Genomic DNA, 288,358 nt, shown 5'->3' with positions numbered 1-288,358 from the left:
AGTTTGTATCCGGACTGGTACTTTTTTAAAGTTACCAGTTCGGCTTGGAATTTTGTGAGATTTAAACACTGCGTTAGACAAGACTGACCTCAGACAGGCCCCGATCAGGCAGACCTCGGGTCAGAACGCCCCAGGAAGACCAGTATCTGCGCTCGTTGCATCCCAGAAACCGCTTCCTGACGGTGACGTCATCAGGTGCGCATCGCTTGGGTCACCGTGTAAGCAGATACACAGTAGCCAGACAACTGAAATCCGGATCAACATGGAATCCGGGCTCACGGACCTTTCCGGGGACAGCAGTTGACATCCGAACATCGTCGACGGAGACTTAGATGGACCCGGACGGATCGACGTTGGCAGCGACTTTCAGAGTGGCAGAGAGTGCTATTCTCGGATGAAAGCCGCTTCTCTCTGTTCAGAGCTGACGAAAGAGTGCCTGTTTACGGCCGTCGTGGAGATCACAACAGGGTTTTGAATCTATGGTAGCGTTTCTTTGGCCCGTCAGTTTATTTATGACGTTAAACGCGCCGTCATAACGTAACAGTTGTTATCACGGCTCGGTCTAGTGAACTTGATGGAGGTACTTAGCTTTTTTTCCAATTTAGTGACGTTTTGACATAATACAGAGCTTTTTTCATGATATGATTATGCAATGCAAAACAACAATGAATTAACCTCAACACCACCAGTAACATCAACAACAACGTCCGAGTTTGCTTTAATTCTAGTAGGTTTTCTTACAAAATGTTGTCATGCAGTACATACATACCTTACAATTCTCACATGAACTACAGATAAACTTGTTCATGTCAGTATGCAACCACTGGGGCAGAATACTCTAACTTTTTCACGAACACCTGGTGTCATCACTATTTGATAGGGGTTCAAACATTCGTGACCAACTCCCGGTGTTATTCAGGGACAAGCCAAATGGAGGTTACGGAAAGAGGCGAGTGGTGACGAATGGGGTTCAAAGGCACATGCGTATTTTGTAGTTGGAATCCTGCAGTGGACTAGCGGGGGTTTCTTGTGACTATGGAAATGTCTTTTCTTGCTTTTATTGACCTCACATCTGAAAGACGTTTTCGTTCCCTTTGATTTGTCCTTCTGCCCGCCTTCTAACTAGGTTTGCCCGACAGGCCCGTAAAGATCCGGGTTAGAATTTGTCTTTAGCAACCTATGCTTGTTCCTCGATCGGGTGGTCAGGCTCGCTGACTTGGTTGACACATGTATCCCAACTGCGTAGGTCTATGCCCATGATGTTGATCACTGGATTGTCTGGTTCAAACACGATTATTTAGAGACCGCCGTCATATCGTTGGAGTGCGGCGTTAAACAACAACCAACCAACCAAACGATTTGCCTGACTGCTTGTCTCGGCCACGCTGTTTTTGCGACAACACAGCACTTGACAGGCCATCTGGTTCTGAAGCCTTCGTTATGGAAATGGTTCCGCAATGTCTGGTCAGATATCCTTTACAAATCAAGCAAGTTCTGTTGCGAAGGTTTTCTGTTGTTCAGGTTTGCCTGAAATGACGTAACCATCTTGGACAGCCGTCATAACAATGGTCGGCCTGATCTGAGTCGGTCACGTAAAGGGTTCCATGTTCTTAATACTAATACCATAGTGTCTAGGATACAGTGCATATCCGAGATGTAATTCTCTTCCTTTCTCCTTCCTATCGTCTGACGGTGTTGTTACGTTGTGGGGTGGTGGGGTAGCCTGAAGGTTAAAGCGTCCGCTCGTCACGCCCTAGATCCGGGTTCCATTCCCCAATTGGCCCATTTCTCGTGTCGCCGTGATATTGCTGGAGTGTTGCTAAAAGCGGCGAAAAATTATATTCAGTCAGTCAGTTGTTACGTTGTGAGTGAGTGAGTTTAATTTTACGCCGTTTTAGCAATATTCCAGCAATATCACGGCAGGGGACACCAGAAATGGGTCATGTGGGGAGTCGAACCCGGATCTGCGGCGTGAGGAACGAAAGCTTTAACCACTGAGCTACCCCACCGCCCCTGGCAGGACTTGAACAGTAGCCAACAGACAACACTGTCAACCCACAAAACCCACTTTCTGGGCCTATTCATGCAAAACATGTACCTGCACAAATACCCGCTGTTTTCATGTGGTGCTTGCCTTTCTGTACTCTTACTTTCAGGCTTTGCATTTAGTCGCTGCCGAGCGGTGGTGCTCGCAACCATGACTCTTATCAGATTGGTACAAATGAATACATTTTATTCATGGATTCCATACCCACAATGTGTTAGTGTCTTTCGTGTGCGCTTCTTCTGAGGAGGAGTAAAGATAGGACATCTACTTCGCACATCGTAACTAAAAGCTAAGGCGAGCTATGTCTTGTTATGTAAAGTAAGATACATCTAACACACATACACCTTCATGTGGGGGCGTAAACACAATGGTGATGTCTCTGCATGAGATAAAGCAGGAATATGCCATACTCTAAACTAAGCGACCTTGGCAGGCTGTTCATTCAATTGGGTAAAACTGGTTATTTGGTTCAAAATTAAATTTTGGAAAATACTTATTTTCTTCAAGTCAACCTGTTTTGATATTTGCAGTGCACGGCTGCATTCAATGCAATAGCTTGAGCATATACTACCCGTTTATTCGAAATAAAGGGACATTTCTTCAAGGCCATAAAAGTACTTGTTTATTAATATATTCCCATAAACTGGGATTCATTTACTTCCGTTTTTGAAATTTGTAAAAACAGTTGCTGCAGGCAGGTGCGAATATTGGCTTCAGATCAGGTGTAGATAAACCCCTTGCTTTAGCCAATCCTGGGAATGGCAGCGACGGTTCCATCGTCCTGTACATATATCCTGACTCTGTTCCAACAGGTGGCTTCCGTCACAGATGAGCCCGCAGGCATAGCAAATACCTGGCAACACAAACAAGCTATAATATTAAGCAGGCTCCCATCAAACCCATTTCTATAATTACGGTATACGTGAAATTTACATGGAGTATATTTAAAGGAAATGTTGACACAAAAAATGATTTTGCTTGTAAGTTTTCAAAGCAGTGCAAATGGTATTTACCTACCTAGTAGTTTTATAGTAAAAACTACAAATATTACAATGCACCAATAAGCATTAAATAGATTCATACTATTTAAGAAATACACTTCGCTTTACCACCATGTATAGTGTAATAAAACACCCTTTTGCCCTGGTAGGGCGAAGTGTATTTCTTTTCTAAGATGCCAAACGTAATACTTTCTAAAGATAATTACGATTAATTTAAGGCAGAAAACAAACGACGGTGTCGGTGACCTAATTTAAGAATCCTCGCACAGGGCTAACTGGCGCGCTGTTCTATTGATGTGTCTGCCCCCTACGTTAAGACGAACGTTACCAGAAAAAAACAAATGATAACAGTTTGATGACGGTTTACGTTCGGATTAAATATCTTCTCTGAATTATTTTCATTACATCTGTCATTAACGTAAACCATATGTAGCAATATGAACGTTGCATTTCTACTACCAGCCTTAGTTTAGATCAGTACATCCAGAGGAAGTTGAGTAGTCAAGCGACATTCCACAATTGCATTGTGGGAATGTAAACATTTCAAGCGACATTCCACAATTGCATTGTGGGAATGTAAACATTACGAACGTTACCGTGTCGATGAAAAACTTGTGAGTCGAAATGACACATTTTAACCGTCGTAAAACATAAACGTAATGTTTCCACCAGTGATGTTAGCTGCGTGAAGCAACAGCAAACCAAGAAACTGGATGCAACGGTGTAGTTTACTGTAGGAGGCCGTACGAGGCGATGACAACTGACATGCATCGTGACGTCGCTTACATTGTGACGTAATGTAAAATGGTTCGATTACGAGGGGGCACACTAGAATGGTGCAGTGACGGGATAACGTCATTCAATTGTTACGTCATCAAAAAACTATACCTTTATTGTCTGATAATGTATATTTTTTTCGATTGTTCTAACTGCTAGGCATCTTAGAATCACATATACCCAGATGTTCTAATTCCTTAATAATCATAATATCGCGGCTGAGCCACCCTGAATCATGACGTCCATTAGAGTCCGTTACACTAATAGAAGCGGCCGTAAGTCCATGTTAAAGAAGGGAGCTACCATCGCCTGAGAGCTACGGTACGTTGCTCAGTGGAACCTGGGTGCCGTTCCACTAACCGATCTTATCTAAGATCAATCTTAGCAAGTTACGCCAATTTTACAATCGTCTGAGCTAAAAGTTACACCCGTTCCACTAACCGATCTTAGGCCGATCGTAGCCGGTCCCGATCTTACGACCCGATCCAAGCTTAGATCGAGACTCTTTCGTGCGAGAGATAGAGCAATGCGAGGCACTAGTTATCTCCCTTTGCATAGTCTAGCAAATGATGGAAGTAGTTTACGAACCAACTGAGTGAGTGAGTGAGTTTATATTTACGCCGCACTCAGCAATAGTCCAGCTATATGGCGGCGGTCTGTAAATAATCTAGCTAAGATGCATAGCGTTCACTAACATGAGCGTTCATGTTAGTGAACGCTATGTATCTTATCTATAAATAATCGAGTCTGGACCAGACAATACAGTTATCAACAGCATGAGCATCGATCTGCGCATTTGGGAACCGATGACATGTGTCAACCAAGTCAGCGAGCCTGACCACCCGATCCCGTTAGTGGCGTCTTACGACAAGCATGGGTTATTGAAGTTCAATATTCTAACCCGGGCCTTCATGGGTATTTTTCCAACCAAGTGTAAACGTGGAGGAAAAACCTAGAGCAAAATGTTAGGGTAGTGAGCACCTTGGTTTCAGGTGCAAGTGCGTGTGAACGCTGGGTATCGATCAGGCATAATATAATAATAACAAATGCATATTTATAGTGCGCCTATTCCACATCCAGGGGCATGCTCAAAGCGCTATGTACAGATAATTTACACGAGAGTATTTACAGCCGAGATTAAAAGTAATATACTGAGAACAGGTTTTAAGTCTGAATTTTAAAATTGTCAATTGTGTCAGAGCTTTTAATATGTGCCTGAACCTTGTCAATCAGAATAAACAAGCCGTGAGGAGGCTATAACGTATGTAGAATCTGTCAGTGGTCTTGAATAACACGCGGCCTGCCTTTAGAATCCCCCCACCAAATATGCGCAGTGAAATCAAACATATTTGTATCTTTTTTGCTTCAGAACATTGTTCACTTTACGGCTGTCCCTATTCTTAACCATGACGTTGCAATATTGTTGTACAAATGTGTTACACCGACTCGCTCGGTTGTGTTCCCATGACGACAGTGGTCAGACTGGCCTGACATTTGTTAGGCTTCAGTGCAGTGTTTGTTTACATCACAGAAATATACAAATTCATTTCATGGGGGATTTTAGGGGACGCTCGCGGTGAAATGCTCGGTCTTATTTTTCACATAGAATAGGAAAGCCACCATTTTGGTTTCTCTACGATTGATTTTAGCTATCCTAAGTTGGTCATGAGCAACTTAGACTTTGAATCTTAACTTTACTATTGACCTAGGTAAGATTGGTTAGTGGAACGGTAAGCCAATCGTAACGTCACACTAAGATTGGGATTTTAGGGGTTTACGATTGGCATAGGGCTAAGAGCGGTTAGTGGAACGGCACCCTGGCCCTTATTGACGAGGCAGAGGCCATTTTGTTTTTCCATAAACTAGCGCTTTATATCTATTGCGCTGAGACAAGGCAGGCTACCAGTTCAGTTGGCACAAATTTCGACATATAAAGAAGTAACCATGATAGTGAGTTTGGTTTTACGCCGCTTTTAGCAATATACCAGCAATGCCAAGGCGACGGACACCAGAAATGATACCCATGTGTGGAATCGAACCAGGGTCTTCGGCGTGACGAGCGAACGCTTTAACCATTAGGTTACCCCAGCTCCCTCAAAACGTCTGGTGACCAGGTTCGCTGACTTGGTTGACACGTTGTCGTATCCCAGTTGCGATGATCAATTCTCTTGCTATTGATCACTGGATTGTCTGGTCCAGACTTGATTATTTACAGACCGCCGTATATATTGCTGAATATTGCTGAGTGCGGCGTTAAGCAGCATACAAGCAATCTGCAGACCACACAAACACAAGGAATACGTGTACCTTTAGGTTGGGGTTGTCTTGTAGTATAGCATCTCTGGCATCAACCGCAAGCTGGAAGAAATACCGGTTAACTTAGAATGTTTATGCTCAAATACATTGTGTTCATAAAACACAGTGTTTTATGTCAAGAAAAAGCAAAGGCTTACAACGTCCACAGGCCCATACGACATACAGAGCGCACAGAGCATACAGACACATACAAACAGTCTGTAATTCTGGGTTCCTCGCTGGTTGTAATCTAAATATGTATATGAAAAATTAATCAATTCTTTACAAATCGTACCCATAGCGTTTCATCATTCGGGGATAATTATATACAACTATGTACTTCCCTCCCTTAAAGTTAAGCTGGGGTGTGTTGTTCTTTCCAGCCTATATCAGGGCGTTGTGTTGCGTGAAAGCGTGGAATGGTTGATTGATGATCGACTGATGTTCACGGGAAGGTATGGGTCAACAATGTGGTGTTTTAGCTATATTGTTCGTTTGGTCCCAGTGTGACCCTTTGCCACAACGTTCATATTACATGTAAACATATCATCGTCTCCCAATTGCCTAGACCGATACTCATGATGTTGATCACTGTCCGGCCCAGACCGCCGCCATATAGCTGGAATATTGCGGAGTGAAACAACAAGCAAACAAAATCATATTAAATGTTCATAATGTGTGCAGTTTCACATCAGAGGATATATATGAAACCAAAATGACTAAAGTCATGTTCCCGAGTCCCCATATGAATGCGAGAAGTACATTTCTCAGTTTTCAAAGATGAAGACTGAACAATATAGGTGTTTCGGGTGTTAATGTTTAACCGTGTCGTGTTTACATTTCAAACACAACACTGTTTATAAACTAGACGACATGCGTTTAGTTAGATCGCCTACATCTGTTTAATAACTCTGTGTTTAACTTTTATTAACTTTTATACTTGCATTGTAAGAGAGTACTAAAACATATAATTCGGCCTCACTGGGATTATATTTTTTTCCAGGATTTTCACCCGACGAAGCAGGCCTGGACAAGGCTGCACAGAAAGCGTCCAAGGAACATTTCCCAAGTCTGCATGTGAACACCATGTTATTCAGTGATTGAGAAATTAGACTTTCTATTTTCTGATAGACTTATTAGTGTTATATTGATTGTTGAGTATTATGTATATCAATACTTCTAGCTATTTATTTGTTACAGTTTCAGCTGTTCACATCAGGATTGTGGCCTCTGGATTGAGTTTTGGTGGACTGTTTACTGATCAGTAACTCATTTAGAGAGTGCAGTTTGCTCACATCGTGTCAATTTCAGTGGACTGAGGAAAAGGACTTTGTGAGTCCCTCATCATGTAGTGTTTTTGTAGTTCTGGCTATTCAGAATGTGTAGCATATAACAGTTTACAGTCATTGTGAATAGAGGAGGCTGTGTTCCACAGATATGTCATAGTGTTGGTAATATATATGTATTAAGTAAGACGAAAAAAACATGATGCTTAGAATCGCTAGATACTTATATTATATCTACCTAGTGCTATCAGCCTTAACATATTAGACAGTATGCATAACTTCACCATTACAAACCTTTGCTTTTAACAGGAGTTTTTTTGACAGCAATATGGGTAAAACTTGTCCAAGAAGGTCTACTAGCGCGCTCTCACACTTACACAGGTACCTTGTCAGTTATTCTGTGGTTGTGTTTAATCGCAGAGCGACACTAGCGATAATGTAAACGGGCTTTTGCGTTTAAAAAAGGTGAGGCATTTATTAAACAGAGTTAAGTGATTAAGTTGTAAACTACAGCACCGTTCAGAAACAAAACCATTGTTTAGTTGGTAAACACTTGTTTATAACATAAACAACTGTTAGATAATAAACACATAACGGTGTTTAAAAACGTAGGACAAATAAGCGTTGGATTTGCGTTTAATATATAAACAGTCATTTTTACAGTGTACTTTTACGTTAGTGAAAGTACTACACCCAGACCACGAACCTATATTCTTTCCTCGTCGGACGTGTTAACACTAGTGGTGTAACGATTCATCGATACGCATGGATGCATCGATCCATGGGCCGCCGATACAGTGAATCGATACAAAGTTTTACATTGTCGTATATCCCGATACGATACTTCAAAAGGGCCATGATACATCGATTTTTAACTTTGAATATTGCCGAATCGCGATATCTGTCAAGAAAAAAACCCTTACTTTTGTTTGATGATTAAAATATATGCTTACTTATTTTCCCTTCATAAGTAAATGTTTTCTCCGAAATCCTTGCGTCAAGAACTGTGTCAGACATATCGCTTGCATGTTATTATCATTCACAAAGTCCGTGTATAAACTTCATTATCTCGTGTCCGAATGAACATTGAAAAACGCTGGCGGAATACTTTAAACGGTCTACTCCCATTTGTGAGACTCCCAGTTATGAGACAGTGGAGTAGGTAATTAACAATGAAAACACACCATACTCCCCTGTCTGATAGAATGGATTCACCCTAGCTAATTACTGATTTGCTATGTAACTGAATCTTGTGGAGGTAACTTAATGAAACTTTATAAGATAAATTGATTAACATACTCAGGTAAATGTCTTTAATAATTAAACACTTTGTGTAGGTAACTTCGTGATCAAAGAGAAATTAATTTACCTACTCAGATTTACTCCGTCTCCGAAACTACAAGCTATAGTTTAAGAAATAATTTTGAAATAACACTGAAATTTACAGTCGAAATGCCCCTTATGCGTTGAAACCCTTTCTACCCGACACAATAAATTTATGGAATGCCCTACCAAATTCCAAAGAGTCATTCAGTCTCAAAGAATATTAAAACCTAATTACAAAAAAAACGAAAACAAGATTTATATTGATCTTAATTATGGCTCTTGTTTTTGTCAAAACGTTCATTGCTGCCTCAGGCTGTATAACAGACATTTAATAGACAGTGCATGTTGCTCTTGTGGATATCAACTACCCGTTATAACCTGGATAATTTTTTGAACGGAAACAAAGAATTTACTCCATGTTTAAACTAGTGGTGGTCCGATTAATTGAAATAATCGAAGATTGGTCGCAATGACTAAACGACCAAGCAATCGATCATGTTTTCTCATAATCGAACACAAACAATTTTGGCACACTTGTTTGCATTAACAACATTTTTCACAAGGTTGGTTTTGTCTGTTACATTTCATAAGTACTACAAGCTCGTTCCTTGTCATGATTGAAATTATCTTAAAGATTCCAGGAAATTTATGTTCCTAACATACTAGTCCTCCTTTAAAGATGCGAAATTTGTAAATGCATTTTGTGCAATTTGCAAAAAAAACACCGAAGTACATGTTTTTTCTATATTTGTTGTGCATTAACAAACATAACCAGGAGAGTTTGATAAATCACGCTAACCAATTTTTTTTTCGATGATTGATCGGTTGTAATAAACCAACGATCATCAATTGTGAGATTTTAACCAATTCCCAACACTAGTGTAAACCAGAAAATAGTTGAATCCGTCCACGATTATATCATCAAGACACAACCTTCAAATTTTCACAGGGAAATACTGAAATTAACTCAACCTTCTCGTGATTGATTTATATTCCTACAATAGATTGTTAGACACACACAACTGAAAGTCTCTAATTATGACTACTTAGAGAATAGTTGTATTTGATGTAATCTGTATATATTTATATGTACTTAAAAATATATTTATGCAATAGTCAATATCGATGACATCACATCCTTCATTTCAATTTATATTTTATGTTGCATGGGAGCGGTGTTAACATAAGCAGTAATACTTCACCAATCCCAATTCATTTTCATAAATAATAATAAAATATGTTTAAACCAAAATGACTTTCAAACTTCATAATAGTCAATAAAAATGTGTTATCATAATTACATATTCTTCTGAATAAATAAAATATTCAATGAACTATGCCTCCTGTGGGTACTGGGCTGGGCTGATCCCACTTTCATGGTAGGGATGTGGAAACACCACCTATGTGCACTGAACCATTAATTAATGTTTCTCACAACTGGGAGTTCTCACCAATGGGAGGACACCCTTTAAACTGGTTTTGCTTTGATCTTAAGGTGTTTTATAGTTGGTGTGAGAATTAGGGATTTTAGTATCGTGATACGTATCGTATCGCCACCCTTATATCGGGATTCGTATCGTATCACCGCTTCAGTGAACAATACTTTGGCAATATATCGCCGTGACTAAAATTTTAGCATCGTGATGTATCCTATCACAGGTTGTATGCCAATACCAGCACTAATTAACACGCACCTATGACCCTAATCGCCAGTGTGCAATAAGGTAACGTGTACATATGATGTAAGACTTATAACACTTCAACGCATATGAGGAAGCGATGAGCACATCGTGAAGGTGATTATCCTACCTTGCGAAGAAGCTCTGGCCATTCCTTCTTCCCTGGTCCTGCTGCAAGTTCATGGTCTTCATTCATTGTCAATACTGGGAAAATGTGCTCTCAAACGATGAACAGAGAGATGTATATAACATCCGCAGTACGATATAGGGCTGATCTATGCGTGTCCTATTTGCAAACCAAGAATGCGCGTTGTAAAATGCGGTAGGGATTGACAATCGCAAACAAACGAGGGAAGGAGTGTTATTCAGGCGTGTTGATGTAACCTGTTAGCCCACAGTAGAGAGGTGTATACCTCTCTTCGTTTCTGAATTAACTACTGTGTTGCATGCATAATCTATGTAGAGTAATACTTGCAATAGCATTCACGGTTTTGTATGCATTCTGCACGTTTTATGAAGAACGACGTTGGGCACGGGTAATTGTTAATACGAATAAAAAGACTTCGTGTAGTTCAAAGCTGAAATTCCTTTTCAAGTTAACTACAGGCTCTACACCACTGAAGACAGGGAATACACCATTGAATACAATTGGGTATTTGTGTTTTTCCTGCACATCGCTTGCAACAACATGAATACGTTTTACCCGCATTTAGCAATATTCAAGCAAAATTCCGAGGACACCAGAAATGGGCTTCACACATTGTAAGCATGTGGGGAATTGAACCCGGGATTTCGGCTTGGCGAGCGAACGCTTGAACCACTAGGCTACGCAAACGTCACAGATGAGGATTTGAAAGTTTGCGGATGGTTGTATGTTCTGGGTGAGTGAGTGAGGTTGGTTTTACGCCTGTCACGCCGAGGGCCCGGGTTCGATTTCCCACAAGGGTGCAATGTGTGAATCCCATTTCTGGTGTCCCCTGCCGTGATATTGATGGAATATTGCTAAAAGCTGCGTGAAACCAAACTCACCCATTCAATACATTTTGATTCTCACGTAGAAAGGTGTGGTATCGGTTCTAGCATATCAGTGTAAACATTTGCCCATTCATGTTAAGAGTGACTGGATGTGTTTTACCCGCTTTCAGCAATATGCCAGCAATATCATCTCACACCAGAAATGGGTTTACATTTTGTACCCATGTAGGCAATCCAACTACCTGTGGTGTGCCAAGTCGTCACGATATGGTTGAAATATTGCCGATGTGACGTTAAATATTAACTCACTCACTCACTGTGGTGTGCCAAGCGAACGTTTCAACCACTATGGTCCATATCAGAAAGGAACATGAGAATTTGTATTTATTATTGGGTATTTATATAGCGCACATTCCCAGGCACTTGTGCATGCTCCAGGCGCTGATATTTTTCCCTCGATCATTGGATGTCAGTTTCAGCGACACATCTTATTATCAGTCTCAACTCCCTGGGGATCATACAACTTTTGCTGCCACTAGGCGCACCGAGTTATTGCGGCTTTCCGATCCTTACGAGGTATCCATTCGCAGCTGGGTGGAGTGGGACACATAGTCACAGCACTTTGTCCAAGTTTACTGCACGTTGCTGTACCCGCAACTTGGTGTTTGCACGTATTCATGTGGCCACCATCTGGTCATATAGCAACGGATGTGTGGGTTCTTTTAAGTGCACAGGGTTGTGTACTGTACACTAGGGGTTGTGACAACACTGACAGAGTCTGCACACAAAGTTGACTCAAAGGTCTTTACACCCGGTCACAGGTGGGCTCGATCCCGCTAATGCATGCTCGCTGGATCACTAGCCTGGCGCCCTAGACAGCTCGCCCAACACAGAATGTCTCTGTTAGATTCGTGAAGATCCGGGTTAGAACTGGTCTTCAGCCATGCTTCAACCCATGCTTGTCGCAAGGGGCGACTAACAGGATCGGGTGGTCAGGCTCGCTGACGTGGTTGACACATGTCATCGTATCCCAATTGCGGAGATCGATGCTCATGCTATTGATCACTCGAACCAACCAACCAACCTCTATCACCCTTACTTTAGGGATAAACCATCCAGGATTTGAGGTTTACAAACTGGGTTAAACCAGTCATCACAATCATGATATTCACCAACAAACGTTCACAATCAGAACGAATCTTGGGACCGCCTCCGTGGTGTAGTGGTTCGTCTGCCCGGTGGGCTGAAGGTCGCGGGTTCGATCCCCGACCGCGTCATACCAAAAGACGTTAAAATAAGGTACTTGTTGGTCCCTGTCTGGCGCTCGGCATAAATGGTTACAACAAGGACTGGTCGGCTCGGAGTCAGTATAATGTGTCTGAGTGGGGTATTCATGCTTCACTGCGGCATGATATCTCGGTGGGCTAGCACTATAAAACCAGCTTCAGTCTGGGCTAGTACAAGCAGCCGCACATACACATACACTAGCATGCACGTCGTCATATGAGCGAAATATTCTCAAGCGAGACGTTAAACCCAATTTCACCACACCTCACCTCACGAATCTGGGATTGGATCCAACATGGTTACGTCATGTTCAAGGGACACAACCAAGCACAGCGGTTGTCAACCACAAGGAAACCCACTCTGCAACCTAGCACTACCAATTGGGTTACTATTTTGTTTTCTGGGTGTGTTAACAACTGCAGAAAAATGATGTGCCTGTAAAACTGGTTGGAAGAAATTGAGTGTATAAATTCACAAAGAGGATGCATAATACGTAAACATGTTAAAGATGTTATTTTCAAAACTGTTGCCATTCCAACATACCACACCTGAAACTTTAGATTATTTTGAGAGAGATATTTTAGGAAGTCAAACGACAAGACAATCGCTCACATAAACTGAAGGAAAACATAGTCAACAATCAGCGTAAACATATTTTATTCAAACTACTGAGGACCAAACAGCAGCCCAAACAGCCGAACATGATGTAGATGGCCGTGATCAGCCACCGAGAGTGATGCACCAGCAGCAGCAGCAGCAGCACAATCCTCCAAACATGATGTAGATGGCCGTGATCAGCCACCGAGAGTGATGCACCAGCAGCAGCAGCAGCACAATCCTCCAAACATGATGTAGATGGCCATGACCAGCCACCGAGAGTGATGCACCAGCAGCAGCAGCAGCACAAGCTTCCAAACATGATGTAGATGGCCGTGACCAGCCACCGAGAGTGATGCACCAGCAGCAGCAGCAGCAGCAGCACAAGCTTCCAAACATGATGAAGGGGGCCGTGACCAGCCACCGAGAGTGATGCACCAGCAGAAGCAGCAGCACAAGCTTCCAAACATGATGTAGGGGGCCGTGACCAGCCACCGAGAGTGATGCACCAGCAGCAGCAGCAGCAGCACAGGCTTCCAAACATGATGTAGATGGCCGTGACCAGCCACCGAGAGTGATGCACCAGCAGCAGCAGCAGCACAAGCTTCCAAACATGATGTAGGGGGCCGTGACCAGCCACCGAGAGTGATGCACCAGCAGCAGCAGCAGCACAAGCTTCCAAACATGATGTAGGGGGCCGTGACCAGCCACCGAGAGTGATGCACCAGCAGCAGCAGCAGCACAAGCTTCCAAACATGATGTAGGGGCCGTGACCAGCCACCGAGTGATGCACCAGCAGAAGCAGCGGCACAAGCTTCCAAACATGATGTAGGGGCCGTGACCAGCCACCGAGGTGATGCACCAGCAGCAGCAGCAGCAGCACAGGCTTCCAAACATGATGTAGATGGCCGTGACCAGCCACCGAGAGTGATGCACCAGCAGCAGCAGCAGCACAAGCTTCCAAACATGATGTAGGGGGCCGTGATCAGCCACCGAGAGTGATGCACCAGCAGCAGCAGCAGCAGCACAAGCTTCCAAACATGATGTAGATGGCCGTGATCAGCCACCGAGAGTGATGCACCAGCAGCAGCAGCACAAGCTTCCAAACATGATGTAGATGGCCGTGACCAGCCACCGAGAGTGATGCACCAGCAGCAGCAGCAGCACAAGCTTCCAAACATGATGTAGATGGCCATGATCAGCCACCGAGAGTGATGCACCAGCAGCAGCAGCAGCAGAAGCTTCCAAACATGATGTAGATGGCCGTGACCAGCCACCGAGAGTGATGCACCAGCAGCAGCAGCAGCAGCACAAGCTTCCAAACATGATGTAGATGGCCGTGATCAGCCACCGAGAATGATGCACCAGCAGCAGCAGCAGCAGCACAAGCTTCCAAACATGATGTAGATGGCCGTGATCAGCCACCGAGAGTGATGCACCAGCAGCAGCAACAGCACAAGCTTCCAAACATGATGTAGATGGCCGTGATCAGCCACCGAGAGTGATGCACCAGCAGCAGCAACAGCACAAGCTTCCAAACATGATGTAGATGGCCGTGATCAGCCACCGAGAGTGATGCACCAGCAGCAGCAGCAGCACAAGCTTCCAAACATGATGTAGGGGGCCATGACCACCAGAATGCAAACGAGTACAGCGTGTGATCACAGTAGTTCCCTGACTTAGGGTCAGAGTCAAAGTTGCCGTAGGTTCTGTACACCCACACAGTGCCTGGAAAAATAAGGTGAATGGTATTTTTTTATATTTCTAATCCATGAAAACAAAGTTTTTGAGAAAGTGAGAGAGTGATTGGGTTTAGTTTTACGCCGGACACAGCAATATTCCAGCCATATGGCGGCGGTCTGTAAATAATCCAGTCTGGACCAGGCAATCCAATGATCAACAGCATTAGCATTGATGTACGCAATTGGGAACCGATGACATGTGTCAACCAAGTACAAATATAATCGACAAACCCTTTACGCACCCATAATAAGTCTCTGCTAAAACAGAGTCGATTGTACAATATGACTATATCGTGAGTATATATTGTACAATATGACTATATCGCATATATTGTACAATATGACTATATCGAAAGTATATATTGTACAATATGACTATATCGTGAGTATATATTGTACAATATGACTATATCGTGAGTATATATTGTACAATATGACTATATCGTGAGTATATATTGTATAATATGACTATATCGTGAGCATATATTGTACCATATGACTATATCGAGAGTATATATTGTACAATATGACTATATCCTGAGTATATATTTGTTTCAGCAGAATGTAAACAAATCGAGTCGGGACGGATGGCAGAGCATGAGTTTATGAATCACTGTGACATAGTGATGACACCAGGTGTTCGCGAAAAGGTGAGCGTATCCTGTCCCACCGGTGTCACCAATCATAAACATATACAAAGTCTAGTCAGTTAATACCCGATCCCTGTCAGTCGCCTCATACGACAAGAATGGATTGCTGAAGAACAATTCTAACGCGGATCTTCACGGGTGGAAACAAGCATGGGTTACTGAAGAACAATTCTAACCCAGATCTTCACGACTGGAAACAAGCATGGATTGCTGAAGAACAATTCTAACCCGGATCTTCAAGGGTGGAAACAAGCATGGATTGCTAAAGAACAATTCGAACCGGGATCTTCAAGGGTGGAACCAAGCATGGATTGCTGAAGAACGATTCTAACCCGGATTTTTACGGATGGAAACAAGCATGGATTGCTGAAGAACAATTCTAACCCGGATCTTCAAGGGTGGAAACAAGCATGGATTGCTGAAGAACAATTCTAACCCGGATCTTCAAGGGTGGAAACAAGCATGGATTGCTAAAGAACAATTCGAACCGGGATCTTCAAGGGTGGAAACAAGCATGGATTGCTGAAGAACGATTCTAACCCGGATCTTTACGGATGGAAACAAGCATGGATTGCTGAAGAACAATTCTAACCCGGATCTTCAAGGGTGGAAACAAGCATGGATTGCTGAAGAACAATTCTAACCCGGATCTTCAAGGGTGGAAACAAGCATGGATTGCTGAAGAACAATTCTAACCCGGATCTTCAAGGGTGGAAATAAGCATGGATTGCTGAAGAACATTTCTAACCCGAATTTTCAAGGATGGAAACTAGCATGGATTGCTGAAGAACAATTCTAACCCGGATCTTCACAGGTGGAAACAAGCATGGATTGCTGAAGAACAATTCTAACCCGGATCTTCACAGGTGGAAACAAGCATGGGTTACTGAAGAACAATTCTAACCCAGATCTTCAAGGGTGGAAACAAGCATGGATTGCTGAAGAACAATTCTAACCCGGATCTTCAAGGGTGGAAACAAGCATGGATTGCTGAAGAACAATTCTAACCAGGATCTTCACGGATGGAAGCAAGCATGGATTGCTGAATAACAATTCTAACCCGGATTTCACGGGGTTTCATCCAGGTGTTGATGACTTACCTGCCATAAACCAGCAAGCCATGAAAGTGTTGACGAGGGCCTCAAACGGGTGTAGTTTCTTCTTTTCCTCTTCTCCTTTCGTTTCCTTTGAGTTTGGGCAGCAACATGTCTGTACTAAAGCAACTGTACACTGTATTGTCCACACACTACCACCAACAAGTAGAAATACTGGAATGAGGTTCTCGGCAGGGCAGTGATTTAGATGGATGGAGCCTGGAACATGGAGACATTTAGATATACATGACCACATGCAGATCATTGACTTTACTCTGGTAATGTGAACATGATATCTGGGTAACGGGAAATATCAGAGAGTTATTACGGTTAAGTAGCCTAATGGTTAAAGCGACCGCTCCTCACGCTGAAGGCCCGGGGTACGATTCCCCACATGGGTACAATGTGTGAAGCCCATTTCTGATGTCCCCCGCCGTGATGTTGCTGGAATATTGCTAAAAACGGCCTATCACTTTGAAATTGTTTTAGTTAGGGTGGAGAGGTCACCTCAATCCCCTTGACCCCTTAAATCTTTACCAATCAGTAATCAGGAAACTACAGTCCAAGATAAATCCCTGTCTACAAAACGTTCAGTATCAATAGTAAGAAAACCGAATCCTGAACTCTGTTTGGACTTAAGTGTCTATGTTAGCCTGAAACCAACGGCAACGTATCATCCAAGGACACTTGAGGTTTGATGTGACCTGTCTATATTTCAATCTATGTCTCTACCATGAATATGCAAGCAAATAGTATCCAGTCTTCATCATCAGTCTCATGTTTCTTGTATGAGTGTTGAGGGTTGGAAAGCAGTTGGCATAGCCAACTGTTCAAGGTAGGTAACAGACCTATGATAAAATATGTAATAACCAGCAAAGATCAACCTCATGATACCACTGTGAAGAGATGACATGTAATCCTATTGTTGGTGTACAGACTAAAGAATACATATCGACAGTTGCCGCAGGCCATGGCCGGGTGTATGTGGTGGCGTGTGGTCCTGTGCATAGAGTTCGGGTCACAAATCAGTTGGGCGCGGAGAGTCATTGGATGGGTGACCGTGTTTGGCAGCTTGACTCTTGAGAGTTTCTAGGACTTCTGTCCTGCCCCACAACGAACCACATGTGATACATGTGGTCTCACCTTAAGCAAGTGAGTTTGTTCAAATTGCCTCTGTTCACCCAGCAGAAAATTTGAACCACATACAATCTACATGAATTGCAATTAAACTGCATCACCATTCTAGAGTGAATTATCATGCGTTTTAAGCCTTGGCAACAGTTTCCTACATTAGTTTACAATGGACAATAAAAGTGCACTTTAATGTTGCGTTCTGCCATCATCGTGCTGTTTTCAGAAACTGTAAAACAATACGGTTTACAAACGGATCACGAACAATTGACGTAAAATATACCCATAAAGTTAAAAATAACCGTCAGTCTGAAAGACTGAAAATATTTTCGCACATGAATATTATGCCCCTATCGTTTTCCCTTGTGGATCACACACTGCATACGTCATAACTTACCGATTACAATCATACCCACTGGGATGGCCATAAAAAAGCCCTATTATAATCATGGACGCCACTGAAACGATAAACAAATAAACATGAGGTGTAAGCTGAATGTATAACATTTCAACTATAATGTACTGTGCTTAATTACCATATCAGGCTAATGTAACCTGTAGTGAGTTGTGAACAACTAGAAACATCTCGTTGCTTGGGGCAGCACTCGCCTCTATGAGTGAGTGAGCGAGTTTAGTTTTACGGCGAACTCAGCAATATTCCAGCTATATGGTGGCGGTCTGTAAATAATCGAGCCTGGACCAGACAATCCAGTGATCAACAGCATGAACATCGATGTACGCAATTGGGATGCGATGACATGTGTCAATCAAGTCAGCTAGCCTGACCATCCGATCCCGTTAGTCGCCTCTTACGGCAACCGTGGGTTGCGGAAGATCAATTATAACCTGGATCTCCACGGGTCTCACCTACATGAGACGATACACTATACAGTGGCACACAAACGACCAAGGCACCCAGCATGGTGCATCCAGCCCATTAAGTTGTCTCCTACCGCAACCGCAGAGTTGGTATGGATCAACCTGACCCACTGAGAGTTAGTGGTGGCCCGATTAATTGAAATAATCGAAGATTGGTCGCGATGACTAAACGACCAAGCAATCGATCATGTTTTCTCATAATCGAACACAAACAACTTTGGAACACTTGCTTGCTTTAACAATATTTTTCACAAGGTTGGTTTTGTCTGTTACATTTCATAAGCACTATCAGCGGCTCGTTCCAAGTCAGTATTGAATTTATCTTATGGTCTTAACAGACTAGTCACACTTTAAAGATGTAAACTTTGCAAATGCATTTTGTGCAGTTTGCAAAACACTCGAAAGAACTACATGTTTATGCTTTATTTTCGGTGCATTTACAAATATAACCAGGAAAAAATGATAAATGACGCTAACCAATTATTTTCGATGATTTATAGGTTGTAATGAACCAATCATCATTTATGAGATTTTAACCAATTCCCAACACTACTGAGAGTACATGTGAATATCTTAATTTACTGGAAACATTGCTCTGTTGAGACAAGTGGAGGTTTACTGCAAGTCCTGGACTCCTGCAAGTCCCGAACTGACAAATGGTCATGCGACTTACTTGAACCTATCAGGATGGTGAAGAATTCCTTGAGGAAGACAATTCCATGAGACTGCGTCTTGGCAGCCTTCACCCTTTCATACAGGGTCTCATTGGTCGGCTTGGGTGGCTCTGTGATCAGAACATGAGTGAGTTGGGTTTTACGCCGCTTTTAGCAATATTCCAGCAATATCACTACGGGGGAGACCAGAAATGGGCTTCACACATTGTACCCATGTGGGGAATCGAACTCGGGTCTTCGGCATGACAAGCGAACGCTTTAACCACTAGGCTACCCTACCACCCCTCAGGACATGACCATGATGAAATGTATCAACTTTGCAACGAGCATTTTACACGTGAAACGTTCCATGTTGAAAGACAGTCATTCCTTGTCATGAAGAGGGCTGGGACCCCCACAGAATTATTACCACCGAAGAGGTGCAGAAAAGTGGGATTTAGTTCTGTGTCATCAACGATATCATTCCATTTCCTGCTTTCCTCAATGCTGCATGGTTGATCTTCTAAAAACATCCAAGTCGAACCTATTTGCCAGCCGGGGCGGTGGGGTAGCCTAGTGGTTAAAGCGTTGGCTCGTCACGCCGAAGACCCGGGTTCGAATCCCCACATGGGTGCAATGTGTGAAGCCCATTTCTGGTGTCCCCCGCCGTGATGTTGCTGGAATATTGCTAAAAGCGGCGTAAAAGCGAACTCAGTCAGTCAGTATTTGCCAGCCGCGATGGCTGAGTGGGTTAAATCGTTGACTTTGTATGCTGGCGATGAAGTGCCTCATTCTCAGAGTGTGGGTTCGAATCCCGGACGGGACTCAACCCCGATCATATACAGTAATCTTTACTTTACTGAGAAAGTGTGATTATAGATGACTTGGGACCCCCTAATTATTTCATTCTTAATGTATAGTTATGACTTAAACCTTTTTGGGTAGTTTCTTTTTTATCCTTTCAATTATGTCAACAGTATTCGAAATCAAGGGGTCCTAGGGAGCTCAACGTCTTCTCCTATATGGTATTTCAAATATTGGCACCCACTCATTCTCAAACAAGGACAAATACTTTTAAATCACTGCGAGTGAGCGAGTAAGTGATTGAGATGAAATAGAGTTTTGCTTACACACACTATACACAAAGTCACATCTATATTCATGGAACAATACTCAGGAGGTTGTTTGTATTACTGATCCATGTAGAAATGTGCCAGTACTTGACTGTCATGTGAAATGTCTTTTTGTGAGGGGGCATAAATTACTTCACCGATATGTATCGATAAGCGATCGATATTTAGTAATCGACTATCGAACTCTATATATGTATCCATGGCCGACCCTAATAATTACCTTTAGTGTCATGGATAGCCTGGCTGTGGGGTCCCAAATTGATGGATGTAGGGTCCAAGCACAAAGGGGGACCTCCCTGAAATACATCAGCAAAACTCACTGTAGCTGCATATGAGAAACACTATCGGCGTATAATTGAATACTCTTGTGTTTTAGCTTTTCCTATATGGTTAGACTCAAGACAAGCACGGAGGGGTGGGGGTGGGGGGTGGGGGTTATATCGGTCATACACGAACCAAGTTGCAGTTCAGCACAAGTAATATTTATGAGCTAATACTTGTGATTTCAGCAAAGTCATCATACTAGGCCTACACCTTACTTGAAATGCAAGTTCGAGACAAGCTCAGGAATGCCCAGCGCCAGACAGGGACCAACAAGTACCAAATTTTAATGTAACGTCTTTTGGTAAGACGCGGTCGGGAATCGAACCCGCGACCTTCCGCTCTCCGGGCGGACGCTGTAACCGGGCCGAGTATAAAACTGGCTTAAAGAAAATCTGGAGCTGAGAGCTAACTGCAAGAAACAATTCAATGCCACCAATATTTTTGGTCTCCTATTCCTTTGGAGTAGTTGATTGGACAAAACAAGACATCCAGTGTCTTGACCACCTGACCAGAAGGATCACATCTGACAACAGAGCCCACCACCCTCGTTCCTCTCTTGATATCGTTTATATATGCCAATCTATTCTGGAGGTCGGGGTTTGATTAATGTGGAGGCTCTTCGTGATAGAATTTTATTGCGTACTTTTGCACATATTTACTAGTATATATCGGATGACCCTCTGGTGATGCATGTCAAGGGTCATGATGAAATTCCACTGCTGTTTTAAGCGTGCCAAGGTTGTTGGACAGAATCTCAAATCTGAGGTTGATTTTGTTGGGCGGAACAGCGATGGGAGTAAACCAGGTGAAATCCTTCACCAAGTCTGACCAGAGTTGGTCATTTGTGGAACAGCTTTCTGAGAAACAATTGCATCGTGTGCAGTGTGTGGAACAGAACAGTAATTCAACCGACTCCTTCAGCCTGTGAAGCACTAGAATGTTATAGTCACATTATTTATCCCACCTGGTACCCATTTTCTGCTTTGTGAACAGAGGCAGTTTGGAAAAACTCACTTGCCTAGGGTGAGACCACATCACATGTACTTCGTTGTGGGGCAGGACTGGAAACTCTCAAGAGTCATGCTGTCAAACACGGTCACCCATCCAATGACTCTCCGTAGACGTGAATTTGGAAAACTATATCATTTTGTGAAATGTTATTTGTCAAAAACACTCGGAACTCAAGCATATGTGGCAGTAGAGAGTCCAAAAACCCCGCGGCAAAAATATTTCTCGTCAATTTTTCTCGGGGAAGTGTTATATTAAGGGGCAGTGGCGTAGCCTAGTGGTTGAAACGGTCGCTCGTCATCGTATCCAAATTGAGCAGATCGATGCTCATGCTGTTGATTACTGGATTGCCTTGTTCAGACTCGATTATTTACGGACCGCCACCATTTAGCTGCCATATTGGTGAGTGCGACGTAAAACTAAACTCCCTCAACTCCTCGGGCTGCGGTGATGTTCTGTCCTGTAGTCCCCTCTGTCGTCCATCTCGCCTCTCCCTGTCTGTTATGTCGTCTGCTGTCTCCCGCCAATCGTCAGCACATGCGCTAGTAACTTTATCTCGTTGTCATGATCGCGCGCGGCGTCCTGGATCAAACTTCCTGTCCTCGTGTTGCGTTTTTTTTTGTCATCATGACTTCAACCTGTAAGTTGTAACCACGTCCCCTCACCGAGAGCCTGTCGCCCGATACAGCATTAGCTTTCACGTGCAGCTTTCATAGCTATCACGGACCTCCTTTGGTAAACAATGTTAAACCAGTATTGTACGAATATATTAAATGATATAAGCACATGTGGAGAAGACACATTTGGTCATGTTCAGCTTGCCCACTGCTCAAACATAAGTGGGTTTTTTTTAAAACAATGAGCCTAAATTAATCATGTCCCCGCCAGTCTGACAGCAACAGCCCCTGTGAAAAATATTCACTGGGACCTATTGCAAATGGCCATAATGCAGTCACTAATAGTACTGATATCTAACCCACCATTTAACCCCGTGGGTGTGGGTAGTAATAATGAAATGGGCAAGTCAGTCTATGATAAAAGTAGACGATATGGGCAGAGCAACTAAAACATCATCTCTAAAAAGGAAGTGTCTCGCTTAATGATGTACACAAAACTATTGCTTGGTTAATGGACACTCGCTACGAACAGACATATCGTGCATAATAACTCGATATTTGATGCATGCAAACAATTTTACCTGCTGATAGCCTTTCTCCATATCAGTAGACGCCATTTTTGTTTCCGCTTTCTACTCAGTCTTTACGTAATGCCTCGGACAAGTCACGGAAATGCGCGAGTGATCACAGTTACAGAGTGAATGAGTGAGTTTGGTCTTACGCCGCTTTTAGCAATATTCCAGCAATAATATTATCACGGCGTGGGACACCGCCCCTCAGTTAGAAAAGTAGGTAACTGGGTGGTCAGGTTCGCTGACTTGGTTGACACATGTCATCGTATCCCAATTGCGTAGATCGATGTTCATGCTGTTGATCCCTGGGTTGTCTGGTCCAGACTCGATTATTTACAGACCGCCTCCATATAGCTGGAATATTGCTGATAGCGGCGTGCAACTCAACTCACTTACTCACTCACAAATCCACCAACACACAGGTATCTTCCACCACGAGATGTAGGAAGAAATAACTGATTTAACTGTGCACTCGAAACTGAATGCAATCTACAGCGAGTTCTTTCCTTATATATCCAAATGAATGAAATGTGTTCATCATTGTAAAATTCATCTCATGATGATATTGATGGCATTTTGAGTGAACTACGCCAGTGAATTATGTCCACGCCTTACGCGAGGCTCACGATATCGAAAATCTTTAAACGTCCCCTACTAGCGGATTAGCGTGTCTTGAGCAACACCTTCAACACCAAAGTTCCATAGCGGTCCATAGCTAAAGCTCTTGTCCATAGACCAGTAGTAGCTACCCTCTTGCTCCTGAAACAACGATTATTAAGAATGATATGTTATCTTGTTATTGAAAGCATTTAAAAGAAATATGCAGTAGGGGTCAACCAGTATCAGGTATTCCCCAACTCAGGTGTGTTTTAATTCCAAAAGTGTTATCATGAATTTTTGTTCTAGTTTTATTACAACTATAAAAAATACTTTTGTTTGTACATTCTACAGCTAATTCTATATGGCTTATATAATGCCGATGCAACGTAAAACTCAATATAACTCACCATCATCCTAATGAAACTAATTTCTATTTCGAATTGACAATATATAGATTCAATCTATGTGTTTGCCACAATGTATGATGTAAGTGAAACAGATGTTTGATTAATATTAATGTTTTTTGGTTTTACTTAATGTGTGAAGAGTACAACAAAACTGAGTGATTATCTATTTTCCCTCTACCATTGTTGTTTATACACAACATGATACTACTTGAGGAGTGAATTTGGTTTTCGCGGCTTTTAGCAATATTCCAGCAATATCATGACGGGGGACACCAGAAATGGGCTTCACACATTGTACCCATGTGGGGATTCGAACCCGGGTCTTCGGCGTGAAGAGCGAACGCGTTAACCACTAGGCTACCTCCACCGCCCCAGTATTGAGGAGAGGGAACCTGGTATATCCAAATAGAATGTTTATATTTCTGCACAACATTATCAATGGTCAGTGCATGTCTGTGTCTTGGTCAATTTGATCACCACAGGACGTAAAGTCTTCTCTCCATGGTATTCGAGACCCCCTGAAGATTTGGGTTAGAATTGATCTTCAGTAACCCATGCTTGTCGTAAGAAGCGACTAACGGGATCGGATGGTCAGGCTCGCTGACTTGGTTGAATATCGTATCCCAATTGCGCAGATCGATGTTCATGCTGTTGATCAATCTATTGTCTGGTCCAGACTCGATTATCTACAGGCCGCCGCCATATAGCTGGAATATTGGTGAGTGGGGCGTAAAACTGAACTCACTCACTGTTTAGTGCTGGTTTGATTAGGTCCCGATATAAAATGTTAAAGACAAAATGCTTTTCAACAGCCACTGTGTCACACAACAGTATCGGACAGGTGCGTACACTTAAAGACTCTCCTTCAGTTTGTGTTGGTGAGTGAGTGAGTGCGTGAGTTTAGTTTTACGCCGCACTCAGCAATATTCCAGCGGACTGTAAATAATCGAGTCTGGACCAGACAATCCAGTGATCAACAGCACGAGCATCGATCTGCGCAATTGGGAACCGATGACATGTGGCAACCAAGTCAGCGAAACTGACCACCCGATCCCGTTAGTCGCCTCTTACGACAAGATAGTCGCCTTTTTATGGCAAGCACATGGGTTGCTGAAGACCTATTCTACCCCGGATCTTCACGGGTCAGTTTGTGTTGGTATTGACAGTAGATGCCTAATGGTTACTTGCTCTTGCTGCTGTCAAATGATAAGGGGATTGGGTGGTCAGGCTCGCTGACTTCGTTGACACATGTCATCGGTTCCCAATTGCGCAGATCGATGCTCATGCTGTTGATCACTGGATTGTCTGGTCCAGACTCGATTATTTACAGACCGCCGCCATATATAGCTGGAATATTGCTGAGTGCTGCGTAAAACTAAACTCACTCACTCACTTACTCCAAATGTTCTGCACGAATATCTCATATGTATCAGGTTGAGGGGCCACACATACAACTTGAAGCATTTGGAGGAAAAAAACATGCTGAGACACTAGTGTCTGGGTGTACACTGAGCTCATACCTAACTTGAATTGAGCACAGTGTTTATCCTTTCTGTAGACTGATTTCTGGAACTATAAAACTTATTAGGGTACCCAAACCACTTGACATATGCTTCACTTTAAACATCTTGTTTCCTTAAAAGGACTTTCTCGCCACACCACAAAATGTCTGTGGGCTTGCCTGCTCTCTGCAGTTCATTTGCATGTCTTGATAATCTATCTGGAACTATTTCCGACCAATTCAAATGTTACTATTCAGCTTTTATTTTCTGTTTTGATTTGACAGAGTGAGTGAGTGAGTGAGTTTATTTTTACGCAGCACTCCAGCTATATGGCTATTCCAGCTATATGGCTGCGGTCTGTAAATAATCGAGTCTGGACCAGACAATCCAGTGATCAACAGCATGAGCATCGATCTGCGCAACTGGGAACCGATGACATGTGTCAACCAAGTCAGCGAGCCTGACCACCCAATCCAGTTATGATTTGACAGTCTTCAAAGGACTAATGTATTGTTCCTGCTATATAATATAGTATCTTCATTTTCCTTATGAATGTCTGCAGATGATGTATCATTCTTGAATCTGTGGGGAATACATATGCTCAACAATCAATGTGAACACTTACTTGTAAACAGATATTTTATTCAAACTATTGCAGAGAATATACATATTAATAGAAGAATCAATACATGTCTTATACACAATTGACATTTAACAACATTGTCACCAAAACACAGAGGATTATACAGAATTTCTCTATGTACAAGATGTACAACCAACTCATCATGAAATGGTTACGTTTCCAGCTTTTGTAATAATTTATTTCACATTTCAGCTAGACAAAGCATATTACATAGCTGCTTAGCTTTATCTACGTTTTGTATTGAATTCATTTGCTCATGCAAGCATCAATTGCCAGTTTGCCAATAGTCCAGGAATACACGTTCCTGCTTGGTACTGGTGTAAAATAACTTAAATAATACTGTTCAGTATTTACAGTATTGATAATGTGTGTATTTATATTGCGCTAGCCTCCATACACTTAGCACATTATGAAAGCACCAACATTATCAAACAAGTCAATGAATCAGTGTAATCTCCACAATTCTCATTTCCAGGTCTGCTGAGCTGTCTTAATAGTCCTAAAGGGCAACAATCATATTACAATCTCAACCTACCGGGTACCCACGTTACTGCTTGGAGAGTTTAGTTCACACCAACATGACTGCTAAGTGAACAAAGGTATATTTTACACTTGCCAAGGAGACATAACATGGGCTACATGCATTCAGTTTCTGGTTGGACAGAAATCTATCTGCTGAACACAGACACACTTCCATCTACTCTCAGCAACAACCCTTCCTTAACTTGACCTGATTTGTGACCTGAAACATGCCACCGCTTCACAGGCACGTCATGGACCATAGATCTAAACGCACGTCACATATAAAAATAGAGTAACATTTATATATGTGGCGTGCGTCTAGATCTATGGTCTATGTTTAACCTACATAGCGATAATGGGTTAGTGTGAATTTCCTGCCTTTGATCCTACTGTTGCTAAGATTTGAACACAAAATGCAACACAACATACCTTCATAGAAAAACTACTTATTTGGAAAAAAGCACTGCTATGGCTATTTGAAGAGGGTCACTTACTTTGTACATAAACTTTAGGGGGGTCATTAACATTGTACATGCTTCTCCATATAAATCATCACACTACCCCCCCACCGCCTATGAACTAAGAAAGGTCCCTAAAGATGTGTAACAATATGGAGATCTGTGATGCACAATACATACCAAAACTAATTAACAATTTGTATCTTGAAACAGACTTTCGTAGCTGATTTTCAGTGATCCATTCTTATGATTTTCACAGCTATTTTTCTCTTTACACAAAACAGAATTTGTTTCTGAGGGCAGTCAAGACAGGTTATACGTTTGCACTGATGTTATATATTTGATATTGGTTCTTTCAGTAGGTGCTTCACAACCCGAAAACAAGACTTATGACATTACAAATACTTCCAAACTTTAGTATTTGTATTACAAATATACTCTGAGGATCTCACCATTAATTGACTGGTCAATGGCTAACTGATAGTAAAATCAGTTATTGTTGCCATGCTTTTACACCAAATTAACTTTGAATGTAATGGATCATATGCATCAGGGTACATCAGGGTTGTAAATTAATGTATTGTATTTTAGGGTTTGTATCGTGGTACAATACTGCATTATCACAACACTAATTATTTCACATACTGCATGAAAAATTGTTTCACAGGGACTACCTTAGGAGGACTCACCATTAAAAAATGTTCTGCCTGCATAACACTGGTGTTACGCAACACCATTGATTGGAAGACTCACTTCTGTGGCATTAATTCATGACAAGGGAGGAATACAAAATATTGCTTTTAACTTGCATAAAAACATAGGAATCATCACTGACCTTTGATACCAATTTAAATTTCGAAATTTTATTTCTAAAATGTAATATCACTATAAAATATTTAATTCAAATGTTTTGGAATTGTTCGTCAGATAAATGACACATTTCAGCATACTCACTATGTATTTCTTTTTATAACTTTATTTTTATACTTACCTTAACATGTTTAATTCCCTGCTTTAACATTGTATTCACTAAACACTGATACAATTCCTTTAGCTCTATGGTGCTAAAGAGTATAGGATAATGAATGGCTATTCATTTCAGATGCAGTTTAGATTCAAGATTATTTTCAGGTTTAGATTTCAAATCCTGCATATTCAAGAGCCACCTGTCAACACAATTAAACATTGATAGAGTCCTGAAACAACAGTGGATGTTGCAAATCATAGTATAAAACCATTCTGACAACATACATTGTATTCAAAGAGTATATAGTGAATTATAATATGCATATCATCATTTGAATGAATTCTGGAATATGCTCTAAAAGGTCAAAACCAGGTGACAGGCAGGTCATACTCTGTGCAGCACACAGATATTATGCTTTAAACTGACTTCAAATTGCCTGTAGAGTAAACAAAAAATCTCATAATTGGTATCATCTTAACATCATTGAATTGAAATACATGTACACACTGACTGGACTGTTTGGGAAATGAGGCCTGTTTGAATAACTAACAACTTTTCTAGAAAAACTTACGGTTATATTTTTCCATATGTGCATGATAGAATTTGCTATCGAATAGGATTATCCGAAGTTTGTACAAAAGCTTGATACTCAGCATAATCTTTAATTGTAAAAAATACATAGGATACACTGGATATATGTACACTCACATCAATTCATCTATTTCATATTTCCAGATCTAACTAAAGAATATTAATAAATACATTAATATTGTCAAAAAGTAAGCTTATACCACAGTGTTACAGATCCAGATCTACTGACAATACTGGCAAGTGAATACACACATCCATAAAATAATTCAAACAACCTTCAAAGAAGCATAAACCACATTATCGAAGTCACAAGAGTTAATTGTAATCATAACAAAATTCTTTCAACAACAAAAGTAGCATCTGACTCGTGACTGCTACAGCATATACATCAATTTGAAGAGATTCCTCCTTGTGGTCTGAATACACCAATTATACATGGTATTCTTTATTAACATGCACAGCATCTTATAGTAATAGACATAAATACAGGTGAGTCAGTCAGTTAGGATTACATATAGCAGCTTATGCAGTACTAGGCCTCAGAGAACTGAATACAAACACAGAAGTATGGTGTGAAGGTGCATTGCCAATAACCAATTCACCTTACAATGGAGCGCTAACTTGTAGATGCTAGCACCAATCGCTGGCTGAGGTCACATGGTTCTCAAACCAAAATGATGACTGACAGAAATTTGAGTTAAGAGAGGGATACTTGACTGGATCTACTGGGAAATGGACAAAGGCAGCTAACATCCTAGCATCCTCGATCTGCTCCACATTTTCAAATTACCCATCAATAGTCATAGATTCACTGACTCACTATCAACCTTCTACATTACGGCTACCAAGCAGTATTTGCACCACCATTTTGGAAGGCAGGGAAAGCTCTCCGAAGGCTATGGGTGAGTGATCAGTTTGCTTACTCCATGCGATTCACTGCATGCAACACGCGCAGGATCAGTTGGACACAGAGATTTGGCCTGCCATATGGTCATAACCCAAGCACCATTTGTGCCATGCAGGCATAGTGACCAATGGATCTGCAGTTACTGGTACAACACATATGAGGTACTGTGGTACAACTCTTGCAATAATGAAATCACCACAAGTCCTGACTGTATTGTATAATCCAAGCCACCAAGGTGTTGATTGTTGATGAAATAACTGATCTCATAACTGAAAACATCTCGGCAAATATTTGCCCATCTCCTGGCCATAACAAAGAGTTATCCATATCCTGAGAATCTTCATCTTACTGCACTGTAAATTCACAAACTTGTACTGACACTTTCTGACACACTATCATTATATGAGAATACTGATTTGGTCTACCTTTGAATCGGTTGTAAATTCAAGGCTTAAGATTTGGGAATCCTTAAATTCATAATTCCTTTAAGAATGCTTCAAATAACGAAATTGCCCGTAAATACATATTTTTAAAAATGATCAGATTTTATACTGCATAAAAATCTCATTTCATGTATTAAATCAATACTTGTCTCTTAACAAAAATTCAAAGATCCCTCCTCAATATGAAACATACGGTCCACCAATTGTGTGTCACCAGTACAGTTTGATCATCACACAATATATGTTGCAGCTGTTAATGTATGTGTAATATATGTCAAGCATGACTAGAACGTTGGTCATGTGAAACCAAAATACAAAATTGAGCTTTATTTAGTATATATTTTGAAGAGGTCTTGAGCATAACAACTTCATTTAAAGATTCATTCACAGGAAACACGTTTACAGATTAAATAAAGTGACTGTAGTTCACACAAGCTTGTACTGATCTGTTAACATTTTAAACAAATGGAATGTATAATCAAGAAAAACACAACAACAAGAAACATTACCAATAGGTAATACCACAGCTTAAACTTTGGATAGCATTTACAGATTTAGACGAAGATCACTGACTGAGACTGTTTCTCCAAAGAACTTTAACACTGATAGCTACAGTTATCCAAGTACAATTCTGTCATTGATGAACAGTTTACTTTCGTTCAACTACACCGAATGTAAAAAACTATCAAGGATCATGAACATCTTTGCAATATTTTTCATCAAAGTTTCCACTGCAAAAAAATATTTAAAAAATATTCATGATCTTTAATTATGTTTAAGAGTGCACAGTTTTATCAGTATATTGGTTCATTGAGGTTCATTCTTTCTACGATATGTATCACAATATTAACCTTGAATGCTCAGTATGTTGTGTGATTTCAAAATTTATCATTGGATGTAACACACACTCTGTTTCCATACCTCCAAAATGCAAGTCCATGGAGATACAAAGTGAATCTCAGTTACCTCCCTTATGTGCATGTGCATTCCTACACTTCCTTCAACAACATACAGCTCTCAAAGATGGCAGCATGGTCAGTCGTTATCACCAGCATCTTCTTTTATCCTGATTATGAACTTCAATTCATGCAGTGATGGCTTTTGATTGCTTGTATATTAAAAATTTGGAATCATAAATTATATTGTGATGTGATATATATCGCAATCTATTGTGATCCGCTTTGAACCTCAAATACCCATCCCTACTTCTTTTTGTTCAGAATATTGTACAAATCACCTGTTGTCATGATGATTGTCCTAAGTTTTCTAAGTTAACGAGAAAATTACAAATGATTTACCAATATTCCCTCAGACATATGTAAAAAGGCACAGACATAGCTAATAATCTTTCCTTGGCAATCTCTTCTGTTGAAAGCTAGTTCCAACACTTTGCATGAGTTTACTGTCATTCCCTTTGTAAACAAGAGCATATCACTTCAAATGTCATCACATATATCCACAAAAAGACACACTGTGAATAAAGGTTCACATACAACTCTAACAACATTCATCACTAAAGCTGCAATGTGTATATATACATAAACAGCACATGAATCAGCTTTCTCTATGAAGTAGAATATCACACTTCATATCAAAGAACATTTCCACACTAAATATAACTTACTAAAGGAAGACAACTACAGCATATATAATGAATATAGAAACTGTCATTGTAAACATTATGGGTTAAATGTAAATTTTCTAGCTGGTTTAATTGCTCAGATAAACATACTGCAACCCTAACTGGCTCTTCAGTCTTGTTAAGAATAATGAATCAAATGTATTGTATTTAAACTATGCATGAGAAAACAAAAAGTTAACAGAAAGTAAGGTGAGGTGAGGTGAAATTGGGTTTAACATCGTGCTTGAGAATATTTCGCTCATATGACGACGTGCATGTGTGTGTATGTGTACGTGCGGCTGCTTGTACTAGCCCACACTGAAGCTGGTTTTATAGTGCTAGCCCACTGAGATACCATGCCGCAGTGAAGCATGAATCCCCCACTCAGACACATTATACTGACTCCGAGCCGACCAGTCCTTGTTTTACCCATTAATGCCGAACGCCAGGCAGGGACCAACAAGTACCATATTTTAACGTCTTTTGGTATGATGCAGTCAGGGATCGAACCGGCGACCTTCCGCTCTCCGGGCGGACGCTCCAACCACTACACCACAGAGGCGGTCTAACAGAAAGTAAACGTTAAAAACAGTTCAGTATGAGTAATTATGATAAAATATAGTAAATTGCTTATAACGCCACCGCCTGAGTTATAAGGCCACCCTTTTAAAATGACTTGGATTACAGAGTCAGAGGCGGGAAAAAAATCGTCAATTTCCAATTTTATTTTTTTCTAATTTCCAGAAATTTAGGGTCGGCAGGTCTGTAATCCAAGTTATTGAAAAAGGGTGGCCTAACGCTAATCCCTGTTACAGTCAAAAATATTCTTACTAGAACATCATTTATAGCTTTTTAATACCACAATTTACAATCATCATTATATATTTATATTGGCAACTACATAAATCATTCTGAATTATTTTCTCAACTGGGATCCTTCATCATTCAAGTTCAACAATGGTCTTGTGCATCATGAATTCTATATATTACAAACCCTGATAAGGTCCCTTGAAGTTTGTTATATTCTGAATTGATGGCATGTTCAATGATAAAATATTGATTATGATATATCTTATAGGATCATTATACAAAATTTGTAAATTCTGAGGGAGAACATGTTTTTCTAAGAAACTTGCACTAGCCAAATACATAAAATGACACAACTACAACTCATAATGATACTTTTAATAATGGGTAGATTGACTGGGGCAAGTGAACTGAGCATGTGAGTAAAATGTTTTGTGTCAACAAGAAGATAAAGAACTGGAACAAGGCAAGACACTATCTCTAGTGTTTGAAATAAGGTCAAAGTGATCTTATTTGATATTTGAATCCAGGGATTTAAATATTTCCTGTCTTCAAAATTGAAGATTAAGGTAAAATAGAGTTTGGCTAATACCTGAGAGAAATACTGATTAAAGTTGTTTCAGGAACTCTTGACACATCTTCAAAGGGTTTTCAAGCTCAAAACAATCCATTACAAAGACATTTATGGCAAGATCTAATCCCCAAGTTCTCAAACATCTATCGTCCGTTTAACATCAGGGTTAGGAAAACAACCCCTTGACTGTCATGCTCAATTTTGAACACTGTGTCTCCCTCAGCTGAACTGTTTGTCTAGTGTTAAATATACTGCATGTTTTACAAACATGATCTGCCAAGGTGATCATGAGTTATTGATGTGATATGCCTAGATTACAGTAATATTTTGACTGCTCAGAATTATAATTCAACACTGATAATGTTAATGGTTAGTTATCAATATATATTGGCATAGGAAGTAAGTGGAACCATTCAAGAATTTCAAACTGGTCTGAAATTCATCCACTTTAAAAAAATCAAATATTTTAGCAGTCAACTGAACGTCAGTCAACAGAAGACTGATGACTACCAGCTGTGGAGCGACGCAGGCACTAATTCCTTGTATCAACAGCAACACTGACTTCAAGGGGGAGTGTCTACTTGCTCTCGACACACATGGCAATACAGCCACTGAGAGTCATGCAGCAGCACAAGCTTCCAAACATGATGTAGGTGGCCGTGATCAGCCAGAATGCAAACCAGTACAGCGTGTGATCACAGTAGTTCCCTGACTTAGGGTCAGAGTCAAAGTTCCCGTAGGTTCTGTACACCCACACATTGCCTGCAAAAATAAGGTTCATGTTAACTTTACATATTTCTAATCTATCAATAACATGTTTAGCAAATAAAAAGAGCATAAAATACTGTGATGGATGTATTATTCCAAAAACAAAAGTCAATTGCTTGATAAATTTTGGAATATAGATGATTCAATAAATTAACTGAAACATTCCTTGATAGCAAGAGGCATATAATCATTGTTTGACTGACATCTGCAAAAACTCTGCATGCATTCTAACTCCATTATTTGTTGTCAAGGAAATATGAACAGGGAAACACTTTCACGTTTTTGTGATCCAGACAAACTGAAAAGTGAAACTACTTTCAGCAGCATGTACACATTTATATGGAACATAATGCTTCACTCTGCAATATTCCAGCTACAGTGGAAGCCCTCTAAACCGGCATTGGTTGGGATCGTCAAAAAATGCCGGTATAGAGGGCATGCCGGTTTGGAGAACTTTTCTTAAATTAACTTGTCTCTACCGGGACCAAATTCTAGTGCCTATATTGAGAGCATGCCGGATTAGAGGGCTTCCACTGTATACAATGGAAGTTTGTAAATAATTGAGCCGGACCAGACAATCCAATGACTGACAACATGAGCACTGACATACACGTTGGGATACAATGTCATGCACCAACCATGTAAGCAAACCTGACCACCCAGTCACCTTATATGCCAATCATGGGTTGCTAAAGACCAGTTCTAACCCAGGTCTTCACGGGTTTCATCTAAATGTTGGTATCTCACCTGCAATGAACCAGGCAAACATGAAAGTGTTGAGGATGGCCTCAAAAGGACTTGTTTTCTTCTTTTCCTCTTCTCCTTCCGTCTCCTCTGATTTTTGGCTGCAACATCGCTTTCCTAAACTAATTATACTTTGAAATGACCACACACTGCCAGCAACAGTCAGATATATTGGAATGTAGCGCTCAGCAGGGCAGTTATCCAGGTGGATCGCTCCTGGAAAATATAGAAATTTAGATACACATTAACTTAAAACATGAACTTTGAGATCTGATACCACCCGTCTATTTAAAAAAGACAAATAACCCAGTATTTAAAACATCATCAACATGTAGGCACACAGTATCCAGTTTTCAAAGAAGTGTACTCTATTCATCATGAAGTCCATGTTTGTTGTTGTACAAGTGTTAAAGACTGGACAAACAGTTGACATAGTCAACAGTGAAAGGTAGATAACAGACCTATGGTAAAACATTTAGTAACCTGCCAGGGCTCGATTTAGTGCTTTGTTACTTGCACTCGTACAACCCAATATTACAAAGTGCAAACTAGTTATTAGTCTAAATTTCTAAATTGCACCAGGTGCAAGTCAATTTTTGAGTGGGTAAACTTCTGAATAAAACATTTAAAAAATTCAATAGCATATTTCTTTCATTACATATTCCAATCAAGGCAATGCAACTGGAATTTGGTTGGTGCAATTAGGTTTTTATCTGAAGTTGCACCCAGTGCAAGTATGTTCACATCTCTTAGTTAAATCGAGCCCTGCTTGCATTTATCATCCACATGTAACACTGTGAAGAAATAACATACTTCTATCCACAGATGACCAGATCATATGACCATGATGACAATGGTGATCACATTGGTAAGGCCCACGTTCAATCCCACAGACACAAAACAAACTTTGAGAATAACCTACAGGCTAAATGAGTGAGTGAGTGAGTTTAGTTTTACGCCGCTTTTAGCAATATTCCAGCCATATCATGGCGGGGGACACCAGAAATGGGTTTCACATATTGTACCCATGTGGGGTACAAGCTAAATGAAATTATCAAATTTCTTGAGTGAATTATCATGGGTTTAAGCTTTGGCAACAGTTTTCTACATTAGTTGACAATGTCATTGTGATTCCATGTTGTGAGTTAACCTAATCATATTTTTCTGATAAAATGTAAGACAAATTGTTCATAAACAGCCCCCTTCATAAACAATGGAACCAGTGGGTGAACTATACAATCAGCAATGAGATAAAATTATCAGCCTTAGTCTGAAAACCTGAAAATATTTTCATACATGAACATCACATCCCCTATCGTTTGCCCATGTGGATCACACTCCATCTTAACTTACCCATAACAATCATAGCAACAGGAATAGCCATGAAAAGCCCTATCAGAATAGTGCACCCAACTGAAAAAAGAAACACAATGGAAGTTAATACACATGATACATGAGGTGTAAGCTGTAAATATAATTCAACTACACTTATCATCTCAGCTTAATGTAAATTCATGTAGTAAAGAGTTGCGAACAGTTTGGAACTTAGAACAGTTTGTTGCTCAAGGCAGCATGGAGCTACATATGGTAACAAACTGTAAGCATGGGAAGGGAGCGATATTAGGCCGGAAAAAGTCTTGGTTCTCAGGCATTGCCACATCATCAAAGTCAGCCACAGGATTCGTTTTGATTTCCACTTTTGATTTGATAAATATTGGACTTTTCGTACACACCACCCTGGCATTGAAATACTACAATACTTTGAAGCCAAAACATCTTGCAGTTACTTCCCTTTGTATGCACACTACTTACTTCTCGATCTGTTTGACTGGCATTGTAGAAGTTGGTGAGTAATAAGAGAGTAAGATACTTTATGGATGACAACTTCTTTATTATGTTATGATGCAATGTTTCGGCATAGATTCCTATACTGTTGTCAAGGAAGAGAGCACATCTCTCATTGTGGTCATGGCAGCAGAGGGAGCTTTTTTTCTCTAGTCATGTTGGCCCGCTAGCCCGTGGCTAGTAAAATTTCAGTTGGGCCAGTAAATCTCCACAGTCACTGACCCGACTGGCTAGTGAATTTTCGAGGGGTCATTTTGTAAATACATGTATATCACTCTCTCCGACTTGTTAAGTTATAATACACTTTAAATCATGCAGGATTATGGCCTGATAAAAATGTTCATCATATGAGCAGCTTAATGATGAAACCCGTGTCTACATTCAAATTTCGGGCCAGTGAATAATTTTGTAGGCTAGTAACTTTCAGGCATAACTAGCCCTTTTGAGCAATGTCTCACATCACTAAACATTGTCAAAGGTTTATGACTCATGAGCCACTATCCAGTTCATTTATTTTTACATGAATATCCACTGAGGGTATGTGTTCATGGTGTACTGAAAACAATGCCAAGTTGGGTGGAGTTGGGGTTACTTCAAGAACTGGACTGATCCATGGCCATATGACTTACTTGTCCCTGCAAGGAGAAGGATGAATCTCTTGAGGAAGTCGGGAACTCCGGTCGACTTCGTCTTGGCAGCCTTCACTCTCCCATACAAGGACTCGTAGGTTGGTGGGGGCTCTGTAAGACAGAACATGAACACAATGAAATATACCATCTCTGTATTTATTAGTGTATATGTATTTGAAAGTCAAACACTCCTTGTCAAGACTCTATTGTAAACAGTAAAAACTTCAGGAGTCCCTATATTCTATATTTACGCAGAAAAAAGGATGGGACCCCATTGAATTATTACCACTGAAGCTGTACAGAAAAGTGGGTTATATTTTGTGTCATCGATCTTATCATTCCATTTCCTTGCCCCCTCAATTCTGCAAGTACAATCTTCTCTAGAAAAATATCCAATTTGAGTGGGTTAGATTGTTGAATTTGTAGGCTGGCGATTAGGAGCCTCACTCTGAATGTGTGGGTTTGATTCTCAGATGGGACTCAACCCCCAGTAAAATTTGTACTTTAGTGAGAAAGTGACATAACATCTTACATTTGACCATTTTCTAAAAGGCATTTTGCAGACATATCTTCAGTGTATAAAATAGTTTTGAAATGTGGTCTGTCCAAGGACTGGCTGTCTAAAAATGTGACCAGTCCTGAACAAACACAGCCAGTCCCAAAAACTAAAACAATGAAAAAATAATAGATAAGATGAAGTTCAAATCAAGTTAAGTTTGTTTTTTTTCCAAATATTTCCCCCGACCAAAGGACGGCCTTACTTATTTAATAGGCCGTCCTTCACAAAAATAGACCGTCAAGGACAGTGGGACGGGCTCTGTTTTATACAGTGATAGCTTTCATCCATTGGAGATCGGCCAATTTACCCCTGTCAGAGAGGTATTCAAAGTAGGGAACCTAGAGTACCAGTTATCAGATTCAATCGTCATGGTGACTGTGTGGTTGTATGGTTTAGATAACTGACTTTGTGTACTAGCGATTACATGACTCACACAGAGAGTGTGGGATTGAATCACCCACCTCCCAATCCCATCCCTCCCACTATCCTCACAAAGCACTAGACTGACTGACTGAGTTTGGTTTTACGCCGCTTTTAGCAATATTCCAGCAATATCAGGGGACACCAGAAATGGGCTTCACACATTGTACCCTTGTGGGGATTCGAACCCGGGTCTTCGGCCTGACGAGCCAGCGCTTTAAGCACTAGGCTACCCCACCGCCCCACAAAGCACTAGAACTGTACTTTACTGAGAAAGTGTAATCCCAAATATAACATATGTTGCTCTGAATAGACGACTAGAAAACTAACCAGATGCATGATTCTGGTGTCCTCAGATCTATATGCATGGAGGTATAATATCACAGATCTGATCTGATTCTATTATTCATTATATTCCCTTCAAGGATATATTACATTCATCCAGTTACCAGGTAAAATGAATGGATATTGGACTATCACCATCCATCCATGTGGTTGTCACCGGGTATGGTTTTGTGTTCACAGTGCAACCTGTACAAATGTCCTGCAACCACATATATTAGGCAGATCTATAGCCCAAATGACACATATAAAACATAAAGCCAAGAATCTACTTGACTAAAAGTCAAAATCCTGAAATATACAAATATACATCACATAAATATGAATTTGACCACAGAGATACATCATTATTAATATGATAATGTATTCTTCTCCCAATCCAGTTTCTACTGGCTTTTGTCTTATGAATATAATATTGGTATCATCATGACCAGTAAGTAAATCTCATCTAACAAGTACTACCCCTTCTGTTGCCCTTGCCTACGAAGTCTGTCAATAAGTTCAATTGCTTTCCTATCACTGTTGTCTTGTCACAAATATTTCATTGTATTGTTGTACTGTATCCTTTGTTCTATACAAATCACTTTCATCATCACAATTATTGTTCAAATATCTAATCTCTATTAAGTCAGGGCACTAAGATGCTTATTGTATACAGAAAACAAACCATCATTAACCAATTCATTTTTAGTTAACTATGTGTAATTATCCAATGTAGCTATCTCAACTTGCATACTTACATTTCTTCACAGATCTTTAATTACTGATCGATTGCACACATGCAGTCTTGTCACTAGCTTGGAATAATCCATCAACAATATCTACATTTATTGATCATTATTGATAATTATATTGACTATTGATGAAGTCAGGTACTGTAAACATACTTTTTTACGCTTGGTTCAAATTTCGCGGAATTGACAGTTTAGACTACATTGTGCGGTCAATTATTCGTGCAATCAGTAATTGCCGGAACTGCCAGCTGTCTCTTAGGCCTTAGAAAGCACCTACCCCCCATACACCTGGACTTCCAGATCCAAATGATTGCAAAGATGAGACTGAGGCCGAAGTCGTAATCTCGTAATTTCAAACAAGCCAGGTTGTTGTGAATGTGATGATTGATGTGTTAATTGACTATCAAGGAATCGTCATATGAGCGAAATATTCTCAAGCACGACGTAAAACCCAATTTCACCTCACCTCACTATCAAGGAAATGAACTTCTACCCTATATGAAGCTTTTCGTGATTTCATTTCGTGATATGCAGGAATAAATATTAATGAAATCTTAATGAATAAATAAAACACCCTTATTTTACCCCATTCCATGTGCGTACAACTTACCACGTTTCATGAGGGTCCGTATAACGTTAGTGTTGATCATATATATTTTACATTTATAGAGCAAAAACTGTAATTAAAATTACACAATGCTAGTGCATATTTCGTTGGGTTAAATAATAGTATTCTATAAATATTTTACTGATGACTGCATCAGAATTCTTCCCGTTATATTATTGTGCATGTTTGAACTTGATCACCGGGATACGTGTTCACAGCTGATTGCTATTTCAGGCTCAAATACACACGGTAATCTTAATCCCTGTAAATAATACAATGAATGAATGAAAGGTTTATTTGCTGTGTACAAATTTTCGCGGTAAAATATTTTGCGCGAAAATAAAACCTGCGCGATATATAATACGTTTACAGTATGTGGGTTTTTCTGCACAATGCAGTAAATGTTGCTCCAGCACATGTACAATTATCTTGCCTCACACATAAATGTTGTTTTCTGACTGGCTGAGCGCTCTTCTATTATTTTCAATGTACCCCGCTTACAAGCGAGTAACATTTCTATGTACCCCGCTGGGAATGCCGAACTCATTTAGTACTTTGTAGTAGTAATTCTTTATCTCGAATAACATTGAATCATGTATGATGTACGGAAATTACCAATGTTTTGCGAATGCAAATCGATGGAAGGGAGAGAACTCTAAATTTGTTTTTCTTGTCGTCTGGTACTCCATACTATGATCCGATACCCGTGATTCAAACAGTTCAAAATTACAACTGAGTTGTTCGGTAAGATAAATACGTTGTTCACTGGTCCCTCGGGGCCTATGGATTGATGTACCTCGATGTTTCTTTATGTTCCCTATGTGGAATGCTGGCGTGTCACTGAGTGCTATTGCAAGAGATGTTAATTGTCATTCCTCAACTATCAGCCGATTGACAAGAAAACATCAGCAAACAAATGACATTAAGGACTGTCTGTGTTCAGATCGACCTCAAGTGATAACTCCTAGGAAGGATACAGTCCTCAAAGTCATAAAACTTATCCGTTCATGTCAAGTGGCGTATTAATAACAGCATTGCTTTTACATCAATGATTGTCCAACAGAACACTACTTTATAGGACACAGAATGCCTAAAATCGTGGTATTAGACTACCTATCAAATGATTGTCCCCGGGCACAAAGCAGCACATTTCTTGTAAACTGGACGTCACTGCAAATTTGACATCATGGAGATGGGGTCATTGGTTGTCCAACAGAACATTACTTTATAGGACACAGAATACCAAAAAGAGATATTCCAGTAAAAAATCTTGATGTATTGAAACAAGTCCTCCATCAAAAATGGAACACAGTACCTGAATATCAAATGTAACATCTGATACAGTCAATGAAGAGGCAAAATATGTTACTGTAGGTGGCAATGGTTACACTGTGCTCTGTTATTGATACTTATGTGATTTCTTGATTAATTAATTTAGCCATGTTTGCTTATCTGAATAAACTACAGTTTTTCATTCATTCTTCATTTAGATTTACCAATTAATTATTCCTAATCCTTGAGGGTAAATTTATCTAGATAGTAAGTTAAATAGAGGTTTGGAGAAGTTCCTTTCCTATTGTTAATGGTAACATATTGATGCTATAAAAAATATGTGATGTTGATATAGCTTTTTCCATTTGTATAGGAAGGATGCAGAAAAGAAACATGTTCCATCACAAAGGGAGCAAAATATTATTCAAATTATAGTACCAAATTCTTTGAAAACATATTAAGGTCCTTTAATGTAATACCTTAAATATCAACTCTTCCAACCCATTTAAGTCCTCAACCCCATTTTGATACTTCAGAGGGCTGTATTATTTCCTGTATAGACCCTTGAACTATGTTACTGCCAGGGGGTCCCCTGGACTCCTAGTTTCTGTGTCAAGGTAAAACCTTGACATATATCGGTTGTTTTCAAAAAATGTCAAAATTTCAAGGCATCAAAACAGGAAATCCTTTTTTGTCAGAATGATTATTTTATTGCTTTCAATACAGTAGATATATACTCTATAGTGCAAAACAGAAATATGCAAGCTTAATGACATCAGCAAATACCAAAAAATTAAACATTTATGTACTTATGGACCAAGATAGTTCCTTCCTGTTACCAATAATATCATCTGAAGAAAAAAACTCAATTTATATATTTTTAAATTTATTTCACTCTCATTGTGTTATTCAGCACTATAGTACTGTCGGAAATAGAAAAAAAAATTTTTCACATTTATATCTACAATTTAGGTAGTTAATATGTGAAAGTGTGAAATATCTGTTAAACTAAGTTCGGCCTAACTACAGTCTCAGTGGGAGGGAGACAGGAAAAAGAAGGATTTTACTGAGGAGAGATTAGTGCAGAAATGAGCAATGCAGTTTTTTTCAAAGTCTGAAGCGACTTATTTGGAGCAGACCATGGCTTTATGTAAATTAGTGTGCGATGATATTGTATAACAAATGACACTTTTTGAATATCCATTATGAAATTAGACTTAGTTTTATTATAAACTATAGCAGATGTAAAAAATAACAACTTTAAGACTGAAACTATTAAGGAGATAGATACCATTGAGTCTCACTATCACTATAAAAAGAAACAGGTAGGAGGGGTCGTCTCAAAAGCTACACCGAGACGGGTGTTGCTGACAGTAGTTGGGGTCAGGCTTGGGGATAGAGATATTAGCTACGATTAGATAATCAATAGAGACATATTCAACACACATGAAAAAACATAAAATATATCTGAGATGACCCCTTGTGTCTGTGGGCAGCATGTGCATTTCATGTCAAGTGTGTCGACGGTCCGTCGACATACCTGGCTGAGCGACCTAATTGCCATCTATAGTCTGATCTATTGTTTTCAGCACCTATTCGTATTTTTTCTAAGTTTCGCCCGATTTTACGAGTAAACATGCTTTTCTGGATATCCTATTATGCATCCCCCTGAACGCCCAGTTCGGCCAATATGGGTTATTTCGACATATGCTATTTGCAATTGTGTCAATTTTAGGGATACAGAGTAACAGCCTAAAAACAGTTTTTTTCTATTTCCGACAGTACTATAGTTCTTTTCGTTTAGCAAACAAATATTTTGCATCAAGGACTTTAAATATTATTTTGTGTTGATCAATACCTACTCAGTTTATCAGTCTCTATTTGTATTACTTTTGATTTTACTTACTTTTTCTGAAGAAAACAAACTTTGGATAAAATTATCCTTAACATGTTCAGTGCTTCTTGGTGAATGACGTTAATGAAACACAATATTGATTTTACCAGTTGTTAATTTACTTTACACTACTTAATGAACTGTAACAGGATGGAATGAAAGGTAACAGGAAGGATCGAAAAAGTAACAGTATAGAATAATCTTATAATTTGATTTTTGACGACCAAAAAATCCCAGTGAAATTGATATAAAAATGACAAACTCTAAGAGAGACTTAAGCCAGAAAAGCAATAAGAATAAATATTTACTTTTTCAGACACTTTACAGCGTGAAACTCAAACAAGAACTTACACAGTAGTAACAGGAAGGAGAATGTAGTAACAGGATGGAAACTCCAACTTGAACGAAACGAACTGATAATATTGTATTGAACTCTTTTAATTCCAGCCTACTTTCAGAAATGGAATGCTTCCTTATTCACTCAACAAATGGGCTTGACGATTTAATTCAAACTACTGACTGACTGACTGACTGACTGACTGACTGACTGAGTTTAGTTTTACGCCGCTTTTAGCAATATTCCAGCAATATCACGGCGGGGGACACCAGAAATGGGCTTAACACATTGTGCCCATGTGGGGAATCGAACCAGATCCTCGGCGTGGCGAGCCAACGCTTTAACCACTAGGCTACCCCAACGCCCCTAATTCAAACTAGAAAACACCAATGTGTTAACAACTTTCAAGTATTATGCTTTACATGTATATCTATCAGCACACACCAAATCATTGTTGTGTTGTCGAATTGAGCTTGAACATGATTATGCTAACAGCAAACTGTAATTCTAACAATGAGCACAAACTGTAATTCTAAGAACAATGAACAAAGTTACATCAATGTCAGTTCAGACATTATTACTTTGTCACTAAGCATTGAATTAAGAGTTTTTGCCAAAGATTGCTTTCAACAGCGAATGAGTGTTGGATCCATGAATAAGTTCAGGCTTGGGAATTACTGCAATGATACTATCATATTCATACCAGCACTCGTCTTTCAGTACTCTTGACCAGTAAAAGTCATTGTCTTTTCTGCCTAAATGATACATACACTCACAGTAAACGGCACTTTCATTGATATCAGTCACATATCCAGGATATGGACGACCATCGTATTCCACTACAACATATTGGTTGAGTAGAATGCTTAGGTCTGTTATGCCATCATTCTCAGACAACACACCATACAAACACTGTCCATAATCTCCCATTCTACCATCATTCCGTCCACAACCATCACCATCATCTGCATATTGCCAGACATCTGCTTTCTGTCCATCAGTCATATCTGCTTTCTGTCCACCATCCGTATCTGCTTTCGCCCCATCATTCTCATCTGCTTTCTGTCCATCCTCCTCCTCTGCTTCCTGTCCACCATCATCTGCTTCCTGTCCACCATCATCTGCCTTCTGTCCACCATCATCTGCTTCCTGTCCACCATCATCTGCTTCCTGTCCACCATCATCTGCTTCCTGTCCACCATCATCTGCTTCCTGTCCACCATCATCTGCTTTCTGTCCACCATCATCTGCTTCCTGTCCACCATCATCTGCTTTCTGTCCATCATCATCTGCTTCCTGTCCACCATCATCTGCCTCCTGTCCACCATCATCTGCTTCCTGTCCACCATCATCTGCTTCTGTCCATCATCATCTGCTTCCTGTCCACCATCATCTGCTTCCTGTCCACCATCATCTGCTTTCTGACCACCATCATCTGCTTCCTGTCCACCATCATCTGCCTCCTGTCCACCATCATCTGCCTCCTGTCCACCATCATCTGCCTCCTGTCCACCATCATCTGCTTTCTGTCCATCACCGCCACCTGCTTTCTGTCCATCATCCTCAAGATCATCATTATGTCTTTCCAGGCCAATGGGAAGCACAGGAACAAAGTGGTTTGGTATCCAATTTATTGGTCTCATGTCTGTTCTGGTCGTAGTCCACATGATATATCCAGGTTCAATGGACTGTCCATGCTGAACTCTCGGGACCATAAGTCTGTGCATATGTCTCCTCACAAGACTATTTCCAAAGGCTGGATACACAGAGAATACAGGCATTTTGAGAACAGTTGCAAGGGCAAATACCTGCCAAATGCCCATGAAACTCTTTCTTTTCCTGATTTTAAGGACTTCATGCTCAAAGATTTTCCTTATAATGTTATCCGTCAGCATTACACCTGGAAGAAATTCGTCTGAATACATTGCAAAAGCATTTTTCAGCTTTCTTTGATTCGCATCTGACAATGCCATTATTTCTGTCATAAAGATGCATGCAATGATTAATATCAGATTTTCGTCAATGCAGTGAAATGAAATTAGACGTCCATAATATGCTCAAAAACAGTGAAATTCCTCAAACTACTTCTAAGTGTATGTGTGATTCTATCCTGTTGTCTGTTGTTTCTTTCCTGTTACTATTTTAGGAATAAAAGCAAAATATCAATTTTTACTGGTCCTGATATTTAATTTTTCAAGAAGTAAGCTTTATAAATCCCTTTTCATCAAACTTTTACTTTATGGTGTTCTTCAAAACTGTTATAGAGAAACAAAGCTGACAACTAATTCTATCCTGTTACCTGCTGTTTCTTTCCTGTTACCATTTTGGGAATTAAAGGGAAATACTATAACTTATTGGCTCTAAAACTTCAATGTTCTATAAACAACCTTTATAAATCCCTTTTATTCAAATTTGTAATTTTGGTTATTCTACAAAGCTGTTTTAATGAAAAATGTTTACTGCTAATTATATCCTGTTACCTGATTTTCTTTCCTGTTGCCAAATGGGTTCTTTCCTGTTACCAAATATTCAGTAACAGGATAGAAAGTAACAGGACAGAAAATCCACCCTTATACCAATCATTAGTGAATGATAGCTGAACAACTAAGTAAACTTTTGATGGGAAACTAATCTTACACACACCACACATATAATGAGGCTAATATAAAAAATCAACAGGCGGTAGAAATCTTAAGAACATCAGTAACAGGATAGAATCACATAAAAAGTACTACTCACCTATTCGACCTTTGATTGATTTGATTTAAAATATTTTCAATGCCATCTGATTTCACTCTTGACCATGCTGGATTTGAAGGAAATGACCTTATTATGACCCAGCCATTTTATGATTCAGAGGGAGGCATCATTGTTTAAAATGGAATTAACCTCATGGTAACAGGAAAGAACATACTTTTAGGGACAAGCACTTATCTCTTTTTTTTTCACCTTTAAAAGTAAAGTTACCTGATAACAACTATAGATTCTCAAACAGAACACCAAAACTAAATTATAATGACTTGAAAAAAACTGATTTCTGTGAAATTTATATAACATTATCTGTTTCAAAAGTTTATTTTTAAATTTGGGACATTGAGTTTTGGCAGTACCTCGAATAGAAATGCAAAACTTATTCATAACAAAACAATTACAAACAGATAAAAACAACTTTTATCAAGTATCTAGTACATTCTCAGCAAGATAATGTCCACCTTTGAAAATTTCTCCAAATATGACTGTTTTTAATCCTGGGACACAAATTTTGACATTTTTTGAAAATGACTCATACAACACCTTTGACAAGATACAGCTTAGAACTCATCTGACACAGCTTGTAGAAGAAAATATCTGATCACCGGCTAAAAAAATACTGAACAGACTTTATCCAGGGGAATGAAAATATATTGAATGGCAAAGACAAAATATCAATGACGATTTTGGTGAGCATTATTGTATCACTAAATGGCTCAAAAATATATCTTGAGCCCGACTAAGCAAATGCTACTCTCAGGAAATATATCACCTGATGAAGGAGAAACAACGAAATGTGTGTGCAAATCCACTATACAGAAGCTGACATCCATGAAACTTTGTGATAATGCAACCACTGAAAAACAGTTTTGCCAATAAGGATTATGATTCTTGACCTAATAGATATATATACTATAACAAATCCCTCTATTATAGTATCCTGAATCCTATCTCTTTTAATAGTGAGTGAGTGAGTGAGTTGAATTCAACCTGTAAATAATCAAGTCTGGACCAGACAATCAAGTGATCAACAGCATAAGCATCGATCTAAGCAATTGGGAACCGATGACATGTGTCAACCAAGTCAGCGAGCCTGACCCGCCGATCCCGTTAGTTGCCTCTTACGACAAGCATGGGTTACTGAAGATCAATATTCTAACCCGGACCTTCACGTGTATATCCTTTAATAGACAGAGCACAGTGTGAAATATTGTATCACTTACTCCAGCTTTCTATCGTAATCAAATTTTGAAACAGACAAATTACAATACTCATCCTTGTTACTAACCATATGATACTATGAGATGATGATGATCATGTTTACTATCATGACAACGAAAATCAACTAACGAAAAGCTCACATAACTTAGTAAGAAATCTGATTATTTTATGCAAAAATCTGATGTCAGATATCATTCAGCTTCAAGTAACAGATGGGCACATAGTCTCAAGGCAGCTATTACACCAGCATCTGTAGCTGAGGACAACAGGTGTTCACAGACAGGACTGAATATATATCTCTTCCATCTGAATCAGCTCACTTTTACATAATCAATAACATTCATGATAACCACAACAGCAAAGGCCCAGTAACTAGCTGCATGAATAACAACGATAACTTCTATTCATGCTCACTGCAGTATATGACTCTTGATCAATATCTATCTGGATGAATAGTGTCTGTGCAACCTGCTGTTCAAGCTGCACTCGATACACATATACCATCAAAATAAAAAACAATAGGACGATGCTGACATCCTTATCTTGAACCGCTTTACTAGTCAAATGTATAAAAATCTGTCCACTTAATCTTGAAACTGAGCTAAAATTACATAACATTATCTCAACTTGACTTAGTTATGGAATTTGGTACCTTTATCTCTAAGTTTGTGTCTTGAGAAGGACAAGTTTATATATACATTCAGCAGCTTTCCCCACACATAAAACACTGGTGTGAAAGATTTTCGTTTTGGTTTGGTTGTTGTTTAACGCTGCACTCAGCAATATTCCCACTATATGGCGGTGGTCTGTAAATAATTGAGTCTGGACCAGACAATCCAGTGACCAACAGCATGAGCATCGATCTACACAATTGAGATACGATGACCTATGTCAACCAGGTCACAGACCTGTCTGACAAATCTCAACAAACCCACGGCCCCAGTCACAATGACTTTGACTGAAGTTGTTACATGTGACATGTGACACTTGATCAGTCATTTTTCTTATGTTTGTTAATAATTTCAATGCAAATTATACAAATGTTAAATCTGAAATGGGTTGATGAAGACCCATTATAACCCCAATGTCCTGTTATCCACTGTGCTCACAGCGACAAGCATGGGTTGATGAAGACCAATTATAACCCGGATCCTGACGGGTCGGTGTGAAAAAAGAATGCCACTTTGTTAATAATATAGTACTTATCTTTTCATCTTATTGTAATGGTAAGTTTTAGCGAAAAAAAAGGATCTGAAAATCTGATAGCTAAATTTTTTTATATTGTGGCCTACATTATCGTAGGCTAGATGAAATGATCTAAATGGACATGCTTAGACAGACATAAAAAAAATTCAACAAAATTGTTAAAAGCACTGAAACTGCTTATTTCTCAGTCTGCAACCAGAGCCACTTGTCAGAAGAGCGTCATGAAGCCACTGCCAAGAGACAGTCCAGTTAGGGCGGCTAATAGACTCAATTTATTTCTGCACAGACTGATCACATTTTGTATATTTGACATTATCACAATTACCCGAAGGGCCAATACAGACATGATCATGATATTCCATACATATAATGAAAATGCTGAGGATCACGGCACTCCAAACATGGCTATTATGGCTAACTGTTCCAGCCATTTAGCAGGTTTTACATGCTTAAAATAATTTCATATGCTGCTTAATCCTAAAAAGATCTTAAAAATCCACCTTTTCTTCACTGACAACAATAGGAAATGTCTTCAGTACAGATACATATATCCATGTATGAACCGCACATATTAAAACAATTATACAATATGTCACATAAAGCCCATTTCTGGTATCTCCAGTATGATATTGCTGGAATATTGCTAAAAGGGGCATAAAACTAAACTCACTCACTCATAACGTTATGCCCAGTTAAGGACACAACAATGGTCCACCGGTCCACAAGTATTGTACCTTTCCATTTGGTCGAATAACATTATGCCGATCTGGATGTTAAGTTAAGTAATCAAGTAATCACAAAGTAATCACAAAGCTTTTCAAATAGATACTGAACTCTAAATATACCCAGCAACCTAATGAACTCTGCCTGGTACAATGCATATGGCTACCTCCTTGACTGGTTCTTCTTTCCTTATTATGCACACATGTTTGTACAAACATGATACAATATCTGATTTCAACCCTGTTTTGGTTATCATAACTGTTTCTAGTATAGATGTGTTGGTACTTTTATCACACTGACTTTTTTGGTCAGTATCAAACACTGTAAAAAAACCAAAGACTTGTCTGCATGAATTCTCAATAGAATCCTGAGTAGTTGTGACAGTGAGCAGTAGAAAACAAGTACCTTTCATGTTTAGAGAGTGAGTTTAGTCTTACGCTGCATTCAGCAATATTCCAGAGTCTGGGCCAGACAATCCAGGGATCAACAGCATGAGCATTGATCTACACAATTGGGATGCTATGACCATGTGTCAACCAAGTCAGTGAGCCTGATGACCCGATCCCATCAGCCTCTCTTACGACAAGCATGGGTTACTAAAGATCAATTCTAACCCAGATCTTCATGTGTTTAAGTTTAGGGAATTAACAATCACCTTGGACACATACCTTAGTTCATAACATGCATTTGTTCCTTGTGTAAAAAATCCCAGAATACTTCAAATTAAGTGAGTTAAAATTCATGGTCACATTGGCAGTATTCCCGTCATACTGTCATGAAAATACGTTATTCATGGACTTTTACTCAGAACGCCAGACAGTGTTCACGAATTGTGTCTCAAAGTAACAGGACATTGGGTCCTGTAAGTTTCAGATGTCTGTCTGACCCATTAAAACTTCACAGGACCCATAGAATGAAATTAAACACACATTTCAGATTTAACATTTCTTATAATTGGCATTGAAACTATAAACAAACATAAGATTTATAAACAGCAAACAAGTGACACATGTCACATAAAACAAATTCAGTCAAAGTCATTGTGAAATATACGGTCAGACATTGGGGCTGGTGGGCTGTAGACTTCTGTCTGACCGTTGGCGAATCTGCCAGATTTGTCAGAGGGTCAGATGCTATTCGTGAACACTGGCGCCAGATAAGGTGTGTATTTGTGGAAATATGCAATATCTATCATCATTACCCAATTAGTTTTGAATTTCTTTGATTGCCCATCGGACAACAATGAATACACAATGACTTGTGGTCAAATGTAAAATATGTTATATTTGGGATTACACTTTCTCAATAAAGTACATATTCTTGTACTTAGGCGGATGAATCCCATCTAGGATTTAAACACACACTCTCAGAGTCAGGCTCCTAATCGCCAACCACACAAAGACAGCTAACAATCTAGCAAACTCAACCATGGCTTCAACAAAATGGAAGTCTCACAACTAGTAGTCTGAACCACATACTTTTTGTACCCCTCTGACAAGTAAAAATAATACCCATTACCTATGCTATGAATACATGCATGTTCAGGTTGGACTAAACCTAAAAAATAACCTGGACTCAACTTGTAAATAATCGAGTCTGGACCAGACAATCCAGTGATCAACAGCATGAGCATTGATCTATGCAATTGGGAACTGATGACATGTGTCAACCAAGTCAGCAAGTCTGACCACCCGATCCTGTGAGTCGCCTCTTACAACAAGCATGGGTTACTGAAGATCAATATTCTAACCCGGATCTTCACAGGACCCAATGACAATGATAACTTGTGAGCTAATAAACAGTGGCTCAAAACATTATCTGGAGCACTGTTTGTATGTAGCAGTAAACTGATATAGTACGAGTAATATTCACATCTTGAAAGTTGCAAAGATAGGACATGCATGATTCATTGTCCTCAAGAGAAAAATGAAGATTGCGTAGGTAGCTTGGTTAGCACTATTTACATACTGGAAAGATAAATGTAGTGTTTATTTGTTCTTTGTTTTATAATTCAATGCATACAGTATCTTCTATAATGCTAACTGTATTACAACATGTACACAAAGGAAGAATTTTCGAAGACCTACTACTGAACATGTCTGAACCTGGTAAATTTGATACAATTTATAAACCCTATAATTATGCCTAAACTTGATAAATTAACAAAATAACAGCTTATTATCTTCCCTTGACTTGAGATGAGACTATCATTACCTGTGGGATCATTGATAGCCTGGCTGTAGGGTGGGGGTGCCGCATTGCCGGATGCAGGGTCCATGCCTGGATACACAGGGGGAGGTCCCTGAAATACAGATGCAAAACTAACTCAAGTCAAAAAAGAAAAAAATAACAATACACAGAGCTAGAGATAACTTTTTTGGTCATTGAGTTATGTACTCACTTGTGACTGTGTTTGTTATTTATATTTGATCTGTAATATGAAAAACAATATGAAAGAGTTAAGCGTTCGCTCGTCATGCCGAAGACATGGGTTCCATTCCCCACATGGGTACAATGTGTGAAGCCCATTTCTGGCATCCCCAACCGTGATATTGCTGGAATATTGCTAAAAGCGGTGTAAAACCAAAATTCACTCACTCATTCATGAGTAATAATTATTCATTTCAGAAAATTTGGGAAAAGGGTACTATTTCAAGCAATGTTGTATCTTCAAAACTAATACACTTTTCAAACTAATAGGGGTGTTAAATTAGTGTGAAAGACTTAACTGACTCATGAAAATAAAGTGCAGGGCAAGTGGGAAAATATCAATTAGTTACCCCCAGACATGCAGGAAAATGAACAGTAATAACACTGAAACTTAGAGGATGTATCAAGTGCCTCTAACATAATCTGAACTTCTGGTCTTATTGAAATGTCTGGACCATAAATGCAAAAAAAAACTTTAAAAAATGAAAACATAAACAATAAAAATTGAACAACAAAAACAATCAAGGACAAAACAAATGAAAAACATATGGATGTGAAAGTTTCAATATTCTTGGTAGTGGGTGTGCTGGTTCAAAAGCGAAAATGCCTTTTCATATTGTCGTTTGTGTAGATCATCCTTTTCTTGGACTTAGCAGGGTAATGTTGAAAATCAAACTGGGCAAGTAAAATTTTGGTATTTGGACCCCCATGCTTATGTCCTCATATTGCAAAATTCAGATGTACTGCACAAATGCATTAGCTGACAAAAATGTACCGCAAAAAAGTCTCTTACTCTTTAAGTTGTAGCAGTTAAGGTAGACTAAGGCTTAGTCTCTGAATATGTATAATATTGATAGTAACAGAACAACCCATTTAAATTGAAAAGGAGCCCCATTGAGATGGAACATTCAGAACCTGAGGAAATCTAGTCAGTTGCAATCAGGTTGTCTGGTATGAGCAATTCTGATTGGTGGTGGGCAGATTGGCTGGCCAATCGTGTCTTGGTTGTTATGTAAGACGCAGGGCAGCTACTGGGTACGCAAGCGTGTAACAGAAATTGTTCAGTGTCTGTATGATCGGCGACCAATCAGAGGTGAGGTGATCCACCATAATATGTCCCGTGATGTAGTGTTGGGAATTGGTTAAATTCTCATAATTGATGATTGGTTCATTAGTACCGATCAATCATCGAAAATAATTGGTTAGCATCATTTATGAAATTTGTTAATTCACATAAAAATAAGGAAAAAACCATGTAGTTCTTTTGGGGTTTTTGGCAAAATTTCATATCTTTAAAGGATGACTAGTATGTTAGGAACATAAATTTCTTGGAATCTTTAAGATAAATTCAATCATGACTTGAAACGAGCTTGTAGTGCTTACAAAATATAACAGACAAAACCAACCATGTGAAAAATATTGTTAATGAAAACAAGTGTTCCAGAACTGTTTGTGTTCGATTATGAGAAATTATGATCGATTGCTTGGTTGTTTAGTCACTATGACCAATCTTCGATTATTTCAATTAATCGGACCACCACTACCGCGATGGGGCAATAAGATGTTCCGTGTCGGAACAGTGAGCCCCTACTCCATTCCCTGTTAGGTTCTAGTTTATTTTCGGCCAATACAGAGAAATTGAGTAGAAAGACTGTATTTTGAGGTAAATTTGTTAGTGGGGACAGCCGGGTGGATTTCAGTGCTAGGACACATGCCAGGTAGTAGGAATCTTGTAGACTAGTGTTAGGTACAGTCGACTGTGGGTAGGATGTAGTGTTATTATAAGTGGGTGGTTTAAGTGAAGTTAAGAGGGTTAGGTTAGGAGAAAGTAGGTTAGTGTATTAGTAAAATGTTTTAAGTGACTGTGTTTGTATATTTTTCTCAGGAATTTGTTAGACTTGGTTTATTGTTTATGTTGTTTCTGTTGAGTTATAATTTGTTAATAAATTATGTCTTTACTTGAGAAATTTGTTGTTTTTTAAATTGCTCCTCTGCATTCATGAACTGGGAACAGGACGGCTTTAGTTCTGGTACACAAAACACAATGCAAAGCATCATGGTCGTATGTTGTAAAGCCGTTCCTGTTACAGCTAATAATCCTGAAAATGACCCATTGTCAAAGTTCTCTATCCCAGTCCCTGAGCACCATGTTCATGTTATGTAGACACTAAGACAGTAAGCTGACAGAGCTTCTGATTGATTCGAATATTTCAAGGGGGTCACAGTAACCCTTAACTATAAAAATGGGTATCAAGTAATAGACAAATAATAGAGTCTGGACCAGACATCAGTAACTGCCACACTAAATGATATTATGAACATTACACATCATTAGGATATGATGATAAGCAAACTGCGAACCTGACTATGTAGTGAGGGAGTGAGTTTAAATGCTGCTTTTATTCCAGCAATATCACAGTGGGGGACACCAGAAATGGGTTTCACACATTGTACCCAGCGTGACGAGCGAACACTTTAACCACTAGGCTACCGATCGCCCCATGCTCATCTTGACTGCAGTGTAAATTCACATACTTGCATTGACATTTCACCATCAGACATTATTTGTACCCATGTGGGAAATCGAACCTGGGTCTTCAGCATTATGAGCAAGAGCCTTAACCACTGGGCAAAACTACGGCCCCCTGAGCATATAGAGTGCTGAAGCACCTTCAACTGTTAACTGTATTTTTTACACATTTTACTGAACCAAATTTGTTAGATTATGTAGATGATCTTCCCATTGTAAATCTAAGCTACTTTTGACCAAGACTGACCACGCTGCCTGACGATAAGCCATCTGTACATAACAAAGTATAATAACCCAAACAACAAGTTCACTGAACCATGCCATCACTAAGCTGAATTGTTTAAGCCTACACATTATTCTTACATGGTTTGGGAAAATCTTGACTATTCATTCCAATCTATCACACACATAATGACGTCATACAGCAACTTGCAGATTAACATGATTACTGACCTACTTTGTTTAACAAGCTATATCAAAGCAGTATGGTATGAACATATTAAATGATATATAGAGAATCTCACCCGAGTGTCTTTTGATATCAAATATATCACCTCGAGTTGATAAAGTAACAAATATCCAAGGCTTGCCGAGGATATTTTTTTTTTATCAACGAGTGTTGATATATTTGATATCAGACTGACTGACTGACTGAGTTTTTTGGTTTTACACCACTTTTAGCAATATTCCAGCAACATCACGGCGGGGGACACCAGAAATGGGCTTTGATATCAGAAGACAAGAGGGTGAGATTCTATTTATCATCATAAATCACTCTTCATTAGTTTTCAATGAAAAATGTACATCTCTTAACACAGTACTGCCATTAGATTTACAGTGCAGCGATGTCATAACATTGTGACGTCAACAAGTTCATGACATCATAGCATTGTCAGGGCATTGTACAGAATCTACTGTCAAAACGATACCTCCTAGGAGATATCGTCTGATCTCACACAAGCGATATCTACTGTGGAACACAGTTTTGGATGATAAAGGCAAATATGTGGTAAAGGCCCATGGTAAAAACCTTTATGTATGAGTATTTAGCAATTCAGCTAGTCCACAGCTCATAGATGACTGGTTATGTAAAACGAGCCCAAATTACTCATACACCCTACTAGTATGACTTGTCCTGTGAACGATGTTTACTAGAGTGTTCATCAGTGTTCACTGGGACCTATTGAGAATGGCCTAAAGTTCCTAGGTCAAGTGGTATTCATCTCAAGTTAGGTAAAATGGTAACATTTGTCTGATTATCTTGTGTAAACTTTCAACTGGGCAATAAAAATGTATTCATGAGTACACAGGGTCAAAGGTTCAGACTGGTTAAGATTGTGAGACATTGGCACCCCGAGTGTCTAGCGTGTTTGTTGTAAAAAATGCCTGAATAGGCTTTTATTTTGTAAAGACAAAGCAGCAGTTTCACACACAAAATAGATATGTAGTGTTGACAACTTCCTGCAGCAAATTGGCGATAGTTTGGTGAGTCATTTCCTTACTCGCAACCTCCTAACAATACTAACACCACAACGAAATAGCCAGATTAGGTTACCCCAAATATTTATACTATATAGAATGAACGGAATGAAAAAAACCACTACCTTACGAAAGATGTCCGTGTTGTCTTAAAACATTAACTCAGCCTTCACGACATGTATTAATACGCATGACAATGAATATGTCATGATTCTAAATGTACTTCCTAATTATTTTAAATCACAAGTAATAATGACACCAATGATAAACGGAAAGTAGACAATATAGGCGAATCATACTGAAACATCAACTCTAAAATGAAGTGTCTCGCTTAATAATGTACACAGAACCATAGCTTGGTTAATGTACACTCGTTACGAACAGACATATCGAACATAATTGCTCGATATTTGATTCATGCAAACAATTTTACCTGCTGATAGCCTTTCTCCATGTCAGCAGACGCCATTTTTGTTTCCGCTGTCAACTCAGTCTTTCCGTAACCCGAATCGTCACCACTCGCCCCTTTCCGTAACCTTGCTATTCGGCTTGTCCCGGAATAACACGAGTTGGTCACGAATGGAATGTCCGTAACCCCTCGGAAAAGTCACGGAAAGGCACGAGTGAACACGAATACCGATTGTCCCAGAGAGAGAGGTTCGCACAGATCTACGATTTAATCTCTCCAGGTTCCTTCTACTTTTCTCTGTGCAAATTTTGCAAATACTTAACGAAGCAAGGGTGTGAATCAATAGTCACGTTTGTGCAGTCACTTTTCTGATGACGTAGAGATACTGACACGAAACTTCAGCAACCATGATTCAGAGACCCATATCATATGATAATAAATAACATCGAGGGCGGTTTCTCTAACATTCTTTAGATGAATAATGACATATAACATTACGAGAGAGCTGCTTCTCTATCATTATATACATATACAATAATATATGACATCATGGTAAAATAATACGACACCAGTCTTCGTATGCTGATGACTATACCCAGTACCGACAGGGGCTTTTATCAACTTACCCATGTCGTAGACCATTCGGTGATCCTTACGAATACAGTTTATGTCCGAAAGCGTGGATTATTTTGACACCTCAAATTATCCCCGAAATATTCACCTCACTCAAACAAACATAAAAAAAATGGTTAGGATTGATGAAAGAGGAATGAGTGAGTGAGTTTAGTTTTACGCCGCTTTTATCAGTATTCCAGCAATATCACGGTGGGTGGGAAGGGTGGGGGGTGGGGCACCAGAAATGGATGTTCACACATGGTACTCGCATGGGGAATCGAACCTGGTTCTCCCGTGTGAAGACCGAACGCTTCAACCACAAGGCTACCCCATCGCCCCTGGTGAAAGAAGAAGGAAGACAAATCCAGATGGGTTTGTACGTTGGCCAGCTAAGAACTAGTATTGCATTTGATTGATTTAAGGGAGAAAACTGCCAATGATGTTCGAAAATGTGTTATGGAGAAGCACTGAAATCATGATATGTATAAAGATTGACTATTTATTAGGAGACAAATGAATGTTTGTGTTGATCTAATGCACACCTGTATGACCTGACAGGGCTGATATCTCATGCTATGTGGGCTAGATCATTTGTGAACTGAGACAAGCCTCAGTACAATATTCTAATTTGCTAATACACATACCTTGTTATTGTTAACCCAATATGTAATGTGGATTATTGATATTGAGGGGCGGTGGGGTAGCCAAGATGTTAAAGCATTTGCTGGTCACACCTAAGACCTCATTTCGATTCCTATTTCTGGTGTCCCCGCCCTGATATCACTGGAATATTGTGTGAAATATGGTACAAAATATGTTTGGTGAAACATTGATCTAAGGGAAATAACTCCATTTTCTTTAGCGGTATGAAAGGTGAGCATGTTGCTTGAAAAGGGAAATAACTCTCGGCTTTGTGAAGGACGTTTGAAGGTTGTAACTGTTTCTGGAATAAAAGGCTCCACTACACACAATTGCGAAAAGCAGCCTAAAACCATACTCATTCACCTTTTAGCTTGATAACAGTGTAAGAATCTACATTGAAACATCCCTCTATGCAATACAAGAAGTTGTCTTCTAAAAAAACATAAAAAATTGTAGGCTTCATTGTTGACTCACCTTCTAGAATGCCAATCAAACAATTAACAAATTTCCGTTGCTTCCTCATGAAATGCCACAGAGACACAGGCTCTCTAATGGAACTGACTTGAGTAGGTCTAGTAGACTTTCACCTGTGTCTTCTGCCTTGTTAGTATTCACAGGGCCAGATTTCCTCTAGTTTGTGAAATCATTGGTGCATTTGTTTCTTTCATCATTATAATATGACATGATTTTCTCATGTTTGTCAACATTACACAAAGTATGATCCTCTTTCATACTAGGAATGAGGTCAGTCTTCTGTATCTGACGCTGGTAGGTCTCCCCTGGTAAAAAAATGTTCTCATAATTCCTGTTTTGATACTGGGATCGAACCTGATCTTCAGCAGTCAAGGCACACACCCTATCCACTGCACCACTAAGGCTGTTCTGAAAGATTTGGTTTGTTGTTTAACACCACACTCAGCAATATTCCAGCTATATGGCGGCGATCTGTAAATATTTGAGTCTGGACCTGACAATCCAGTGATCGACAGTGTGAGCATCAATCTACACAATTGGGATCTGATGACATGTGTCAACCAAGTCAGCGAGTCTGACCACCTGATCCTGTTAGCTGCCTCTTACGACAAGCATGGGTTGTTGAAGACCAATTTTAACCCGGATCTTCATGGGTATGTTCTAAAATACAAAAAGGACACAGTAACAAGAGTTATTGTTTAATCATCAAAACCTTTACTTTTTATCATATAGCTAAAAGGAAAAATACATATTATGCTTAAAAGAAATTTTGTATAATGTAGGAACACTGGCTTGTGACATCAACAATAAAAACATACAATAATATTGCACTGTACAGATCTCTCTGATGATTACAGACAGGAACCAATCAGAAATTCCCATGAAAACAATGAGTGAAATAAACCAATAAAGAATAAATCACAGTCCAATTGCAACAGATAAGAACAGAAAAAACATAATATAACCTTTGACTCCCTTTGCTATAGAAAGACGGGTTTAAAAAATCAACAAAGAAATACTTAAAAACATATGTATATATTTTAGTGGTGCCATGCTGTTGAGCCATTGGACATCACTAGGACTGTAAAACATACACATTGGTGTGTGATATATTTTGAATATCCCATAGTGCAACTTGTATAAAGAATGTATAAAGAATAAGCAAATATATCGACCTGAAAACTACCTTCACAAATAATTGGTTTAGATTTTGGGCTAAAAAATGTCAACAAGCTGACTATTAATCGTGTATGACAATAATGCATTCTTCTGAATATATTTTCTGTTAAATCAAACCAGATTAAATACACATTGTAAAACACCAGTTCGTGTATATCATGTATGACAAATACAATGCTTCATGCACTGGACTAGTTTTATTCGAACTTGGCTTGGAGATTCTATATGTTCCTGCATATTTAATAGTATTCCCATGATACCATCCTGTGTAAATGAATACTTGTTATTGCTAAAAATATGTATAAAAAACAAATATAATGACTAGACCGACTGACTGAGTTTAGTTTTACGCCGCTTTTAGCAATATCACGGCGGGGGACACCAGAAATGGGCTTAACACATTGTGCCCATGTGGGGAATCGAACCCGGGTCTTCGTGTATGAAAAACAACTAGGCTATACCACCGCCCCTAAAAACAAGTATAATGACTAGAAACACAAGTAACTACAGTTCCTAATATTGACTCACTAAAGTAACAATGACATCCTGTAGTAACTGAAACCAACCGTTTGATAGGCATTCTAGAAGTTGGTGAGTCAATAATGAAGCATACAAATTTATGGACAACAAGTTCTTGTTTATCGCATAAGGCGACATTTCAGTGTAGATTTTAGCTTGATAACAGTGTAAGAATCAACACCGAAACATCGCCCTCGGCAATGAATAACAAGTTGTTATCCATAAAATCATATGCTTCACTACTGACTCTGTGAAATCGTTTGTATGAAATATACAACGTCACTGTCCTCATTAACCAATGTATGATTTGGGAAATATATGCATGGTTCTACCTTAACCTACAAAATTAGGGGTCCAATGATCCCAAAATATTTAATTTCAAGGGCCTACGGGAAATATGAGGGTCCTGTAAATTAATGAAATGGTGTTGTGTACTGAACTCGAATATTTGACAATTACTGTAATTACAACACTTTTATAATATCTGTCCAGAATGTGATATACTGAGGGAAACAAATAAAGGAACACCACTTCATGGCAGTGTTTCTTTATTTATTCTCAGATTTCCTCCCACAGTGCTATTCAAAGCTGGTGATGAAAACTGGAAAATATTAAAAGAACACTTGAATTTCCATGTGTTCCTTTATTTGATTCTCTCAGTATATAATGGCTATTCAATGCTTTTTTTTTCTATATCCATTTCATACATTTTTGTATACTGGACGGACATTACTGCATCATCTAAAACATTGCATATGTATGTAGTAAACCAATAATTCTACTTTATTTACCTACAAATGTCCTACAATAATAACTTTAAGGCAATATTTGTAAGTTTATTGTGCTGTTAGAAAATAGCGTCTAAATACAGAGCCTCAATTATTCAGAGTATTGTACAGCCATCCCTTGCAGTAACGCCCTTTGCGATACCACGGCTTTGGTTAATCTGTGGCTCCCATAAAAAAAACAAAGTTTCCCAGCGATCACACATCTTCACGTAATTGGAAATAGCATATTGACAAATCCACTGTTATTCTCAGGTTGATCATGTTGCACACTGGTGAAATTCAGTGCGGATCGCAATAAAAGTGTTCATTGTACATATCCTCGTATTAGGAGTTTTCAGATGCTTTAGAAACTCAGATGCTGTATCTCAATTATATTTGACTAAATATCTTGGATTTATTCACTACATTAGTTTCATTGAAAGACCCACAGTTGTCTGAGGTGCCCCTTTAGCAGGCCAGAAAACTTTGAGTCTGGGTTTGAATCTGTTCACCCTGACTATGTTTCCTGGGTGTGTCTGCACCATACCAGTACTTGTGGTTGTCATCAAAGTAGTAAACGTCTAGCACCTGCTTCACATAAGATTTTCCTCACACATTTAACTAACATGACATAATCAGACACAAGAGTTTCCGTGGATCTGCAGATTTCCAGGATTTTTGTTTCATTTTGAACGTTTTTTAGATCTATTGAAATCTGCAATAAAAGATCCCCAAGACCCCCGACTAAATTTTCAGTGTTTTTTTGGTGCTCTACCGTTCTCATGTTTATGTAGTACAACTGGAAATTGTTCAAAAGATTTGTTTATCTATTTAACTCCACATTCAGCAATATTCCAGCTATATAGTGGCAGTCTGTAAATAATCTAGCCTGGACAAGACAATCCAATGATCAACATCATGAGCATCAATCTATGCATTTGGGATATGATGACATGTGTCATCTATTTTATACATTCAATGTAAGACTTGTGATGACAAAATGAAAGTTTCATGTTGACAGTTTCTGTTTCTCAAGAATTCTGTTTTGTGAAACATTGTTTTCCCAACATGGCTATTATGTGACATCATTCAAAGAAAACACTTCTAAAATTCTCACAAAAAACATGTACAATAACATTAAACACAGCATCATTAATTTCAAAAGGAAAGTATCAGTTTGCCAAAACATGGCATATGTGATGTGAAAGACTTTAAAGAATACAGAACAGCAGCAGACTAAAACAAGATAAAAATCATAAGTCAACTGATGCTCTGAGATTTCAGTTCCTATTGATTTTGGGGCTACTGATACCTTATGGTCACTGTGCTAAACCAGCAAAGCTTGATATGAAGGCAGCCTTGACGTCGGTAGCACAAGTTTACATAATCCACTATACTCCATTCTCTTCCCACAGAGGTTACTTGTCATATCTTCCTACGAACCTCTGTTCTAATACGGCCATATTTCCCGGTTCTCGTAAAATCCCCTAGCGGCAAAAGATCGCAACACGAATTATGTCCCTTCTTTCTATCCAATCAGAACACGTGTTACATCGACAGATTCAACTTGACTAACACAAGCAAATGTGGGCCCACAAATATCCCCCATCTGCTGGGGAATTGTGTTTATGTTACACACAAGACGTTTAATGGCTAGCTTGTCCATTGTCAACGAGGGCGATGGAGACGCCACTGATCTGCCTTAACATGACTGAGTTCTGTCTAGAAGAAACGTTTGCGCATCGCGCAGGGAAGAAATTTAGTTTTTCTCAAAGCATACAGAAATTACCGAGGCCTTGCGAATGATCACTTTTGAAACAACGTCGCTGATTGCACTACTAAATCTGATTGCCTCCAATCACGAGTCTTGAACGCTCACACCATGAAAGGGCCGTATAAGAACAGAGGTTACGCAGGAAGATATGACAGGAGTAACCTCTGTGGGAAGAGAATGCTATACTCAGGCTTCATGAGACAACAAGAATACAAGTGTATCAAGCATGCACCTGGAACAACATTCAATATCACAACATACAAATACGAAAACATAAATAATCATCCAAAACCAATTTCTAGTAACAGTAAAGAAAACATACATGTGTCTACCTTCGTCATGATTAATCCCCAAATATCTTAATGAGGCAGTATTACACATAACATAATAATATGTTGCATATAAGAGGCTATTTTTTATGAGATTATGACACTGCTTAATCTCATCATACTCTTTAATCTCATTCTCACAAATCCCTTGTCTGAAAACAGGATCACAAAGAATGTTACAGACTGAGATTATTCCAACCATCTCAAAACCATGTTTTTGTTAAGAAAACATTCTTTCTCAGTCATGTTGTTGAGTGTACAACAAGGGCAGATAACTCTAATGACAGCTGTTATCATATTCTAATGATTTCCAGTTGGTTTGTCAGCATGCCATAGTATGGGCCAGATGGAAATCAAGGAAAATCAGGAAAATCATCTTTGGGTGAGATATATGTATAAAATATTAACTTTCCAACAATGAAATGGCTAAAATCTAAAGATAAAAAAAATAACAAAAATATATTACTATAAATCTGGTCTGATACTATGTGACGCAACAAAAGATTCTTTCAAATATGATAAAAACAAGAAAAAGAATGACTGATACACAATGAATTCATTTAAATGCTCAAATCCGACTATCTTTTTTACTACTGTTTTTCATCAAAAAAGGTTTTGTCAAAAGGAAAACACTGAACAGATGGATTTTGTACTGTTATTGCTACTTAGTAAAACACAACACAAATCTCAAGCTTTTTCATGATATAAACCTATCAATTATTCTCCTTACAATTGCCTGACATATTGACAATGAAACTCTGCAAAATAATCATTATATTGGTCAGGCCATATCATTGATAAGAAATACACACCACTTCATGAGGAGTGTTCAAACAGTAATATAGGACAGTATTTCGATGTTACCTTGGGGCAGACTTCCCATCATGTCATGGCTTTAGTTTAAGTATGAATTATGGCAAATATGACACAATATATTGTTATATGATGCCTATCTTGGTATTAAGCCTGTGATGTCATTCCTGAATATTTGACACTGTTTTGTTATTCCTTACAAAAAGGAATGAATCACTTAATTTTGTAAGCTTTAGTCACTTAAGGTGCCTTCTCATTGTGCTACTTTTGTCATGCAACACAGTTGCAACAAAACAACATAAGTCGTAATGATTTGAAATTGCATACAAATAACCGCAGCCGAGTTGTAAAACATAGGATCTGTCCTAATTAATACTAAGTCACAACCTCTCGACCAATCAAAATTGATTAGATCATTGTCCAGATCAGAGTGACGTCCCTTTGGTTTATGTTGACATGATGTCAGAGACACAACAGAAAAAAATCGACCCTAAGAGAGGAAGTGATATGTAGACTAACATTAACCCAAGCGTTTCTTCTTCACTCAACAAATCCATGTTGCCAAATCATATGTGAGAATCCCACGAGAGACAAGTGGGATATGCAACTTAAAAAGTACACAAATAACAGTCGTTACGATCTTTGTTGTTACTCTAAGTCATATGCTACAAGTTGTCATGACAAGTCGCACCGTGAGAACGCACCTTTCACTAACAATAGCCTGAGAAAACTTAAACATACTGTCTGAAAATAGTATGTTTACCACTGGGACTATATGCAATGCTATATAAACATGATAAACATGTATTATTATGCATCAGTACTTGGCCTCATAGTATGATTCGCATATCGTTGGACAAAGTATCACAATGGCAGATATTTCTGAAAATCTCTGCAGCATAAAACATGTTAGAGAAATCCATCCTGTGAGATAACTATCCTCTGTGTCTTCTACAGACAAACCTGATACAGCTGGGTCTGGATCTCAGTAAAACTCCTCTATAATTAAAAAACGTTCATCTGATATACTCTTGTGTGATGCATCAGATATTAATATATTGCCAGCAATAATATATTTCCCAAATAATAACAAAAGTTTAAGTTTAACTGTAGTAAATGGAGATCTGTCCCTCTATTTTACCCAGAGTTCCATGAAGCCAGCATAGTATACTTCCCATCAAAAGTTTAGACTCACTTACAACACTCACTATATGTTATGTATGGTTACATTGAAGATTGATTTCTCCACTAACTTGGAGGAACCAACTGCAAACCTTATGCACATGAACTGCACGAGGGACTCATGAAACAAATTGCAGAAAAATATGTGCAAATATCATGCATGTAAACAGCTGCGTTTTGGTGTAAAGTTTTGTTAAGAATTGCCAATTTTCACTGATTTTTATCATCTACTGAACTCATGACAATAATCTTTTCAACGTTACGAATTTGTTTTACAAAACATCAGTTCATGTGTAAACAGTACCTTTTATCTGGAATATTTTGCAAAATTTAGTTTAGAACACTGGTTGCCTGAATTAGTGGCTATATTTACACTAGTGAGTCTAAACTTTTGATAGGAAGAATATTTCTGTCACAGATAACTATCATGTAACAATTACACTCTATTTCGAGAGCATGATTTTCATCTGTCTGTTTCATGTTTGACAGGTCCACATATCTGAACGTATATCTGTGGAGAAATCATCGTTAAACATGAAATACTATTTCCATTTGTGTAGTCATTTATTGATGACATCGGCTGTACGGCTCCATGAGTTGTCACTGAAGCCCAACGGAAAGCCAACAGCACATTCACTTTGATGAATACATGTAGCCACCATCCATATCACTGTCGTAGTTGTAGAAGTATAGATTATGATGCGAAACAAATATGAAGAGCACACCGAAAGGCTGGCATTAGGCAGTCTCTCCTGGTTTCAGAATAAGCGTTTGTTTACAAACAAGAGTAAAGTCTGATCACATGATATGCAAATTGGCCCATGGCAGTGGTGTGACGGAGTGGAGGATCCGCCCCTATGTTGACTTGCCCCCGAGAGCTGAGATGCCATACATACAACATAGAAAGAGAGCCAACAGTATATACACTGACGTTGTGAGCCAGAAGGCAAAGTAGAACACATAAGGAGAGCAATAGTTTGGGGATTCAGGATTCCTACTGTCGAACTGGCCTTGTGTTCGATATATCCACATGTTCCCTGTAAAAATAAACATTCATTACTTTATTGTAAACATGTACTCTTTCATGAATCAGTAAATGGTACTGTTACACAATTAGACTAGTCTCTGAATATATCTAATTTTGATGGAAACTATCCTCATCCTATAATATCAAATGGTTATTCAGTTAGAGATGTGCTCCGATTTCAATTTGTGCTAACATATTTTCTCATCAAAATATACAGGAGGCTGTCTTTAGTTTTGAAACAGGGGCATCACATTATTGCTGGTTGGTTTGTTGTTTAATGCCTCACTTAGCAATATTCCAGCTATATGGCGGCGGTCTGTAAATAATCTAGTCTGGACCAGACAATCCAGTGATCAACAGCATGAGCATCAATCTACACAACTGGGATACGATGACATGTGTCAACCAAGTCAGCAAGTCTGACCACCATTTCCCAACGGTCGCCTTTTACAAGAAGCATGGGTCGCTGAAGATCAATTCTAACCCGGATCTTCTTTGGTATTCACATTACAGTAGTCGAAAAGTGTACAAAAACATGTCATAGCTTGACATGTAAGGTATTGGTGATTGCATCCTTTACACAGATGTCGGGGTCTGTCGGTGAAAGGTTCTATACCTAATAAACTACTTACCCGCTATAAACCATCCTACAATAAAGAAGACAAGTAGCACCTCCAGTGCATCTTTGCCCCTCCCACGCTGGAATAAGGGACAGTCCTTGCATGTGTACATCTCCAGGAAGGCCTTGATGATCTTGGCTGATAAGGCGATGCCTCCCACTAGGAGATACAGGGGAATGTACTGCTCTGCCGGGCAGTCGAACAGATGCATGCAGCCTGAAACAGCACCAGGAACACAATTGGGTTAAAAATGTAATTTTCTGAGTAAAATTGATATTTTATACTTATCCTGACTCATGCTCTTTTGCTTGTCCCCTTCCTCTTGCGAACATAGTGGAACACTTGTATCTCCTTAATTGAAGCTCCCTTCAATGTAAAATCACTAATTGGTACTCACCCACGAGTTACCTCCCCTGCCGTAAGCGCGGGAACAGGTGTCGCCACCCTCTGGCCTCATGCTTCACTCTCTCCTGATTTTGCGAGCCCAACACTTGAATTTACAGGGAAATCCAAAGTGTTATGTGGGGAGGATGGGAGGGCTAACCTCATGAGTCAGGATAAGTATAAAATATCAATTTTACTCAGAAAATTACATATTTTTCCTTATCCTGACTCATGCTCTTTTGTTGTAGAATCCACGGAGGTGGTGGGTAAACAGAATACTTTGGATTAATTAGTGATTTAAGTAAGTGATATTGTAATAACCCTCTGCGGGAACTTCATAAGGCATTGAGACTTAGGATATTTCCTTATAATAAGCCATAGATATATATACACTATAAGTGGGGTATTACCTTACTAATATACTGATATATCAATATATATATATAAACTGCTACTCTCTAACGTTAGCTGTACACTGAATATAACTCAGTATGAGCTTAAGGTTGAATAACCTAAGCTAAATATGTACATAGCCCTAGAACTCCATGGAGTTATAAGCTAGTGAATATATGTATCATATATCTAATAATCTAGGTGGGGGTGAATATTAACGCCTCACGAGGGACTGTCAATTGCTGAGCCGAGGACCAAAGGACCGAAATGATGAATGCCAGAGGCGTCCTCGGTGGTGATATCTCTGAGATAGTGATTAGCAAACACCATGTTAGATTTCCAAAAGCATCCTTCCATAATTGTATTCAATGAACAGTTACCATGAAGGGCGAGGTGGATGCCAATGCCCTGATTTCATGAGGATTTGATGCTGTTGGAGGGTCCAGTCCTGCTGCCTTATAGGCTGTAAAATGACAGTTCTTATCCATATTGATATGGTGGTACGAGACTTCTGTCTGATTTGTAGGCGATATAACGGGATGAACAATCTTCTGAGCGATCTTCGCCTTGTTTTGGAACGGCGTAAATAGATTATGAGAGCTCATTACTGGGCATAGAGATAAGTCCAATGTATCTTGAGATCCAAGAATTGAGGATAAGCAGGGATGTGAAATAACCTGTCTGGTTGACCTGGTAGTTGATTTTTAGCGATGAAATCCCATCTTAATCCCAGGTGCGCTGTCTTTGATTTTCATCAAACTGTATCCTCTCATAATCTAGAGCATGAATTTCAGATATTCTGGCTGCGTGGCTAGCGATAACAGGAAGACTGTTTTCTGTGAGAGAAATTCAAGCGTTTTCGATTCCAATGGTTCGTAATCCTCACTTGTGAGGTGTCGTAAAACTACATTCAGATCCCAAGCTGGGGCGTGGAATTTCCGCTTTTGGTCCTCCAATCGAAAGCACGTTAGTAAGGCCAGTAACTCTGGTGTTCTTGTTAATTTAACACCCGTTCTCATAGAAATCACAGAACTAAAGCGCCGCAAGATATGTTGACAATGTCGAGCCTTTAAATGTTTGTTTTGCCGTAAGTAACACAAATAGTCTGCCACTTGAGGATCGTGGCATCTCTCGCTGTAAAACCCTTGTTTGTTGCATAATTTTGAAACTTTGCCACTTGTCATCGCATAAGTTACGCTGAGTATCGTAAGGCAAAGCGTGGACCGCTTTTGCCGCCCTGGTAGAATATCCTCTCTTGTTTAAACACATTTTAATACAGTCCATCGTGAAGTTTGAATACTTCTGGGTTTCTGTGCACCTGTTTGGTGTGAGGATGTATTAACAGGTTTTTGGTTGGGTAGTTCTAGTGCGGTTGACCCGATATCTTGTATTAAGGCGGAAACCACGTTCTGGCCGAAGCCAATAGGCTGACCAAAGTGAGTTGTAGGCTCTGCGTTTGGTTGATTTTCTGTAATACTAGAGGTATTATTGCTGAAGTGGAAACGCCAGATGCGCATTGAGGCCTTCCATGAAATGCTTAGAGCGTCTGTTGCCCATGCTTGTGGGTCTGGCACTGGTGACCACGAATGTCGGTAGTTGATTGTTGAACCTTGTGGCCCGAATAGATCTACTAGCGGCTCCTATTTGCTTGATTATCTGTGCAAATATCTCTGTATTGAGCATCCATTCTGTCGGGCGACGGTAGATGTGGCGAGAGAGTGCGTCTGCTAGTATATTCCTGGCTCGGGAATGTGGCATGCTTTGACATGTAGATTTAGATCTTGGATTAATTCGAACAGTTGAAAGGTTAAATTCAAAAGGTTCGTGATCTCGTTGAGCCTTGTCTGTTCACATAAAACGCCACTGTCGAAGTTGTCGGTATGTATCATCAGGTGCGCATTCTGTAGAATGTTGCTCCAATGTCTTATGGCGTTGATTACAGCTTTCATCTCTAATGCGTTTATGTGGAGTTTGCTTTCTAGCTGAGTCCATAACCCTGATGCCGTCCGGTTGGAGAGATGAGCTCCCAACCTTGGAGCGGCATGGCGATCTACATATAGATGGGTCTTGAATTCCTGCTCTGCTAAACAAATCCCTTCGCAGACATTCGATTTCTTTGTCCACCATAATAGATGAGGTCTGAGATGTATCGGTAGACTGAATGGTTGTAGGTCGTCGAGATGTGTATTGACGAAGACCTGTAACGGACGTAACTGTAATCTGCCTATGACTGTCAAGTCTTGGGCTGATGTTAGAAGACCTAGTAAGCTCTGCCATTGTCGAAGTGGTAGCGGTGACAGTAGAGCTGGTGGAATGATCTGTTGGATCTTGAGCCAACGGTCTTCTGGCACTCGACTATACGGTTGAGATTGGTGATAAATCGGATTCCTAGGAATTGCAGATCTTGGCGATGGTACTAGGTCCGACTTGTGTAAGTTTACTAACCATCCCAGCTGTGTTAGTAGCTTTATGATGTAGTTTAACTGTAGTTTGAGATGCTGTGGATCTTGATCTACTTGTATCCCGTCGTCGAGGAAGAACGCACTGTGAGCCCTTGACGATGTAGATAGATAACAATCGGTTTCGTTATCCTCGTGAATAACCATGGGGCTGATGCTATTCGAATGGGAGTACTTTCCACTGGTAATGTAACCCGTCTAGCGTAACCCGAAGGTATTTCCTGGATTCGGGATGTATTGGGATGTGCAGATAAGCATCTTGTAGATCTATACTGCCCATGTAGTCCATGGGGCTTAATCATCTGCCGTAGCTGCGGTAGATGTAGCATAGTGAACCTGGGTGGTTTGTTTAAGTAAGTCTTGTTGAAGAAGCTCATGTTGTAAATGAGTCTGTATTTCTCCTTGGAGTTCTTCTTGGGTACTAGGAAAACTGGGGAGTAGAAACCTGGTTCGATGTTTCCTTTGCTCTATTACTTCTATGGCCTGCTTGGTTAGGAGTAATGTAACCGCCTCTCTTAACTTTAGTAGTTGTTGTGCCTCTACCTCGAACTTGTGAGGGTTGACTGTTAGTGGAGGCTTGGCCTGTAGTGGGATACGAAATCCGCGTTGAAGAATGTTGGAGACATAGGTGTCTTGAAGTATTCCCCAGTTTTCCCAGTGTAGTTGAAGACGCCCACCCACTTGTGACGGTTGTACTGGAACGGCTGGGGTGGAAGACTCCAGTCGTTCGAACCTGTCTTTCAGCGCTTATAGTTAAGTGGAACCTCTGGTGTCCTGCCTCGTCCTGACCCTCCTCTATAGTTGCCATATGGGCTACTTTAAAAGAATCTCTTCCCCTGGAACTGGCAATCTTCCTGTCTCTAGCTCTTTGTAGGCCCGTGAATTTAGATCTCCCTGAGTATCTTTGTGAAGTCTGTCGAATGACACTGGCTAGCGTGTCCATCGATTTAATCATCAGGACTTCTCTAGAATCCTTGGTGACTTCTTTGGAGACTGTGTCTATTCCTCCGTCAAATATGGATGGGGAAGACCACGGGCTGTATATAGTGGAGCTGTAAAGTTCTCACCCCAGTTGCAGGAAGCTAGGAGGCCTTGACGACGAGCTAAGGTCAGTGCTGCTGAGACAGACGCCAGATGATCTGTTAAAACTGCTGGTCCTTCTTTTTGCATCAGTAGGGCCGAGTAAATCATTCTGTCATCTTCAGAGGTCGTGTTCCGAAATCTGGAGATAAGTGTCTCATTTATTGTTCTAGATCTATTTAGACCGAAGAACATACTACGCCATGGTTTCTATCTGAACCAATTCCGATCATCAATCTTGTAGTACTTGTTCTTGGCATCGGAGATCAGCTTATAGTTCTCATCGATGTCTTGGCGCTTTGAAGAAGGGTTCCATATTATCGTGGAGAACTTCTTGGCGCTGAAATTTGGCAGATGTATGCGCCTGAACCTTTGTGGCTTTGTTAAATGCTGTATCTAGGTTCTGAGGTACCGCCGCCCATGTCGATTGGGTGGGGGTAGTGTAATAGCATCTCGTCATCTTCTTTCATCAGATAAGTCTGCCTTTTATTGCCACTCTTGGAAGGTGATGAGAGATCTAGATTATTGACCATCCAATATCTTATCTCTGCATCTGAGAAAATAATTCCTCCATCATCTTCCATTCCATCATCATAGATAAGAGGTTGTTGCTCTTCTGATGTAGGGCTGTGTGGCTCTATCTCTATATCGCTTGGCTGCTTGTGGAGATCTAGTTGTAGGCTTATGTGCAGACCTGTGAGGTGATCGACGTGGTGATCGGCGAGGTGATCGGGCCTTGGTGATCTATATCGATAGGTTGACCTTCTTGGCGATCTATGAGGGGACTGATAGCTTCATGAAGCTCTTGTGTAGTCCCTTGCTGATCTTTTAGATGAAGACGATCTGGGTTCAGGGTGTCCTTCGCTAACGCCAAGCCTTCGAGACATCCGGTCCTGGGGGAACGATGATATGACCTTCGCGAAGGCTTGGCGTGTGGTCTGGTGATCAGATTCCATATCTGAGTATGACCGAAGAAGGTGATGATTTTTCCCCGCCTTCAGCGAAGGTCTTCAGCGGGCTGTACATCTGGGTCCTTCGTCGAGGTGGTCTGTGACTTCCTTCGAAGGCTGCATTGTCGCGGGCTGCTACGCTGACAGATGGTGCCCCTGGGGTGCTGTCTACGTTGGAGCCTTCGCTGGCTCGGACCCTGGATGGCTGCTTCTCCAGTCTATAGTGGCCTTCCATCATAATCATGATCTGTTTCATAAGATCGCTTTGGGATGATCTGCGACGTAGTAGATGGTGCCCTTTCTGCTGTGTTAGCGGTGGGGCCCTCAGCGATCTCGCCTGACATCAGTGTAGAGGCATCAGGCTGCTTGTTGATCTCTGCTGACGCCACTGTCGCTGTCACTGGTCAGCTTCTTGTATGTATGTCGGTATGATGATCGGCTGGTCATCGTAGAGGCCCAATTCTGCTGCTGGAACGATCTCGCCTGAGAAAAGTTCTCGATGACTTCGTAGATTTCCTTTGGAGGAAGACGCTGCCCTGGGGTAATGGTCTCATGCTGAGAAGACGTTGAGGCCCTCTTGGACTTTGTCTGGCGATGACTGGATGTCTGGAGAGCCGGTCGCTTCTTAGAGGTGACGGACTGCATCCCACGCCCTCTTCCGATGGGGTCTCAAGCAGAACACCAGACGGGAGGGGATCACTTTCGACAGCAGTTGACTGGATGGGCAATCCCACGATCGCCATGTCTACACCTAGTTTGCGTGACCTATCTGCAACACGCCTCAAGACGCAAAGATGGTATTTATCAAAGGCAGAATTGGTTAAATTTATGCAGTAACTGCAATCGAGTCAACGCACAAGGCGAGTACAACTAGGGCATACCACATGCGGATCCGCGTAGCGAAAACGTAATCTACAAATAGTACAGTTTTTCATCAATGTAAAACTAGCTGAACAATCACTTTTAACTCACGTGAATAAACAGTAGAAATAATGATTAATTATTAACGCAAATAACTGAAGGATACTAGCTATACCTTTATAGTAAACTATAAAAGGTAACTAACTAAGAAAAACCAAAGGATATAGTGTGTAAGGAGACACAGGCGCTCTCACATCCTGCTCACTGGGCGAAGAAGGAGAGAGTGAAGCATGAGGCCAGAGGGTGGCGACACCTGTTCCCGCGCTTACGGCAGGGGAGGTAACTCGTGGGTGAGTACCAATTAGTGATTTTACATTGAAGGGAGCTTCAATTAAGGAGATACAAGTGTTCCACTATGTTCGCAAGAGGAAGGGGACAAGCAAAAGAGCATGAGTCAGGATAAGGAAAAATTTGAATTATTTTTTCAGTTTAATGCTTATGCTATGTTTATCAGTTTAAAAGTGATGCAGGTTATACATATTTGCCACTATGGCGAACCAAAAAACATGATGGTCTGAAATTTCAACATGAAAAGTTGGATGAAACAGGTTACAGCCATAGTTTTCAGATTCTCAGGCCAAGGGAAGTAACTCTAAATATCCAACTTGGTCACTCATGCTCTCCTTAAACACACTTCAATGGTCAATTGAATTGGGGTCTCCCCTCTTTACCGTTTTTACAGCCATTTCAAGGTAAAGTTCATAGTAGCCACTACACAGAGTTCATGCAAACACCGACCCCAACTTGGCACCAGTTTTCTTACCCATCACAATCATTGTCACCGGAACTGCCATGATGATTCCCAGGAACAGGGTACATCCCACTAGAACAAGAACAAAGCTACAGTGAGACACACGAGAGGCAGTCTGTGATAATCTAAGAACACTCGCCACATACAATAGTTTCTAACAACAACATTTCTGGAGGTCGTCTGTGAAAGGACTGAGGGAAACCAGCTATTAGTGGGAGATGCATGAAAGCTTGTAGCTTCCTGTGTTTTGTGAGAGAGTACCCCAAAGCGAGCTGAAATCGACGTTCTGGTGTTTTCGATGATTGCGTTGCTGGCGCTATATCGGGGGAGTATGTGCGCGATCGGTGAGCACAAGCATTTCATCGGCAGGGCAGATGCCCAGTCACTGTTGTGAGAAGTTGAATTCACAATTGAAAACTGGAAGTTAAGTTGTTTAAAAAGCAAACAAGCATCAATATTATTTACCCGAGATCGTTAATACCACTTCAGATGCAAAATCAATTGCCTTTATAACAAAAAATAGCAAGCGAACATTCAGTAAGATCATTCATCTGCTTGTGACAGGCAATGTTTAAATAGAAAACCACGTTATCACAACACTCCCTCGCAGTGCGGAACGAAAAGTATGGCTCATCGTCTAAAACCCATAGAAAATCCACGGATGTGGCGAACGGCAACAGTTTCGCCGATACGATGTCATCAACCTTTTTTTTGTAGGAAACACTTGATATTTTTGTGTGAAATAGATGAATATATCCCTTATCACCCAAGGTTAGTAAAATTAAAACTTCAAATGATATTACAGATAAAAATTACGTTTTTGTCTTACATTGTCGAAAACCCTGATACCAGGATAATACATCAGATGTTGTTTCAACTTTACACATTGTAACCACATCGGGATTCGAACCCTGGCATTGCGTGACAAGCAAATGCTTTAACTACTTGGCTTACTCCCATGAAACTTGACAAAAGATAAATAAGTGAACAGTGTCAAACAGATTATTCATTCACAACATTTGTGCATGTGAGAATTGTAAGGTAAAGACATTATCAAACACAGGCACTTCAGTTGAATACTGCATATCTTAGGTTTCTAAAAATGAAATCTTTGCATAAAGTACCACTCTCCTCTGCTCTTGAGGTTTTGACTTAGAACAGGCAGACACCTTGAAATCTTGAAAATGTGTGCAAATGAATACCTTCACACTACTTCAGTTTTCCTGGGAAATTGCTGAAAGGAGCGAGCATGGTTTTACGTTGCTATTCCAGCAATATCACGGTAGGGGACACCAGAAATGAGCATCACACATTGTGCCCATATGGAAATTCGAAACCCTGGTCTTCGGCGTGACCACTAGGCTACCCCACCGCCCCTGTTTTAAGTCGAACAGTAGGATTTTTTGTTGTTAGTTCAATACAAAATCTTAAGCAGTCAAACTCAGTTGCCTCTTAATCAGATATCTTGAATACCTTCTTGTGTCGAACTCACTGTCTTGGTGAACTCTTACTATTTATCAAAGTTTGAAACCCCCTAGCGATTTTATCAGAATTTTACAAAACATTTTGTCATCACTGTTTCACGAGTAAAAATACTGCATCATGACATAATATGTATCGTGAACTTTCTGTATAATTTCACTCCAAGCTTTGATCACTATTTTAACTTTGACACATGCAATGAGAGTGTCAAATTTACAGTTGTTTCAAACTCTGTGGATAGTACTAAGACATAATAATAAGACTGCTTTTTCAAAGTCATAGAATATTTAGCAGAAATGTCGACTCAGAGCATAAATGTGCATATCTTGAACAAAATCACTTTTTTTGTAGAAATAATGGAGAATTTTGCATTTTTCTACTGCAGAATTTGCCAAATACCTCTACACTGAAGAAATTTAACATGCAATTTGAGAGAAGGTTCTAAAGTTATAGAAGTTGCTATGTCTCTCGTCCCCACAAATAGTTGCAAAACTGCTGATGTGGCTATAAGCAATATTTGCTCAATCACTCACCCATGTGTTTGAGGCAACACTGTTCAACAGTATATCTAAATGATCAAAACTTAATACCAAAACATAACAAGCAAATAGAGATCTTCATCTTGAAATGAACACCTTAAAACTAAAATTTTCTGGTTATCAGGAGGAGTAGACTAATACTTAGTCTCTGAATATATAAAATTTTGACAGTAACAAACAAGCCGATTTAAATTGAAAAGGAGCTGCAGGGAGACCAGAGATTCAGAGCCTGAGGAAATCTAGACTTGCTTTGTTAAGGGCTTGGCAGTAAGGAAAATAATGTGTTTCAGGGACTGTGAGACAGACAACAGGAGGAGTAAAGATTTCATTCTTACATGTTTCTCTCAAAAGTTCATAGAACTTTTTTAGAAAGTCGATTCGGCTGCTGCTGTGGTTGTGGTCGGCAATAACTCGACCGAACAGCGAGTCATACGATGGGGGAGAATCGGCAACTGCAAAAGGATGAGGTACAGAACAAACTAAAACATCATTGTTTGTTACCCCCATTTCACATGAACATGTGGTACAATGTCACAGAGCTATAGATAACTCTTTTTGGGTGTAACTGATATTTCACTGAACCCTCATATTACACACAAGGACCCTTAAAACAAATAATTGGGGGTCCCAGGGACCCCATGTTTGTAAGTCGAGTTAAACACCTGTCAGCAATGAATGATCATAATTCATATATAAGCCACCATGATGCAGCTGAAATTTTGTCTGAAGTAATCCGTTTAACAAAGGAAGTATAGATCTGACTGAGTGTTGTTTTATGACACAGTTAGTAGCATTCCAGCCACAGATACAGGTAACTTTTGGGTCATTGAGTTATGTACTTGCTTGTGTTCATCTCAATTGGGTATTCTCATTTTGCTTTGAGTAACCAAATACATTGCACTCACCTCACTCAAACTCAGTTGGGTATTTTGCCATTTTCCATTTTTTAAATGTTAGTGTTTGTTATTTATATTTGATCTGTAATATGAGACAGACTGACTGACTGAGTTTGGTTTTAACGCCGCTTTTAGCAATATTCCAGCACCATCTTGGCAGGGGACACCAGAAATGGGCTTCACACATTGTGCCCATGTGGGGATTCGAACCCGGTCATCGGCGTGACGAGCCAACGCTTTAACCATTAGGCTACCCCACCGCCCCCTGTAATATGAGAAACAATAAGAAACACTGCAAGGTGTCAAGTTCATGTCCTGAAATAGAACCTCTCAACATACCCAGTTATTTTATCATTCCACCAGTACACAAGCTAAGATTTGACATTTTTGTGTGTACACATGTAAGATCACATTTATTGAGTAGTTACATAAATTTAAGTGTACTTGCACACAATAGACTTATTAGGAATTGAGTTTCAACATAAATATTTGTGTAATTTACGTGGATATGCAGGTTATCTGTACTTCTGAATGTCATGATGTTCCATTCATGTGCAGAGTTATGTCCCTTAGCTGCATGAGTATCCATTGTTTATAGGTTCTTGTAGGTTTCTAGTGGTATATACCTTGACCCTGATTGTATATTGAGTGGTTTAGTCACCACGCTCTTAGCATATTTCAGCAATAGTGGTAAACATGTGTTTGTGTGGCATTTGAAGTTCTTTTTGGTAGAACACTTTAACTACTTGCATATAGAAAAGATAGTGAAGTGAAACTACTTGCATATAGAAACGATAGTGAAGACTTGAATGCAGACACTTGTTTGTTTTTTCCTTTTTATGAGTACTCAAACATTTGCTGCATCCTAATATGAACAATTTAGTTCACTTCTCCATGTCACAAATGTCTCAAAACCAAATACAATTCAGATCAGTCTTCATGGGCGGATCCAGGATTTTGGAGAAGGGAGGTGCATACATATCATGAAGTCCAAAGATTAGGGATAATGCTTCTCAGGGAAATTTTTTTCGGGCACCCTTCTCTGGATCCGCCCCTGATCTTGCTTTCCTCCCTTTAAGTCTGTAGCTAATAATACTGTACTGAAAAACACTTCATAGTAGGCAAGTATAGGATGGGACAAAGGTCTTTGACTTTCCATTAAAAAATGCACTCAATGCATTACTTATTATACAAACATTCAAAATGATCTCAATGGGCCAATTATTTCTCAAATAAGGTTTGTTTCCACACTCAGCAATATTCCAGCTATATGGTGGCAGTCTGTAAATAATCAAGTCTTGGCCAAACAATACAATGATCAACATCATGAGCACCAATCTACTCATTTGGGGTACGAGGACATGTGTCATCCAAGTCAGCGAGCCTCACCTCCCTATCCCATTAGTTGCCTCTTACAACAAGCATGGGTTGGTTGACAAATTTTAACCCAGATTTTCACAGGTATTTTCAGTAAAGGGGTTAATGGCCCTTTGTATCTTACCTGGTTGAAATCACTGACTTTTGTCAAAATAATTTAACAAAATTAATGAATAGAATCATTTTGATATACTCCCAAATTTTGCTTGATATTTGTAATTTTGGTAGCAAAGTACCTCTAATTGTTGGCTCATAAGGCGGAGGTAGACAGACAACAGCAACGTCAGAATCAGTGTTCCTCTCTGCAGTTTGGTGAACAAGACGGTCTACCAGCGCCTGTTGCTCTGACACATCATAGGCTGGGGGAGACAGGTGAGGGGATAGGCTCAGTGGACTGAATGTCAATGGCTCGTAAACTGCTGCATCCTCATTCTCACCAAAAAGAGCGTCATACTTTGGCGGCTTTGCCTACAAAACGAAGGAGAAATGGGTAAGACACAAGATCTATCAATGACATTGGATGTGAAGCTTTGATTTGACTGGACGATCAGTATGGTCTGGGAAAGCATGTTATGTAACCACTACATGTGTAATGATATGGTAATATATGACGTGCATGCGTGTGTATGTGAAGGTGCGGCTGCTTGTACTAGCCCAGACTTAAGCTTAACCACTACATGTGTAATGATATGGTAATATACTCATCTCGACAATATGGGTGCAATATTTGTATCCTGATACAGCCCATGCATTTCAAAACTTCAAAATCCATTTTTTGTAGGTAAATCGCAGTTCTGAATCATTTGTTTTTATACTCAGAAAGCAAAGATTACATATTGTAGAGACAAAAACTCTTTGCGTAACAACCGGTTCATGAAAATACATTTTATGAAAAGTGGCCCTGAATTTTCTGAAGACTGTAACCTATGAGGTTGTTGCACACACTTATTGAGTAATTGTTTTATGTCAGTAATTGATGATACTTAAAATAGATTTGAAATTAAACTGTGATTATCAGGGATTTAAGGGACACGATTTCCTGTGTTCGGACCACCTTTAGAATACAGCACCACAAACTTTAAAAATACGTTCTAATACCCTTTTACGTAATGTTATGTGATTTTGTTTGAAAGCACGTTCTCGAAACAATGCCCTATGACGCCTGCATGGCAACACGGTTGTCTGGCTCAGCGAGTGCGTATAAGCTCCGCTCACTGGTGTTTCATCTCTACGAGCTATGTCATTGCATAAGCCCAACGATGTTGAGAGTTTCCAGTAGTTGTTTACCGGCGGATGCGCAATATTTTGCAAGCACCAGTTTGAAATATTTTTCTTTTTTCACTAATACGCTCATATTTATTTGTATTACGGGCTGCTGAGGTGTTATGTTTTGTGTATTTTGTATTTTGTAATTTTCTTGATTTACATATATATTTTTGTCATTCAGTAATTTGCACCATTACATAGAAAAGTGTTTTATTAGTATTTTATTTTTTGAAGTGGTAATAATGCATTACACTAGACACGTCAGTCGTGTTTGTGCCGGTTCGGTCAATGCATTCTATTTATTAGAATTAATTCAAGGGATTGGGGTTAGGGCTAGGGCTAGGACTAGGACTAGGACTAGGGCTAGGGCTAGGGCTAGGGCTAGGACTAGGACTGGGACTGGGACACTAGGGTTAGGGTTAGGGTTAGGGTTAGGGTTAGGGTTAGGGTTAGGGTTTAGGGTTGGGGTTGGGGACCTAATGCAATATAGTAGGTACATGTCCGGTGGTTCGGTCAATGCATTCTATTTATTAGGATTATTTCAAGGTGTTAGGGTTAGGGTTAGGGTTAGGGCTGAGGGTTTAGGGTTAGGGTTAGGGTTTGGGTTTGGGTTTGGGTTTGGGACCTAATCCAATATAGCAGGTACATGTCTTGTGTAATACGTGAGTACCATTTGTTGTTTTTCCTTTTTGCATTTTAATACTTTTTTTTCACACAAAAACGGGAAACCAAAAACGTCGAAAGTACATTATGAAATGGTTTAATGTAGAAATTTTGGGCTAATGGAAAATGGTCTGGAATTTGCACTCAAGCCTCTTTCACACGCAACATAAATTTTGTAAAGTAATGATTCGAAGGCTAACTCACCAGAGTGCCGTCACTACACATGCTCACGTCTCCCTCGTTCTTTAGTGCCATCCACATTATCCTTACAGTGTTCCCTACATCACTTTTCTGTCACAAAATCACCGATTTATATAAAAGCGCGTCATTCATGCATGCACCGTGAAATCTACGTTTAACGCCTGACATCAACAACCCTTTTCAGTTTGAGGCATATCGGCTCATTCCACGCACACACGCTAATTGGTAGATTACGGATGGGCATCGGATCCATTCGGCAATTGTCCAGAGAATAAAATCACGAGATACCAAGTCTACCCGTAGCATTCGTAATTGTCCGTCACCTATTCGACTCTTTCCGTTCATTTCCGTGACGTCACAGGAATGACTCGATAAATTTGCAAACTGCGCAACAGTGTGGGTTCGCGTCCGACGGGTTCTCACAAACTGGTTGCTTGTCTTAATGACACGTGACCTACGGCAGAGATCGTCCTCACGAGAAGTGGTGCTGTATTCTAAAGGTGCTGTATTCATCATAAAACTTGGCAATGGATGCAACCATATTTATTAGCGCATCCACAGGGATGTAGAAAAGTCCAAATACTTTTTGTAAAAATTCCAAGAGAGAAATGCGTCATCATTTTTGTACACATGTGCTAATATACTGCTATGGGTGGGGGATGGGGTGTCATTGAGTTCGCACATAACATGCAGGGGGGTCACTTACTTTGTACATAATTTTGGGAGGGTGGGGTGTGTGTCATTTACATTGTACAAGTTACTCCATAAAAATCTTCATCACACCCTCTAGCCATAACTTATAAACAATGCCTAATCAAGAAATGAACAGAGACAGCATAATAATTTCACTGTATTTCCAAGCTATAGTGGCAATTTGTCAAGTGTAACAGCATAGTGTATCATGAGAAATTAAGGGCATTGTTATTGATACCACTGGAACATTCTTATGCAACAATATTGATTAAGCAGGGTGATAATTATGGTTATTTCATGATTCCTCATTGATCATGAAGACTTTACATTAAGAGTTACAAATAACACGCTCTGATTTTGTCAATGAACGATTTTGGCCGAAAGAAAAACTTTTCTGTATCTACATATTACATCTGCAACAACATCCAGTATATAAACATCTGGTGTGCATATGATATATTGATCCTGTGGACGATCAGCTTGGGTCGTATCATTAAAGAGTAATGATATACACATGTAGTCAACGTCACAACCTAACGTAATGACTGTCGACAATACAGTATTGATTTTGACAGTACAAGACGACGAGTAATAAATTGGACAATGGTATGAGTTGAATAGCCGTTCGTTCTAACACTAACAGGCGAAGTGGATCTAATGGATCTACTCTTTGTATTAACAAACACACGTCGATTGCATGAAACACAGATCGATTGACGCCCCAAATACTGATCAGATTGCATCTGAATACGTTTATGAATTAAAGAGAATCTAGAAATATTGGGAGCAAATGGAAACAGACACAAAATATCATCCTACACAGACCTGTTCGTCGGCAGCCGCCGCCATTTTTCTTGATACCGGAAATGACGTTTTGGAAATATGTTTCTAAATATAGATCGGGGGTTTTCCTTAATCTCGAACCCATCCTGAGTAATTTTTTATAAAACGGGAACCGTGATGAAAAAAGGACGGCCAGAAATGCGTGAACGGATGGAAGTAATTTATTTTAGATTGTAGCAAATACGTCCGTTTCTTCTTACTGTAAACAACTCATTTATTTCCAGTTGTTATCTTACCTTGGAACTGAACCAGAACAGCATGCACAAATGAGCATGATGCCGTGCAGGATGTATTCCTCCCACATGCAAGAGTGAGATGATGTAACACTTGTGTACAACGTAATATCCCCTCGAAAACACTAACGCTTAAAACACTAATTTAGTCTACCCCGCAGGCCCAGCAGCGAGCAGAAGGCTGGTATGATAGACGATGAACGGGTGAGGTGAGACGGTAACCTCAGCTGTTAGGCAGACGTTAGAAGATTCTGATGGTATATATAGTAAGTGTTTACAATACAGAGGTGATAAAAACACATATCCCTCGCCGCATAATCAGTGATATATAATTATACAGCGAGAGCATATTTTGGATTCCTTATCGTAACATCTGTAATAAGGTAAGATACGATAAGATAAAATAAGATGAGATACAATTTGTGTTACATCCTATTGAGTGAGTGAGTGACTGAGTATGGTTTTACGCCGCTTTTAGCAACATTCCAGCAATATCACAGTGGGGGCCCCCTGAAATGGGCTGCGCACATTGTACCCCTGTGGAGAATCAAACCCGGGTCTTCAGCGTGACGAGCGGACGCTTTAACCACTAGACTGCCCCAGCGCCCACATCATGTTGAACATAGATACATGTATATCAAATAAAAAACATGATCTAATTTACATACAAAAGCATTAGAATGGCCAACATTAACGGTTATTCAACAAAGAAATTGACAATGGTACAGAAGACATGTTACATATGACGCTTGGATTTGCACGTCGGTACATTATATACCGATGGCCAAAGGGTAATAGTCATGTGGATAACCTGTATCAGGCATTTGTATCTTCGTGTCGCCATTAAAACTTTCAAATTCTTGAATTTCACTAGAAGTCGAACACGTTACAAGGAGACTTTGAATAAAATAAAATAAAATTTTGTAAGGGTAAATGCCCTGACACTCCAACGTCCAATGTAAATGCCCTGACGCCTGAAACGCTAGCAAACGGTCGTAAAATATGTATTCTCATGCTGAGAACAAGTTTCTTAAAAGTATTGTGATTCATCAGCGACTCTCAAGCCTATGGGAAGATGCGGGTTAGAACTGGTCTTCAGTAACCCATGCTTGTCGTAAGAGACGTCTAACGGGATCGGGTTGCCAGGCTCGCTGGCTTGGCTGACACATGTTATCGTATCCCAACTGCGAAGATCAATCCTCATGATGTTGATCACTGGCTGTTCATGTGGATCACCCCTGTCTTTTATGTTTTCTTTTTTTGTTTTCATCTGTTGCAAATGCACTGTGATTTATTCATTATTGGTTTATTTGACTCATAGTTTTCATGGGAATTTCTGATTGGTTCCTTTTTTATCTGATATTGTCTGTAATTATCAGAGGGGTCTGTACAGTGCAATATTATTGCATGTTCTTATTGTTGATGTCACGAGCCAGTGTTCCTACTTATGCAAAATTTCTTTTTAGCATAATATGTATTTCTCCTTTTAGCTATATGATAACAAGTAAAGGTTTTGATGATTAAACAATAACTCTCTTGTTCCTGTGTCCCTTTTGTCTTTTAAAAGATAGTATTACCCATGAAGATCCAGGTAAAAATTGATCTTCTGCAACACAGTCTTGTCGTAAAAGGCAACTGACAGGATTGGGTGGTCATATTCGCTGACTTGGTTGACACATGTCATCGTATCCCCATTGTGTAGATTGATGCCCATGCTGTTGATCACTGGATTGTCTGCTCCAGACTCGATTATTTACATATAGCTGGAATCTTGCTGAGAGCGGCGTTAAACAACAATCAAACAAACTCCAGCCTTGGCTTCCCATTCGAAGGTTGCATGTTTAACCCCACTGAGAGAGAGAGAGAGAGAGAGAGAGAGAGAGAGAGAGAGAGAGAGAGAGAGAGAGAGAGAGAGAGAGAGAGAGAGAGAGAGAGAGAGAGAGAGAGAGAGAGAGAGAGAGAGAGAGAGAGAGAGAGAGAGAGAGAGTCCCTGGCGTAACGCTGTCAAGTGCAGAGTGATATGAAAACAGCAACAAAATGAAACAAAGTAACAATATCCCGGCTAATATATAGCTGGACACTGATTTTCAGTTTCGTAGACTATTGTTTCTATTATTATAACTATTATCACGGTAGTTTCTCCATGGTCCCGAATGTTATCGATAATTCTGACTATCGCTTATCTACAGTGGCTGGCCATAAGTGAGTCATCATTGGTGAAATTTCCATAGACTTACATGTTAATTAACTGGTTCAAAAATAATTTTCATAAAATGAGTAGAAGTCATTTTATTTTGATATTTTGCAAACATCTTGGAAATCATCTTCAGTTACGCGTACATAATTTTCTTTCATCTTTCAGATGATTAGTTATCGAATGACACCTGATTTAAGCACCATAAGTGCAACATTTAATCTATCTATTATTTTGAGATGCGTCTTTGTTAGCAAAGCTGCTTCAGGTTTTGATTGTGACACCGTTTATTATGTTTAATACTGTTCATATGGGCCTTATCTCTCTCACTGAAGTGAATCGTTCACAAACGCATATTATGTATATTTGAGTCTTCTATGCGATCACGGAAGCACGTTCGCGCACATACATGTCATTTCCAAGACTGGAACATAAAACTTGCTAGGTGCTGTTTGAATTTGAGAGTGTAGTAGAACTAGTGTCAACAAGGATAGCATCACCAGGTAGCAGAACATTTATTCCTAAGTTGGGCCATCCGTATGATTTATGAGTTTCTCGTGTCAAAGAAAAAAAAGTTATGCAAATCCATATTGGTCCAATGAAAGGGCTGTTATTATCATGTGACTAGTGTGTGATCAATGCCAGTCATACTCGGATAACTTCTTTGAGAAGTTGGGAAGTATAATATAGACAAACCATGGATAACAACTACTTTATTTTGTGGGTGAGACGTTTCGGTACAGATTCTCGTTCCGTTGTCAAGCAGGAATTCACGAGAATCTGTACCGAAACGTCACACTCACGAAATATGAAAAGTTGTTATGCATAAAATTTGTCTATATTAAACATAATCATGTCAAGTTGCTATTGATAGCAATAAGATTTACTGTTTTGACGCGTACTATTTAATAACCAATGGAACTCAAATATTTTAAATGGCAGATAACTATAACTGCAGGTATTGTACCCCCGAATAAAACGAACTGAAATAAATAACAAATGGTCGCATCGTTTAGTAGAGTAACAGTCTATAGAGGCAGTTGTAGAAATACAAGTACAAGGGGTTTTATCGTGTTGTTTAGTCCAGCGCACCAGGGTGTTAAATCCTCAGCTGCAGTTACAGCAACAGCCGGTACCCTGTTATCAATATGTCAACGATAACTTCGAAGAATGCTGGATTCTGATAGGTTAAAAAGAGTTTTCTTTTTCCTACTTCCTGAACACATAGCGTGTGGCTCTTTGGAAGGTTATTTGTGAACTTTATTCCAGGAAGAGTCCTAAAGACTATAAATATTTTAAGCTGTAGTGATCATTTTTACATTTATATCTATCTGTCACCCCTTTTAAGAACGTTCCACTATAGGAAACCTTTGTACCCAGATGTGTTGTTTATTAAGCGTACCGATAGAGCGCCGTCTTCACCGTTGCCGTCATGGTGGAATGGTGATAAACCTACGGTGTTTTGATGAAGAAGCACTGAAGAGTACATCCCTCCTATTTTGATTTGGAACGGACTTCAGCGCACGGTTCCCAACTAAACTGGACACAACAGAGGGACTACATCAAATTTCAGATCACAGTAGTTTTAACTCCTAATGATGTGCTTTAAATAACTCGTCACAAAAGCTGTAATGTAATGAACACGTCAAGCAGGAAATTGCCCTCAAACCATTTTTATTTTCTATACATTAGACAGACAAACATCAATACATTGACTGAGTACAGTTAATTTCGTTCATTATGAACAGGCTTATAAAGAATGCTTCGTTTGAGTTCTTTACAACCGTACTTTACTGTATAAGCATGTGTGAAATGTTAATTTTAGGTAGTTAGTGAATGATAAAGCAATATAATAGATATATCAAGGCTGTGGGTAAATAATCAAGCCTGGACCAGACATCCCTGTGATTGACCCGTGCGCAACATTCGTACATGCTGTCAACCGTCTCTCTGAATGTGGTCACTTTTCCATTTATATTTTTTCTTGGTTCCCAGAATATTTTAGGCCACACTTTTTGTATTACTTGGCTTACGGATCAGCCGACGGGAATTTTTGCTAAAGTGGAAGAAATATTTCCATTTTTTATATGCCGCCAATGAATAAAACCCAAATGAATAATTTAAAAATCTTCTCTTTTTAAATCGACTTTCTGTTACGAATTTAGCATCGGTGCAAAACAAAATTTTAAATATTGAAAGAAATATAATCGCCGAATTAACCTTACTGAGTGAAAATGCTGTTATTTTAAACCCTAATATAGTAGAAAATGTGAACACCTAAATGACCGATGGCATAATCTTTATTTTTGAAACAGCCTTCTTGTGGTGAAAGCCATTTAAGGAAAAGAAAATCTGAAATAGCATATTTATTTTACCACTTTCCGACGGGAATATTAGTAGGTATTGCTGTAAAACGATCCGTTAACCAAATAATAATAAAAAGAGAAAAGAAGGTGTGGCCTAAGATGTGATGTTGTTAACAACGCACACAAAAAATTCCTTAAGGAATTGAATAGTACAACTGGACTTATCCTTATTTGAACAATGATACCTATTGTTTGGTCTACATGCTCATTCTAAAAGGAGCGGTTGGGTAGCCTAGTGGTTAAGGCGTTTGCTCGTCACGACGAAGACCCGGGCTCGATTCCCCACATTGGCACAATGAGTGAAGCCCATTTAATTTCCGGTGTTCCCCGCCATGATATTGCTGGAATATTGCTAAAAGCGGCGTAAAACCATACTCACTCAATCAATCATTCTAAAAATTATATGCATGTATCTGTAGAAATTAAAACAATATATGCATTCTATATATCATACACTTATAAACAATGTCACCAAACAATATTTAGCGTAATATGCACAAAGAACTTAGTTAAGAACCCCCCTGAAATGTCCCACGGTTGATTGTTCCCACGATCTTAACCCTTTGGAGTATATCTGGGACATGATTGATCGTCATGTGCAACAAAGGGATCCTCCTGCACAGAACCTGTCCCAATTGGAAGCTGCTTTACACCAGGGATGGCGTAGACGGTGCAGTCTCGGTCTGCCACCTCCCCATTGTTAGAGGTGTAGTCAGGCATTTTAATTGACAGAACAATAGAGGTGGCGGGGGCAGTTCATCACATTTACAGGGAAATATACTAGTGAGTAAAGTAACCAAGTAAAATAAAATAGATACATGACATAAAAAAATAATGTTGGTTGGTTGTACAATTTGAATAGTAGTGATTTTTTACATACTATATATATATATATTCATACTCATTGACATAGTAAATTTATACATATTCCAAAAACATGAAAATATTAAAGTATATTAAAAAGTTCATTTATTTCAACACCTACGTCAGTGGTATCGATGGTACCGGGACAGGAAGGACCACAGCATTTCCAATGGATATTGGTTCCTCTTCGTCTCTTAATTCTCAACCTATAGTCCTGATAAAGAAGGTTTCTGCTTCCAGATTTGTTATCAACAAACACTACGTTAACCTGTACATTTGCCATTTTGTTAAGGCCAGAACTAGAAGAACTGAAGTAAAACGTAAACATCGTTTGACTTAGACTTTGAGTATTTATACATGCGTCTTGGAAAAACAAAAGTGAACACTTAACTTTTTAATCACAATTCAATCATACTCCTTCTAGGGCAGCAAACATACGAAATTTCGGTCACCCCAATTAGACTGATAAAACTTAGCATGATTCGACCCCTCTGCTTGTAACAACAGGATTATCCCTAATCCTTTACAAAGTGGTGGCGAAACGAGAAGACCCCCCGTAGACTGCCCCTCCAGAGGATCAGGAGGCTAACAGGGGGTATGAGGAGGAGATTGCTGTCTGTCAGACAGTCACATGAAGGTTACACTCGGTATTGACCTTGAATCATGTAAGACACGCAAAATTACATGTTGAATGTTCACATTCACCAATAAATTCAACATAAAACATTCCAGGGCCATACAGACATGGTTTTGTATAAAAATGAGTGTTTTTAATAATGAGCAATTATCATCATAAAATCAACATGGATGCCAATAATTTTGTTATTTTTTATGAGTCAAAGGATCGTAGGGGTCAGAAAAACACGTTTTTCCATCGTGGTCACCACTACAAGTTTTATGTACGTGTTGAAAACCTATCATTGGAAAAAATACAGGGGAAGCAGCTGCTTAATTAAGTTCAATGTGTATATTAAGAAACAGTACATTCGTGAAGCTGGAAAATGCGCTCGGCTTGACATTCAGGCACAACTTAATGTGAACTGGAATGTGTAGTAAAATCAACATAGAATACAAAGTCATATCGGGTTACTATGACAACCGTCAGACTATAAACAATAGGGCTAATGAGGACAATAAGGATAACAATTAACAAACTGTATCCGTAGTGATCTCGAGTAAACATCATTTTGGACATATATTTATACATATATACATATATACATACGTATATATATGTACGAAAGGAGTTGACACAGAAAATACCACAAGCCTGCTGACAAATGCAGTATCTTTGCGTTTACACATTACATGACAGGTAGGGAAAACCAATATCTTTCATAGCATGACGTACACGTGACGATTACAAACACATCTGTAAAAGTAAAATACAATGTAAAACCAGGATTAACATCAGAATTGTATACAAGGAGCGGACTTCATTTATCAACGCACCCATACATAATGTCATAAAAACAGTGCAAGGAGTACAGATAAAATACAAATATCTACAAATCAAGTCAACTTACTGACTGAATTAACTGGCAGCTACAGTTATGATTTTTACACGCATGGCAAAGCACCACTACGAGACTATGGAGCCGTCAACAATTGACCTACCCAGATCCTGGTTTGTCACTTACGTGATAGACTTACCACGGCGAACTCTACTGCTGCAGCAATGCCAGAATTGCGTAGGATTTTAGATCAGATAGTAGGAAACTCCTTGGCGCCGCAACTATTTGCCCAAGACCACCAGTTCGAAGCGTCATTCTGACTGATCAGTATCGTCGGCTGAGACGTCAGTGGTGTCAAGGACACAGAGTGTGTCACGTTTTTCGCTTCACCATACAGACGGAAGACGCCATATTTACATATGTCGAGGGGAACATTATGCTGGAAAGGACGTTGACAGGTGATGACGACAGTGTAACGATGCGAGCTGCCATCGCACATACCGGTAGAACAGATTTGGTACATGCCCAGGGCAGTTTAATGACACTACATTACAAAGATGAAATTCGTCGACCACATGTCATTCTCTTTCTGCAGCAAGCAAACGGCAAGACTGAAAACGGCCTTTTGAGGCATGTAAAAATCCAAGTACTGTCGTGGGCCTGAAGGTCTCCAGATCTAAACCCATCGTACATTTATGTGATGCCATTGATCATGATTAAGTAGTACAGCTACGGAACCCCCAACCGTTAGGACAAGCACAGCAGGAAGAGTGGGTGGACATTTCCCTATCCACAGTTCGTAATCTGACTGGTTCCATAGGGCGATGATGCCAGGCAGTTCTGGACTTTCATAGGGGCCATAAACGATACTGAGAACAAATGACCCTAACCTTGACATTCGATTGATGACTTGTGCCAAATAGGAACGCATTAAGATCTGTTGATTATTTTTATAATACATGGAATACGCCTGAAAACCACTTTTGCGTTTCTTCTTTTGCAGATATAAAGATTTACTGTACACTATGTACCATTTTAAATGTAAATACAAATCATTATGAGTATTACATTTGTGTTTTGAGACGAAAATCAAATCCAAGTGTTCAAACAAACGAAAATAATATTGGGGAATTGATATCACTCAAGGTGGGATAGAACATGATTCAGATTCTTCACGTCTGACAATGCTACTCAACACTGCAAAATAGGGAATTGAACAAGAAGTGCACTGTCCACAGTGTCCAATCATTCCAATTTATAGAATCAAACTGGTACCATCTTTTGTCTTCTTAACCTCTTACTTCCACCATCTAACATTTTCATAAACGCCAGTATTACATAATCGTTATATATGTGCTCAAAACAAAGCTCTACATCTCACAACTAGATGCGAAACATATACATCACATAAAGCAAAGAAATACAACTAATTCGCAAGGATGGTAATCCTTACAAACAAACGCTTGAAAATATATAAATTCTAAATTTTACAACCAAACTTTTGAAGTTTAATAGTTACTACTAAATCGCAGTACATTCACATTATGCATATAAAATACTACAAACTATTTGTGTGTCATTGAAATGTCTATAGGTAAATGAAACATATCCCTTAATGAGTGAGTGAGTTAATATTTAACGTCACATCGGCTATCGCTTAATGATGTGCAGATAATGATGTATATGTACATTCTTATTAACTGGTTATTTCTTCGTAGTTTGTACAGTCTCCAAGTGTATATATAGGCCAACAAATATACATAGAAAATCTAATCATTCATCTTTTATCTTTTAAAGCACGTTTGATAATCAGCAGTAAATTGTAAGGACAGCTAAATGTACACAAACTGTCACATCATTGAAACGATTACTGTCTGCAACAATCGCATGATTTTGGTAGAACATATACCAAAACTCCAGACTTATTGTTTAAGTTTTTTTGGTAAGCTGATCGTGCTGTCTCTCGGCTTGAATGTCTCTATAGTTTTTGTTGATAAACGCTTAGCTTTTGACATCCGAAATTTCTCATGCAATTTGTCGCTTGACGTTTTTGCAATATCCAAAGGGTTTCTGCCTTGTTTGTCCTGAGCATGGAGATCGGGATTCTTGCTGAGGATTGCCCGTACCAGTTCTGTTTTCGTATACTCCAGATGATACTGGGAATATTGACGTATAAAATGATATGTTTGTGGTAGTTCCCCTATCCCTGGAAACCCTTCGTCCGCGTCCGCCAGATGCAACACCGATTGTCCAGATCTATTTGTAATACTGACGTCAGTCCCTGGATTGTTCAATAATACCATGGCATTCTGGTAATCTTTATACATTATACACATGTGAAGAGATGTGTTGCCAACATTATCTTGAGCATTGACGTCAGCTCCAGCAGCAATCAGATGGTGAACACTGATTGGCTTTTGAGAACGGAAAGAACGATTGCCTTCAGAGACAAAATGCAGTGCTGTTTTACCAGATGTATTCTTTGAATTGACATCTGCCCCAGCTGTGAGTAGTCGTGAGATATCACGTCCTTCCTTTACAGCCATCATCAGGGGCGAGTTACCGTTATCATCTTGAGCATTGACGTCAGCTCCAGCAGCAATCAGTTTTTGGATGATAATTGTGTCAAAGCCACAACCGTTTTCAGAGACAAAATGCAGTGCTGTTTTACCAGATTTATTCTTTAACTTGACATCTGTCCCGGCTGTGAGTAGTAGTGAGATATCACTTCCTGCGTTTATAGCCATCATCAGGGGCGTGTTACCGTCATTATCTTGAGCACTGACGTCAGCTCCAGCAGCAATCAGTTTCTGGATGACTGTTGTGTGAAAGCCATAACCTTTTCCAGAGACAAGATGCAGTGCTGTTTTACCAGATTTATTCTTTGAATTGACATCTGCCCCAGTTGTGAGTAGTAGTGAGATATCATGTCCTGCTGCTACAGCCATCATCAGGGGCGTGTTACCGTTATCATCTTGAGCACTGACGTCAGCTCCAGCAGCAATCAGTTGTGAAGCGTTGTTGTTTTTCCTTTCCTTGTCATGGTCGAAACACATTGAGGTTCTTTTTATGGGAGGGAAATAATAGTATTCATAGACAAGATGCAGCGCTGTTTTACCAGATTTGTTCTTTGAAATGACATCTGCCCCAGCTTTAAGTAGTGGTGATATATCATATCCGGCTTTTACAGCCATCATCAGGGGCGTCTGACCAACCGAATCTTGAGCGTTCACATTAGCTCCCCCAGCAATTAATTGTGGGATAAGGTTAATTTCTCCCTCTCTCTCCTTTGAAATTCCCTCTATAGCAGTCATCAGAGGTGTTTGACCTTTGTGATCTTTGGCATTGATGTCGGCTTCACCTTTGAGAAGAGTTTCAACAATGTCTGCAATATCATGACTTAAATTGAATGGACTTGAAGGTCTTTTACCTTTTTCCTCAACGTTTCTTCTCGCATGTACATACATACATTGCTTTGATATTGCATGCTTAACAACTTTGTGGAGCGCTGTTTCACCACAGGTATTGGAAGCATTTACATCTGCCCCACATTGGAGTATTGCTGAAACGTTTTCCTCACATCCCCTCTCTACAGCTATCATCAAAGCTGTATCACCATGTGCACTGCTCGTGTTCACATCAGATCCGGCCTTTATTAATGTTTCTACCATTTTCACATGGTCCCTTTGAACAGCTATGATTAGTGATGCACCGCCATGTTTATTTTTAGCATTGACTTCCGCTCCAGCTTTGAGCAGTGGTGAGATGTCTTTGTTCATCTCGACAGCCAGCATTAGTGGTGTATTACCACTGTTATCTTTAACATCGACATCTCTGCTGCATTCAATAACCTTTATCACGGCATTATTTTCGCTCTTAGTAATCTCCGTGTTTGTATTTCCCGCAAGTGTATGGAGGGGTGTATCCATTATATTGTTCTTGGTATTTACACTTGCCCCAGCTTTCACTAGAGTGATAGCTCCTTGTGTGAAGTTTCCCGTGAGTGCACTGTGGAGTGGAGTATTACCTGCACTATCTGGTATGTTTAACTTTGAAGATGGAGCTTCACTAGCTCCATCATTATCAGGTTCATCTGTAACTACAGATTGGGACCCAACATGACTTATTCCAAGTGCTTCCTTTAGTCTGTATGTCTTAGTAACTGCACCAGTTTTCTGGTTTGACCCATATACATGGTGCAGTGGTGTTTGACCATTTGTATCGACAACATTCGCGTCCGCGCCTTCAGTAAGTAAAACTGCCACAACATCAAAACTTTGCCACGAAGCAGCCACTTGTAATGGTGTGAGCTTTTCTTTGTTGAGAGCGTTGACGTCTGCTCCATGTTTGACCATGAGTTTTGTAAGATATGATATGTCTGTAGGGTTGCTGGATGTAGGATTGCTCTCTTCCATTCCAAACTTTTCTGCAAAGAGTTCAACTATCTCCAAGTTCTTCTTAGCGACAGCACGGTGTAGTGGTGTGTATCCATCTCTGTTAACCACCTCGATGTTTGTTCCTCCTTCAATAAGCAGCCTAGACACAGACGCACTATTTTGCTCTGATGTTACTGCATAGTGAAGAGCAGTGTTTCCAAGACTATCTGGATCATCTACATTGCAGCCAGATTTAAGACTTAAACTGACAACAGTTCTATTTCCAAGTATGGCCGCTTGGTGGAGCATGCTACGACCTATTTCATCCTTCCTGGTAATGTCAGTTGCGTATTCTGTAATCCACTTTTCACCTTTTAACTCTGAAACAAAATTAGTAAAAACACACTGAGAAATTGAAAATGCTATGTCATAAACACACCATGTATAACATGAAGGCAAGAGCTTTATGGATGTCAACTTCTTTATTTTGAAGGGTCACGACGTTTCGAAGTATATTAATACTCCTTCATCAGGTGAATGAAACAGTTAGGAACAGACAGCTGTATATGTACATGTTAAACCAACAACAGTTATAAGATAACAAGGGAAACCAGTAGTAGTTAGCTGGTAGATGGGCAAGTGGAAGCCAGGGATTGCTAATCCAGGCATGATTAAGGTAACAAAGGTGGCAATTAACAGGGGATCAGAAAAACAAATGGAAGCGGGAGGAGGGTGTGTGTGTGTGTGTGTGTGTATGATTAGCACTAACGTGATGAATGGACAAGTGGAAGCCAGGCATTGTTAATCCGGGCATGGTTAATGAGGTAATAATAGTGGAATATAACAGGGGGTACCAAAAAATATGGAAGCCAGGCCTAATGGTAATAATTACAAGGACAATGAGGCCAGCAGTGATGATTAATTCACATTAATAAGTCCCAAGCGCTAGGCAGATATGTTCCCTGGTCACGATTGATTGCTGGATGGTTTCTTCTGATGACTATGGCCTCTTGCAAGCCTAGCGCTTGGGACTTATTAATGTAAATTGTTATCTTATAACTGTTGTTGTTTTAACATGTACATATACAGCTGTCTGTTCCTAACTGTTTCATTCACCTGATAAAAGAGTAAGAATATACTTCAAAACGTCGTGACCCTTCACAATAAGTACCATAGTTTTACGTCTGTTGGTATGACGTGGCCGCTCTCCGGGCGGACGCTCTAACCACTACACCACGGAGGCGGTCGCTCCAGTTCTGAGCCTCTGAGTATTATTAGAGAGTATCTTCTCGGATAATATGGAATATGCATGTTACTAATGAGGACAAAACTCGTTTCATATTCATAATATATGTCTTCTACAAACAGAAGAGGCGGTACTATCAGCATCTGCACTTATAATAACATTGAATATCACTGATATCACTATTTGACCGTTTTGAATATTACTGATTCCACTAATACGTGGTGATCATAATGTGTGTGAAAACTGCATTTAAATCATTTATATCACAATACCAATTATAAAATATTTTTATGAATTTGTATTACAGTATTTCACTTCTTATGAACTGGAAAATGACATTAGTGCAAATTACCAATTGTATATTTACCGAATATATCCACGTCCAGAGGGGTGAGTGGAAGAGATGCACTGATGCAGACTTCCATTCGGGTACCTTTTGGCAGTTTAGCAAAGATGTCTTCAGGCAGGATCGTAGTGATGACTTCCCTAGCCAAACTGGTCCAAGTTTTGTTCCAGGCTCCACTGTGACCCTGATGATGACAGATCCTAAATCTGTGGACTCAACCCTGGCGTTCAGTGGTTTCAGGAGGACGTTTATGCGGGGAATGTTTCTGTCGATGTGACTCTTGATTTCAAGGCAAAGTTCATCGGTTGCCGTTATGGTCATCTCTAAGCCCTGAGTCGAAGGACCTGAAACAGAAATGCTTAGTTATAGAAAAAAACCTACATTCGGAAACAGGGTTATTGCATGGAGATCAGGTCTATTTTCAGCTAAAGCAGCAGAACCAGACATAAAAACATGAGCTTGACAATTGTTTTTGTAAAAAACATAATTTTTGTGGCAGAGTATAATTTCGGCAATATGAAGCTTAGTCTTTATTCTTGTAATTTTCTGATGAGTTCAAATATTTTCTCGACAAAATCCCAGATACGTAAGAAACATTAGATTGTTTTTTAAGGCTTATAACAAACACAAAACCACATACTGGTACATGAGGTCGCACTGGACAGAATATATAATTCCCAAAAATATCCACTTACCACTGGATACGGAAAATGTGTTGTTTCTCCCCACTTGCTGTGTGTCTATGTTGTCAGCACCTGGCTTGACTTCAATACGGTTGTTATCGCCAACCTGTGCCGCTGATAGATGACGATCTGGCAATGACATTACACGTTATTTAACCTTTATTCCTAGATGTTATGTTTAGTTGTAGAAACTAACCTACATCAGAAACAGATTGATAATGCACAATGGACTGAAAGCATTGCTTAAATGACAACTCACCACTGGATATGGAAAATGTGTTGCTTCTCCCCACTTGCAGTGCGTCTATCTTGTCAGCAGCTGGTCTGACTTCGATTTGGTTGTTATTGCCAACCTGTGCCGCTGATAGAGGACGATCTGGTAATGACACTGTAATTGTTATGATAAAATTGATATTTTATACTTACCCTGACTCATGCTTATTGCTGATCTCCCTCCTCCTTTTTCAACTGTTTCGGGCAAACTTGAATCCCTTTGTTCCCAAGAACAGTCAAAATCTCACTCACCCGTGTAGAGCCCCGCTTTCCCGCCAAAATGGTCCAAGGGGACCCTAAATAACCCCGCACTAGGGCCTACAGTGAAACCCGTAGTGCTGAGAGGGGACGGTTGGGAGGGCCCTTCAGATCATGAGTCAGGACAAGTAAAATATATCAATTTAATCATAAAAATTACATATTTTCCCTATCCTGACTCATGCTTATTGCTTAACGAATCCGAAGGAATAGGTGGTGGGTCAGCCACCAAACAAGATTCACCGTGGCTGCTTGATCAATAGCGTCTGATCATATAGACCCAGGGAGCTCTTCTTTGCAGCTTCCAAAAGATCCTGATGTCATCGTGGGACCACGTGTCCCAGCTTGGCCCAGCTCAACACGCTAATTTTGAAAGGTAGAAACTGTTTCAAGTATGGCAGAAGCTCAAAACGAAAACGATATGAATACTGTCGACATGAGCGATACAGAAAAGGAGACAGAAGAGACATGAAAGCAGAAAAGTAAGAGAAAAAGAGAAGGATCTACACCATGCGAGTTGGAGTGTGATGGCACACTGCACGAGGAAATCATGGCCATGAGGTTGGAGCTGGGCGCATTAAGTGAAGCCATGTTGAAAATGAATCAAATTCTCTCGCAAGTACATAACTCTGTGCAGAAAATACACAGCAACATTGAAGGGATTAAAAAAACGTCTGGGTAAACAATGATGAATTTTTGAAAAGTATGCAGTGTAACATTGCACATAAGTCCAAGAAGGTTGCAGCTATTAAAAAAGAACTGAAAGCAATCCCAAATATCAACAAAGATTTGAAGGCAACCAAAGAACATGCAGAAAAGGTGGAAAAAGAACTATTTTGAACTAGTGGAAAAAATTACGCAACTGGAATCGAGAGCTGTCGACCAGGAATAGAAGAAAGAACTTGATTTTCTATGGGTTGAAGTATGATTCAGTAGTTAATTAGAAAGAGGATTGTGAGAAACTAATTGTAACCTTCTTGACACAGGAGATGGGTATCTCTCCGGACACTGCTGCAAGACTGAGAATAGGGCGTGCACACAGGTTGGGGAAGCGTACTCTTGGTAAACAACGACCTATTATTGTTTATTTTGAGGATTTCTTGGACAAAGAATTTGTGAAAAAACAAGCAAAAACATTGAAAGGGAAACCCTATGGTATCAGTGAAGTCAGAAATGCGAGCGAGAAGTTAGAAGATGATTTGAAGAAGTTACAGGAAAGATGGGAAGAAGGCAACTATTCTATACCCAGCCTGCCTGCTGGTGGACGGTGAGGTGGTGCGGGAGGTCACGGTGACCGGGGAGAGGGGTCGGACCTAGTACTGGCCACCTAGGAGTCTGTCAGTGCTCACGTGGAATGTCAAAATGGCAGCTTGACTAGGAAACTGGGAAATAGAGACTTTCTACAATACCTGAAGGATAAGGACGTTATTTTGTTGGGTGAAACATGGACGAATAACCCGGGTATGAGGCATACTGTAAGCACCGCCCATGCAGAAAAGGGGCAAAGAGGGACTCAGGGGGTCAAGTAGCCTAGTTTGCTTGATGGATGTGCCGGGGTGTAGAAGTAGTTCATGTGGATGAGAAACATGTAATGATTTTTTGACTAGAGAGATATTTCTTTGGTTTGAAGAAAGATATGTTTTTATTTTTCGTTTTCTCCTACATAACACTGTTACACTCAGTAACAACAAAACACATTCATGATCAACATTGGGACACGCTGCTAGGTGTGCACGGCCGAGTTTATTTCCATGTCACATTCAAATTCAGTTTACACTGACAAATATTTCACCCAGACTAAGTACAATACATGTTAAACTTAGCAGTCCGTTGCTGAAGCCCGACACATTTTAACCAGAGATAAACCTTCATGAAGAAAAACTCTGGAACCGTGTTCCCTCAACGTATGCAACAGCAACCTGTACTGGAGGGTCTACAGCAGACTATGTTCACCTTAGATATAAGGTACCTTACATGTGTTGGAATAAACCTTACAAAACATTCGTATTTTGATAATGTAAATAAACAGGACAATGTGATAACATCACCATTACTTATAAATAGAGTCCGTGTATAATAAATACTCCTCTCTGTTACAGCAATATAATGAATCTTCAACCAACAGTAAAACACCAATCTTTAAAGTAACTGTATTATAATGGCTCTTCAGCCTCAAAGGGATATACAAATAGAGATGAATATATCGGTCATTATATCTGACGTCAGTTATTATAAAGGCTCTTCAGCCAGCAACATATATAAAACACCATACGCTTAGATGCATGAATAGAAGTATTATAACGGCTCTTCAGCCTAACAATATATACAAACATTGTATTTGTTTCATTTCAATATATGAATAGAAGTATTACGACGGCTCTTCGGCCAACGAATAGACACATATATTGTAATTCCTCCATTTCAGTATATGAATAGAAGTATTATAACGGCTCTTCAGCCTAACATATATACACATATGTTGTAACTCCGTCATTTCAAATTATGAATAGAGGTATTATAACGGCTCCTCAGCCCAACAATTCTACACTACATCAATGTACAAATCAGTTCATTCCAATATACAAACTTGTGAGTATTATCATGGTTCTCCAGCCGGGATGCAGCCATATAACATGCACACCTAATATGTCTCCAGACAGTAACCAACACCTGCAACATATGAACATAGTTTCATTATGAATACATAACTATTGGGACAAAAATATATATCTTTACAGTAAGCTTTACGTTAGCGTCCATCATAAAGCGGCCGTGGTGTACTCTGAGCGAGAATGACAAATTCAAATTGAGTAACCCTTACATATCCTTAACAGCGCCACCCCACGGGGCAAGCAACTCTCGTTACACACCGCTAGGAGAAAACAATTTCCTACTAATTCATCTTTCAAACGGAGGAAATATAATTTCTCCTACATAACACTGTTACACTCAGTAACAACAAACCACATTCATGATCAACATTGGGACACGCTGCTAGGTGTGCACGGCGAGATTACAAAGAAAGTCAGAGACCGAGCGACAGAGACACCTTGATCGTGTTTTCCAGTTTATCTTTAACATAACCAGCCCAATAACCGTATGAGCATGCCTTAAGCTATAAAAAGCATTTACAACTGGCGAAATAGATTCACTTCGCTGCACAATCGACAACAGGTATATGGCACAATGCAACGGTGCAATAGGCAATATTAAGAATGTGGTCAAATCCTCGTACTTCACGCTAGACTTGTAAACAAACTTGTTAACCCGGGAGAGATCAAGGATCAATCGTTTCTTCCCTGAAGACAGTATGGACACAGACAGTGGACTGACTACTCTGGGGGCCGTAACACACTTGCTGATGAGATTATTCTTGAGAAGCTCGTCAATAGCCTTCGTAACAAAAGTAGAATGCGTAAGGGCTGATTTATTGTTTTCCAAAAACATATATAATATTTATTTCCTCCATTCTGAAGAGTACAAGGTTCACATAATATATATACAATACGATAATTACATATTATTCTTCAAGCAATGGTCGTTGGGTATATGCGCAGTCCGTACCAGATCTGAACGTTCGTGGAACAGTGCTTCATATCTATGTGACACCGACAGATCCCTAAAACAGACCACACCTATGGCACAAGTCACTACCACCCTGGTTCTCCTTAATCACAGCACAGGTTTGCGCCACAAAATTGGCTGCTGCTCTGCAGGCCGGCTTCTTCTCACCCAGGCTTGGTGCACACACAGGTTCGGGTGAATCTGGTGGAACTCTTGTAGTCCTGAATCCACTAATCTCTGTCTGTATGACGTCACTTCGAAGTTCATTACATGTCTTTTAACAATTTTCTTCCACGCAACTTGCTTTATGAACTGTCCCGTTTGTACATAAGACTCTAGGTGCTGATGCAAACCGTATTTATGAAGAATTCTCACAATGTCGGGAATAAAACCCGTTGACTTCTCAAGCTCATGTCTGAAGCACAGAAGTCTGGTAAGAGACACCTGGTGAGGCAAATAGTGTCTCTTCATATTGATGAGTCTGCCTATATATAACAGCTTTCGAGTATCTATCACAGTCTCAACAGGATAAAGCCCTAGAAGACCAAGACATATATCTGTCCTGGTTCTTGCTGGCAGATTTTGTATTTTCTTTACTGCATAACGGTATGGTCGTTCGAGCATGGTTATCTCATGTTTGGTGAGACCAGTCCAAAGCTCACATCCATAGAGTGCCTTTGATAGCACAGATGCTGCAAGTAACTTGCTGGCTGTCATCGGGTTCATTAACTTTGAGTGGAATCCTTTCCGCAACAACACATGTGTGTTTGCTCTCAGTGTGTTACAAGCCTGCAGCACATGCTCAGTGGATGACATTCTCTGTGTGAGTACTATGCCTACATGTCTGATGATATCACTCTGGAGCACAGGTTCACTGTATAGTGTGATTTCCGGACGGTTGCCCATCGTGTTCGCACTATAGGGAAACGTCATGATCTCACTCTTGCTGGGAGACAGAGTGAAGCGCCAGTCATTACTGTACTCCTCACACGTCTGCACAAGGCTGTTCAGAGCATGCACATTTGAGCTAACGACCGCAATGTCATCTGCTTGAGTAGGTGAGCACATATTCAGATCTAACAACATTGCACCTTTCTTGGTATCAGAGAGTTTCTTCAACAGTCCATCAATATATAACAAATACAGCTTAGCTGAAAGGACTCCGCCTTGGCGAACTCCTTGTAGAAGGTCAAACACTCTAGATTTACGCTGCCCAAGTTGTACATATGATTTCATACCTGTGTACATCCTGTCAATAATAGTCCACAGCTGTCCATGAACCCCTGCTTCATACAGTTTGTATCTGAGACCGTTATGCCAGACGGTATCGAATGCCTTCATTGTATCCAAGAAAGCAACGTGTATATCTTGTTTCCTTTCATGGTAATGATATATAGTCTCTTGCAGATTAAATGAAGCTTCTAGAGCTGACAAGCCTGTTTGATACGCCATCTGCTGTTTACTGGGAAATGTTGCCGCAGACTTCAGCGGTTGTAAGTGTTGTATCAGTTCCATTTCAAATACCTTTCCCATGACAGGGCTGAGCGATATACCCCTGTAGGAGCTCGGATCTTTTTTCGATTTGTTACCACCTTTGAATATAGGGACCATGACGGATACACACCAGTCTCTCGGAAGACTTCCTGTGTTCACAATAGCACCAAACAGACATGACAGATGAAACATCAAACATTTTCCACCGTGTCGTAAGTGTTCATAAACCAAACCATCATGTCCTCCAGCCTTCTGGCTGGAGAGTTGCGAACACAGTGCTTCTATGTCTACTGCACTAAATGAAATACATTCACCACTCTCTGTTAAACAACTCTTCCTGATGGTGTCTACTGTTTGGTTGACATGCTCTTGAAATGTCCTATTGAAATGCTCCTTCTCAGTATCTTGATACACAGCACTGAAGTGAGCCGCCCAGGCTTCCATCACAGCATCGGGAGTGCTGTGAGTAACACCATTATATGTTATAGGTGCCAAGGACGCTTCATGTCCCTTCTGCATCCTGTTTACCATATACCAGAACCGACGATGATCAACATGAGCCATATCTTCAATGTCTTTGAACCATCCTGAGACAAATTTATCTGAGGCTTCACGAAGTGACCTCCTAAACACAGCTTTTGCTTCTTTGTACTCAACATATGTACTGTGGTGCATACCCCGTGGCCTACCAGCATTAATCCATGATAGTCTCTTCTTATTCATCGTGTTATGGTACTGATTGACAATGTTACTCCAAAATGGTTTCAGGTTTCTGTTATACCTTTTCACTGGCAACGTGTCCCTTGCAGCCTGCAGTAAACTATCCACAATAAAATTGTAATATAGATCAATCTCTGATCGGCTGGCATCAGCACTGAGAGGTGTTAGAGTCCAGAGCGCCTGTGACACAGCAAATGTATAGTCAACTATCTTATCTGTGTTTCTCGCTTTATCCCAGGCAATAGCAGTCTTCTGAACTTGTGTGATATCTATGCTTCCGTATAAGTGTAAACTAACCGATGCAATAACAGGATGGTGATCAGAGACGTTGTAACTGCGATCATCCAGCACACAGCACCACTGAACATCACTGAGTAGTGTTTTTGGTACAAGAATATGGTCGATCATGGTCGTTGGACCATTTTCATGTGACTGAAAAGTCCAGTTAGGACCATAACATGATGATAGAACATTCACTGCAGTTAAACCTGACTTCATCAGAGTCTGATGCATGCGACGTGACCGCACATCTGTTTTGAACACGCAACGAGGCCCCGCAATTCTAGCGTTCATATCACCGACAATAATCACCTCACCGAATACTGAATATGCTTCGTGCAATTCATCCAACATATCAAGAGATGAGAAAAATGCCTCATTAGGTCTTGTTGACGCTGGTAAGTATACACAGAATATGTACAATGGATTACTGTTCGGAAGATGCACCTCAGCACCTACAATAAAGTCCACGTCCAGTTCAATCTCCTGCGTATACTGTTGTAGATGTCCAGCTATCATCATTGCAACTCCGCCCCTAGGAACATTCGACACACGAAAAGAGTCACCGTGTCCATAACACTTTGCATATACAAAGTAATCTGTTGATAGTTTAGTCATTAGAAACAAACTGCTTTCTTTAAGATGGTGCTCTGTGATGCCACAGTTTCAATGTTATACCTAACCAGACAGTCCAACAGATACGGAATACTTGAATGTATCCCACGACAGTTCCAAGTCATAATATTTAAACACTCCATGGCTCACTGCTTTTGTCTTGACATGTACCTTCTTGGAATCCACTTTCGTACCACAATTCCAGGTGGCCAGAATGACTAATCAGCAACATATTTACCTTCTTTGTAAGGTACGTTAAGTTGTGCAGCACATGACACCCTTTCTGGATGGTTGAAGAACCGTAGAGATGACACCTCAATATTTCTGCTAGCCAGATAGTTCAACATGGATTGCTCTGTTGATGTTTTGTTTATCCTTCCTATAAAGAATCTAGCCACTCGTTGTCTGGGTTTAACGCTCCTAAAGTTCGCTTCATGATCCACGTCAGTCGTATTCTCCTCTTTAACATATCTAGTATACCCATCAGTGTCACTTCTGTCAAACATAACCTTTAATCCAGATGTATAGTATTTATCCACACGCTTAGCACCACTAAAGGTCCTTACTTCTACCCCTTGGTCATCATCTTGGTTCCTTTCAGTTTCATCATCCACTGGTGAATTGCATTTCTGAATGTCACTTGCCAGGGGAGAAGTAGAAACAACAATCTGATCAAGTTTGAGGATACAAGATTCACTATTATCTCTGTCCTCCTCAATATCATTCCCATTCTCAGAAACCATATCAACTATGTCTTCTGTTCCGTGATCACTTCTTGAATGTTGTTTATCATGGATGAATTGGTTTTCACTGCTACTGTTATCTATATAACGAGTATAAACGCTCTTCCCACTATTCTCATCCGTTACTTTGTTGTTGTAATCCTGGAGGTCAGATGTTACATCATCCTCACCCCATGCTGCATGAACCTCAGCTGTCAACATACTCTTGTTACTGCTATCCGCACGCTCTGGAGATGAATCGTCATTGCCCGATGGCGTCATGTCCACGGTACATGCACAATTAGTCCATGCATCCTGTTTCCGAGTAACAGTAAGCCTCTCATTCAGCAGTGTGTTGAGGCGCACGATTTCTTCACCCTTATTACACAGTTCATTCGCTTGTGTGTTCACAAGTTGTGTAACACTCCTTAGTTGCTTTTGCTGAGCTTCAACATTTACTTGCAGAGTCCCAATCAAGCCTTTGTCTTCTGTGATTAGTTTGGTCAACACATCCACATCAGAAGCGTGCTCTGATTTGAGAGACAATAGCTCTCTTTCCAGGCGGACGATAACTTGCTTTAGGCAGGCGACTTGTGCTGAAATTACGTCACTGTCGACTTCTGAGTTGTTGGATTTTAACTTCTTTGTAATACAAATGACGTCACCAAGTTCATCAACATAATCACCAAAACATGCACGAAATAAATAATAACAATCTTTAGCCAATTTCCTTTCAATTGACTCACCAGACTTCTTCCTCCTACCAAGTCTTTTCTTCAAAATACCACTGGGATATGGAAAGTTTTTCGAGTCTTTAGCTTTTCTCAACAGCTTGTATCGTGTAGTTTCAAGCTCTACGATATCGCCGCGTAAAATGTCAAGAGTTTTCTGCACAAAGGTTTCTTTTGGACAATCTTGGGATTCAATTTCTAGAAAACGTTTAATAAAGTCAACTTCTTCACTTACGTTTTCCTCTCTGTTTGTCCCCTGTGTAGCCATGATGTCCATATCCATCAATAACATTGAAAAATCTCCAATACTCTCTCTTTCTTCTTCAAAATTTCTCCCGTTGTATATTTCTATATCCATATTGTTCAACGTTGCATATGTTTTGTTGTATATATCAGCTACAGTTTGATCATTTTCACACAATATCTGAGAGCTCTCAGTGTCGTGACTCGTCACGTCCGCCATCTCCTCAGAGAGGATGGAATGTTATAACCATTTGATTTAATGTCAAGAACAAATTCAGATGCACCAATATCTCTCCAAAACTGAATGTTGGTTTTGAGACGATCCTTAACTCTGATTTCAGAAGTACCTTGCTCATATTCAAAGTAATCGTCCGTTAAGTTAGAATCAACAGAATGACATAAATACTTAACTGCCAAGTCCTTGAACTCCCAACACCACCTGCCGACGTGGCTCCAGCTCCGCTGGCGGTGTATGGACAGTCTCTTCTAAAGTGTGTAAATTCTCCACACGCAAAACATGCTCCGCTTCTCTGGCTTCTGCCACGAAAAAGATATGAGGACGTGGACTGGACAGGATGCACAGAAGAAGCAGAATGAGCACTAGAAGCAGGCTGCACGGGCTGGAGAAACGTAGATGATCTCCGTCGAGTAAGGTGCTTGCCTAGCACGCTTTTGTCTGAGTTTCTTGACGGCTTTATTGTCTGCGTGCATGATCTTCTTATCATCGTCAGAATCGTCGGCCAACTCATTGCTGACGTACTGCCGGACGGTTTCCCACCCCCCGTCTGAAGAATCCGCTATCTTAATAAGTTTATTTCTTCTCGTCAACCTGTCGAGCTCTTCAGACAGTAACGTCTCAGCGTCTTCCAAACGTGAAGAACTCAACGCAGTGGGCACCTTTTTAAGAGATGTAATGGATTCTTCGTTGAAGTTATACTGAATTTTATTGCCCTCACGAGACCAGGCATAGTCTTTTTCAGCTTTCAGCTTCTTAAGATCAAGTGTAGTTTGTACGAGTTCATCTCTTAATGCGCCAATCTAACTATCAATTGAGGACTGTAGCTCTTCTTGTTGTTTCAAGATGGCGTCAAGTTTAGCATTAGCGTCCATCATAAAGCGGCCGTGGTGTACTCTGAGCGAGAATGACAAATTCAAATTGAGTAACCCTTATATATCCTTAACAGCGCCACCCCACGGGGCAAGTAACTCTCGTTACACACCGCTAGGAGAAAACAATTTCCTACTAATTCATCCTTCAAACGTAGGAAATATAATTACAGTGTTCCTAATAATTCATCCAGGAAGGAGATAAACAGTGGTGTGGACACATACGATACTTTATTTATTTGCACTGCTGAATATAAACATTATGGGGACGTTGCTGGGCTGGGTGGCTTTTAACTCACGTACAGGACAGAAGCCAGACTATATAGAACACGTGAGTGTGATCACCTCCTGCTCCCCGAGGATTATATAACTGATGATCCAACCACTGAACAAATATATTTAGAAAATTTGGGATTTTCCTTATGAATGACAGGTATCAGATTATTAGATTTTTCTAAACGTTTCAATTTCGTATAGTGAATAGTCGTATAGGCAGCGATAGGGATAAAAGTAATTATACGTTTGTAGGTAGACACGGACAAAGTACCATAGGTTACATTCTGGTACCTCTTGATATGTCATATTATATATGTGACATATTAGAATTTTCTGATCACTCTATTTTGAACAATTAATTTAAGATTAACAGTCAAGCTCAGCAAAAAGATGATGTTAGCCAACCTAGAAATAAGTTCAAGTGGAAAGAGGCAAAAGCTGTTAGTTTCCGTCAAATGCTATTAGGTGATCACTCACGAGAAATACTTGATGGCATTGACAAATCACTCTCAGACGTAAACATCAACAATTGTGATATCGACAACTGTGTCACGTCAATAATAGAATTGTTACAGCGTGCAGGTCGGAAGCATGCAGTGAAGCAGCCTGCACGTGCAGTGAGTGGAAAGGGATGGTTTGCTGAAGAATGTTTGAAATTGAGGTCAGCTTTCAAACATGCTGAGTCTCGATCTTCTCGTGATGATTGTGACTGACGAACTATGGTGGATTATAGAACACCATACAGGAAATGTTGTAAGAGAATGAGTAAACTAAAGGACATTAATGAGGCAAAACAGTTGCATAATTTAAGTTTGACAAATTACAAAACATTTTGGAGAAAAATTAGACATTATTCTTCTAAAGATAGAGGGGTGATTTACCAGACTATTATTTTGGCCAGGGAAACTTTACTGAGAATTGCTGCAGATCAGCTGCTGAATATTTGGTCCAGGTACATCCATGGAAACTTACTGTTTACAAGCCCAATCACATTTTCCAGATTTCCAAATAAGATCAAATATGTTATGCTGTGGTTGATTTGTTTACATTAATAGTAGTAGTAGTATATTTCGGTAAATCAGGCCACAGGCCCATTTTACAATTATAGTTTGACAAAGATGTTGATGTTGATTAAGTAGTAATGTTTAAGTTCTGCAAGTTATATCTAGTACAATATGACTATAGAATATGTAGGTTATGTAATGGACAATTGCTTGCTCCTCATTTTCAGAGCAAAGAAAGTAAACTTGGCAAGGTTATTAAACATGGAAGTATTTTTGGTGGTAAGTAAAAGTTTACATTTACACTCTGAAGGGAATTTGTAGTAATAACATGGAAATAAATTTCTTCTAAGGTCATTATAGAATGGACACACTAGACAGACGGTATTCTGTTTCTACATTTGGGATGATACAGAATGGACAAAGTCTTTCACGTTTAGATATGCCTAATTGTCTACCCTGTGATATCATAAGATCACTACTGGATGTACGAAATTGTGAAAGAGTAATCCTAAATGCATCAATATTCACAGCATTTAAATAGTTTTCATATTCATTGGATGACGTGATTGTTTTGTAAATATACAAGGAAGATAATTTGTCAAACGATTCAAAGAGAAACTGATTATCAATATCAATACACCGTTTTCTAAAAGTTGATAGAAATAATTGAATGCAGGAAACAGATTGCCGGTTCCAAATTTCACCAAATCCATATGAACATAAAAGGTTTTTAACTTTAAGTGCCCAACAATCCAGACCCTTTTCAGCTCGGTTATACTGATATACATAACTATAATGTAATATACTGTTTTCACTCTGGGATTATATTAAAACGTAACCAGTACTTAATTATTTTCAAAAGTTGATTTACTTTTAATGAGTACCTCCCCAGTTCAGCTCTCGCAACTATATTAGGGACAGATCTTCTTAACTTTAATATGAGTTTACAGAATTTATCATGAACATTCAAAATATCTTTAGAGGAATGGAATCCGCATATTTCTGAACCATATAATAGTATGGGCAGCACTTTAACATCAAAGATATGAAGTAACATTTTCAAAGGAAGTTTATGAAAATTGTACACATTTGATTGTAACAAAAGTATTACTTTCCAAGCCCGTTGAGACAATATCTTTTGAGATTTATACCATGAACCAGAGCTAGAAAGATGTACTCCAAGGTATTTATAACTGGGAACAATATCAAGCGGGCTGCCAATAAGAGAAAACTTTTCGTACTTTTTAAGCCTACCCGCCTTACGAAACACAATAATTTTACTCTTGGATGAATTTACCTTTAGTTGCCACTAAATCGAAAGCCGCTTTCAGATCTATGAAAGCGCAGTAAAGTCTACCTCTGTAAAGTGATAAGTACTTATTAATGAAGGTGTCAATTACAAAAACATTATCAACCGTTTGAAAGCCTTTCCTAAAACCTGCTTGTTCAGGAATAATGATATTCTGATTATCAGTCCATTTCGAGAGTCTGTTACATAAGATTTTAGATTTTTTTTAACCAGAAACCTCAAGTAGAGTGATTGGCCTAAAGTTTGCTGGATTATTACTCGGCCCTTTTTTGTGGATAGGAATAATGACACCAGGTGTCCACTGAGAAGGGTAAACACCAGTTGACAAAATCATGTTATAAAGTACTCTCAACATATCCAAGCATTGCCTAGGAGCATACTTGAAAAATTCTATTGGGACGCCACTGTATCCAGGGGCTTTCCCACAATGCATACTTGAGATTGCGTCCTGAATTTCGGATACAGAGATGTCATGATCAAGGCCATTATCGACATCAGTAGTTGCATCAATGAGGTTGTCAGTTATACCCGTGACAAAATCATTTACAGAAATATAGAAATCAAGTTCATTTGGATCATAGTTTGTACCATTAAACTGTTCTTCGAAGTGTGCAGTCCACGCAAGTGATGTAATAGTTCTAGACTGTGATTGCATCTTCGGTCTCAATAAGGACCAGAAAAGTTTACTGTTATTACTCTGTAGCGATTGTTCCAACTTGTTCACAAACACATCAGTCGAGACAGCCGATTTACGCAGGCAGAGTTCCTTATAATGTTTCCGTGCCGAGATGTAGGTCAGTCGGTCGCATTCTTCATTGCTTGCATGAAATGCACGCAGATATTGACGAGCTGTCAATCTCGCGTGTAAACAGTCATCGTCGAACCAATCACTGCGCTTATGCACTGTTCTAGCTCTGTCACACGATTTTCTGGGTTTCCCAGAGCATTTTTCAAGCGTATTCTGAAAGCAGTTTAATGCACTGTCAACATCATTGCTGCTAATGTGGTTGTTAAAATCGTTCTTAGTTGAGTCCTCAAGATTATGCCATGCGTTTACATATTCACCAAGGAAGTGATCCGACCAAACATACTTTAGACGGTCAGTGAGATTTTCACGATGACAATCAAATACAGTGTTGAGAGCTAAGGAATAGATTATAGGTAAATGGGTACACTCTATTTCATCTGAAACATCAAATTTTGCGAATAGTTGGAAAAGATTTAAATTGCACAAAACATAATCGACAACACTGTGACCGTCATTGGCAAAACAGGTTATTTTACCAATACTACTGTCTGAACACATTCGACCATTACAAATCCGGAGTTCTGTTGATTGACAAAAGTTTAACAAAGAAAGTCCAAGCTTGTTGACAACACTGTCTTGTGATCTGCGTGGCAGGCTATCGTCTTGATTATAGCTCATGTCATTATCGATTGGCAAATAGGTGATATCATCGTTTTCAACAAAATCAGGTAGTGTACCATCACCAGTACGAGCATTTAAGTCACCATGAATAACTATCTCACAGCTTGGAAAGTCTGATTTTAAGCATAAGATATCATTCTCTAAGATATCAAATAATTCCTCCCCGGAGTGCACACTAGACCCCTCAGGGGAAAAGTACATAGTACAGATGAATAAAGGCGTTTGTCCTCCGTTATACGTTATCCATAGAATGTTGTTGGACGCTGATTTAAGTTGAGTGACTTGCGATGAGATATACATAAATGTATACAGACAAATAAGGTGCACGAAGTAGTAGACGGGAAATATTTTCTGTTTTGTATTTATTTGCCATTCTTTTAGTTCATTAAAAGATAGAAACCCATGTTTTCAGATTATTGATTTTACTAAATTTGAAGAACGGAAAAATAAATAAAGGCGCCACGCGCAGCGTTGACAATCTATTTATAGATACCAAAACGATCTGCAACATGAACATCATTTACATGTGGTTGTGTTAACGGTTTTTATAATATTATGATGGGGACTTAAAAAACAACAACCACCAAACAACAAAATTCATTTACCCATCCCCTGCTAATATCTTTGACGGAGGTGAATAGCCAGATAGATTAATTGAATTGAAAGAAAATACGCTTCCTACTCTCAGCAGCTGGCCGAGGCGATTTTTCATCGGGCATGTTACTCATTTTCACTCGCCAATTGCAATCTGCCAATTAAAATATATTAAAAATCATTCACAAACGACGGATACCAAAGTACCACAAGCAGAAATCATCAACAACGTTCGCAGTCACGCACGTTTCGCCGGCGGTGACGCCATTGTGATTAGTCCGTGGTTGTTCCCCCTAACGTCAAAAACGAAGTGGGCGGGGCTTATCGGCCGGGACTGGATCGGTCTATTATTGAATCCTGAAAGATTTTGATGTTGAGTCAACATATCAGGATACTGACATTACAGGATGTGTGGAACAACTGGATGTTAGTATTACTCACGAGGAGGTTCGTAGAGCAATGAGAAAATTCAAATTAGAAAAAAGTCATGGATATGATGGCATTGTGAATGAATTTTTTTATCTATGGAGCTGATGTTCTGGTTCCTACATTAACTGCATTATTTAATGTCATACTGATCAATGCTTATTGTCCCCATGAGTGGACTTAGGTAGTTATTGTACCCATCCATAAGAAGGGCAGCAAGTATTTGCCAGATAATTATAGAGGTGTTACATTGTTATCTTGCTACAGTAAGTTATTTACAAGTATCTTGAGTCTTAAGAGTTTCAAGTTGGTGTGATAAGTACAGTATACTCGTAGAGGAACAAGCTGGATTTAGAGAGTGTTATAGCACTGTTGATTGTCTCTTTGTTCTAAATGGACTTATAAATATAACTCTTGAAAAGGGTTTAAAACTATATTTTGCTTTTGTTGATTACCGTAAAGCGTTCGATTATGTAAATAGGAATGCATTGTGGTATAAGTTATGTCATTCGGGGATTAGTTCTAAATTTTTGACACTACTTTGGAAAATGTACAGTGATGTTAAATCGTGTCTGAGACAATCAGATGATGCTTATTCAGAATTCTTTGCTTCTTTTTGGGGAGTTAGTCAAGGCGAAAAGTTATAGCGGATTCTAATTTCACTTTTCGTTAATGATGCTGTAGATGCTTTGTCACCAGCCCAGGATCTTGGTGGGTCTTTTTTACGTTCGCTTCTTGTTACTCATTTTTGCAGACGACATGGTTATATTTAGCAAGAATATTAAAGGTTTGCAGGGTGAACTGGATACGTTATCTGAATACTGTAATCAGTGGGGATTGGTTTATACTACTGAAAAAACTAAAGTAGTGGTATTTGGTAAAGGTGGTAGAATTGCTAAGAATGAAAAATGGTTTTATAATGGCGAGGAGACAGAAGTAGTGGAGACCTTTAAATATTTAGGATTAGTGTTGTCATCATCTGGAAGATTGTCTCGTGCACAAAAGACACTAGCTGATCAAGGTCTAAAGGCGTTAGGATCACTGTATCGTATATTCAATAATAATCGATGTCGATGATTTACAATTCACTCTTATCATTATCTGAATTTAATCCTCATGGTGAAAATTGGGTAACATTATTAAGAGATACACTCTATAAATTTGGCTTTGGTTATTTATGGGTTTACCATGGATTTAATTACTCATTTGTCCAAAATATTTAAGTATAAGGATTCGTTATCTACCAAAGTTAGTGTGATAGAGTTTGTGAACATGTTACAAACTACTAATGTACAGCTACAGATTAGTATTGCTAAATGTGTTTATCATATCTTTAAAATGTAAAGTACAATGGACATGTTATAATTATTTACACTTGGGTAACCATCCCTCATTTCTCTGTTAAATTATTGTATATCAAGCTATGTACATTCACAAACACCCGCGAGTGTGCAATTATGAATTTTGTAACTGTTGGTTTTGGCCTATGGTGTAAATAAACCTTCTGCTCTTAACTCAATAAAAAGAAATAAATCTTATAGATTTCGTGGATTTTAGATAATCTAGTACGCCTCGATGTCTAGTTATCTAGAATGATCCATGTGTTAAGGTAAGGACGTTACCGAAACTGAGTCTAAACCACTCATGCTCTGACTTATCTCGTAAGACAGGGGAACATGGACTCTCTGATTATGTAAATACATACATTGTGTCTGCCAGCTTTCCTAATAAAGCACAATGGAATGTCCATGTTACGAAAACAATTCATGATGCTGAAAATATCCATATATGTAAAGAGTTAACGTCAAGGGAAAATCAACATAGATACTATTCAGTGCGAGACCAGAATATACATAGATTATGGCAAATGTCGATCCTACGACCTGATCTATTTCACTGTATTGCAAACTTGGTGCAAATTAGTACTCTGCGTATCCAATCAAAAGAGTGTATATGTGGCACATTTGCCTACGATATTGTCAAACATGTTTTTATGTACTGCGAGCTGACAAGCCGTCAGAGAGATCTTCTTATCGAATCAATTATTGACAGAGTAGATGTAAATACGTTTTCTAGCCTTTGGAACAATGATGAAGAATTGATTCTATGTTTCTTACTCGGAGGACTTCCAACGGAATATTGTCTATCCCTTGATGATAATGTATGGCTTGAATGTATGACCAATGTATGTACAACTGTTAACAACTGGAAACATTTCTTTGTAAACTGTTTGTAACTATCTGTATTCCCCTGTTTCTGATCTGCATGTCAATATATCATATCACATTGTATCTTCATTCACTGGAGGAAATAAAGAATATCTATCTATCTATCTGCCAGTGGCAATGGGATAGTTGCCTAGCGTCAACAAGCCAACGTCAGAAGGGTGAGTTTCTTATCGTCCAGCTGGAATTGTGAGTTGTTGCGCTACTATCAGAGGACCCAACTGGTGGATACCACATACATCTTCTGTAGCGATGTCTCGAAGGTATTGGTTGGAGAACACTGTGTCTGATTTCCAAAAGCAGCCTTCCATATTATTATTATTATTGTTTATTCATTCAAGTCAAAGGCCACAGGCCCATAGGACGTACATTAACTGCATGTACACATATTTGTTATACATCAATATATAAACGATGAATAAATTTCACAAGGTACTACAGTAATACACAATGCACGATAATAACATTATTGGTGTACCGATGGGTAAAGTGTAAATGCTAAGAATACATACTTACTTAGATTTAGCAATGTTTGAGGACATGTGGAATTGATAAGATTGACAAATGCTGCAACAGAGGGATGATTTTCGTAAATTTGAAAAAGCTTTGCATACAAGTAAGAAATGAAATTCATTTTTTCAACTACATCTATTCCGTAGTGGCTGCAGTGTGTACATAATCTGCTTTCTACATCTATTCCGATTCTTCGTCCAAGTTCAATCCTTAAATTGTGGCATCCGCATCTAAATCTTGACAAAGCTTGACGGTATATTCTTAAGTTGATATGAGTTAGATAGTGTTCGACATATAAAACTGATTTGTAGGTAGCATATGAGGAAAGTTTAGAGTTGTTTTTAATGTCTGCTTGCCATTGTTGAATATCTACGTCGACGATACGTTGTTTTATTTCTGATAGAAAGAGTGTTTTATTTCCGAAGTCCTGCAGGATCCATGTGTATGCAAATTCATTTTGAAATAATATCTGTTTAACCTTTGAAGCCCATGATGTACGATTTAAACTGTCCAACCCATATAACATGACATAGGTCTGCTTTGGAAGTCGGCGATTGTCCATCAAAAGAAGTTTGGTCCAGTATGTGATTAACTTCATTACATGTGTGACGAAAACAGTATGTCTTCCACAATCTCCAAGAACGGCAGCATTGCATGCATTTTTAGGTACATATATCATTTTTTTTAAATATTTCAGCTGAACTTTTTCTATGTGTTGAATATGTTGAAAACCCCAGATATCAGCTCCATATGTCAAGATTGGTAAGGCCATTCTGTTGAATAGGTTTGCAGCTACATTGATCGGCAGTCCACCACACATATAATGTAGTTTGTAGATTAAATGGACGATAATGAGCAATTCCCAAGTAGTGCGAGCGGCGAGGTTAATGCTCTAACTTCGTGTGGGTTGGACGCTCTGGGAGGATCCAGCCCCACTGCTTTGCAGGCTCGTAGGATGACAGTTCTGATCCAAAACGAGATAGTAGCTCGGGAACCTTGAATAGTCTTGGCAGGGTGATTGCAGGATAAAGAGACGCTTGAACTTCCTCCTTCTTGTAGCAGTCCGTTCTATGTAGATTTTTATAGCTCTGACTGGGCCTAGGGACAGATCTTCTGTATAGTGTGGTCCAAGGACCATAGACAATGCCGGTACGTGGAAGTATCGATCCGGTTGACCTGGTAGCTGATTCTTTGCTATGAAGTCCTATCTGAGACCAAGGAGGACTGCATCATACTCTCCTGAGTCGAACCTGGTTCGTCCGTAGTTGAGGGCGTGTATTTCTGACATTGTAGCCACTGTAGCTAGAGCTAGGAGAAATAATGTTTTCTGAGTTAACAGCTCAAAAGTTGTGGCTCTCAGTGTCTCATATTCGTCGCTGGTAAGATGTTGCAGCACTATGTTGAGATCCCATGCTGGAGCTCTGAGCTTCTGCTGCTGGTCTTCTAGTTTAAATGCCCTTAATAGAGCGACGTGTTCAGGTACTTTGGTGAGCTTGACTCCCGTATCCATGGCGATAACAGACCTGATCGCCGCCAAGTATGTTGAAAGTGTAAATCTTTTCAGGCGTCTAGTAGCTCTCAGATAACATAAGTACTCTGATACTTGAGGATGTGTGTCCTTCACAGGGGAAACAATCCCTTGCGTGCAGCAACCTGATCAAAACTCTTCCACTTATCATCGTAGAGGTTCCAAGTTGATCGTCTTAAGGCCAGTGTTACTGGCTTAGCTGCTCTGGTGAGTACCCTCTTCGTCTCAAGCAGTGTGTAATACATTCCATGTGTGTAGTCCGAGGCCTGCTGGGTTGCAGTGAGGTTGTTTTGTGTGAGGGTGGATCAGTAGATTCGGCCAGTCTGGTAGACGCAGTGTTGGTTTTCCCAATAGCTGTAGGAGGCCTGGAAACCAAGTTCTCGCTGGCCAGTAGGGCGCAACCAAAATCAGTTGTAGGACTTTGGTCTAACCGATTTTGTGTATAACTTGAGATAACAGGATCGGTGGCGGAAATGCGTACGCATTTAGTCCTTCCCAAGAAATATCTAGACTGTCAAGGGCCCAGGCTTGTGGATCTGGTACTGGAGAGACGAACGTCACAATCTGGTGATTGAAGTGTGTCGAAAACAGATCTATGAGAGGACAGCTTTGATCTATTGTTAGCAGTTGGAACACTTCCAGGTGGAGAATCCACTCTGTGGGTGATGGTCGGATCGGTCTTGATAGGGCGTTGGCTAAGAGGTTCTTTGCTCCTGGAACGTGACAGGCTTTCATCCATAAGTAAAGGTTGTCTGCCTGGTTGAAGTGTTGCAACGTCAGTTGCAATAAGGCGCTGATCTCATTGAGCCTTGGAGATTTATGTAGAAGGCTGCTGTTGAGTTGTCTGTGTGAATCATAGGGACTTGATTACTCAGTAAGTGATTCCTTGATAATCGCCTTAAATTCCAGTTGATTCATGTGTAATGTCCTTTCTTTTAGTGACCAAAATCCGGATGCGACCTCTTCGTTGAAGTGTGTGGCTATCCTTGTAGAGATGCGTCGACGAAGAGATGTAGATTGTAGGCTGGCTCTTGCAAATAAGTCCCGTCGCAGACATTCAACTTGTCTGTCCATCAGAGTAGATATGACTTTGAACAGGTGTATTGGATGGATATCCTCTGCAGACTGTTGAGATGAGGTCAAAGGAAGCGTTGAAGCGGTCGAAACTGCAACCTTCCTCTGCGTGTGAGAGCCTGTGCTGACGTGATCAGCCTAGTAGTCTTTGCATGCTCTTAAGGGTAGAGGCGAGTTGAGAGCGGCTGGAAGACATGCTTGTATGCTTGACCACCGGTCTTCTGGATGGGTTGTTCATGGTGAGGAACTTTATGCCAAGGAACTGCGATGACTCTAGTTCCGATTTCATTTGATTGACTAGCCAGTCAGTAGCTGGATTGTAAACTGCAGTTGATGTCTGAGTTGATCTGCTAGTTGACGCGCCTGTATGCCGTCGTCTAGGTAACAGGCACAGTGAAATTTGATGTAGAAAGGCAGCTATGGGCTTAGATATATGTGTAAATAGCCAAGGGGACGAGGAAATACTAAAGGGGATGACCCTCCAGTGGTAATGCTGCCCTTGATACAGGAATCGAATATACTTCCTCGAGGCCGGATGTATAGGGAGGTGCAAGTAAGTATATTGTAGATCTATGCTGGCTAGATAGTCGCTGGGTCTGATTAGATGTCGCAGTTGTGGTAAGTGCAGCATCTTGAACTTGTCCAGTTTTAGTAGATAGTCTAGGTTGAAACGCTTCATATTGTAAATGAGGCGGAACTTCTCCTTGGAGTTCTTCTCTGGTACTAGGAAAATTGGAGAATATAAGCGGGGCTGAGACTGTGTTGATCTAAGGTCTGTAGGGCGTTTTTCGCAAGCAGCAAGTCGATGGCTTCCTTCATCTTGATGCGTTGTAGTTCGGGGTATTGGTATACCTGCAGGTTGATGGTGAGAGGTGGTGTTGCCTTGAGCTGCATTTTGTATTCTTCGCGCTCCACTTGTAGGACGTAGTCGTCTTCTAAGATTCTCCAATTCTCCCATTAGTAACCTAGACGTCCACCCACGGTTGACAGTTGTACTGGAATGCCTGGGGGTGGAATGGACCAGTCGTTCATTGACGAGAGGACTGGGAGAATCCCGGGGAGCGGCCTCTTCCGGAACGTCCAATTAAGTTATCAGATGAGCAACGAAAACAGACAGATTTGCCCCCTTGAGATCCTAATGCCATCTTATCTCTGGCCTTCTGTATGCCTGGGAAGTTCATTGGGAATTGTACTCGTTGTGATGTCTGCCAATGCATGTTGTTCATAGTCTGCAAGGATCTGATCAACATTTGATACTTTGAGTCCTGGCATACATCCCGAGACGTTGGTTGGAGGTTGGCCCAAGGTTTACGTAGTAGAGACTTGGTGCAATAATCTGGCCAGTTACAGGTCAAGAGGAGTCCTTGTCACCGAAGTAAGGTCAGGCCTGCCGATGTAGATGTAAGGTGGTCGGACATAAACTCCTGGTCCTTCTTTTGTGTGACGAGTGCTGATAAGACCCTTTTTTCAGTTTCTGTCTCTGGAAGGTGTTAATCAAGGCTTCGTTGATGGCCCCGGATCTAGCTTACCTGAAGAAGGTCCTTCTCGTAGTCATGTCTAGATGAGCCAGTTTCTTGTCTTCCGCTCTATAGCTGCATGACTTGGAGTCGCTGAGGAGATGGAAGTCGTCATCAATGTCCAGCGCCCTGAAGAATGGTTCCATGCTGGGTAAGGGAAATTTCCTCACATTAAATGAGATTTGGTAGCGTTCGTGAACGCTGACTTGAGGTTAGACAGGACCTGCGATATCGGCTTTATAGGAGGGATCATCAGCATATCTAGATCTTCATCCACAATGCAGTAGGCCTCCGCCAGGTTGGAGTTATGCGTCGGCAGTGCTATCGGTAGACCATCCGTGATCCATGATAAGACCTTTGAGTCTGAGTAGATGGATGCATCTTCCACTTCATGGACGCTAACATCTGAGGCTGCTGATTCCTCTTGACTGGAGTCGCTGATAGAGTATGTTAGAGTAGAGTGGCTGAGAGGATGTTGTAACTCTGTAGAATGTTGTTGTTGTTCCATGGCTAGAACGACTTGTCTGGTAATGTTCACCACAAAGTCTTGATCCAGCGGCAGCCTGGTATTCTCCGGAGTGTTCGCAAAAGCTTGTGAACTAGATGGAGCCATACTGCTTTGCTGATGACGCTGATTAATGGAGGTCATCTGCATAGATGGGTTCACCAACACATTCGTGAACTCTTTATCTCTCTGGGCAGGTAGAGATAAAGTAGACTGACTGCTGGTTGACTGGTTTGCGAACCCTTTTGCGAACTGTGGAGAGACATTGTTAGAACAAGTAGACTGAGGTGAAGCTGGTTGATTGTTGACAGAAGGTCTACGTTGAGACGACTGCTTTTTCTCCCAACGCTGGAACTGCTGACGGTTCTTTCTGTAAACCAGGGTTTGCGATCCCTGAAGAGCTGGTTGTCTTCGTTTTCTATGAAGTATTTACGATAATCGGTGGTTCGACAACTGGCGGTGATGCGTCTGCTTCATCCAATGCCATCAAGACATTCTCGAATGATGTAGCTTCACTCAGAGATATTGTTGGTCTAGTAATCAAGATGATGATGAGAACGAGATGATGATGTAGATTGCGACGTTGACGATTTGTTAGACGACGCAGATGATCTCTTCTTCTTAACCAGCTTCTGTAGTTCAGAGGCTGTGTAGCTGTTTCTGTAAGAGCGACAGAGACGGGAGCGACCCTGGAGGTAATCTTCAAAGAATTCTCCAACAACTCACATTCAGATACTTGAGAGACACCCTTATCAGCAGCTACCCTGCTACCCTTCGTTTATCCATGTCCTTGCGTAAACGTGAAAACAGAAATGTATTAAATTGAATTTGTGATAAAAGTGCACAATATTTAGGAACGTGAATTATTGACGCAGGAAGAACACACAGGGTGTGGATCAGCCGCTGATATACCTAGCCTGCATTGTTTGCATGCTACCATCTGAAATGGAGAGAGAAAATTGCGAAAATTAATTGAAATTTGTGTAATTAAATACACCGTTGTGATTATATATCAGATCTTAATACAATTACAATTTTGATTGATAGGGCGAAATAAGAAGGATATGAGCCTCAAAAAAGGACCCATGGTGACCGCCCAACCGTCTCCTTGGGCAATAATGGAGAGAGTGAGGTGAGCAAGGCTCAGGTCACGTGGAACGCTTTTGGCTGGAAAGCGGGGCTCTACACGGGTGAGTGAGATTTTGACTGTTCTTGGGAACAAAGGGATTCAAGTTTCCACGTAACCGTCGGAAGTAGAAGGGAGATAAGAAATATGCTTGAGTCAGGATAAGGAAAAATTTACAAGTTATTCAACCTTTATTCCTAGTTTTTATGCTTAGTTGTAGAAACTAACCTACATCAGAAACAGGTTGATAATGGATGGGCACAATGGACTGAATACATTGCTTAAATGTCAACTCACCACTGGATGTGGAAAATGTGTTACTTTTCCCCACTTGCAGTGCGTCTATGTTGTCAGCACCGGGTTTGACTTCAATACGGTTGTTATTGCCAACCTGTGTCGCTGATGTAAGGTGATCTGGTAATGACATTAAAAGTTCCTCAACCCTTATTCCTTCTAGTCAAAGAATAACCATATACAGAAGCGACATCAGCAGTGTCCTTCAAAATTGTAATTTGTTTTGGATTTGAAAATGTCACAGTCAGACATCCTGCAAAATCAATTTCAGATTAAGTCACATCAATGTAAATAAAAAACAAATTAATCAGATTTGTTTCATCTCCTTCATGTCGTGGTGCTTGAAAGGCACACGTACTATTTGAAAAGACACAGAAGAATAAGATGATGAAATACACATTTGTTAGTACTGTGCTGTATTCCTCAAGAACAGAAAACCTCTCATGCAAACACATGCCCTACGCAGGCACATCGGAACCATGTGATGAAACCGGTTGACAAGTCCCTCTAGGTGCATAACGTTGTTTACACCCTTGAAATTCATTGTGCTTGAGATTCATGCATCAATAGTCTGCTATTTGTGGAAGTGGAGCTTTCACTACTGTGCAACCTTCAGAGTTTGCGAACTGGTCAGAACTCTTCCATAGATATTCTACTGGACTATCCACGATAGAATTTGTTTCCTAAGATGTGGTAGGCGAAGATTGGGATCCCGAGGAACTTGAAATAGTCTCATAATTGTAGTCTGTCTCGAACTGAGATGAGAAGTCATAACATTGCTGGTTGAGTGGAATCTGTTTGTGAAGAGATGTTGGAAGATAGCTTTATATCATTCTCCATCGATGTTAGAACTCTGTTCCCTAAGAACTTAAAATCTTGAGAGGGCAAAATATCTTACTTTTGTTAATTTACTGAGCTTCAATTCCATCGTCAAGATAAAAGATGCAACGGATCTCCTTTTTGTAAAGACAGGCCATGGTTGATTGGCCACCCACTGAAACAGCCAAATGGCTGTTGAAATGCCCAAGGGAAGCACCTTCCAGTGGTTATGCTAGCTACGCGTTTGGTTTTAAATCAAAATTAGAGCTATTATAATTTCGTGATATACCTCTGGTTTTCAAACACAGTAATATTTAACTCCGAAATGACTTTAAAATATTTCTCAAACTGAACATTCGTGTATCCTTGCTGTCATACCCTTGTGGAATTTTAAATGAATTCGTGGAAAAAAATATGAATGACCAAACAAAAGTCAGGCTAAAATATCCCCAGAGATGTGAAATATAAGCCCAATGTTAAAGTTGAAAATACACTCAGTTGGACCACTGAGAGCCGTTATGTCAACAAACGCACGAGCGTGTATTCGAATCTCTCGCCGTCAACCGCATTATCCTTACTAAAATCTTCACGAGACAACACAGTTCTGTTAGCTACATTCTTTGTACTTTCAATATGGCGGTATATATTTTTCATGATTTTTTAAACAAACACATAATGCCATATTCGATTTAAGTATTGGGGATTATTTTTACCACAGCACCTAAGCGCGTTCTGACTGGTTTATCGTATTTTCGCACATAAGTATCGATAGAGGGGACGCGTCTTCTTGGAGGTTACGCAAATGGGCAAGAAGTGACGAATGTGCCCGTTCGCTGGCAAGGATTCGTTCAGGTGAGATGGTTTTTTCTGTTTTTGATGAACACAGTGCAGGAAGATGATTTCGGGAGAATGAAGAGATAAGCAGTTAGTTAAACATTTACAAGAACCTACCCTCAAAAGCCACATAGCCATTGGTACCTTTGGGAATGTGAGTATGATGAACAACGTTTTCTCTCATGGCTTTAGGAAGCTTATACTTCACTTCCTGATAGGTTTCGTCATCGTCCAAAAAACTGATTAATTGAACATCCTTTCCAGCTTCTACTAGATCTGTAATTAACAACAATATCATGAGCTAGGGTGAAAGATGAATATGCTTAACATAACAATAAGACATGACACATAACACATAACCACTACAACATTTTCGTCTGAATACCAAATCATAACCTACATATGTTTACAGGACTTCAAGGGTGAGCCTATTGCGAAGGTGGGATGGCACAGCTCAGGAATTAGTAATATTCCTGGAGGGTTAGAGTTCGAAAGAAAGGTTTGTTACCTTTAAGAGTACTTTTGCAGATCCTGTATTCATCTTCCAACAGTTTAGAAAACCGCTCCTCAATCAGGACAATCATACGTGAACAGTCTGTATTGATGGCCTCTTTGAATTTCTCGGCATCTGCAGAAAATATAAGGACACATTCTCAATTCTATGGATCCCAGAAAATTCAGGTTAGAGTTGATCTTTCGTTACTAAGCTTGTAATAGGCGACTAACTGGATTGGGAGGTCAGAATCGCTGATTTTGATAAGTTTCCCAGTTTCGTAGATCAATGCTGAGGATGTCAGACTCTGAATTGTGTGGTACAGATAATTCACACACCGCCGACTTTCAGCCGGAAGACTGTATAATGCAGCACGAAACAACAAACCAAATGTTATATGACCACTTTCCATTGCTTTACAATATGTATATTTAATTATCTAGTAGAAAAATATACACACATGTAACAAATAACGGTTCATCCTAAACGTAACAGCAAATAGAAACTATGAACATGACTTGTCCGGATAGTCCATATGCGATCACAATGACTTGATTATTGTTTGGCATTTGTTCAACAAAAGTGTACTTACTGTCATACTGGAGTCGTTGTATACTTCTACCGTTGTTTCTGAATAATGCTTCCACTTCATCGGCGGGTTTACTTGCACCAGCCATGTAGATGACAACTGGCACGAAGCAGACCATGTAAGTCTCATTGGAGATGTCAGAATTATTCCATAGTACACTTTTTATGGTTATATCCTCACAACTAAACTATTGAGGTCAGTGGAGAATAAGTCACAATTTGTAACTATCTTTCATAACCATGATGATCACTACACTGGATTCAGAGGTGGAGTCTGTTAGTAGCCTCTGGGTCTAAATTTTCTGGTTCCGTAACATGATTTCTGACCCTTCAAAATAAGTTGTCTTCCTTGGAATTACAATTGGGTTCATTGATGTTGCTAAGGGCGATTGAACTTATACTATAATTGCACTTCAATGTTATATGTATTGCATACGTGATAATTTCCATACCTATAAATCAGAAAATTAACTTTGGGAATAGACACAGAATTGGATGTATCATGAATGGCACTGAAACAGAACTTTTCAAGTGTTTCTGGAACACCGTAATCTATATGTTGTTTGTTTACTAGTTGTGCTTTCAAAACATCTTTGGTATGATATTAGGAATGGCCATGAGACAATGTTGTGCCACTAAATGTCTATTATCCTTTCAATAACTATAAGAACTTCTATAATACCTGTCCTCCCAACAGTCGGAACACCTTGATCTTCTGTGGTCGAGGCCTGAAATAATGGAAAAATCATACCAACTGGTAAATTGGGGCACATTTAGAAAAAAAGTAGATCCAGGCAGTGATTATTTAATTGTGACTTTCACTTTTTTAAACAAGACTGGCTTCCTCTTTGCTTTGTTTTTGTCTTGTATTTAATGTTGTAAAATGTAAGAAATATTACATATCTCTGATATGTGTCAATTTAGCAACAGAATTCAATAATTTCAGTAATACATGTAGTGGGTGAAGACCCTGTTATAGTATATAACTATGGATGGCGTACGGTTTGGTGTGGTTTAATCCACTACACATTGCTGTATTCCAAACTCTTGCGAAAGGAATAATTCCTCATAATGATGGAACTCACGATCGTTTCTTCCTCTGTCAGCTGGCCTCCAATCGCACCTTCCATTTGAGGACGAAACTGTCTTGCTTTAACCATCAAATCATCCATGGTGTGTACCATGACCTGCATGTTGCATGTTCTTAGTCACGAGTCACTGAATGTAAAAAACATCACTAAAGTACTGTCGGAAATAAAAAAAAAAGTTTTTAGGCTGTCTCTCTGTATCTCTAAAATTTACACAGTTGCAAATAGTATATGTCGACAACCCACATCGGCCTAACTGGGCGTTCAGTGGGATGCGTAATAGGATATACAGAAAAGAATTTTTAGTCGTAAAATCGGGCAAAACTTAGAAAAAATACGAATGGCTGCTGAAAACAATAGATAAAACTATAGATGGCAAGTAGGTCGCTCAGTCAGGTATGACAACGGACCGTCGACTCACCTGGCATGAAATGCATGTGCTCCCTACAGGCACAAGGGGTCATCTCAAAGATATTTTATGCTTTTTTAATTTATGTGTGTTGAATATGTTTCATCTATTGATTAACATCTTACCTGTCTTTCTTTCATAAAGTTTATGTTGTGATAAGATACCCATAGACAAGTTTATATCAGCCATCGTATGAAATGTCTCAAAATATATAGGTGGCATCACCACCAGAAGATCGACAGGATTGGATATTATTTGTAAATTGTTATGATATGCCGTTTTTGTTCCCAGTTTAATTCGCCTAAAGGATTATTTTATCTTAGCTGATATCTCTATTTCCTTTGTAATACAATATCATCGCACAAAAATTTGCATAAAGCCATGGCCTGTTCCAAATAAGTCGACATGGACTGAGAAAAAATCACATTGCTCATTTCTGCACTAATCTCTCATCAGTAAAGTCCCTTTTCTACGTTTCCTATCTTCCTACCACTGAGACTGTAGTTAGGCCGAACTTAGTTTAACAGATATTTCACACTTTCATATATTAACTACATAAATTGTAGATATATATGCGGAAAAAAAGGTTTTTTTTCTATTTCCGACAGTACTTTAGTAACAACAATATATTTTGGAGGCTTTCTTAATCAGTTGAATTTGGTACACATTGAACAAGACAAGATAGCATTATCGTGACGGCATGGAAGAAAGCATGAGTTAAAAAAAACAGCGAGCGAACGCTTTAGTAACTAGGCTACCCCCAACCATCCCTACCACCTCTGTAGGAGTGTGTAAAGGGGTCGAATTTGAGTTACATACTTAACTTCAATTCTTTCATTCTCGACTTTAGAAAATATGTTTTTCTGCTTCCAGTTGTATCAAATAGGTTTAATTCTGTAAAATAATGAAGTTAAAAAACCAAACACCCCCCACCCCAAAAACAAATGAACAACAAGAACAAACAAACAAATTAAATCAACAACAAAAACAAAAACAAAACAAAACAAACAAAAACAACATCAATATAATATACGAGTGCTTCGGTCATATAAAGTACCATTGGAATCAAACAGGAATAGAGTTATCGTTCTTGTTTAAAGTAGTTCTGATGTTCATGCGCAAATATGAAATCCTTCCAGAGTAGCACGAGTCGCTATTCCGCTTGTCCCGGAATAACACGAGTTGGTTACGAATGCACTCGCCCCTCGCTTCTCTTTCTTTATTGTCATTACCAATCAGCGCCAATTAAATTAATTACTGGCTTCCATTGTTTAGTGGCCACCATTGGTGCCGATTTCGTTTTGATGTGATGAATGTTCTATAAAAGGAATAAACACTACATTCTTACAATCTGCATTCCTTAGGGACCGTTCATAATTTATGGCGGGAGTGTAATGATAATGATGATGATGAGTTTATTTGGAGAAACAGACATAATGTCAATGACCCCCCTAAATTTATGTGCAATTTATGACACCCCCGTCAGGGATTGGGAAAGGCAGGGGCCATGGGCCATTTTGCACATTAGAATAAAAAATGTCCCATTAAAAGCTTTAAGATTACTATTGATACAAGGGCAGTGGCCCATTCCAAATTCAGAAAATAGATAATAATCCTGAAAATGGCCCATTGCCAAAGTTCTCTATCCCTATAAAATGAATGAGCCCATGTGTACAAAATTGATGACCGCCCTACCTCCATAGATAGCTCACTGCTTCTAGTTTTTCTTTCACACGATGATTGACAGTAAGAAGAAGAAACTCCAAAACGTCGTATTCCTCATAATCAAATGTTGATATCCATAAATTTCCACCTTTTATTAGTTAATTTATTTAATAATCTCACCTTAGCGGTAATCACTTAACCACTGTTCACACTAAAAGAATGTCATACCCACAGCCACACAATATGGCTACCAGGAAGATGTGGAAATACCCATAATATCCTGAAATACTACGGGCAGTATATCATGTAATGCACTGAACTGCCTGACAAGCTGTGTCTGCAGGTGGATATGACACGCACATTGACAAAATGTGTCGGGCGAGTGATTTAAACATATTTATTTCCAAAAGTGGAAACGGATTGGTAAACAAGCAGTATGTGGCTTATCTGAATACCGCGCCGAGATTCAAACAAAGTATAAACAAAAAAATCATGAGGAGAAAAACATGTAATTAACAAAAAAATATTAGCTTTCTGCTTATAACATTAGAACTCTTAGCATCGGAAAGTACTAGTTGGTATAGTTAGTGCAACAGAAATCTGCCTGACAATATAATGAAAGAATGGATAGATACTAATATTTCAAGATTATCTTTAGTAGATCCATTAGAGCGGAAGCATAGTAATGAATTAATGTCATATCCTGTAGCATAAAGGCACCTTTTATTTCTTATATCAGTGTAATTAACGTATGAAAAGAAATAGTGAATTGGATTTTCATAACAACAACCACAAGCACCAGAAGGAATTGAAGATATAAATCGTTCATATTTATGTGTGTTTAGATCGCTGCAACCAAGCCCGAGGCGTGAATGGATATTAGAAAAATCTTGATCCAGAATTTAAATTAAAGTAGTTGTGACTATCATCATTTGACACATTAATTTGTATATTAAAACTAACCACGGCAGTCGATTCTCTGAGATTGTTAGCTAAAATCCACAATTTTACTGTATCTGGGAGAAATGACTTGGCATAATTTCCTAAGGAGGGGCGAGATTACTCAAATATTTTGGAGTTAAATTGTTATTCATTTTATTACAAATTGTTAGTTTTTTTATGTATCTTCGTGTGCATAGTGGTTGGAAATTGGTCTCATCATAAATTCTGTTTTGAGTGGTACCGCGAACAGCGCCGTCAATAGTTCTAAGTGCATCGAGATGAAGTTTTTCAAGTGTTTGCTGTTTGGTACAAGTGAGTTTTGTTTTGTTTTACGCCGCTCTCAGCAATATTCCAGCTATATGGCACTGTTTGGTACAATTGTACCAAATGTGACAACAATAATCGAGAATAGACAAAATAAACTGTTGGTACATTTTTGTATGGTTTTACGTGAGAGGCGATATTTAAAACCTCAAAAGCCGTGTTTACCGTGGGTGCAGCATTTTTAGCGACACAATTAACATGGTCAGTCCAAGAACAATTATTCTGTCAAGTTAGGACCAATGTTTTATAACTATTAACGTCAGTAATAATACTATCCTTCATTATTAAATTTCGTTTTGGGCTGGGCTGTATTTTATGAGAAAACTGGGTAAAATCTGTTTTATTGTGATTAAATGTAAGTTGCATTTGTCAGTCCAATCAGAAATTTTACGTAGATCATTATTAAAACACAGGACAGTTTCATCAGGATCGTTTATTATGGCATTAAGTGATGTGTCAACTGCGAACAGGGCGAGTAGTTTAAAAGGCTGAGGAGCTTTATATCCCGCAAACTGGGATTACCTAAATGCCGGGCCATGACGGGCCAGCTATGTTACTGGCTAATTACTCCATTATCGACAACGATGCCCACAATGTATTCATGCAATATACACCCACCACCCCAGAAGGAGTGTGTAAAGGGGGTCGAGTTTGAGTTACATGCTTGACTTCAGTTCCTTCCTCAGTTTAGGCTGCCCGAATAACACGCGATCCATTGTAAAGCCAGTCGGGATAGAGAGACATGTCTACAAATGTGACGTAATCGGATATGCTAATTAAATATACAGTCCATCTTCCTTGAAGGGGGGACATATCTTTGTTGTTCAGCCAATGCAGGAGTGGTCTTGCTTCTGTGTCTATATAAGGATGACTTCACACTGGACAGAGGTTTCCAATTTTCAAAACAAACAACCTGTACTTTAAATATACAACGTTTTAATCAGAGTAGAGGAGTTATCTCCAAATATCAAAACAAACAATGAATGATTACAGAATCCCTGATTCACTTAGCTTCTAATGAATCAATTACGGGTAGTCCCTGGGAATCTCCCTAATTAGTTTATTTCAAAGAGTAGACAAACTGGGAGTAATCAACTATTCTGTTACAGTACAAAATTAAGTGTAGGGGTGCTCCATTATATGTTTAATTACACGGCATTGTTGTGAGCCTTGCAGGTATATAGCATGACACGCACTTTCACAAAATCTGTCGGGCGAGTAGGGTAAAGGCTGAGGATTTTTCCAAACCCTCAGACTGGGTTTACCTAAAAGCTTGGCCAAGACGGGCCAGCTATGTTACTACCTAATAACGTTATTACGAATAAATCTAATTGTTTGCTCGGCATTCTAGAAGTTGGTGTGTCAAAAATGAAACATACAACTTTATGGATGACAACTTATTGTTTATTGCATTAAGCTACGTTTTCGATGTAAATTCTTACACCGTTATCAAGCTAAAAGGAACTACATGTACAACCAAATGTTGAGAAGCATATATACATGTACATAGTATGTTGTTACAAGCAGCAGATTAACATTATAACAATAGAAAAAACAAGTGCTGCATAATTGTAAGAGGCCACAATTTGGTAGGTCGTTGATATAAATAAGAAAGCGAAGTGGGTCAAAAACCGTGCGCTGCGAAACACCAGATAATACGTCAGCTTCAGAGGAATTATTTCCCATCAAGAACAACTGTTTGTTTCTTGTTCTTCTAGAATATGTTGCCATGGATACTGTAGTGGTGCAACCCGAGTAGGAGACGTTGGTGCGGGACTTTATCAAGACTTTTGAGAAATCTAGCAGTACCAAGTCTAACTGCTTCCCCTGGTCGAGGCTTTGAGCAAACTGCATGATGAATGGCCTGGACTAACTGGGTTTCACAAGAACAACGGCTCCTGAAACCATGCTGTGTGTCAGATAACATGTGAGGATTTTCTAAGTGGCATACTATAGAGCTATAGAGTGAGTGAGTCAGTATGGTTTTCCAGAACTATCACGGCTGGAGACACCAGATATGGGCTTCACACATTTTAACCATGTGGGTTATCGAACCCGGGTCTTCTATATCACTAACTAGCTGTGTTTGTAAAACCATGGAGCGCATGGTCAACAATCGATTAATCTGGTACCTGGAGACCAATAACCTCCTTAGTGACCTCCAATGTGGTTTCCGAAAAAACCGAAGTACCATTGACCACCTTGTACGTCTGGAAACTTTCATCAAAATTTCAATCGTCAACAAACAACATACTGTATCTATCTTCTTCGATTTAGAAAAAGCATACGATGCAACGTGGAAACATGGTATCTTGAAAGATTTACATGAATTTGGATTGAGGGGCAGATTACCTCAGTTCATATCTCAGTTTTTAAACAACAGACAATTTCAAGTACGGGTAGGTTCCACATTGTCTGATTATTTCCACCAAGATCAGGGCGTCCCTCAAGGCAGCATCCTGACTGTCACCCTTTTTAGCATCAAAATTAACAGCCTCACTAACGTCCTGAACAGTTGTGTTGATGGGTCCCTTTTCGTGGACGATTTCAATATTTCATGTCGTGGTAAGAACACGCACGCAATAGAAAGGTAGCTACAACTCTGCCTTAACAAAATCCAAAAATGGGCCAATGAAAATGGCTTTAAGTTTTCAAAATCCAAACCAAATTGTATTTACCTTTGTCGTAAATACAGACCACACAAGGATCCAGACCTAACTTTAGATGGTACTCCCATCAAGGTAGTGAAAGAGGCCAAACTACGTTCAAATCAGTCCAATCCAGCATACAATTGTGTTTTCAACCCTCTCTATGAAAACTTGTTTCCTAAACTGCCAAGCCTGGTTCCACCACTTGGAATCAGAATTCAACCACACATATCTGCAGCTAAAATTGATCTCAATAGCATAGCACCTGACCGACTCCTGTCTTCACCACCCTGGCAGATGGTGAAACCACAGGTCGATCTAAACCCTCACTAAATTCAAAAAGTCTGAAACAAATCCCTTGGTGTTCCAGCAGGAATACATCCAGTTACGTTCCAAGTATGACACCCATAGATCCATTTTCACAGACGGATCCAAGGATGAGGGCCAAGTCGCCAGTGCTACAGTCATTGGATCTAAGACTGTCTCCTCTAGGATTCCCGACAATAGTTCCATTTTCACTGCCGAGGCCAAAGCTATCTTTTCAGCTTTGACCTATATTAAACAGCAGAATCATTCCAAAAACTTAATCGTTCTCACAGATTCATTATCTTGCCTTCAAGCACTTCAAAATGTTACTTCAAGTCACCCAATCATTCTGGACATTTTGGAACTTTACAACGACCTCTCTACTGGCCAATGTGACATCGTCCTCTGCTGGTTGCTGGGTCACGTCGGCATAGCAGGTAACACAAAAGCCGATGCTGCAGCAAAAGCAGCTCTTGAGAAGCCCTTATCTCCACTGTTGATCCCATACAGTGATTTCAAACCCACTATCAAAAGCTATACTCGGGACCTCATGCAAAAACGATGGGACACTCAATTAGGAAGAAATAAACTGTATGAATTGAAACCAGCAATTGGTTATACTTACTTTGGTTGTCAATTTTGGGTTGTAATTTTACGACGATGTCGTATTGGCCACAGTCGATTTACTCATGACTATCTGCTGAAAACGGATGGGGATGGACCCCAATGTGTGCCTCTTGCGATGAGGTTTTCACCATCAAGCATATTCTGCTTGAATGCGTGGACTTATCGTCTGCAAGGGACTCACATTATGATGCAACAAACCTAAAAGATCTGTTCTCCCGCGTGAGCGCTCATCTGATAGTGAACTACCTGAGGGAAGTTGATCTGTATCATAAATTGTAACTGTGAAATGTAACCATCATAAATTGTAATTGTGAAATGTGACTAACAAATTGCCTGCCTTTAATTTTGATGCTATGACTCGTTCTGCTTTTAAATGACAATGTAATGAATATATGTTTTGTTTTTTAGTGGAGGATTATACTCACGTTACTTCACCTGACACCACAGAGCAAAATTGATTCATGTTTCATTATGTATTATCAACCATGAAGTCTGGGTTGAACTTCAACGTCTTTATTGTTTTAGTGCAGCATCTGGGCAAAGGTTGAATTCACTTTCTGAATGAGTGAGTGAGTTTAGTTTTACGCCGCTGTTAGAAAATATCAGTACGTTTTTAATTGGGCTGAAAGGTTTGCTATGAATAGATCTAAAAGTTGGAATAGAAGGATACGAAAGAAGTTTCATGATATTGGTTTAGGATATCTGCTAAATGTTCCAAATAAAATTGCTAAATCGTTTGTGTGTGACTATGTAGATGTGTATGTGAATGACTTTGTTATAAATTGGCAAAGTGGTCTTAACAAACTAAGAGCTTAAACGTGTTTTAAACAAGATGATAGAACAGAAGACAATGTTTTAAGGAATGTTTTAAGAGGTTACAGGTTGGCTCTTGCCAGGTTTAGGTGTGGTGTGGCTCCAATTTAAATTCCCATTTCTGGTGTCCCCCGCCGTGATATTGCTGGAATATTGCTAAAAGCAGCGTAAAACCAAACTCAGTCAGTCAGTCCAATTAAAATTGAATTGAAACGGGTCGACATGAAGGTATCCCTGTACAAAAGAGAAATTGTTTTTATTGTAAAGGTTGTGTAGAAGATGAGGTTCATGTTTTATTTCACTGCGTATTATATGACGATATCAAGGAAAGTCTTTTCAATGAGTGCATTGTTAAAACTAGATGTTTTTTTTTTAAAAAATATGCCTGAAATCGAGAAGTTTGTTTTATGTTTACCGATGCTAATGTCTGGGGTTTTTTTATTTGCCAAAAGCTGCTATGGATAATATATAATTATTCATGGTATTTTACTGTTGTGATACTATTATATGACAAATTGTCTCTTATAATTCTTAGAATGGTTCTGTACTAGGGACCTATACACCCCCCTCTGGAACTGCCTATGGTGTTATATCATTCAATAATGGCGGAATCATCAATTATCATCAATCCTTGTTCATCAGGATTACCCATAAGAAAGAAGAAGAAGAGAGAGTGAGTGAGTTTAGTTTTACGCCGCACTCAGCAATATTCCAGCTATATGGCAGCGGTCTGTAAATAATCGAGTCTGGACCAGACAATCCAGTGATCAACAGCATGAGCATCCATCTGCGAAATTGGGAACCGATGACATGTGTCAACCAAGTCAGCGAGCCTGACCACCCGATCCCGTTAGTCGCCTCTTACGACAAGCACGGGTTACTGAAGATCAATATTCTAACCCGAACCTTCACGGGTAAGAAGAAAAAGAAGAAATATAAAGGTCAAACAGCAAACCGCTGCACAAAATGGCATGAAGCATATATTTCATACAGAGCAACCTTTGAATAGATACTGTGCTGCACTCAGTTTTACATTACTTTTAGCAATATTCCAGCAATGGGCTTCACACGTTGTACCCATGCGGTCAATGGAACTCGGGTCTTCGGCGTAACGAGCGGACGCTTTAGCCACTAGGCTACCAAGCCGTGCACAGTAGAGATGTTCACGAAAGGGAGAAAATCGCTCACTTACGCCAGCGTGCGGCTGCTAAAGACTTTCATAAGAATCAATATATAACATTGCATAGGAAGTGTGTGATCATTTAACCAAGAGCTAAACGAGAACGTCGCTCAATGCCAGATAGTTGAATAACACGCGACCTATTGTAAAGGTACTGCGCAGTAGAGCTAGTTGCTCACTTAGAAAGTGTCAACATTGCGACAAAGCTGGCTTAAATTCAACTCACTCGCATACGTTACAGAATTTGACATACAGTAGAACACGGATATAACAACTCCAAGGGACCAAGAAATTTAGTTCGCTATATTCGTTGTTCGTTATTCACATTTGACCGCCATCTTGGATTGTAGAGATGTAGAGACATGTATATGCTGAGGCTACAAATTTTTATTCTTGTACATGTACATTGACATAACACTTAGTGTTCGGTGGAAGGAAGACCAGTTTGACGTGTGTCCGGTGTTTCACAACAGGATGGGCAGGACAATTGTCAACAAACATCAGGATCTTACGTTTTTGTCTCGTCATACTCTTTTCCGCTTGATGTATACCTCTAAGTGGCTGAGCTGACACTGAGCTGACACTGAGCTGACACTGAGTGAGTTCGCTAATCACGTCGTTAATTGGGTCTTGGGGGTAGTAAATCAGTTCGCTATAGCCGTTAATTCGCTACTCACGAGTTCGTTATTCGCGTATAATTTTAATGATATTATAAAGGACTATTGACGGGACTTTTAAATTTGTTCACTTTATCCGTTTGTACGCTATATCCGTGTTCGCTATATCCATGTTTTACTGTATGTTAAAACACATTAAGATTAGTTCAGTCTCTGTTTACTTTAACGCACTCAAAGTTTATGAAAACCCAAAGAGTGCTCTCTCTGTCAAAGTAACCAGAAGCCTACCCTCCTTCAGGGCAAGGAAACATTACATGAGGATGTCTACAACTTTCGGGGCGGTGGGGTAGCCTAGTGGTTAAAGCGTTGGCTCGTCACGCCGAAGACCCGGGTTCGATTCCCCACATGGGCACAATGTGTTAAGCCCATTTCTGGTGTCCCCCGCCGTGATATTGCTGGAATATTGCTAAAAGCGGCGTAAAACTAAACTCAGTCAGTCAGTCAGTCTACAACTTTCAAATAGTCACCCGTGATGTGGAGCAATATTTCAACAGGTTCATCCTTTGGTGCTTACATGTTTACAAAATATGCTCGTTTAAAGGTCACATAAACCCTAGGGGGTACAAAGACATAAATCACTAACTGGCATCGTTATAAATGAAACCTCGTCATTAAAACTACTCATTTCGACCTTTAATTGACTTAAATCGACCTTTTTGACAACAGTGCACAATTCTCACCCGCGAACGAAATTTCAACCAATCAGAGCGGCGCGTCTCTGTGACGTCATATGAGGAATAGCTTTGAGGGCCGATGCAGAATTCATCTACATTTCAGGGGTTAAATTATCTTGTTTACAGGCTTGTATAAACCTGAAATCGTGACAATTGTTGTGGTAAGTGAAAGCTATATGTTCTCACAATCTACTGTCATTTAATTTTCTCTCCTGCTTTGCCTAGTTTCCGAGTTACAACTTGTTTTCATAGACGATTCTGTCAAAATCGATTGGTGTCGTTAGGCCTATTTGTATAATGACTGATCCAAATTGATCCCATTTCTGTGATTTTTTACCTCGATGTTTAATCATGTCATGTAAAAATATGTTTGTATTCTCAAAACAGTGTCGGCCATAAGTTTTCACATGCAATACAGCAATTAATACTCCTTGTTGTAACCCGTGTTAGGTGGTATTAATTAGGAGATAAACCTACTGTGTGGGAAATCAGAGGTATATAACGGAATTATAATAGCTCTAAATTTAATTTAAAACCGAACGCGTAGCGTCAGGTTTTAAATGAACAATTTAGAGCTATTATAATTTCGTTATATACCTCTGATTTTCCAACACAGTAGGTTTATCTCCATTCTACCATGACAATTTTATGAACAATTTCAGGTGGAGCTCTTTCTTTGGTAACGAGTCAATACGTGAAGCGGCCTCGCATTCCAATCTCAAGTGGTATCGCCCGAAACGGGGTGTTTGGTGGCAAACCGTCAATGACTAACAAACTACAGATTCAGTAATAACAAATCACGTTTTGTTTTTCAATGCATCAATCACCAATCATTAACTGATAAGTTGGAAAACATATATCAAATAAGTTTAAAAAGCTTGGTTCACATTTGAAAATTCCACCGTAGACCCTTTCCCCACCAGAAAAGTGGTAGCAACCTCATGGCCTTGACCTTTTCTCGAAGTCATTGTTTACATTTACGTGCAAATTTGGAAAGATGCGACAGGAGAGCCTCTGACAGTTTGTGCAAGGTTAACCTGATTGTATGACTGAGATAGTCTTTGATATCTAATTACTGGTACTGGTACAAAATTTAAGAGTAGGGGCGCTTTTGCTGTAACGAGAAGTCCGTGTTGTACCGAATTTAGAGCTGTTGAATTTTGCGCCCTGTCAACTTGACGATTTCACGCACCTCCACGTCTGCGTGCGACAGCTGTGGTGACTCTTACACACTCATGTGTGTACTTTGTGCTCAAATTCGATTCTACGGATATTATTTTCTACATTTTGGAAAGTGTTTTGTGACCTAGTGGCTTCAAAGTGTAGTGAATTCAAATTGAATCGGATTCGCTGGCATGTTCGCGAGTCTGTTGACAAAGAGCCAGATTTGTGGTGATATTTCCGAAAGGATGGATCAGGACACGAGGGTGTGCCTCTGGCATAAACACGGTAAGGTAATTAATTATACTTTAATAGACTACATTAGATCAAGCAGTGTAATGGATAAGAGGGATCATGACTAAGCTAAATAACTTTTTCAACGATATTATACATTTAGAAAAAAAATATGTTGGGCTAAACAGAACGGTTTGCAGATTCTGTAGATCTAATTGTGTTTTACTACCGCTAAATTTGAAACAGTACAAATTTCAAAATATCATTTTGTTTGATTGATAACCCAACTGTTTATTTATGTGGACGGAAAGCATTAAAATTTCTTCGGCGTTCGATGTTAATGCATCCTCCGTTACCGGATCAAGATCAGTGGCGATATCGTTGACGAAAGCTGATAATAAATTTAACACGGAAATTTTGTAGCAGTCTATTGCTGGATCTATTCTGACATAACATAGAATCAACGTAAACAAATTTGTTTTTGCTGAATTTTTATTCGGAAAGCAGACGATGTTTTGATCTTGTTCGACTGAATATTTGTTTCCATGCTTTCGAAGTACTTTTGTATGTATAAACACCTATTGCTGTGATTTACGCAAGTAGTGAGTCGAGCCCGTAATCGCTAAATCCATCTTTAAAGACATATGTGTAATTTCCGACAGTAAAATCGCCGTAATTTATCGATGCATCGGTAGGTTGTTTGCTGTCCGCCATGTTAGTGGGCAGACAAAAATAGTGCATTACCGTAAACCATGTATGATTGCGCACGGAAAACAGAGACCTGTATAACGTGATTATATACCTCTGAATGACTTTAATTAACCAATCACAATCCAGTGTTTACTGAAGTCATGGTAGAATTACTTTTATCTTACACAGCGGAATTGTCAAAAGGTAGTGTTTATGTATGTAGATTTACTAATCTATACTGAATACACTCTGTCGTGTCGGTGTCTGCGTAAAAACAACGTCCTTCTTTCAAAGGATTAACCGGCAATACATTGATTGATTGCCCATTATTGGCTAACAAAATTATAGTTTTTAAAGAAAGGCGGACATTATGCAATTAGTTGCCAGGTGTGCTATCTTGGGTGACCAATGAGACTATACACCAATACCTGAAAAGATTTATCACTTTTTCGTATATTTAACTGTTAAAAGACACATCATTTGGAACAGTTTTGTGGATATTGATGGATACATTCCTCGAACAAGGTAAAGGTCTCATATTGTTCCTATAACTTTAATCTGTTTTAATTGTAATATTTGCATTTTGTTTTTATTCATTTGTCGTAGCATTCAACAGAATCATTGTTTTCGCCGTGAAGTGTAATGAGACAGACAACATGCACTAGGGTGTGTGTGCGAATTATCATTCACATTGGCAAACTATAAAATATCTAGATATAACAGTTCTGTTATAAATTCACTATAAGTATCAGCAGATCGTCTGCTTTTTATTTAGTTTCAAAATGCATACTAGTATGATAATAAACTAATTAGGATTATAAGACCAAATATAAAGACGCACATTGACTAGTATCTACATACTGGTGAGTGGACATTAACCATGTGAATGTAGCAAGAAATTTATCGCGCAGTATTGTGACTTCGACCCCCACCTCGCTTCCGTGGAAGAAATCGTTATGTTATAAGTTGTGTCATGCAAAATCCGTTTGGTTATGATTCCAATACATATTTAACTACGAGTAGAAAGTAGTCTTGATTTTCTAACTTGATGAAAACAAACTATAATCTCATTAATTCTAACAGATTTTTATTTTTAAAATGGCGGCGCCTGTCGGGAACATCCGCCAGTCTGAGGATAAATGGTATTTAGGTTTGTTTTCACCGAGGTTAAAATCAAAACTACTTTCTACTGGTAGTAAAATATGTAGTTTATTGATGGCCAATAGGATTTTGCATGACATAGCGTATAACATAACAATTTCTCTCCTGGCAGCGAGGTGGGTGTCAATATAATACTACTTACAATATTATTGTTACTTCGACCACAGCCTCGTTTCCGAGGAAGAAATCGTTATGTTACAAGTTGTGTCATGGAAAATCTTTATGGTCATCAATCACATACATATTTTACTACAACTAGTAAGTAGTTTTGATTCTTTAACTTCCGTGAAGCGATCTAAACACAAGTAAGATATCGTTTCAGGCTTCCACAACGCTCGCTTCGCACTCACAAACATATCCCATTTAGCACGAACTGCGGGGTCCTGTGGAAATCTGTGCATGGTGACACCATCGCCCGACCCCTAGGAGCAATTGACGACAAAGCAACGAATTATGAAAATGATGAGCGTGCTACACACTTTCTATACAACCAACTGAAAATCGTTCCTCATATGACGTCACTGCAGTGCTCTGGCGACAGAGTTACGTAACCTGTCTGTGGGTTCGTTGGCGGGCGAGAGGGAAGCAGGCGACTTTTTGGCCACTTTTAATCGCTCGGTATTAATTAACCACAAGTTTTTAAAGAATAAATTTGGTGTTCCGCATAAGACTAACCACAAATCTTTCATATGTAATGGTTAAAAGAGTAACAAAAAACAAAGTTTATTGGTTCTTTAATATGTGTACTTTTCAAAGAACGTCTTTCCCAGTGTGCAATTTCGCAATATTTCATTGAGTCATAAAGCTTACAAGATGTTTCAAAATAAACATAAAAATACAGTTGAAATTCCTATATGCGTTTCTTTTGAGAGTATATATATATATATATATATATATATATATATATATATACTCTCTCCATATATATATGGTTGCGCACAATATAAACAACGTTTTGTTCTATTTTCTTATTATTAATAACTGTATGTATACCTTAATTTGTATTTATAATAGCATTAATACTGACAACGAAGGCCGTCCGAATTTCTCATGTCCCGACGGAAGAAAATGTCGCCGATAGCAATAATTCCAGCCCGATCAAACGAAAAATGTGTCTTAAAAGTCAACTTTAACAAAAAAATATAATTCTTTGAGTAACATTTTTAGAATATGGACATGAATGTAACTATGTTCAGATACAAGTAAAAAAACAGGCCAAAACTCATCCTTACCAGATAAGGAAAATATATTCTGTTGATATGATTTGACTAGATTGAAATGTAAGGGGAATGTGGGGGGAGGAGGGAAGGGGGGTAGCTGATACGGGCGGAAGTCTTTCCCGCCGTGACCATTCGAAGCGAAGCGTTTGACCGTTTTTATGTCAAGTTTTGTCGTTTTGTTGACGTTTTGCAGTCGGCAATTTAAGTCTGTCATTAGATATGTGAAGATCACACTTTTAAACCTGCAGTGTATTTCTATCGTATTACACCGATTAGGCTGCATTCATGTCATTCATGCGGTGCGCGAAATGTGACAGTATTGTTATGCAATGTGTGAATTTCTTCGTGAATTTTATCTGATATTTTTGTATGGTGGTGCATGTGTACTTTAATATTACATTACACATGCATGACGTTATTCAGCCATTGTACATAAGTATTATCTGTTAAATTTGTAAAAATATAAATAAATGCATACACATATCTGCATGGAATGATTATGGGGTTAAATTCAAATGTATGTCATCAAAGACATATTTGATTTTAAAAACATTTTTGATGTTATTTCCTAACAAACAGACATAACGTTAAAGTTTTCTTCGCGAACTGTTGAATGAAAATCAGAATATAATAGCTAGATAGTATATGGTCTGCAATATGAAATATATATCAACATAATGTTACCAAAACAAGAAGATACACATGTCATGTAATTCTAACAAACACATCCTCTTGGGTGGTCAGATTGATCTGTTAAGTGCCCTTAAGATTTTAAAATACTTTTGATAATGATATATGTTTGTTAAGATACGAATATGCACTTACCATGCTTACCACTGCATTAAACATCAGAGGGCTAAGGCAAACTGGACTGCAAACTACGATGGTCGTATGGTATTGTGCTACATGTAGCCTTATGGTCACAGCATGTATATATTTCAAGCTTTGAATATGATTGTGTAAATGATTGCTTGCATGCACAATTATGTCCCAGACATGCAGAAAAGGTTGACGATGATGAAATTACAACTGAAAGACCCGTGTGGTATCTGCCGCATCATGCCGTTACAAGCGACAAGAAGCCGGATAAAGTGAGAATCGTGTTTGATTGTTCAGCAAAGTACTTGGGGACAAGCCTTAACGAAGAAGTACTTCAAGGACCGGATCTCACTAATAAGCTAATCGGAGTACTTCAGCGTTTCCGAGAGGGCCAATTAGCTATCATGGGGGATATCGAAGCGATGTTTCACCAGGTCAAGGTCGAACAGAAACATCGAGCTGTATTATGATTCCTCTGGTGGCCAGGAGGAAACCTATCCCTCAAACCAGAGATATTTCGGATGACTGTTCATAGACACTAGATGTGTGAAGATCACACTTTTAAACCTGCAGTGTATTTCTATCGTATTACGCCGATTAGGCTGCATTCATGTTATTCAGTGTGGCCGGGAGCTGATGCGATGCGCGAAATGTGACAGTATTGTTATGCAATGTGTGAATTTCTTCGTGAATTTTATCTGATATTTTTGTATGGTGGTGCATGTGTACTTTAATATTACATTACACATGCATGACGTTATTCAGCCATTGTACATAAGTATTAAAATACATATGTCATGTAATTCTATCAAACACATCCTCTTGGGAGGTCAGATTGATCTGTTAAGTGCTCTTAAGATTATAAAATACTTTTGATAATGATATATGTTTGTTAAGATGCGAATATGCACTTACCATGTTTACCACTGCATTAAACATCAGAGGGCTAAGGCAAACTGGACTGCAAACTACGATGGTCGTATGGTATTGTGCTACATGTAGCCTTATGTTCACAGCGTGTATATATTTCAAGCTTTGAATATGATTGTGTAAATGATTGCTTGCATGCACAAATATGTCACAGACATGTGTGTGAATTTTTTTTTATCTCTGTTGTCAGTGGTAACACAACCTAAACCTGTTGTGATGTATATATAGAATTCATCTGTACAAAAACCAACAACACACAGAGTTTGCTGGATTTGGCTCACTGTGTGATTACCAATATATAACTTGAGGTTATCATGGTAATATGAAAAAAATCATATCCCTGAAGATGATTGGTTAACCCATGCACGCTTTTCATAAGAGGTGACTAACATGATAAAGTGCTCAGGTTCTCCGAGTTGGTTGATGCATGTGATCATATCCAAACTGCGTAGTACGATGTCCATGATGGCAGTCACTGGACTGACTGGTCTCAACAAACTTATTTGCAAACCCATGCCCGGTGAAACACGGGCATGTGAATAGCTGAATAATGATAAATCCTCGTCAAATTATCTTCTTTTTCTTGTTAAATATGTTCAAATATTATGTAGATAAAAGGATACATACAACATATGTATGATATACAACAAACATAACGTATGTAATAGCATCATACTTGACAGAAAACATTGAACCTTAACGTATGGAATGCATATTCATTTATTACTTTTCCAAAGACTCTGAACAACTAGAAATTAATGAAAACTATTATTCTATGATAATTAAGGAAATTAGTACACAAATACTCACTCCTATTTTTTTACTGATCAGTTATATATTCAAAACCTGCACTCATATTATTTACCAGCTACCGACATGATACCTTCGTCTAGGATCCCTATGATGAAGGAGTAGAAAATCCAAAACGTCGTGTTCCTCATTATAAAAGGTTGACATCAATAAATTCTCACCTTTTACTGGTAAGGTTATTAACATAATCTCACCTTAGCGACTGCGAACGAAGACGTAACCACTGTTCCCACCAAAAGAATGTTATCACTGGTCATAGCCACAGCCACACAATATGGCTACCAGGAAGAAGTATCGACGACCATCGCGTCATATAGTATTTCAGAACATTATGGGTATTTCCACTTCTTCCTGGTGAGATTATGTAAATAACCTTACCAGTAAAAGGTGAGAATTTATTGATGTCAACTTTTTATAAGGTCGTCACTATTTCACTCTCGTTCAGAGACCGCTGTGGCGGACTATGTTTATCGAGTGGTACACCTTCTCATATCGCGTGTGTTATTCCGTGTAACTGTTGTTTTCTATGCGCGACGCAAAATGCACGTGCGCGGTACCCAGATAAATGTATTTATGCTTAGTATATCCTATTTCGTGTTTCCAGTTGCCTAATAGAATAAATTTTGTAATTGTTTCATCTGTGCGTACACTCCCCTTTTCGCCCATTACCAATAACCACAAACGGTAGTAAAATATTTCCTGGGTACGTATCAAATTGAAGTACCCGTTAACTATTTTAAAGGTTTTAGTCTGTATTTTTCGGTTCGAACTGAAAATACATATTCACACTATGCGTTAAACAAAATCGAACCTTTGGCTCCACGATTAACAAATGACTATAGCAACGGTACATTATAGACAACAAATACATGTCGCAAAAACATATCCAATAGGGTGAGGTCACAAGTTCGTGTACCTTTTAAGTAGTCCGTGACAAGAAAAAGTCCCGTGTTTCCAAACGTTTAACTCTGTTGTTCTAATACAACGCAGTGAACAATAATGTAAATTTTACGTGAACACAGTGTTACACAGTGTTACACAGTGTTACCACCACTAATTCAAACGCGCTGTTTCAAACGCACCCACTCACTGCCCAACCACGGCAGCCCTATATAAATATCACCATTTCTCGTTCAACGACCGTCACTCTCGTTCAGAGACCATTTTTTAACGATTTTTAACACTAAGTTAGAGACGAGATAGAAAGGTATTGTCTGCACAATAGGTGTAGATGAACATCTGAGGAATACAGAAGAAAATGGAATGAGACTGAATTCGACGTGGTAGTGGTGGTGCAGCCGCTGTTTCCAACACTGTTCAAACGCACCCACTCACTGCCCAACCACGGCAGCCCTGTATAAATATCACCATTTCTCGTTCAGCGACCGTCACTCTCGTTCAGAGACCATTTTTAACGATATTTTACACTGACTTAGACACGAGATAGAAAGGTATTGTCTGCACAATAAATGTAGATGCACATCTTAGGAATACAGAAAAAAATAGAATGAGACTGAATTCGACGTCGTAGTGGTGGTGCAGCCGCTGTTTCCAACACTGTTCAAACGCACCCACTCACTGCCCAACCACGGCAGCCCTGTATAGATATCACCATTTCTTGTTCAGCGACCGTCACTCTCGTTCAGAGACCATTTTTTAACGATTTTTAACACTAAGTTAGAGACGAGATAGAAAGGTATTGTCTGCACAATAGGTGTAGATGAACATCTGAAGAATACAGAAGAAAATGGAATGAGACTGAATTCGACGTCGTAGTGGTGTTGCGGCCGCTGTTTCCAACACTGTTCAAACGCATCCACTCCCTGCCCAACCACGGCAGCCCTATATAAATATCACCATTTCTCGTTCAGCGACCGTCACTCTCGTTCAGCGACCATTTTTTAACGATTTTTTACACTAACTTAGAGACGAGATAGAAAGGTATTGTCTGCGCAATAAGTGTAGATGAACATCCGAGGAATACAGAAGAAAATAGAATGAGATTGAATTCGACGTCGTAGTGGTGTTGCGGCCGCTGTTTCCAACACTGTTCAAACGCACCCACTCCCTGCCCAACACGGCAGCCCTATATAAATATCACCATTTCTCGTTCAGCGACCGTCACTCTCGTTCAGCGACCATTTTTTTACGATTTTTTACACTAAGTTAGAGACGAGATAGAAAGGTATTGTCTGCACAATAGGTGTAGATGAACATCTTGTTGTAGTGGTGTTGCGGCCGCTGTTAATTATCTGGGTGTTTTATATGTGACAACATGTGATTCATTAGAATAAACATGTTCTTCCCCATTCAGGCGGAGGCGGTAGCTGGAAGTGGGAGTGAAAATGATACCCTACCTGATGTGACATCTGTTTATAAACTATAGGTTTTAAATGTGATATATTCATGATTGTGTTTGCTGGTCCTGAATGCTTTCGACTATACAGGAAACCCTCACTGACACAAAAGTATCACTGATTACCGCGAGTCTGCCCTATATTTTGACCCGAAACAGGTTTTGTCTAAAACAACCATCCTACAGGTTATGAACCAAGCCACATACACATGACGTGATAAGGAAGACATAGGATTGTGTAAGAGTTAATGAAAGTTTAACAAAATATATCAAATCAGAGACCATATAATTATTATATGGTTTCTGATAACTACTGTATTGTGCGTTGACCATTATTTTTGCCGAAATAAAGTATAGATAAATACATTGTATAGTAACGGTAGTGTTAACACGTAAGATTTCTGTCTAGCTGTAATTATACACAGATATAATTTCATATCTTCATATAGTTAGTTAAACAGAACAAAATGGACATGTTAGATTGCCCTAATGTTCATGATCAATTCGCAGGGATGATCTTATGTTTATGACTGTGTCCAGTGAAAAGAAAATATCATAAGTGCGTGGTTATGTGACTTGTCAACTGATAAGATGGTATCTTTACAAACTGATGAGGGAGACCCGGAAACACGTGGCGGTTGCACGTAAATACCCTGTCAGTGTCAGAAGATGACATACCGTGCACAGTGACACTTTCCGCATAGCCCGGGTTGAAGGCTTTCCCGGCCAATAATCATCTGGAAGCAATTAACCATTTTATTCACTGTTTATTATCTGAATGAAATTCATTTCGTCACCCACCGGCCCTCCACGTTTTCTCACGTAATCGTGTCAGTGCCTGTTTGAACTTCCAAACGTCTATCTATCTGTCCATCCATTCATCCATATATCAATCCATCCATGATGACAGATCTACTATAATGGCATATACTGAGAAGAAAAATATTCAAATGAAATCACTATAAAGAAGTTGGTATTTCCATTTCAATTTGGAATGAATACAGATAACCGCATGTAAAATGTTTCAGAATTATGATGTCCAGGCTAACGAGTTAACCTCCCTTTTAGTTGATATTGGGAGCTGTACGAGCAAATATATATTGATTTAAGTTATGTGGAATACTAGGTAACAGATACCAATGACATGTTAATTCAAGGTGCAAACCATGGTAAGCGCACCTTGGTGTCCATAGTTAGAAATACCGTGCTTGATTTGGTAATGTATGCCAAATGATGACCTGAAAGAGCCACTTAACTAATGAAATTGTGGTGACAGGTAATTTTGCTTTCGAACATGACCGACATTCGTGAAACTTTATAACACAATGGCATTAAACTCTTGTCTTTTATTTCCTTTTAAACTATATGCTTTATGGGCATTTAGAAGCTGGAAGGTAACATAACAAGGTATGGTATGGATTTACAGCTTCTTTATTATTTATAACACCACGTTTCTTGCTACTTCTTGCTACCTATCAGTGTTGTGTTATATATAACAGACCCGTGAAGATCCGGGGTAGAATAGGTCTTCAGCAACCCATGTGCTTGCCATAAAAAGGCGACTATCTTGTCGTAAGAGGCGACTAACGGGATCGGGTGGTCAGTTTCGCTGACTTGGTTGACACATGTCATCGGTTCCCAATTGCGCAGATCGATGTTCATGCTGTTGATCACTGGATTGTCTGGTCCAGACTTGATTATTTACAGACCGCCGCCATATAGCTGGAATATTGCTGAGTGCAGCGTAAAACTAAACTCACTCACTCACTCACTTATATCTTACATAAACTACCACACGCGGCATTTCCCATATCTCAGCATACAAACGGATCGGTATTATGATATTGCGAAACATAAATGAATTTACTTTGATGTAAAACTAATGCTGTGCAGCACAGGTATAATATTTTTTATTGATTGGGGTAAATACTTCACGATTGTTTTAAACAATTATGCTATTCCTCCAACCCTACTGAATACGTTCATGTGTTCATCCAATGAAAAGGTGATTAAAGGCCTTTGCTGCGCATATTTGTCATAACAATAAGTTGGGTTTTTAAATTTTTTTGTTTGTTTTCATTGTTCCCAATGTGATGAGTACAAAAAAAATGATGAGTACACGCATATAGAGGAATATGTGCACATAGCAGCTAGTGGACTCAAAAGCGATACAGTAAACAAAGTACATTGAATATCAATATCAGTGATATGTTTTTGTTTAATAGTCATTCAGGGTTAAATTCAGGGATGAGAGGAAACTATTTGGCTAAAAAGCTTTCAACATTTTTATTTCTTCTTGACATGAATGATTCAGTGGTAAATATGTCTCTCAATATCCTTAAGTAATTATCAACTTTTTGAATTGTATTTTTCAAAGAGCAAGTGTAAGTATATCTCTTAGCAGATAAGATTATGTGGTTCAGTAATGAGTTCTTACATAAAAAGCGAAACCAGATCAAAGATTTTGTCAAATTAAGTGTTTGGATACGTTTCGGAATCCACTGTTCAAGTTTCTTCCAGAAAGTTTTGGTTTCATCACATTCCCAATTAATATACATGGCATAAAGTTTCAATAGAATCATTACACAAAGAACATATTGTATTGTCCACCAGATTCATTCTAAAAAGTTCTTATTTGGTATAAACAATTCCGTGCAGAAATTAATATTGAAAATCTAACAGTTTAATAACCCTTAAAACAATAAGTTTATTACATTATCAAACAATCCTCTGCTTTTCTTAACTGGTTCTACGTTTTTAATGTCCAACAAACAAGTTCCGCTAATTTCTAATTCATTCCTTCTTATGAAATATACAAGGAATTTATATTCAGTGTTATAGAAAAAAGGCTAAAAACAAGAGTTTGTTTATTTGACATGCTGGATACTCTAATGTGTAGGTATCCGAAGTATGAACACACAGATCGATGGGGACGTCTGATGTATTAAGGGGATGTGTTGGGGTGGGGGTGGATACGTTTCTTTAATGAACCACTGTTTTATGATTTTGTTCCTGTGAGGTGATACCTTTCACGGAGTTAGGTGTAGGAGCATTTGGCAAATATACATTACTTCAGGTGCTGATTTAAGCATTTTTCTGGCTTCATTTATATATTCCTTTGCATTATGTAAACATAAACTTGTTCCCCCACGAGATTCCACTTTACTGACAAGAAGAAATAGAAGTAAGTGATAAAGAGTAATGGATATTGGATGATTACGTACTGCAGAATAAAAGCTGTTAATAGCAATTAATGGTTATGATCAAAGATAGAATACTATATCTTTTACTCAATTTACATTTGGCACCCATGAAGGGCCACCTCCTCGTGGTGGGTGCTGGGTCACGCCAAGCGCCCTTCAACCCCCCGTTGTGGACCCGGGGGGGATATTTTGGTCCACCAACCTGTTGGCCGTGGGTTGCGCCCCTGTGTCGGTGGAGGACGGGATCCTGGTGGTTGAGGGCACTGGTTCCAGGAACAGTGTTCCTTTGCCCAACACACCACTTCGGCCCTTACTTCACCTAGACGGGTGGTAGAACTGGCCCGGTTCTATCAATCGGCTGGTCACGCCGTGCCCTGAGCATGGTTAATGAAAATCTATTTATATATTCACTCGCTCATGTGGATGATATGGACATCAAGAAATTTTGACTATTTATTACATCTTTGCCTAGAGTCCTATGCCAGAAGGCGGTGGCTCATGGGCCAATCTGGTTTTAATGACCTCCGGGTTCTATTTGTCATCAGGTAATTGTCTAGGGCCGGACCAGCCTGACCTTTTACACTGTTTGACTATTATAGCTACCTGTGTCCTTTTTGCTGGAGTATAGCATCCTTGTAGCCCTGGTGTTGCAGTCGGTTTCCACTGCAACTCCGTCCTATTGACACTCCATGGCGGGTGGGGAGCAGGGTGTTGAATTTCCTTTATTATCATGGCTACCCAATTACTCACTGGTTCACGATCCAAAACTAAAAGACGGCACGTTGACACTGACGCTGGAACGTCTTCTGATGAAGAATCTTTGTACACTGTTGATTCTTGGCCACGATTTCTGGTCGTGAATGGAATGGATGGTGCGCCCTCAAACTTAATCCATTCGTTATTTCAAAATCCATCGAAGGCATATGTGGAACAGTCAAAATGTAACTCGTCTCCGCTCTGGTTCCTGCTTGTGGAATGTGCAAAGAGACACCAATCTCTGAATCTTCTTAAAGCTCATCACTTTGCTACCACTGAGATTGCTGTCTCGATCCACAAAACGCTCAATTCGTGTAGAGGTATCGTACGTGATCGTGCAAAATGCCTCTCCGATATGTCTGAAGATGAGATCCTATCTGAACTGAAGTCACAATGTGTCACATCTGTGAAACGGTTTAGTAGGAAAGATGGTGACAATATTATTCAGACCAATACGTATCTGTTCACTTTTGGCCTTTCAAAGATTCCATCTTCTATCAAAGCTGGATACTTCAACTTAGGGGTAGACGTTTATATACCTCATCCACTACGTTGTTTCCAATGTCAGCAGTTTGGCCATGGGGCTAAATCCTGTCGTAGCTCACCAGTTTGCACCCGCTGCAGTAAGAAGCATGTCAGCACTGACTGCACTGATACCATCAGATGTGCTAACTGCAGTGGTGAACACATGTCCTCTTCAAAGTCATGTCCTGCTTTTCTTACGCAGACTAAAATTCTCAAATTGAAATATAGTAATGATATATCATTCACTGAAGCAAAGAGATTGGTTGCAAACGAGTCGTCTCTATCCACTTCTACACTGACATACTCTGCCGCTGTCTCATCTATTACAAAAGTTGATACAGGATGTCAAACACCTAATAGCTGGCTGTCAAATGGACAGACACACTTGTATCCAGTTGACACTGAAGACAACAACACACCATCTAAATTCGTTTCATCAGCTTCGCAAACTGAACCTCAGCTGCAAAATACAGCTCTTTCAGTCACTTTGCCCGTATTGGAATCACGACCTGAACCGATCAGTGGATTGAAAACCAACGTTTCACCTACGAGAAAAGAGAAAAAACAAAGAAAAAAGAATCCAGGGCCCTTAAACATATTGAGGTGCCTTCCCCATTGTTAGTTCCTGCGGAGGTTCACAACACCTTTGAACCTCTTGCTATGGATGTCTCCCCATCGCTACCAGTGCAGCGTAAAGGACATTCGCACGGCTCACGACCTCCAGTTGAACCTCCATGAGCTACTCTGCTGATATAATACAATGGAATTGTAGAGGACTTCGGAAAAACATTAATGATCTCCAACTATTAATTCAGGATTTTAAACCCTCAGTATTTTGTTTACAGGAAACCTTCCTTAAACACAATGATAATTTTGACCTACGACAATATGATTCATATCATTGTTTTTCTCCTCCGGGGGACAAGTCCTCTGGAGGATCGTCTGTCATGGTGAGGCAGGGTATCATTCACAGTCCTGTTCCGCTAAATACTCCTCTCCAGGCTGTTGCTATACGCATAACGTTAAATATTGTTTTCACATTATGTTCTATATATATACCACCATCTTATTCTCTTCAACAGTCTGATCTTCAAGCACTTTATGACCAGCTCCTAAGCCCTGTGTTATCACGGGAGATTTAAATGGCCATAACCCTCTCTGGGGTAGTACTGCCATCAATACCAGAGGAAAATTGCTTGAGGAAATGTTCCTAATAATGATTTATGCCTTTTAAATGATGGTTCTCATACATATCTACATCCTGCGACAGGATCTTACTCTTGCCTAGATTTGTCGGTGGTTGACTCTAATCTGCTGAGTGAATTCGAATGGTCAGTTCATGATGACCTATGCGGTAGTGACCATTTTCCTACCATATTAACATCTGTGACACCATCTGATGTTCCTCCGTCAGCAAGATGGAATTTTGCTAAAGCTGACTGGGTTCTTTATGAAACTCTTTGCAGTAATCAACTAAATCCTGATATGTTTATTGATGTCCCCGACCCTATTAAACGTTTCTCCGACTACCTTCATGAGATAGCGGATGAGTGTATTCCGAAGTCCTCTGCAAATCCTCACATACGTAAACCATGGTTTACAGCTGATTGCAAACAAGCTAGGAAGGCACGGAAGAAAGCTGAACAGTATTTCCGTCGCCATCCAATGGTCCATAATTTAAATAAGTTTAAAATTTTAAATGCTAAAGCCCGGCGTACTTTTAAACAAAATAAACGCCAATCTTGGCGAAATTATGTTTCAAAGATTAATTCACGAACGCCGATGTCAAAGGTTTGGAACATGATCCAGAAAATTAAAGGTAAGGGTAATAAATCCAGCATACACCATCTATAATCTGGAGATCAATTGGTAACTAATAAATCTGATATTGCAAATAAACTGGGTGAAACACTTGCGAAACATTCATCCTCGTCTAACTATGTTCCTAACTTTCAAAAATACCAACAACAGCAGGAGAAGAAAAACATAAATTTTCATTCAGATAACGGGGAAGATTACAATGAAATCTTTTCTATTCATGAGCTTCATAATGCTCTTGAACAAGCTCATAATACTGCTACAGGAGCTGATGGTATTCATTATCAACTCCTAAAACATTTACCTGAATCATGTCTAGAGACACTTTTGAATATTTTTGACGAAGTTTGGACAACTGGTAACTTTCCTTCATCCTGGCGTGATGCCATCGTTGTACCCATACCCAAACCTGGCCGTGATCATACCGATCCATCTAATTATAGGCCCATTTCCTTGACTAGCTGCGTTTGCAAGACCATGGAACGCATGATCAATAACAGATTAACTTGGTACCTAGAATCTAATAATTTAATCACAAATATTCAATGTGGTTTTCGTAAAAATCGCAGTACCATTGACCATTTAGTTCGACTGGAATCATTTGTTAAGAATGCCATTATTAACAAGCAACATGCAGTGTCAATCTTTTTCGACCTAGAAAAAGCTTATGACACGACATGGAAGTACGGCATCTTAAAAAGATTTACATGATTTTGGTTTACGGGGCCGTTTGCCTCAGTTTATAGCCGAGTTTTTATCTGACAGGCAATTTCAAGTCCGCGTGGGTTCAACCCCTGTCTGATCATTACAATCAGGATCAGGGTGTCCCACAGGCAGTATTTTGTCTGTCACTTTATTTAGCATAAAGATTAACAGTTTAGCTAAAGTTTTAAACGACTCCATTGATGGATCACTTTTGTGGATGATTTTAATATTTCTTGTCGTGGTAAAAATATGCATACTATTGAACGGCAATTGCAGCTGTGTTTAAACAAAATAAATAAATGGTGTCTTGAAAACGGCTTTAAATTTTCTAAATCAAAACTAATTGCATACATTTCTGCCGTAAATATAAACCACATAAAGACCCAGAACTGTTTTAAATGGCACTCCCATCAAGGTTGTGAAAGAGGCCAAGTTCTTAGGTCTCATTTTCGACTCCCATTTAACTTTTCTTCCGCATATCAAATCTCTCAAAACTAAATGCCTGAAGGCACTTGATTTATTGAAAGTCGTGTCTAATTCAAGGTGGGGAGGGGATCAAGCTACGCTCCTACACCTTTACAGATCACTTGTCCGCTCGAAGCTTGATTATGGCTCCATCGTTTATGGTGGAGCCTGCAAAAGCAACCTAAAACTCTTAGATTCAGTCCACCATCAAGGTCTGAGACTTTGTCTTGGGTCCTTCAGAACATCTCCTGTTGACAGTCTCTACGTCGAGGCAGATGAGCCTTCTCTTACCCAACGCCGTATTAAATTATCATTACAGTATATTACGAAGCTGTATTCTAACGAGTCTAATCCTGCGTTTCACTGCATCTTCACTCCTCTTTATGAGGATTTGTATAACAAAAAGCCTTCTCTTGTTCCGCCTCTTGGGCACAGAATTAAACCATTCATTTCTGCTGCCGACATTGAGCTGGAGAATATATCTCCTTCTCGTCTTTTTTCTTCTCCTCCTTGGCAATTGGTGAGGCCAGACGTTGACTTAACATTAACCACATTTAAAAATCCGAAACTAATGATTTACAGTATAAACAAGAATTTAGTCAATTAAGAAATAAATATAATACCTATAAATCCTTATATACAGATGGATCCAAGGATGGTGGCGCGGTTGCTTGTGCCACTGTCATTGGGTCCAAAACAATATCTTCCAGACTACCCAATGACAGTTCAATTTTCACCGCAGAAGCAAATGCAATACTAACAGCTCTTAAATATATTAATAAACACCGTAAATATAAACAATATATCATCTTTTCAGATTCTCTTTCGTGTCTTCAGGCTATTAAAAATCTTTCTTGCAAACATCCAATTTTATTAGAAATTATTGAATTGTATAATGAGCTTGCTACTGGCCAGTGCGACATCGTCTTTTGTTGGTTACCCAGCCACGTTGGCATTTCTGGGAACACGATGGCTGATATTGCTGCTAAGGCAGCACTCAACAAATCTGTGACACCACTTCTGCTCCCATACTCTGATTACAAAGCTTGCATTAGATCTTACATCCGTGATCTGATGCAAAGAAGTGGGACACCCAAGTAGGTATCAATAAATTACATGCAATAAAACCCTATATCGGTTACACTTACTTGGGTTGTCAGTCCAGATTTGAAGAGGTCATTATGCGGCGATGTCGCATTGGCCATACAAGGTATACCCATGAATATTTGCTTAAAGGCGAAGATCCTCCGTTTTGCATCCCTTGTGATGAAAGAATCACAGTCAAGCATGTCTTGCTTGACTGCATCGAATATTCCATCACAAGGGATAACTATTTCAAAGTAAAGACTATGAAGGATCTTTTTAATAATGTTAGTTCTCATTTAATTATTGCATTTTTAAGAGAATTAGATTTGTTAACTGATTTGTAAATAGATAAATATTTTATTATTGGTAATTTAAATTAGTAACTGAGATTGTTAGTGGCTGTACCCTCAAAGGGGGGTTGAAGTATTGTAAAATTATTGTCCTCCTGAGAGGGTACGTAAGTCCCAAAACATTTAGTCAATTTAAGTGTACCAGGTTTTTAATCGTAGAATATGTGTGCTTTTAATTTATGGCTAAATTTCTCTTCTGTCACCAATGGCTGAAGGGATGGTGTAAATCCAACTAGGGTCCATGCAGGTAGCAAAAGTAATGTAAGTCCCCATGGTCCCTGGTCTGGTGATCTACCTTCAGTTGTTGGCGATCTATACCCAATTTTATATTGTGTTGTCTAAAATGTTTTAGACTCTATTACTAGTTTTATCTGTATATGTGATACTCTAGTTGTTTTACTGTCCTTCGTCGGCAGGTTTTGTAATATACATATATTTCATTTCAATATCAAATTTTCTCGTCACGATATGGCTGAAATATTGCCGATGTGACGTTAAATATTAACTCACTCACTCAATTTACATTTGTCAGTCTTTTTTAAAAGATTATAACTCAATTTAGCCAGTGGATCAACCTGCCCATTTGTTAACTACCCCAACAAAAAAAAGATGACAGTGACTGGTTCTTTTATGAATATATATTTCGTTTCTCTCATCTCACAGCGAGTACTTTTCAGTCTATATGTAGTTTATTTCACAATTATACATTATCTACGTCTATTGATACATACCAGTTTTACTCAAGCTATTTACAAAGCGTTGCCATATAGATGTAGTTTGATCTTACCGCAATGCCACATGATCTCAAAATGAAGCAGTAAATGGCCAATGGGCTTCTGCGGCAACATATTCATGTTCAATATACAGTATCTACCACATTATACCGCATGGAGAATTGCAAATGTGGAGTCTGACGGCTTTCCCCAGCAGGTCAGTTTTATATGAGACTTTCAGCGAGAACCACATACGTAGTTTGAGCTGATCAGGACACTATCAATTGAAGATGGAATGCGAGTAAGTGAATCCTAATTATATTTCTAAATAGACTTTTATAAATTATGAACATTAACTAAGGAACGTTTTATCACAGTAAACGGTTTAGTAAGATTGCTTATGCATTCATTTCCATTAATAAGATGAATTTAACATTTTGTTTTTTTCTCAAGATAGCAACAATTAGCATAAATAGTATGAATTTACACCCTGTATCCTGTTCTGCATCGCAGATGATGCGAATGAAAACATTCATATAAAATATGGTCCGAAATATTTTTGCAGGTTCGAATACACCCAGGAGTTCGAGATCAACGAAAGTGATGTGCTTGCTAAAGCCAACTTTTGTAACATTACAGGATATTGCTTCAAGAACCAAAAACCTAAGAAGCACTACAATGAGAACTGTGAGTAAACATTATGTCAACGTGAGTGAGTTTGGCTGTGATAACAAAGTATCTATCTCAATTCTGATGTGTGAAAAGGCATTTGACTCCTTTCCATGATTTAGGTAAAGGTTCACCTCTTGTTCAATATAAAAAGATATGTATCTTATTATAGGATATTTATATAGCGCACATATCCACGCACTAGTACATGGTCAAGGCGCTGGGTTTTTCTCAATCGATCATTGGATATCCATATCAAGCCTCTGGGGAGAGTAGGCGCACCGAGCTAATGTGGCTTTCCCATCCTTACGAATACCCATTCACAGCTGGGTGGACTGGTACGCATAGTGATGTACTTTACTTGTACTTTGTCCACATTGCTGTACCCGCAACTAGGTGTTTGCACGTAGTCATCTAGCCAGTATCTGGCATCTGCATCAACGGAGATGTGAGTACTTTAAAGTGCACAGGGTTGTGACAACACTGAAATAGTCTGCACACAAAACTGACTCCAAGGTTTTTACACCCGGTCACAGGTGGGCTCGATCCCGGCATCACAAGCTAGCTGGCGCCTTTGATAGCTCGCCCACCATGCCCCACGGTGTGTCCATACAATTCTATTTCTAAATACATTCTCATTGCTTATGTAGACATACCGACGGCATCAGATAAACCGCTGATTCTGCGGAATGGCAGGAATCAAAATCTGAAGCCAAAAGATGGATGCCTGTTTTTCATTGTATCATCGAAGACATGGGATCGTAAATACAGCAAAGGACCAAAGGAAAAACATAAGGTAATGTACCATATATATACCACCTTATCTCCATACCCATCAGTGAGCTTTAAGGGGTGTAAAAGGGAATGAGATTTAGTTACATATAAATGCGAAATGCATTATAAATTTATCATTGAGATTGTTGTGAATTAGTTGTAATACGTTTGTAGATAGTGAGGTATTTCTTCTTTGCTACATATTTATTTATAAATATGGATTAATACTAATTTACTAGTTTTGATAAAAAATGTAACGCTTACAATTGTAATCAAATACAAAAACGATGGAGCACAATTTCTTATCATATTACGGAAATGCAAGGTCTGGTAGTACAAGCGCCCTCCCGGCCCGCGTGATACACACACACATATATATAAAAAAAAGCATAATGAAAGATAGCAGACTGGGGAGAATAGGTGCTAGTTCCTGAACGTACTGTGACATTTTGAATGATGAAAATATTACTTTACACAATATGTTCCTGAATATATATTTTTTGACAGTATTGTTAAATACTCAAGTCACTGTTAATCTTAGTCAAACGCCAACTAATCGTTTTGTTTGATCTTAATATTAATTTGTTTGGTTGTTTATACGGAGCAATGAATTCGGTTATCCATCGTGTAATACAATAAGTGCAATCATACTTCATGCCGAGATCCATAACATGTGTGGGCAAAAATTCCAAAGCAATGTGTTCATATAAAGGATTATTACTTTATGTATTATGTCGGAAAGCGCGCTTTAAATCTCCAAATCATCATCACACGTACAATTTGCATTATTCCAGGAGGCGGATACACCGGCTGAGCACCAGTATGCAAGGAAACCTACCAGACAGCGACTCTTCACGATACCCAAACTGCACTGTGACGCAAAACTGCATGTGAGAGAGACGCTGTGTTTTCCATATGAAAAGGTGATACTGCAAAGCTTCAGTCGTTTCTGATGATCACATTTTCCAACATGTTCCGGATAACACATGTTCATCCACACCACGAACCGAATGCATACAATACCCATTATGCGTTTATAAATACACTAATGCCTTTCAGTGATAAAATGAAACATATGTCATTTTCGGAAGTATACGTTCTGGTTAATCTTTGGGGGTTGAGGTCCATTTGGCACCTTTCTCTCACTGTCAGTGATGTAACCAACTCAGCCCCAGCATTTCCTAAACATGGAAGTGTAACCACTGGCAGTCCAGATCACGTACTTCGTGTATCCTACAAAAGCCGGAAACAAGATGTGACAAGCATATGAATGCTAAACATTGGTTTTGGATGCTTGTAGATGCGTTAAAAAGATTAGGCACAACGTGACCCTCAGTTTCTAAGGCCTCAAGCTGGACGAAATTAATCTACTAATATTCTAAGATGCCTAGCGGTTAGAACAATCGAAAAAAAAATACATTATCAGACAATAAAGGTATAGTTTTTTTGATGACGTAACAATTAAATGACGTTATCCCGTCACTGCGCCATTCTAGTGTGCCCCCTCGTAATTGAACCATTTTACATTACGTCACAATGTAAGCGACGTCACGATGCATGTCAGTTGTCATCGCCTCGTACGGCCTCCTACAGTAAACTACTCCGTTGCATCCCGTTTCTTGGTTTGCAGTTGCTTCACGCAGCTAACATCACTGGTGGAAACATTACGTTTATGTTTTACGATGGTTAAACTGTATCATTTCGACTCACAAGTTTTCAGCGACACGGTAACGTTCGCAATGTTTGCATTCCTACAATGCAATCGTGGAATGTCGCTGGACTACTCAGCTTCATCTGGATGTACTGATCTAAACTTACGTTGGTAGTAGAAATGCGACGTTCATATTGCCCCATATGGTTTACGTTAATGACAGATGTAATTAAAATAATTCAGAAGGGATATTTAATCCGAACGTAAACCGTCATCAAACTGTTATCATTTGTTTTTTTTTCTGGTAACGTTCGTCTTAACGTGTTCTGTTTTGTTTTCTGCCTTAAATTAATCGTAATTATCCTTAGAAAGTATTAAATTTGGCATCTTAGAAAAGAAATACAGTACGCTCTACCAACATGTAGCAAGCGTCCTCGTACTTTAACTATAATAGTTCAGGGCGAAAGTGTGTTTTATTACACTATACATGGTGGTAGAGCGAACTGTATTTCTTAAATACAACTTCTGCAATAAAATCTTGCTGTATGGGATGTTTGGTGTTGGCGAGAGGAAATGCATAACAAGAACGATTGTACTTAGTACAACAATCGAAAATAACAAAAGATATCACTTTGAAAATATATTCGGGTAATATTTTCAAAATGGTGTAGAATTATTAACATGCAACATATGCAGTGATTAAACATTTATGAGCAAAATATAATCATATGGTGTAATGCATCATATTCCTGATATTGTTATAAGGAAAAAATGCATCCCTAAAACCATGAGATTCCGTATTTAGATTTTCAGTTCTGCTCATGAGTCATAACGGTTAGGCATGGTATGGAGACGGAAAGTTTCCACAGAACGGCGTTTAGCCGTAGGCTATGGAAAAAGAGACAGAACACATTCGTTGTGAAATACACAAAAGTTTAATCTTACATTGACACAAACACAAATCAATTAAAGAGGTGAGTGACCGAACGGTGCTGTTCAATATTCATGGGACACAATATTCATGAGGGCAAGGTTGGATATAGGATTAACGAATCAAAACGATGAGTTGAAACATGAGACCAAGATCTGGTCAGGCTCGAATCATGTAAAAGACAAAGGTTTTGCGCGGGTAGAGTGGTTTGCGCTTTTAAGTGACGGAAGCCAGTCCACGCCACTCAGTTGTCCCGTGTGGTATGAGCCTGCCCTGTCTGTTGATGAAGTTGTATCTACAGATGGACTGAGACAGAGTAAAGACTTGGTGTTGCGTTAATCTATGAATGTATGTGTGCCAATACATGAATGTGATGTAGTTAGTTAGTTAGGTCGCCCTACCCCTCACTCCTTGACTTAACATTCCCCATGGACCAAGCGAGTGCAGAGCTGGAGCTTACATTTCCCCTGACAATGTGGAACGACCATAATCAATAGGTAACTGGGATAGGGTTTACTGAAGCCCAATCGACAGTTACGACAATATCAACCACATCACGGGGTGAGAACAATTCCATGCTGTTATAGTACATTCTATTGTACCGGCCAACGGACAGTTATTGTCGTAAGAAACAGTCGACTTGTAACATTCATCAAATAACTTGTGAACAGGTTCCTCTTTAGTGGTGGATTTCTGTTTTTACTTCATACGGCGGTATATATAGACCCAAAGTTTAGAGATCGTTCATGTTTTACAAATGGTTCCTTATGTACAGGCCGAGAAAGGTGACAGAAGGAAACGACGAAAATACGGAGCAGAATTGAAGAAAGCATTGGTTGAAGGACGACTATCCGAATATCACTTTCAACGACGCTATATTGTTTCATTTCAGAGACCCGAAGACCATTCAGGACACCCCACTGGCGAAGTATAGTACACTGTCATCTGGGTATGATGTACCTATAATTAGAAACTGAGGCATCAATAACAGGATGCGAAACGAGACCAAGAGAAGTTGGTTCAAAGGTAGAAGAATTTATGAAAGAGTTTATGCCTTCAAGACCAAGTTCCACGAATCGGCAGTTCAGCCCAACCAAGAAGGATTTATATAACCACATTCAGACAGCTTAACGAAATAACAGGTAATGACGTAAACTGTTCCATATATGTAAATTACACGGCACAGGATTATAGTTCGATGTATAAAGAATTGATTGACGACATAGTGAATATCCCATCTCATAGAGAAATAGTACACAACACCTAAAACGAACATTACACAAACAATTGTTTTCCAGATGTTAATTTCATCCAGAGTTCATAATCAAACTATGTTTTTGTTCGAATTCTACGATATGAGTGATGATATAACCTATAATCTACTACAAGAAATACAGTTCAAGAAACATAGACATTATCATTTCAAAATTCACTCAACATATTAAAATCTATACACAATTTCAGGAATTCCGGAGAAGAACAAGGAATTACCGACTTACTTGAAAAACTGAAAAGAGACGACACAGACTCACGTCTAGACAGCTGCTGGTTTCGACCAAGGAAGTGAGGCAGTATTCGCTTGAATATAATTATGCTAATATTGGGTAAAGAAAACCCTTATTCCTAACCTGTTTAGACAAATCCTAATGCCCATGGAACATAACTGTGAAACTATTGGCAGGTATTGAGTTTTGTGCTTCCTACGTTGTAATGGTTTATGATGCTGGTATCGCAACTGACCAAGACAGTGCTGGTTAATATGATTTTAAAGTGTGAAAGTGAGAATAATACGCAGGTCTTGTAGTGGTTGGGTTAAACAATAGTAACCACTGCCAATATATCCACATCCTACTTCTACAGTAGAGGTTAGGTTGTCGGATAGTCTGTCTCACAGTCCCACATTATTTTCCCTACTGCAAAGCCCTCTCTGCAGTGCTAAAGCCCTAAATAAAGCAAGTCTAGATTTCCTCAGGTTCTAAATCTCTGGTCTCCCTGAGGCTCCTTTTCAATTTCAATGGGCTTGTTTGTTACTATTAAAATTATATATATTCAGAGACTAAACATTAGTCTAGTTGTCGGAGTGCAAGCTTAAAGAGAATTAGTCTCCCACTGGCTACTCCTCAGCAGTGTAGATGTTATCTGCCCGTGAGTGACAGGATTGTAACGGCTATGGGTGCCTGGCGAGAGCCTGGTGATGTCAAAGGTTAACATTGGAATTTACTACTGGAATAACATGTGCCTTAAAGTAAATGTGCTGACAACCCTTTTACTCATATGTTGATGACTAAAGAGATTCATTTGATTAGTAGTTATGAAATAACCCAAAAAATATTTTATGGGAAAAAGATATTCAGCATGAAGATGTCTGTATCAAATACGTGCACTACCCTAACCGTGCACACAGGCGGTCAGGGGAATGGGGAAGAGGGTATTTTCCCAGCCTGCTGAATTATGAAACCTTGAATGAAACTGTTTGGCTTGTGACAACGACACTGATCCAGAGCAATTCCCCGGGACTGGCTGTTGCTTTCACGATTGATTTTACTCCGCAACTACCAGGATGATTGATCTCTGTTGCACCACCATCAAGCGCAATTGTTAGTATAAGGGCGTTGCCATACACTGATAAACAAAGATTGAATACATTCATTAGAACATATTTTTTACCTATTGCATTGTGTGACGCATCATTTCTATGCGGGATTATTGTTAAAATCATTTTGTAACGAAATTTCTTAACAACATGACTAATGTACTGAAACCTTATATTGTTAGGTGGAACAGGATATCATTACTTCAATCTTTATTCCAATGTGCACTAACACCGGTAACATTCAGCCTTTGTTTAAATTACCTACATAAAGATACTGGTATTTGCTTAGAAAAGTTCTTGTTATCAATTTCAGTGACACTTCAGGTGACACCTTTTTTACTGGTCATGTCAACACAGTAGCAAAGGACAATGCTTGAACAGTTAGGCAGTGCTGTTTTATTGGATGCAACCTACAAGACTAACAAGTACAACCTTCCTCTGTATCAACTGGCGGTAAGGACAAATTCGGTGTATGTTCCCGTGGGTTTTATTGTGACGGAAGATCAGACCACGGATAGTCTGCAGGAGGGGATGGAGAAATTTGCTTCATTTCACAAGGAGTGGAAGCCTGAGGTTTTTATAATTGATGACGACCAGAGGGAGAAAAACGTCTTACAGAAGATTTTTCCAGGTGATTGTTGTTTTTAATAACACACCTATGCACATGCTCGCAAACTTACTATCTTTCTCACTCTCTCTCAATCGGTTTATTTAAAAAATAATTCTCGTCATTTAACTGTGTTCAAATTTTCGACTAAACTCCTGTTACTTCGTATCTTGAAATATTGAGTCTCTCTCTCTCTCTCTGTTATGTGAGTAAATTATTATTGTTCAAGAATAAACTTCAATGTAGCGTACACTATATAAGGTTTTGTTTACTTTGCCATTCATCAATTTCTGAAAAAAGCCTTTTAACAGTGGAGATTAAGATTTCATGACATTGACTGAGACGGCACATTTCCGTTTTCAGAATGCAGATTTTACATCTGTGATTAACATGTAAAGCAAGCCTGGGAAAGATGGCTACAGAGGATACCATCAAAGACAGATCAGGAAGCGATGATGTCAGAGTATGTTCTTGTGCTGCATTCTGTGTAACAGAAATTATATAATGGATAATCTTCAAACAGACTATCTTAAGAATAAAACATACGTCCAGAATGTGTACTAACTAAACAGAAGAAGGGAAGTTATAAACAGAAAAACATAAGCATATTTGTATTGGTAATCAAGGGGGTTAAATGTTAATACTGCTTCAGTACACAAAATGCATGATGTAATGAAAACATAAATGAAGGTAGACTGTAATTGATGGCTAGTTAGATGTGTGTAGGATATTTGCTGTTCATATGCTATGAATAAAGTTGTTTACTTCAATGAAAATCTGCCAGTCTTAGATAAGAAGATTTTAACAGAACCTAACATTTGCAATTTATCTCCTTTAATCAAATACAAGTTTCATACAGCACTGTTTAATTGTAAGATTAAGATAATTTGTAAACATCGTAAACATAAAGAAGAAATGCTGAGCATGAATGGTATGATGTACACAGGAACACATTTTAGCATCCAAAATATGTCTAACACTGATTGGTGTTAGATCACTTCATCTAAGAATGAAACAATGAATAATTCAACAAAATCAGTTCCGTAAAATAATATCCCAGTATATGTCCTTCCATGTAGCAAGTTCTGGAATTTGGTAAAGGTCTATTATGTTTAATGGAAGCATATTCCAGAATTTTTATATAGCTGAGATATACGTAACTCCTAATGCTTTGTTTTAAACCTCACTTTCTGAAGATCAGCTGTGTTCAGAACAAGCATACAAGATATTCAGCTTTTGTTTGATTATAATGATTTGTGCTGTAAGTTCCAGCTTTTAAATTTTCTGATGACTGACGAATTTGCCACTTATGGTCATAAGAGCATGTATGTGTAAATTTTCCAATAATATGGTGTGTTCACAAGGCCACTTATCAAGAACATGACCCAGTAATCATAAGTTGGAGAAAAATGATAATTTGTACATATTTTCTAAGATAATTACTGATACATGATATCGAACAATTTTCAAACATTTAAACATACTTTTTATCTTTAGGTACAACCTATGGTTTCCTTCCATATGTGTTCCTAACTGTTTGCAGCGTAACTTACATGGATATTACATGGATATTAAATTGTTATTATTGGTTTTATACAGCTTGTCCAACATCATGTGCTGCCTGGAAGAGTCTGACTATGGCAGTAAAGTTGAGGAACTGAGAAATACGTGGGGGCACTACACGAACTGCATGGACTATATGGATAACTTCTGGTTATGCTCACCTAAGGTATATGAAAAAATATGCAATGTACTGACTACAAACATAAATTGGGTAAAATGATACAAAGTGTTTGCAGTGAGTTATGTGAATGGTACATGGATTTACATAATCACATACTGCATGCAAAATAGGACTTTTATCCAGAATGTGTGCATGTGTAAACATGAGCATATTTGAATACGTCATTAGTGAGTGAGTGAGTGAGTGAGTAAGTGAGTTTAGTTTTACTCTGCACTCAGCAATATTCCAGCTATGTTGACAGTCGGTAAATAATTGAGTCAACACCAGTTCTTACAAAATGTTTCTAAGTTTGTGGTGAAGTGTTTCAGTGAACAGTAAGGTGCTAATGTTATTTTCTATATCAATGTCTTTGTATAATAACAGTTAAATTCGTTTGTACGCAAATATTTAACATACACATATGAAACTTGCTTGTATGTGATACTATATATGATATTACAATTCCAGCCATGGGCCATTGCCTTCAGACCTTTTGATCAACATGTGGGACTAACAACAAACAATGGCGTTGAGAGGCTGCATTCCCTGTTTAAAAGTGAGCAGAAGCATTCTACGGACATGAGCATAACAGGGCTGATTGGACTTCTAATAAAACACCACAAGAGCAGGCAACAGAGGTAAATCAGATTTTTTATTTAATTTGGTAATGGTTAACTGTAGGTTCTAAAAATATGGTGTGTCAATATTATGTGTGCATCCATGTAAGCCTACACTGAAAATACATGTTTCATTCTTTCTGCACTGCTATATGCTAGTTCATATTAACAGTGGGCTAAAAGAAAGTATTACAGAATATTACTTGATGCAATGATTCACTGTAACCTTTGGAAAATGAATATATACTGGCTACATAAAGAAACTGTGCACACAGAAAATATAAAGATAGGCAGACAGCGTCTTTATGCATAAATGAAGGTGTGAACATAGCAAGTATTGGAGACAATCAAACGCTCATGCAGGTGCCAGGCGACGTGACGTCATTGATGGTGGCCTATGGACGTGCAATGTGTTACTGTACGTGCAGCCTGTGCAGCTGCACACAACATGTGAAACTCAGAAATTGATGTCACTGTCGAAACCTTGATCTTTGGTCATTCAAACGTTCACAAATTCACATGAAAAGTCACATGCGCATCATGCCAAGATTAAATGTGCTCAGCGTCATGAAGCCATTGGAATGGTTCGAGCAGGCATGAGCCAACAACTGGTGGCAGCACATTTCCAATGCCATCGTAACACGATATCTGCATTGGCCAGGCGTTAGGGAAACAGTAATGACGTCGCCGACCACCAACGACGCCAAGACAGGACATATGGATTTGGGTGACTCATATCAGACACAGGCTCCAGACGGCAGTGACCATGTCCCAAACCATTCCCCAGGCCTTCATTTGGAAAATTTGGTAGCCTCTATGCGTCGTCGATGCACTGCTGTGATTCACGCGCATGATGGTCATACCCGTTATTGACTTTGTGACTTCGACGTGTGACCCCCGACTCAATTTTGAACTTCTGACGTCATCGTTACGGATATTGTTCATGTTCTTTTGACATGTTGTTGAGGCCCGATACTTCAGCTTATAAAGTGTCTACATCATGTCGTCTTTTCTGTGTTGTATTCCAATTCTGAAGGAATTTTCTGTGTGCACAGTTTCTTTATGTGGCTAGTATATATGTGGCCAATTGTGAAATGCTTTTGTTTTGAGAATGTAAACAGATGACAAATATAAATAGAAACTATTAAGTTCTCACAAAAAGATAAGAGTAATGAGGATACAGTTGTGGTTGAAAATATGAATTTATCATGTATTCCAAAAAGGTAACCCACTGCAATATATGCAAGTGTGTTACAGCAAATGTAAAATGAAATGTCTGTATATCATACTAATGACAAGAGTCATTACCCTTTTGACAGTGAATTGCCACATTTTGTATATACTACTTTGCATGATGCCTTTAATGCCAATACTATTCTCTGGAGCAAACTATATACTAGACACATGTGCATGGTGTAAATACACTCAATTATGTTATTAAAATACAAGCAAGTATTTACTATATGCACTACTGACACAATTTAGTAAAATGTAAAACAGGTTACTGTTAGTTACTGTTAACTATATACAACACTGATATATATTCTGGAAACAAACAATGTGATTGCAGTTACTACGAAAAGAACGACAGAATGAAGGTGGCACTGAAGGATTCTGTCCCAGGGTTTTTGACTGGGAGGGGGCGGACATGCTTTGAACACTGCAGAAGGAAACTGAATGAGGTGATGCAAACAGAATATATCCACAAAGGTGAATTAAATTACCTAGTGAACAATTACAATGTTGTTTTAAATAGGGGTACCAAAGATCTCTGTTCTTGCCAAGACTATAGAAGACATTTTTTTCCATGTAAGCATATTCTGGCCACATTATATCACAACAACCTACCCTGGGAAGCGTTACCCAAGCAATACAGGGACACTCCAATGTTACATGTCAGCAAGGATTGTAGGACCTCACTGCCAACAGGTATTAATGTCAAGTTTCCAAAAGTCTCTTCAGAAGATTTTCTATCACTTAGCCACATGAGTGGTGCAGAGTGCAGTGGCACATCACTGAAGGCTCATACAGATGATATTGACACTGCCCAAGGGAAACAAACAAGTGTGAGGTTGCTGTGTGAGCTGAGGGATCTGCTGACAAGGTGCAACTGCGAGAAAACAGTGAAAGAGGCCAACCAGACCCTAGAAATGATAAAGAAAACTGTTCAAAACAGAAACTGTTTTAGGAAAAGGAGAAAACACAGGCAGATGCCAAGAGCAGCTTTAAATTTCCTGAAGTCCAAACTACACAAAAAGTATTTGCTGAACAAGAAGAAACATACAATGCGTAAGTAATATGAAAATACTGAATGATTATTCAAATATCAGAAAAGTAATATAAAAGAGTTAAACAGTTAAAAAACGTCGTGGTACACTTATTTAAAGTGGATGGCTATCATAAATATAACACCCTACTTTACAACTATTTTCTTTGAATATTTTGGTGCATTAAATATCCAACCAAAAAACATCCTTGACTGTGTTCACAACTAGCATCATCAATGTACATCGTGTACATTGCGAGCGACGAAAAGCATGTGCATCAAACCATGTGTTTTATTGTTTGTTTTCATTTTCCATGTGGAATCACTTTGTTCTGACGTTGTTATGACTCTTGTCATACAAAAGATCTTTTTACCCCAAAATGGATAGATTAACGATATTCTCTTCAAACTGCCAAGGACTGAATAATGATAAAAAGAGACTTGATGCTTTTGAAAATTTGAAGAAAAGAAGGGGAAATATCTATTGTATTCAGGACACTCATTTTATGAAGGACACAGAGCAAAAAGTTGAAAATGAATTGAGAGCAGATGTTTGTTGTACTTTTTCTATTCAGTGACGATCAAGAGGCGTGCCAAAACAGAAAGAAAAGAGGTGTGGATATGTTTTTGATAACAATTTTGACTTTCAAGTTATAGAGGAGATTAATGATACAGAAAATGGTAACTTCATCATTCTTAAGATCAAAATATTTTAAGAACAGTTTAGTATGACTGATGTCTATGCACCAAATACAGACACTCCAGGGTTTTATAAAAATATTAAGAGACTATATTGTATAAACTAAATTCAGAAACAAATATAATTTGTGGAGATTTTAACCAAGCACTCGATACCTATAACTATAAACACATAAACAATCCAAAAGCATGAGAGTTTTTTCTTGAAATGTCAGATGAAACTAAACCTTTATGACCCGTGGAGAGAAGCTAACTTAAAGAAGAAAAGGTATACTTGGAGAAAATCAAAACTTATCAAACAAACCAGATAAGACTACTTCCTAGTTAGTAGAAATCTAGAAAAATCAATTATTGTCGCTGACATAGTCTCAGGTTACAGATCAGACCATTCAATGATTACCATGGAAATGGAATATTCAAAATTGGAAAGGGGAATAGGTTCAAGTTCAACAACAGTTTACTGTACGACCCAGAGTATTCAAAGAAATCAAAACAATAATTCAAGAAACATTTGATCAAGATAGCATATTAAACACAGATGTGGGGAAAAGATTTAACAATCAGCGATCAACCATTCTATGAGGTGTTACTTTGTATTATTCGAGGCTTCACGACAAAATACTGAAATAGATTAAATAGAGAGAACGAAATAAATGAAAAAACTTGAAACGCTAGAAACTAAACTGGACGAAACAAACGAGCATCAAGATAAACATATGATCATAAAAAAAATAGGTAAATTGAAATTTAGAAATTTTCAACTTTGGACCTTCAATTACAAAATGGATAAAAACTTTCTATAACAATATCAAATCAAGTGTTCTTGTTAACGGTTTCTCCTCAGACTTCTTTAACTTAACAAGAGCATGTAGACAGGGTGATCGCCTAAATTATTGTGCAGAAATTCTAGCTAAAATGTTAAGGGAAAATAGAAATGTCAAAAGGCATTAAACTTGTTGATATGGACTGACTGAGTATGGTTTTACGCCGTTTTTAGCAATATTCCAGCAAAATCATGGCGAGGGACACCAGAAATGGGCTTCACATATTGTACCCATGTGGGGAATCGAACCCGTGCCTTGTACCTTTCAAAAAGAAATAAAGTGATAGAAAATATAAAAGACTTTATGCCTATGCACTATTTCTCAAAGCGCATTAATGATTATAAGAAGTATGTATTGCTTCTAGAAGTTAAATGTACAAATAATACACTTTTACAATTTTACTTGCAGAGAGGGCTAAAAGGCGTTCAAGTATTTCTAGAAAAGCTGTCAATAAGGTAACCCTTTAGAAGAATAAGCAGTTTTTTTAAAAAAACACGCACAATAAAGAGAAACAGAAGGAATATTCTGTTTCAGCTGATTATAATAAGCTTTCTGCTTTCTGTTACTAAACCGGCTAGCTATTCTCAAAATGTCTAGTAGACCTACAAACTTCTTAAGCCCACTCTTAACACGTTGGCTACGATCAAAGTTAAGATTTCATAGGGCTACGAACATTTGGAGAATAGGGCCTCTGATCCTTTAATGTTACTTTAGAATTATGGTGATCACTGACCACTTGCTTTTTAAACAATACTGACCACTTGCAGGAGCATGGACAATCTGTGTTTGACCAACCTAATATGGCAAGTGTCATGGTAAGTGTAAACAATGAAAACAAATGATTAAAAATATATGATTCGTATATTTATTGTTGAATCTAATTACTATGTTCATTTTTGGGTACATGTCATTAAAATATCTGTTGTCATGCCTATGTAATACTGGAAAGTAAATGTGAAGTCATGACTCTGTAATAACATGTATACAGATATTAACCTCTCATACTAGACAAACACAGCAGCTGCATTTGTGGGAGGAAAGAGAAAATGGACAGAAACAATAGACTTAAAAAGAGAATCCGATGAGGACACCACAACCACACAGGTATGTAAAGTGTACATACTTGGAATGTACAAAAAGTGATATTACTTTCTTTCCAGAAAATTTGGATTTATACCTTTAAAAACCAGGTGTATCTTAAAACAACAGAATTTTTATGTAAGGTTTCAGCCCCGCGTTCAATAGGCAAAACGTTACGGAACATTCGGAACGTTTTGTCTGTTGGACGACCCGTTTCCTCGTAACGCTACGATAAACCGCGAACAGTCTGACGAGGTTGCACGCGAAGTGACCAAGATGGCGGACGATGCATCAGTGTCATCAGTCGGTACATTTTACAGGTGCTCCGTGTGTGGCATCTTCTTTGCAACGATGGAAGCTTTTGTTGAGCATGAGTGTGGTGAGTCCTGAAAACTTTGGAAGTACTTATACAATGGCGGTAACTTGATATTACCTATGAACCCAACGAAATCGCGGTTGACACATGCCGCCATTATGGCCAAGTAAACAAATGTCTTGTTATATAGGATTCAGCACTCTACTTTGCAGCACCAATTAGATGTAATCATGCTATGTCTGCATTCTACACGGTCAGTGTTCCCAAATATGTTCATGTTGCAATATGTTTCAGCTTCAACTACTGAGAAAACTGCAACACCGACTGAAATCAGTGCGATTGACGAACTCGGGACTGACACTGACAACGTGGAGAATGAAGTGCACAGTAAGTGATTCAGAAGGAAAATGCAATGGACATAATAGACTACATACATTGCAGTCAGAGTAAATATTGTTTGCAAATAGATTACGTTTATATCAGTTTAAGACGGTTAAAAAGAACAACAAACAAGTTATTTGTAAATACTGCTCGACAGAAGGAGATCAAGTAAAATATAGATCTAGTTCCCTATACATGTCGCACAGTATTAATCTAGTATACTACTTCTTTACAGCTCCTACCCACTGCACATTGGGGTACTCTGCGATCCTCCTCCTAATTGAAACCTACAGAGATCTTCAATATATTTTCAAATCTTCTGCCTAAAAAACGATTGATGCTTGGAAACGAGTGGCCAAAGAGTTACAAAAACAGAATTATGGTTAAAACAGAATCATAGTTATACCGCAGATCAGTGTGACAAAAAAATGAGAAGCTTGAAGTACAGGTAATTTTTGAGATTTCATTTGTCTAACTGAATAGATTGTAAACATTGTTGTCATCTTTGCTAAAAGTGATGCATTATGTTAGTGTTCATTTTACAAGATGATAATTCATATAAATGTATTATCGGTAGGTAAATGACACTTCAATTGAAGAGTCACCGAAATTGTTTTTGTTGTTTTTTAAATCTAACTGGAAAAAATGTTTAGTGTATTCACTTTAGTGTTAAAATGATAACTTTATATTTTGATCAGACTGATAATGCCAGTGTCTGTTATTAAATGTATTCAGTAAGTGTACGTCTTTATTCAGACACAAGGTAATAGTGGACGGAAACAACAAAACTGGAAGGGGAAAACGGACTTGGGAGTTTTTCGATCTTATGGAAGATCTGCAGGCTGGCAACCCATCAGTACGGCCGACCATAACAGTCTCTTCACTTGAAGGTATGTGCAAATGTTTCTCTGAAAGACAAATTAAGAAGAATGTCTATAACCACTATGGGGTAACGGAATTCGCCACAGGTTCATTATAATTTTGCATGCCACAAATATAATGCTAATACAAATGATGGAAACAAACGTTTATCGATTGAAAGAATAAACATGTCTTCATTATATTTACTATTGTTGTTCACATCAGGTGTATAGTGTAGTGTCTTGTTTGTGTATAATTGTGCAGGTGAAAAGACCAAAGAAACAACTTGTAGTGCTCCTTCAGCTACTAGTACTCCTTCAGCTTCAGAATCTCCCTCGACATCCTTAGCATCTACATCGGCTGAAACACCATCTAAGGCTGGTCGGAAGCGACAAGCACCAGAATGGTTTAAGCAGTTTACAGAGGAAAACAAAAAACAGTTGTCCCAGTTGGTCATGCAACAAGCAACAGCAAATGAAGTAGCGAAAGAAAGAAATGAAATTCTAAAGGCTATCTTAAACAAAAAGTAGAGGAGTATGTCTCTATCATGTCTATTTTCCGGTTCCTGATGGACATTTTTTAGCCATACCTACTCAAAGGCTAAGGGTCATCCAGCAGTAGTTATCATTTGCAAGAACGTTATATATTTGCAGCTTCCAGTTTTTGGTTTTATTTTGATCCTTGTGAATACCAATGTTCATGCCGTACCTGAGACTTATCGTTTTTTGCTGTTTGAGTAGTATATTTTCAGCAAACCATAACAGTGACCTTTGTTACAATTAAGCAAGCCATGCTGTGGATATTACTTAACCAGGGGATTTTCCAGTCTGAGGACATGTTGAATACCAAAGTGTTTATTTATTTTGTTCATTTATTTTGTTTAACAGATCATGTAATCGCTGTTGTCAAGTTGGACCAAGTTGATGTAAAGAATGAACAAAAAGTGCCAAACCTTCATTTTATTGTTTTATTTATTTTAATAAATGATTTAAAAAGCAGATTGTTATCAGTTTGTCTTTATTATAACATTGAGGCATGGCAGTGTCACCATGAGTTAAGGGTCTTGAAAACACAGATTAAATCTACAGGAGAAGGGCAATGTCATTCCTCTTTGCAACAGCATCAGGTGGCAACCCCTCGAGTTGTGCCTCTTCATCGATCAACTCATCTGCCTGGTGATCGTCATCACCAATAATGTCATCATAAAACATTTCCCTCATGAGAATAAAATTATGCAACAGACATGCTGCAAATATCCTTGCTCAAGTTTGCGTCTTAATGGGCTGTTCTTGAAAACTCTGCAGTCATGAACCGACCCAGGCCAGCCTACATAAATGTCGGTGAACTGCAGTTTGGCGTCGCAAACGACCTGTAACTGCATGCTCGAGTAACCCTTCCTGTTGATGAATGCATCTCTATTACAGGATGTACCAGAGATTGGAATATGAGTACCGTCAATGGCACCAATAACTTTAGGGAATCCACACCGTTTGGAAAATCCTTCAGCCACAGCCCCTAGTCCATCGAGAGTTGGCAACTTTACATATTCCTTGACTGTTGAAGAAATTGCTCGACAGACACTGAGAGCAATAACATGCAGGGATCCTTTGCTCAAACCAAACCTGTCGGCAATACCACGATAGGATTCCTGATTGGCAAGTAGCTACAAAGTTGACAGTAGCTTTCGTTCTGCAGTCAGTGTTCTCTCGGGTAACAGTGGTGCAATTGGTTCACAAAGGTCCTACAACAAGAAACAGTACTCATACTACTGGCTCAGTAGATTCTTTAACCCTTTCCATGCTGGCTAAATTATTATTCTATGGGATCTGCCAGTAATATTACCCTACCAGTATGGAAATAGTTAAACTTCAACTAATAAGATTTGTTAACCCAATTTAATGCAGTTGGTTTCCTCTTGTCCAAATAGTATTTGGCATGTTCTAAATATACTCCAGTTTGGAATGTGTTTTTTTATGATGATGATGATGATGAATTCTTTTGTCCGAATAAAATTAGTGTCACTAGTACCTGAAACGTCGATCTTTTCATCCTGAAATGTGATCTGAAATCGAAGTCCCTGTATTCTGGAATTACTGTTTCAACGTAGCCCTTCACACTTGCTGTTTGCTCTTGAGTTGTCAAACACATACCCAGCGTTATAGTTGATGTTAAGGATGATATCCTTGCAATGTTCACAGCAGGTAGCAGGCAGGTTCCCTCTGCTAATTCACTGAGAACTACACGTTCTTCTAAAGATAACGCCATTTTGCAAAACGTTTGCACAAAACTCTGCGTTCATCAGGTGAACAGAATGTTCTTACAGAATGTCGCAAAACGTTTTAGGCTATTGAACAAAAGGCAGATTTCTTCTTTAAGTCAACATTCGGCCCGGCTGTGAGTAGTGGTGAGACATCATGTCCTGCTTTTACAACCATAATCAGGGGCGTGTTACCGTCATTATCTTGAGCACTGACGTCAGCTCCAGCAGCAATCAGTTTTTGGATGATTGTTGTGTCAAAGCCATGACGGTTTCGAGAGACAAAATGCAGTGCTGTTTTACCAGATTTATTCTTTAAGTCAACATCTGCCCCGGCTGTGAGTAGTGGTGAGATATCACTTCGTGCTTTTACAGCCATCATCAGGGGCGTGTTACCGTCATTATCTTGAGCACTGACGTCAGCTCCAGCAGCAATCAGTTGCGAAGCGTAGTTTTTTTCCTTTTCATTGTCGTAATGGTAGAAATACGCTGATTTTGTTTTCATGTAAGGGAAATAATAGTCTTCATAGACAAAATGCAGTGCTGTTTTACCAGATTTATTCTTAGAATTGACATCTGCCCCAGTTGTGAGTAGTGGTGAGATATCACGTCTTGCTTTTACAGCCATCATCAGGGGCGAGTTACCGTCATTATCTTGAGCACTGACGTCAGCTCCAGCAGCAATCAGTTTTTGGATGATTGTTGTGTCAAAGCCAGAACGCTTTCCACAGACAAGATGAAGCGCTGTTTTACCATATTTATTCTTTGAATTGACATCTGCCCCAGTTGTGAGTAGTGGTGAGATATCATGTCCTGCTGCTACAGCCATCATCAAGGGCGTCTGACCAACCGAATCTTGAGCGTTCACATTAGCTCCCCTAGCAATTAATTGTGGGATGAGGTTACTTTCTCCCTCTCTCTGCTTTGAAATCCCCTCTATAGCAGTCATCAGAGGTGTTTTACCTTTGTCATCTTTGGCATTGATGTCGGCTCCAGCCTTGAGAAGAGTTTCAACAATGTCTGCAATATCCTGACTAATGTTGAATGGACTTGAAGGTGTTTTACCTTTTTCCTCACCGTTTCTTCTCGCATGTACCGCTTGCTTTGACATTGCATGCTCAGCAACTTTGTGGAGCGCTGTTTCACCAAAATGTACATTTTTAGCATTGACATCCGCCCCACATTGGAGTATTGCTAAAATGTTTTCCTTACATCCCCTCTCTACAGCTATCATCAAAGCTGTATCACCACATGAGTTGCTCGTGTTCACATCAGATCCGGCCTTTATTAATGTTTCTACCATTTTCACATGGTCCCTTTGAACAGCTATGATTAGTGATGCATCGCCATGTACATTTTTAGCATTGACATCAGCTCCAGCTTTGAGCAGCGGTGAGATGTCTTTGTTCATCTCGACGGCCACCATCAAAGGTGTATTACCACTGTTATCTTTAACATTGATATCTCTGCTGCATTCAATAAGCTTCATTACTGCATCAGTTTCGCTGTTAGTATTCATCATGTTTGTATTTCTCGCAAGTATATGGAGGGGGGTGTCCATGACATTGTCCTTGGTAGTTACACTTGCCCCAGCTTTCACTAGAGTGATAGCTCCTTGTGTGAAGTCTCCCTTGACTGCACTGTGGAGTGGAGTATTACCTTCACTATCTAGTATGTCAAACTTTGAAGATTGAGCTTCACCAGCTCCATCATTATCAGGTTTATCTGTATCTACAGATTGGGGCCCAACATGACTTATTCTCGGTGCTTCCTTAAGTCTGTGTGTCTTAGTAACTGCACCAGTTTTCTGGTTTGACCCAAATACATGGTGCAGTGGTGTTTGACCATTTGTATCGACAACATTCGCGTCCGCGCCTTCAGTAAGTAAAACTGCCACAACATCAAAACTTTGCCACGAAGCAGCCACTTGTAATGGTGTGAGGTTTTCTTTGTTGAGAGCGTTGACGTCTGCTCCATGTTTGACCATGAGTTTTGTAAGATATGATATGTCTGTAGGGTTGCAGGATGTAGGATTACTCTCTTTATTTCCAAACTTTTCTGCAAAGAGTTCAACTATCTCCAAGTTCTTCGTAGCGACAGCACAATGTAGTGGTGTGTATCCATCTCTGTTAACCGCCTCAATGCTTGTTCCTGGGTAATTGAAAATTCTATGTCATAAACACACCATGTATAACATGAAGGCAACAATTTTATGGATGTCAACTTCTTTATTGTGAAGGGTCACGATGTTTCGATGTATATTCTTACTCCTTCCTCAGGTGAATGAAACAGTTAGGAACAGACAGCTCTATATGTACATGTTAAAACAACAACAGTTATAAGATAACAAGGGAAACCAGTTGTAGTTAGCTGGTAGATGGGCAAGTGGAAGCCAGGATTGCTAATCCAGGCATGATTAAGGTAACAAAGGTGGCAATTAACAGGGGATAAGAAAAACAAATGAAGGGATGGGTGGGGGGATATAATTAGCAATAACGTGATTGATGGACAAGTGGAAGCCAGGCATTGTTAATCCGGGCATGGTTGATGACTGACTGACTGACTGACTGACTGATTTTAGTTTTACGCCGCTTTTAGCAATATTCCAGCAATATCACGGCGGGGGGCACCAGAAATGGGCTTAACACATTGTGCCCATGTGGGGAATCGAACCCGGGCCTTCGGCGTGACGAACCAACGCTTTAACCACTAGGCTACCCCACCGCCCGCATGGTTGATGAGGTAACAATAGTGGGATATAACAGGGGGTAAGAAAACAAATGGAAGCCAGGCCTAAAAGTAATAATTACAAGGACAATGAGGCCAGCAGTGGTGATTAATTTACATTAATAAGTCCCAAGCGCTAGGCAGATATGTTCCCTGGTCACGATTGATTGCTGGTTGGCTTCTTCTGATGTCCATGGCCTCTTGCAAGCCCAGCGCTTGGGACTAATTCATGTAAATTGTTATCTGATAACTGTTGTTGGTTTAACATGTACATATACAGCTGTCTGTTCCTAACTGTTTCATTTACCCGATGAAGGAGTAACAGTATACTTGAAACGTCGTGACGCTTCACAATAAAGAAGTTGACAACCGTAAACTTCTTGCTTTCATGTGTATCAATTCTAAATGCCCTTCGAAGACTCTATGTATTACATGGTTGAGTCGAGTTAAATGGAATATTCCATTTTATCGTTTTAACAGTCTTTATATTAGATTTGTGTTCGGTGTATTTCACTCAAAAATCTCCACAGCGTTCGCTTTATTCGACACTTGATTGCGTACATCCTTTGCTCCAGTTCGGAGGTGACATGAAATTGGGTTTAGCGTCTTGCTTGAGAATATTTCGCTCATATGACGACGCGCATGCGTGTGTATGTGCGGCTGCTTTTACTAGCCCAGACTGAAGCTGGTTTTTATAGTGCTAGCCCACTGAGATACCATGCCGCAGTGAAGCATGAACACCCCTCCCAGACACATTATGCTGACTCCGAGCCGACCAGTCCTTGTTGTACCCATCAATGCCGAGCGCCAGGCAAGGACCACAAGTACCATATTTTTACGTCTTTCGGAATGACGCGGCCGGGGATCGAAACCGCGACCCTCTGCTCTCCGGGCGGACGCTCTAACCACTACACCACGGAGGCGGTCGCTTCAGTTCTGAACCTCTGAGTATTATTAGAGAGTATCTTCTTGGATAATATGGAATATGGATGTTACTAATGAGGACAAAACTCGTTTCATATTTATAATATATGTCTTCTAGAAACAGAAGAGGCTGTACTATCAGCATCTGCACTTACAATAACATTGAATATCACTGATATCACTATTTGACCGTTTTGAATATTACTGGTTCCACTAATACGTAGTGATCATAATGTGTGTGAAAACTGCATTTAAATCATTTATATCATAATACCAATTATAAAATAGTTTTATGAATTTGTATTACTGTGTTTCACTTCATGCATGTAAGCTGAATCTCTTGACTATCTTATGAACTGGAAGTTGATATTAGTGCAAATTTCTGACTGTATATTTACCGAATATATCCACGTCCAGAGGGGTGAGTGGAAGAGATGCACTGATGCAGACTTCCATCCGGGTACCTTTTGGCAGTTTAGCAAAGATGTCTTCAGACAGGATCTTAGTGATGACTTCCCTTAGCCAAACTGGTCCAAGTTTTGTTCCAGGCTCCACCGTGACGTTGATGATGACAGATCCTAAATCTGTGGACTCAACCCTGGCGTTCAGTGGTTTCAGGAGGACGTTGATGTGAGGAATATTTCTGTCGATGTGATTCTTGATTTGAACGCATAATCCATCGGTTGCCTCTATGGTCAACTTGATGCCCTGAACCGAAGGACCTGAAACAAAAATGCTTTGTTAAAGAAAATAACCTACATTCCGAAACAGGGTTATTGCATGGAGATCAGGTCTATTTTCAGCTGCAGTAGCAGAACCCACAAAGAAACATGCGTTTGACAATTTTTTTGCAACAACACAATTTTTGTGGCAGACTATAACTTCAGCAATCTGAAGCTTAGTCTTTATTCTTGTAATTTTCTGATGAGTTAAAATATTTTCTCGACAAAATCCCAGATCCGTAAGAAACATTAGAATGCTCTTCTGAAGACGTATTACATACACAAAACCACATACTGATGCATGAGGTAGCAGTGGACAGAATACATTAGTTTCCATAAATGCCCACCTACCACTGGATACGGAAAATGTGTTGTTTCTCCCCACTTGCTGTGTGTCGATGTTGTCAGCACCTGCCTTGACTTCGATATGGTTGTTGTTGCCAACCTGTGCCGCTGATAGAGGACGATCTAGTAATAACATTACAAGTTATTAAACTTTTATTCCTAGTTGTTATGTTTAGTTGTAGAAAATAACCTACATCAGAAACAGATTGATAATGCACAATGGACTGAATGCATTGGTTAAATGCCCACCTACCACTGGATACGGAGAATGCGTTACTTCTCCCCACTTGCTGTGTGTCGATGTTGTCAGGACCTGTCTTGACTTCAATATGGTTGTTGTTGCCAACCTGTGCCGCTGATAGAGGACGATCTGGTGATGAAAATGTATTTTTTATGATGAAATTGATATGTTTTACTTATCCTGACTCATGCTTATTGCATTATCTCCCTTCTCCTTTCAACGGTTCCGTGCAAACTTGAATCCCTTGTTCCCAAGAACAGTCAACATTTCACTCACCCGTGTAGAGCCCCGCTTTCCCGCCAAAATGGTCCCAGGCGACCTGAGCCTTGCTCATCACACTCTCTCCTGAATAAGCCCGCACTATGACCTACAGTGAAGCCCTCAGTGCTGAGAGGGGACGGTTGGGAGGGCCCTTCACGCCCGTTCTCACTAATGAGGTGCAAATGGGTAAGCGTCGTAAGTCAAAAATCAACTGCACAAAATCTATGCAAAAACATTTATTTAGACAGTTTGGCATATGCTCTATTACACATCACTTTTTCAGCCACACCATTTTACAAATAACCATACAGCTGTTATCTAAATGTGGAACCTTGAATTATAAAATATTATCACCTCATACGTACGTGACTAGTTTTTCTGACAAGAGAATTAAGTGACAATGTGATAAATTATTTGAGTAACCTCTCAAGTATTCCGCATGAGTTGGCGATTTAGTAACACACGTCGGCTCAAAGACTTTAGAAGCACTTTGACATACACATTGTAAATCATTATTACTCAGGTTGTTTTTTAAAAAATACCAACAAATTGCAAAAACATTCTAAAATCAAACCTGATAACTAGATTAGCCGACAATCTGAGGGCGTAGTAGACCCAAAAATGAGTAGCAAAATATTTGATCGATAGCCAGTTGCAACAACATAAAACTCATGAAAATTACCAGTCACTTTTTGCAGTACAAACAGTAACGTATGTAGCCCAACTTTCAATTGTTTCAAATAAGATTTTTGTTATGAAGAATAATACTTTTTCTTACCTAAAACATCGATTAAAACACATTAGCATCGTTTTCTTCAGGATTACAAGATTCTACCGTTTCTTCCTTTACAGTTTTTAGTAGTACATAAAGACAATATCAGGGTGATCAATATTAATCATCATAAATTTGGCAAAAAAGAACATAACAAGACTGTATCCTCGATCGTTCTTTCTCAAGGAAGGCGGGTCCTTTTGCTTTCCGAATTTACCGATGTTCTGTCTGAATTTCTGCTCTACGTTTTCCCGCTTGAAATAAGAAACAAATGAGTAACGTATGTATAATACATTTCGATACATACCTTTACCCTATAATTATGCTCTTTCGCATAACAAAGACCCAGGACTAATCCAAATGTTATTACAGATATATAAACTCTGTCTGATAAGCTACTAAAGTACCTTTCGTTTGTACATCAATCCTTCCATCCCATTAAACAATCAAATATTCATATCAATTTTCATATCATTCAGAGAGGTGACCATCTCTTTCCCAACACATAGCTCATTATGTGAAAATAAAAGGACATTAAATAACACTGATTGCCAGTTTAAGTCTGAATGTTTTCAAAAACCCAAAGTTTCTGGCTTCGAATGATATGACATTTACGTTTGAAACCTTTAACAAATGTTGTTACCTACGTTACCGTTGATAACGTATGTATCAGTTACTGGACCACCAAATGATGCCTTTAGCATTGTTTTCCTGTTTGTTATGATGGTAGCTAAAACACACAATGACAATTTGAAAGAATTACACTTTGTAACACGTTTAACATGACGTCTTTAATTATGCATGGTATCACCTGAATTTTAAACAACATTACCTCATAAAACTGACGTGGTTTCTCTCTCAAAATGTTTCAGATGTTCGATGACTGTCGCCACATGAAGTAGGTATAGCCAAAACCTAATCATATTGTTTCGAACACTTAATTCCGTACTTTCTAGTAACGTATGTAACGGTTACGTATGTATATTTTCAATGGTTTTCATTTTCATTTTTGCAAATCTATACACACTACTGATCGTGATATGAGCTGTTTTACGATGCTAGAAATGTTTGTTGTTGGTAAAATGTTTTGCTTGAAGTGTTATAGAAATTGAAGTAATTATTGGCATGATAACGTATGTATTGCTTGATTTCTATGCATCTTGTTTGTGGTGTTGAAAAGTATTTTTTTCAATACTGAACTATACTTATAGTTAAAGCCTGTCGTAATTGAATTGGTAAATGTTTTGAGTATAAATAATTGATACTGTACTTCACTTAAGCCAGAAAGGTACTCTGCTACACTGTCATCCAGAAAAACACAACGTATGTATCCAAAGTTTGGCGACAATATTTCAACACTCTATAACTATTCCGATTTGGATGGTTTGCCTTCTTATTCTCATTTGAATGCAGCGTAATAAGTACATTGTTCTTTACATATTCAATCTGAAACCCAAACTGCAAAATCAAAATGACTGTATTAACTTCAGTGAATCGTCTCCGACATGGCGACAGTAACGTACGTATCGTTTTGCCAACTTTGACTTTTCCTGCATTGCCAATATAAGGACAGATGACCCGAAACAGTGTTTATTGTCTAGGGCGAGTATAAGACTTTGTGAATAATGCAAATACTGCGCACAATATTTGTTGGATTATGAACAAATGGCTGGCGACATCAATTGCACCTCATTAGTGAGAATGGGTGTTCAGATCATGGGTCAGGATAAGTATAAAATATCAATTTAATCATAAAAAGTACATATTTTCCCTTGTCCTGACTCATGCTTATTGCTTAATGAATCCGACGGAATAGGTGGTAGGTCAGCCACCAAACAGGATTCACCGTGACTGCTTGATCAATAGCGTCTGATCATATACACCTTGGGAACTCTTCTTTGCGGCTTCCAAAAGATCCTGACGCCAATTGGGGGACCACGTGTCCCAGCTTGGCTCCGCTAAACACTCTAATTTTGAAAGGTAGAAACTGTTTCAAGTATGGCAGAAGCTCAAAAAACCCGATAGGAATACTGTCGACATGAGCGATACAGAAAAGGAGACAGAAGAGACAGGGAAGCAGAAAAGTAAGAGAAAAAGAGAAGGATCTACACCAAGCGAGTTGGAGAGTGACGGCACACCGCACAAAGAATCATGGCCATGAGGTGTGGAGCTGGATGCAGTAAGTGAAGACGTGTTGAAAGTGAATGAAATTCTCTCGCAACTTAATAACTCTGTGCAGAAAATAAACAGCAACATTGAAGGGATTAAAAAACGTCTCGATAAACATGATGAACTTTTGAAAAGTATGCAGTGTAACATTGCACATACGTCCAATAATGTTGCAGCTATTGAAAATGAACTGAATACAATCCCAAATATCAACACAGATTTGAAGGCAACCCAAGAAAATGTGTAAAAGAACTATTTTGAATTAGTGGAAAGAATTAAACAACTGGAATTAAGAGCTGTCGACCAGGAAGCTAGGGGTAGAAGAAGGACCTTGATTTTCTATGGGTTGAAGTATGATTCAGTAGTTAGTTAAAAGGGGGTTGTTAGAAACTAATTGTAACCTTCTTGACACAGGAGATGGGTATCTCTCCAGACACTGCTTCGAGACTGAGAATAGGGCGTGCACACAGGTTGAGGAAGCGTACTCTTGGTAAACCACGACCTATTATTGTTTATTTTGAGGATTTCAAGGACAAAGAATTTGTGAAAAACCAAGCAAATACATTGAAAGGGAAACCCTATGGTATCAGTGAAGTCAGAGATGCGAGAGAGAAGTTAGAAGATGATTTGAAGAAGTCCAGGAAAAATGGCAAGAAGACAACTATTCTATACCCAGCCGCCTGCTGGTGGACGGTGAGGTGGTGCGGGAGGTCACGGTGACCGGGGAGAGGGATCGGACCTAGGACCGGCCACCTAGGGGTCTGTCAGTGCTCACGTGGAATGTCAATGGCAGCTTGACTAGGAAACTGGGAAATAGAGACTTTCTACAACACCTGCAGGATAAGGACGTTATTTTGTTGGGTGAAACATGGACGAATAATCCGGATATGAGGCATACTGTAAGCATCGCCCAGGCAGAAAAGGGGCAAAGAGGGACTCAGGAGGTCAAGTAGCCTAGTTTGCTTCATGGATGTGCCAGGGTGTAGATGTTCGTAGAGCAATGCAGAAGGTAAAATTAGAAAAAAGTCATGGTTATGATGGCATTGTGAATGATTTTTTTATCTAGGGTGCTGATGTTCTGGTTCCTACATTAACTGCATTATTTAATGTCATACTGATCAATGCTTATTGTCCCCATGAGTGGACTTAGGTAGTTATTGTACCCATCCAGAAGAAGGGCAGCAAGTATTTGCCAGATAATTATAGAGGTGTTACATTGTTATCTTGCTTCAGTAAGTTATTTACAAGTGTCTTGAGTGTTAAGAGTTTCAAGTTGGTGTGATAAGTACCGTATACTCGTAGAGGAACAAGCTGGATTTAGAGAGGGTTATACCACTGTTGAATGTCTCTTTGTTCTAAATGGACTTATAAATATAACTCTTGAAAAGGGTTTAAAACTATATTTTGCTTTTGTTGATTACCGTAAAGCGTTCGATTATGTGAATAGGAATGCATTGTGGTATAAGTTATATCATTCGGGGATAAGTTCTAAATTTTTGACACTACTTTGGAAAATGTACAGTGATGTTAAATCTTGTGTTAGACAATCAGATGATGCTTATTCAGAATTCTTTGCTTCATTTTTTTTTGAGTTCGTTAAGGCGAAAATTTATCGCGGATTCTAATTTCACTTTTCGTTAATGATGCTGTAGATGTTTTGTCACCAGCCCAGGATCTTGGTGTTTGGCCTTTTTTACGTTCGCTTGTTGTTACTCCTTTTTGCAGACGACATGGTTATATTTAGCAACAATATTAAAGGTTTGCAGGATGGACTGGATAAGTTATCTGAATACTCTTATCAGTGGGGATTGGTTGATACTACTGAAAAAACTAAAGTAGTGATATTTGGTAAAGGTGGTAGAATTGCTAAGAATGAAAAATGTTTTTTTAATGGCGAGGAGATAGAAGTAGTGGAGACCTTTAAATATTTGGGATTAGTGTTGTCATCATCTGGAAGATTGTCTCATGCACAAAAGACACTAGCTGATCAAGGTCTAAAGGCGTTAGGATCACTGTATCGTATATTCAATAATAATCCCTATATATCGGTCGATGTTCAGTACAATTTATTCAATTCAGTCATAGTACCAGTTCTTTCATAGAATTGTGGGATTTTATGGAGGCTAAACCTGTCGAAAAAAGTTCATTTAAAATGTATGAAAAGTATTAGTCGTAAAGAAATCAACACCATCTGCATTTCTTTATGGCGACCAAGGTGCATATCCACTGATAGTCCACAGGTTGATTAGGATTTTAAAATATTGAAAGAAGCTTTTAGAGTGTAGTGCACATAGATATATAGTACTGATTTACAATTCCCTCTTATCATTATCTGAATTTAATTGAAAATTGGGTAACATTATTAAGAGATACACTCTATAAATTTGGCTTTGGTTATTTATGGGTTTCTCAAGGATTGAGTAATTACCATGGATTTATAACAGAATTTAAACAACGTATCTATAATATTTACTCTCAGATGTGGAAGAATGATTTAAATTCCTTGAGTGAAATTAGATTATGTTTGCAAACTAAAGATCGTTTAAAGTTATCGTTTAAAAGTATCTAGTACATATTGATATAAGGAAATATAGAATTGCTCTCACACGGTTCAGATTGAGTTCACATTCACTGATGATTGAAAAGGGCAGATGGACTACGACTAAAACACCATTACATGGTCGGCTGTGTCCCTTTGGTGTGAACGATCTTGAAGATGAATACCATATCTTGCTCATTTGTCCAAAATATTTAAGTATAAGGATTCGTTATCTACCAAAGCTAGTGTGATAAAGTTTGTGAATATGTTACAAACTACTAATGTACAGCGACTAATTAGTATTGCTAAATGTGTTGATCATATCTTTAAAATGTAAAGTACAATGGACATGTTATAATTATTTACTCTTGGGTTACCATCCTTCATTTCTCTGTTAAATTATTGTATATCAAGCTATGTACATTCACAAACACCCGCGAGTGTGCAATTATGAATTGTGTAACCGTTGGTTTTGGCCTATGGTGTAAATAAACCTTCTGCTCTTATTCAAAAAAAGAAGAAAAACTTACAGATTTCGTGGATTTTAGATAATCTAGTACGCCTCGATGTTTAGTTACCTAGAATGATCCATGTTTTAAGGTAAGGACGTTTACCGAAACTGAGTCTAAACCACTCATGCTCTGACTTATCTAGTAAGACAGGGGAACATGGACTCCCTGCCAGTGGCAATGGGATAGTTGCCAAGCGCGAAGAAGCCAACGTGAGAAGGGTGAGTTTCTTATCGTCTAGCTGGAATTGTGAGTTGTTGCGCTACTACCAGAGGGCCCAACTGGTGGATACCAGATACATCTTCTGAAGCGATGTCTCGAAGATATTGGTTGGAGAACACTGTGTCTGATTTCCAAAAGCAGCCTTCCATAATGGACGATAATGAGCAATTCCCATGTAGTGCGAGCGTTGAAGTTAATGCTCTAACTTCGTGTGGGTTGGAGGCTCTGGGAGGATCCAGCCCAACTGCTCTGCAGGGTCGAAGGATGACAGTTCTGATCCATAACGAGATAGTAGCTCGGGAGCCTTGAATAGTCTTGGCAGGGTGATAGCAGGATAAAGAGACGCTTGAACTTCCTCCTTCTTGTAGCAGTCCGTTCTATGTAGATTTTTAAAGCTCTGACTGGGCCCAGGGACAGATCTTCTGTATAGTGTGGTCCAAGGACCATAGACAATGCCGGTACGTGGAAGTGTTGATCCGGTTGACCTCGTAGCTGATTCTTTGCTATGAAGTCCTGTCTGAGACCCAGGTGGACTGCATCGTACTCTCCTGAGTCGAACCTGGTTCGTCCGTAGTCGAGGGCGTGTATTTCTGACATTATAACCGCTGTAGCTAGACCTAGGAGAAATAATGTTTTCTGAGTTAAAAGCTCAAAATTTGTGTCTCTCAGTGGCTCATATTCGTCGCTGGTAAGATGATGCAGCACTATGTTGAGGTCTCATGCTGGAGCTCTAAGCTTTTGCTGCTGGTCTTCTAGTTTAAATGCCCTTAATAGAGCGACGAGTTCAGGTACTTTGGTGAGCTTGACCCCCGTATCCATGGTGATAACGGGGCTGATCGCCGCCAAGTATGTTGAGAGTGTAAATCTTTTCAGGTGTCTAGTAGCTCTCAGATAACATAAGTACTCTGATACGTGAGGATGTGTGTCTTTCACAGGGGGAAAAATCCCTTGTGTGCAGCAACCTGATCAAACCTCTTCCACTTATGATCGTAGAGGTTCCAAGTCGTCTTAAGGCCAGTGTAACTGGCTTAGCTGCTCTGGTGCAGTACCCTCTTCATCTCAAGGAGTGTGTAATACATTCCATGTGTGTAGTCCGAGGCCTGCTGGGTTGCAGTGAGGTTGTTTTGTGTAAGGGTGGATCAGTAGATTCGGCCAATCTGGTAGACACAGTGTTGTTTTTCCCAATAGCTGTAGGAGGCCTGGAAACCAAGTTCTCGCTGGCCAGTAGGGCGCAACCAAAATCAGTTGTAGGACTTTGGTCTGACCGATTTTGTGTATAACTTGAGATAACAGGATCGGTGGCGGAAATGCGTACGCATTTAGTCCTTCCCAAGAAATGTCTGAACTGTCGAGAGCCCAGGCTTGTGGATCTGGTACTGGAGAGACGAACGTCACAATCTGGTGATTGAAGTGTGTCGAAAACAGATCTATGAGAGGACAGCCTTGATCTATTGTTAGCAGTTGGAACACTTCCAGGTGGAGCATCAACTCTGTGGGTGATGGTCGGAGCGGTCTGGATGGGGCGTTGGCTAAGAGGTTCTTTGCTCCTGGAATGTGACAGGTTTCATCCATAAGTAAAGGTTGTCTGCTGGGTTGAAGTGTTGCAACGTCAGTTGCAATAAGGCGCTCATCTCGTTGAGCCTTGGAGATTTATGTAGCAGGCTACTGTTGAGTTGTCTGTGTGAATCATAGAGACTTGATTCCTCAATAAGTGAATCCTCGATAATCGCCTTAAATTCCAGTTGATTCATGTGTAATGTCCTTTCTTTTAGTGACCAAAATCCAGATGCGACCTCTTCGTTGAAGTGTGCGGCTATCCTTGTAGAGATGCGTCGACGAAGAGATGTAGATTGTAGGCTGGCTCTTGCAAAGAAGTCCCATCGCAGACATTCGACTTGTCTGTCCACCAGAGTAGATATAACTTTGAACAGGTGTTATGGGATGGATATCCTCTGCAGAATGTCGAGATGAGGTCGAAGGAAGCGTTGAAGCGGTCGAAACTGCAACCTTCCTCTGCGTGTGAGAGCCTGTGCCGACGTGAGGAGGCCTAGTAGTCTTTGCATGCTCTTATCGGTAGAGGCGAGTTGAGAGCGGCTGGAAGACATGCCTGTATGCTTGACCACCTGTCTTCTGGATGGGTTGTTCATGGTGAGGAACTTTATGCCGAGGAACTGCAACTCCTGCGATGGCTCTAGTTCCGATTTCATTTGATTGACTAGCCAGTCAGTATCTGGATTGTAAACTGCAGTTGATGTCTGAGTTGATCTGCTAGTTGATGCGCCTGTATGCCGTCGTCTAGGTAGAAGGCACAGTGAAATCCCCTTTGATGTAGAAACGCAACTATGGGTTTAGATATATGTGTAAATAGCCAAGGGGACAAGGAAATACCAACGGGGATGACACTCCAAAAGTAATGCTGCCCTTGATACAGGAATCGAATATACTTCCTCGAGGCCGGATGTATAGGGAGGTACAGGTAAGTACATGTATCTTGTAGTTCTATACTGGCTAGGTAGTCGTTGGGTCTGATTAGATGTCGCAGTTGTGGTAAGTGCAACGTCTTGAACTTGTCCAGTTTTAGTAGATAGTCTAGGTTGAAACGCTTCATGTTGTAGATGAGGCGGAACTTCTCCTTGGAGTTCTTCTCTGGTACTAGGAAAATTTGAGAATAAAAACGGGGATGAGACTGCGTTGATCTAAGGTCTGTAGGGCGTTTTTCGGAAGCAGCAAGTCGATGGCTTCCTTCGGGGTATTGGTATACCTGCAGGCTGATGGTGAGAGTTGGTTTTGCCTTGAGCTGAATTTTGTATCCTTCGTGCTCCACTTGTAGGACGTAGTCGTCTTCTAAGATTCTCCAATTCTCCCATTAGTAACCTAGACGTCCACCCACGGTTGACGGTTGTACTGGAATGCCTGGGGGTGGAATGGACCAGTCGTTCATTGACGAGAGGACTAGGAGAATCCCGGGGAGCGGCCTCTCCCGGAACGTCCACTTAAGTTATCAGATGAGCAACGAAAACAGACAGATTTGCCCCCTTGAGATCCTTATGCCATCTTATCTCTGGCCTTCTGTATGCCTGGGAAGTTCATTGGGAATTGCACTCGTTGTGATGTCTGCCGATACATGTTGTTCATAGTCTGCAAGGATCTGATCAACGTTTGATCCTTTGAGTCCTGCCATACATCCTGAGACGCTGGTTGGATACCGCCGTCAAATAGAGTTGGCGCTGCCCAAGGTTTACGTAGTAGAGTAAATGCTGCAATAATCTGGCCAGTTACAGGTCAAGAGGGGTCCAAGTAAGGTCAGGCCTGACGATGTAGATGCAAGGTGGTCGGACATAAACTCCTGGTCCTTCTTTTGTGTGACGAGTGCTGATAAGACCATTTTTTCAGTTTATGTCTCTGCAAGGTGTTGATCAAGGCTTCGTTGATGGCCCAGGATCTAGCCAACCTGAAGAAGGTCCTTCTCGTAGTCATGTCTAGATGTGCCAGTTTCTTGTCTTCCGCTCTATAGCTGCATGACTTGGGGTCGCTGAGGAAATGGAAGTCGTCATCAATGTCCGGCGCCCTGAAGAATGGTTCCATGTTTGGTAAGGGAAATTTCCTCACATTAAATGAGATGTGGTAGCGTTCGCGAACGCTGACTTGAGGTTAGACAGGACCTTCGATATCGGCTTTATAGGAGGGATAATCAGCATATCTAGATCTTCATCCACACTGCAGTAGGCCTCCGCCAGGTTGGAGTTATGCGTCGGCAGTGCTATTGGTAGACCATCTGTGATCCATGACAAGACCTTTGAGTCTGAGTAGATGGATGCATCTTCCACTTCATGGATCTAACATCTGAGGCTGCTGATTCCTCTTGAATGGAGTCGCTGATAGAGTATGTTAGAGTAGAGTGGCTGCGAGGATGTTGTAACTCTGTAGAACGTTGTTGTTGTTGCAACAGAACGACTTGTCTGGTAACGTTCACCACAAAGTCTTGATCCAACGGCAGCCTGGTATTCTCCGGAGTGTTCACAAAAGCTTGTGAACTAGATGGAGCCGTACTGCTTTGCTGATGACGCTGATTAATGGAGATCATCTGCATAGATGGGTTCACCAACACATTCGCGAACTCGTGGGACACCGCACGCAGTCCTGACGGTGCATCGTGTGATAACCACGCAGACGAACATTTTACTTTTCTGTGCTGGAATGTAAATGGTTTGAAAAGTAAAATCCTAGATTCAGATTTCATTTACTATCTCAGGAAATTCAATATTATATGCTTAGTAGAGACATTTGCTGAGAATTTAAATATGAACTGGTTAGATGGATACGACGTATTCTATTGTCCTGATGTTAAACTGTCCAAGTTTGGTCGTCTATCCGGTGGAGTATGTCTGTGCATTCATGAATTCATCAAGAAACTATGTATGTTGTCAAAATTACATATTGATAACGCTCTTTGTGTAAATTTGTCAAAAGAAATATTTTCCATCGACAAAGATATAAAACTCATATGTACCTTTATACCTCCTATGGGTTCACCATATTATGATAATTGTGACTCAAGTTGCAGCATTGATCAACTTGAACAACTCCTAGTTGATAACTTAACAGAGTTCAGCAACTTTCATCTGATGTTATGTGGAGATATGAACGCTAGAACTGGTCAACTCAGTAATCCTATTGTGTGTCCGAGTGAGGACTTTCACAACTTTGGTTTATACTGTGACGATGAAGACACCCCAGTCGAGAATCGTAAATCTCATGATAGTACGGTAAATAGATTTGCTTGCATATTGCTAGATATGTGTTATGCTTTCCATTTATTCATAGTTAACGGTAGAGTGAGTGAGTGAGTTATTATTTAACGTCACATCGGCAATATTTCAGCCATATCGTGACGAGAACATTTTACATTGTTAACGGTAGAGTGAACGGGGACATAAATGGTGAGTTTACATACTGTAGTGAGAAAGGTTGTAGTGTAAATGACTACTTTATTTGTTCCCCGGAATTATTCCAATATTTTCAACACTTTAATATCGGTGAACACTCTGATTCAGATCATTTTCCACTCGAGTTATCCTGTAGCTTCCCCAAAATGACCCCTACATCAAATGTGTCCTATAACAACCCAACCATTACTGATAAGATATTTTGGAATGACTCATTCTGTACTACATTTCTGAATGCTCTACGTCAGGAATTGGGCCATTCTGGTGAAAAACTGCTGATTAAACTTGAGGTTGATATTGATGGTGCTGTCAATGATCTCGTTAATACGATATTGAAATCGGCCGAATGTATGAAAAAGGAGTGCAAAGACAGTTCTAAATATAGACCGTTCAGCAGAGAATGTAAATTGGCGAAGAGAAATGTACGTAGAGCTTTAAGAAAGTTTCGATGTCAACGCACTGATAGTAACAGACGGACATACTGTAAAGAGCGAAATAGGTACAAGACATGTTACAGAAACTTTAAACATGAACTCAAATGTAATAAACTAAACAGGCTCAGTAATTCTATGCATTGTCAGTCTAAATTCTGGAAAGAAATTCGACATATCAGAACTAAATGCTCTCAACAAAATTCAATTTCCAAAACCGAGTGGCTCATTCATTTCAGGAATGTTTTCAGATAAAAATAATTCAGTGCTCGATCAGTTTGACCATGGTCAAGACATTTTAGAAATTTCGCATGATTTTAATGGGGACTATGATGAAGTAGATGAACTTGTACTAGACTCGCCTATATCGGATGATGAAATCACAAATGCAATTTCACAATTGAAATGTGGAAAAGCAACTGGTCCCGATAGTATCATTATTGAAATGCTTAAATGTTCTATTACCGAAATTCTTCCATTTCTCAACAAATGCTTCAATAGTTTATTCACAAAAGGAGTATTTCCTCGCAGTTGGTCAATTTCTATTATGGTCCCAATTCACAAGAAAGGTGACTTTAATAATCCCGATAATTATCGGGGAATATCTCTTATGAGTATTCTCGGCAAAGTCTTCACTTCTATACTAAATACCCGACTCTCTAAATGGGCAAACGTGAGACATAAGATTCCTGAGAATCAAGCTGGTTTTCGGAAGCAATACTCCACAACTGATCATATTTTTACTTTGTATGCACTGATTCAGAAATGTTTATCCCGTCGAAAACACAAACTGTATGTAGCTTTTGTCGATTTTAAGAAAGCATTCGATTCTGTAGAGAGACACAAATTATGGTATTGCTTACGTAGTGCCGGTTTAAGCAGGAAAATGTATACCATGTTAAAAGCAATGTATTCAAATGTAAAATCTTGTGTACGATGTGGTTCTTGTGTAACAGATTATTTTGACTGCCCAATGGGACTACGACAAGGATGCATTGTGAGTCCGATTATGTTCTCATTCTTCATAAACGAATTTTATTATGAGGTTATGCAAAAGGGTAAACATGGTGAACGGATGTTCCTAGATATGATAGAACTGTTTATGCTCCTATTTGCAGATAATGTCATTTTGATATCTGAAACTATTATTGGTTTGCAAAATCAGCTAAATATTCTTGAAAGTTATTCTGAAAACTGGAAACTATCCGTAAATTTAGACAAAACTAAAATAGTCATATTCAGAAGGGGTGGCGCTGTTGCATCTAAGGAGAAATGGTTTCTTCACGGAAAATCTGTTGCTATTGTTAATCAATACAAATATCTGGGGATATTTTTTTTCAAATACGATGAGTTTAAAAAGTTGTGTCTATGACTTGTTCCTACGTGCAAAGAAAGCAATGATCTCAATTTTATCTATCTCACATGAATGTGGAATTTTAACTCCAAATATATTTTTCAAACTGTTTGATGCCCAGATACAATCCATTTTATTTATGGATCGGAAGTGTGAGGATTTCAACGCTGCGATTACTTGAAGAGATTACATCTTATGGCTTGCAAGAAGTTTTTATGTGTTGGATCCGCTACTCCAAATTGTATGGTTTACGATGAATGCGGGAGATATCCTATGTATATTAATTCGCAAATACGATGCCTTAAATATTGGTTTAAGATTCTGTTAATGCATAAAAGTCGTCTACCAAACATATCTTATAATATGATGGTTCATCTAGATAGTATGGGTAAAATATCTTGGGCATCACATATAAGAAATCTTTTGTTTTCTCATGGATATGGGTTAATATGGATAAGCCAGGGCGTGGGTGATGTCTCTATGTTTTTAAAAGAATTTCGTGATGGAGCGGTAAACATGTTTCATCAGGAATGGCATTTCACTCTAGAAAGCAGCTCTCGTTACGAATTATATAGAGCATTTAAAAACCTATTACAACCTGAACTGTATTTATCTAAACTTACTTTTAAGTGTAACAGAAATATATTTGTCAAATATAGGACAGGTTTGAGGCAGAAAACTGTCCATCCCAAAATCTGAAAGATCTTGTCCTTTATGTAATTCTTCAGTAGAAGATGAACTACATTTTACCGTTGACTGTCCATTTTATGAAGATTTACGTTACATGTATATGCCAGAACGTTATCTGTCGGAACCACCACTGACAGCTTTTACCAGTTTATTAACAACTAATAATGAATCCACCCTACGCAATCTAGCTCTCTATGTTAAATATGCATTTATTCGTCGTAACGAGCACTTACAGTTAACCATGTCCTAATGTATGTAACTCGCTTGTATAAGGGCCGGTGACCTAAAATACAATAAACGATTGTCTTGTCTGTCTGTCTCATTCGCGAACTCTTTATCTCTCTGGAGGTAGAGATAAAGTAGACTGACTGCTGGTTGACTGGTTTGCGAACCCTTTCGCGAACTGTGGAGAGACATTGTTAGAATAAGTAGACTGAGGTGAAGCTTGTTGATTGTTGACAGATGGGTTCGCGGACTCCGATGGCATGGAAGAAGGTCTGCGTTGAGACGACTGCTTTTTCTCCCGACGCTGGGACTGCTGACGGTTGTTTCTGTAAACCAGGGTTTGCGAACCCTGAAGAGCCGGTTGTCTTCGTTTTCTATGAAGTATTTACGATAATCGGTGGTTCGAGAACTGGCGGTGATGCGTCTGCTTCATCCAATGCCATCAAGGCATTCTCGAACGATGTAGCTTCAACTCAAAATTTCGTTGGTCTAGTAATCAAGATGATGATGAGAACGAGATGATGATGTAGATTGCGACGTTGACGATTTGTTAGACGACGCAGATGATCTCTTCTTCTTAACCAGCTTCTGTAGTTCAGAGGCTGTGTAGCTGTCTCTCTAAGAGCGACAGAGACGGGAGAGACCCTGGAGGGAATCTTCAAAGAATTCTCCAACAACTCAAACTCAGATACTTGAGAGACACCCTTATCAGCAGCTATCCTGCTACCCTTCGTTTATCCATGTCCTTGCGTAAACGTGGAAACAGAAAATTATTAAATTGAAATTGTGATAAAAGTGCACAATATTTACAACATGGGACTAAGGAACGTGAATTATTGACGCAGGAAGAACACACAGGGTGTGGATCAGCCGCTGATATACCTAGCCCGCATAGTTTACATGCTACCATCTGAAATGGAGAGAGAAAATTGCGAAAATTAATTGAAATTTGTGCAATTAAATACACCGTTGTGATTATATATCGGATATTAATACAATTCACGGCCTTAATTTTGATTGATAGGGCGAAATAAGAACGATATTAGCCGAAAAAAAGGACCCATAGTGACCGCCCAACCGTCTCCTTGGGCAATAATGGAGAGAGTGAGGTGAACAAGGCTAGGGTCACGTGGGAGGCATTTGGCCGGAAAGCGGGGCTCTTCTTGGATGAGTGAGATTTTGACTGTTCTTGGGAACAAAGGGATTCAAGTTTCCACGTAACCGTCGGAAGTAGAAGGGAGAAAAGAAATAAGCTTGAGTCAGGATAAGGAAAAATTTACAAGTTATTCAACCTTTATTCCTAGTTTTTATGCTTAGTTGTAGAAACTAACCTACATCAGAAACAGGTTGATAATGGAAGGGCACAATGGACTGAATACATTGCTTAAATGTCAACTCACCACTGGATGTGGAAAATGTGTTACTTGTCCCCACTTGCAGTGCGTCTATGTTGTCAGCACCGGGTTTGACTTCAATACGGTTGTTATTGCCAACCTGTGCCGCTGATGTAAGGTCATCTGGTAATGACATTAAAAGTTTCTCAACCCTTATTCCTTCTAGTCAAAGAATAACCATATACAGAAGCGACATCAGCAGTATCCTTCAAAATTGTAATTTGTTTTGGATTTGAAAATGTCACAGTCAGACATTCTGCAAAGTCAATTTCAGATTAAGTCACATAAATATAAATAAAAACCAACTTAATCTGATTTTATTTCATCTCCTTCATGTCGTGGCGCTTAAAAGGCACACATACTATTGAAAAAGACAAAGAAGAATATCATAATGAAATACATATCTTTTAGTACTGTGCTGTGTTCCTCAAGAACAGAAAACCTCTCATGCAAACACAGGCATACCCAACGCTTGCACATCGGAACAATGTGATGAAACCGGTTGACTAGTCCCTCTAGGTGCATAACGTTGTTTACACCCTTGAAATTCATTGTGCTTGAGATTCATGCATCAAGAAGTCTGCTATTTGTGGAGGTGGAGCTTTCACTACTGTGCAACCTTCAGATTTTGCGAACTGGTCAAAACTCTTCCATAGATATTCTACTGGACTATCCACCATATAATTTGTTTCCTAAGATGTGGTAGGCGAAGCTTGGGATCCCTAGAAACTTGAAATAGTCTCGTAATTGTAGTCTAATTCGAGCTGAGATGAGGAGTCATAACATTGCTGGTTGAGTGGAATCTGTTTGTGGAGAGCTTTTGGAAGATAGCTTTATATCATTCTCCATCGATGTTAGAAATATGTTCCCTAAGAACTTAAAATCTTGAGAGGCCAAAAGATCTTACTTCTGTTAATTTACTGAGCTTAATTCCATCGTCAAGATAAAAGATGCAACGGATATCCTTTTTGTAAAGACGAGCCATGGTTGATTGGCCACCCACTGAAACAACGAATTGGCTGTAGAAATACCAAAGAGAAGCACCTTCCAGTGGTATGCTAGCTACGCGTTCGGTTTTAAATCAGATTTAGAGCTATTTTAATTTCGTTATAAACCTCTGATTTTCCAACACAGTATGTTTATCTCCGAAATGACTTTAAAATATTTCTCAAACTGAACATTCGTGTATCCTTGCTGTCATACCCTTGTGGAATTTTAAATGAATTCGCGGAAAAAAATATGAATGACCAAACAAAAGTGAGACTAAAACATCCCCAGAGATGTGAAATATAAGCCCTATGTTAAAGTTGATAGGTTACATACAGATCTAATATTACTGATTTGAAACTCGTAGCGATTTATAATTCCATATCCTAACATTGTTGGAAGCGCACATACAATCTCCAAAACAAGAGCGCAGGATTGTCAGAAAATACACTCAGTTGGACCCATGAAAGCCGTTATGTCAAGAAACTCACGTGAGTGTATTTCAATCTCTCACCATCAACCGCATTATCCTTACTAAAATCTACACGAGACAACACAGTTCTGTTAGCTACGTTCTTTGTACTTTCAATATGGTGATATATATATTTCATGATTAACAAACACATAATGCCATAATCGATTTAAGTACTGGGGATTATGTTTATCAAAGCACCAAACTCATTACGCGCGTTCTGATTGGTTTGTCGTATTTTCGCACATAAGCATCGATAGGGGGGACGAGTCTTCTTGGAGGTTACGGAAAGGTGCAAATGGTGACGAATGTGCCCGTTCGCTCGCAAGGTGAGGTGTTTTTTCTGTTCTTGATGAACACAGTGCAGGAAGATGATTTCGGGAGAATGAAGAGATAAGTAGTTAGTGTAGACATTTACAAGAACCTACCCTCAAGAGCCACATAGCCATTGGTACTTTTGGGAATCTGCGTATGATGAACAAAGTTTTCTCTCATGGCTTCAGGAAGCTTATACTTCACTTCCAGATGGGTTTCCTTATTGTCCAAAACACTGATTAATTGAACATCCTTTCCAGCTTCTACAAGATCTGTAATTAACAACAATATCATGAGCCAGGGTGAAAGATGAAATTATAAAATGTATGCTTAGGTGTTCACGTTCAAACAATTCTCACCCGTGAAGATCCGGGTCTGAATTGGTCTTCAGGAACCCATGCTTGTCGTGAATGGCGACTGACGGAATCGGCTGGTCACGCTCCTTGATTTGGTTGACACATGTCATCGTATTACCATTGTATAGATTGATGCTCATACTATTGATCACTGGATTGTTTGGTCCAGACTTGATTATTAACAGAACATATAGCTGGAATACTGCGCTGAGGGTAGCGTTAAACAATAAGCGAACCAGTCAAACAGTTCTCCAAACAGTACACGTTTGAGATAAAGTACATGCATACAGTACTTAATTCAATATTTTGCAACTTTAAATTAGTTTCAAGATGCAGCCTTCAATCCAGCTTTATGTATCTATATTTGATGATACAGTGAAGAACCTGATACTTAAACCTTCAAACGTTCCTACAAGCTGAACCCTTGTGACTGGAGACTCGAGGATTTGAAAGGCTCTTTAAAGTGGGAGTGGTAATGCGAATCAGCTCAGTAACAGTTACTCTACAATTCGGTGACTGAACAATGTTCAGGAAACGGTCCGAGGACTTTCAGTCATTTTAAAAGAAATACTGGTTGATAGATAAGACTTGAAGCAAGGCATTGGGTTACAAGTCACCTCTGCGAAAAGCAAGTATATCATTTCCGTGGGCATTTCGCTATGCTTCCGAATTTCTGAAAGGATTCGCCAAATCAAAATAAATATTCGGAGACAAAACACAAGACTTTAGGGAAGCCTTCAACATTTCATGCCGCACCATTTCTGCTAGCTCCAGCCATTCTTGTCATTCCAGGTATACTTTCTTTCATAGAGCACCCGTCATACAACTCAAAAGATGTTACCACAAATACAAATGCGAAGTTGTCACAATATTTATATATTAAAGATTCATCTAGTGTTGGCAAAATATAAACTGGACGCAATAAAGGAAACCATGTTTGCATGATATTAGCTACAGAAATCGTCTTTCTGGAAATAACGTAACAAGCATTCAAATCCAAGTATAACATAACAATAAGACACATATCCACTACAACATTTTCGTCTGAATACCAAATCATAACCTACATATGTTTACATGACTTCAAGGGTGAGCCTATTGCGTAGGTGGGATGGCACAGCTCAGGAATTAGTAATATTCCTGGAGGTTTAGAGTTCGAAAGAAAGGTTTGTCACCTTTAAGAGTACTTTTGCAGATCCTGTATTCATCTTCCAACAGTTTAGAAAACTGTTCCTCAATCAGGACAATCATACGTGAACAGTCTGTATTGATGGCCTCTTTGAATGTCTCGGCATCTGCAGAAAATATAAGGACACATTCTCAATTCTATTGATCCCAGAAAAATCAGGTTAGAGTTGATCTTTCGTTACTTAAGCTTGTAATAGACGACTAACTGGATCGGGAGATCAGGATCGCTGATTTTGATAAGGCATGTCATCGTATCCCAGTTTCGTAGATCGATGCTGAGGATGTCAGACTCTGAATTGTGTGGTACAGATAATTCACACACCGCCGACTTTCAGCCGGAAGACTGTATAATGCAGCGCGGAGCAACAAACCAAATGTTATGTGACCACATTCCATTGCTTTAAAATATACGTATAGTTAATTATCTAGTAGAAAAATATACACGCATGAACCAAATAAAGGTTCATCCTAAACGAAACAACAAATACAAACTATAAACATGACATGTCCGGATAGTCCATATGCGATCATAATGACTTGATTATTGTTAAGCATTTGTTCAACAAAAGTGTACTTACTGTCATACTGGAGTCGCTGTATACTTCTACCGTTGTTTCTGAATGATGCTTCCACTTCGTCGGCGTGTTTACTTGCACCAACCATGTAGATGACAACTGGCATGAAGCAGACCATGTAAGTTTCATTGGAGAATTGTTCCATAGTACATGTTTAATGTTTATATTCTCACAACTAAACTATTGAGGTCAGTGGAGAATAAGTCACAATTTGTAACTATCTTTCATAACCATGACGATCACTACACTGGCTTCAAAGGTGGAGGTTGTTCGAAGCCTCTGGGTCTAAATTTTCTGGTTCCGTGACATGATTTCTGACACTTCAAAATAAGTTGTCTCCATTGGAATTACAACTGGGTTCATGGATTTTCCAATGGGCGATTGCACCTATTCTATAATTGCACTTCAATATTATATGTATTGCATACGTGATAATGTGCTTACCTATAAATCAGAAAATTAACTTTGGGAATAGACACAGAATTGGATGTATCATGAATGGCACTGTTACAGAACTTTTCAAGTGTTTCTGGAACACTGTAATCTATAAGTTGTTTGTTTACTAGTTGTGCTTTCAAAACATCTTTGGTATGATATTAGGAATGGCCATGAGACAATGTTGTGCCACTAAATATCTATTATCCTTTCAATAATTATAAGAACTTCTATAATACCTGTCCTCTCTTCACTTGGGACACCTTGATCTTCTGTGGTCGAGGCCTGAAATAATGGAAAATCATACCAACTGGTAAATTGAGACACATTTAGAAAAAAAGTAGATCTAGGCAGTGATTGTTTAATTGTGACTTTCACTGTTTTAAACAAGACTGGCTTCCTCGTTGATTTATTTTTGTCCTGTATTTAATGTTGTAAAATGTAAGAAACATAATATATCTCTGATTGTGTCAATTTAGCAACTGAATTCAATAATTTCAGTAATACTTGTAGTGGGTGAATACCCTGTTATAGTATATAACTATGGATGGCGTACGGTTTGGTGTGGTTTAATTCACTGCACATTGCTGTATTCCAAACTCTTACGAAAGGAATAATTCCTCATAATGATGGAACTCACGATCGATTCTCCCTCTGTCAACAGGCCTCCAATCGCACCTTCCATTTGAGGACGAAACTGTCTTGCTTTAACCATCAATGATCCATGGTGTGTACCGTGACAAGCCCAGGTTGCATGTGCTTAGTCACGAGTCACTGGATGTAAAAGACATCACTAAAGTACTGTCGGAAATAGAAAAAAAACTGTTTTTAGGCTGTCACTCTGTATCCCTAAAATTTACACAGTTGCAAATAGTATTCGTCGACAACCCACATCGGCCTAACTGGGCGTTCAGTGGGATGCGTAATAGGATATCCAGAAAAGCATGTTTACTCGTAAAATCGGGCAAAAAGAATACGAATGGCTGCTGAAAACAATAGATCAGACTATAGATGGCAAGTAGGTCGCTGAGCCAGGTTTGACGACGAACCGTCGACGCACCTGGCATAAAATGCATGTGCTGAGATGACAAGGGGTCATCTCAAAGATATTTTATGCTTTTTTAATTTATGTGTGTTGAATATGTTTCATCTATTAATTAACATCTTACGTGTCTTTCTTTCATAAAGTTTATGTTGTAATAAGATACCCATAGACAAGTTTATATCAGCCATCGTATGAAATGTCTCAAAATATATAGATGGCATCACCAACAAAGGATCGACAGGATTGGAAATTATTTGTAAATTGTTATGACATGCCGTTTTTTCCCCAGTTTAATTCGCCTAAAGGATTATTTTATCTCAGCTGATATCTCTATTTCCCCCAGCCCGACCTCAACCACCGTCTGCGACACCTGTCCTGGTTTTGCTTTTGAGACGACACCTACCTGTTTCCTGTTATAGTGATAGTGAGACTCCATGGCAGCTACATCCTTAATAGTTTCAGTGTTAAAGTTATTATTTTTTATGTCAGCTATCGTTTATAATGAAGCTAAGGTTAATTACCAAATGGGCATTTAAAAAGAGTCCTTTGTAATACAATATCATCGCACATAAATCTGCATAAAGCCATGACTGAGAAAAAATCACATTGCTCATTTCTGCACTAATCTGTCCTCAGTAAAGTCCCTTTTCTACGTTTCCTATCTCCCTACCACTGAGACTGTAGTCAGGCCGAACTTAGTTTAACAGATATTTCACTTTCATATATTAACTACATAAATTGAAATATATAAATGCGAAAAATAAAAACAAACGCCCCCACCCCCACCCCAAAAAAATAAAAATAAATAAATAAATAAATAAATAAATAAATAGATAAATAAATAAATAAATAAATAAATAAATATAAAATAAATAAATAAATAAAAATAAATAAATAAATAAAAAATAGATAAAATAAAACAACAACAACAAACAAACAAATAAAAACATCAACAAAAACAAAAACAAAACAAAACAAACAAAAACAACAGCAATATAATGTACGAGTGCTTCTGTGATAAAAAAAGTACCATTGGAATCAAACAGGAATGGAGTTATCGTTCTTGTTTAATGTAGTTCTGATGTTCATGCGCAAATATGAAATCCTTTCAGAGTAGCACGAGTCGCTATTCCGCTTGTCCCGGAATAACACGAGTTGGATACGAATGCACTCACCTCTATCCGTAAAATACCGCCATTCTGCTTGACCCGAATAACACGAGATGGTCCATTCGTGACCAACTCGTGTTATTTCCGGGACAAATCAAGTAGCGACTCGTGCCCCTAGCTTCTCTTTCTTTATTGGCATTACCAATCAGCGCCAATTAAATTAATTACTGGCTTCCATTGTTAAGTGGCCACCATTGGTGCCGATTTCGTTTTGATGTGATGAATGTTCTATAAAAGGAATAAACACTACATTCTTACAATCTGCATGCCGTAGGGACCGCTCATAATTTATGGCGGGAGTGTGATGATAATGATGATGATGAGTTTATTTGGAGAAACGGACATAATGTCAATGACCCCCCTAAATTTATGTGCAAGTTATGACACCCCCCTCAGGGATTAGGAAAGGCAGGGGCCATGGACCATTTTGCTCATTACAACAAGAAGACAAAGTCATCAATATCCCCCGCAATGGCAAAATACTCTTCATGATTATGTCTACGAGTTATGATTATGTCAAATATTTATGTGTGTATATAGAAAAATGGAAGGAGAGTATTAAAAGGTTTTAGAGTTCTGCTCCAGAAAGGAGCACTATCACCAATTTCAGTCTATGTTAAACTTGTTGCCATGGAAATGCGAAAAATATTTTGTCGGAAATCCAAAACTACCAAAAGGGACATGTACACCACCAGATCTATGTATGTGCCACGTTTGGTGAAGAAACATTGAACGGTTTTAGAGTTCTCCTCCGGAAAAGTGCACTACCACCAATTTCTGTTTTAGTCAAACTTGTTGCCATGGATACGCCAAAAATAAGCTATTCAGAACTCCAAAACTACCAAAAAGGAACCAGTACACCACCAGACCAATCTATGTGCCAAGTTTGGTGAAGAAATAGTGAACGGTTTTAGAGTTCAGCTACGGAAAAGAGCACTACCACCAATTTCAGGCCAAGTCAAACTTGTTGCCACGGAAAAGTCAAAAATATTTTTTTCAGAATTCCAAAACTACCAAAAGGCACCAGTACACCACCAGATCAATCTATGTGCCACGTTTGGTGAAGAAACATTGACCGGTTTTAGAGTTCAGCTCGGGGAAAGTGTACTACCACCAATTTCAGGCTAAGTCAAAACATGTTGCCACGGAAACGCCAAAAATATTTTATTGAGAATTCCAAAACTACAGAAAGGCACCAGTACACCACCAGATCTATCTATGTGCAAAGTTTGGTGAAGAAATAGTGAACAGTTTTAGAGTTCTGCTCCGGAAAAGACAAATGTGCACGGAAGGACGGACGGACGGACGCACGGACGGAGTCCATTTTAATACCCTCCGCAAAACGCGTTGCGGGGGATAATAAAAAATGTCCCATTAAAGCTTTAAGTTTACTATTGATACAAGGGCAGTGGCCCATTCCAAATTCAGAAAATAGCTAATAATCCTGAAAATGGCCCATTGCCACAGTTCTCTATCCCTATAAAATGAATGAGCCCATGTGTACAAAATTGATTACCGCCCTACCTCCACAGATAGCTCACTGCTTCGTAGTTTTTCTTTCACACGATGATTGACAGTAAGAAGAAGAAACTCCAAAACGTCGTATTCCTCATAATAAAAAGTTGATATCCATAAATTTCAACCTTTTATTAGTTAATTTATTTAATAATCTCACCTTAGCGGTAATCACGTTACCACTGTTCACACTAGAAGAATGTCATACCTACAGCCACACAATATGGCTACCAGGAAGATGTGGAAATACCCATAATATCCTGAAATACTACTGGCAGTATATCACGTAATGCACTGAACTGCCTGACAAGCTGTGTCTGCCGGTGGATGATATGACACGCACATTGACAAAATGTGTCGGGCGAGTGGTTTAAACATATTTATTTCCAAAAGTGGAACCGGATTGGTAAACAAGCAGTATGTTGCTTATCTGAATACCACGCCGAGGTTCAAACAAAGTATAAACAAAACAATGATGAGGAGAAAAACATGTAATTAACAAAAAACATTTAGCTTTCTGCTTATAACATTAGAACTCTTAGTATCGGAAAGTACTAGTTGGTATAGTTAGTGCAACAGAAATCTGCCTGACAATATAATGAAAGAATGGATAGATACTAATATTTCAAGATTATCTTTAGTAGATCCTTTAGAGCGGAAGCATAGTAATGAATTAATGTCATATCCTGTAGCATAAGGCACCTTTTATTTCTTATAACAGTGTAATTAACGCATGAAAAGAAATAGTGACTTGGATTTTCATAACAACAACCACAAGCACCAGAAGGAATTGAAGATATAAATCGTTCATATTTATGCGTGTTTAGATCGCTGCAACCAAGCCCGAGGCGTGAATGGATAATCTGAAAAATCTTGATCCAGAATTTAAATTAAAGTAGTTGTGACTATCATCATTTGACACATTAATTTGTATATTAAAACTAACCAGGGCAGTCGATTCTCTGAGATTCGTAGCTAAAATCCACAACTTTACTGTATCTGGGAGAAATGACTTGGCATAATTTCCTAAGGAGGGGCGAGATTACTCAAATATTTTGGAGTTGAATTGTTATTCATTTTATTAAAAATTGTTAGTTTTTTTATTATGTATCTTCGTGTGCATAGTTGTTGGAAATTGGTCTCATCATAAATTCTGTTTTGGGTGGTACCGCGAACAGCACCGTGAATAGTTCTAAGTGCATCGAGATGAAGTTTTCCAAGTGTTTGCTGTTTGATACAAGTGAGTTTTGTTTTGTTTTACACCGCTCTCAGCAATATTCCAGCTATATGGCGCTGTTTGGTACAATTGTACCAAATGTGACAACAATAATCGAGAATAGGCAAAATAAACTGTTGGTACATTTTTGTATGGTTTTACGTGAGAGGCGATATTTAAAACCTCAAAAGCCGTGTTTACCGTGGGTGCAGCATTTTTAGCGACACAATTAACATGGTCAGTCCAGGAACAATTATTCTGTCAAGTTGGGACCAATGTTTTATAACTATTAACGTCAGTAATAATATTATCCTTCATTATTAAATTTTGTTTTGGGTTGGGCTGTATTTTATTAGAAAACTGGGTAGAATCTGTTTTATTGTGATTAAATGTAACTTGCATTTGTCAGCCCAATCAGAAATTTTGCGTAGATCATTATTAAAACACAGGACAGTTTCAGCAGGATCGTTTATTATGGCATTAAGTGATGTGTCAACTGCGAACAGGGCGAGTAGTTTAAAAGGCTGAGGAGCTTTATATCCCGCAAACTGGGATTACCTAAATGCTGGGCCATGACGGGCCAGCTATGTTACTAGCTAATTACTACATTATCGACAATGATAGTTGTGAATATCATCATGCCCACAATGTATTCATGCAATATACACCCACCACCTCAGAAGGAGTGTGTAAAGGGGTCGAGTTTGAGTTACATGCTTGACTTCAATACCTTCCTCGGTGTAGGCTGCCCGAATAACACGCGATCCATTGTAAAGCCAGTGCGCAGTAGAGCTGGTCGGGAAGAGAGACATGTCTACAAATGTGACGTAATCGGATATGCTAATTAAATATACAGTCCATCTTCCTTGAAGGGGGACATATCTTTGTTGTTCAGCCAATGCAGGAGTGGTCTTGCTTCTGTGTCTATATAAGGATGACTTCACACTGGACAGAGGTTTCCAAAACAAACAACCTGTACTTTAAATATACAACGTTTTAATCAGAGTAGAGGAGTTATCTCCAAATATCAAAACAAACAATGAATGATTACAAGATCCCTGATTCACTTAGCTTCTAATGATTCCATTACGGGTAGTCCCTGGGAATCTCCCTAATTAGTGTATTTCAAAGAGTAGACAAACTGGGAGTATTCAGCTATTCTGGTACAGTACAAAATTAAGTGTAGGGGTGCTCCATTATATGTTTAATTACACGGCATTGTTGTGAGCCTTGCAGGTACATAGCATGACACGCACGTTCACAAAATCTGTCGGGCGAGTAGGGTAAAGGCTGAGGATTTTTCCAAACCCTCAGACTGGGTTTACCTAAAAGCTTGGCCAAGACGGGCCAGCTATGTTACTACCTGATAACGTTATTACGAATAAATCTGTTTGCTCGGCATTCTAGAAGTTGGTGTGTCAAAAATGAAACATACAACTGTATGGATGACAACTTATTGTTTATTGCATTGAGCTACGTTTCGATGTAAATTCTTACACCGTTATCAAGCTAAAAGGAACTACATGTACAACCAAATGTTGAGAAGCATATATACATGTACATAGTATGTTGTTACAAGCAGCAGATTAACATTATAACAATAGAAATAACAAGTGCTGCATAATTGTAAGAGGCTACAATTTGGTAGGTCGTTGATATAAATAAGAAAGCGAAGTGGGTCAAAACCCATGCGCTGCGAAACACCAGATAATACGCGAGCTTCAGAGGAATTATTTCCCATCAAGAACAACTGTTTGTTTTTTGTTCTTCTAGAATATGTTGCCATGGATACTGTAGTGGTGCAACCCGAGTAGGAGACGTTGGTGCGTGACTTTATCAAGGCTTTTGAGAAATCTAGCAGTACCAAGTCTAACTGCTTCCCCTGGTCGAGGCTTTGAGCAAACTGCATGATGAATGGTCTGGACTAACTGGGTTTCACAAGAACGACGGCTCCTGAAACCATGCTGTGTGTCAGATAACATGTGAGGATTTTCTAAGTGGCGTACTATAGAGCTATAGAGTGAGTGAGTCAGTATGGTTTTCCAGAACTATCACGGCTGGAGACACCAGATATGGGCTTCACACATTTTAACCATGTGGGGAATCGAACCCGGGTCTTCTATATCACCAACTAGCTGTGTTTGTAAAACCATTGAGCGCATGGTCGACAATCGATTAATCTGGTACCTGGAAACCAATAACCTCCTTAGTGACCTCCAATGTGGTTTCCGAAAAAACCGAAGTACCATTGACCACCTTATGCGTCTGGAAACTTTCATCAAAAATTCAATCGTCAACAAAAAACATACTGTATCTATCTTCTTCGATTAAGAAAACGCATACGATACAACGTGTAAACATGGCATCTTGAAAGATTTACATGAATTTGGATTGAGGGGCAGATTACCTCAGTTCATATCTCAGTTTTTAAACAACAGACAATTTCAAGTACGGGTAGGTTCCACATTGTCTGACTATTTCCACCAAGATCAGGGCGTCCCTCAAGGCAGCATGCTGTCTGTCACCCTTTTTAGCATCAAAATTAACAGCCTCACTAACGTCCTGAACAGTTGTGTTGATGGGTCCCTTTTCGTGGACGATTTCAATATTTCATGTCGTGGTAAGAACACGCACGCAACAGAAAGGCAGCTACAACTCTGCCTTAACAAAATCCAAAAATGGGCCAATGAAAATGGCTTTAAGTTTTCAAAATCCAAAACAAATTGTATTCAATTTTGTCGTAAATACAGACCACACAAGGATCCAGACCTAACTTTAGATGGTACTCCCATCAAGGTAGTAGAAGAGGCCAAATTCCTGGGACTCATATTCGACCGCCACCTGACATTCTTGCCACACATAAAATATTTGAAAACCAAGTGCTTGAAGACTCTGGACTTACTAAAAGTCGTTTCAAATACAGAGTGGGGAGGGGACCAGATTACCCTCCTTCACTTGTACATATCTTTGGTTCGCTCTAAACTAGACTACGGCTCCATTGTTTATGGTGGAGCCTGCAAAAGCAATTTAGAAAAAATAGATTCTATCCACCACCAAGGCTTGAGGCTCTGTCTGGGAGCTTTTAGGACCTCTCCGGTAGACAATCTATATGCAGAGGCTAACGAACCTTCCCTTGAACAAGGGCGCACTAAAATTTCCCTGCAGTATATCACTAAACTACGTTCAAATCAGTCCAATCCAGCATACAATTGTGTTGTCAACCCTCTCTATGAAAACTTGTTTCCTAAACTGCAAAGCCTGGTTCCACCACTTGGAATCAGAATTCAACCACACATATCTTCAGCTAAAATTGATCTCAATAGCATAGCACCTTACCGACTCCTGTCTTCACCACCCTGGCAGATGGTGAAACCACAGGTCGATCTAAACCCTCACTAAATTCAAAAAGTCTGAAACAAATCCCTTGGTGTTCCAACAGGAATACATCCAGTTACGTTCCAAGTATGACACCCCTTAATCGTTTTAACAGATTCATTATCTTGCCTTCAAGCACTTCAAAATGTTACTTCAAGTCACCCAATCATTCTGGACATTTTGGAACTTTACAACGACCTCTCTACTGGCCAATGTGACATCGTCCTCTGCTGGTTGCTGGGTCGCGTCGGCATAGCAGGTAACACAAAAGCCGATGCTGCAGCAAAAGCAGCTCTTGACAAGCCCTTATCTCCACTGCTGATCCCATACAGTGATTTCAAACCCACTATCAAAAGCTATACTCGGGACCTCATGCAAAAACGATGGGACACTCAAGTAGGAAGAAATAAACTGTATGAATTGAAACCAGCAATTGGTTATACTTACTTGGGTTGTCAGTCAAGACGTGATGAGGTAATTTTACGACGATGTCGTATTGGCCACAGTCGACTTACTCATGACTATCTGCTGAAAACGGATGTGGATGGACCCCCCATGTGTGCCTCTTGCGATGAGGTTTTCACCATCAAGCATATTCTGCTTGAATGCGTGGACTTATCGTCTGCAAAGGACTCACATTATGATGCAACAAACCTAAAAGATCTGTTCTCCCGCGTGAGCGCTCATCTGATAGTGAACTACCTGAGGGAAGTTGATCTGTATAATAAATTGTAACTGTGAAATGTAACTATCATAAATGGTAATTGTGAAATGTGATTAACAAATTGCCTGCCTTTAATTTTGATGCTATGACTATTTCTGCTTTTAAATGACAATGTAATGAATATATGTTTTTGAAATAAAACTCATTCCGAGGATGTACTTACAATGTTTATTAATCCAAACTTGTTCTCGTCACTATATGGCTGGAATAATGCCGATGTGACGCAAAACCCAACTCAACTCAACTCAACTCTTCGGCGTGATGAGAGAACGCTTTAACCACTGGGCTACCCCACCGCCCCTAGCGCTATAGAGAATGTGCTCTGTTAGTGATATTGGTTTGTAGTTAGCAGCTGCTGATTTATCCCCAACTTCTTATAACACAGACTTTCGACCTTATCAACCATCAGAGTTGAATTTCAGCGACACATCTCATGTCATAGTTTGACTAAACACATGCATCACTAGTATAACACATGCAGGACGCCATATATATAATCCTGTGGAGGATTATACTCACGTTACTTCACCTGACACCACAGAGCAAAATTGATTCATGTTTCACTGTGTGTTATCAACCATGAAGTCTTTGAGAACTTCAACGTCTTTATTGTTTTAGTGCAGCATCGGGGCAAAGGTTGAATTCACTTTCTGAATGAGTGAGTGAGTTTAGTTTTACGCCGCTGTTAACGATATCAGTACGTTTTTCATTGGGCTGAAAGGTTTGATATGAATAGATCTAAAAGTTGGCATAGAAGGATACGAAAGAAGTTTCATGATATTGGTTTAGGATATCTGCTAAATGTTCCAAATAAAATTGCTAAATCGTTTGTGTGTGACTATGTACATGTGTGTGTGTGAATGACTTTGTTATAAATTGGCAAAGTGGTCTTAACAAACTAAGAGCTTAAACGTGTTTTAAACAAGATGATAGAACAGAAGACAATGTTTTAAGGAATGTTTTAAGAGGTTACAGGTTGGCTCTTGTCCGGTTTAGGTGTGGTGTGGCTCCAATTAAAATTCCCATTTCTGGTGTCCCCCGCCGTGATATTGCTGGAATATTGCTAAAAGCAGCGTAAAACCAAACTCAGTCAGTCAGTCCAATTAAAATTGAAACGGGTCAACATGAAGGTATCCCTGTACAAAACAGAAATTGTTTTTATTGTAAAGGTTGTGTAGAAGATGAGGTTCATGTTTTATTTCACTGCGTATTATATGACGATATCAAGGAAAGTCTTTTCAATGAGTGCATTGTTAAAACTAGATGTGTTTTTTTTTAAAAATATGCCTGAAATCGAGAAGTTTTGTTTTATGTTTACCGATGTTAATGTCTGGGTTTTTTTTATTTGCCAAAAGCTGCTGTGGATGATATATAATTTTTCATGGTATTTTACTGTTGTGATACTATTATATGACAAATTGTCTCTTATAATTCTTAGAATGGTTCTGTACTAGGGACCTATACACCCCCCTCTGGATCTGCCTATGGTGTTATATCGTTCAATAATGGCGGAATCATCAATTATCATCAATCCTTGTTCATCAGGATTACCCATGACAAAGAAGAAGAATAGAGAGTGAGTGAGTTTAGTTTTATGCCGCACTCAGCAATATTCCAGCTATATGGCAGCGGTCTGTAAATAATCGAGTCTGGACCAGACAATCCAGTGATCAACAGCATGAGCATCCATCTGCGAAATTGGGAACCGATGACATGTGTCAACCAAGTCAGTGAGCCTGACCACCCGATCCCATTAGTCGCCTCTTACGACAAGCACGGGTTACTGAAGATCAATATTCTAACCCGAACCTTCACGGGTAAGAAGAAAAAGAAGAAATATAAAGGTCAAAGCAACAAACCACCTTGTAGAACCGCAAACCGCTGCACAAAATGGCATGAAGCATATATTTCATACAGAGCAACCTTTGAATAGATACTGTGCTGCACTCAGTTTTACATTACTTTTAGCAATATTCCAGCAATGGGCTTCACACGTTGTACCCATGCGGTCAATGGAACTCGGTTCTTCGGCGTAACGAGCGGACGCTTTAGCCACTAGGCTACCAAGCCGTGCACAGTAGAGATGTTCACGAAAGGGAGAAAATCGCTCACTTACGCCAGCGTGCGGCTGCTAAAGCCTTTCATAAGAATCAATATATAACATTGCAAGGGAAGTGTGTGATCATTAAACCAAGAGCTAAACGAGAACGTCGCTCAATGTCAGATAGTTGAATAACACGCGACCTATTGTAAAGGTACTGCGCAGTAGAGCTAGTTGCTCACTTAGAAAGTGTCAACATTGCGACAAAGCTGGCTTAAATTCAACTCACTCGCATACGCTACAGAATTTGACATATGTTAAAACACATTAAGATTAATTCAGTCTCTGTTTACTTTAATGCACTCAAAGTTTATAGAAACCCAAAGAGTGCTCTCTCTGTCAAAGTTACCAGAAGCCTTCCCTCCTACAGGGCAAGGAAACATTACATGAGGATGTCATCAACTTTCAAATAGTCACCAATATAAACGTCTTGTTCTATTTTCTTATTATTAATAACTGTATGTATACCTTAAATTGTATTTATAATAGCAGTAATACTGACAACGAAGGACGTCCGAATTTCTCATGTCCCGACGGAAGAAAATGTCGCCGATAGCAATAATTCCAGCCCGATCAAACGAAAAATGTGTCTTAAAAGTCAACTTTAACAAAAATATATACATGTAATTCTTTGAGTAACATTTTTAGAATGTGGACATGAATGTAACTATGTTCAGATACAAGTAAAAAAACAGGCCAAAACTCATCCTTACCAGATAAGGAAAATATATTCTGTTGATATGATTTGACTAGATTGAAATGTAAGGGGAATGTGGGGGAGGAGGGGAGGGGGTAGCTGACACGGGCGGAAGTCTTTCCCCGCCGTGACCATTCGAAGCGAAGCTGGCTTGACCGTTTTTATGTCAAGTTTTGTCGTTTTGTTGACGTTTTACAGTCGGCAATTTAAGTCTGTTATTAGGTGTGTGAAGATCACACTTTTAAACCTTCAGTGTATTTCTATCGTATTACGCCGATTAGGCTGCATTCATGTTATTCAATACGGCCGGGAACTGATGCGGTGCGCGAAATGTGACAGTATTGTTATGCAATGTGTGAATTTCTTCGTGAATTGTATCTGATATTTTTGTATGGTGGTGCATGTGTACTTTAATATTACATTACACATGCATGACTTTATTCAGCCATTGTACATAAGTATTATCTGTTAAATTTGTAAAAATATAAATAAATGCATACACATATCTACATGGAATGATTATGGGGTTAAATTCAAATGTATGTCATCAAAGACATATTTGATTTTAAAAACATTTTTGATGTTATTTCCTAACAAACAGACATAACGCTAAAGTTTTCTTCGCGAACTGTTGAATGAAAATCAGAATATAATAGCTAGATAGTATATGGTCTGCAATATGAAATATATATCAACATGATGTTACCAAAACAAGAAGATACATATGTCATGTAATTCTATCAAACACACCCTCTTGGGTGGTCAGATTGATCTGTTAAGTGCCCTTAAGATTTTAAAATACTTTTGATAATGATATATGTTTGTTAAGATGCGAATATGCACTTACCATGTTTACCACTGCAGTAAACATCAGAGGGCTAAGGCAAACTGGACTGCAAACTACGATGGTCGTATGGTATTGTGCTACATATAGCCTTATGGTCACAGCGTGTATCTATTTCAAGCTTTGAATATGATTGTGTAAATGATTGCTTGCATGCACAAATATGTCACAGACATGCAGAAAAGGTTGACGATGATGAAATTACAACTGAAAGACCCGTGTGATATCTGCCGCATCATCCCGTTACAAGCGACAAGAAGCTGGATAAAGTGTGAATCGTGTTTGATTGTTCAGCAAAGTACTTGAGGACAAGCCTTAACGAAGAAGTACTTCAAGGACCGGATCTCACTTATAAGCTAATCGGAGTACTTCAGCGTTTCCGAGAGGGACAATTTGCTATCATGGGGGATATCGAAGCGATGTTTCACCAGGTCAAGGTCGAACGGAAACATCGAGCTGTATTTAGATTCCTCTGGTGGCCAGCATGAAACCTATCCCTCAAACCAGAGATATTTCGGATGACTGTTCATAGACACTAGATGTGTGAAGATCACACTTTTAAACCTGCAGTGTATTTCTATCGTATTACGCCGATTAGGATGCATTCATGTTATTCAGTACGGCCGGGAGCTGATGCGGTGCGCGAAATGTGACAGTATTGTTATGCAATGTGTGAATTTCTTCTTGAATTTTATCTGATATTTTTGTATGGTGGTGCAAGTGTACTTTGATATTACATTACACATGCATGACTTTATTCAGCCATTGTACATAAGTATTAAAATACATATGTCATGTAATGCTATGAAACACATCCTCTTGGGTGGTCAGATTGATCTGTTAAGTGCCCTTAAGATTTTAAAATACTTTTGATAATGATATATGTTTGTTAAGATGCGAATATGCACTTACCATGTTTACCACTGCAGTAAACATCAGAGGGCTAAGGCAAACTGGACTGCAAACTAAGATGGTCGTATGGTATTGTGCTACATGTAGCCTTATGGTCACAGCGTGTATATATTTCAAGCTTTGAAAATGATTGTGTAAATGATTGCTTGCATGCACAAATATTTTACAGACATGTGTGTGAATTTTTTTTTTTATCTCTGTTGTCAGTGGTAACACAACCTAAACCTGTTGTGATGTATATATAGAATTCATCTGTAAAAAAACAACAACACACAGAGTTTGCTGGATTTGGCTCACTGTGTGATTACCAATATATAACTTGAGGTTATCATGGTAATATGAAAAAAATCATATCCCTGAAGATCATTGGTTAACCTATGCACGCTTTTCATAAGAGGTGACTAACATGATAAATTGCTCAGGTTCTCCGAGTTGGTTGATGCATGTCATCATATCCAAAATGCGTAGTACGATGCCCATGGTGGCAGTCACTGGACTGACTGGTCTCAACAAACTTATTTGCAAACCCATGCCATATGGCTTCAATATAGCTGGGTGCGGTGTGAAACGACAAACAAATTGAATTGGTTGGAAGGATTCGGTGAAACACGGGTATGTGAATAGCTGAATAATGATAAATCCTCGTCAAATTATCTTCTTTTTCTTGTAAAATATGTTAAAATATTATGAAGATAAAAGGATACATACAACATATGTTTGATATACAACCAACATCATAGCATCATACTTGACAGAAAACATTTAACCTTAACGTTGGGAATGCATATTCATTTATTACTTTTCCAAAGACTCTGAACTAGAAGTTAATGAAAACTATTATTCTATGATAATTAAGGAAATTAGTACACTAATATACACTCCTATTTTTTTGCTGATCAGTTATATATTCAAAACCTGCACTTTGTGGTAGAGGTTTTTAGATAGAGGATTCACAAATTGATTGAGTCATGGTAACATCATGTTATCAGGTTGGTAAATACACCTTTTTACCTTGATGAGAAAGTATGATTTAAACTCCTACATTATTTGCTTTCTTTGTTGCAAACAGTGAGTTCATATTCCATTCATTTGAGGTGGATAAGGAATGACTGAAATAACATAAGATGTCAAGAAGGTAAGGGGATATAACTCGAAATACTATTCTTCTGAGGTCAAAGGGGTAAATGAACACCAGGTCATTTATTAATAACTGTAAAGAAATATCACATATTTGTGAAGCAGACGACCCTCAGCTCCATGTAGTTGTTGACTATGGACGTGTTTGGGCAGAGTTTTTTTCTATTATCCCTCAAACAGTACTTTAACATTCTACCAGCTAATTCTCACTGTGTATCGAGGTGACAATATGTCTCAAGAAAACACAGTTTGCATTATTTTGAAACTTGGATCTGGTTTTGTCTTTCTTTCAGGTGAGTGAATAAGCCAAGTGTAACAGGCAGATACATCAGTTACCGCCCTTTGTTAAACTAACAGTTATTTCCCAACACCTTTTGACTTACTGACTGACTGAGTTTGGTTTTACGCCGCTTTTAGCAATATTCCAGCAACATCACGGCGGGGGACACCAGAAATGGGCTTCACACATTGTGCCCATGTGGGGATTCGAACCCGGGTCTTCGGCGTGACGAGCCAACGCTTTAACCATTAGGCTACCCACTGCCCCTCCCAAAACCTTTTGAAGTCATCCTTAACGCAATGCATGTATATTTTGATACTATTTTTAACATGAAACATCTCTATAATATCAGAAGTACTACAGGTACTCATATTATTTACCAGCTACCAACATGATACCTTCGTCTAGGATCCCTATGATGAAGGAGTAAGAAACTCCAAAACGTCGTTTTCCTCATTATAAAAAGTTGACATCAATAAATTCTCACCTTTTAGTGGTAAGGTTATTTACATAATCTCACCTTAGCGACTGTGAACGAAGACGTAACCACTGTTCCCACCAAAAGAATGTTATCACTGGTCATAGCCACAGCCACACAATATGGCTACCAGGAAGAAGTATCGACGACCATCGCGTCATATAGTATTTTAGGATATTATGGGTATTTCCACTTCTTCCTGGTAGCCATATTGTGTGGCTGTGGCTATGACCAGTGATAACATTCTTTTGGTGGGAACAGTGGTAACGTCTTCGTTCGCAGTCGCTCAGGTGAGATTATGTAAATAACCTTACCAGTAAAAGGTGAGAATTTATTGATGTCAACTTTTTATAAGGTCGTCGCTATTTCACTCTCGTTCAGAGACCGCTTTGGCAGACTATGTTTATCGAGTGGTACACCTTCTCATATCGCGTGTGTTATTCCGTGTAACTGTTGTTTTCTACGCGCGACGCAAAATGCACGTGCGCGGTACCCAGATAAATGTATTAATGCTTAGTATATCTCATTTCGTGTTTCCAGTTGCCTAATAGAATAAATGTGTAATTGTTTCATCTGTGCGTACACTCCCCTTTTCGCCCATTACCAATAACCACAAACGGTAGTAAAATATTTCCTTGGCACCTATCAAATTGAAGTACACCAGTAACTATTTTAAAGGTTTTAGTCTGTACTTTTCGGTTCAAATTGAAAATACATATTCACACTATGCATTAAGCAAAATCGAACCTTTGGCTCCACGATTAACAAATGACTATAGCAACGGTACATCATAGAAAAGAAATACATGTCGCAAAAACATATCCAAGAGGGTGAGGTCACAAGTTCATGTACCTTTTAAGTAGTCCGTGACAAGAAAAAGTCCCGTGTTTCCAAACGTTTAACTCTGTTGTTCTAATACAAGTCAGTGAACAATAATGTAAATTTTACATGAACACAGTGTTACACAGTGTTACCACCACTAATTCAAACGCGCTGTTTCAAACGCATCCACTCACTGCCCAACCACGGCAGCCCTATATAAATATCACCATTTCTCGTTCAGCGACCGTCACTCTCGTTCAGAGACCATTTTACACTGACTTAGACACGAGATAGAAAGGTATTGTCTGCACAATAAATGTAGATGAACATCTTAGGAATACAGAAAAAAATAGCATGAGACTGAATTCGACGTCGTAGTGGTGGTGCAGCCGCTGTTTCCAACACTGTTCAAACGCACCCACTCACTGCCCAACCACGGCAGCCCTATATAAATATCACCATTTCTCGTTCAGCGACCGTCACCTCGTTCAGAGACCATTTTTTAACGATTTTTAACACTAAGTTAGAGACGAGATAGAAAGGTATTGTCTGCACAATAGGTGTAGATGAACATCTTGTTGTAGTGGTGTTGCGGCCGCTGTTAATTATCTGGGTGTTTTATATGTGACAACATGTGATTCATTAGAATAAACATGTTCTTCCCCATTCAGGCGGAGGCGGTAGCTGGAAGTGGGAGTGAAAATGATACCATAGCTGCTGTGACATCTGTTTATAAACTATAGGTTTTAAATGTGATATATTCATTATTGTGTTTGATGGTCCTGAATGCTTTCGACTATACAGGAAACCCTCACTGACACAAAAGTATCACTGATTACCGCGAGTCTGCCCTATATTTTGACCCGAAACAGGTTTTGTCTAAAACAACCATCCTACAGGTTATGAACCAAGCCACATACACATGACGTGATAAGGAAGACATAGGATTGTGTAAGAGTTAATGAAAGTTTAACAAAATATATCAAATCAGAGACCATATAATTATTATATGGTTTCTGATAACCACTGTATTGTGCGTTGACCATTATTTTTGCCGAAATTCAGTATAGATAAATACATTGTATAGTAACGGTAGTGTTAACACGTAAGATTTCTGTCTAGCTGTAATTATACACAGATATAATTTCATATCTTCATATAGTTAGTTAAACAGAACAAAATGGACATGTTAGATTGCCCTAATGTTCATGATCAATTCGCAGGGATGATCTTATGTTTATGACTGTGTCCAGTGAAAAGAAAATATCATAAGTGCGTGGTTATGTGACTTGTCAACTGATAAGATGGTATCTTTACAAACTGATGAGGGAGACCCGGAAACACGTGGCGGTTGCACGTAACTACCCTCTCAGTGTCAGAAGATGACATACCGTGCACAGTGACACTTTCCGCATAGCCTGGGTTGAAGGCCTTTCCCGGCCAATAATCATCTGGAAGCAATTAACCATTTTTTTCACTGTTTATTATCTGAATGAAATTCATTTCGTCACCCACCGGCCCTTCACGTTTTCTCACGTAATCGTGTCAGTGCCTGTTTAAACTTCCAACCGTCTATCTATCTGTCCATCCATTCATCCATATATCAATCCATCCATGATGACAGATCTACTATAATGGCATATACTGAGAAGAGAAATATTCAAATGAAATCATTATAAAGAAGTTGGTATTTCAATTTCAATTTGGAATGAATACGAATAACCGCATGTAAAATGTTTCAGAATTATGAGTTAACCTCCCTTTTAGTTGATATTGGGAGCTGTACGAGCAAATATATATTGATTTAAGTTATGTGGAATACTAGGTAACAGATACCAAAGACATGTTAATTCAAGGTGCAAGCCATGGTAAGCGCACCTTGGTTTCCATAGTTAGAAATACCGTGCTTGATTTGGTAATGTATGCCAAATGATGACCTGAAAGAGCCACTTAACTAATGAAATTGTGGTGACAGGTAATTTTGCTTTCGAACATGACCGACATTCGTGAAACTTTATAACACAATGGCATTAAACTCTTGTCTTTTATTTCCTTTTAAACTATATGCTTTATGGGCATTTAGAAGATGGAAGGTAACATAACAAGGTACGGTATGGATTTACAGCTTCTTTATTATTTATAACACCACGTTTCTTGCTACTTCTTGCTACTATAATAACCTTGACCTTATAGTAACCTTTTTAGGGTTTATATTTGGTCTAGGATAATTATAATACCTAGAATTTGTTGTCGGGGAATTAGCTTGGGACCGCAACACCTTCAAATAACCAAGAGAAGCATCGATTAGTGGCCAGTCTTTATTCGGAGCATTTCATGAGTGAATTATATAAAACATCAGCATTTCAAACTTGGACAATTAATACCTAATATGAAAATCATGTGAATTAATAATTACATAAACCTTACTGACAATATACCTTACAATAAACAATGACCAAGATTAAACGGAAGTGAGGACACTTCATATTATATTGGAAACATAATACACATGATGTAGCGCAGCTGAAATATGCGTAAAGAATGATGAGGTAACTGTTCAGTAAGACACTTAGTACATGTGCTATCAATTGCTAAAATAATCTTCCATGGAAGTCGTAAATAATAGGCGTTATATAGTTTGCTACATCCAAACAGAATACAACCTAAGCAGAATAATAAAATACACAAATAATATAAATGTTCAGTCTACTAGTTGAATCATATGACCACATCTGAATATCTAGACTGTTGTGAATTACTGAAGATCATATGCCGAACGGCATGTTATTGAATAAGTATACATATACATACTTGAAGCTTTACAGTACTGAGAACGTAGCAATATGTGAGCAACAGAATGAAACAACAATGTCTATGTGCGCAGTAGTGGTTTTGCGTGTTACAATATTGTAACTTCACCTAATATGTACATTGTTTAAAACATTGGTTGATGAAAGGTAGCATGGAACATTTGAGTTAAAGACATATAATAATCATTTAGAAATACATTCACTGACATTCACTTTCATTGCAAAACACGCAATCAAATATACAACACGTGCGCAAGAATTGCTTTGCTTCCACGAGCCCGATCATATGTAATTGTGATATACTGAACCTATATTATGTCTTAGCGTTACTACATTATACTGTAAACTATTTTGATGTAAGATTGTTAGATTTGTTTTACATGGTCTGACGCAACTATAGATACAGATATTCCTTGTTGTACCTATTCAATACCGCATAGTTTAAATGATGATATTGGCATAGACTAACAGTATGGAACGTAATAGAAAACAGAGAAAATATGTACATAATTTAAGAACATACAATGAATGAACTGAACATGGCCAACCTTCAAATAACCAAAGAGAAGCATCGATTAGTGGGTCAGTCTTTATTCGGAGCATTTCATGAGTGAAATACCACCCCGAATAAAGGCCGTTATATATACCACCGATGCTCTCAGAGTTCGTGATATGGTCGTGCGTTCAATGGTCACTTATTTCAAACAATACTTACAAATGCCGCTAATCTACACTGCTGACTATCTAAATCTTAACATTACCTCGTAGCTTTGAAAGACATTGAGTGCAGAAATGACAAAATTTATCTAACAGTTTTCTCGGAGAGCGTGTTATCATAGAGTAATGTTTACTTCTCTCCGGACATGTCGTCTTAACAGTTAGCATACAAGGCTTCATCAAGAAAACTCTGGGAATGAAGACGAGCGTATATCGATACCGACAGATTATAGACTTGGGCCGGACCATGCATGTAGTCTTAAAGCTTAACACATAATGCTAATTATCTTACAACTTTGAAAATGAAGATCAACAATAACTGAGACAGCGTTTAGTATTCTCGTTATTGAATACAATATACAAAATGTTTGTTTAGTCCTATTTTATAAAGTCACAATTATTTATATAAGATTGAGGAAAGTATGACGTATTTTTAGAACTATGATATACCCTGGGCGTCGTGGAGCTTTTGTCCCTCAAAAGCTTTTATGTTGAGAACAGTATACAATTTTTCAAAATACAATGACACAAAAATATAGGAATGAACACAAGAAAACCAATCACATCAAATATCAGATATATAAATGATTACACAAGATAATAGATACACAATATAATGTATTGCTGTTCAGATGCAATGCCCACATATAAATGTATCTACAACATGTCTGTCTGACCAAGGACCTGATAAAAAACTGTTGTGGACTTGAAGAATGTATGCACTAAAGGTTGTGATAAAAATCTCATGCATTTTACGGGCATTAAGAAAAACATTCTTATGTTGTTAGGGATAAGAAGGGAAGTTGTAGTCAGCTTGTTTGTAATGGTGAATCCTGGCCAATCAACAGAAAGAGTAGGGAAGAAATAACCTGAGATTCGAAGGTTGTCTATACTGTAAGGTGGCTGAATGTTCCAGTAAGAAGGGCACAGAGTCAGGGACATGACTGGGACAATAACGCAATCCGGACCTGTGGTCAGTTCCAGCAAGAGACCATTCTGAGAAGCTGAGCCGTCGGCGACATAGAAGGAGCAGAAGCAACAGCTACAGTGAGTAATCCTAAAAGGATAGACACGTGATAGTCAGCCAGATCCCGTAGCACAAAGTCAGATACACCTGTACTAGGAGTAGTTGGAGCGATGTAATTGAGATCTGGAGGCATCACAGCTTTGACAGGGGCAACCCGGGTGACCAACAAAAGGGCAGCAGTTAGTGAACGAATTTTAAAGAACATCCAAAGGGCCAAAACAAAGGTTATACCAGAGATAGTACTGGCAATGAGGAAGTTTGTATTCAGCCATGTGGTTTGAACAGCAATTTTTCAATCAAGAAGAGGCTCAGCTATTGTTTGAAAAATAGTTTCATCTCTCTTGGCACTCTCTGCAATATCCTTGAGACTAAGATGGGCCTTATTGCCATTTGCGAAAGTATCAGACATCATGTGTGAATATATTTTAAATTTTGGAATAGAAAAATTAAGAGCTTTCTGAAACGTTGTATCTCCGGCAATTGTTGAAGTAAGGCTAGATTGACAGGGAAAAGTTTAGAGATTTCCCCGTAAGGAATTGTTGCAAGATGAAAAGGCTGCTGGGTAGGAGAATGTTTCAGTTGATAATGAGCAGTAACAAGGAATTTCTAGAACACAAAAGGAACAACCAGTAACCATTCTATGGCTGCCCTTACAAGCAAGCTTCAGAAAGGGGATCCTGTAGACGAGAACATGAGAGTCATCTATCATTAGTATCTGGGAAGGTTGTGGTTTGGTAATGTAACGAAAATCACAGAGAGCCTTCACAGAAGATTTGATGTTTTGAAACAAGGCAAGAGTACATGAAGGCACGCAGTTGTAGAATGGACTGCAATACGAAAGGACACTGAAGCTAATATGTCATCACCGAAGCAAGAACCTGTCATGGAACTAGAGAGTTCAACATATTGTTGATGGTCTTGTGAAATGGCAATAATATCTGGAATATCTAAAAGTTGTGTACGCATGAGATGAAGTGTCGTTGATGGGTAGGGCAGAGAGATATTATTTTGTACAGTTGATATGGCTTGGTCATAGAGGACAATCCAGAATTTTACTGAAATGTAAACATTGGATTTTACTGCACGGCAAAGACGAATTTAGCATTAGCATGATAACAATTTGGGGTCGTCGTGCAGAATCTTAAAGGTCGGGTACTTTGGGCGAGAAGATCAAGTACAATGTGATGTACAGTCTGTTGTAAGATCCTCAGGAGAATTCAGGAGCGGTGACAATTTATGCCAATGGCACAGACCGCATGAATACCTAACTTTAGTTCCTCAAGTTGATGTTCTACAACATACGCTTGTTGAATCTGGTCAATTAAAAAGTGATGTCAGTGTTAAGAGATGACCGAATGGACTTTAATATTTTCTCTAGAGCAAGGGAAGTAAATTGAATAGCGTCATGGTTGACCTGTGTTACCTTTCACAGCATTTTAAAACCAGTATCAACGACTTTCATGAATGATGACATGGGCAGAGTGTTGTTTGAGGGTATTTGAAAGACTAATGTCATGTTTGGTGAGAGCATTTATGTGTTGAGCAAGTATGTTGACATCATTTGTAGTTGCCGTTCCAAAATAATGTCTCTAGACAAAGAACCTACAAAACTTCAAAATTGCTCTCGGTTTAGATGAGAGGAGGTAGACAACTGGTTTCAGGAATGAGCTTCATGATTTGTTGACGAGTTTGCATTAAGTTGAGTAACACACTTGGTTTTGACAACATTTAAATGCATTTGAAATTGATTGAGAGTGGATAGATGTTGTCACCCTGGTGACAGCCGCCATGGTGGGAATACTTGGAACTGGTGGGAGCTTGACCATGAGGTGTGGACCCAAAATTCTGTGGCAAAGTGAAGTTTGGAAGTTGGCTGGTAGATGATTCCATAATTAAGTCGTTGAATTGGACTTGAACACATGACAGGATGAGCGAAAACAGTCAGTAGCCAAAGCAACATCAGACTCCATGCAGACCCTTAGAGAAACGAAACAATGGAAACCAATAAAACAATGATGACCTGGTGATGCAAAATGTCCTGCAGTAACATATGCAAATCCTAGCACTTATGAAACACAGAAACTATGTAACTGTAGAACTGTAACATTATCTAAGGAACCAAATGAAATATCTTCAAGAGACTGAGGAGAGTGAGGTATGCCTGGAACTACGTGAAATACCGAGGTTTGCGTTTGCGTGCACGCCCAGAATTTGTCTTGTGTTTATGGAAGTGTTTGAGAAGGTGAGCGCTGAGGTTTGATGAAGGTTCCCAAGTGGTTTTGGAATATCCAGTCCATTTGACCTGATAGTGTTTCCTACCTCTAATGAATTTGCAGCGAAGGATCCCATCAATAGGGAATGTTTGACTTTGATGGATGTCAATATCATGTGTCTGAGAAAGAGAAGGAGTGGGTGAAGAAATGGGGATGTCAGGATCAGGCATGTTTGATTGTGAAGGTACTAGGACTGTGTCATCATCGGAGTCATCTGTTCGCTGAGGAGCTGGGGATGGACATGTAGTCTCTTCCTCACTATCAGGTACTTGGGTATTGGGCAGATTTTCAGTTCTCTCAGTGTAAGCTTTCAATCTGTTGGCGTGAACGAGGGACTTGTGGACTTTGGCTGTGTGGGAATGCTGTAGTTTGAATGTGTAATTTGGACCTAAATCAATGATAGAGAAAGGACCTGCCCATTTGCTGGACAATTTGGAAGAGAGACCTTTTGGAACCGTAGGGTCAGTTAGAAGGACCTTGTCACCAACGGCGAAGGAAGGGACCTTAGCCTTCAAATCTGTATGCTCTTTGTTGATTTTCTGACTTATCTTCATGTTCTCTTTGGCTAGGGATTTGGCAAATTTGAGATTTTCCAAGACCGTGTTGAGATGTTTCTCAGCAGTTTTCCTACTGTGGGCTTGGGAAGTAGGCTCATGTCTATTGGAAGATGCATTTCCTACCAAACATGAGATAGTGAGGTGTATAACCAGTGGAATGACATGGAGTTGAACGATAGCCATCATGATACAGGGATGAGATCTGCCCAATTGGATTGATCACGCCAACATAAGCTCTGAGGGCTTGCTCAATGGTGCTGTTCCGCCACTCACACATGCCATTAGTCTGAGGGTGATAACTTGAGGTATAGTGGTGCTTGATTTCAAGGAGCTCACAGAGAGCATTGACAAGCTTTGACGTGAATTGCCGTCCTCTGTCAGAGAGAAGAGGCGAGGTGCCCCAAATCGAGTAATCACTTCATTGAAAAAGAAGCGTAGCAACCTCACTTAGCTTCTTGTGTACGCATAGGAAAACCTTCTGTCCAACGCTGAGAGAATCAACAACCAAGAGAACATACTTGTAGCCTGCCTTGGTTTCAGGGAAGGGGACCTAAAATGTCAATGTGAAGGCGGGAGAAAGTGTCTTCAATTGGCATTGGGACCATTGGAGCTGGCTTGGCATTGACCTTACGTTTGGATCGCTGACAGATATCACAAGATTTGATGTAGTTTTCAATATCTTGATACATGCTTGGCCAGTAATATTTGGCTAAGAGGGTGTGCCGAGTTGAGTCCCTACCGAAATGACAACCACCTACTTTTGAATCATGATAAGCATGCAGAAGATCTTTCTTGAGAGAAAGAGGCACAACCAGTTGAGTGACGACCGAGGGCTTATTGTTTTGGAACCTCGAAACTTTGATTGATAAAAATGGTAAAGTACACCATCACATATATCAAATTCTTGAGCACGACCTCTAAGACCCTTGACCTGAGATTCACTGTAGGATTCTGGAATTTCACCTTTCTGAAGAAAATCAATAATAGGCCGTAGATCTGGGGAACTGTATTGTTTGACATCTAGTTGGTCAACATCTAACTCAGATGACACTGCAGAGACAGATGGACAAGAATTTTGTGGTTCATTGACATACACAAAATCAACAGCTAGGGAGACAGAATCGTCAACTTTGGGCATAGCAGAAGCAGAGTGAGCTGTGATGTTTGTGACAGAGGTAGATGGTGCAGAAGAGGCTGAAAGCCTATGTTGGCACTCATCAGTAGAGTGTTGTTTGGCTGTTTGTGAGTGGGTGGTCTGGTGCACTTTGGGCTTATCAATACAAGAAAGAGAGTCTGTAAGTGAAACAACATTTGCATTAACATGAGAGGGCAGGAGAGGGGATGGTATGTCATCAGTGACTGGAAGAGATTGGGGTTCAGGATACTGAGTACGAGAAATAGCATCAGCATTCGCATTTGACTTTCCTGAGCGGTGTATAACTTCAAAATCATAGCCTTGTAGCACCAGTGACCATCTGCCTAGTCGTCCTGAATCTTCTTTGAATTTATGGAGCCATGTCAAAGCTTTGTGATCTGTGTACACCTGAAATTTCTTTGATGCCAAATATACTCTAAAGTGTCTAATTCCTTCTACCACTGCCAGGCATTCTAAATGTGTGACACCCCATTTTCTTTCTGCTGGATGTAAAGATCTGCCGCCATAGCATATCACATGTTCACGTCCCTCAGTGTCCTTTTGACCTAAGATGTACCCAATGGAAGTATTTGATGCATCAGTGGTGAGAATGAATGGACGAGAGGAATTTGGATAAGCAAGAACTGGAGATGATGTAAGTTTTTGCTTAAGTGTAGTGAAGGCCAGTTCAGCTTTGTCCGACGATTGAAGGGAGTGTCTTTTTAGAAGATCATAAAGTGGTGAAGCACCTGAAAAGTTTGGGACAAATTTTCAGTAGTAACTGGCTAAACCTAAAAAGTGTCTAACAGCATGCACATTCTTTGGTTGGGAAATTTTATTGACTGCTTCAATTTTGGATTGATCTACTTTAATTCCCTCTTTGTCAAAAATGTGCCCTAAATACTGAACTTTTTGGCAGCAAACTTACACTTACTAGCTTTTAGTGTAAGTCCAGCTTGTTTGATCTTTTGGAACACACATTTCAAATGGGTCAAATGTTCAGAGAAGGTTTTGGAAAATACAATCACATCATCCACATAAATCAAAATGTATTTTCAATTCATTTCTTTTAATGCTTCTGATATTGTGCTTTGGAAAGCCATTGGAGCATTTTTAAGGCCGAAAGGGAGGCGATTCCACTCAAATACACCATCAGGAGTGATGAATGCTGATTTGTGTTTTGTGTCAGAATGGAGGGGAATCTGCCAGAAGCCACTAGCACAATCCAGAACACTAAAGAATTTTGCTTGACTTTCACCAACAGTGTCTATGACATCTTCAAAACGAATGAGAGGGAAGAAAATGGGCTTCGTGACAGCATTCAAACGTCTGTAGTCGACGGCAAAACGATAGGTGTTGTCACGTTTCCGCACCATAACCACAGGGGAATGCCATTCAGAAGAACTTGGGAGATAATGTTTGGGGCCCAACATTTCATCTATTTGTTTGGAACATTCTTTCCTGATTTCAGCACTTTGACGATAGAAGGGAAGTCTTACTGGTCTGGCATCACCTGTTTCTATTTTGTGTCGATGCAAATGAGTTGTACCTATTTCAGACCAGTTTTTGGGCAAAGGCAGATCTTTGAGAATGTAAAACGGATAAGAGAGTTTGTTTTGATCTGAAGAAAGATCAGATTCACTTAGATCAAAAGATATATCAGCTGAGGATTGCGAACTTTGGTTTTGTGATGAATGAGCAGAGACCTGAGATGGCTCCAAGTTGTTTTGAGGAACATGAGGGTGGGGTTGAGAAGACATCTGACTGGAACGATCTAACTGTGAGGTAAGTGATGAGATGACTTTAGGGTGATATGATGAAGAAGCACTGAACTGATGTGACATGTTGGATACACTACTTGATTTGTGATTGAATGAGCGACCTGAGTGTGAGTTGAATGTATGTTCTGAGGGTATGTGGGATGAATGACTAGAGTATTCATTGACCTGTGGCGACATGTTGGATCTACAACCTGAGTCTTGTGTGACTAAGTGACCTTGGCGGGAGTTCGATAAATGACCCAAGTGTGTGTTGGATGAATGACTGGAGCATGCATTGAATTGTTTTGACATGGTGGATGTAGAGGACCTAGTGTCTGTGTCAGGCGTGTCTGACAGAACTGATACAGAGGAACTGTCAATTTCTGAAGTGGTTGCAAGAACTCTTTTAGTGTTTAGGTGGACATCTTTATCAGTTGGATTCAGCAGTCTCATGTACACACCCTTTTTGGAGTTCCTTACAAGACAACTAGCACCTTGAAGTTTTGTTTTGGACAGTTCAGGGACAGGTTCAAGTAAAAGGATAACATCGCTTTTGTTTCTAGAGATAAGAACAGGAACATCTACCTGGTGTTGGCGGAACAACCACTTGATGCTTACACCTAGCAAAACCTGCACTTGATTCAACCAAAGCAACAGTTATTAGACCTTCATGAATGTAAAGACATTTAGTAGAGAGACAGACTACTGCTTTGTTAGCCTCTAAAAAGTCCATGCCGAGGATGAAAGAGTGATGAAGAGAGGAGAGAACATGAAACGTTTGAGACAGAAGAACATTGCCAACGTTAATTTCAAGGGAAATGGAGCCTAATACTGAATGAAGTTCACCTCCTACTCCTGTTATTTGACTAAGATGGGACTTAGATAACTGTTCCCTTGTGTATCCTGCCACGTGTAGGAAGCGCATGCTGACACAGCTGATGGATGCACCTGTGTCAACAAGAGCTGGGGTCTTCACTTGCTTCACCTTTATCAGAACAGTGTTCTTGACCAAGGGAGCCACAAGTGAGACTATTGATTTGTCATGCCTGACCTCAGAAATCTGAGAATCAGGCGCGAGTCCCTATTGTGTAGAGGTCTTTTTCAGAATAATAAGCACTTAGACAAACGCTAAAATGGTGTCCTAACTTATTGCAGTATGTACAGACTGTGTTGAAGTGTGGGCATGCATAACGATTTGAGCAATACATACCACAGCCATGACATTTCTGTTGGAGGTGAGGTGGCACTGGTAGTCGTGGTCGCCGTGGATACTGTGTCTGAGGGTGTCGGTACTGTTGGCTCTGGAATGCAGGTCGAGGCAGCTGCCTGGGCATGTTCATTGGATGAGCAGTCATCGGCGGTGGAGGCTGGTTGGGAGGCAGCAGTTGCTGCAGCTGTTGTTGTGGAGGCTGTGTTCGTCTCTGCACTGGAGGTCTGTGGCTGTGGACATCTTGCTGTCCAGTAGCTGCTGCGACTGCGTCAGCCTGCAGAGGTGCGGGCGTTGCCTTGGTTATCAAGGTGGCAACCAAATTCGCGAGCTGGTCTACCTTCGCTGCAATATTGACATCGGCTGAATTAGCTGTCAAGGATTGTTCAGCCAATGTTGCCTGATGCCTTACTTCCTGTAAGGTGGTCGGTTCTTTGTTGTAGACAATCTGTCGTATTTCCGAACGAAGCCCATTTACTGCTATTGCCACAACAACGGAGGTAGGGAGGCTGAGGTGTGTCGTGGCAGCTTGAACTTTGGTAACGTAGCTACTGACAGTCACGTTAGTAGCTTGGGCCATCTGCAGCACACTCACGTCAAACGCAGTTTGGGAGGAGAAGCGTTGGTCAAATGACGCCTTTATTCGAGGGAGATTATTTCGACCGTCAGGTAGCTCACGATACCAGAGTTTAGCCCCTTCAAGATAAAATGGTAACAGCTGGCATTTCCGTTCATCATTGAAGGAGTAAAAGTTTGAAAAGTTTAGAGAGTCCTGCCACCAATTCTGGCCATTTGCAGTTCCAGAGAACCCCTCGAGTTTCACATGTGGCATACTTGCCATAATTGTGTTGACAGGCGGAGTTATTGTTGCTCTTGTTGATGGTGCCGACGTAGCAGCAGGTGTCGTCGAAGTTGCTGCGGTCGTTGGGATGACAGATGGAGACACGAGGATAGGTGATGATTGTGAAACCGAAACGGGACTGAGCAGGCTGGTCAGCAAGGACCTTGGCTCTTGGCCTCTCAGCTTCTGTCTGTAGTTACTGGGTGTTGCGCCGGTCATCTAGGATTTCCTCCACCATTTATAATAACTTTGACCTTATAGTAACCTTTTTAGGGTTTATATTTGGTCTAGGATAATTATAATACCTAGAATTTGTTGTCGGGGAATTAGCTTGGGACCGCAACACCTTCAAATAACCAAGAGAAGCATCGATTAGTGGCCAGTCTTTATTCGGAGCATTTCATGAGTGAATTATATAAAACATCAGCATTTCAAACTTGGACAATTAATACCTAATATGAAAATCATGTGAATTAATAATTACATAAACCTTACTGACAATATACCTTACAATAAACAATGACCAAGATTAAACGGAAGTGAGGACACTTCATATTATATTGGAAACATAATACACATGATGTAGCGCAGCTGAGAAATATGCGTAAAGAATGATGAGGTAACTGTTCAGTAAGACACTTAGTACATGTGCTATCAATTGCTAAAATAATCTTCCATGGAAGTCGTAAATAATAGGCGTTATATAGTTTGCTACATCCAAACAGAATACAACCTAAGCAGAATAATAAAAATACACAAATAATATAAATGTTCAGTCTACTAGTTGAATCATATGACCACATCTGAATATCTAGACTGTTGTGAATTACTAAAGATCATATGCCGAACGGCATGTTATTGAATAAGTATACATATACATACTTGAAGCTTTACAGTACTGAGAACGTAGCAATATGTGAGCAACAGAATGAAACAACAATGTCTATGTGCGCTCAGTAGTTTTGCGTGTACCATATTGTAACTTCACCTAATATGTACATTGTTTAAACATTGGTTGATGAAAGGTAGCATGGAACATTTGAGTTAAAGACATATAATAATCATTTAGAAATACATTCACTGACATTCACTTTCATTGCAAACACGCAATCAAATATACAACACGTGCGCAAGAATTGCTTTGCTTCCACGAGCCCGATCATATGTAATTGTGATATACTGAACCTATATTATGTCTTAGCGTTACTACATTATACTGTAAACTATTTTGATGTAAGATTGTTAGATTTGTTTTACATGGTCTGACGCAACTATGATACAGATATTCCTTGTTGTACTTATTCAATACTGCATAGTTTAAATGATGATATTGGCATAGACTAACAGTATGGAACGTAATAGAAAACAGAGAAAATATGTACATAATTTAAGAACATACAATGAATGAACTGAACATGGCTTACCTTCAAATAACCAAGAGAAGCATCGATTAGTGGCCAGTTCTTATTCGGATTTCATGAGTGAAATACCCCGAATAAAGGCCGTTATATATACCACCGATGCTCTCAGAGTTCGTGATATGGTCGTGCGTTCAATGGTCACTTATTTAAACAATACTTACAAATGCTGCTAATCACTACACCGCTGACTATCTAAATCTTTTAAGATTACCTGTAGCTTTGAAAGACGTGAGAGTGCAGAAATGACCAAATTTATCTAACAGTTTTCTCGGAGAGCGTGTTATCATAGAGTAATGTTTACCTCTCTCTCCGGACATGTCGTCTTAACAGTTAGCACATAAGGCTTATCAAGAAAACTTGGGAATGAAGACGAGCGTATATCGATACTGACAGATTATAGACTTGGGCCGGACCATGCATGTAGTCTTAAAGCTAAACACATAATGCTAATTATCTTACAACTTTGAAAATGAAGATCAACAATAACTGAGACAGCGTTTAGTATTCTCGTTATTGAATAAAATATACAAAATTGTTGTTTAGTCCTATTTTATAAAGTCACAATTATTTATATAAGATTGAGGAAAGTATGACGTATTTTAGAACTATGATACTACCTATCAGTGTTGTGTTATATCTAACATAAACTACCACACGCGGCATTTCCCATATCTCAGCATACAAACGGATCGGTATTATGAGATTGCGAAACATAAATGAATTTACTTTGATGTAAAGCTAATGCTGTGCAGCACAGGTATAATATTTTTTATTGATTGGGGTAAATACTTCACGATTGTTTTAAACAATTATGCTATTCCTCCAACCCTACTGAATACGTTCATGTGTTCATCCAATGAAAAGGTGATTAAAGGCCTTTGCTGCGCACATTTGTCATAACAATAAGTTTTGTTTTTTTAAATTTTTGTTTGTTTTTATTGTTCCCAATGTGATGAGTACAAACGACATGATGAGTACACGCATATAGAGGAATATGTGCACATAGCAGCTAGTGGACTCAAAAGCGATATAGTACACAAAGTACATTGAATATCAATATCAGTGATGTGTTTTTGTTTAATAGTCATTCAGGGTTAAATTCAGGGATGAGAGGAAACTATTTGGCTAAAAAGCTTTCAACATTTTTATTTCTTCTTGACATGAATGATTCAGTGGTAAATATGTCTCTCAATATCCTTAAGTAATTATCAACTTTTTGAATTGTATTTTTCAAAGAGCAAGTGTAAGTATATCTCTTAGCAGATAAGATTATGTGGTTCAGTAATGAGTTCTTACATAAAAAGCCAAACCAGATCAAAGATTTTGTCAAATTAAGTGTTTGGATACGTTTCGGAATCCACTGTTCAAGTTCCTTCCAGAAAGTTTTGGTTTCATCACATTCCGAATTAATATACATGGCATAAGGTTTCAATAGAATCATTACACAAAGAACATATTGTATTGTCCACCAGATTCATTCATAAAAATTCTTATTTGGTATAAACAATTCCGCGCAGAAATTAATATTGAAAATCTAACAGTTTAATATCTCTTAAAACAATAAGTTTATTACATTATCAAACAATCCTCTGCATTTCTTAACTGGTTCTACGTTTTAATGTCCAACAAACAAGTTCCGTTAATTTCTCATTCATTCCTTCTTATGAAATATACAAGGAATTTATATTGAGTGTTACAGAAAAAAGGCTAAAAACAACAGTTTGTTTATTTGACATGCTGGATACTCTAATGTGAAAAGTATGCGAAGTATGAACACACCGATCGATGGGGACGTGTGAAATATTAAAGGGGGGTTGTTGGGGTGTGGGTAGACTAACAACTAGTCTCTGAAATGAACATATTTTACTGAAAAAAGTTCATAGTAAAAAAATATAAAATATAATGAAAAGGAGCCCTGAGACTTTCTTCCCTGAAGCTGAGGAAATCTAGACTTGCCACATTTTCTAGACTTGTGTGGGCTTTCTTGGATATATTTGCTTCAGGGTCTGTACGACAGACTAGGGTGTGGGGTGTGGATACATTTCTTTACTGAACCACTGTTTTTTACGATTTTTTTCCTGTGAGGTGATACCTTTCACGGAGTTAGGTGTAGGAACATTTGGCAAATATACATTACCTCAGGTGCTGATTTAAGCATTTTTCTGGCTTCATTTATATATTCCTTTGCATTATGTAAACATAAACTTGTTACCCCGCGAGATTCCACTTTACTGACAACAAGAAATAGAAGTAAGTGATAAAGAGTAGCTGTTAATAGCTTTTAATGGTTACGATCAAAGATAGAATACTATATCTTTTACTCTATATACATTTGTCAGTCTTTTTTAAAAGATTATTACTCAATTTAGCCAGTGGATCACCCTGCCCATTTGTTAACTACCCCAACAAAAAAAAGATGACAGTGACTGGTTCTTTTATGAATATATATTTCGTTTCTCTCATCTCACAGCGAGTACTTTTCAGTCTATATGTAGTTTATTTCACAATTACACATTATCTAGGTCTATTGATACATACCAGTTTTACTCAAGCTAATTACAAATCGTTGCCATATAGATGTAGTTTGATCTTACCGCAATGCCACATGATCTCAAAATGAAGCAGTAAATGGCCAATGGGCTTCTGCGGCAACATATTGATGTTCGGGGCCACAGTATCTACCACATTATACCGCATGGAGAATTGCAAATGTGGAGTCTGACGGCTTTCCCCAGCAGGTCAGTTTTATATGAGACTTTCAGTGAGAACCACATACGTAGTTTGAGCTGATCAGGACACTATCAATTGAAGATGGAATGCGAGTAAGTGAATCCTAATTATATTTCTAAATAGACTTTTATAAATTATGAACATTAACTAAGGAACGTTTTATCACAGTAAACGGCTTTGTAAGATTGCTTATGCATTCATTTCCATTAATAAGATGAATTTACCATTTTGTTTTTTTCTCAAGATAGCAACAATTAGCATAAATAGTATGAATTTACACCCTGTATCCTGTTCTGCATCGCAGATGATGCGAATGAAAACATTCATATAAAATATGGTCCGAAATATTTTTGCAGGTTCGAATACACCCAGGAGTTCGAGAACAACGAAAGTGTTGTGCTTGCTAAAGCGAACTTGCTTCAAGAACCAAAAACCTAAGAAGCACTACAATGAGAACTGTGAGTAAACATTATGTCAACGTGAGTGAGTTTGGCTGTGATAACAAAGTATCTATCTCAATTCTGATGTGTGAAAACGGCATTTGACTCCTTTCCATGATTTAGGTAAAGGTTCACCTCTTGTTCAATATAAAAAGATATGTATCTTATTTATAGATATTTATATAGCGCACATATCCACGCACTAGTACATGGTCAAGGCGCTGGGTTTTTCTCAAACGATCATTGGATATCCATATCAAGTCTCTGGGGAGAGTAGGCGCACCGAGCTAATGTGGCTTTCCCATCCTTACGAATACCCATTCACAGCTGGGTGGACTGGTACGCATAGTGATGTACTTTACTTGTACTTTGTCCACATTGCTGTACCCGCAACTAGGTGTTTGCATCGTATTCATGTAGCCAGTATCTGGCATCTGCATCAACGGAGATGTGAGTACTTTAAAAGTGCACAGGGTTGTGACAACACTGAAATAGTCTGCACACAAAACTGACTCCGGTTTTACACCCGGTCACAGGTGGGCTCGATCCCGGCATCACAAGCTAGCTGGCGCCTTTGATAGCTTCGCCCACCATGCCCCACGGTGTGTCCATACAATTCTATTTCTAAATACATTCTCATTGCTTATGTAGACATACCGACGGCATCAGATAAACCGCTGATTCTGCGGAATGGCAGGAATCAAAATCTGAAGCCAAAAGATGGATGCCTGTTTTTCATTGTATCATCGAAGACATGGGATAGTAAATACAGCAAAGGACCAAAGGAAAAACATAATGTAATGTACCATATATATACCACCTTATCTCCATACCCATCAGTGAGCTTTAAGGGGTGTAAAAGGGAATGATATTTAGTTACATATAAATGCGAAATGCATTATAAATTTATCATTGAGGTTGTTGTGAATTAGTTGTAATACGTTTGTAGATAGTGAGGTATTTCTTCTCTGCTACATATTTATTTATAAGTATGGATTAATACTAATTTACTAGTTTTGATAAAAAATGTAACGCTTACAATTGTAATCAAATACAAAAACGATGGAGCACAATTTCTTATCATATTACGGAAATGCAAGGTCGAGGTATGACAAGCGCCCTCCCGGCCCGCGTGATACACACACATATATATATATATAAAAAGCATAATGAAAGATAGCAGACTGGGGAGAATAGGTGCTAGTTCCTGAACGTACTGTGACATTTTGAATGATGAAAATATTACTTTACACAATATGTTCCTGAATATATATATTTTTTGACAGTATTGTTAAATATATTTCACTCAAGTCACTGTTAATCTTATTCAAACGCCAACTAATCGTTTTGTTTGATCTTAATATTTATTTGTTTGGTTGTTTATACGGAGCAATGAATTCGGTTATCCATCGTATAATACAATAAGTGCAATCATACTTCATGCCGAGATCCATAACATGTGTGGGCAAAAATTCCAAAGCAATGTGTTGATATAAAGGATTATTACTTTATGTATTATGTCGGAAAGCGCGCTTTAAATCTCCAAATCATCATCACACGTACAATTTGCATTATTCCAGGAGGCGGATACACCGGCTGAGCACCAGTATGCAAGGAAACCTACCAGACAGCGACTCTTCACGATACCCAAACTGCACTGTGACGCAAAACTCCATGTGAGAGAGACGCTGTGTTTTCCATATGAAAAGGTGATACTGCAAAGCTTATGTTTATTATAAAAGTCGTTTCTGATGATCACATTTTCCAACATGTTCCGGATAACACATGTTCATCCACACCACGATCCGAATGCATGCAATACCCATTATGCGTTTAAAAATACACTAATGCCTTTCAGTGATAAAATGAAACATATGTTATTTTCGGGAGTATACGTTCTGGTTAATCTTTGGGGGTTGAGGTCCATTTGGCACCTTACTGTCACTGTCAGTGATGTAACCAACTCAGCCACAGCATTTCCTAAACATGGAAGTGTAACCACTGGCAGTCCAGATCACGTACTTTGTGTATCCTACAAAAGCCGGAAACAAGATGTGACAAGCATATGAATGCTAAACATGGTTTTGGATGCTTGTAGATGCGTTAAAAAGATTAGGCACAATTGACACACATAAATGAAAGTTTATGTTTCACGTGACCCTCAGGTTCTAAGGCCTCAAGCAGGACGAAATTAATCTACTAATATACTAAGATGCCTAGCGGTTAGAACAATCGAAAAAAAATTACATTATCAGACAATAAAGGTATAGTTTTTTGATGACGTAACAATTAAATGACGTTATCCCGTCACTGCGCCATTCTAGTGTGCCCCCTCGTAATTGAACCATTTTACATTACGTCACAATGTAAGCGACGTCACGATGCATGTCAGTTGTCATCGCCTCGTACGGTCTCCTACAGTAAACTACTCCGTTGCATCCCGTTTCTTGGTTTGTAGTTGCTTCACGCAGCTAACATCACTGGTGGAAACATTACGTTTATGTTTTACGATGGTTAAACTGTGTCATTTCGACTCACAAGTTTTCAGCGACACGGTAACGTTCGCAATGTTTCCATTCCTACAATGCAATCGTGGAATGTCGCTGGACTACTCAGCTTCATCTGGATGTACTGATCTAAACTTACGTTGGTAGTAGAAATGCGACGTTCATATTGCCCCATATGGTTTACGTTAATGACAGATGTAATTAAAATAATTCAGAAGGGATATTTAATCCGAACGTAAACCGTCATTAAACTGTTATCATTTGTTTTTTTCTGGTAACGTTCGTCTTAACGTGTTTTGTTTTGTTTTCTGCCTTAAATTAATCGTAATTATCCTTAGAAAGTATTAAATTTGGCATCTTAGAAAAGAAATACAGTACGCTCTACCAACATTTATAGTGTAATAAAGCATACTTTCGCCCTGAACTATTATAGCGTTAAAGCACTCGGACGCAAGCGTCCTCGTACTTTAACTATAATAGTTCAGGGCGAAAGTGTGTTTTATTACACTATACATGGTGGTAGAGCGAACTGTATTCCTTAAATACAACTTCTGCAATAAAGTCTTGCTGTATGGGATGTTTGGTGTTGGCGAGAGGAAATGCATAACAAGAACGATTGTACTTAGTAAAACAATCGAAAATAACAAAAGATATCACTTTGAAAATATATTCGGGTAATATTTTCAAAATGGTGTAGAATTATTAACATGCAACATATGCAGTAATTAAACATTTATGAGCAAAATATAATCATATGGTGTAATGCATCATATTCCTGATATTGTTATAAGGAAAAAATGCATCCCTAAAACCATGAGATTCCGTATTTAGATTTGCAGTTCTGCTCATGAGTCATAACGGTTAGGCATGGTATGGAGACGGAAAGTTTCCACAGAACGGCGTTTACCCGTAGGCTATGGAAAAAGAGACAGAACACATTCGTTGTGAAATACACAAAAGTTTAATCTTACATTGACACAAACACAAATCAATTAAAGAGGTGAGTGACCGAACGGTGCTGTTCAATATTCATGGGACACAATATTCATGAGGGCAAAGTTGGATATAGGATTAACGAATCAAAACGATGAGTTGAAACATGAGACCAAGATCTGGTCAGGCTCGAACCATGTAAAAGACAAAGGTTTTGCGCGGGTAGAGTGGTTCGCGCTTTTAAGTGACGGAAGCCAGTCCACGCCACTCAGTTGTCCCGTGTGGTATGAGCCTGCCCTGTCTGTTGATGAAGTTGTATCTACAGATGGACTGAGACAGAGTAAAGACTTGGTGTTGCGTTTATCTATGAATGTATGTGTGCCAATACATGAATGTGATGTAGTTAGTTAGTTAGGTCGCCCTACCCCTCACTCCTTGACTTAACATTCCCCATGGACCAAGCGAGTGCAGAGCTGGAGCTTACATCTCCCCTGACAATGTGGAACGACCATAATCAATAGGTAACTGGGATAGGGTTTACTGAAGCCCAATCGACAGTTACGACAATATCAACCACACCACGGGGTGAGAACAATTCCATGCTGTTATAGTACATTCTATTGTACCGGCCAACGGACATTTATTGTCGTAAGAAACAGTCGACTTGTAACATTCATCAAATAACTTGTGAACAGGTTCCTCTTTAGTGGTGGATTTTTGTTTGTACTTCATACGGCGGTATATATAGACCCAAAGTTTGGAGATCGTTCATGTTTTACAAATGGTTCCTTCATGTACAGGCCGAGAAAGGTGACAGAAGGAAACGACGAAAATACGGAGGAGAATTGAAGAAAGCATTGGTTGAAGGACGACTATCCGAATACCACTTTCAACGACGCTTTATTGTTTCATTTCAGAGACCCGATCTCGTCACGGTATGGCTGCAATATTGCCGATGTGACGGTAAATACTAACTCACTCACTCAGAGACCCGAAGACCATTCAGAACACCCCACTGGCGAAGTATAGTACAATGTCATCTGGGTATGATGTACCTATAATTAGAAACTGAGGCATCCATAACAGGATGCGAATGTTAAGTCGCGAGAAGTTACTATATCGTTGTTAAACTAATTACTGGTGCAATACAGTACACGCTGTGGCAGCAAGCTCAAAGGGAGGAAGAATCGTACGCATTTTGACTATAACATGAAACAAGTGGATGTAAGCAAGACACAAGGGTAACTACCAGGTCAGCCTTGTTTCCAGCTGACACTCATTCGGACAGGCTTTCCAGCGGGGTTGGGGTGGGGGCAGGAGGGCCGGAGGGCCGCCGTGTGATCAATATACTCATGATCTGGCAAGGTGATAAGTATCACTACACATGGATAAAACACCTCAGCAGGCTGTTGCACGACCAGTCGAAACACGTTGGGAAAACACACTTTTGTGTACGATGCCTGCACGGTTTCAGCCGACCGACCCTGCTGGAATCCCACCGGGAGGATTGCCAAGGTGTGGGGCAGACGGCCATACGAGTCGAAATGCCTAAGGAAGGCAACAATATCTTAAAATTCGACAACCACAAGAATCAGATGCCCGTGCCTTACATCATCTATGCCGACTTCAAAGCCTTGGTCAAACCAGTTGATGCTGGGGGTATCCCCAACACACAAAAAACACAGGAGCACGAGTCCTGTGAGTTTGGATACGTGGTCGTCCAATGTGATGGGGAAACGAAAGCTCCCATAGTGTTTGAAGGAGGAAGAGAAAACTATCAGGAATGCTCTGTATACAGTCGCTCCCATGCGTATGACTCAACCCGACCGGCTAGCTCACGGCTGCAGCACTCACTGTTATGTATGTGATAAACTGCTGAACGGCGTTTCGGTGAGAGATTACTGCCACATCACCGGTAAGTATAGAGGCGCTGCTAACAACACGCACAACCTCAAGCTCAGAATCAACCCCAAGACAATAAACATCCACGTGGTCTTCCACAACTTGAGAGGGTACAACTCTCACTTGATCATGCAGGCCATCGCGCAGGTCCACGGCAACCTGACGTGCATCCCCAACAACATGGAGAGATACATCTCCTTCAGCTTGAATGGCCTGAGGTTCATCAACTCGGCTCAGTTCCTCCTGTCGTCACTCGACAGTCTGGTCAAGGCCAATGATTCCTTCCCCATCACTGACCGATACACCGACGCCGAGACTCGACCCCTGCTGATGAGGAAGGGCGTGTACCCCTACGAGTACATGGATTGCTGGGCCAAGTTCGCTGAGACCTGACTGCCTCCTATCAACCGATTTTACAGCAACCTGACCGACTCGACAATCACCCAAGACGACATTACTTCGCATCGCCGATTAACGTATGGAATAAACTGGGCTGTAAGAATCTTGGTGACTACCACGACCTGTACTTGAGAACAGACGTACTCCTGCTAGCCGACGTGTTCGAGACGTTTAGGAGGACGTGTTTCAAGCAGTATCAACTCAACTCCGCATGGTACTACACCAGCCCAGGTCTATCTTGGGATGCCTTGCTGAAGAAAACCGGAGTTAAGTTGGAATTGCTCACCGATTACGACATACACCTGTTCATTGAAAAATGCGATTGAAAGGTGCGATTTCCATGGCATCTAAACGCTACGCAAAAGCCAATAATCAATACGTGAAGGGCTACGACTGGCGCGCCAACCACTCACATCCTCTACCTCGATGACAACAACCTGAACGGGTGGGCAGTGAGCCAGTATCTACCCACAGGGGGGTTCGATTGGGCATCGCCCGAGATCGATGTTATGAGCATCGCGCCGGATTCGAACAAAGGCTATATCCTCAAAGTGGAATACCCCAATGCATTGCACACATCGCACAGCTACCCCCTGGCACAGCTACCCCCTGGCCCCCGAACGTTTGAGGGTTACCCCAGACTGTATGTCCGAGTACCAACATCACTCGCTGGATGGGCGGGTGGCAGACGTTGAAAAACTCGTGCCCAACTTAATGAATAAGACCAAGTGCATCGTTCACTATCACAGCCTACAGCTGTACCTGTCGTTGGGTATGAGGCTGACCAAAATACACAGGGTGCTCGTGTTCAACCAGAGCCCCTGGATGGAGCCCTACATCAGAATGAACACGGACCTGGGAAAGCTGTCCACCAGTGTCTTTGAGAAAAACCTCTACAAGCTCATGAACATGACACTGATTCCCTGTTGATGGAGATTCGAACCGAGGACGTGTACAAGGACATGAAGAAACGTATGACACCAACGTATGATTTGTATGACACCAGCCACTACTCCAAGGACCATGCCATACACAGCGCAGTAAATAAAAAGGTCCTCGGTGAGATGAAGGACGAGTGTGCTGGCACGCCCATAGCCGAGAACATAGGCTAGAAGCCCAAGATGTACTCCATCCTGAAGGCCGACAATGGTGACATCCGAAAGGCGAAGGGTGTTAAGAAGTACGTGGTGAAACAACACATCAAACACGCCAGATTCAAGGAAGCCCTGTTCAAGTCCCGCACCTTCAGGCATCAAATGAACACGCTTAGAAGCTACGGGCACAGGATATACGGACTGACTATAAACAAGACGTCCCTATCACCGATGTGCACGAAACGTTGGATAGCCATCGACGGAATCAACACGTACGCGTACGGGCATGAGAAAATTGAACCAAGAACATAGGTGTATATATTTATATGATACCCTGTGACAACGATGTCACGGAACCAAAGAAAGTTTGAGGCTATTTACTACAGCCCGCGTGGGTACTGGAAAGGAGCTAGCGCCATACATAAGCTAGCCAAAATGGCGTGAGTACCACCGGGTGAGGCCAAAGCGTGGCTTGAAAAATAAGCCCTGTGGCAGATCTATTTAACCGCACCACGCTACGAGCCCCAAAGAAAGTTCGGCATTAACATACCCAATAGCGTTCACAAGGCTGACCTCCTGTTCCTACCCCACGACAAGAGGTACAAGTATGCCCTAACCGTCGTGGACGTGGCCAGTCGCTACAAGGAAGCCGAACCCTTGATTGCGAAAGACTCGGCCATCGTGGGTTCCGTGTCACACCCATTGCAAAGCCAGTGCGCAGTAGAGCTGGTTGGGAAGGGAGACATGTCTACAAATTTGACGTAATCGGATATGCTAATTAAATATACAGTCCATCTTCCTTGAAGGGGGACATATCTTTGTTGTTCAGCCAATGTAGGAGTGGTCTTCCTTCTGTGTCTATATAAGGATGACTTCACACAGGACAGAGGTTTCCAATTTTCAACACAAACAACCTGTACTATAAATATACAACGTTTTAATCAGAGTAGAGGGGTTATCTCCAAATATCAAAACAAACAATGAATGATTACAAGATCCCTGATTCACTTAGCTTCTAATGATTCAATTACGGGTAGTCCCTGGGAATCTTCCCAATTAGTTTATTTCAAGAGTAGATAAACTGGGAGTATTCAGCTATTCTGGTACAGTACAAAATTAAGTGTAGGGGTGCTCCATTATATGTTTATGTTCTTGAGTAGACAAAATGGGAGTAGTGTATACAGTATAGTATTTCACTATGTGACCTAATAAACTGAACTGCCTGACGCGGCATTGTTGTCAGCCTTGCAGTTATATAGTATGACACGCACATTCACAAAATCTGTCGAGCGAGTAGGGTAAAGGCTGAGGATTTTTCCAAACCCTCAGACTGGTTTACCTAAAAGCTTGGGCAAGACGGGCCAGCTATGTTACTACCTAATAACGTTATTACGAATAAATCTAGTTGTTTGATCGGCATTCTAGAAGTTGGTGAGTCAAAATGAAACATACAACTTTATGGATGACAACCTTTTGTTTATTGCATTAAGCTACGTTTCGATGTAGATTCTTACATCGTTATCAAACTAAAAGGACCTACAACCAAATGGTGAGAAGCATATATACATGTACATAGTATGTTGTAACAAGCAGCAGATTAACATTAACAATAGCAGGTAATAGAAGTAACAAGTGCTGCATAATTGTAAGAGGCCAGATGGAAACTAAATGAGTCATCACAATTTGGTAGGTCGTTGATATAAATAAGAAAGCGAAGTGGGTCAAAAACCGTGCCCTGCGAAACACCAGATAATACGTAAGCTTCAGAGGAATTATTTCCCATCAAGAACAAGTGTTTGTTTCTTGTTCTTCTAGAATATGTTGCTATGGATACTGTAGTGGTGCAAGGCTTTTGATAAATCTACTACCAAGTCTAACTGCTTCCCCTGGTTGAGGCTTTGAGAAAACTGCATGATGAATGGTCTGGACTAACTGGGTTTCAAAAGAACGACGGCGCCTGCAACCATGCTGTGTGTCAGATAAGATGTGAGGATTTTCTAAGTGGCATACTATAGAGCTATAGAGTGAGTGAGTCAGTATGGTTTTCCAGAACTATCACGGCTGGAGACACCAGATATGGGCTTCAGATATAGTACCAATGTGGGGAATCGAACCCGGGTCTTAGGCGTGATGAGAGAACGCTTTAACCACTGGGCTACCCCATCGCCCCTAGCGCTGTAGAGAATGTGCTCAGTTAGTGATACTGGTTTGTAGTTAGCCGCTGATGATTTATCCCCAACTTCATATAACACAGACTTATCAACCCTACAGGTCACTTCAACATCAGAGTTGAACTTCAGCGACACATCTCATGTCATAGTTTAACTAAACACATTCATCACTGGTATGACACATGCAGGAAGCCATATATATATTCCTGTGGAGGAAACCACAAATAATGTAGGGGTCTCAATCATACTTTCTCAACAAAGTAAAAAGGTGTATTTTGTGTAACATTTTTAGAATGTGGACTGAGTCAAAAAAGAAACTTCACAAAATGTAATTTGAAAAATAATGAATACTTTTTCTCTGATGATACATCTATGTATCCGAAATGGGATCCTTATCTTTTGACTCTAGAAAAACGTTAGCAAAACCCACTCAAACCCATCCATTTGTCGTGTAAATTACGTTAGTGCCAAATCAGGTTTTGCACGTGCAGTCGATCACGTGATCTTCGCATCGAAGTTTTCTTCATATGCACGTGTTTGCATTGGCCTCAAGAATTGAAAAAACACTTTTGAACCACAGTTCTAACGGTACTTGAAATGCCACGAGTGTCAAATGTGCAACGTGAATGTGCCGTTGGCATGTTGCAAGTGGGAAGATCAGTTATTGACATCGCAAGAGCAATGGGATGCAGCCGCCATACTGTGTATGACTTGAGAGGTCATCTACAACAAACTGGCACCACTTCTGATCGCCCAAAGTCGGGTCGTCCACGTGTGACGTCACAAGCAGAAGACCGTTTTCTGCCGGCTACACGAACGAGGACTGAGATGTTTAGTGGTCGACTGTCCTCACAGACCATTTGAAATAGGTTGCAGGCTGCCACTCTCCATTCTCGACGTCCATATCGTGGGCCAATATTGACGCCGTTTCATCAATGTCAACGTCTGCTGTGGGCCCAACGTCACCTCCGATGGACCCAGAGAGACTGGAATCGAGTCGTCTTTAGCGATGAATCCAGGTTTACCTCAGATTCGCGGACGGCAGGCATAGAGTCTGGAGACGACGTCGTGAACGGTATGCCCAATGTTGTGTACAGGAATTTGACAGATTCGGGGGAGGAAGTTGCGCGGTGTGGGGTGCTTTCTGTGGGAACAACCGTTCCCGACTTCTGGTAATCCGTGGAAACCTCACAGCTGCTGCTTACCGCAACCAGGTGCCCCTGAACTCATTCCTTTCATGGCGGCTCATGGCCCAGGTCTACAGTTCCAGCATGATAATGCTGGGCCGCATACCGCGATGTTGACACGAAATTTCCTTCAAAACACTGGAATCAACGTCATGGACTGGCCATCGAGGTCCCCTGACCTTAATCCAATAGAGCACATTTGGGATGCACTTGGGAGAAGGCTTCGTGGTCTTAGGAACCAACCTCAGAATTTGCAGGAACTTGGCGCTGTCTTGCAGGAGCAATGGCGCAGAATCCCCAACCACGTGTTCACAAGCATCAGGCAGTCGATGAGGAGACGGTGTTTGGCAGTGGTGAATGCGCGGGGCGGCCATACACGATATTAAACTGAGAAATTTCGCATTTTTATTCTTGTGACTTGACATTCTGTATACCCATGTTTTGGAACGGCGGCGTAGCCTAATGGAACTGATTATGGCACTGTCAGTGTATCGAGTACATCACACAGATCTCAGCAATGAAATAATAACAATTTAATCATCTTACCATCTCGTGTTCTTTTATAGTGCCCTGAAGAAAGAATGTGAAGTTTCCTTTTTGACTCAGTATATAATCCTGTTGAGGAAACCACCTGCGCAGTTACCCGTGATATTAACGATGGCACGATTAGGGACTATGCTGATTCAATCAGCAAGGGTAAGGTTGGTTGGTTGTTGACAACACACTCAGCAATGTTCCGGCTATATGGCAGCAGTCTGTAAATAACCGATTCTGGACCAAACAATCCAGCGGTCTACCGCATGAGCATATACCTACGCAATTGGTACACGACGAGATATGTCAATTAAGTTGGCGAGCCTGGCCACCCGATCGCATTAGAAGCCTCTTACGACAAGCATGGGTTACTGAAGACCAATTCTAACCTGGATCTTCACGGGTCAATAGCATGGTAGTGAGTGAGTGGGTTTAGTTTTACGCTGCTTTTAGCAATATTCCACCAAAAAAAGGCTTCCACCAGAAAATTGTACCAATGTCAGGAATCGAACTGCGTCAGCCACTAGGCTACCCCACTGGCCTGGTAGAGAAAGTTCTGAACAAGGTTTCAGATAAGAGCGTTTGATTTCTAAAAAAAATAGAGCTGCAAACTGTACTTTATATAAACACCAATGAAATCGGCTTACAGGAACATATCACACCGTCACCCACGCAACTATTTGTCTTCCAGCTACGCAACGTGTCACACAAATTCAGTGCCAAAAATGGTGCTAACTTTGAATGTTTAACAAACAGTAGGTGCAGAATGGTAGCGGATACCATACATTGCTTTACATCACTCATTAGCAGCTGATACCATAGCCACATAATAAAAAGTAAGCTTTGATCGACTGGAAATGAAATCTAATGGCTTCTCTACTAGTTCTTTTGTTCCGTTTAGAATATATTTGGTAGTGTTTGTCTCAGAAGTTTGTTCTATACAAGTGGTAAAAACTATAAACATCAAATATGTTTTTTGAAAAGTGATGTATTACTTGTTTCATTTGAATTTTGTGTCCTGTTAAAAAGGCTAACTTTTTATGATTGTGGCTTTTGCTTCAGGTCGGATGCGATTCACTCATACGATGAACATTGTGAAGCATACATTGCTGTATACGATAAACATTGCGAAGCATACATTGTTGTATCATTGGAGCGGGAACTCCTTGTATTTGATGAACCTATGTCTGCCTGTGATCATGTCTGGACCAGTGGACCGCCTTTGAAACTCTCAGGATTTCTCACTGGCATGAGTGTCTGCTAATGCATCACTCAATACAAAATACTGCTAAAGCACTTTCTTGCCGTTTTGAGTGACAAGAACAGAGCAAAATTGATTCATGTTTCAGTGTGTATTATCAACCATGAAGTCTGGGTTAAACTTCAACGTCTTTATTATTTTAGTGCAGCATCTGGGCAAAGGTTGAATTCACTTTCTGAATGAGTGAGTGAGTTTAGTTTTACGCCGCTGTTAGCAAAATCAGTACGTTTTTCATTGGGCTGAAAGGTTTGCTATGAATAGATCTAAAAGTTGGAATAGAAGGATACGAAAGAAGTTTCATGATATTGGTTTAGGATATCTGTTAAATGTTACAAATAAAATTGCTAAATCGTTTGTGTGTGACTATGTACAAAATGTGTGAATGAATGACTTTGTTATAAATTGGAAAGTTAGATAAGGTACAGGGGCAAAGTGGTCATAACAAACTAAGAGCTTAAAAGAGTTTTAAACAAGATCATAGAACAGAAGTCAATGTTTTAAGGAACCTGCCAAGAGGTTACAGGTTGGCTCTTGCCAGGTTTATGTGTGGTGTGGCTCCAATTAAAATTGAGTGCATTGTTAAAACTAGATGTGTTTTTTTTAATATGCCTGAAATCGAGAAGTTTTGTTTTATGTTTACCGATGCTAATGTCTGGGGTTTTTTTATTTGCCAAAAGCTGCTATGGATGATATATAATTTTAATGGTAGTTTACTGTTGTGATACTATTTTATGACAAATTATCTTTTATAATGCTTAGAATGGTTCTGTACAAGGGACCCCTACACTCCCCTCTGGTTCCCCCTTTGTTGTTATATCGTTCAATAATGGCGGAATCATCAATTATCATCAATCCTTTATAATCAGGATTACCCACAAGAAAGAAGAAGAAGAGACAGTGAGTGAGTGAGTTTTGTTTTACGCCGCACTCAGCAATATTCTTGTAATATACACAGTAATATAATTGTATTCGAGAGTGTGAATGAGTGAATATGGTTTTACATTTCCTTTAGCAATATTCCAGCAATTGGCTTCACACGTTGTAATCATGTGGTCAATGGAACTCGGGTCTTCGGCGTAACGAGCGAACGCTTTAGCCACTAGGCTACCAAGCCGTGTGGAGTAGAACTGTTCACGAAAGGGAGAAAATCGCTCACTTACGCCAGCGTGCGGCTGCTAAAGACTTTCATAAGATTAACAAGGGAAGTGTATGATCATTCAACCAAGAGCTAAATGAGAACGTCGCTCAATGCCAGATAATTGAATAGAAAGTGTCAACATTGCGACAAAGCTGGCTTAAATTCAACTCACTCGCATACGCTACAGAGTTTGACATATGTTAAAACACATTAAGATTAGTTCAGTCTCCGTTTACTTTAACGCACTCAAAGTTTATGGAAACCCAAAGAGTGCTCTCTCTGTCAAAGTAGCCAGAAGCCTTCCCTCCTTCAGGGCAAGGAAACATTACATGAGGATGTTATCAACTTTCAAATAGTCACCCGTGATGTGGAGCAATATTTCAACAGGTCCATCCTTTGGTGCTTACATGTTTACAAAATATGCTCGTTTAATATGTGTACTTTTCAAAGAACGTCCAAAGGCACTTGCTTAAAGATTGTAAAACTTAAGCAAAACTCTAGCAAAGTCTGAACGAATGTATGCCTCTTCTAGAAAAAAGTTTTTGTTTTTAAATTCTGACACTATGTTTCTAATGCGAACTTAATGTATCATACACCTATTATCCAATTATTCGGTTGCAGCATAAATACCAGTCATCATAGTTTGAAATAAAAGATTTAGCCCTTATAAAATGTGTCCATCAGTCAGTGCTGTGAGTCATTATATATGTTAATTTATTGATGTATTTCTTACAGACGTTTAACACCATTTAACCTCAAAACATAAGTAGTCATTTACAGATATTTGCCTCAACATTAACAGATCAATCTGACCACCCAAGAGGATGTGTTTGATAGAATTACATGACATATGTATCTTCTTGTTTTGATAACATTATGTTGATATATATTTCAAATTGCAGACAATATACTATTTACCTATTATATTCTGATTTTCATTCAAAAGTTCGTGAAGAAAACTTTAGCGTTATGTGTGTTTTTTAGGAACTAACATAAAAAATGAGTTTAAAATCAAATATGTCTTTGATGACATAAATTTGAATTTAACCCCACAATCATTCCATGTAGCTATGTGTATGCATTTATTTATATTTTTACAAATTTAACAAATAATACTTATGTACAATGGCTGAATAAAGTCATGCATGAGTAATGTAATATTAAAGTACACATGCACTACCATACAAAAATATCATATAAAATTCACGACGAAATTCACACATTGCAAAACAATACTGTCACATTTCGCGCACCGCATCAGCTCCCGGCCGTACTGAATAACATGAATGCAGCCTAATCGGTGTAATGCGATAGAAATACACTGCAGGTTTAAAAGTGTGATGTTCACACATCTAGTGACAGACTTTAATTGCCGACTGCAAAACGTCAACAAAACGACAAAACTTGACCTGAAAACGATCAAACGCTTCGCTTCGAATGGTCATGGCGGAAAAGAGTTCAGCCTGCATCAGCTAACACACCCAACATATACTGAGTCAAAAAGAAATTCACATTCTTTCTTCAGGGCACTATAAAAGAACAAGAGATGGTAAGATGGTTAAATTGTTATTATTTCATTGCTGAGATCTGTGTGATGTACTCGATACACTGACAGTGCCGTAATCAGTTCAATTGGGCTACACAACCGTTCCAAAACATGGGTATACAGAATGTCAAGTCACAAGAATAAAAATGCGAAATTTCTCAGTTCAATATCGTGTATGGCCGCCCCGCGCATTCACCACTGCCAAACACCGCCTCCTCATCGACTCGATTCCAGTCTCTCTGGGTCCATCGGAGGTGACGTTGGGCCCACAGCAGACGTTGACATTGATGAAATGGCGTCAATATTGGCCCACGATATGGACGTCGAGAATGGACATTGGCAGCCCGCAACCTATTTCGAATGGTCTGTGAGGACAGTCGACCTCTAAACATCTCAGCCCTCGTTCGTGTAGCCGGCAGAAATCTGTCACGTAGGTGACGTAGGAAAATTTGACGGTCTTCTGCTCGTGACGTCACACGTGGACGACCCGACCTTGGGCGATCAGAAGTGGTGCCAGTTTGTTGTAGACGACCTCTCAAGTCATACACAGTATGACGGCTGCATCCCATTGCTCTTGCGACGTCAATAACTGATCTTCCCACTTGCAACGTGCCAACGGCACATTCACGTTGCACATTTGACACTTGTGGCTTTTCAAGTACCGTTAGAACTGTGGTTTAAAAGTGTTTTTTTCAATTCTTGAGGCCAATGCAAACACGTGCATATGAAGAAAACTTCGATGCGAAGATCACGTGATCGACTGCACGTGCAAAACCTGATTTGGCACTAACGTCATTTGCACGACGAATGGATGGGTTTGAGTGGGTTTTGCTAACGTTTTTCTAGAGTCGAAAGGTAGGGATCCCATTTCGGATACATAGATGTATCATCAGATAAAAACTATTATTTTGCAAATTACATTTTGTGAAGTTTCTTTTTTGACTCAGTCCACATTCTAAAAATGTTACACAAAATACGCCTTTTTACTTTGTTGAGAAAGTATGATTGAGACCCCTACATTATTTGTTGCAAACAATGAGTTCATATTCCATTCATTTGAGGTGGATAAGGAATGACTGAAATAACATAAGTTGTCAAGAAGGTAAGGGGATATAACTCGAAATACTATTCTTCTGCGGTCAATGTGTGTAATGAACACCAGGTCATTTATTAATAGTTTTAAAGAAATATCACATATTTGTGAAGCAGACGACCCTCAGCTCCATGCAGTGGTGGACCATGGACTTGTTTGGGCAGAGTTAGTGTTTTGCTATTATCCCTCAAACAGTACTTTAACATTCTACCAGCTAATTCTCACTGTCTATCGAGGTGACAATATGTCTCAAGAAAACACAGTTTGCATTATTTTGAAACTTGGATCTGGTTTTGTCTTTCTTTCAGGTGAGTGAATAAGCCAAGTGTAACAGGCAGATACATGAGTTACCGCCCTTTGTTAAACTAACAGTTAATTCCCAACACCTTTTGAAGCCATCCTTAACGCAATGCATGTATATTTTGATACTATTTTTAACATGAAACATGTTTATAATATCAGAAGTGATACCTTCGTCTAGGATCCCTATGATGAAGGAGTAAGAAACTCCAGAACGTCGTGTTCCTCATTATAAAGTTGACATCAATAAATTCTCACCTTTTACTGGTAAAGTTGGTTACATAATCTCACATTAGCGGCTGCGAACGAAGACGTAACCACCAAAATGTCATAGCCACAACAACACAATATGGCTACCAGGAAGAAGTGGAAATACCCATAATATCCTACATTACTATATAACGCCATACACTGAACTGGCTGACACGCCATTGGTTGACGGGTGGGCTGAGGGGTTCATCGCCGGGAACATTCGTCACCACTCGCCCCTTTCCGTAACCTCCAAGAAGACTTCTCTCGATGCTGGTTGTGTGCGAAAATACGACAAACCAATCAGAACGCGCGTTATGGTTGCGATGTTTTGATAAAAATAATCCCGACTACTTAAATCGTTTATTGGATTATGTTATTGTTTAAAAAATCATGAAAAATATATATCGTCATATTAAAAGTACTGAGAACGTAGCTAACAGAATTTTGCTGTCTAATGTGAACCTTTCGATAAGAATCATGCGATTGACGGTGAGAGATTCAAATACACGAACGTGCGTTTGTTGACATAACGGCTATCAGTGGTCCAACTGGGTGTATTTCTGATGATCTTCCGGGCTTGTTGTAATGATTATACGTGCGCTTCCAACAGTTTTAGGAAAAGTAATTATACATCGCCACGAGTTTCATAACAATATCTGTACGTAACTTATATTGGGCATATATTTCACATCTGTTAGAATATTTTAGTCTGACTTTTTTGGTCATTCATATATTTTTCAGCGAATTCATTTAAAATTTCACATGGGGTATGACAGCAAGGTTACACGAATGTTCAGCTTGAGCAATATTTTAAAGTCATTATTGAGTTTCTGATTTTTGGATTCAATGTAGCTGGGATTTTATGATGAATTTTAATTGCATATTCAATAAAACAAATCCAATTTGTGATTATTAAACTCTTTTCAGAAATATAACTGGAAATATAAGGTGAACATCTGGTAATAATTACGTCAGAATATGTCAATAACAAATATGTTTTTCTCCTTCTTTTAGTTGTGTCAAGGATGTTTAATTCTTTAAAATAAATAAGCAAAAACAAAACCAGCAATACAATGTATGAGTACTTCGGTGATATTAAGTACTATTGGAATCAAACAGGAATAGTGTTATCGTTTCTGTTTGAAGTAGTTCTGGTGTTCCTACGCCAATATGAAATCCTCCCAGAGGGGCATGAGTCGCTATTCTGCTTGTCCCGGAATAACACGAGTTGGTCACGAATGCCATATCTAAGTGACGTCTGCCAGCCTGACCTAACGCTAGCAAGTGCAGACTGATATGAAAACAGCTACAAAATATAACAAGGTAACAATTCGGACATATTTCGGTAATATATAGCTGGACACTGATTTTCAGTTTCGTACACTATTATGGTTTTTTTTATAATTATAACAATTATGGCAGTTTTTCAATATTCCCTAATGTTAATCTGACTATCGCTGATCTACAAGAGCGATGCCATGTTTGTTAGCATTCACTGAAAGAAGACCTTGTTAGACCATTCATATTTGTATCTCCGTCCGTATACGACCCCAAAGAATGCCTTTCCATTATTTCAAAAATTCCATATATTTACTATGAGAATTCAGCTAGTTTATTATCCTAATTTGGGCGGAGGGATAGTCGTGGAGTAAAAGTACCCCTCATGCAGATTTCAGTTCTCCACTAGTTACAATGTTTGACGCCTATGTCTGGTTTCCCCTGCTGTGATGCTTGTGCTAGTATATTGTTAATGTTTTGTTTCCCACTCAATTTGAGATGCTTATTTGTTAGCAAAGCTGCTTCAGGGTTTGATTGTGACACCGGTTTTTTAATATTTTGTATACTCTTTATATGAGCCTTATCTCTTTCACTGAAGTGAATCGTTCACAAACAAATTTGCATATTTGAGTCATCTATGGGACCGTGGAAGTACGTTCGCGCACATGCATGTCATGTCATGTCACTATAGATTGGAACATAAAACTTGCTCGGTACTATACTGAGCAGCAAAAAAAATCAGATGGGCACCGTAATCAAATCACTACAGAAATTGACATAATAAGCGGATCAAAATGTTTTTCTGTGTACAATATCTTGACACATCAATGACTAACTCAAGCACAATTTCAAGATATTACGTTACCGTTTGCAGTTCATTGAGACTATTGACTTCAGTATCTAGTGTGACCACCACGAGCGGCAATAACTGCAGTACAGCGTCTATGTATGGAGTGCACCAAACGATTGCTGAAGGCCATTTGGCACCTGGATCCACACTCTTAGAAAAGCCTGGCGTAATAAATGGGCTGTGTTCGGCCTAGGTATGACATTATTCAGTCTCCTCTGAATTTCATCCCAGAGATGTTCAATTAGGTTTAAATCAGGCCTAAGGGCTTGCCACTGCATAATGTTGACACCGTTCTGCTGTAGGCATTCCCGTGTTCCTCTGGCAGTATGGGCCCGGGCGTCATCATGCTGGAAAATGTTCCGGTGACGTGCGAAATGTGGTATGACGTTGGGTCTAAGAGCTTGACCGATGTAGCGCACCGCTGTGATGTCGCCTCCTCTCCCTGGACCAAGGTTCTGGAACACCACAGGACCCACTCTCTGGTTCGTCTGAGTAACACTGGCCATGTCGTCGCCATAATCTTGTTCTGCCATCTGCAGTTGATACGCAGTACCGACTCCCATCTGTGAACAGAACACGTCTCCATTGTCTGTATCGCCAGTTTTTGTGTTGTAGGGCAAACTGTAACGTTCACGCCGATGACGAGAGGTGAAGATAGGCCCACGGTAAGGTCTATGGCAATGGAGGTTCCCGCTGTTAAGACGTCGGCGTACTGTATCAGTACTGATTGGTCTTCTGTGTGTTCCCACTGTCTGGCGGGCTGCTTCGGATGCCTGCATGAAGGGATTCTGTACATGCTGTCGCACAACATGGCGGTCTTGTCGTCTTGTGGTCACCCTTGGTCTTCCAGTATGGGGTCGATCATTTGTAATGTTGGTGGCCCGGAAACGTTGCTGCTGCCTGTAGATGGTCCGAGCGTTGACCTGGAAGTGATTGGCAATGGCTTGTGCAGTGTGGTCCTTAAAGTCTTCTTAGCGCCTGATTCCTCTGAGCTATCGTGAGTTGCGGCATCCTGCTGACGTTTGAATGTGAATGTTTCAACAAGGTTTGGGGGAGCATTTCATAGGTTTGTTCCTTGTGAACAGCACGTGCAGCATGATTTGCATGAAAAACATGGAGAACACCGTATCATCTCCGAGGTCAGGTTGCGCTTTTGAGACCATTTCCTGGGTTCAATTCTGAGTTTGGGAAGGAATGTCTTTGCTAAGGTAAAGTTGGAGAACACCGTACCATCTCCGAGGTCAGGTTGCGCTTTTGAGACCATTTCCTGGGTTCAATTCTGAGTTTGGGAAGGAATGTCTTTGCTAAGGTAAAGTTGGAGAACACCGTACCATCTCCGAGGTCAGGTTGCGCTTTTGAGACCATTTCCTGGGTTCAGTTCTGAGTTTGGGAAGGAATGCCTTTGCTAAGGTAAAGTTGGAGATGTTGTCAAAAATATACAATCAAAACATTAAATGAGTTTACGTTTCTGCGAAGGAAAATTCCAAACTGACGTTTCTTTTGCTGCTTAGTATATTTGAGGTGGCGAGGTGCAATTGGGTTTAACGTCGTGCTTGAGAATATTTCGCTTATATTACGACGTGCATGTGTGTGTATGTGTATGTGCGGCTGCTTGTACTAGCCCAGACTTAAGCTGGTTTTATAGTGCTAGTCCACTGAGATACCATGCCGCAGTGAAGCATGAATACCCCACTCAGACACATTATACTGACTCTGAGCAGACCAGTCCTTGTTGTCCCCATTAATGCCGAGCGCCAGGCAGGGACCAACAAGTACCATATTTTAACGTCTTTTGGTATGACGAGGTCGGGGATCGAACCCTCGACCTTCCGCTCACCGGACAGACGCTCTAACCACTACATCACGGAGGTGGTCTAGTATATTTGAATTTCAGAGAGCAGCATAACTAGTGTCAACAAGGTAGCAGCACATTTATCCCTATGTTGGGCCATCCGTACGTTTTATGAGTTTCTCATCTCAAAAGAAAAATAGTTGGGGTTAAAATAAAGAATTATTTTATGCAAATCCATATTGGTCAAATGAATGCGCTGTTATTAACACGTGACTAGTCTGTGATCAATGCCAATCATACCCAGATATCTTCTTTGAGTGGCATTTTAGAAGTTGGGAAGTATAATATAGACAAACTATGGATAACAACTACTTTAGTTTTGGGTGCACATTTTTGGTACAGATTCTCGTTCCGCTGTCAAGCAAGAATTCACGAGAATCTGTACCGAACCGTCACACTCACGAAATATAAGAAGTTGTTATCCATAAAATGTGTCTATCTTTAACATTATTATGTCAAGTTGCTATTGATAGCAATAATATTTACTGTTTTGACGCGTACTATTTAATAACCATTGGAACTCAAATATTTTAAATGGCAGATAACTATAACTGCAGGTAATGTACCCCCGAATAAGACGAACTAAAATAAATAACAAATGGTCGCATCGTTTAGTAGAGTAACAGTCTATAGAGGCAGTTGTAGAAATACAAGTACAAGGGGTTTTATCGTATTGTTTAGTCCAGTGCACCAGGGTATTAAATCCTCAGCTGCAGTTACAGCAACAGCCGGTACCCTGTTATCAATATTTCAATGAATATTAGAATGCTGGATTCTGATAGGTTAAAAAGAGTTTTCTTTTCTCCTACTTCCTGAACACACAGCGTGTGGCTCTTTGGAAGTTATTTGTGAACTTCATTCCAGGAACAAAGAGTAGTAAAGACTATAAATATTTAAAGCTGTAGTGATCATTTTTACATTTATATCTATCCGTCACCCCTTTTAAGAACGTTCCACTATAGCAGACCTTTGTACCTAGATGTGTTGTTTATTAAGCGTACCTATAGAGCGCCGTCTTCACCGTTGCCGTCATGGTGGAATGGTTATAAACCTACGGTGTTTTGATTAAGAGGCACTGAAGAGCACATGCCTCCTATTTTGATTTGGAACGGACTTCAGCGCGCGGTTCCCAACTAAACTGGAGGTATCTACACAACAGAGGGACTACATCAAATTTCAGATCACAGTAGTTTTAACTCCTTAATGATGTGCTTTAAATAAGTTGTCACAAAGGCTGTAATGTAATGAACAAGTCAAGCAAGAAATTGCCCTCAAACCACGTTTATTTTCTATACATTAGACAGACAAACATCAATACATTGACTGAGTACAGTTAATTTCGTTCATTATGAACAGGCTTTAAAAGAATGGTTCGTTTGAGTTCTTTATAGCCGTACTTTACTGTATAAGCATGTGTGAAATGCTAATTTTAGGTAGTTAGTGAATGATAAAGCAATATTAAAGATATATCAAGGCTGTGAGTAAATAATCAAGTCTGGACCAGGCATCCCTGTGATTGATCTGTGCGCAACATTCGTACATGCTGTCAACCGTCTCTCTGAATGTGGTCGCTTTGCCATTTATATTTTTTCTTGGTTCCCAGAATAGTTTAGGCCACACTTTTTTATTACTTGGCTTACGGATCCGCCGACGGTAATTTTTGCTAAAGTGGAAGAAAAAATTCAATTTTTCCATTTTTTATATGCCGCCAAAAAATAAAACCCAAATGAATAATTTAAAAATCTACTCTTTTTAAATCGACTTTCGGTTGCGAATTTACCATCGGTGCAAAACAAAAGTTTTAATATTGAAACAAATATAATCGCCGAACCAACCTTACTGAGTGAAAGTGCTGTTTTTTAAAACCCTAATATAGTAGGAAATGGGAACACTTAAATGACCGATGGCACAATCTATTTTCTTAAAACAGCCTACTTGTGGTGAAAGCCATTTAAGGAAAAGAAAATCTGAAATAGCATATTTATTTTACCACCTTCCGACGGGAATATTGGTAGGTATTGTTGTAAAACGATCCGTTAACCTAAAATAAAAGAGATAAAAAAAAGGTGTGGCCTTAGGTGTGATGTTGTTAACAACGCACACAAACAATTCCTTAAGGCATTGAATAGTACAACTGGACTTATCCTTATTTGAACAATGATACCTATTGTTTGGTCTATGCTCATTCTAAATGGAGCGGTGGGGTAGCCTAGTGGTTAAGGCGTTTGCTCGTCACACCGAAGACCCGGATTCGATTCCCCACATAGGCACAATGTGTGAAGCTCATTTCTGGTGTTCCCCGCCGTGATATAGCTGGAATATTGCTGAAAGCGGCGTAAAACCATACTCACGCACTCAATCATTCTAAAAATTATATGCATGTATCTGTAGAAATTAAAACTATATATGCATTCTATATATCATACACTTATAAACGTGTGAAACAATGTCACCAAACAATATTTAGCGTAATATGCACAAAGAACTTAGTTAAGAACCCCCCTGACATGTCCCACGGTTGATTGTTCCCACGATCTTAACACTTTGGAGTATATCTGGGACATGATTGATCGTCACGTGCAACAAAGGGATCCTCCCGTACAGAACCTGTCCCAATTGGAAGGTGCTTTACACCAGGAATGGCGTAGACGGTGTAGTCTCGGTTTGCCACCTCCCTATTGTTAGAAGCGTAGTCAGGCGTTTTAATTGACAGAACAATAGAGGTGGCGGGGGGGCAGTTCATACATTTAAGGAGAAATATACTAGTAAGTAAAGCAACCAAGTAAAATAAAATAAATACATGACATAAAAAATTAATGTTGGTGGTTGTACAATTTGAATGGTAGTGATTTTTTTACATACATTATATATGTAAATTCATACTCATTGACATAGTAAATTTATACATATTCCAAAAACATGAAAATATTAAAGTATATTAAAAAGTACATTAATTTCAACACCTACGTCAGTGGTATCGATGGTACCGGGAAAGGAAGGACCACAGCATTTCCAATGGATATTGGTTCCTCTTCGTCTCTTAATTCTCAACTTATAGTCCTGATAAAGAAGGTTTCTGCCGTCAGATTTGTTATCAACAAACACTACGTTAGCCTGTACATTTACCATTTTGTTAAGGCCAAAACTAGAAGAACTGGAGTAAAACGTAAACATCTTTTGACTTAGACTTTGAGTATATTTATACATGCGTCTTGGAAAAACAAAAGTGAACACTTAACTTTTTAATCACAATTCAATCATACTCCTTCTTGGGCAGCAAACATACTAAATTTCGGTCACCCCAATTAGACTGATAAAACTTAGCATGATTCGACCCCTCTGCTTGTAACAACAGCATTATCCCTAATCCTTTAAAGGGTGGTGGCGAGAAGAGAAGACCTCACGTAGACTGCCCCTCCAGAGGATCAGGAGGCTAACAGGGGTATGAGGAGGAGACTGCTGGTTGTAAGACAGTCACATGAGGGTTACACTCGGTATTGACCTTGAATCATGTAAGACAAGCAAAATTACATGTTGAATGTTCACATTCATCAATAAATTCAACATAAAACATTTCAGGGCCATACTTGTGCAGACATGGTTTTGTATGAAAATGGGTGTTTGTTTTAATAATGAGCAATTATCATCATAAAATCAACATGGATGCCAATCATGTTGTTATTTTTTTTATGAGTCAAAGGATCATAGGGGTCAGAAAAACACGTTTTTCCATCGTGGTCACAACTACAAGTTTTATGTACGTGTTGAAAACCTATCATTGGAAAAATACATGGGAAGCAGCTGCTTAATTAAGTTCATTGTGTATAGTAAGAAACAGTACATTCGTGAAGCTGGCAAATACGCTCGGCTTGACATTCAGGCATGTACTTAACCATACATGTGAACTGGAATGTGTAGTAAAATCTACATAAGAATACAAAGTCATACCGGGTTACAATGACAACCGTCAGACTATAAACAATAGGGCTAATGAGGACAATAAGGATAACAATTAACAAACTGTGTCCGTAGTGATCTCAAGTAAACATCATTTTTGGACATATATATATACACATATACATACGTATATATATGTACGAGAGGAGTTGACACAGAAAATACCACAAGCCTGCTGACAAATGCAGTATCTTTGCGTTTACACATTACATGGCAGGTAGGGAAAACCAATATCTTTCATAGCATGTCGTAAACGTGTCGATTACAAACACATCTGTAAAAGTAAAATACAATGTAAAACGAGGATTAACATCAGAATTGTATACAAGGAGCGGACTTCATTTATCAATGCACCCATAGATAATGTCATAAAAACAGTGCCACGGGTACAGATAAAATACAAATATCTACAAATCAAGTCAACTTACTGACTGAATTAACTTGCAGCTACAGTTATGACTGCTTTTGAAAAGTACTGAATACAAACATACTATGCTCAAGACGAATGCATATTTATTTTTAATTTGCAAAACTTATACTCTTATCTTCAAAAAAAAAGAAGAAAAAGAAACACAAATGTAGTAAAATTAGAAATACTTGTCGGAAGTTTTCGTGTATTCATACATGTATGCATGCATTGGGAATGCCGATAGAATATAACAGCAAAAAACAATAGCTTAGATGTGCGGAGGGCGCTAAAACGCAACGTTGGAGCGTGGTTTGCAAACACATCAAAATGAAATAAATGCGCAGCATAAATTGTTGGGCAATGAGAACAACGAGTTTTCAACTGTAAAAGTGAAAACGTGCAACGCAACGGCGACATTGGCCAACTGCAGGCGATTCGGCTTCGGGCGTCGCCAGATTTTTACACGTATGGCAAAGCACCACTACGAGACTATGGAGCCGTCAACAATTGACCTACCCAGATCCTGGTTTGTCACTTACGTGATAGACTTACCACGGCGAACTCTACTGCTGCAGCAATGCCAGGATTGCGTAGGATTTCAGATCAGATAGTAGGAAACGCCTTGGCACCGCAACTATTTGCCCGAGACGACCAGTTCGAAGCGTCATTCTGACTGATCAGTATTGTCGGCTGAGACGTCAGTGGTGTCAAGGACACAGAGTGTGTCACGTTTTTTGCTTCACCATACAGACGGAAGACGCCATATTTACATACGTCGAGGGGAACATTATGCTGGAAAGGACGTTGACAGGTGATGACGACAGTGTAACGATGCGAGCTGCCATCGCATATACCGGTAGAACAGATTTGGTACATGCCCAGGGAAGTTTAATGGCACTACATTACACAGATGAAATTCGTCGACCACACGACATTCCCTTTATGCAGCAAGCAAACGGCAAGACTGACAACGGCCTTTTGAGGAATTTCAAAATCAAAGTTCTGTCGTGGGCCTGAAGGTCTCCAGATCTACACCCATCCTACATATATGTGATGCCATTGATCACGATTTGCGTAGTACAGCAACGTAACCCCCAACCGTTAGGACAAGCACTGCAGGAAGAATGGGTGAACATTTCCCTATCCACAGTTCGTAATCTGACTGGTTCCATAGGGTGATGATGCCAGGCAGTTCTGGACTTTCATAGGGGCCATAAACGATACTGAGAACAAATGACCCTAACCTTGACATTCGACTGATGACTTGTGCCAAATAGGAAAGCATTAAGATCTGTTGATTATTTCTATAATATATGGAATACGCTTGAAAAACACTTTTGCGTTTCTTCTTTTGCAGATTTAAAGATTTACTATAGACTATGTACCCTTTTACACACGAATAATTATGAGTATTACATTTGTGTTTTGAGACGAAAATTAAATCCAAGTGTTCAAACAAACGAAAATAATATTGGAGAATTGATATCGCTCAAGGTTGGATAGAACATGATTCAGATTCTTCACGTCTGGCAATGCTACTCAAAACTGCAAAAAAGGGAATTGAACAAGAAGTGCGCTGTCCACAGTGAACATGTTCAATCATTCCAATTTATAGAATCAAACTGGTACCATCTTCTGCGTTCTTAACCTTTTACTTCCACCATCTAACATTTTCATAAACGCCAGTATTACATTAATCAGTATGTACTCAAAACAAAGCTCTACCTCTCACAACTAGATGTGAAATATATACATCACATAAAGCAAAGAAATACAACTAATTCGCAAGGATGGTAATTCTTACAAACAAACGCTTGAAAATATATAAATTCTAAATTTTACAACCAAACTTTTGAAGTTTAATAGTTACTACTAAATCACAGTACATTCACATTATGCATATAAAATACTACAAACTATTTGTTTGTCATTGAAATGTCTATAGGTAAATGAAAAATATCCCTTAATGATGTGCAGATAATGATGTATATGTACATTCTTATTAACTGGTTATTTCTTCGTAGTTTGTACAGTCTCCAAGTGTATATATAGACTAACAAGTATACATACAAAATCTAATCATTCATCTTTTATCTTTTAAAGCACGTTTGATAATCAGCAGTAGTGAGGGAGGGAGTGAGTTAGAATTTAACGTCACCTCGGCAATATTTCAGCCATATAGTGACGAGAAATGTTTTACATAAACAATAAATTAAAGTTGCTAAATAATCAGTCATCGAATGGATTGTAAAATAACTAGAGTATCACGGATGGAGTCTAAAACTAGCATGAACATGTAAAACTAGTTTAGTTACGAAGACAATACAATATGAAAACGGGTTATAGATCGCCAACAACTGAAGGTAGATCACCATACTAGGAACCATGGGGACTTACATTACTTTTGCTACCTGCATGGACCCTAGCTGGATTTACACCATCCCTTCAGCTGTTGGCGATTGTAGGAAAATTTAGCCACAAATTAAAATGACAAGAATACTACTTTTAAAAACACAGGACGTGAAAATTTTACTTTGAAAGATTTTGGAACTTACGTACCCTCTCAGGAGGACAATAAGATAATCAGCAGTAAATTGTAAGGACAGCTAAATGTACACAAACTGTCACATCATTGAAACGATTACTGTCTGCAACAATCGCATGATTATGGTAGAACATATACCAAAACTCCAGACTTATTGTTTAAGTTTTTTTGGTAACACCGTTCTAATATTTATCCAAAAAAACATTCGAGCTGATCGTGCTGTCTCTCGGCGTGAATGTGTCTATAGTTTTTGTTGATACACGCTTCTGTCTTAGCACATGAACTTTGTCGCTTGACGTTTCTGCAATGTCCAAAGGGTTTCTGCCTCGTTTGTCCTGAGCATGGAGATCGGGATTCTTGTTGAGGATTGCCCGCACCATTTCCGTTTTCGTATAATGATAATGGGAATATCCATGATATTGTAGTGGTAAGCTTTCGCCCATAACTCCCGCCAGATGCAACATTGATTGTCCAGATCTATTTGTAATACCGACGTCAGTCCCTGGATTGTGCAATAATACCATGGCATTATGGTAATCATTATACATTATACACATGTGAAGAGATGTGTTGCCATCATTATCTTGAGCATTGACGTCAGCTCCTGTAGCAATCAGTCGGGAAACACTGAATGTCTTTTGAGAACGGGAAGAGAGACGATTGCCTTTAGAGACAAAATGCAGTGCTGTTTTACCAGATTTATTCTTTAAATTAACATCTGCCCCGGCTGTGAGTAGTGGTGAGATATCACGTCCTGCTTCTACAGCCATCATCAGAGGCGTGTTACCGTCATTATCTTGAGCACTGACGTCAGCTCCAGCAGCAATCAGTTTTGGGATGATCATTGTGTCAAAGCCATCACGGTTTCCATAGACAAAATGCTGTGCTGTTTTACCAGATTTATTCTTTAAATTAACATCTGCCCCGGCTGTGAGTAGTGGTGAGATATCACGTCCTGCTTTTACAGCCATCATCAGGGGCGTGTTACCGTCATTATCTTGAGCACTGACGTCAGCTCCAGCAGCAATCAGTTTTGGGATGATCATTATGTCAAAGCGATAATGGTTTTCATAGACAAGATGAAGCGCTGTTTTACCAGATTTATTCTTTGAATTGACATCTGCCCCAGTTGTGAGTAGTGGTGAGGTATCACGGCGTGCTTCTACGGCCATCATCAGAGGCGTGTTACCGTCATTATCTTGAGCACCGACGTCAGCTCCAGCAGCAATCAGTTTTGGGACGGTCATTGTGTCAAAGCCATACCAGTTTTTATAGACAAGATGAAGTGCTGTTTTACCAGATTTATTCTTTGAATTGGCATCTGCCCCAGTTGTGAGTAGTAGTGAGACATCAAGGCCTGCTTTTACAGCCATCATCAGAGGCGTGTTACCGTCATTATCTTGAGCACTGACGTCAGCTCCAGCAGCAATCAGTTTTGGGATGGTCATTATGCCAAAGCCATAACCGTTTTCAGAGACAAAATGCAGTGCTGTTTTACCAGATTTATTCTTTAAATTAACATCTGCCCCGGCTGTGAGTAGTGGTGAGATATCACGTCCTGCTTCTACAGCCATCATCAGGGGCGTGTTACCGTCATTATCTTGAGCACTGACGTCAGCTCCAGCAGCAATCAGTTTTGGGATCATCATTGTGTACAAACCATGACTGTTTTCACAGGCAAGATGAAGCGCTGTTTCACCAGATTTATTCTTTGAATTGGCATCTGCCCCAGTTATGAGTAGTGGTGAGATATCATGTCCTGCTTTTACAGCCATCATCAGGGGCGTGTTACCGTCATTATCTTGAGCACTGACGTCAGCTCCAGCAGCAATCAATTTTGGGATGATCATTGTGGCAAAGCCATAACCGTTTTCATAGACAAGATGAAGCGCTGTTCTACCAGATTTATTCTTTGTATTGACATCTGCCCCAGTTGTGAGTAGTGGTGAGGTATCACGTCTTGCTTTTACAGCCATCATCAGAGGCGTGTTACCGTCATTATCTTGAGCACTGACGTCAGCTCCAGCAGCAATCAGTTTTGGGATGATCATTATGCCAAAGCCATAACCGTTTTCAGAGACAAAATGCAGTGCTGTTTTACCAGATTTATTCTTTAAATTAACATCTGCCCCGGCTGTGAGTAGTGGTGAGATATCACGTCCTGCTTCTACAGCCATCATCAGGGGCGTGTTACCGTCATTATCTTGAGCACTGACGTCAGCTCCAGCAGCAATCAGTTTTGGGATCATCATTGTGAACAAACCATGACTGTTTTCACAGGCAAGATGAAGCGCTGTTTCACCAGATTTATTCTTTGAATTGGCATCTGCCCCAGTTATGAGTAGTGGTGAGATATCATGTCCTGCTTGTAAAGCCATCATCAGGGGCGTGTTACCGTCATTATCTTGAGCACTGACGTCAGCTCCAGCAGCAATCAGTTTTGGGATGATCATTGTGTCAAAGCCATAACCGTTTTCACAGACAAGATGAAGCACTGTTTTACCAGATATATTCTTTGAATTAACATCTGCCCCAGTTGTGAGTAGTGGTGAGATATCATGTCCTCTTTCTACAGCCATCATCAGGGGCGTGTTACCGTCATTATCTTGAGCACTGACGTCAGCTCCAGCAGCAATCAGTTTTGGGATGATTGTTGTGTCAAAGTCATAACCGTTTTCATAGACAAGATGAAGCGCTGTTTCACCAGATTTATTCTTTGAATTGACATCTGCCCCAGTTGTGAGTAGTGGTGAGATATCATGTCCTGCTTCTACAGCCATCATCAGGGGCGTGTTACCGTCACTATCTTGAGCACTGACGTCAGCTCCAGCAGCTATCAGTTTTGGGACGGTCATTGTGTCAAAGCCATAACCGTTTTCATAGACAAGATGAAGTGCTGTTTTACCAGATTTATTCTTTAAATTGACATCTGCCCCAGTTGTGAGTAGTGGTGAGATATCATGTCCTGCTTCTACAGCCATCATCAGGGGCGTCTGACCAACCGAATCTTGAGCGTTCACATTAGCTCCCCCAGCAATTAATTGTGGGATGAGGTTACTTTCTCCCTCTCTCTCCTTTGAAATTCCCTCTATAGCAGTCATCAGAGGTGTTTTACTTTTGTGATCTTTGGCATTGATGTCGGCTCCAGCTATGAGAAGAGTTTCAAGAATGTCTGCAATATCATGACTTATGTTGAATGGACTTGAAGGTGTTTTACCTTTTTCCTCAACGTTTCTTCTCGCATGTACCGCTTGCTTTGATATTGCATGCTTAGCAACTTTGTGGAGCGCTGTTTCACCAAAATGTACATTTTTAGCATTGACATCCGCCCCACATTGGACTATTGCTAAAACGTTTTCCTTACATCCCCTCTCTACAGCTATCATCAAAGCTGTATCACCACGTGATTTGCTCGTGTTCACATCAGATCCGGCCTTTATTAATGTTTTTACCATTTTCACATGGTCCCTTTGAACAGCTATGATTAGTGATGCATCGCCATGTACATTTTTAGCATTGACATCAGCTCCAGCTTTGAGCAGCGGTGAGATGTCTTTGTTCATCTCGACAGCCACCATCAAAGGTGTATTACCACTGTTATCTTTAACATTGATATCTCTGCTGCATTCAATAACCTTCATTACTGCATCAGTTTCGCTGTTAGTATTCATCATGTTTGTATTTCTCGCAAGTATATGGAGGGGTGTGTCCATGACATTGTCCTTGATAGTTACACTTGCCCCAGCTTTCACTAGAGTGATAGCTCCTTGTGTGAAGTTTCCCTTGAGTGCACTGTGGAGTGGAGTATTACCTTTACTATCTGGTATGTCAAACTTTGAAGATGGAGCTTCACTATCTCCATCATTATCAGGTTTATCTGTATCTACAGATTGGGGCCCATCATGACTTTTTCTCGGAGCTTCCTTTAGTCTGTATGTCTTAGTAACTGCACCAGTTTTCTGGTTTGACCCAAATACATGGTGCAGTGGTGTTTGACCATTTGTATCGACAACATTCGCGTCAGCGCCTTCAGTAAGTAAAACTGCCACAACATTAAAACTTTGCCACGAAGCAGCCACTTGTAATGGTGTGAGCTTTTCTTTGTTGAGAGCGTTGACTTCTGCTCCATGTTTGACCATGAGTTTTGTAAGATATGATACGTCTGTAGGGTTGCTGGATGTAGGATTGCTCTCTTTATTTCCAAACTTTTCTGCAAAGAGTTCAACTATCTCCAAGTTCTTCATAGCGACAGCACAATGTAGTGGTGTGTATCCAACTCTGTTAACCGCCTCAATGCTTGTTCCTCCTTCAATAAGCAGCCTAGACACAGACGCACTATTTTCCTTTAACATTGCTGCATAGTGAAGAGCAGTGTTTCCAAAACTATCTGGATGGTCTACATTGCAGCCAGCTTTTAGACTTAAACTGACAACAGTCCTATATCCAAGTATGGCCCCTTGGTGGAGCATGCTACGACCTGTTTCATCCTTCCTGGTAATGTCAGATGCGTATTCTGTAATATACCATTTTTCACCTTTTAACTCTGAAACAAAATTAGCAAAAACACACTGAGTAATTGAAAATGCTATGTCATAAACACACCATGTATAACATGAAGGCAAGAATTTTATGGATTTCAACATCTTTATTGTGAAGGGTCACGACGTTTCGAAGTATATTCTTACTCCTTCATCAGGTGAATGAAACAGTCAGGAACAGACAGCTGTATATGTACATGTTAAAACAACAGCAGTTATGAGATAACAAGGGAAACCAGTAGTTAATTGGTAGATGGACAAGTGGAAGCCAGGGATTGCTAATCCAGGCATGATTAAGGTAACAAAGGTGGCAATTAACAGGGGATAAGAAAAACAAATGGAAGCAGGGGAAGGGGATATAATTAGCACTAACGTGATGGATGGACAAGTGGAAGCCAGGCATTGTTAATCCGGGCATGGTTGATGAGGTAACAATAGTGGGATATAACAGAGGGTAAGAAAACAAATGGAAGCCAGGCCTAAAAGTAATAATTACAAGGACAATGAGGCCAGCAGTGATGATTAATTTACATTAATAAGTCCCAAGCGCTAGGCAGATATGTTCCCTGGTCACGATTGATTGCTGGTTGGCTTCTTCTGATGTCTATGGCCTCTTGCAAGCCTAGCTCTTGGGACTTATTAATGTAAATTGTTATCTTATAACTGTTGTTGTTTTAACATGTACATATACAGCTGTCTGTTCCTAACTGTTTCATTCACCTGATGAAGGAGTAAGAATATACTCCAAAACGTCGTGACCTAAAATGCTTCACAAAAGCGTCCGCCTCGTCAAAGAAGTTGACATCCATGTGAAATTTCTGCCTTTATGTGTATCAATTCTAAATGCCCTTCAAAGACTCTATGTATGACATGGTTCAGTCGAGTTAAATGGAAATATTCCATTTTATCGTTTTGACAGTCTTTATACTAGATTTGTGTTCGGTGTATTTCACTCAGAATCCCCACATCGTTCGCTTTATTAGACACTTGATTGCGTAACTCCTTTGCTCCAGTTCTGAGGTGAGGTGAGGTGAAATTGGGTTTAACGTCGTGCTTGAGAATATTTCGCTCATATGACGACGTGCATGCGTGTGTATGTGTATGTGCGGCTGCTTTTACTAGCCCAGACTTAGGCTGGTTTTATAGTGCTAGCTCAATGAGATACCATGCCGCAGTGAAGCATGAATACCCCACTCAGACACATTATACTGACTCTGAGCCGACCAGGCCTTGTTGTACCCATTAATGCCGAGCGCCAGGCAAGGACCAACAAGTACCATATTTTTACGTCTTTTGGTATGACGCGGCCGGGGTTCGAAACTGCGACCCTCCGCTCTCCGGGCGGACGCTCTAACCACTACACCACAGAGGCGGTCGCTCCAGTTCTGAACCTCTGAGTATTATTAGAGAGTATCTTCTCGGATAATATTGAATATGGATGTTACTAATGAGGACAAAACTCGTTTCATATTTATAATATATGTCTTCTTCAAACAGAAGAGGCGGTACTATTAGCATCTGCACTTACAATAACATTGAATATCACTGATATCACTATTTGACCGTTTTGAATATTACTGATTCCACTAATACGTAGTGATCATAATGTGTGTGAAAACTGCATTTAAATAATTTATCTCATAATACCAATTATGACATATTTTTATGAATTTGTATTACTGTGTTTCACTGCAAGCATGTAAGATGAATCCCTTGACTATCTTATGAACTGGAAGTTGACATTAGTGCAAATTACCGATTGTATATTTACCGAACATATCCACGTCCAGAGGGGTGAGTGGAAGAGATGCACTGATGCAGACTTCCATTCGGGTACCTTTTGGCAGTTTAGCAAAGATGTCTTCAGGCAGGATCGTAGTGATGACTTCCCCTAGCCAAACTGGTCCAAGTTTTGTTCCCGGCTCCACTGTGACCCTGATGATGACAGATCCTAAATCTGTGGACTCAACCCTGGCCTTCAGTGGTTTCAGGAGGACGTTTATGCGGGGAATGTTTCTGTCGATGTGACTCTTGATTTCAAGGCACAGTTCATCGGTTGCCGTTATGGTAAACTCTAAGCCCTGAGTCGAAGGACCTGAAACAAAAATGCTTAGTTATAGAAAATAACCTACATTCGGAAACAGGGTTATTGCATGGAGATCAGGTCTTTTTTCAGCTACAGCAGCAGAACCAGACAAAATCCCAGATACGTAAGAAACATTAGATTCTTTTTTAAGGCTTATAACAAACACAAAAACCACATACTGGTACATGAGATCGCAATGGACAGAATATATAATTCCCAAAAATATCCACTTACCACTGGATACGGACAATGTGTTGTTTCTCCCCACTTGCTGTGTGTCTATGCTGTCAGCACCAGGCTTGACTTCAATACGGTTGTTATCGCCAGCCTGTGCCGCTGATAGAAGACAATCTGGCAATGACATTACACGTTATTTAACCTTTATTCCTAGTTGTTATGTTTAGTTGTGGAAACTAACCTACATCAGAAACAGATGGATAATGCACAATGGACTGAAAGCATTGCTTAAATGAGAACTCACCACTGGATATGGAAAATGTGTTGCTTCTCCCCACTTGCAGTGCGTCTATGTTGTCCGCAGCTGGTCCGACTTCGATTTGGTTGTTATTGCCAACCTGTGCCGCTGATAGAAGACGATCTAGTAATGACAATGTAATTTTTATGATAAAATTGATATTTTATACTTACTCTGACTCATGCTTATTGCTGATCTACTTCCTCCTTTCAACGGTTTCGTGCAAACTCGAATCCCTTTGTTCCCAAGAACAGTCAAAATCTCACCCGTGTAGAGCCCCGCTTTCCCGCCAAAATGGTCCCAGGTGACCTGAGCCTTGCTCGCCTCAATCTCTTCTAAATAAGCCCGCACTAGGGCCTACAGTGAAGCCCGTAGTGCTGAGAGGGGACGGTTGGGAGGGCCCTTCAGATCATGAGTCAGGACAAGTATCAAATATCAATTTAATCATAAAAAAATACATATTTTCCCTATCCTAACTCATGCTTATTGCTTAACGAATCCGACGGAATAGGTGGTGGGTCAGCCAACAAACAAGATTCACCGTGGCTGCTTGATCAATAGCGTCTGATCATATAGACCCTGGGAGCTCTTCTTTGAAACTTCCAAAAGATCCTGATGTCAATCGTGGGACCACGTGTCCCAGCTTGGCCCTGCTAAATACGCTAATTTTGAAAGGTAGAAACTGTTTCAAGTATGGCAGAAGCTCAAAACGAAAACGATATGAATACTGTCGACATGAGCGATACAGAAAAGGAGACAGAAGAGACATGAAAGCAGAAAAGTAAGAGAAAAAGAGAAGGATCTACACCATGCGAGTTGGAGTGTGATGGCACACTGCACGAGGAAATCATGGCCATGAGGTTGGAGCTGGGCGCAGTAAGTGAAGCCATTTTGAAAGTGAATGAAATTCTCTCGCAAGTAAATAACTCTGTGCAGAAAATAAACACCAACATTGAAGGGATTAAAAAACGTCTGGGTAAACAATGATTAACTTTTGAAAAGTATGCAGTGTAACATTGCACATAAGTCCAAGAAGGTTGCAGCTATTAAAAATGAACTGAAAGCAATCCCAAATATCAACAAAGATTTGAAGGCAACCAAAGAACATGCAGAAAAGGTGGAAAAAGAACTATTTTGAACTAGTGGAAACAAATACGCAACTGGAATCGAGAGCTGTCGACCAGGAATAGAAGAAAGAACTTGATTTTCTATGGGTTGAAGTATGATTCAGTAGTTAATTAGAAAGAGGATTGTAAGAAACTAATTGTAGCCTTCTTGACACAGGAGATGGGTATCTCTCCGGACACTGCTGCAAGACTGAGAATAAGGCGTGCACACAGGTTGGGGAAGCGTACTCTTGGTAAACAACGACCTATTGTTGTTTATTTTGAGGATTTCAAGGACAAAGAATTTGTGAAAAAACAAGCAAAAACATTGAAAGGGAAACCCTATGGTGTCAGTGAAGTCAGAAATGCGAGCGAGAAGTTACAAGATGATTTGAAGAAGTCCAGGAAAGATGGAAGAAAGCAACTATTCTATACCCAGCCCGCCTGTTGGTAGACGGTGAGGTGGTGCGGGAGGTCACGGTGACCGGGGAGAGGGGTCGGACCTAGGACCGGCCACCTAGGAGTCTGTCAGTGCTCACGTGGAATGTCAATGGCAGCTTGACTAGGAAACTGGGAAATAGAGACTTTCTACAACACCTGCAGGATAAGGACGTTATTTTGTTGGGTGAAACATGGACGAATAACCCGGGTATGAGGCATACTGTAAGCCCCGCCCACGCAGAAAAGGGGCAAAGGGGGTAAAGTAGCCTAGTTTGCTTCATGGATGTGCCAGGGTGTAGAAGTAGTTCATGTGGATGAGAAACATGTAATGAGTATTTGACTAGACAGATATTTCTTTGGTTTGAAGAAAGATATGTTTTTATTTTTCGTTTATAGCGTTCCAAATTATTCATTGAGGGAGGAGATAAACAGTGGTGTTGACACATACGATATTTTATTTATTTACACTGCTGAATATAAACAGTATGGGGGAGTTGCTGTGCTGGATGACTTTTAACTCACGTACAGGACAGAAGCCAGACTATATAGAACACGTGAGTGTGATCACCTCCTACCCCCCGAGGATTATATAACTGATGACCCAACCACCGAACAAATATATATATAAAATTGGGGATTTTCCTTATGAATGACAGGTATCAGATTATTAGATTTTTGTAAAACGTTTCAATTTCATATAGTAAATAGTCGTATAGGCAGCGATAGGGATAAAGGTAATTATACGTTTGTAGGTAGACACGGACAGAGTTCCATAGGTTACGTTCTGGTATCTCTTGATGTGTTATTATTATATATGTGACATATTAGAATTTTCTGATCAGTGTATTTTGAACAATTAATTTAAGATTAACGGTCAAGCTCAGCAAAAAGATGGTGTTAGCCAACTTAGAGATAAGTTTAAGTGGAAAGAGGCCAAAGCTGATGGTTTCCGTCAAATGCTATTGGATGATCACTCACGAGAAATACTTGATGGCATTGACAAATCACTCTCAGACGTAAATATCAACAATTGTGATATCGACAACTGTGCCACGTTAATAATAGAATTGTTACACCGCGCAGGTCGGGAGTAGGGACCGCAGACGCCGCTAGGGGCGCTTTGCTATTTTTTGAATTGCGGACGATTTGGGCCACGGACAGGCCGACATTTAAGGTCCAAATACACATATTTTGACTACAGGTATGCGATTTTTTTTATGTTATCGCTTGGTACACATGTTCAGGTGTGCGTATTTTGCAAAACTAACATCTGGCAACGAAAGACGAAGAAACGACGGTAAGTTGAACTTTGCTCTTCACACGTATGCCAAAGTATTGGCAAATACGTTCAATATAATTATTAATGTACACGCACAAAAAGTCTGGTATTTTTAGGAAGTATATAACTTACTGAAATTAGACCTTAATCTTTTCTTGTGTCATTGCCGCAAATCTGCGTACCTCGGTCATTTAGAGTTATCTGCCCGTGATATTAAGGGAGAAAGTAGACGCAGATATTCAGCTTTTTTTTCACAGCGAAAGTTTTTTGTAAATAACGCCTTTGTTTATCAAGTATCCTGAATTCTCCTGATCATAGAACATTTTTATTAGTGTTGTGGTAATCGTATTTCAGCAAGTTACTCTGAACTGAAGTAGAATTAACAGGAATTTGTCACTTTTGTTTTGTTTACAAATTGCAATTTAGTAACCATTGTAACCTGAGTCTGATTTATTTCAAACTATATGCATGTAAACAATCCCCGTCTCTTAGCAAAGACAAGGCTCATTACATGCTCATTTTTGTTTGTTGAAATAGTGGTAACACTTGCGTGTATAATAATGGTTTTTGTACTGTGTTCACTTAATTAAAGCTGACTTATAGTTATTGAAAACCACAACGAATGTATGATGGAAGGATCATTAATAATTTGTGAAATGTTATGCATTGCATAGAGGTTTAGTATTAAACTCTGATTTGTCTAAAAATAAAATTAATGCAAGTGTTTTTAATAAATGGTTACTGCATGTATGAAAATATACAAACCAAAGCTGAACAAATATTAAGTGATATTAAGTGATAGCTATTTATTATTATTCAAAAGCACATCTGAAGGCCTACAGTATCTTGTTAATAGTGCAAAATATTCGGGAGTAATATTATTTTTTATTCAAACAGAAATATAGTCAGTGTCAGCAGTTGCCTATCATAGAATATCAAAAATAAAATATCAAAATTAATTCTTATGAGTGCCTATAAAATTATGCTTTAAATATTTCAGATATTTTATTAAGAGATGCATGGGATCTTGAACTGAATTACCTTCCTCCATGTGGATCGAATACGAAAACTATGTGAGAAGACTAGTGACTTTCTGGAGAATTTGAAGGAGTGAAATAAAGTGTATTATGAAAATATTCACATATATTGGTACATTTTAGGGGTAATCTTACAACTGACATTTTTATTAATTCACTGGATATGATAGCAAGGTATGTTTCATAAATCATGCTTTCTTTAGTAAATGTGAAAGGGTAAAGAATAAATAATAATCTAATCAATTATAAATAATTATTTAATTGATTGACATATCAGATTCATATGATTTTAAGGCAGGACTAGGCAAACAAACACTATGCATATCATGGCCGGGCAATCACTTGGTATTAACTTAGTTTGTTGGCTCCTGCTTTTAAATGTATTACAAATAATATATTTACTAATAAGACAATTTCAAAAGTGATTGCTAGTATCATAACTCATCAACGTTATTTCAACATTCAGAGAATTTGAAAAAACAAAGGCTACGTTTTGGTCAAACCCTGGTCAGGCATTATCTAGTCCTGGAACAGAATAACTGTATTAAGTTACAACAATCTCCGTTGACTATTCATGTAACGGAATGAATATTGAAACATATATTTAACCCGGATTTGATGGGATTCTAGGGATATAGTCTCAGATCTAATATAATAAAGATTATCATTGTTTAAGAAGCAATTATGTAAATATGTAATTGTATTGACGAGAAGCTTTGAACATAGGATATATTCTTTGCACCTTAATTACACTAGTAGTTAGCAGTTAAATATCTTGGTTGAAAAAGTGATATATTTGTATTTTGTGTAACATTCTATTTCAATGCTAATCAATTGTTCGGATAACTGTACTGTGGATCCTCTGTTCAAAGATTTTGCATCACTGGTTTCCTGTTTCTGGAAGATGGGTCAGTGTACAGGTGCAGACTGAATCTTGGATCTTCTTTGTGTTCTAGTGCTCTGACATACCTGTACATAAACGCTGGCAGTTCATGGAGTCCAGTATTGTGGAAATTTGTATATATACTAGGCACATAAAAAAACTGTGCATACAAAAATTTAAAATCTAAGTTTATCAAACCTGTGTGGACACATAAGGATTCAGACTCAGAGATTAGTGACATGTATCCAACATGCATGCACGTGCCACGTTCCGTGACGTCAGTGGGTTCGTCCTTGAGACGTGCAATACGTTGTTGCACATGCATTCCAGGAAAGAGAAACAGGGCAAATGAATGCCACACAATACTGTCACTCTGGAAAGCTCATCCCCTGCCCTTGCGATCGTTCAAAAACTTAAACGGCTATTCAAATGCATAGCATGCCAAGGCTCACGTCTGCACAACGTCATGAGGCCATTGGGATGGTCCGTGTGGGAATGTCTCAACGACAAGTGGCTGCACGTTTCCACTGCCACCGGAACACCATTTCTGCACTGGTGAGACGCTACCAGAACACAAATGACGTCACCGATCGGCCACGTTCTGGACGTCTACGTGTTACAACGCCAAGACAGGACAGATGGATAAGAGTGACCCATCTTCGCCACAGGTTTCAGACTGCAGTGATGACTGCCCGAACCATCCCAGGACTTCGCCGTATCTACCCCAACACAGTTCGACAACGTTTACGTCATCACGGGATCAGAGCACGTCGTCCCGCCATACGGCCTATCCTGACACAACGTCATCGACAAGCTCTGTCCGCAGACCCTTGTTTTGGAGGAGAAATGTTGTTTTCACAGATGAGTCCAGGTTTAACATTTCCCATAGTGATGGACGTCAACGTGCCTATAGACGCGTGGGAGAACGTTATGCACAGGCCTGTGTCTTGGAGAGGAATCACTTTGGTGGTGGTTCCGTGATGATTTGGGGTGGATAAACAGCACGCCAGAGAACTCCTTTGGTGATTGTTCAGGGCAACTTAACTGGTGTGAGCTACAGGGATCAGATTCTTCGACCTGTGGCAATTCTTTTTCTGCAACGTCATGGCCCTGGGTTAACATTCCAACAGGACAATGCCCACCCTCATACGGCAAGGGTTGCTATGGATTTCTTGCAACACCACAACGTTGACTTACTGCCTTGGCCTGCAAGTTCACCGGATCTCTCCCCGATAGAGCATGTTTGGGACGAGATGGATCGACGTCTACGCCGCCTTCGTCATCCGCCAGATAACGTCTTGACCTTGCCACAGAACTTGAGAGAATCTGGCGTGACATCCCACAAGCCTTCCTTGCACGTTTGATAGGCTCTATGCGTCATCTATGCTGTTCTCAATGCCGATGGTGGACATACCCGTTATTGAGCTCGTGACATGGACGTTTGACCCCTGTCCCGCTGGTGGACTCATCATTGTGATTGACTTTTCAATTGAAATTCTCCCGACTTGTTATGGTCTCATGATCCCTCCATTAAAGTTTATATCTGAGTCAAATAAGAAACTTCACAAAATGTAATTTGAAAAATAATGAATAATTTTTCTCTGATGATACATCTATGTATCCGAAATGGGATCCCTATCTTCCGACTCTAGAAAAGCGTTAGCAAAACCCACTCAAACCCATCCATTCGTCATGGAAATGATGTTAGTGCCAAATCAGGTTTTGCACGTGCAGTCGATCACATGATCTTCGCATCGAAGTTTTCTTCATATGCACGTGTTTGCATTGGCCTCAAGAATTGAAAAAAAACACTTTTGAACCACAGTTCTAACGGTACTTGAAATGCCACGATTGTCAAATGAGCAACGTGAACGTGCCATTGGCATGTTGCAAGCGGGAAGATCAGTTATTGACGTCGCAAGAGCAATGGGATGCAGCCGTCATACTCTGTATGACTTAGAGGTCGTCTACAACAAACTGGCACCACTTCTGATCGCCCAAGGTCGGGTCGTCCACGTGTGACGTCACGAGCAGAAGACCGTCAAATCGTCCTACGTCACCTACGTGACAGATTTCTGCCACCTACATGAACCAGGGCTGAGATGTTTAGAGGTCGACTGTCCTCACAGACCATTCGAAATCGGTTGCGGGCTGCCAATCTCTATTCTCGACGTCCATATCGTGGGCGTCTATTGACGCCGTTTCATCAACGTCAACGTCTGCTGTGGGCCCAACGTCACCTCTGATGGACCCAGAGAGACTGGAATCGAGTCGTCTTTAGCGATGAATCCATGTTTACCCTCAGATTCGCGGACGGCAGGCATAGAGTCTGCAGACGACGTCGTGAATGGTTTGCCCAATGTTGTGTATAGGAAGTCGACAGATTCGGGGGCAGAAGTTGCATGGTGTGGGGTGCTTTCTGTGGGAACAACCGTTCCCGACTTCTGGTGATCCGTGGAAACCTCACAGCTGCTGCTTACCGCGACCAGGTGATCACCCCTGAACTCGTTCCTTTCAAGGCGGCTCATGGCCCAGGTCTACAGTTCCAGCAAGATAATGCTCGGCCGCATACCGCGATGTTGACATGAAATTTCCTTCAAAACGCTGGAATCAACGTCATGGACTGGCCATTGAGGTCTCCTGACCTTAATCCAATAGGGCACGTTTGGGATGCACTTGGGAGAAGAAATCTTTGTCTTAGCAACCAACCTCAGAATTTGCAGGAACTTGGCGCTGCCATGCAAGAGCAATGGCGCAGAATCCCCAAACACGTGTTCACAAGCATCAGGCAGTCGATGAGGAGACGGTGTTTGGCAGTGGAGAATGCGCGGGGCGGCCATACACGATATTGAACTGAGAAATTTCGCATTTTTATTCTTGTGACTTGACATTCTGTATACCCATGTTTTGGAACGGCGGTGTAGCCTAATGGAACTGATTATGGCACTGTCAGTGTATCGAGTACATCACACAGATCTCAGCAATGAAATAATAACAATTTAACCATCTTACCATCTCTTGTTCTTTTATAGTGCCCTGAAGAAGAATGTGAAGTTTCTTTTTTGACTCAGTATATGTACCTTTGACATTGTTATCGTACTTATCAACTGGGATAATATTTTGACAATGCACAGTTGTTTTTTTTGTGGCTAGTATACGTTAGGATTCCACAACAAAGTACATAAAGAAAAATAAATTGGAAAGGATGATTAAATATGGATTTTTTTCCTCATATTCAGTGTCATTTTAGGATGGTGTACAGATTTTGAAGAGGGAAACTTTACTGAGAATTGCTGCAGATCAGCTGCTGAATATTTGGTCCAGGTACATTCATGGAAACATACTGTCTACAAGCCCAATCATATTTTCCAGATTGGATCGAAAGAAAATACGCTTCCTACTCTCAGCAGCCGGCCGAGACGATTTTTCATCGAGCATGTTACTCATTTTCACTCGCCAATTGCAATCTGCCAATTAAAATATATTAAAAATCACATACGTTTAACTTTCAATATCATTCACAAACGACGGATACCAAAGTACCACAAGCAGAATTCATCAACAACGTTCGCAGTCACGCACGTTTCGCCGGCGGTGACGCCATTGTGATTAGTCAGTGGTTGTTCCCCCTAAGGTCAAAAACGAAGTGGGCGGGGCTTATCGGCCGGGACTGGATCGGTCTATTATTGAATCCTGAAAATATCCAAGATTTTGATGTTGAGTCAACATATCAGGATACTGACATTACAGGATGTGTGGAACAACTGGATGTTAGTATTACTCACGAGGAGGTTCGTAGAGCAATGCAGAAAATTCAAATTAGAAAAAAGTCATGGTTATGATGGCATTGTGAATGATTTTTTTTATCTATGGAGCTGATGTTCTGGTTCCTACATTAACTCCATTATTTAATGTCATACTGATCAATGCTTATTTTCCCCATGAGTGGACTAAGGTAGTTATTGTACCCATCCATAAGAAGGGCAGCAAGTATTAGCCAGCTAATTAAAGAGGTGTTACATTGTTATCTTGCTTCAGTAAATTATTTACAAGTATCTTGAGTGTTAAGAGTTTCAAGTTAGTGTGATAAGTACAGTATGCTCGTAGAGGAACAAGCTGGATTTAGGGAGGGTTATAGCACTATTGATTGTCTCTTTGTTGTAAATGGACTTATAAATATAACTCTTGAAAAGGGTTTAAAACTATATTTTGGTTTTGTTGATTACCGTAAAGCGTTCGACTATGTGAATAGGAATGCTTTGTGGTATAAGTTATATCATTCGGGGATAAGTTCTAAATTTTTAACACTACTTTGGTAAATGTACAGTGATGTTAAATCTTGTGTGAGACAATCAGATGATGCTTACTCAGAATTCTTTGCTTCGTTTTTGGGAGTTCGTCAAGGCGAAAAGTTATAGCGGATTCTAATTTCACTTTTCGTTAATGATGCTGTAGATGCTTTGTAACCAGCCCAAGATCTTGGTGTTTTGTGTTTTTACGTTCTCTTCTTGTTACTCCATTTTGTATACTCCCCAAGGAGTTGAGATTGATAATGCGATGTGCCGTTGAGATTGACATCCAATGATCGAGGGCAAAAAATACCAGCGCCTTGAGCAGGCACCAGTTGCGTGGATATGTGCGCTTTATAAAAAAATCCTATAATAACATGGTTATATTAGCAACAATATTAAAGGTTTGCAGGGTGGACTGGATAAGTTATCTGAATACTGTAATCAGTAGGGATTGGTTGATACTACTGAAAAAAATAAAGTAGTGGTATTTGGTAAAGGTGGTAGAATTGCTATGAATGAAAAATGGTTTAATAATGGCGAGGAAATAGAAGTACTGGGGACTTTTAAATATTTGGGGTTAGTGTTGTCATCATCTGGAAGATTGTCTCATGCACAAAAGACACTAGCTGATCAAGGTCTAATGGCGTTAGGATCACTGTATCGTATATTCATTAATTATCCCTATATATCGGTCGATGTTCAGTACCATATATTCAATTCAGTCATAGTACCAGTTCTTTCATACGGTTGTGAATTTTATGGGATTTTGTGCGATTTTATGTCGAAAATGTTCATTTAATATTAATCAACACCATCTGCATTTGTTTGTGGCGAACTAGGTGCATATCCACTGATAGTCCACAGGTTGATTAGGATTTTAAAATATTGGAAGAAGATTTTAGAGTGTAGTGCACATAGATATATAGTACTGATTTACAATTCACTCTTGTCATTATCTGAATTTAATCCTCATGGTAAAAATTGGGTAACATTATTAAGAGATACACTCTTACACAATTTGGCTTTGGTTATTTATGGGTTTCTTAAGGATTGAGTAATTACCATGGATTTATAACAGAATTTAAACAACGTATCTATGATATTTAATCTCAGATGTGGAAGAATGATTCAAATTCCTTGAGTGAAATTAAATTATGTTTGCAAATTAAAGATCGTTTAAATGTTAAACGTATCTAGTACATATTGATACGAGGAAATATAGATTTGCTCTTACACGGTTCAGATTGAGTACACACACACTGATGATTGAAAAGGGCAGATGGACTACACCTAAAACTCCATTACATGATCGCCTGTGTCCCTTTGGTGTGAACGATCTTGACGATGAATACCATATCTTGCTCATTTGTCCAAAATATTTAAGTATAAGGATTCGTTATCTGCCAAAGCTAGAGTGATAAAGTATGTGAATATGTTAGTCCTACTATTGTACAGCTACAGATTAGTATTGCTAAATGTGTTTATCATATCTTTAAAATGTAAAGTACAATGGACATGTTATAATTATTTACTCTTGGGTTACCATCCCTCATTTCTCTTTTAATTTTTGTATATCAAGCTATGTACATCCACAAACACCCGCGAGTGTGAAATTATGAATTTTGTAACCGTTGTTTTTGGCCTGTGGTCTAAATAAACCTTCTGCTCTTAACTCAATAAAAGAAATAAATCTTATAGATTTCGTGGATTTTAGATAATCTAGTAGGCCTCGATGTCTAGTTATCTAGAATGATCCATGTGTTAAGGTAAGGACTTTTACCAAAACTGAGTCTAAACAACTCATGCTCTGACTTATCTAGTAAGACAGGGGAACATGGACTCCCTGCCAGTGGCAATGGGATAGTTGCCTAGCGTCAACAAGCCAACGTGAGAAGGGTGAGTTTCCTATCGTCTAGCTGGAATTGTGAGTTGTTGCGCTACTACAAAACAGCCCAACTGGTGGATACCAGACACATCTTCTGTAGCGATGCTCGAAGATATTGGTTGGAGAACACTGTGTCTGATTTCCAAAAGCAGCTTTCCATAGTGGACGATAATGAGCAATTCCCATGTAGTGCGAGTGTCGAGGTTGATGCTCTAACTTCGTGTGTGTTGGAGGCTCTGGGAGGATCCTGCCACACTGCTTTGCAGGCTCGTCGGATGACAGTTCTGATCCAAAACAAGATAGCAGCTCGGGAGCCTTGAATAGTCTTGGCAGGGTGATAGCGGAATAAAGAGACGCTAGAACTTCCTCCTTCTTGTAGCAGTCCGTTCTATGTAGATTTTTTAAGCTCTGACTCGGCCTAGGGACAGATCTTCTGTATAGTGTGGTCCAAGGACCATAGACAATGCCGGTACGTGGAAGTGTCGATCCGGTTGACCTGGTAGCTGATTTTTTGCTATGAAGTCCTATCTGAGACCCAGGTGGACTGCATCATACTCTCCTGAGTCGAACCTGGTTCGTCCGTGGTTGAGGGCGTGTATTTCTGACATTGTTCCCACTGTAGCTAGAGCTAGGAGAAATAATGTTTTCTGAGTTAACAGCTCAAAAGTTGTGTCTCTCAGTGGCTCATATTCGTCGCTGGTAAGATGTTGCAGCACTATGTTGAGATCCCATGCTGGAGCTCTAAGCTTCTGCTGCTGGTCTTCTAGTTTAAATGCCCTTAATAGAGCGACGAGTTCAGGTACTTTGGTGAGCTTGACTCCCGTATCCATGGTGATAACGGAGCTGATCGCCGCCAAGTATGTTGAGAGTGTAAATCTTTTCAGGTGTCTAGTAGCTCTCAGATAACATAAGTACTCTGCTACTTGAGGATGTGTGTCTTTCACAGGGGGAACATCCCTTGCGTGCAGCAACCTGATCAAAACTCTTCCACTTATCATCGTAGAGGTTGCAAGTCGATCGTCTTAAGGCCAGTGTAACTTGCTTAGCTGCTCTGGTGCAGTACCCTCTTCCTGCTCAAGCAGTGTGTAATATATTCCATGTGTGTAGTCCGAGGCCTGCTGGGTTGCAGTGAGGTTGTTTTGTGTGAGGGTGGATCAGTAGATTCGGCCAATCTGGTAGAGGCAGTGTTGGTTTTCCAAATGGCTGTAGGAGGCCTGGAAACCAAGTTCTCGCTGGCCAGTAGGGCGCAACCAAAATCAGTTATAGGACTTTGGTCTGACCGATTTTGTGTATAACTTGAGATAACAGGATCGGTGGTGGAAATGCGTACGCATTTAGTCCTTCCCAAGAAATCTCTAGAGTGTCGAGAGCCCAGGCTTGTGGGTCTGGTACTGGAGCGATGAACGTTACAATCTGGTGATTGAAGTGTGTCGAAAACAGATCTATGAGAGGACAGCCTTGATCTATTGTTAGCAGTTGGAACACTTCCAGGTGGAGCATCCACTCTGTGGGTGGTGGTCAGACCGGTCTGGATAGGGCGTCGGCTAAGACGTTCTTTGCTCCTGGAATGGGACAGGCTTTCATCCATAAGTGAAGGTTGTCTGCTGGGTTGAAGTGTTGCAACGTCAGTTGCAATCTCGTTGAGCCTTGGAGATTTATGTAGAAGGCGACTGTTGAGTTGTCTGTGTGAATCATAGGGACTTGATTCCTCAATAAGTGATAACTCGATTATCGCCTTAAATTCCAGTTGATTCATGTGTAATGTCCTTTCTTTTAATGACCAAAATCCAGATGTGACCTCTTCGTTGAAGTGTGCGGCTATCCTTGCAGAGATGCATCGACGAAGAGATGTAGACTGTAGCCTGGCTCTTGCAAATAAGTCCCGTCGCAGACATTTGACTTGTCTGTCCACCAGAGTAGATATGACTTTGAACAGGATGGATATCCTCTGCAGACTGTCGATATGAGGTCGAAGGAAGCGTTGAAGCGGTCGAAACTGCAACCTTCCTCTGCGAGTGAGAGCCTGTGCTGACGTGAGGAGGCCTAGTAGTCTTTGCATGCTCTTATTGGTAGAGGAGAGTTGAGAGCGGCTCGAAGACATACCTGTATGCTTGACCATCGGTCTTCTGGATGGGTTGTTCATGGTGAGGAACTTTATGCTGAGGAACTGCAACTCCTGCGATGGCTCTAGTTCCGATTTCATTTGATTGACTAGCCAGTCCATTGCGTCAGTAGCTGGATTGTAAACTACTGTTGATGTCTGAGTTGATCTGCTAGTTGATGCGCCTGTATGCCGTCGTCTAGGTAGAAAGCACAGTGAAATCCCCTTTGATGTAGAAACGCAACTATGGGTTTAGATATATGTGTAAATAGCCAAGGGACGAGGAAATACCAAAGAGGATGACCCTCCAATGGTAATGCTGCCCTTGATACAGGAATCGAATATACTTTTCTCGAGGCCGGATGTATAGGGAGGTGCAGGTAAGTATCTTGTAGATCTATGCTGGCTAGGTAGTCGTTGGGTCTGATTAGATGTCGCAGTTGTGGTAAGTGCAGCATCTTGAACTTGTCCAGTTTTAGTAGATAGTCTAGGTTGAAACGCTTCATGTTGTAGATGAGGCGGAATTTCTCCTTGGAGTTCTTATCTGGTACTAGGAAAATTCGAGAATAAAAGCGTGGGTGAGACTGCATTGATCTCAGGTCTGTTTTTGTACGGTTGACGGTTGTACAGGAATGCCTGGGGATGGAATGGACCAGTCATTCATTGACGAGAGGACTGGGAGAATCCCGGGGAGGGGCTGCTCCTGGAACGTCCACTTAAGTTATCAGATGAGCAACGAAAACAGACAGATTGGCCCCCTTGAGATCCTAATGCCATCTTATCTCTGGCCTTCTGTATGCCTGGGAAGTTCATTGGGAATTGTACTCGTTGTGATGTCTGCCAATACATGTTGTTCATAGTCTGCATGGATCTGATCACCATTTGATCCATTGAGTCCTGGCATACATCCCGAGACACTGGTTGGATACAGCCGTCAAATAGAGTTGGCGCTGCCCAATGTTTACGTAGTAAAGACTTGGTGCAATAATCTGGCCAGTTACAGGTCAAGAGGAATCCTTGTAACCGAAGTAAGGTCAGACCTGCCGATGTAGATGCAAGGTGGTCAGACATAACCTCCTGGTCCTTCGTTTGTGTGACGAGTGCTGATAAAACCATTTTTTCAGTTTCTGTCTCTTGAATGTGTTGATCAAGGCTTCGTTGATGGCCCGGGATCTAGCCAACCTGAAGAAGGTCCTTGTCGTAGTCGTGTCTAGATGTGCCAGTTTCTTGTCTTCCGCTCTATAGCTGCGGACCTGGAGTCGCTGAGGAGATGGAAGTCGTCATCAATGTTCGGCGCCCTGAAGAATGGTTTCCTCACATTAAATGAGATTTGGAAGCTTTCGCAAACGCTGACTTGAGGTTAGACCTGCGATAAAGGCTTTATAGGAGGGATCATCAGCATATCTAGATCTTCATCCACAATGCAGTAGGCCTCCGCCAGGTTGGAGACCATCTGTGATCCATGATAAGACCTTTGAGTCTGAGTAGATGGATGCATCTTCCACTTCATGGACGCTAACATCTGAGGCTGCTGATTCCTCTTGAATGGAGTCACTGATAGAGTATGTTACAGTAGAGTGGCTGAGAGGATGTTGTAACTCTGTAGAACGTTGTTGTTGTTGCATGGCTAGAACGACTTGTCTGGTAACCTTCACCACAAAGTCTGGATCCAACGGCAGCCTGGTATACTCCGGAGTGTTCACAAAAGCTTGTGAACTAGATGGAGCCGTACTGCTTTGCTGATGATGCTGATTAATGGAGGTCATCTACATAGATGGGTTCACCAATGTAGCTTTATTTCTCTTGGCAGGTAGAGATAAAGTAGACTGACTGCTGGTTGACTGGTTTGCGAACCCTTTCGTGAACTGTGAAGAGACATTGGTAGAATAAGTAGACTGAGGTGAAGCTGGTTGATTGTTGACAGATGGGTTGGCGAACCACGATGGCATGGAAGAAGGTTTGCGTTGAGACGACTGCTTTTTCTCCCGACGCTGGAACTGCTGACGGTTGTTTCTGTAAACCAGGGTTTGCGAACCCTGAAGAGCTGGTTGTCTTCGTTTTCTATGAAGTATTTATGATAATCTGTGGTTCGAGAACTGGCGGTGATGCGTCTGCTTCATCCAATAACATCAAGGCATTCTCAAACGATGTAGCTTCACTCAGAGATTTCGTTGGTCTAGTAATCAAGATGATGATGAGAACGAGATGATGATGTAGATTGCGACGTTGACGATTTGTTAGACGACGCAGATAATCTCTTCTTCTTAACCAGCCTCTGTAGTTCAGAGACTGTGTAGCTGTCTCTGTAAGTGCGACAGAGATGGGAGAGACCCTGAATGGAATCTTCAAAGACTTCTCCAACGACTCACACTCAGATACTTGAGAGACACCCTTATCAGCAGCTACCCTGCTACCCTTCGTTTATCCATGTCCTTGCGTAAACGTGAAAACAGCAATTTAGTAAATTGAAATTGTGATAAAGGTGCACAATATTTACAACATGGGACTAAGGAACGCGAATTATTGACGCAGGAAGAACACACAGGGTGTGGATCAGCCGCTGATATACCTAGCCTGCATTGTTTACATGCTACCATCTGAAATGGAGAGAGAAAATTGCGAAAATGAATTGAAATTTGTGTAATTAAATACACCGTTGTGATTATATATCGGATCTTAATACGATTCACGGCCTTAATTTTGATTGATAGGGCGAAATATAAAGAAAGGATATTAGCCGCAAAATAGGACCCATGGTGACCGCCCAACCGTCTCCTTGGGCAATAATGAAGAGAGTGAGGTGAGCAAGGCTCGTGGTCACGGGGACGCTTTGGCATGAAAGCGGGCCTATACCGCGGTGAGTGAGATTTTGACTGTTCTTGGGAACAAAAGGGATTCAAGTTTCCATGTAACCGTCGGAAGTAGAAGAGAGATAAGAAATAATCATGAGTCAGGATAAGGAAAAAAATTTACAAGTTATTCAACCTTTATGCCTTATTTTTATGCTTAGCTTGTAGAAACTAACCTACATCAGAAACAGGTTGATAAATGGAAGGGCACAATGGACTGAATACTTTCCTTTAATGTCAACTCACCTCTGAATGTGGAAAATGTGTTACTTCTCCCCACTTGCAGTGCGTCTTATGTTGTCAGCACCGGGTTTGACTTCAATACGGTTGTTATCGCCAACCTGTGTCGCTTTCGATGTAAGGTGTTCTGGTAATGACATTAAAAAGTTTGTCAACCCTTATTCCTTCTAGTAAAAATATAACCATATCCAGAAGCGACATCAGCAGTAGTCCTTCAAAATTGTAATTTGTTTTTAGATTTCAAATGTCACAGTCAGACATCCTGACTCAATCCAAAATCAATTTCAGATTAAGTCACATAAATATAAATAAAAACCAACTTAATCTGATTTTATTTCATCTCCTTCATGTCGTGGCGCTTAAAAGGCATACATACTATTGAAAAAGACAAAGAAGAATAACATAATGAAATACATATTGTTTAGTACTGTGCTGTGTTCCTCAGGAACAGAAAACCTCTCATGCAAACACAGGCATACCCAACGCTTGCACATCGGAACCAAGTGATGAAACCGGTTGACAAGTCCCTCTAGGTGCATAACGTTGTTTACACCCTTTGAAATTCATTGTGCTTGAGATCCATGTATCAAGTAGTCTGCTATTTGTGGAGGTGGAGCTTTCTACTACTGTGCAACCTTCAGATTTTGCGAACTGGTCAAACTCTTCCATAGATATTCGACTGGACTATCCACCATAGAATTTGTTGCCTAAGGTGTGGTAGGCGAAGCTTGGGATCCCGAGGAACTTGAAATAGTCTCATAATTGCAGTCTGTCTCTGAACTGAGATGAGGAGTCATAACATTGCTGGTTGAGTGGAATCTGTTTGCAAAGAGCTGTTGGAAGATAGCTTTATATCATTCCCCATCAATGTTAGAAATCTATTCCTAAGAACTTAAAAAATCTTGAGAGGGCAAAATATCTTACTTCTGTTAATTTACTGAGCTTCAATTCCATCGTCAAAATAAAAGATGAAACGGATCTCCTTTTGTAAAGATGGGACATGGTTGATTGGTCACCCACTGAAACAACCAAATGGCTGTAGAAATGCCTCCAAGCGAAGCACCTTCCAGCCATGTTATGCCAGCTACGGCGTTTGGTTTTAAATCAAAATTAGAGCTATTATAATTTCATTGATATACCTCTGGTTTTCAAACACAGTATGTTTATCTCCGAAATGACTTTTAAAATATTTCTCAAACTGAACATTCGTGTATCCTTGCTGTCAATACCTATCATGGAATTTTAAATGAATTCGCGGAAAAAAATATGAATGACCAAACAAAGTGAGACTAAAATATCCCCGAGATGTGAAATATAAGCCCAATGTTCAAGTTTATAGGTTACATACAGATCTAATATTACTGATTTGAAACTCTTAGCGATTTATAATTACATTTTCCTAAAATTGTTGGAAGCGCATACACTTACCAAAACAAGAGCACAGGATTGTCAGAAAATACACTCAGTTGGACCACTGAGAGCCGTTATGTCAACAAACGCACGAGCGTGGATTTGAATCTGTCGTCGTCAACCGCATTATCCTTACTAAAAATCTATCACGAGACAACACACAGTTCCGTTAGCTACGTTGTTTGTAACTTTCAATATTGGTGGTACATATTTTCTCATGATGTTTTAAACAAAACACATAATGCCATAATCGATTTAAGTATTGGGATTATTTTTACCAAAGTACCTAAGCGCGTTCTGATTGGTTTTGTCGTATTTTTCGCACATAAGCATCGATAGAGGGACGCGTCTTCTTGGAGAGGAAAGGGGCAAGTAGTGAGCGAATTTGCCCGTTCACTGGCAAGGATTCGTTCAGGTGAGATGGGTTTTTCTGTTCTTGATGAACACAGTGCAGGAAGATGATTTCGAGAATGAAGAGATAAGCAGTTAGTGTAGACATTTACAAGAACCTACCCTCAAAAAGCCACATAGCCATTGGTACGTTTGCAAGATCTGCGTATGATGAACAACGTTTTCTCTCTGATGGCTTTAGGAAGCTTATACTTCACTTCCTGATCGGTTTCGTCATCGTCCAAAAACTGATTAATTGAACATCCTTTTCCAGCTTCTACTAGATCTGTAATTAACAACAATATCAAGAGCTAGGGTGAAAGATGAATATGCAGGTGTTCACGTTCACACAATTCTCACCCGTGAACATCTGGGTCTGAATTTGTCTTAAGCAACCCATGCTTGTCGTGAAAGACGACTGACGGGATCGGGTGGTCACGCTCTTTGATTTGGTTGACACATGTCATTGTATTACAATTGTATATAGATTGATGCTCATACTATTGATCACTGGATTATTTGGTCCAGACTCGATTATTTACAGAACATATAGCTGGAATACTGCGCTGAGGGGCAGCGTTAAACAATAAACAAACAAACCAGTCAAACAGTTCTCCAAATAGTACACATGTTTGAGATAAAGAAATGCATACAATACTTATTTCAATATTTTGTAACTTTAAATTAGTTTCAAGATGCAGCCTTCAATTCAGCTTTATGTATCTATATTTGATGATACCGTGAAAAACCTGATACTTAAGCCTTCAAACGTTCCTACAAGCTGAACCCTTGTGTCTGGAGAATCGATGAATTGAAAGGCTCTTGGTAGGAGTGGGAGTGGTAAAGCGAATCAGCTCAGTTACAGTTACTCTACAGTACGGTGACTGAACGATGTTCAGGAAAAGGTCCGAGGACTTTAAGGCATTTTAAAAGAAATAATGGTTGATAGATAGATTAGAAGCAAGGCATTGGGTTACAAATCACCTCTGCCAAAAGCAAGTATATCATTTCTTTGGGCATTTCCGTTGTGCTCCCCTTTAAGCTGATATGTTTTGGCTATTATTCCGAATTTCTGAAAGGATTCGCCACATCGAAATAAATATTCGGAGACAAAACACAAGACATTAGGGAAGCCTTCAACATTTCATGCCTCAAGTTTCAAACAATATTCCGGCAGCTCCAGCCATTCTTGCCATTACCAGGTATACATTCTTTCATAGAGCACCCGTCATACAACTCAAAAGTGTTACCACAAATCCAAACGCAAAGTGGTCACAATATTTATAAATTAATTGGGCGCGGTGGGCGAACTTGCTAAAGCGCCAGGATAATGATCCAGCGAGCTTGAGGTGCCGGGATCGAGCCCACCTGTGACCGGGTGTAAAAACCTTGGAGTCAACTTTGTGTGCAGACTCTTTCAGTGTTGTCACAACCCCTAGTGTACGGTACACAACCCTCTGCACTTAAAAGAACCCACGACTCCTTTGGTATATGACCAGATGGTGGCCACATGAATACGTGCAAACACCCAGTTGCGGGTACAGCAACGTGCAGTAAACATGGACAAAGTACTGTGACTATGTGTCCCAGTCCACCCAGCTGTAAATGGGTACCTCGAAAGGATCGGAATGCCACAATAACTCGGTGCGCCTGGTGGCTGCAAGATTTGTATGTCCCCAGGGAGTTGAGATTGACAATACGATGTGCCGTTGAGATTGACATCCAGTGAACGAGGGAAAAACAAAGCGCCCTTGAGCAGCAGAGCTGAGCTGGATATCGGCGCTATACAAATGTTAGTATGTATGTGTATGTATGTGTATTAATCTAGTGTTGGCAAAACCATGAACAGGACACAATAAAGTAAACCATTTTGGCATGACATTAGCTACAGAAATGGTCTTTCTTGGAATAACATAATTAATGGGGCATTCAATAAGCATTCAAATCCAGGTATAACATAACAATAAGACATGACACATAACACATAACCACTACAACATTTTCGTCTGAATACCATATCATAACCTACATATGTTTACATGACTTCAAGGGTGAGCCTATTGCGTAGGTGGGACGGCACAGCTCAGGAATTAGTAATATTCCTGGAGGTTTAGAGTTCGAAAGAAAGGTTTGTCACCTTTAAGAGTACTTTTGCAGATCCTGTATTCATCTTCCAACAGTTTAGAAAACCGTTCCTCAATCAGGACAATCATACGTGAACAGTCTGTATTGATGGCCTCTTTGAATGTCTCGGCATCTGCAGAAAATATAAGGACAAATTCTCAATTCTATGGATCCCACAAAATCTCAGGTTAGAGTTGATCTTTCGTTGCTTCAACTTGTAATAGGCGACTAACTGATCTGGAGGTCAGGATCGCTGATTTTGATAAGGGCATGTCATCGTATCCCAGTTTCGTAGATCAATGCTGAGGATGTCAGACTCTGAATTGTGTGGTACAGATAATTCACACACTGCCGACTATCAGCCGGAAGTCTGTATAATGCAGTACGAATAACAAACCAAATGTTATGTGACCACATTCCATTTCTTTAAAAAATATACGTATATTTAATTATCTAGTAGAAAAATATACACATATGAAACAAATAACGGTTCACCCTAAACGTAACAACAAATAGAAACTATGAACATGACCTGTCCGATAGTCCATATGCGATCACAATGACTTGATTATTGTTAAGCATTTGTTCAACAAAAAGTGTACTTACTGTCATACTGAGAGTCGATGTATACTTCTACCATTTTCTTTAATAATGCTTCCACTTCATCGGCGTGTTTATTTGCACCAGCCATGTAGATCACAACTGGCACGAAACAGACAATGTAAGTCTCATTGGAGGTGTCAAAATTGTTCCATAGTACATTTTTATGGTTATATCCTCACAACTAAACTATTGAGGGCAGTGGAGAATAAGTCACAATTTGTAACTATCTTCTTCATAACCATGACGATCACTACATTGTATTCAGAGGTGGAGTCTGTTAGTAGCCTCTGGGTCTAAATTTTCTGGTTCCGTAACATGATTTCTGACACTTCAAAATATAAGTTGTCTCCCTTGGAATTACAATTGGGTTCATTGATGTTGCTAAGGGCGATTGAACTTATACTATAATTGCACTTCAATGTTATATGTATTGCATACGTGATAATTTGCATACCTATAAATCAGAAAATTAACTTTGGGGAATAGACACAGAATCGGATGAATCATGAATGACACTGTTACAGAACTTTTCAAGTGTTTCTGGAACACTGTAATCTATAAGTTGTTTGTTTACTAGTTGTGCTTTCAAAACATCTTTGGTATGATATTAGGAATGGCCATGAGACAATGTTGCGCCACTAAATATCTATTATCCTTTCAATAACTATAAGAACTTCTATAATACCTGTCCTCCCATCAGTTGGAACACATTGATCTTCTGTGGTCGAGGCCTGAAATAATGGAAACATCATACAAACTGGTAAATTGGGGCACAATTAGAAAAAAAGGTAGATCCAGGCAGTGATTGTTTAATTGTGACTTTCACTTTTTTAAACAAGTCTGGCTTCCTCGTTGCTTTGTTTTTGTCCTGTATTTAATGTGGAAAAATGTAAGAAATATTACATATCTCTGATATGTGTCAATTTAGCAACAGAATTCAATAATTTCAGTAATACATGTAGTGGGTGAATACCCTGTTATAGCATATAACCATGGATGCAATGCATTTGGTTTTGTGTGGTTTAATTCACTACACATTCCTGTATTCCAAACTCTTGCGTAAGGAATAATTCTCATAATGATGGAACCCCACGATCGTTTCTTCCTCTCTGTCAGCTGGCCTCCAATCGCACCTTCCATTTGAGGATGAAACTGTCTTGCTTTAACCATCAAATCATCCATGGTGTGTACCATGACAAGCGCAGGTTGCATGTTCTTAGTCACGAGTCACTGGATGAAACAAACATCACTAAAGTACTGTCGGAAATAGAAAAAAACTGTTTTTAGGCTGTTACTCTGTATCCCTAAAATTTACACAGTTGCAAATAGCATATGTCGACAACCCACATCGGCCTAACTGGGCGTTCAGTGGGATGCGTAATAGGATATACAGAAAAGCATTTTTAGTCGTAAAATCGGGCAAAACATAGAAAAAATACGAATGGCTGCTGAAAACAATAGATAAAACTATAGATGGCAAGTAGGTCGCTCAGTCAGGTATGACGACGGACCGTCGACTCACCTGGCATGAAATGCATGTGCTCCTACAGGCACAAGGGGTCATCTCAAAGATATTTTATGCTTTTTTAATTTATGTGTGTGTTGAATATGTTTCATCTATTGATTAACATCTTACGTGTCTTTCTTTCATAAAGTTTATGTTGTGATAAGATACCCATAGACAAGTTTATATCAGCCATCGTATGAAATGTCTCAAAGTATATAGGGCATCACCACCAGAAGATCGACAGGATTGGATACTATTTGTAAATTGTTATGACATGCCGTTTTTGTTCCCAGTTTAATTCGCCTAAAGGATTATTTTCATCTTAGCTGATATCTCTATTTCCCCAGCCCGACTCCTCAACCACCGTCTTTTCCACGACACCCGCCCTGGTTTTGCTTTTGAGATGACACCTCCTACCTGTTTCTTTTTATAGTGATAGTGAGACTCCATGGCAGCTACACCCTTAATAGTTTCAGTGTTAAAGTTATTATTTTTATGTCAGCTATCGTTTATAATGAAGCTAAGGTTAATTACCAAATGGGCTTTTAAAAGTGTCCTTTATAATACAATATCATCGCACATACATTTGCATAAAGCCATGGCCTGTTCCAAATAAGTCGACATGGACTGAGAAAAAAATCACATTGCTCATTTCTGCACTAATCTCTCCTCAGTAAAGTCCCTTTTCTACGTTTCCTATCTCCCTACCACTGAGACGGTAGTTAGGGCGAACATAGTTTAACAGACATTTCACACTTTCATATATTAACTACATAAATTGTAGATATTAATGCGAAAACAGGGTTTTTCTTATTTCCGACAGTACTTTAGTAACAACAATATATTTTGGAGGCTTTCTTTATCAGATGAATTTGGTACAATATAGAACAAGACAAGATAACATTATCGTGACGGGATTGAAGAAAGCATGAGTTAAAAAACAGCGAGCGAACGCTTTAGGTAACTAGGGCTACCCCTTAACCATCCCTACCACCCCATGTAGGAGTGTGTAAAGGGGTCGAATTTGAGTTACATACTTGACTTCATTTCTTCGTTCTCGACTTTAGAAAATATGTTTTTCTGCTTCCAGTTGTATCAAATAGGTTTAATTAAGCAAAATAATGAAGTAAAAACAAAAACAAAAACACAACCTGAAATCCTGAAATACTACTGGCAGTATATCACGTAATGCACTGAACTGCCTGGACAAGCTGTGTCTGCAGGTGGATGATATGACACGCACATTCACAAAATGTGTCGGGCGAGTGATTTAAACATATTTATTTCCAAAAGTGGAACTGGATTGGTAAACAAGCAGTACATGTTACTTAGCTGAATACCGCGCCGAGATTCAAACAAAGTATAAAACAAAACAATCATGAGGAGAAAACATGTAATTAACAAAAACATTTAGCTTTCTGGCTTATAACATTAAAACTCTTAGTATCGGAAAGTCTAGTTGGTATAGTAAGTGCAACAGAAATCTGCCTGACAATATTAAGGTAGAAGGAAGGGATAGATACTCATTATTTCAAGATTATCTTTAGTAGATCCATTAGAGCGGGAAGCCACAGTAATGAATTAATGTCATATCCTGTAGCATAAAGCTAGCACCTTTTATTTCTTACACAGTGTAATTAACGCATGAAAAGAAATAGTGAATTGGATTTTCATAACAACAACCACAAGCACCAGAAGGAATTGAAGATATAAATCGTTCATACTTATGTGTATTTAGATCGCTGCAACCAAGCCTCGAGGCGTCAATGGATAATCTGGACAAAAAATCTTGATCCAGAATTTAAATTAAAGTAGTTGTGACTATCAATACTTGACACATTAACTTGTATATTACAAGACCAACCACGGCAGTCGATTATCTGAGATTCGTAGCTAAAATCCACAAATTTACTCGTATCTGGGAGAAATGACTTGGCATAATATAATTTCCTAAGGAGGGGCGAGATTACTCAAATTTTTGAGTTGAATTGTTATTCATTTTATTTAAAAAAATGTTAGTTTTTAGGTATCTTCGTGCATAGTGGTTGGAAATTGGTCTCTACATCATACATTTTGTTTTGAGTGGTACCGTGAACAAGCACCGTGAATAGTTTTAAGTGCATCGACATGAAGCCTTTCATATGTTAGTGCTTGTTGTTTGGTACAAGTGAGTTTTGTTTTTTGTCTTTACGCCGCCTCAGCAATTTCCAGCTATATGGTACTGTTTGGTACAATTGTCCGGAAATGTGACAACAATAATCGAGAATAGGCAAAATAAACTGTGTTGGTACATTTTGTAAGGTTTTACGAGAGGCGATATTTAAAACCTCAAAGACAGCCTTGTTTACTGTGGGTGCAGCATTTTACCAGATACAACCTAACACGGTCAGTCCAGGAACAATTATTCTGTCAAGTTAGGACTAACAAATGTTTGAACTAACTATAACTATCCTTCATTCTTAAATTTCGTTTTGGGCTGGGCTGTACTTGATGAGAAAACTGGTGTAGAAATCTGTTTTATTATGATAAGATGTAACTTGCCATTTGTCAGTCCAATCAGAACCTTTTGCGTAGATCATTATTAAAACACATAACAAGCTGTGCAGGTTGATGTTGTGGCACGCACATTCACAAACTCTGTCGGGCGAGTAGGGTAAAGGATGAGAAGCTTTCCAAACCCGCACACTGGGATTACCTAAATGCCGGGCCAAGACGGGCCAGCTATGTTTCTGGCTAATTACTCCAATATCGACAACGATGGCTACAATGTATTCATGCAACACACACATTATCAATACTATCAATAATATCGCATCGTGCACGCACGCATCGCACGCACGCACGAATCTCCTTAATTAGTTTATTTCAAAGAGTAGACAAACTGGAGTATTCAGCTATTCTGGTACAGTACAAACCTAAGTGTAGGGTGTCTGTTACATAGTTTATGTTCTTGAGTAGACAAAATGGGAGTAGTGCATATAGTATAGCATTTCACTATGACCTAATAAACTGAACTGCCTGACACGGCATTGTCGCCTTGCAGGTATGTAGTATGACACGCACATTCAATAAAATCTGTCGGGCGTGTAGGGTAAAGGCTGATGATTTTTCCAAACCCTCAGGACTGGGTTTATTTAAAGCTTGGCCTAGACAGGCCAGCCATATTACTACCTCATAACGTTATTACGAAGTTTCACCCAATTGTTTGATCGGCATTCTAGAAGTTGGTGAGTCAAAAATGAAACATACAACTTTATGGATGACAACGTTTTGTTTATTGCATTAAGCTACGTTTAGATGTAGATTCTTACATCGTTATTAAGCTAAAAGGAACTACAAACAAATGGTGAGAAGCATCTATACATGTACATGGTGCTGCTGTAACAAGCAGCAGATTAACATTAACAATAGCAGGTAATAGACGTAACAAGTGCCGCATAATTGTAAGAGGCCAGAGGAGAACTAAATGAGTCATCACAATCTGGTAGGTCGTTGATATAAATAAGAAATTATTTCCCCATCAAGAACAAACCCGCCGCTTGCCTTCTGAATATGTTGCCATGGATACTGTAGTGGTGCAAGGCTTCTTTGAGAAATCTACTAACAAGTCTAACCGCTTCCTCTGGACGACTGGACTGACTGGACTGAGTTTAGTTTTACGCCGCTTTTAGCAATATTCCAGCAATATCACGGCGGGGACACCAGAAATGGGCTTAACATTACTGTTCATGTGGGGAAATTAACCCCGGCCTCGCGCGACGAGCTAACGCTTTAACCATCATTACCTCTACCCTCCTCTGGACGAGGCTTTGAGCAAACTGCATGATGAATGGTCTGACTAACTGGGTTTCATAAGAACGACGGCTCCTGAACCATGCTGTACGATAAGATGAGACTTTCAGCGGCATACCGTAGAGCTATAGAGTGAGGGAATGTATGGTTTTCAGAATCGATCACGGCTGAGACACCAGATATGGGCTTCACACATAGTACCCATGTGGGGAATCGAACCGGGTCTTAGACGGACAGAGAACTTAACCACTGGGCATTCTAAGCACTGTTAGAACTGTGGTACGCCCTGAAGGCCATAGA

The 288,358-nt window shown here is 39.5% G+C and overlaps 7 protein-coding genes and 3 long non-coding RNA genes across 17 annotated transcripts; 3 read left to right on the top strand and 7 right to left on the bottom strand.

Annotated features, from left to right (window-relative positions):
* Positions 1-2,216: 2,216 nt before the first annotated feature.
* LOC124261648 (subtilisin-chymotrypsin inhibitor-2B-like) lies at positions 2,217-10,780 on the bottom strand. The gene is made up of 3 exons (XM_046695990.1): positions 10,542-10,780; positions 6,133-6,183; positions 2,217-2,900 (listed from the first exon to the last, which is right to left on the bottom strand). Exons 1-3 carry the CDS (start codon positions 10,605-10,607, stop codon positions 2,790-2,792), a joined length of 228 nt encoding a protein of 75 aa, XP_046551946.1. The 5' UTR covers positions 10,608-10,780; the 3' UTR covers positions 2,217-2,789.
* A 3,386-nt stretch (positions 10,781-14,166) lies between these two features.
* LOC124261665 (transmembrane protein 272-like) lies at positions 14,167-23,218 on the bottom strand. 2 transcript variants are annotated; one of them, XM_046696011.1, is made up of 6 exons: positions 23,083-23,218; positions 20,773-20,848; positions 19,440-19,550; positions 18,285-18,345; positions 16,763-16,975; positions 14,167-14,998 (listed from the first exon to the last, which is right to left on the bottom strand). In XM_046696011.1, the coding sequence occupies exons 4-6, from the start codon at positions 18,313-18,315 to the stop codon at positions 14,688-14,690; spliced, it is 555 nt and encodes a 184-aa protein (XP_046551967.1). In that variant the 5' UTR covers positions 18,316-18,345; positions 19,440-19,550; positions 20,773-20,848; positions 23,083-23,218; the 3' UTR covers positions 14,167-14,687. The 2 variants fall into 2 exon arrangements, with proteins under 2 accessions (XP_046551967.1, XP_046551968.1); XM_046696012.1 differs by lacking the exon at positions 14,167-14,998 and having other exon boundaries at positions 16,839-16,975.
* A 9,353-nt stretch (positions 23,219-32,571) lies between these two features.
* On the bottom strand, positions 32,572-56,138 carry LOC124261657 (transmembrane protein 272-like). Its single transcript, XM_046695999.1, has 6 exons — positions 56,040-56,138; positions 51,382-51,469; positions 37,102-37,212; positions 35,981-36,040; positions 34,631-34,843; positions 32,572-33,877 (listed from the first exon to the last, which is right to left on the bottom strand). Exons 1-6 carry the CDS (start codon positions 56,073-56,075, stop codon positions 33,693-33,695), a joined length of 693 nt encoding a protein of 230 aa, XP_046551955.1. The 5' UTR covers positions 56,076-56,138; the 3' UTR covers positions 32,572-33,692.
* On the top strand, positions 46,217-50,104 carry LOC124261658. Of its 2 annotated transcripts, none has more exons than XR_006894385.1 (3): positions 46,217-46,228; positions 49,171-49,174; positions 49,984-50,104. It is a non-coding gene; the product is annotated as an uncharacterized LOC124261658 (long non-coding RNA). The 2 variants fall into 2 exon arrangements; XR_006894384.1 differs by lacking the exons at positions 46,217-46,228; positions 49,171-49,174 and adding exons at positions 46,460-46,472; positions 46,981-46,995.
* An 8,493-nt stretch (positions 56,139-64,631) lies between the features above and the next one.
* On the bottom strand, positions 64,632-81,184 carry LOC124261661. 2 transcript variants are annotated; one of them, XM_046696008.1, is made up of 6 exons: positions 81,091-81,184; positions 77,425-77,656; positions 75,251-75,367; positions 72,907-72,966; positions 65,969-66,172; positions 64,632-65,346 (listed from the first exon to the last, which is right to left on the bottom strand). In XM_046696008.1, exons 1-6 carry the CDS (start codon positions 81,112-81,114, stop codon positions 65,165-65,167), a joined length of 819 nt encoding a protein of 272 aa, XP_046551964.1. In that variant the 5' UTR covers positions 81,115-81,184; the 3' UTR covers positions 64,632-65,164. The 2 variants fall into 2 exon arrangements, with proteins under 2 accessions (XP_046551964.1, XP_046551963.1); XM_046696007.1 differs by lacking the exon at positions 81,091-81,184 and adding an exon at positions 80,837-80,869.
* Positions 74,028-106,204, top strand: LOC124261662. The gene is made up of 3 exons (XR_006894386.1): positions 74,028-74,038; positions 89,404-89,584; positions 106,193-106,204. It is a non-coding gene; the product is annotated as an uncharacterized LOC124261662 (long non-coding RNA).
* LOC124261659 (ankyrin-3-like) lies at positions 89,735-122,357 on the bottom strand. 4 transcript variants are annotated; one of them, XM_046696003.1, is made up of 10 exons: positions 122,262-122,357; positions 121,859-121,904; positions 121,181-121,276; positions 120,604-120,723; positions 120,213-120,371; positions 118,446-118,562; positions 94,876-94,992; positions 94,629-94,745; positions 93,955-94,277; positions 92,588-92,721 (listed from the first exon to the last, which is right to left on the bottom strand). In XM_046696003.1, exons 1-10 carry the CDS (start codon positions 122,346-122,348, stop codon positions 92,716-92,718), a joined length of 1,188 nt encoding a protein of 395 aa, XP_046551959.1. In that variant the 5' UTR covers positions 122,349-122,357; the 3' UTR covers positions 92,588-92,715. The 4 variants fall into 4 exon arrangements, with proteins under 4 accessions (XP_046551958.1, XP_046551957.1, XP_046551959.1 ...); XM_046696004.1 differs by lacking the exon at positions 118,446-118,562; XM_046696002.1 differs by lacking the exons at positions 94,629-94,745; positions 94,876-94,992; positions 118,446-118,562; ... (3 more) ...; positions 121,859-121,904; positions 122,262-122,357 and adding an exon at positions 89,735-90,636 and having other exon boundaries at positions 90,838-92,721; positions 93,955-94,077.
* Positions 122,358-165,289: 42,932 nt separating this feature from the next.
* Positions 165,290-167,008, top strand: LOC124261663. The gene is made up of 3 exons (XR_006894387.1): positions 165,290-165,340; positions 165,653-165,700; positions 165,894-167,008. It is a non-coding gene; the product is annotated as an uncharacterized LOC124261663 (long non-coding RNA).
* Positions 167,009-168,555: 1,547 nt separating this feature from the next.
* Positions 168,556-244,304, bottom strand: LOC124261660 (putative ankyrin repeat protein RF_0381). Of its 2 annotated transcripts, XM_046696005.1 has the most exons (12): positions 244,136-244,304; positions 195,220-195,380; positions 194,819-194,864; positions 194,148-194,243; positions 193,557-193,676; positions 192,139-192,297; positions 190,258-190,374; positions 174,752-174,868; positions 174,505-174,621; positions 173,830-174,153; positions 170,539-171,931; positions 168,556-170,088 (listed from the first exon to the last, which is right to left on the bottom strand). In XM_046696005.1, exons 2-12 carry the CDS (start codon positions 195,292-195,294, stop codon positions 169,863-169,865), a joined length of 2,790 nt encoding a protein of 929 aa, XP_046551961.1. In that variant the 5' UTR covers positions 195,295-195,380; positions 244,136-244,304; the 3' UTR covers positions 168,556-169,862. The 2 variants fall into 2 exon arrangements, with proteins under 2 accessions (XP_046551961.1, XP_046551962.1); XM_046696006.1 differs by lacking the exon at positions 174,752-174,868 and having other exon boundaries at positions 168,557-170,088; positions 195,220-195,353; positions 244,136-244,303.
* A 10,898-nt stretch (positions 244,305-255,202) lies between these two features.
* LOC124261650 (serine/threonine-protein phosphatase 6 regulatory ankyrin repeat subunit B-like) lies at positions 255,203-278,332 on the bottom strand. The gene is made up of 5 exons (XM_046695991.1): positions 278,239-278,332; positions 262,126-262,242; positions 261,330-261,653; positions 257,405-259,563; positions 255,203-257,203 (listed from the first exon to the last, which is right to left on the bottom strand). The coding sequence occupies exons 3-5, from the start codon at positions 261,385-261,387 to the stop codon at positions 255,203-255,205; spliced, it is 4,218 nt and encodes a 1,405-aa protein (XP_046551947.1). The 5' UTR covers positions 261,388-261,653; positions 262,126-262,242; positions 278,239-278,332.
* Between the last annotated feature and the right edge of the window lie 10,026 nt (positions 278,333-288,358).

Source organism: Haliotis rubra, unplaced genomic scaffold, assembly GCF_003918875.1.
Source record: "Haliotis rubra isolate DU_JTF1 unplaced genomic scaffold, ASM391887v1 Scf802, whole genome shotgun sequence".
Taxonomy (NCBI): Eukaryota; Metazoa; Mollusca; class Gastropoda; order Lepetellida; family Haliotidae; genus Haliotis; species Haliotis rubra.
This window is presented reverse-complemented; position numbering and strand designations above follow the sequence as displayed.

What these genes read in the sequence shown, in the direction of transcription:
- LOC124261661 (XM_046696008.1), bottom strand. Translation starts at nt 81,114, where the DNA reads ATGCTGTTCTGGTTCAGTTCCAAG. An exon ending in TGAACTTTTGAGAGAAACAT is followed by an intron (nt 72,967 to 75,250) that starts GTAAGAATGAAA and finishes TTCTTGTTCTAG; the next exon opens with TGGGATGTACCCTGTTCCTG. An exon ending in GGTGACAATGATTGTGATGG is followed by an intron (nt 66,173 to 72,906) that starts GTAAGAAAACTG and finishes GTGCTGTTTCAG; the next exon opens with GCTGCATGCATCTGTTCGAC.
- LOC124261659 (XM_046696001.1), bottom strand. Translation starts at nt 94,012, where the DNA reads ATGGAAGTCTGCATCAGTGCATCTCTTCCACTCACCCCTCTGGACGTG. An exon ending in TCTGGACGTGGATATATTCG is followed by an intron (nt 92,722 to 93,954) that starts GTAAATATACAA and finishes ATTTTGTTTCAG; the next exon opens with AGTTAAAAGGTGAAAAGTGG.
- LOC124261657 (XM_046695999.1), bottom strand. Translation starts at nt 56,075, where the DNA reads ATGGCGTCTGCTGACATGGAGAAAGGCTATCAGCAG. An exon ending in CCTTCTCCTTGCAGGGACAA is followed by an intron (nt 36,041 to 37,101) that starts GTAAGTCATATG and finishes TTCTTTTTTCAG; the next exon opens with TTGGGTGCACTATTCTGATA. An exon ending in TGTTGCTATGATTGTTATGG is followed by an intron (nt 34,844 to 35,980) that starts GTAAGTTAAGAT and finishes TATATTTTCCAG; the next exon opens with GAGCGATCCACCTGGATAAC.
- LOC124261650 (XM_046695991.1), bottom strand. Translation starts at nt 261,387, where the DNA reads ATGGAAGTCTGCATCAGTGCATCTCTTCCACTCACCCCTCTGGACGTG. An exon ending in TCTGGACGTGGATATGTTCG is followed by an intron (nt 259,564 to 261,329) that starts GTAAATATACAA and finishes ATTTTGTTTCAG; the next exon opens with AGTTAAAAGGTGAAAAATGG. An exon ending in ATAATGACGGTAACACGCCC is followed by an intron (nt 257,204 to 257,404) that starts CTGATGATGGCT and finishes GGTAACACGCCC; the next exon opens with CTGATGATGGCTGTAGAAGC.
- LOC124261648 (XM_046695990.1), bottom strand. Translation starts at nt 10,607, where the DNA reads ATGAATGAAGACCATGAACTTGCAGCAGGACCAGGGAAGAAGGAATGG. An exon ending in GGCCAGAGCTTCTTCGCAAG is followed by an intron (nt 6,184 to 10,541) that starts GTAGGATAATCA and finishes TATTTCTTCCAG; the next exon opens with CTTGCGGTTGATGCCAGAGA. An exon ending in AAGACAACCCCAACCTAAAG is followed by an intron (nt 2,901 to 6,132) that starts GTACACGTATTC and finishes TTGTGTTGCCAG; the next exon opens with GTATTTGCTATGCCTGCGGG.
- LOC124261660 (XM_046696005.1), bottom strand. Translation starts at nt 195,294, where the DNA reads ATGGTTAAAGCAAGACAGTTTCGTCCTCAAATGGAAGGTGCGATTGGA. An exon ending in CTGCAAAAGTACTCTTAAAG is followed by an intron (nt 192,298 to 193,556) that starts GTGACAAACCTT and finishes TGTTAATTACAG; the next exon opens with ATCTTGTAGAAGCTGGAAAG. An exon ending in CACATTTTCCGTATCCAGTG is followed by an intron (nt 174,154 to 174,504) that starts GTAGGTGGGCAT and finishes TTTTTGTTTCAG; the next exon opens with GTCCTTCGGTTCAGGGCATC.
- LOC124261665 (XM_046696011.1), bottom strand. Translation starts at nt 18,315, where the DNA reads ATGGCCATCCCAGTGGGTATGATTGTAATCG. An exon ending in AGTGGGTATGATTGTAATCG is followed by an intron (nt 16,976 to 18,284) that starts GTAAGTTATGAC and finishes TCCATGTTCCAG; the next exon opens with GCTCCATCCATCTAAATCAC. An exon ending in GGCTTGCTGGTTTATGGCAG is followed by an intron (nt 14,999 to 16,762) that starts GTAAGTCATCAA and finishes TTATTTTTCCAG; the next exon opens with GCACTGTGTGGGTGTACAGA.